Below are 288,358 nucleotides of genomic sequence, written 5' to 3'. Positions count from 1 at the left end.
TTTTGTATACATTGTGTATTTAGATCATTTTCTCGAATCTTCCCCCACAACATACCAAATTCTTCTTCTTCTTACTTAACCCACAAGTCTTTTCCCACACTTCTTTTGAAATCGCACGCTGCGGCCACCGGCCCTTATGTGCCACTGGGCGCACGTGCAATTTTTCTCCTTAATCATTGGGTACCGCTACCCATTTCAGTCAAATGTCTTGCACGTTACATCGAATTGAAAGCTGGCTTCATGGGGGAGAACGACGTGAGTGATTCGATAGTGTTGATCACGAGCACGGGACAAGTGTTGCAACTGCTATGAATCTTTGCTAACTTTTTCCGACACAACTCTGCTTCTTTTGAGGTAACGGAAGTAAGTTTCTTTGCATCAGTCCGAGTTGTGAGTGGTTCTATCTATCTATTCCCGTGGTCCCGAATCTTCACTAAGAAGGTGAAATACGCAATACTCGTCAATGAAGTCAGAACGGGACAATTTTTGGTGCGGCGCAGCCAGAGCGACCAAAAACACCACTACTGGAGCATTACGATGAATAGTTTTTAACGTCATCTAGTTGCAAAATTTGAAACGAACAAGTTTCCAGATTTAAAAAAAACAAAGAAAAAACGATGTCTTCGGGGGGTATGATAACGAAATGTGTAACCACAGGATCGTTGGCTGTTCGTCCTGGAAGAGGAACAAAACCCATTTTATAGACGCAGTACAGTCGCTTCGGGTGGAAGAGGACAGAGCTTCAAATGCTCGTCGTAGCACTTATGTCAGGCGTATAGCACAGGCGTTGAAATAGGTCACGTTCAACTGTCCATAAGATGATGTGGAATTTCCTCCGATATTATCCGTACCAACTTTCGCTTGTGAAGCCGTTACTTCAACATGTGTATGACGCTCGACTGCGGTTCTCACTGCAGTTCCTAGCTCGCGTTGAGGTCGATTCAGAATTGCCTTGGAATATCCTCTGGACAGACGAAACGCATTTTCACAATCTTTATGGAAGACGGAGATCCTCCACACATTGCAGCGTGTGTTAGGAACGTTCTTAAAATACATTTTACAGAAGAACGCGTCATCAGCCGGCATTTCCCTAATCTATGGGATTAATTTTAAATTAATGCAAGTTTTAGCTTTCGCATAAAAATCGATGAAATATCCACAAAATTGTTCCCGTTTTCATGATATTGGAAGTATATATAGAGTGGATCCCACTTATAAGGATTTTCAGGAAAGCCTGTCCAATGCTATTTGAAGTCTCAGAACTCAAAATTTACGTTTAAGAAAGCACTTGCTACCTACCCTCTAAGCCTCTATTAAGCCTCCAAGTCTCTATATGCTAAATCCATGCTCACGGGCCAAATGTGGCCCTCGGGGGTTTTCTGATGGGTGGACCGCCATCTCATACCTACTAGTTTGTAAAAATGAACTAAGCGACACCATTATAGATCGTTTTAGTGACCCGTGGCACATTTTCAGATCACTCAAGTGAGCCCGTGGCACATTCACAGATCACTTAAGTGACACGCGACACATTTACAGAACACTTAATCCCCGATCCTCGGACTGCCAGAAGCTTAAATCCATGCCAGAAGCTAAAATGTGCGACAACAAGAACAGAATGTTTAGAGCTTTCGAGATAGAGCTCTTTCCTAATAATCGCTTAGATTTCAATGAAATTAGAATCTATAGATTTGACAGAAAAGAAACATTTTTGTGACTGTCTGGATAGAAATTCGAATGTTTAATCAGTCATTAGATTTTCAATTTTTTGCATAAATTGGCAAATTTTGATCATGACTATCTGGAAGCGCTCTTATTTTTTGTGTCTCCAGCTAAATATTAGACAAGTAAAAATTTTCTTTCAATTTATTTATTCGTCCATTTTCCAGTTAAGAAAGGAATGAATTTCAGAAAACATAAAGAACAAGATATCAGCTTTTCATATATTTGATCAGAAAACATACGATCCTTCAGAATTGTTTCCTGTATTTTGTTTAAAGCTTCTTTCTCATATTCTTTGTTGAAGGAAAAATGGATTCTTTACATTCCGTTTCATTTAGAAAATAGAATAAAAATAAATAGTTTTTTTCTAAAGGACTATTTTTTTCGAAGCGTACATTAGAGTCTCCGGTTGGCAACACCCAAGGTCGAATATGAAAACTCCAAATAAACGCTAAGAGCATTTCCTTATTGTATGCTTTTCAAGACGTCATCACTCATATTTTAGAGCTGTGTGTTTTCTTTTTTTGTGGGAATGGCTATTTTATGCTTTCAATGGCTTATTTCGAATCTGTAAAAGGAGGCCTGGCTATTCGTCACTCAATCAGTCTTTGCTTAGCTGAAGCTGATGCATTTTCGGTGTGGCTCTCTCTCTCTCTCTTGTGAATGGAATTTCCGTTTACGCCTCTTACGAGTATTTATCATATCTCGAAATGATTTATATGGTATTTATTTTCCACAAGAAGGATTCTATACGTATGTTTACAATCGGTAATATTTTAGTATAGATGTTTCTAGTCAAAAATTACTTAAAACTACTCGAAACTTGTAAGTTTAGATCATGGAATTTTTGAGTTATAAATCCCAGTATTACAAAACGTTGAAAACTTTTGCAATGGTCTTCTCAAGCATCTTCGTAGGGGGAAAAAATTACATTAAATAGATTCGATATGTAACCCAAAATATCACATCGATTATGTTCTTTTGATAGAGATAGGCTAGACGGCTTTTCTCAGCCCAATATATGGATTTTATGCCGGGTTGAACTCGCGGAAAGAAAAGTTATCTGGTCTCCGTCGGGACTCAAACTCAGGCTTAAGTGTTCTGTAAATGTGCCACAGGTCACTAAAACGATCTATAATTGTGTCGCTTAGTTCATTTTTACAAACTAGTAGGTATGAGATGACGGGCCACCCATCAGATAACCCCCGAGGGCCAAATTTGGCCCGTGAGCATGGATTTAGCATATAGAGGCTTAATAGAGGCTTAGAGGGTAGGTCGCAAGTACTTTCTTAAAGGTAAATTTCTATATACTTCCAATATCATAAAAATGGTAACAATTGTGTGGATATTTCGTCGATTTTTATGCGAAAGATAGAAATTTCATTTTTAAAATTGCAAATAAAATTTCGAAAATATGTTAGGGTATACAGTCAAACCTCGTTAGTGCGTCACCCGGTTAACACGTTACTCCGCTTACCGGGTCACTTTCTGGAAGTCCCAATTGTCCTCAGGCAGGAATTGGCACAGTTATGGCTTACTCCGTTTAACGAGTCACTCCGCTTACTAAGTCACATTTTTGCTCTCCCGAGAGTAACTCATTAATGAGGTTTGACTGTACATTACATTTATGACTCTCCCTTTAAGCGGCACAGCAGAAATCGCTGAACTCCCTGTAAAATGTCATACATTATTTAATCAAGTAAGCTTTCTTCAGATTTTCGGCTGGTGCAAAGTAAGGGGGTATTGGGAAAAGGTTTCCCATTGAGAAATCAACTATATACAAAACATCTAGGCATGTCAATGCTAAAATAAGAGGGTTTTAAAGAGGCGAGATACCTCGTCAATGACACTTTATGAATAGCTGTTTTAGCGTCATCTAGTTACAAAAGTTGAAACGAACAAATGGAGAGGTTGAAAAAAAAAGACGTTGTTTTAATAAAATTAACAGTAAAATTAGAAATATTACTTCGGGAAAAAATTAAAAATCATCGGCATATATACGCTCTAGCGAAGGAAAATCTCTATCTCCTCTGTAGCTTAGTGGTCAGAGCACTCGTCCGGCAATTGAGGGACCCGGGTACTCCCGGTAGAGGCAGAGATGAGTTTTTTCCTTCCTTAAAAAATTAACATCTCAAATAATAAATATCTTCACAACATCCAGTCTTCCGTATATCTTGTATTAACAAGTGGAGAGCGACATTCATGTCACATGTCATAAAAATCATCTGTTAAATAATTAGAAGTAGATAACAGTATTCAATTACTTTTTCATAGTTGCATGATTTCTAAATTTAAAAATTGAGCATGCTTTTCTTTAATAGTCTGTTATTCCTACACATGAACATGCGAATAGAAGGAAAAAAAAAATTCTCACGTATTCCCTAGAGATTCACGTATTCCACAAGATCTGTCCATGGAATTTGTTAATCCTAGTAGACATTTGTACCCGAACCGGGATCCGAAAATAGACTTGCACTATTTTGACCACTGAATATCCTGTCGGAGTTCTACGCATCGGAAGAAATACGCGACTGAATTGTCTTGAGCATTTCTCGGAGGGTGTCAGATGCAGGAAAAACTGAATAATACGAGCTTGTGAGCTTTCAATTGAATAATGAATGTCAGGTCTATTGATACTCCTCCTCCTAATGAGAACATGGATCTGGAAATGTCTTATGGATGCTGAGTGTTGAATTAGGAACTTTACACATCTAAATCGAATTACCAACTCTATCGATCTCACACTTTACCTAAAATTTTTACTTTCCTGTGTGCTCTCTTTGCAACTCAATTTTCTATTTGTTTGAATGATTTTTTTAAAACAGAAACTACGCATATATATGGTTCCCAACTTTTTAAAACTCTGTTAGCGTCGACGAATATGGAGAGAGTAATTAACCACATGCTTGACTTTGCCCATGTCAGACGCGGGCGTCCGCTTCTTCCCGAAATAGATTTCCCCGTGCCTAGCACAAGCATCGTAATCTTTGCCCCTAGAGAGCGGTAATGAAAAGTAAATATTTAACCAAATCTGCACAAACGATATGGTTTCATAAAATAGCAATACAGCGGAATCCCAGAATCGAACTTCAAGAGACCAGTACAATCACTTCGCAGTAATGAAATTTCGTTATAAAGGTATTCCAGATTTTTACATGGGGGTTCCTATAAGTTTGTGCACGCAAATTTTCCAAAAACCATATTTTCCAATTTTTCAGTTTTTAAATACTGTGAAATTTCTTGCGTCTAACTATGTTAAAGTTTTTGTTCTAGCTATATTAAAAGTGTTTTTAAAGTATTTTTATATAAACTGCTGGCAGGCATTACACATGCTAATGTTTTTCACTAAAATGCGTTTTTCTCAAAACCATGTTTTTTGTTAGATAAAGAACATTTTTTTCTAATACCGCTCATTCAAATAACATGAAACTAGATGTGTCTCTCAACACTATGGTGTTACACACGTTAGCACGAGGATTTTTTATTAAAATTAATTTAGAAATTTTGATGGCACAAAATATGGGGAAATTTTGATGGTTTTTGAAAAGTTGCATGTTGTTCGAGTTAAATTTCGATAAAAACATAACCAACAATTAAAAATCCTGAAAGCTCGTGTTAAAGTATGTAACGGAATAGTGTTGAGAGAGACACCAAGTTTCATGCCATTTGAATGAGCGGTGTTTGAAAAAATGTTCCTTATCTAACAAAAAAAATAGTTTTGAGCAATGTGTATATTTTAATCACAATATACAATGACAATATGCAAATCAGAGTTCTATACAATGCAGGATGTACGATTAACAACTAATTTCTGAATTTTCCTAATAACTAATTGTAGTTTTTGCGTGTTGCTATGACTTGCGTAGGCCCAGACCGGGTCTGCATGTCATAATTTGTCGTAGTTAATGGTTTAATCAATTTATATAGTACGACTTTATTTTTTAAGGAGAGACGAGCTTGAGGAAATGCCATTTTGGAGAGCATGCCTAGGGCTTGGGTGGCCTTGTCCGTGACAGCCAATCTGTGAACCAAAAGTCATTGGCCCATCCAGAATACAGCCTAGGTACTTTATTTTTCTTACTGGTTCCACCGATATAGATGACAGCTTTTCCTGGTTCCGTTTTTCTTGTGAACCAAATAAATTGGCTCTTTCTGTGTTTCAGCTCAATGGTCTCGAAGATTCCTACCAGAGGTGCAGGAATGACATTAACACAAAGTTGGAACAGCTGCTATTATTACTAAAAGTTAAATTTAAAAATTGTACAAAAATTTACTGGCTTAAAAATACATGTATAGATAGGATTCATAGTTTCAAAATATACAAGATGCCCCATACATTCAAAAAGAGTTTAAAAATTAATTGAAATTGAAGGAATTGCTATATTTGAATGCAGTTTGAGAAATTTATTCTACGAAAGTGGGGACTTTTTGATATAGAAGTTTAAATTTTTGTCGATAAAGGACGCTGCGCGCGCAAGAAAGCAAATCACTGGAAATATGCTAATTAGAGACCTCTAAACTCAAACTGCATGATTAACAGATCATTCATGAATTTCACTCTTACTGGCTAAAAGGATAAATCACTTTTAGTGATGATGTTGGTATCACTATAATGATGATGTTGGTATCACTATAATGATGATGTTGGTATCACTATAATGATGATGTTGGTATCACTATAATGATGATGTTGGTATCACTATAATGATGATGTTGGTATCACTATAATGATGATGTTGGTATCACTATAATGATGATGTTGGTATCACTATAATGATGATGTTGGTATCACTATAATGATGATGACCTCAGCCACAAATCGTCGGCTGAAGATTTTCGAACGTTTCGGACACAAATGCAATTGAAAAGAAGTTTAGGTCCAATAACTGCTGCTGGACTGGTTTCCCTGGCCCTCAATCGACAAAAATTAGAGCTATTTTTTTTATTTACCTAAAATAGCATACTCCTTCGTGGAAATAACTTTTCCACAAACCGCATTCAAATAGATAGGTAGATAAGATAGATAGATAGATTCAAATAGACTTATTCTGTTCGTTTTTTTTACCTTTCAAGCTATTTACAAATTTGTAAGGCACCCTGTATGTTATGAATCCATTTCATTTCATTCCGTGCACCGCCCAGGCTCTATCGACCATTGTATATTATGAATCCATAACAAGTCCTTAACGTCAGTGATTCATTGAGGTTTCCCAATTGTAGGCACAAATGCGAGCCGATCTCCTCGTTCAAACAGTTTGGCCACAGAGAGCAACAAGCTTACATCGACAAAACTGATGGCAGATGGCACCACTACACATACCAAGCATTATACCAGGAAAATAAAAATTCACACTAGGTAATATGCACATTCCTATATGCACCGATTCGTTAGAAGTTCAGCAAAGGAATATGGACGACGTGCACGTATGGTTTAGCAAGAGTGATTCATTAAATACATTGATAATTAATTAAGATAATCAACTCAAGCACTGATAAATTCACGATCTGAAGTTGATTTCATTTGCACATTAATAAATTCATTCGAGAATAAAATCACATCAGCTCATAGTGAATGAACGAGCACAAATATTTGCATTTCATATCATTTCATAAAAACTTGTTCGCAAAACAAATAGTAAATCTAAAAAAGAAATAGGCCTATTCGCATAAAAAATACATATTTTTTTAAATCTGATTTCAAATGCAAGCCCTGATGAATCCGAATTTGATATTTCAACATGAAACGGATCATGGAAAATCCTTCGTCTTATGTTTGTGAACCCTGTAGAATAAAGTAAACTTAGTTTTCTATAACTATATATAAGTTTTTTCCTTGTTTTTTGTATTGAAAACAAAAACCAACGTTTTCTATCCTTATTTTATTTTTCTCCTCCTTTGGAGAATGAAATTTCAAGCACAAATAACAAGCGTTGCTAAATTCAAGTGTTTCTTTTCATTTTTTTTTTATTGTCTGAACAAACTGAAGATTCTTCTGTTTTAAATTGTTTCAACCTCCCAGCATTAAGAGCATTCGCTTCTTAAAATTTTCCAGATATCCAGCTAATAACGAGGGGATCAGGGGAATCTCTATGAAACATCGCTCGGGGGCTGGAGACATAGAAAAATAAATAAATAAAATAGAATAATCTAAAGACTTGAAACGAAGCCTGGATCATTTTTTTATTGAATATGTAAACACGGAGAAATTAAATTATATAAAAAAAGAAAACATTAGCAAACACTGCGCAACAAATTTAAATATTTTCATTTTTTCTCGGATGGTATAGTATATACAAACACATACACAATGGGATATTTTTAAAAGTTGAATATAAAAGCAATAAACGGGCACTTCTTCTTTTCAAATGTAGGGACCCCCCCGGTTCGAGATTAGAATATTTCAGATCTTTCTCTTTCCGCAAACTACATCGAATAATAGATAAATTGTTAACGGGCGCACTTTCACTTTGAAATTATGTATTTCAAAGCCCATCCTGTCATACCATTATCCCTCGAACGATACTATTATTTTACCTTGCTAATTCCTTTACAGTATAAAAAAATAGATGTGAAATTATCTACACTGCTCAAAACAATTGGGGGAGCAAGCAAAAATGTGAAGAAAACCGTGCGAAACAGCCACGTATTGGCATACAATGGATAGTACACGCGTATCAATGCGCAATACAGAAAAAAGACGTAAAAAAATTTGGAATTAAGCTTTAATTCTTTGAAAATATGGAAAAAACATGAAAAGATGATTTAGGGCAACAATTTGGTTACATGTAAACGATAAAAAAAAGTACTGTTTAGACATGATGCATGAGTTTTAATAGGGCGTGTGGTCTCCTCGAACAGCTAAGACTGCTGCACACCTGTTTGCCATGGATGCGATGAGGTTATCGATCAGACTTAGTATAGTTATCAAAATATATAAAAAAATAACTTCACCCTGTTCTCAAAAACCCATTTAGACAGCCGTTCCTCTGTCATTCCTGAGAGCAGCAGGAAATATTCTTTCTTTCCAAACGCAATATCCACTGATATATTGGAATTCAAAAACCGCAAAAAAAGTTGGGGAATAGCAGCAAAAATTAGGTGAGGAAGCGCTGTACGTTAATTTATGCCATTTTTTTAAAAATGTTTCTCCGATATAAAATATCTTCGCGAATATTGCACTTCGATACGTGGATTTTGTTCTTCTTTTACCTAAAGGTAAATATATGTGATATTTGTAATTGGATTTTACAGCACAGAGTGTCCGTATAATAAGTTCACATTTTAATTTTAATAATGCATTTTTTAGAAAATTTACAAAAATTAAGTGCGTAAAACTATTTACCATCGTACCATAGCACATGCAATCAAAAACGTGTGAAAAATTGAAATAAATCAATGGTTAAATACTAGTTTTATTGATATTTCTATTAGAGCATAACGTTTCACCTTGTTAAAGGTATCGAGAGCCCCCTTTAGTGAATTACCAATTCAACAGGACCAAACGGCAAGAATACGGTACTTCACTTTATTGCAACATGAAGAAAGTTATGCATAGAATCCATGTACTTTAAGGGAAGCGAGTTCTTAAATTCCTAGCTCGCGGCAAAGAGTGTCATTCGGTTTTTATATTTCGATTTTTCCATCGATACAGATATATCTATCTATCTATTTCTATTCTTCCACCGTCGAACTTTGGCCGCCAGCACCACGACCGCCTGGGTGAACAGTTGAGAGAGCGTTGGGCAAACAATTCAAGTTGACCAACACGTGCACACTTCTTCCATTTCTCTCTTTTTCTTTTTCCATCGAGTGAAGAAAAAAACTCAACGGAACGAAAAGTTTTCTCGACTTTTTCCTTCCGAATTTTCGGTTCGTGACGCGAAAAAGTTTTCAATTTTTTTTTTCTTTTCTTTATTTGCACACGGCCCAAAGAATTTTATTTTTTACGAAATCCACAATAAACAGGAACTATAAGCAGGGGGTGCATAACTTTTCCAGTCTCCGGACTATACACTTGTATATGTTACGGTAAATATGATGAACCCCGTTATTACGTGTAATCTCCGACCATTTTGCGGTGTTTGACAAATTTCCCCACTTTTTATCACTTTTACCAGTGATTACGCATCATACCGAAGCGCCGTTGGCAAATATGACGAATGACTGACTGACGTAGATGCATTTTATCAGGCCGTACAGAGTCTATAGACTCCCATAAATTTCCCTGTTTGATGCTGCTCCGTACGAGCTGGATGAAGAAGATAAGAAATTGTTTGTATGTGATATAGTTGGGTGTGAGTGTACGACACATCTCTTACGTTTATAAGAGATGTGTCAAAAAAAGATAATAAAATTTACAGCCTAGGCTGCACTCAGAGATTCAGTATATATCAAATCAATTGAAATCATTTAAAAAATACGAATTTGATAAGTTGTGACTTATTTATCATATAAATTTGGAATTCGAACAGCTAATCTCATTGCGAAGGAACTGAAGTATCAAAATTCAAGAAGGCAGAGTAAACTCACCGCATTTTGTTAGTTAGGCCCTCGATTTTCATATGTAATTACAGAATCTCACCATGAATTATTTGACACATATGTTAGAATTCTCCTCCTACACTAGAGTATATATACATGTTCTTTCCAATGAATTGCATGATTCAATACGATGTATATTAATTACGGATGGTAATGACGTTTTGAATGCATAAACAGCATGAAATAATCGTAAAACTGTAATTAACAAAACAAAATTAATCGTATTCGTCAATTATTATGTCAATAATATATCAACCACTATACACATGATGTTTTCATTCAATGAAACATTTTGAATTAATGGAAAATATGATATACTAAACTTTGATTGAAAATGCATTTGAGAGTAGATACTGGCATCCAAGTTGTGTTTTCAATACGTACATTTAATTATTCTATTTTTGTTCTTTGTTGAGTCAATAGGGGACGCAAAGTTTGCTGTTGAAAAGTAAAAATATTAGGTATTGTGATCATCGTGATTAAATATAACTTTAATTTCATTTTTTATGTCTGACTTCCCCGAGAAGCTTTATTAATATTGATCCTTCATTAGATCTCAACATACAAAGTACACTAACGTTGTAAAATAACAATTGGATTGTGCCCAGCATAACCGAATAAGCCGCTAAATCGGATATTATGTGCTGGAATAGTTCACATCCCATTGAGCGGGGCCAACTGCATATCTAGGAATTTTTTCAGATTCAAAACTACCTTGGAAAATGCATATCAACTAAATCTCTCCAATTAGGTTGAAACTAAATCGCACGATTATATCATCCCATGGTCTTCTAAGGTATTTAACGTGTTGCGTATATGATACTATTCTATTAGCACAATTTTCACGGCCGGATGAACCCGGTTAGTTTGACTCGCCGGCTGGAGGTAGTGCAGCCTTGTTATAAGAATAAGTAATAAAATTCATGTATTGACAGAATAAAAATTGCCCACAGCGGCAAGCAAATGCCACCTCGTTGGTCATTTCGCCTGTTCTGACCTTGTATTTGCATTTCTATTCAATACCTCGATTATGACTAAAGATTCATATCTATTTGAGCTCATTATATTCGAAATGGATGTCCATACACGTAAATTATTCAGCGATACGATATAAGATTAAATAATTAGACAAAATTAGAGACGATATTTTATTGCATATATTCTTAGCGATTCAATGTAATCAAATATTAAATACCTGTTTCATGTCGGATATTTTTATCCCACCTTAATGCTATAACGTGATTTTGATAGTCCTTATCGATCTCAGAATTTTTGATTTCGGGTCATTATTGTGTGCCTGATTATTTCCCGCTAATTATTTTGCAGGTAAACAATCCGCTAACGATTCAGAGAAGCGATTTTATCAGAGACGGAAATCTAATAAAATCTCTTCTCCGATCTTCTTTTAGAGGGAAAAAGAGCGTTTGATTTTTGATGTAATAAAAGATCACAAGAGGGAGATAAAAGTTATCTAATTAAAGAGAAATTACTCGCCAAAAACCTAATTATGGAAAAGAAAAAGGATTAGATTTGTTCAATTTCCAATCATACATTTCTAAGAAGTACAATTTTGTCGGAAATGATCTTAGGGTAATGTAAAAATGAATAAATAATTTGTTTAATGTTTGAATATGTATTAATAGGTATGGAATTATTATACACGAAAATATTTGTCACCCAAAGTATCATTTATCAGATAATGGGATATTTTTATGGCTGATTTCGATGTCTGATATTAATAGGAGCTGTTCTTCATGGTTGCTATTATCTGTACATCTGAACACACAGGGAAAAATGGGCAAATATTATAAATTTACGCGTATTACTGTGTTGTACTTATTTAAATCTTACCGCACACCAACTTCAGCCATAGTGCAATTTCCAACCAATAGAATCAGGTGAGAATTGAAGATGCCATCTACCGGCGATCGCTCAAGGATCTGTAGGTAAATAACTTGTTAGGGGTCATTAAAGTATTACGTCAGCATCGAGGGCGGGGAAGGGGTTTCGGATGTGCTGACTTTTGATGATAAGGGGGAGAAGGAGGTTTGAAGGTTGCTTACGTCATCAACCACCCTTTTTGAAGATATGAAATATTCTAAGCTGCTGACGAAGTTTTGCTGACAAAGGGGGGGGTCAAAAGTGGCTAAAAATCTGCTTACGTAATACTTGAATGGCCCCTTACTAATGCTCTTGCCCGGGTTCGAACCAGTGAACCTCAACATCAACCTTCGTAGTGGAAGACGATGATCTCACCACAGTGCCACTCGGATGCGGGGCAATTTTTTTTCGAATTTTATTGCTAAAATTTTATGTAATATAAATCACACTCCCTGGAATCAATTTCTCTTGAAAGCTATCTTAAAAACTCCATGAATGTTCAACTTCAAGTGTTGCTCCTTGAAGGAAGCCCTTCCAAAGTTCATTTTCACCATATTTCTATATCTCTAAACTTACACAATCTTTCAAGTCCAGCCTTAACTCACTGGGGTTAAAAACAAACTATGTATACAGTGAGAAAAAACTGCCACTACATCTGTACGCATGCAGAGCCTGAAAGGGGTAAAGAAATTTGGATTTCGTATGCAAACTTCTAGGACAACTGTCGCAATCACACTCAGTCATTTTCGTTCGTATGGTTAGCACTCACTTGAATCTGACTTTGTTTCCATTACTGAGGCCATTGCGGAATTCAATAAACAATCGTTCCGTGTAATCAATATTGACATGGGACTCACCATTCATTTTCGTTTGCATGACCAGCAAGGACTTGAATTATCGGCCTTTTCCATTAATATTCGTTAGAAATATTGACGTTGATATCTTTCTGGTTGTTCAAGCTCACAGGCCTTTTCTATTGGAATGACCAGAACGAATTTCAGTCCTCAGTCATTTTAATCGTATGATTTGCGCGACTTTATTCATCAGCCGGTCTATTCATGACCAGCACGGACTTGAATAACAGCCGTTTTCTTTCGAGTGAGAAACACACGTCACAGACTTGAATCCTCAGTCAATTTCTTCGGTGAGACCGACACTGACTTGAATCAATATTCATTTGCGTCGCGTAATCAACACGCACTTAAATAATTACTCGTTACTGTCCGATCGGAAACAGTACCCTACCGTTATCAGTTCTCTGAAAGAATATATTTTTTAGAATATAACATATCAACTTCTTTAATGTTTTTGTTCCCGCTCCTTCTTTGAATAAAATGAATTTTTTCTCCTCCTTAATGCAAAACAACCAAAAGTGGAAACCTGGAATTTTAGTGAAATTAGAGAAAAAGAGTTAGATTACTTTTTTGAATGCTTGCACAAACAGGTTTTGGCGACTCCATAAAAAATACGATGTGGTATATGGAGATATTGAATGTGTCTCTCTCTTCTCTCTGTGACTGATTATTACTCATTACAGTAGGTATCGATTTTTTGAGAAACGATTATTTGATATCTCCTTTGCCTCTCGCAGTAAAACTAGACTCGTGTGTGTTTTTAACGACATTAGGAGCTGTTTATATAACATCATTGGTAAAACTGTTCAGGTCGGAGCCATGGGTGAGCAAGCACCCCCGGTATTTTTGGCATGCAGTCGAGCACACCAGAATTTATTCAAAAATCATATATATATATATGACGTTTTCCATGAAGCCCCAATCAAGTACCAAGGATCTGATCTTTCCCGGCATTCCTGTGAATTTGATCCTCCCTACTTAAAGTGAGCTTTAAAATCCTAGCATCATGCAAGAAGATGCGACGTTGAATGAAGCATATATCAAACAAAAAATACTAAAGGAGAAATTGATCCTCAAGTGTACTCATCTTGTCGGAAAATAACTATTGGTTATAATGTAATGGAGAGATAACTATATATTGACCAAATAAACTGCCAGCAACGTATATAATGCCGGATTATCATAGGCGTAAACTTGTATCCTGTACATGAGCCCAAGCCACTCAATATTTGCCACCATCTCTATAAGAGATATAAAAATATTGGATTTGAACCCCTCTTCCACAATATTTTTGAGCCCTCCCAATATTTTCAATAACTTCCCTCCTTTGCATATCGCACTTGTTATCATTCGGATTTGATTACACACTATTCAGTTTTAAATCCTGTCTGTACGAAATTGTTCTAATGTACGACCCCTCAAGGAAAGGCGTGCATAGAAAACAAAGGTGGAAAGAGGATTTCTCTCTCGAGTGAAAAACGTGACTTTAAATATCTACTCATACAAAAAATTCTCTAGGTTACATTCTTATCTCAAATCCACGCAAATACTTGGCAAAATGATAGTATTTGTATTTCTTTCGTAGAGCCTCCGACGTAATATTACGTCAGAAACACACTGGGCGGGTTGATTCCAGGGTTAGGCCGTATAACGATCACATTCTTTTGCGAAATCGGTTTTTGACTGAATAACGTTCTGTGAAACTTCTGTTATACATTTCTTAACCATTTAAGTGATTTTTAAAATTTTTTTAAACCGCATTTTATGACTGCTACAATAGAAATCACTAAACCTTCTAGAAATCGAAGCCTATTTTTAAGAAGGTTATTTTTTCCGATTGCGGGAGATGATAGATCCCCCGTCCCCCAACACCGAAAATAATAACAGCGAAAAAAAAAAAAGCAAGAAAAACTCTATCGTTTTTCACAGTTATTTTGTTGTACCCATTATCCTATACTACCTAGAACGGGAGAGGAGAAATACCGTCTCTCTCCTTCTGTTTTCAGAAATTTAACAAAAGCTGATTCCGCCCACTAGCAGGTGACGACACAGGTTGGAAGGGGGATGGAAGACATGTTTGACTGTGTAAGCAATGCAGTAGCTCTACTCATCGTTTCGGAAATGAGAAAGTTTTGAAGAGTCGAGATATTTCCGGATAAAATCGAATAAAAGTCATCAAGTTGGGCGAGATATCTCGTCGCTGTTAGGGTTAAGTAAGTTCCTGCATAAACCAACAGATGTAGTTGCTATGCCCCTTTACACACTGCTGCAAGAAAAATTATTTCCGTAATTCGACGAGGACGTTTATTGCGTTTCCTCTAAAGTTAAAAAAAAAAAAGAAAGAAACCACGTAGACTGTTATTGATTAAAGCTACATAGACCACATTTAAACACATATTCGTATCAGTAAGATAAAATTTTCTATGAAAAGCAAGTTCCCACAAAAAAACCTACATTCCTGGAATATTTATTACGATGCGCATCCTCCCCAGCGCCCTTCATAATACTCTCGCATTATTCAAACTAGATCCCGTACCAATAAATATGACGTCATATTCAAGTCCTAATATTTAAAAAAAAGAAACATACATAGTTACAAGTCAATGGAAAATGAGATAGGATAACCGCGTTCTCTCTCTCTCTCTCTCTCCACGCACGCGCGCCATGCAGATCAAATGAATAAAATTTTACTCCGCAAAAGTGAAATTGAACCTCCAAAGACATGAAGCTGGTGGTGACTTTATAGGTTAGAGCATACTCCCGAACTTGGATCACGATTATGCAATTGAGATACACTACAAGCGTAATAATATATACTCTTGAAGCACCCCAACTGCTAAATTTAGATTCGTTCGTTTGAACATCACGACTTTAATCGTCAGATGTTTTCGTTTACTTGACCAGCACGAACGTGAATCACTAGCCATCATTACTGTTCGATTAGAAACAGTCATCTTATATATAAATGTGAAAGTATGTATGTATGTATGTATGTATGTATGTATGCTCTTTATACAAATCTACAGTTTTAGACCGATCGTCGCCAGATTTTGCATATATACCAAACAGGACCGGGATTGAGCCGTAGGCTACTTTAAAAGTTCGTCAGAGCTGGGCAAATGCCCGAAATGGGCGAAAAACTGTCGGGCAACAATGGTTTTGGGGGCCTCAACAATCACTTTCGGAACGTTTACTTTGGTTACCGTGGTTCCCAACAATGCATTTCAGACGTGTATATATGTCTTTACAATAGTTTGTCACATCTTTAACGCTGCCATCATTACAGTTTATTCTTTTATAATGGTTTGTAACTTTTCCAATCCTCCCAGTAATTGAAGAAAACCCGGGAAGAGCGCCGGGTATTTCTGCAGGGTATCCTGTAAGTGCTAATGCGGCCTGTATCTCATCAACCACCCATCGTAGAGGTATAGTTTCAATTTAAAAAATGCGTGAAAGGCGTTTGAATAATATTCGCTGCACAAGTTGGACGTATGACGTCGCTAACAACAGAGAACAACAACTACGCTGACAAAACTGGGAATAAAAATGTTCAACGCCAACTGATGAACTCAATGCTTGCCTCAAATCATCAGCACTCTACTTCACCCAACACCAACTCTGGCCATATCGCTACATTGCAATTTACTGACATTAGTGAGATGGGTTGGAAGTGAAGGTGCTGTCTATCGGTGGTCGCCTCGAGTTTGTTAGGACATCAACACTCTGGCACGAAGCTAAAAAATTATCATTATCCACCAACATGCGAGTTCAACTGCAAAATGACTCAGCACTGCTATCATTTTCACATCAATTGATCAAACTTGGCAATGGAAGAATTCCCGTAGACCCAAGCACTGGACTGATAACGTTCCCAAATGGATTTTGCCAGTTATTATATATATAAACTCAGTTCAAGAACTTGCAGACAAAGTCTTCCCAAACATTCAACAAAATCACCGAAACCATGAGTGGCTTTGTGAGAGTGCGATTCTGGCACCGAAAAATGAGTGTGAACAAGATCAACGGAAAAATCCTAAAAATTATTCCGGGAGACTCCACATCTTACAAATCGGTTGACACTGTCACAGACACAGCGCAGACAATTCTGTATCCTGCAGAATTTCTGAACTCTTTGGATATTCCGGGTGTGCCACCACACAATTTGACCCTCAAAGTCGGAGCACCTGTTCACTTTCTTTTAAGAAATTTGGAGACACCGATACTCTGCTATGGCAACAGACTCTGCGTGAAGAAATTGCACAATTGCATCATTGAAGCAACGATTGTAACTGGATGTTACAAAGAAAAAGAAGTCTTCATTCCACGTATCCCAATCATCACCGAAGAAATTCCATTCACTTTCAAGCGATTACAGTTCCCGATTCGTTTAGCTTTTGCCATGACAATCAACAAAGCGCAAGGCCAGTTGTTAGCAGTGGCAGGTATCAACTTACTTGAGCCCTGTTTTTCACACCTTTTCGTCACCTGTTCGCATGTTGGTAATAGCAAAAATTTGTACATCTACACACCAGATGGAAAAAGAAGAAATATTGTGTATCCACAATTGATTGCCTGAAGATTTTATTTAAAATATTTAAATATAAAAGTAATTTTCTCTTACTTGATGCAGAAATTTTTTTGATTAAGAAGTAATTAGTAAGCTATATATATTAGTAAGCATATACATATATAAATTTTTTACGGGCGGGCAACGTCGCCGGGTATCAGCTAGTTTTAAATAAAGATCATAGTAATACTAATCCATGTCATTTATAGACGCATACTCCTATCAACAAGGAGCAGTTTTTATCTAGAAAAAAACTTTCATAAATACCCATATTTATGGAAAATGTGTAACACACACACCTACGGTACCGTTTCTAATGCTCTGATATTATGATTATACATACTGAAGATCTCACGTGCCAATAAACATGTGTCGCATCCACCTCAGAATACCGAAACAAAAAAAAATCAGAAAATTCATTCGAAGATATACATATTAAACATAAAAAAAACCAGATAACAGCTCCAGGCCATGCACATGGATATGAATAAAAGTTTACTCCACAAAGAGACATGAAGCACAACTTCAAGTGTGGTTGAATTTCTAAACAAAAAAAAAAATTGGAGAGAGAGAGATATTTCAAAAAATCCAGAATATTCACAGGAGAAGAGGGTGGGGGAGGGATACCACTCTTTTGTCTTTTGTATGAGTGCGTGAGCGTTTCTCTGTCTCTGACTCCAGGTCATACAAATCTCAAGTGGCCTTTTCGAAAAAGTCGTTACGCTCTCTTGATCTGATTGAAACAGCAGCGACGTCAATCGGCTGTTAATTCCCAAATTCCCCTCCTTTCTATACCGTCTGTGTGTTTCCCCCTGAAATTCTTCTCCTTCAGTTCCCACCAGAGCACAATCCTCCACACACTCACATTGCTTTTTACCACCACCACCGATCCTTTCAGCCACTTGATATGGCGTTTTACTAATTAAGCGATTCACTGATTGAACTAACGAGATATTTCATTAGGTTAGAGCCGGGGAGTGGATGGATGTGATGGAATAGAAACTCGGCAGCCGGAGTGGAAGGCTACTTACCGAAGACTTCTTTAGTTATCTTCTCAGGGAACGGGAATGGGAATATAATTGACAACTCAATTCTCTCTCTCTCTTCATGTCATTTCTAATATATTGTGCTCTTACCACACACACACACACTCTTCATACTTATCCATGTTCACATTTATAAGATGATAATTCTTGGATGTATGTATATGTATATTTCTTTTGAAATCTCTAATTCATCCACTTACCATGTTCGAGTCGTGTGTGTCTTCCTGGATTTTTATGTGGATGAGTGATCATTGATCAATCGTGTAGTTAGAATATTGGTTTTTTTAAATGCAAAATATAATAGCGTGTGCATTGAATCGTTTTGTGATGCTTTGAATGTTTTACAATTGTCAGCGGAGTGTTCAACACCATCAAAAATCGTTGGTTCTGTTGATTAGCAAGAAGAAATGATTCGTTTTGTGCTTGATTTTCTTTTTCTCCCAAGTTTGAATTATAGCCTTTGGATTCCAAAAACAATGGCGTATGTCTTCGCTACATACATTTTGGCAGAATGAACAGCAAATAACGCGTGGTTGACGGAAGTGATTATTGGTAGACTGAATTTATGACAGTCTTAAGATTATTTTGGAAGAAAGTTCAATGTAACGTTTAAAGTTCAATCTCACACCATTGCATTCGACCGGGTCCATATTTAAAAGGGTGTCCAAGAGTTACGGGCTTATAGAGATCTGTAAATGTTCCTTTCTTCTGTCTTTTACAGAGCTGTTATAGCAACAAAGCTATTTCGTGAGTTCTTTCTAAGCACTGAAACTATTTCTCGGTGTAGATGCCGTATCTGATGGTCGATCACTGTTCCGTGTAATTGAATACCAACCGTAGACCAGGGGATCACAAGTTTCCAACCAATATATTTTCTCAATATATTTGGCAGAGCCCCCCCCCCCCCTCCCTCCCTCTTTCGGACGTAAAGAACCGATCTAAAAATCACAGTGTGAGAGGTTTGAAAGGCTGTTCGAGGCTGAGGCAGTTATTAGACACTTTTGAAGAATTTGGAACAGGACTAAAATGTACCCCACTATTACCGGAAATTCCATATTTAGCAGCCTTCTGCAAACATTGACTTTAGAAGTATATTTTCAGCTAAAAAATTTTTTTCAAATGTCACTCATTTTCCCGAAGTGTTATCGTTTTTTTAAGGGATTGTTTACATGAAGAACAAATTAAGATTTCTTCCTAAAACAAAACGAGTGACCATTATAACACATCAACACATTAAATCCATGCTGCAGTAGTATTCAAGATCGTCTGGAGCTTCTCCCTATCTCTTGGATTCCTGACTAACCCTATTAGGCTCACGTCATTTGCCAGTTTGCTAACTATGCCATCGATACCCCCAATCAAGTTTATCGACGAAAAAGTGAAACCAGGATGAAATTAAGGATACTAAGTTTGGGGAACTCTACTTGTGACGACTAACCAATCAGAATATTTTTTATTTCACCATAGCCCACTGTGACCTATCTCGCAACCACTAATCTATCCAATTTAACAAGTTGTCACAATGTCATTCTCGTGTAAACGCTTCAAGAGTTTACCATATTAGACCCCCATCGTATGCCTTTTGAATATCGAGATAGACAATCGATATTTTCGCCTTTGCCCAAAGCCTTAGTCACATGAAGAACAGAGCAGGAAAAGAGCTTGGTTTATGAAAATAAATTACTCTTTTCCAAGCTCTTCGAGAAGGAGCTTGTCATACCCACTGGACAAATCCCACTAACCTTTATTGAACATCGACTCTAATTTCCTTGGATAATACCCTCAGCAATGCCACTCCTTTGAATCTGTGCAAATGGCTCCCAACGTATTTCATTAGCACATTTCTTAAGGACCCTTGAATAAATATCACTTGGTTCTGGTTGTTTGTGAGCATATATAATTTTAATAAGTTTTATTACATCCCCATCTGCCATTAGAACATTTTTCGGGACTTTACGAACCTATGATTCATCTGCGCTTTTTGAATATGGTTTCCTTTCTCTTTCTGTTGAAAACTCATTAAATGCCCTGCGAATACTTCTATTACTCTATACCATAGATCCTTCAATGATGAGCGGCCGAAATGCTCCCTTAAATCCATTACAGGCGCACTTGAAAAATGATTTTGTTTCAGTGCCGATGTTTTCTCCCAACCTAGAACCAACTTCGTTTTTATCATCCCTTATCACTCGCTCTCTTTCCTCAACATTCTTCTTTATCTTCTTTTCTCATTAAAAGTTGGCAGGACACCTGTTCCACTTTTATACTCTCTGAATGTCCCTTTCTTCTCAAAGTAACCATCTCTAATGTTGTTTGTGAACTAGAGAGGGCACGAGGAGCATAAAAAAGATCGTTCGTGCTTGAGATTGAAAAGTTTGCTTCGAGGTACGAATAAGTTCTGAAAACGAACATCTTATATATAAATATGAAAGTATGTATGTATGTATGTCTGCTCTTTATGCAAATCTACAGTTTTAAGCCGATCGTCGGCAGATTTTGCTTATATACGAAACAGGACCGGGAATGAACCGTATGCTACTTTAAAAGTTGATCAGAGCTGCGCAAATACCCAAAACGGGCAAAAACCCGTAGGGTGACAATGGTTTTTTGGGCCTCAACAATCACTTTCGGAACGTTTACTTTTGTTACCGTAGTTTCCAAGCAATGCGTTTCAGACGTGTATATGCCTTTACAATGGTTTTCCACTTCTTTAAGGCTGCCAGTGTATGTATAATAGTTTATGCCTTTATAATGGTTTGCCACTTTTTCAATCTTTCCAGTAATGAGAGCGTTTTGAATAGACGTCAGAATCATCATCGGCATCACTCTGAGGGACAGGCAAAGGATGATCCCAATAGAAATCAGTGTTAAAATTGTCTTTTCTAACTGTAGAAATGCGGAAATTTGTTGTGGGGTTTTCCATCACACCAATAATTTAAAAAATTGTATTCAATTCTCGATTTTTGAAATATTGAGTTCGCTTAGAGATATACTAAGCCCAGGAAATTAAATATGAAGTAATTAGCCGGACCTACTTTCGAGCTGGATATTTATGCAATAACATCGATTTCAACTTTTTATTTATCCCTGAGCATAAAAATTAAACTAATGTCTTTTAATATTCAACTGCATAAATACATATAGTTTAGATTGTTTTAAAATTAATTATGGGCCCATAAAGTACATCGAAAAAATTCCACGACTTTAACTAAGCATTTTTGGAAGCAGCAACAGACAGAAATAGGTAACTTGAAGTTCAGGGGGTGGGGGGAGAAATCGAAGTACCAGCGCCCCTTAAAAAAAAAAGGGAAAACTATTTATTTCTATATTTCTTTCTTTCATGAGTCCCGCAGGAAGTCGTCATTTTGGTTAACTTGGACACGGTTTGTATGTCCCTCAAAGAAAGAGAGAGGGAGATATCAAGTGATCCACAAAAGCCTCAGTAAAGAAAACCCGGGCAGTGCCGGGTATTATAGCTAGTAACTAATAAATCACGGCACCACTATATAACCCAATTTCACTTCAATTCCCACTAGTACTTTCGCTCTTGTATTTACAGTAAGACTGGAGCAAAGCGTTAATAAATTCAAAGATCTATTTCCTCATATTAACAAGCAAAACTCTATACATGAATTCTTATCGACTTCCTAATTTTCGGCAGAGCGTTTCCCCCATCATTTAATATTTTCCGATGAAAGACGGCAATTCCTTTTTAAGCCGAATTCATTTGAAAAGTTCTTTGTCTTTTCTCCGTAGAAGTACTTCCCCCCCCCCTCTCTTTGTGTTCTTCGTCGATAATCCTTTTAATCCTACCGTTACTTCCGACCTCATCTTCGATCACTCATCTATCGCGACTCATTCTGGATGAAACTCTTGATTTTTACGAAGGAGATCGTTCTCTCCGCCTCCATTCTGCAGAATAACCATAATCAAGTAGGCCTACTCGTGGGTTTACCAGCCATCTTTTGACTTTGCTCTCCAGAAAATCTCTGATAGAAAGATTCTTTTGTGAATAGATTGGAATAAAAATTGCATTCGCCTCTTCAGAGATGATGGCACTTGTGCCTTTTGGATTTTGCAGTAAGGGGATACATCGTTGAAGCACGTATATGGCATATTCAGAATTTTTTCTTTCATTTTTTCATAAATTAGGCCAAGTTTCAGTAACTTCAAAGACAGTTTTTATGGGAAACATCATTGTTTTAAACAATTTTGGGAGTGGAAAATTGTCCAGAAGAATAGGTTCATTTAATTTATTTCATTTTTTTTTTTTTTTTTTTTGTAGTTGAAATGGCTGATCTAATAAAATACCATGTTGACAAAATGTATAAAGGATTTCGAAGAAAAATCTTCTCCTGCGACAGAAATTGAAGGGTTTGCTGGGAGGAAAAGAGTTGCTTGCTGAAATCTCATAAAAATATTGCTTGCATTATTCTCAAGTTGTTCAACAATACATTTTTTCCGAGCATGACAGCGATAAGTTATATGTTACCATGGCCGGTATCTAATGAACATTCAAATATTTCTGAGTTTTGACTTTCAAAAATTTCGGTTTAACCTTTCTCCAACTTTAATAGCATGGAGACCTTAGCGTTAACGTAGCCATCATGTTGTGCTGAGGAAAATCAGCAACAGACTGCTTCGATTGATGTGTGTGAGAATCATTCCTTCTGTATACCTTCTCAAACACTCGAGTGGACTACTTCACCACACGCCAACTCCGGCCTATTTACTGCCATTGACGAGTTGGGTTGGAAATGAAGACGCCATCTGTCAGTGATCGTCATGAGATCGTTAGGTGAAATTTGGTTCAATATTCTTCGACAGGTTCGAACCTGGGACCTGACGGCAACCTTTACGTTGATAGACGAGCATCTTACCATCACGCCGCTTGGGTGCACTCGAGTGAACTGAACAGTGGAGAGTGAATGTCTACACGGCAATATAGGAGCCATGCCACTTCTCAAGATGTATGTCACGACACTGGGTGAAACATGCTGTTAAAGGCCATGAAAACCCTCGTCTAACAACTTTGAAAGTTTCAAATTTTCACAAAACTAAAAAAAAAAAAAATATTTCTCAAGGATTGTAAATTTTACGGTCATCAGAACGGGGGGGGGGGGAGGAGGTTATATTTACAAAATGTAGGCAGACCTCACTTCGACACATAAGTAACACGAAAACTCATTCATCTGCAAGTTTCACTTCACAATATGGAAGCAAGATGGCAGTGCCAGTATAATACAAAAGAAAAGCATAACTCGGACGATAATAGTTACTGTACGTTCGAAACACGCACATCTGTTTCAGACCCTGATGCCGCAGGGTCACTTTTTCTCACTGTAGACTTGTTTTTCTTTACCTCAGGGAGTTGAGCCCTAACTTAAAAGATTGTGTACGTTTCGAGTTAGAAATATGATGAATATGAAATTTGGGGGCTTCCATCATTTGGGGGGGGGGCAGCACTTGAAGTTCACCTTTCAAGAGGTTATTCAGATGGCTTCCAGGAGAAAGTGCCTACGGAAAAATTGTGATTAATAACAAAAATTTTGGGCGATAAATTTCTGGAGAAAATTTATGTGCGAAGATGGATGTACCCTGCATCATCTCGGTTAAAAAAAATTCAAGAAGTAAATTATTTCTTCACAAAAAAAACAACAACAAAAAATTGAAAATATAAAGATTTGCTGGCACTTACATGCATTTTTTGACCATCAAAAATGCAAAATATTTTGAAATTTCTAAAAAAGTGAATGCTTGGGTATTAAAAGAACACACACAATCACGTTCCGTTCCTGCATGTAGCAATTCATTTGAAATCCCTCGTAGAAATGTTTACGAGGTGCATCTGTGGTTGATTAGCAATCCCACGATAGAATTTTATCAGTAAATCTGAACCAATCTGCGCTTGATAGACTAGATTAGAAAGTTGAATGAATACAAAAAACAAATCCACACTTGCAAACATCCTTCAATGCCAAATTTCTTCATTATGATGGGAATCATTGCAACATAATTAATTACTTTCCCGCGTAATTAAAAAATAGAAAATAGAGAAATATCATAAATTATAGTATTCCCCTAAAAATCCATTGCTGGAGGAGTATAATTATCTATAAACTCCCATTTTTCCACGGTCCTCGTAATTATACCCATAGAATTCCTCCTTCCTTTGGCTCGATTTTCTGTGTAATTAATAACTTCAAAGGCTATAAGGAATACAAATTATTCTCCGATTCATGAATTTCTAGGGCTTATTAAAAAAGAAAAAGAAACGATACCCGAAACGTATTACGGTATCTGACACGGAAGTATCTAAACACGAAATTGAGTATTACAAGGATGATATATGACTCCGTATTTATGTTTTGAAAATTATTATTTACCCTGTGTTTTAAAGAAAAATCCATCACGTTGTATCTATAAAATTCAAAATGTTTTCAAATATTCGTGGTTTGAAACTTCCACATTTTCGCGATTCCCAGCTTTATATTTAGTCACGTAATGTGCGGTATTTTCCCAGAGAATAGTATTGGAAGTTGAATTCTTTGAGTTGAAAAAGGAAAAGTTTTCGCCGCTGAAGTTAATTCTCATCAAATCATCGATACGTTTCCGAAGATCGGCTTAAGAAATGCCGTGGCGTCTGCAAACGTCATTCGCTAATAGTTATTAAAGATTTCGCGGAAATCTTTAAAGTCCATTAGAGAGTAATTTCAGAGAGACTTTCGGGATTCCCAAGTTAATGCGTGGATTATTAATCTAAAGTGTTCTTTCTGGTAAACAACATCGAAAGGAAGAGATGAAATTATTTTCATCACTTCATAACATTATATACGCTGTCGGTAACGATGCTACGGTCAATATTAGGAGAAATATTTATGTAGCTCTATAAGTTTGACATGTTAGTGTGTTTATTTATTTTTTTGTTCCTCAAAATAAATTCATGATGTCCTTTTTTTTGTTGAAATCACTGTTATATATGAACAAAAAATATTTTGTTTTCTCGTAATGATGTTTATCAAAACGAAACATTCAAATGAAAATTTCTGCATGTACTCGAAGAAATTATATTATAATGCACAGGGTCGTTCATTTTGAAGTTCCACTTTGAAATGATCATAACAGGAAAACTATTGGAAAAAATGTTATCAACTTCGTAATAGTTTACAGGAGGTCATGGGATTCAAGTTTCTTATAAAAAAGTTCAAAAACTCACCACCAGCGGGGAATGGCGCTGTGTAAAATATTGTTAAACGAAATAAGACATGAAGACACATCGGTTTAAAATTACCATGGATTTACGTCAAATCCACTGTTTATCGTGATAACATAAGCAATTTGGCGGAATTGAAAAATGCGATACACCGGCATGTCTGTAACATTCCTCCTGATATGCTAAGAGTCTGTTGAGATCGCAGTAATGCGATTTCACTTGCTTTCAGAAAATGGTGGACGTCACATTGAACATACTTTCTAACACGTTTTAGAAACGATTAAAAACATTTTAAACCGATTTGTCTTCATGTCTTACTCCTTACAACTCCCGCTGTAAGGAATATTTTCACCATCTTCCAATTCTTTTCTTTACAGTTCCAAAACGCCTCTAGCCGTGGTTCCCTTTTTCCAATTTTGGGTTTACACACGTTGTTTTTTCCTTGGAATATCATCACTATATATCTAAAAACTCAAAATCTCAAAATTAACAAAAACCTTTAAGTAAGTTTGTGTCAATCACACACAAAAAAAATGTGGTCAATCTGGTGAGAATATGCCGATCCCCAGTGAGAAAACTAATCATTATTTCCATGTCTCACTGTCTGACACTTCAGCTTGAGCACTTCCTTCATCCGTATCATCTTCGAGCAGCTTACGGCAGAGCAGTTGGTTAGACTCAAGACTGTGTTGCAAAATCTACCAAACTGATACGATCACGATCCAGGAATACCGTGATTCTCTAAACGATGCTCCAAATTGAAAACCATCACAATGAAAGGAACTGAGTTTTAAATAAAAGGTAACCGAATTTCATATTTCTCTTTTCATACCGAACCAAATATTATATTTAGGAGACTAATATACAATATGAGACTTTTTCCTGCCCGAAAAAGGAGCGAAAACGTCAAAAATAGTAACACTATTATCATCTTCGAAAATACGATCTAATAATTTCCATCTGGTCAAGCGTAATCCTTCTATCCTTTACTGTTTGGAAATGATGGACGTTCTTTCTCTCTTTTTGGATACTGACCGAGGGACGTGCTTTGGTTCTAAAGTCCACCAACCGGACCCACAAGAAGATTTAGCCTGGGGAGGTGGCAAAAGAAATCTTCTTTTAGTAAAGTACTTGGATTTTTCGTTTCTGTCCTTCATCCCACTTCTTTAACACCAGCCTCCAGTGCTGGCGTGTATGTGTTTCTTTGCTCGGTTTGTAACAAGAACTGTAAGGCATCCTTACATTTCTCTTCTTAGCCAAGATCAATTTAGTCCTCGCCGAGTAATCCCCGACGTTTTTAGTATAGAAGGTGGTCGGAGAAGCGACGAAAGCTGGCTGCGCCAATTCGTATTCAGCTCTGGTACCACCGCCAGAAATTTTTCGGGATTTGTTTTTGAAATATGTTATTTCTTCAAACGAAAAAAAGAAGAAATTTTTCGATTTTATTACGCAATTTTTTTATCTAACTTTATTGGCATGAACAAATTGTGGAAATTTCTTGAATATATCTGTGCTTTACTAGAGAGAATATAAAATATTCCACACCAAAACTATGATATAATTTTTAAGTCGACCATGGCTGCCAGTATCCTTTTAAAATATTATTTTGTTGCCTTCAAATGACTTTAACTCAATTTTTCAAATCCATATTAGTTGTAGGATATTATGTTCATCTGGGACTCCTAAACTTTTCTGTTACAGAAACCCTTTGTGACTCTAAAATGAAGGGTATGGACCCTGACTGACGCAAAGATGGAAGTTACGGACCTCACCTGACAAGGACCACTGAAAAATATTTAATAACATACAGTTGAATTCCGTTATAACGAACTCCAAGAGAACGGAGAAATCACTTCGTTGTAGCTAAATTCTGTTATAAGGGAATTGCAGGTTTTTGCATTGTTCCTATGTAAACGTATCTGGGGTGATTAGACGAGTGTTTGTTAAAACGAAATTTTTAATATAACGATATGGGGCCATTCAAGTATTACGTAAGCAGATTTTCGGCCATTTTTAACCCCTCTCTCGGCCTTGTCAGCAAAAGTCAGCAAAACAGTGACCCCCTTCCCTCCTGTCAGCAAAATTTCGTCAGCAGCTGAAAATATTGTATATCTTCAAAACCAAACGATTTTATTTGAAGAATTATAACTGATAGTTTTACTTTTATTCAATAGGTGGCGGCAGGAACCCTAATTTAATCTTGTTTCTCGCATTTATAACACAGTATATTTATAATTTTTATTTAAAAAAAATAATAGATATTTATGCTTTAAGAAATAAGTTAAGAAATATTATCACCCAATATTTTTTTTGGCAGTTCGCAAATTATTCCTCCCATTTATGCCGATTCGAGAAAATGTTCACTAAATTTCAGCGGTTTGCAATAAGAAAAGTTGAAGAACACAACTAAAACGTACAAGATCAAGGCTTTCGGTGGCAATTTTATCCATTGCCTTCCAGTTCAACACTATTTGCCCTCTCTTTCTTCTCAAAATGTTCGGTTTTTACCAGTGATTCTGCGGTATGTACCGGTTTTTACGAGGATTTATCCCGGTTTCTGAGTCACATGATTTCTGAGGAATATGGACAACCTGCACGTACTGTGACTAGATCATTCACATGATCACATGATCATTCACATGATCTAGTCACCGTATCGTAGGCCTGCGCCAGCCCAAATCTGGTCCCGTAATGTAAATCGGTTATGAATCTGTAAGAGAGCTAAATTTTAACTTGGCGACCATTCCTTACGTCCACAGCGTGGAAAATTATAATTAGCAGTTTGACTAACGATGGATTTTTAATTGGCGACCACATTACTTTCGAACTTTCGCATTTCTTTAAAAATTTCCTTTTTAACCGCTGATTTTGGTTTTTTTACGCAAATAAACACATTTCTTTTTCAAGTATAAGTAAATACAGAGATAATATATTTCAGGCGTGTATTATTTCAAGTTACATGTCCGAGACTACAGACATGTAAATGTTTTGAGATTTATCCAGTCCTGCGCGGCTTAATATCTAGAAAAATCTGTTTTTTCTTTAAAGTAAGCTTCTTTTCAGATAAGATGGAAAAAGCATGGTTGAAGGCTATTTCAAATTCAACCCATATGGGTCAACCTGAACTACCAATCACAGTCGTTACAGCCGGAGTCGTTATAGCCGAGTTTGAAAGCAAATGAGAACGACTACAAAAAATTGAAGTAAGATTGATTTGTAAAGCAGTTAAACCCAATAATAAATGAACTGGTAAGAAATTCGAAACAGAAATAAAATCTCGCAACAGAAACAGCAATTTCTGAAAGAAACGGGGGGAAAAAACCTACGGAGTCATTCTTCATAATCTGAAATACAAAATTTACTTGGAAAACAAATCGAAACTATACATAAAAACATATAAAATGTCAAATTCAGAATTGACATCAACGATATCTGTCTTCACATTCAACTACGTATTTCTGAGAGATGCGTGTTGAAAGTAGGCAACCTAATCCATCTGAAAGAGTAGAAAATATTCTGGAAATTCTACAAAATAAAGGTTTTTACCAGTTTCTCACAAATTATTAAAAAAAAAACTCTTACTAAAGTAAACAAGAAGCATATTTTTCACGGGTTCTATTCAGCTTTTTTCTATTCCTTTATTCAAATATGATTTTCCTCGCCTAAAAAAAAATTGTCCCGAGGAATAAAATGACTGCTCGTCAAAGTTCGAAAGAATTTGAAGGGTTTTTAATTTTTTTTTTCACCGGCTTTTATATGCTTTTACCCTGAAATGAAAGTCAACAGAATCATTTCCGACTGTAATATATTGGAATTCCGTGAATGATGGCTGGTTTTTGATGTCAGGGAATCGTAAATATATGCACTTTCTAAAATGAAACGTGAATTTATCAAAGTTCATATCAGAAATAAGAGAAAATATTCTCTGCTTCAGATGTTTCGTTTACCACTTTTGTTCGGAAATGGAATGAAAATTAATGAATATTGCATTTATTCACGTGGTTATTTCAGTTTTGCGAATATTTTTAGATCGAAGAAAGATGGAAATAAATTTCAATAATATTCTATAATATTTATTTTCAAAACATATTTATTCCACATTAAAATGAATTATTGGAATTAGCAATGGATTATAAAATTCTTCTTTAGTAAATTATGAATATTTGATAACAATTTATTCGTAATATTATTTACATTTTTGTAATAACGGTTAAATATTTTTGTATATATACAGGACATTTGAAATTTTTCATAGAAAATTATTTAATTACATACGAATACTGGCGGGTCTTCAATGTACAAAATTCAAATACAATTCCCGTTTTCCTGATCCAGAAGATTAATTAACTAAAACAAATATAATCAGTTATCTTCATATCACAATGATGGCATGAACCAGAACAATCACGATTATGTATTACAATATTCCGATGAAAAATTTTCATAATCTACAAATAAGCATAATAATATTTCCTTTGATAATATTTCCAATGATATTTCCTTAATTCAAGATCACCGAATTTTGAAACATTTGTGACTTTTGATAATTCTTTTACGTAATTCGAATCATCATACAAATAAACTGATCTATAATGCATAGGTTTTTAAGAATTAAAACACGAGCACGAAATTCGAAAATTATATCATTACTTTGATAATTTTAAAATAGGAATATTTTCTCTTTTTTCTCCACAATTAACACACAATATTTATATTTAAACAGAATATGCGAAAATTTTCAAAAAAATTTCTACTTCATTTTTTCTACTTTCAATTGCACTTATTTACCGTTAGATCAGCATAATGAACGGGTAAATAAATTCCGGATATCAGGAAATTGTTTCATTACATACCAGTACAACAGATTGTGTATTTCACATATACAATACTCGAATGTAATCCCGTTTGTTCCTGATCAGAGGACTAAATACCTTAATTACATATTATCTATCACCTTTTCATATCACATTGCTGTCACAATAAGAACCATCATGATTATTTCTTACAATATTCCAATGCTGAATAGCTATAATAATATACTGATACAATAATATTACCAAATAAAAAGGCTATCAATGCATATTATTTTCTTAATTTGAAATTATCGAGCTTCAAAACATTTGTGGCTCTTGATAATCCTTTTACGTAATTCGAAAAATTATACAAATGAACTGATCATTAATGTATAAATTAAAAAAAAATCCAAACACGAGTACGTAATTTGAAAATTGTATCATTACTTTGATAATTCTTAAATAGGAAAATTTCATCTTTTTCCCCCAGAATCAACACGTATAAAGAAATATCTAAATAACACATCATGCTAAAATTGCCATGCAAAATACAAATTTATTTCTCTACTTTTTATTGCATTTATTTACACTTAGCATAATAAACGTGTAAATAAATAACAGATTCCATTCCTATAAATTCTTCAATGATCCAATCCATTTTTTTCTTTTATTTCATTTTTTTTTCTCCCCAAAATCCAATTAACTCCAAAAATATGAGCCCCCACAGATGAGATCCTAAAATGAGAAGATAAAAATAATGAAAAAAAAAAAAATACGTATAAAGAAACCGAAAACAAGGCTTAACTTAATTAAAGGAAATTTTTAAGAAAATTTAAGAAAATTACATTTTAATTTTTTTTTTTATTATTCCTTATTCAAAGAGGAAAAATACACGAAAGGCTTTTGAAAATTGGATCGAAAAAATATATAAAATATTTTATTTTATTTCCATTTCTTCAGCCGCGCTTTGGAAAAGAAATTCCAATTTCTTATTCTTCTTTATTAAAAGAGAATTAAAGAGAAGAACTTTTAAGAAACGTGAACTAAATTTAGTTTTAGCTTTTTTTTTGTAATTTTTTTTTTTTCATTAATGTATAAGTGCATGCATAATTTTTCTTTGATTAAGTTGTGGCTAAGAAGAGGTGAAGATGTAATTAGCAGTCACGTGGCGTGACCAAACTTGTCTTAGTGTATTTCTGATTTTACTTTAGTTTATTTTATTTAATTCGTTCTTCTTGTATCTATGTATAAGTATTCAGTTGTGTTCAAGAAATACATAAAATATTTTAATTTTAATTTTTTCGATTTTACTTAATCCTTCAGTTTTTTTTCTTCCGCGATTATCGCCTCGAAAATATCATAAAAACTAAATAATGCAATAAAAACCTCAAATACAAAACGTTCAGATGGAAATAAAAATAGAAATGTTTTATGTTAATTACGGAGATTATTTTTTTTCTTTTTCGAGTATTAATGATCATTATGGATAGTGGCTTCCTTCAGAGGAGTTCCCGTCGTTTATTGGGGAAAATATAGGAAAACCCGTTAGTTAATGGAAACTTTGTGAAATGTGTAGATTTAACTACGAAGGGTTTTTTTTTGAGGTTGCGTGAGTTTGACCTTGGCTCAATCTGCAGGAATATAATCTCCTGACATACTTACAGCTTCCATTTTTGGAGAAGTGCTGCATAGACAATCACGTATATGGCTACCACTTTACTCTTTCTAGTCATGATCACTCTGTCCTGTGAAAAGGACATGAATTAATAAATTTCCGGATACACCCATCCTCCGGGAAAGCTTTAATATCTCTCTGAGATGGAAAGCGGGGCGTGTCCGGTGCTTCAATGTTCAATGTTCTGTCGAGCAGAGCTGAATTTCAGTGCCAAAAATGTTCCCACGACGGGACACATTCAAAAGAGAAAATTTTCGGATTGTAGTTAGCAAGCAATCCGCCATCACGATTTTTTCGCAAAATTTTCCTTTTTACTTGACAGAAACATAGTAATCTCTACTGAAATGGTGCATGTAGATAATTTCATTGCTTCTAAATTACATTACGGAAATCATGGTTATAAATACACATATTCACATCACACACATATTTGTTATTTTCAACATTTTTTTCCCTTTTGTGTTCGGAATGTATTTTAGTTCGCAATAGAAATTTCCAATAGCCCTTCATTCTCTGCCAGAATTCAATTTTTTAGGAATTTAGCCATAGTTTGTAGATCCCATTTCCCAGTTTGAGACATTTTTGGCAAAAATTAAGAATGCCACTTATTTTTCCTCGATGAAACAGTCAGTTAAATAAGAAAATTCTAATGATTCAGTTTCGGTTAAAATAAATACAGGTAAGTTATGGTCGTTATATAAAATAGTTTATGGCCATTCGACTTTGATGAAACTTAGTTACATCATTATATTACCAATAAATCAGTGAAGAAATTTACGCTGTCTTTGAACAAATAACTGACGCAATTTGATATACAGTGGGCACAAATCAGTCATCCATCAAGTTTTTCAAAAATTTTTCTTAAGTATTCGAGTAAACAAATAAACAACGAAATTTTGAAATTTTTCACTATTTCAGAAATTCGTTTCATTCCTTAGACAACATTCATGAGCTGAAATAAGTATGGTTGTGCTGTTGGAAGTTTAATCAAATTTCATTGTGTGAACATCTGAATTTTCAAAAACCTCCATTAATGTTTTGCTTCCGAAGCAAAATGGTTGTTTTGACAAAAAAATGGTTTATCTCGTTGTTGCGAGGGAAATTTCTCCTCGTGAAATCGCAACTTAACATGCAAATGATCTTACACATCTTACCTATATAAGTATATATATATATAAAGCAATAGCTTACACACGTGTTTTTGGTTAAATTCTTGAACCTATGCACATGAGATGGCTCCAAAACTGGAGAATTCAACAAAAGAACGAATAGTTGCATTATACCAAGCTGGATATTCAATGGCTGACTTCCAGTATGCTGAATATCAGTAAATCGACGGTGCATTTATGATTTGTCGGTGAGCATATATATACTCTTTCAAAAAAAAAAATGGCTTCTTTTAAAAACCAAAATTCAACAGTTGTATGTGTGTTTTTTTTTAATCTTTCAGACATCGAGATACAGGTTCTGAAGAAAAACAGGGTGGTGTCATTGATTCATCAAGAGGCTCATGCTGTGGTCGCTACAATTGCTGTTCAACCAAGACTAAATGCACGTCAAATACAGAGAGCTGAATCTGCCGGTTGGTTTTTTACCAGTGTTAAAAAAACTATTTACCAGATACTCCGTGGTTATGCCAGAATATTTCGCACCCAAACATAATTCTAGATTTTAAAAAGGTGAAACTGCTACTATAATATATACAATATAGGAGTGGTAGACTATACTTAATTGTGCGTGTCATAAATGCTTTCTAATTTTAAATATTTGCCATAATCCAGCGGTAGTTAGAAAAATGGCGATTAGATAGCCAATCACTAAAATGTTTAAAAAAATAAAACAAGTAATCCAGTACTTTAAACGATAAAAAAAAGTACTAATGTTAAGACATGATGCATGAGTTTTAATAGGGCGTGTGGTCTCCTCGAACAGCTAAGACTGCTGCCCACCTGTTTGCCATGGATGCGATGAGGTTATCGATCAGACTTTGGGGAATACTGTTCCACTCCTAAAGAAGTGCAATCTGCAAGTCTCGGACAGTAACAGGCGGCCTTGGTCGCGCAGCAATGCGTCGTCCAAGGATTCAGGTCAGGAGAGCACGCTGGCCATTCCATACGCTATATTGTTTCAGCTTCAAGCATGTTCTCCACCAGACGAGCTCTATGCGGTCGGGCATTACCATCCTGGAAAACAAAGGAATCTCCAATGGCTCCAGCGTAAGGGATGACATGAGGCCGCTGTATCTCGTCTGCATACCTTCGGGCCGTCAAAGTGCCATTCCGAATGATATGCAGGTCCGTACGTCCGCTTTTGCTGATTCCACCCCATACCATCCAACCAGCTCGTCTGTATTGTGACCTTTCACGAACGAATGCGGGGTTATTTCGAGTGCCCCTGTCCCTCCATACCAGAACACGTCGGGTGTCACACTCCAGACTGAATCGGGACTCGTCTGTAAACAGCACTTGGCTCCAATCATGTTGCTCCCAATCTCGATGTTCAGCAGCCCATCTTCTTCGGGCCGCACGGTGGCGTGGGGTCAACGGAATGCAGACCATTGGCCTACGTGCATAGAGCCCTCCCTCATGAAGCCGATTACGTACTGTTTGGCTGGACACCCTTCGTCCTGTTGCCAAGAGCAACCGTCTTTGCAGCTGCGTAGCATTCTCTGTTCTGTTTCGACGGGCTGTTAACCGAACATACCGGTCATCAGTTGCTGTAGTGGCGCGTGGCCGATCTTACCCTGGTCGACGTCTAACATTTCCTGTTTCTTGGAATCGATTCCACAGCCTTGCAACAACACTTCTGGCGACTCCAACAGCGTCCGCGACACTACGTTGTGTTTGCCCGGATTCCAGTCTGCCTATAACACGCCATGCCATGGATTCCGGTAAATCACGTTGTTGAGACATCCTCAAGTCACCTTGGCTCAAAAAAAAATACTGCGCAATCGAATTTCGCAGTTACGGCAGTAAAACAGACGTTTCTGCAACATCCCGATTTCTGTCCTGATCTCCTTTTTCTGGTTTTTGACGTCAAGAACTTTGATTTGCATATGAAGTTTTCTTCTTTCGTTTCCTGCTAGGCTTTAAATTATGGATGATTCATTTTATGTTACTTATCGGTATACATCTTTGCGTAATTTTGTTAAAACCATGTGCTCCCCTAATTGTTTTGAGCAGTGTAGTTCTTTTTATTGACGAAAGCTGCATCCAGTCTTTCTGTAGTGAGAGGCAGAGAGTATATATACCAAGAAATTCACGTTCTCTGCCTCAATACGTCGAAAGTTTGTGACGTAGTGGTAGAAAATATTTTTTCTGTATGGTCTTGTGTTTCTGCCCACAACATCGGCCCTGTGCGTCTTATTTCAGAACGACTGAATTAATATTGTGACATTCTAGCTCACAGTATGATTCGCGAAGTGTCGGATAACCATTTTCCAGATGACTTTTTCCACTTCCAGCAGGTAACATATTCATAGAAATGTTTTGGGATTCTGACAGTGTTGATTTGATAACGCATATCTGACGCCACTCTGATCTGATTATAAGATTACTTGTCAACAATCACCACATTAATTTATTCACAAAAATTCACAAACACGAAAAAACATGAACATGTTATTTACACTGACACGCAACAACTGTATATTTTTTCTTCTTCCGGTCGCTTAGCGCGCGTAATCTGCGCAGTCACTTTTAACGCCAAGCGTTAGCGAAACTCTGTCACATGTCGCCAAGATAAAATTATCAAATTATCTTATAGTCCATAGAAACTTTAAAAATTCATAAAAATCGGGAAAATAACCGAAGTAAAAAACGGTTTGCTGGGCTAGCATCAAGGTCACGGGAATTTTTTTTTTTTTTTTTTTTTGGGATACGAAACAAAACAGCCAATAGGTGGCGTTGACACAAGTCAAAGAAGAGATACGCAAATAACGAACGAATGCCTACAATCGTTTATTACAGCAATATGTGTTCCACATGACCACCACCACAGGGGGTAACACATTGCAGGAGAGTCGCAAATCCAGCAACGGCAGAATGCAGCAGGTCCACATACAAGGCTTACAACGGTAAACTGATTGTGGATTAGGAACGCTAGTTCTTATAATCGTCACATTTGCATATTTCCAATGAAGTCGCTCATACTAGCGCCATCTATCACCTGTTTTTTAGTTTTTCAGTTGTTTTTTTTCTCCTAAAAAAATCTAAAAAATTCCCGTGAACTAGCAGTGCTAACTTCGTTTGTTATTAATCTGTCTTTTATGAGTTTTTAAAATTTTTACGGAGTTTTTGCTGACCCTGTATAAAATAGTGCAATGTTCGACAGAAAATTCATATATTTTTTTTCTAAATTGATAAAATTTGTTGTCAGAAAGTAAATTAGTGATACATAGTTTGACTTAATTATTGTGTTCGTTCAATCACGGATATAAAGTCACTAAAATGAATACTAATAAAAAAAAGTTAGTTTTTAACAGAGCTAAATCCAAACACTCATCAGTCAAGTTAAATTTATTGTTATCATATAACAGTACAAAAAAAAAAAAGAGAAAAAAATTGCCAAGGAGTAAATAAAAAAAAAGACCCATTCTGGTAAATGCTAGTAAAACATTAGTATGGAAAACATAATGGTGTCAAAAAAATCAAAATTATTCAAATTAAAATAAAAATTCATGGCAACAGAGGAGTGCAATTTAAAAACAGTTCTACAATGCTGCATCTAAAAATATAAATTTCTTTTGGATGTTGGAATAAAAGCAGAAACGACTGGATGCAACATGTAAGTAAATTAAACTGTTGCGTTATTAAAGAATTACATGAGCAACAGAAAAACATTAAAACAAATTTTCTATACCATCGAGGGAGAACATGTATTGCTTAACAGACTTTTTAAAGGATGATAAACGAGTATTGTGAGTGATTTCTGGTGGTAATGTATGTAGAATTTAGGGATAAGATAAGTAAAATGTTTTATGAGGTAACGGAAGTGAATACATATTATTTAGTCTATTTGAAGATCGAGATGTATTTAAAGGCAAAGAGAATTGACCTTTGAATAAGAGGATCATAGATTTATAGAAATATAATTGACAACGTAGCATACGGAGTATTTATCGCTCGAAACTTCTTTGGTGTGTGTGTTCCCCCTCCTGCAATCAACTTTCAAATTAAGTTTCTCACTGTTTAGAGTATCCCCAAACACATGTTCACTCATCTCTCTCTCTCTCTCTCTCTCATTTTTATATCTACAGCAATGAAATTTCATTTTTAGGGTAAATGCAATGCGATAAATCATATAAGAAGGAAAAGGAAATAAGGATTTACATGGACGATTTTGAAGCTTGAACAATAATAAATATGTAGATGACCCCTCATTAAAACGAATTGCAGATGGCGTGGTAGAAAAGTTCCAGGTCCAAAATCCTGTGATTTGTTTCCGTGCAGCGTTCGCCATCGACAAAAGTTGGAACTAATTTTTTCCTGAATCAAAAACAAAACTTCTTTCGTGGGAATAACTTTTTTTGCAAACCCTTCCAAGTATTAATTCCATGTTTTGAATTTTCATATTATTTACGAATTTATGGGACATCCTGTACATTAGGAGATTTATCTCAAAAAATGTTGAACCAATTTATAATTACATACATACGTGCTATACGTGTAATACGTACGTGACTTGAAAAAGTGATTAATGTATATAATCATTCTTATATAAGTCACGTCAGTGTGAATTTACCATCAAATTGTCCGTTCATATTTAGGAAATAGATGTTTATTTGCTAATTTAGTAACTCAGTTTTGATTTAGTGCAATTTTTTAAATCTTTTGTTTTGGATATTAAGTACCTGAGCATTTTGAATCCACGAAATCCTATTTTAGCAAAGTTTATTTTATGTCTTTTCCTTAGTTCTATGGAATTAATTCCCATGTACATTGTAAACGACCATGCTCGGTTGTTTGGCGTTCGACAAAACTACGAGTATTAAGGGGAAAAAATTGGGTCTGTATATCCCACAGGTGATTATGAACTTTTTTACGCATAATAACTGGGCACGTACGCACAACGTTTTTTTTTATGTTCGATAATTGCAAGAAATGACTTCCCGGGAGATACTAAAACAAATAACAGCGGAAATCATAAAACCGGTGATTGAGATGTTCAGTTCATGTTGGTGCACGCGTGCCAAGTAGGCTGGACGCGTGAGCATGTCCCACCATTTTTTCATGTTAATCACCAGAACACGTACGCTATCATGGGGTAAAATGGGAGTTAATACTTTCTGATCATGCGGGAGCAAATGGGTTTCCTAAAAAAATCATGAAACTCACCTGCGTCGAGTATTATGTCGGTAACTGAATGAAAATTGTATTACAAAAATTCCCGATCATATTTAAAACTAGAATCTTCCATAAAGCAATATATATATATATATATATATATAGTAAATTACGGTATGGTGGTTATTATGACTTTATCATATAATTACTTATAGCCTATGCAAAAAATATTTATCTCACATATTTGTCAAACATCTATGCTTTTTGGTAAATTACATTTGTACCCATTGCGACTTGCAGTAACCCTATATTTTCCATCATTGGCAACTTTTGAGTAATTTTAGAGGCAGTTGACAACTTTATTTACTTTTGACAGTTGTTTTTTTTTTCGGTTTAAACTGGCAATTTTACATGCCTTTGACACCTTCACTTTCTTTTACAACTTTTTGCCTACAATTGACCTCACTTGCTTTCGTCAATTTTGTCTGTGATTGTCAAACCTTGTCTTTGACAGTTTATTGGATGTAATTGGCAACTTCATCAGTATTTTACAGTTTTTGGTGGTAATTGACGATGTGTCCCATATGGATTTCAATTTACCTTATTTTTATGAAGGAAATATTGTCGTACAAGACATTTATCGTGTTTAATGTGTTGATACTTTTCCACCGAAATGTTCTCGGACTGGAAATTGTGCACCGCTGCTGTAGAGTATCTTTGGAGAACCTCGTCCGACAAACAACAACATGAACAACTATTTGTGTGCGTCAAGCGGGCATTACACTATACACGTTTTAACACTTTCGGGTCTAAGCCCGAGCCTGACTCGGGATGCCGTTTTTGTTCAAGAGAACTTAACTTGCCTCAGAGAGCAACAGGCCTACAACGATAAATTATTCAATCATTACACTTCACGCATAGTTAGAAAAACTGATGGTAGATGGCGGCACTACGCATAACAAGCATCACACAGAAACAAACTTTACGTCAGGTTTCACTACACGTATATACCCGCATGTACCAATTCGTTAGAGATTCCGCAGAGGAATATGGAAGAGGTTCATGTGAGGTTTAGTAGTAGCAGCCATGTTTGTTGATGACAAGATGATATTTTTTTTTTTAATGAAAATAAATTTTAGATATTTATACAACATTTGGGTAAGTTTTTATTCAGAATTGTTTGAAATTTTATGTTAAAAAATGTTTTCTCTTAAGCGGAACTTTTTTCAAACGCTAAAACATACTTCTTTTAACTATTCCTCATTGGATATAAATTATCAGTACTTTTAAATAACTGCTATATTATGAAAGAAAAGAGTTTGAAATTTCTCTAGCTTAAAAAACTGTTGAGATGTATATATTTCAAGTATTTAAAAAAAAAATCATGAAAAGTCCCAAAACCCCTCAGTCCATAGGGACAAACATAGTCGAAATAGCTCAGACCCGAAAGTGTTAAAAGTTCTTTTGTAAAACTTGAAAAATGCAATCAATGGACGTATTTGTTACATTCCAGTAAATGCAACTGATAGGCTTATTGGTTGCTTTTTTCGAGTTTCTGAAAAGATCTTTTATCAAACTTTTAGAGTGTAATCCCGGCCCTACTCGTTTTTATGGCTCAATGTAAACTTTTCTCCATAAATCCTGTCCCACAAAAGATCTTAGAGAAGAAAATATAGCATTGGTTCCCATCTCTCCGTAACACAACCAGTCCTTTCACCAATTACAATGATACCCCTCTTAACGGTCATCCCTCTTTTACGGACGAAGTTTTTTTTTTTGTCCCACCGTTTTCCGCAAAAGACAGGTTTTACTGTACTATATTTTCATCTTTTTCCAACATTTCTAACCATGGAAAAGTTTCAATGCATAAATTTTCCGTCAATCGCATTAAAATTTGAAAAATAAACGGCGAATGCATTATTTAGCTACTGAATATAATACGAATGTTTTTGAGCATAAATCTTTTTATGACATTTTTTGGCATTTTTTAACGTCAAATTCTTTTGAGTAGCGACGACGGGAAGACGCTGGCGTCAATCAAAATTTGGAAAATGTGTCTCTTTCCCTCTTCAGTACGACATTATTTGCTATGGCGCCATTACACATGACGTTTCGGGAAAAGAAGAATACATGATTTAAGATTCTCTGATTCAGACAGAAATTCTGAAGACAGCAAAGAATCTCTTTCCCTGGAAGCAAATTACGGAAATGAGTATTCCGTTTGCAAAAAACAATGAATTCTTGTAATACTTATGTCTTTTTGATATATTCGATATTGAAATTTGCTGAAACATTCGCTATATGCTGAAATTGAATTTCGTAAATTAGGCTGATATTGAATACTATACTATGTGTATTGATCTTCAGCGGCGAACGGATATTTATTAAAAAACGAAAACAAAAGGAAGAGATTTTCTGCAAAAATTCGCATTCAAATATTAGTTTTTAAATGTAATATTATGCAAAAATGCTCACGTAGACGTCCGATATCACTTATTTGTTTTAAATCGACTCACTTATTTTAAAGTGATAATACTCGAAAAACAGCAAAATTGTTCACACATAACCTGTCATTAACGTTATCATTAATGTTAATAATGACAGTATCACTAGGATAATCATCGAAATTCGTTTACACATATTAATGTTAATACTGACAGTATCAGCCAGTGACATTATTACTAGTATAGCCATTTCTAGTTCGTTTATACATACTAACGTCAATAATGACAGTATCACTAAGATAACCATCAAAATTCGGTTATACATGCTAATGTTAATAATGACAGTATCACTAGAATGCCCATCAAAACTCTTCCAGCCCTGGTGCTGACTAATACAGTCGAATCCCGTTTTAACGAATACAGTTATAACGACAATCTCGTTTTAACGAACGCTTTTCTAATCCCTCAAATAAGTTTACATAGGAACAATGTAAACAAACTAAAATTCCTTTATAACGAAATTTCGTTATAACGAAGTGATTTCTCCGGTCTCTTGGATTTGGTTATAACGGGATTCGACTGTACTGCTAAATCATACATACACCTCGTACACATTCCTCTGCGGAATTTCTAACAAGTCTGTACACGCCGAAATGTATATTCTGAATTGTATGTGTAGCACCCCTAATGTATATTTACATTTTCAGAGTTTGGCTTGTTTCGCGTTCTTTTGTGTACTGCCATCTGTATTCCATATTTTGAAAGGAGAACGTCGAATGCTTGGATTTTCATGTTATGCATGTTGTATAGGTCTGCCTGCTCTCTGCAGAGATACTTTTTCAAAGGGAGACCGACTCTGGTGCTGTCTGGAAGTTAACTAACTAAAATGCTAATTTATGTTAGGCCGGGAAAACACTATGAAAGTTTGACAAAAGATCTTTTACAAAATTTAAAAATTAACCCAACTAATATGCCTATGGTTACATTTGCTCGAATGTAACCGATGCGCTTATTGGTTGCATTTTTCAAGTTTTTTAAAATAACTTTTATAAAACTTTCATGGTGTAATCTCTGCCTCAGACAAATAACAGCAAGTAAACACAAAATAATGTCATTATAAAACATCGCATTAATAGTATCTTACAGGACATTTCAGAACAAGAGATTGGTATAAAATAAAACTCTTTTGACCTAATGCGTCAAATACGTAGCGTTGCAGCTTGGAATAACAATAGAAAAATGTGTGCGTACGTGTGTGACGATTAAATATCATTGTGATTAAATTATCAATTAATTAAACAGAATTATTTCAATTGCGCAGAATTGGTTCTGAACATTATCAAACATTTCTCTAAGAACTAGTATTTGTAGAAACGAAAAAAAAGTGATCACGTGAAGGTTTAACTTCATCTTGAGCCGGATCCACGCCCGCAGCGCTACGCCGCTCAAAGACCAGTTTTTGAGTCTCTCGTTGCGACGGGAAACGGACTCCAGAACGATGAGGCGGTTACGCATATGGGACGCTTACCTTGAACATTTTTTTTCGTAGGTTTCTCCACCTCCGATTATGATGTAAACCGGATACAAAGATGGGTAGGTAGGCCAAGAATAAAGGTAATACCGTGTACGCTGCTTAATGTGATCACATCGTGAATCGGGGTTTTTGAAAGCAATAACCATTTGATAATTTTATCAGAAACAATTTCCGATTTCAAGTACGAATGACATACATTTCATTTGGCAGAACAGGGCATATGAAAACGGGACAACTCCGTTTTCCATTTTTAACTACTAATTTCAAAATCTCTTTTATATTCTTTCCGTATTGGTCTGAAGCCGGACTTTTTTCCAACTTTAAGCTAATTTTTTAAATTCAAAAATTATGAGAAAATGCAATGGAACTTTAGTGGGTATCACGAATTACGATACTCTTAATAATATACGACAGACAAGCTCCATAGATCACTTTTAAATATCTCCCGCCCATAGATCTGTGAATTCGGTCAGTTGAACGAAACTGACCAAGAAAGGAAGAAATAGATTTTTTTATTTACGTTACATATGCTTTCACTATGGGGAAGGAATGGCAAAATAAGCTCTCCGTGCACCATAGCGGCTACTACGGCTTGATTCAGTACATCTCCAGCTTAATACGGAAATTTTTCTCAACCAGAGAGCCTTCTGACTTGCTGCATAGTCGTGCAGGTTGAAAAAGATGAATTATAGAGTGGAAATGAAAGTCTGGTTCAACCCTACCTTCAGTATATGAAAAAAAAAAATCAACGCCCGAAAAAAAACTTATAGCATAAACGAAAGTCTCGATCACAGCGAATTCTTTTCCATGTGTTGATATTGGTTCGTCCCGTACTTTTTTGCGGAAGTGATAACAATAACCGAATGATAAAAATATCCGTCGACTGTACATACAAATTTGAGCTTTGGCCTGAGTTAGGTCCGATCATCCATGTAAGGTCCCGTTCAGAGCACACGAGCTCCAAGGAAAGATTGAGGTATCAGTTGCCTTTGTAGGTTAGTGGTCTAGGGCGTTCACCGTGGGTTCGATTCTCCGCAAAGGTAGTTGAATTTTCCTCTTCCCTAAATATATCTTCGCATCAGCCAGCTGTTAAAAACCTTTGTGTAGATAGCGAAGAGTGACATCCCATTCTCGGATATACAAATTTATCACTGTGTTCTAGGTTTTATCGCTAGTTTGAGGTGAAACTTTGTGAAACAAAGCATAATGACATTTTGGGTTACATTCAATCAATTTAACGCAATTTTTTTCCAATCAATTTTAACGCACGAATATGCTCGAGAAAATTTCGGAGAAGACCAACACGCCAATTTCAAACGTTTCGTAATTTTCGGATTTCTAACTCGAAAATTCCATGATCTACACCTACAAGTTTCTAGTAGTGTCCTAATTTTTTCTTATAAGCATCTATAGTAAAATCTTTTATGAATTCTAAACATACGTAGAAACGTTCTTGTGGAAAATAAACACCATATATATAAACCATTTCGAGATATAAGAAATACTCGTATGAGAGAGGCGAGAACAGAAATTTCATCCACGAGAGAGAGAGAGAGATATCCAAAAAAATCCATCAGCCTCACCAAAGCAAAGACTGATTGAGTGACGAATAGCCAGGCCTCCTTTTACAGATTCGAAATAAGCCATTGAAAGCATAAAATAGCCATTCCCACAAAAAAAGAAAACACGCAGCTCTAAAATATGAGTGATGACGTCTTGAAAAGCATACAATAAGGAAATGCTCTTAGCGTTTATTTGGAGTTTTCATATTCGACCTTGGGTGTTGCCGACCGGAGACTCTAATGTACGCTTCGAAAAAAATAGTCCTTTAGCAAAAAACTATTTATTTTTATTCTATTTTCTAAATGAAACGGAATGTAAAGAATCCATTTTTCCTTCAACAAAGAATATGAGAAAGAAACTTTAAACAAAATACAGGAAACAATTCTGAAGGATCGTATGTTTTCTGATCAAATATATGAAAAGCTGATATCTTGTTCTTTATGTAACGTTCAGAAGTTCATTCTTTTCTTGATTATGTATCTTAAGTGAAAAATGGACGAATGGATAAATTGAAAGGGAATTTTTACTTGTCTGGTATTTAACTGGAGATTGACAAATAACTATTCAAAATAAGAGCTTCCAGATAGCTAAAATCTAAGTTTGTCAATTAATGCAAAAAATTCAAAATCAAGTGACTGATTAAACATAAGAATTTATATCTAGGCAGTCACAAAAATGTTTCTTTTCTGTGAAATTCATTAGATTGTAATTTTATTGAAATCTGAGGAATTATTAGGGAAGAGCTTTATTTCGAAAGCTCTAAACGTTCTTGTCGTCGCACATTTAAGCTTCAGGTATGAATTTTTTTCGAGTTTTCTGATATTACCCAGTTCAGTAAACATTTGCACCAGGAGTGACCAACAGCTGCCCCCCTCCCCCGAGGTGGATTTTGTACCGCCTGCGACTAGGTAAAATTACTTAGTATTAAATTGATTTTTTTTTATCATTATCTAAGCCTTCATTTTCTCAACAGAAAACCTGATTAACATACTATTTACATTCACCATTACTAGTGACGATAGTGAGTAGCCGCGTTCTCATCACCGCGGATTATACGCAGAAAAATTCAGCATTCGAAATAATTACTACATCATATCGGATTCTAACAATTACGTCGGCTAGCATCCCGGAAGGAATAACTAGGAACTTAAATTTACAGAACACTCTTTATTGCCGTTTCATTAGTGAAGTTTTTGCATTATAAGATAAAAAATTTCACTCAACGATCAAGCAACGATGAAGTACTTTTAAACTTTGATTAGTTAAAAAAAATTGTATTCAAATCCAATTTTTTATCGAGAATTTTTGTGTTTTGTCTTTAAGATAACGTGTTTTTTTTTAGTCTCGCCAATTGTTCGTTTCAACTTTTGTAAGGAGATAGCGCTGTAACAACTCTTCGAATGAAGTTTATTTGTATTAATTAATACTATCAATATAAACTGAAGAGCCAAAAAAACTGGAACACCTTCCTAATATCGTGTAGGGCCCCCGCGAGCCCGCAGAAGTGCCACAACACGACGTGGCATGGACTCGACTAATGTCTGAAGTAGTGCTGGAGGAAATTGACACCATGAATCCTGCAGGGCTGTCCATAAATCCGTAGGAGTAAGAGGGAGTGGAGATCTCTTCTGAACAGCACGTTGCAAGGCATCCCAGATATGTTCAATAATGTTCATGTCTGGGGATTTTGGTGGCCAGCGGAAGTGTCTAAAGTCAGAAGAGTGTTCCTGGAGCCACTTTGTAGCAATTCTGGACGTGTGGGGTGTCGCATTGTCCTGCTGAAATTGTCCAAGTCCGTCGGAATGCACAATGGACATGAATGGGTGCAGGTGATCAGACAGGATGCTTACGTACCTGTCACCTGTCAGAGTCGTATCTAGACGTATCAGGGGTCCCATATCACGCCAACTGCACACGCCCCATACCATCACAGAGCCTCCAACAGCTTGAACAGTCCCCTGTTGACATGTAGGGTCCATGGATTCATGAGGTTGTCTCCATACCCGTACACGTCCATCAGCTCGAAGCAATTGGAACTGAGAGTCGTCAGACCAGACAACGTGTTTCCAGTCCTCAACAGTCCAATGTAGGTGTTGTCGGGCCCAGGCGAGGCGTAAAGCTTTGTGTCGCGCAGTCATCAAGGGTACACGAGTGGGCCTTCGGCTCCGAAAGCCCATATCGATGATGTTTCGTTGAATGATTCGCACGCTGGCACTTGTTGATGGCCCAGTATTGAAATCTGCAGTAATTTGTGGAAGGGTTGCACGTCTGTCACGTTTAATGATTCGTCGTTGGTCCCGTTCTTGCATGATCTTTTTCCGGCCGCAGCGATGTCGTAGATTTAATTTTTTACCGGATTCCCGATATTCACGGTACACTCGTGAAATGGTCGTACGTGAAAATCCAAATTGCTATGTCCCATCTCTCGTGCGCCGACTATAACACCACGTTCAAACTCACTTAAATCTCGATAACCTGCCATTGTAGCAGCAGTAACCGATTTAACAACTATGCCAGACACTTGTTGTGTTATATAGGCGTTGCCGACCGCAGCGCCGTACTCTGATTGGTTCCATATCTCTTTATTTGCATACGCATGCCTGTACCAGTGTTTTTGGCTCTTCAGTTTGTATGTAATATCTGATTGTTTTGACAATGATTAATTGGATTGATGACGGAATTGACATTTTTGTTATGCCTAATTTACTTTTATTTTCGCATTTTTTTTCCTGGTAATAATTATTTTCTTCACATCAGCGAACCCTAACACAGTTTTAAAAAGCCAGGATTCATACGCTTATTTTCTGTTTACAAGTCACATAGAAATAGAAAATAAATTTCGCATACAGTTTTGGGAAGCAAAAATTTTAGGAAAAAGTGCGAAATCGATAAAGCTGATAATTCCTAATTCTATTTAACTGTATAAAGTCCCTAATTTATCACTCGGTATGAATAGAGCTGACATTCGTTATTCAATATCGAAAGCTCAGAAGTTCGCATATTTTCGTTTTTCCTGCATGTTGCTTGCGCTAGATAAGGCGTTCTTAACGTATGGGTCACGATCAAAATTTGGGTCGCGGTGGCTTCCAAGATGGGTCGTACAAATATACTTGCACACAGAGATTCTTGAGCTATCACCACGATCCAAACTTGTTTTGCATGGTCGTATTTGGTGGGTCGTATAAATTCACTTACAGACAGGAATTTGTTCGGTCCTGACCCAAACTTGTTACGCATAGGCTTCAGAGATGGATCGTGCAAATTCGTTATAACGAGCTTCGACTGTAGTACAAATTTGATAATTCGACTTGCTTATTGGTATGCCTGGAATCGGGACATTCGTAATTTTGCCTGATTTTCATAAAACTGTCTCATTATATTCGACAAAGCTTCTTTCATTGATAACGGCGACTTATTCATAATCATCACTAAAATCAGGATTAGAGATAATTCGCAAAATTTATAAATGAAATTTTTTTGTTAAAAATGACCGTAAATATTCATTTCTCATATATGTAGTGTGCAAATTCTTTCTTCGTGAAATACTTTTCATTGCATTGCATACTCGCTGTGCATTTCATTTCCCGCCAAGGGTTATTGATTGGGGATTTTGATAAAAATTGGTGAATGTTTTTGAAGCGAAAATCAGCAATATCCCGTATTTATATATGATCCAATTTCTATTATTTACCTTCCCAAAATATGGTCATCCTAATCATAATAAAATAAGAACTTCGTTCGCAGTCTTTTCTTGCATTTCATGGAACTTTCCAACCCAAATCAGTATTGGAAACGTCATCCTCGGTTGTGATGACACCTCTGTTATTACGTCAAAATTTCGTGTGATCGATGTCGTTATAACCGAGTTTATATGTATAATACCATATCATTATATTCGACGATTTTGTAGCGTCCCGACCTGCAAATGCCGATGCTAGTTGGGGCGAAGTACTGAGCATTGAGCTCTCGTTTTGGTTTCTCTACTTTGGTAAAGATATTGATCAGTCAATGGTAAAATGATTGCTTAAAAGCAACCATCGGTGTTTTTTTTTTCAAAATATCATATGAAACCCTCTTCAGGTATGAATAACGTTGAACATTTGGTAATTATATTACACGAAATTAAACTGTGGTGTGTGTGTGTGTATCATGCATTATAAATGAGCAACTGACAGAAACCAGGTTTATTTGAAACACTTCAACAGTCAGAGTATAGCGCCAAAAAGGCAGCTTTATACACATAACTCGAAATTGTGAAATTAGAAATGAAATGAGAAGACGTAAAATAAAAAATAAATTAGAAGAAATTGAAAAAAGGAAAATAATATGGATCAATGAGGATGTCGTTCTCAATGGGGAACCCCCCCCCCCCACATTGTTCCAAAACTGCAAAAATATTCCTAATGATGGTATCCAACCTAATATAGGCATAAATTTAAAATCAGTTCCCCCGACATTTTTGCGGTAAACAAGCTTTGGCAGTCAAAAAGCAAATATGAGAAAATACAAAATTATAACCAGAAAACATGGAAATCACTTGAGTAGCAAAATATTAAATAGATATTTACACAAAAGTGTGTTTAAAAGTTGAAAATATAAAAATTGAAGAATAAAATAAATTAAAATGAAACCTACCAAAAATTCGGCATTTCAAATGCCGTCTTTAAACCTCGTGGCATGAGCTAACAAGTTCAAAAACGTGGTTTTAACAAGTTGAAAAAAATGGTTTATATAATGCATATATATAGGCTATATATAATCATTTTAAGAAAAAGGAAAAAAAAATTGAATTTTATGAGAGTGAAGTAAAACCTGTGTAGTGGGTCTTCATCGCGGGAACCCCATACATGGTTCGAAAAGTATAGGCGTTACTGAAGGGTGGCTATGCCTAGATGCATTAAAAATTTCAAACCTTGTTCCCCGACACCTGCCTTCTCAAAAACATGTTGGACGAAGAAAGAATGAAAAAAATGTAAAAATTGCAATATATTTGAAAAATATTTGCAGAGTTTCACATTATAAGCTCAAAGAAGCATGAGAAAAAAATATATATACAAAGTTACAGGAAAAATAATTACACTGAATATTTTACAAGGATTATGAAAAATGTCAAAAAAAAATTCAAAAAAGAATTGAAAAGTCAAAAAAAAAAAAAATAGTCAATAAATCACAGGACGTACCTGAAGAATGGAGAGACCATTGTTTTGACGATTTATTTGGAAATGTCGTTGAAGAAAGCGGTTGGAATACTGTTGCCAGATGCAGTTTTGAAAATATTGAGGAGTGTTGTATTGAATTCCTGTTTATTATTACAAATGTGTCCGAATCTAAAAATTTGCGAAATGAGTGTGTTTCTGAATATTTTGGTGTTGATGTTTGAATGCCAGTGGCTTAAACTGTTGTCAGAAAAAAATCGAAGTCTTTTCTTTTGTCATAAACACCTGTTTCCCATTTATTGTTGTTTTTGTATATTTTTATATCCAGGAACATTATTATGTCTTCTTTTGTGGTTTCCTTCAGAGAAAGCTCTTCAGGATAGATGTTGGGGAAAATGCTGTCAAAATTGCATTTGATGAAAATGATTAGATCATCAATGTAACGAAAGCCAAGGAAGTTGTATTGCAGTCTGGATTTTTGTTCATAGAAGTGGAGAAAAAGGTTGGTAAGGACACTCGAGTAGCAGGTCCCCATTGATATTCCTTTAATCTGCTTGTGTGGATATGTATTCCATTGAAAAGAAAGTTTTCTAGAATGCAGAAGTTGACAAGGTGTTTCCAGTGTGCAAAATTAAATTCAAGGGAACCTTCGTATTTTCGAAAGAGGGGAAAACATATGTCAATGAGTTTATTGTGTGGTATGCTGGTGAACAGGTTCTCGAAATTATATGTCCAAATGTGAGAAATTTTATTGTTGTAGCTAAAGTCAAGAACCTTGTAGTTGTTGTTAATTGTCTTCTTCGATGAGTGAGAGTATATTGTTCAGCGCTTTAAAAAAACATTTTTCCTGCAGCATTGCTGTAGCTTCCTATCCCACATGTTACAAATCTGAATTTTATTATTTGCATATGGAATTTACCTGTGGCAAAAAGATATGGAAATGGAGAGAGTCAGGTTTATAGTTCCGAGTTTTTTGTCAAATGCAAGAATTCTTTTTTTGATTATATTAGAGATCTTGTAATGTAAAGTCATATGCATATATATAGGCAAATATGTAAAGGCATATATATATATATGCCTTTTTTAATACTTTACAATAATCAATTTAGTCAGTATAGTGATTTATATTGTCACAATTTACAGTTAAAAGATGTTTTATCACATCAGTTTACGCATATTTTCAAAATGTATACCTCGGAAATTACAAATGTTCTCGCTATTTACAATACAAACTAATCCAATTTTACCAAAGTTGTCACAATTTGCACAAATTAACATTATTTTACAAGTTTACAGCATATTTCAATTCAGAAGATGTTGAAATGTCATCAGAAATATCTGATGTCACGACCTATAACTAATTCCGTGAAGTTTGATGAGCTTTTACTATACCTGTACCCGATTTAATGCTTTCTTGTTTCCTGAAAAGGAATACCATATCAAACGGCAATAAATTACTTTTACAGTTATTTTTTATTGATATTTTTCTATTTTTTAATACAATACTCACAGTTCTATCGACATTCTTACTAATATGACGTCGTTTTTATCTTTCTTTTTTAAATCTGGCAACTTGTTCGTTTCAATTTTTCAACTAGATGACGCCAAAACTGCTCTTCGTAAAACTCTTCACTGACCTTATTAAGTATTTCGCCTCCTTAAAAGCCCCCTATTTTAGCATTGACAAGCGCTGACATTTTGTGAATGTGATTCCTCAAACAGGAACAATTTCATTTATACCCCTTTGCTTGCACCAACTGAAAATCTGAAGAAAGCCTATTTTGTCAAAAAAAATGTGGAATTTGAAACGGATTTAGTGATTTCTGCTGTGCCTTATGGAGGGTTAATAATAGTCAGAGAAATGTGAGCAGTTTCTGATTGCTCTGACAATCAATAATCGAATTTACAATGGAATTGTCTTTTTCGTTAAGTGAAATTGAATTTTCTTTCCATACTTTTTTTCCTGTAATTACCTTCACATACGATTTGCCCCTAACGGAATTTTCAAAAATTTAGATTAACGCGATTTCAATCCTCGTTATAAAAATCGATGAAATATCTACGCAATTGTTACGATTTTTACTGCGTTGAATATACTCAGTGGATCAGAGTTACAACGCTTTTCAAAAAACCGCCCTTTAAAAAAAAATAAAGTTGTAAGCGGGAAACAATTGAAACGGAAAATTTCGATGAGTATTAATAGTGTTAAGTGATGATTATTACTCTTATAAGTAGATAGATCGAACCGCTCACAACCCCGGACTCATGCAAAGCAACTTACTTCCGTCACCTCAAAAGTGGCAGAATTGTGTCGGAAAACGTTAACAAAGATTCATAGCATTTCTCCCCATTGCCCCGTGCTCGCAAGTATCGAATCACTCGCGTCGTTCTCCCCCATGAAGCCAGCTATCAACTCGATGCAACGTGCAAGCCATTTGACTACAGTGGATAGCTGAACCCAATGAGTGAAGACAAAAAATTGCATTTGCTCCCAGTGGCGCATAAGTGCTGGGATTTCAAAAGAATTGGGGAAAAGAGTTTTGTGAGGCAAGTGTGAGAAGAAGAGAAAAATTTGGCACGTTGAAGGAGAGATTCGAGAATGATCTAAATACACAATGTACACAAAATATATACAGGGTGTATGATATAAAGCACAGCGAGTCGAACTGAATTAAAACAATAATAAAAAAACGTTAATAAAACAAAACATAAAAAACGACGGACTCACGCTCTTCGAGGCACACCTCACTCGCCGCGCTCTCACACACTCACACAGACGAAAAAACATGCGACAATCATGTACAGAACAGAAAGCAGACGACAACGTCACTACAATATCGTCTGCAATAACACACTCTTTCAACCGACTAGATGGATAGTTTTGTCTGCTAAAACTTCTTTTTCCTCTGATAACTTCTCACGTAGCCTCTAACACAGGGACTCCAGTGTTAAGGGAAACGAAGAAACAGAGTCATTTGAAAATTACTCACATATATTATTTACATTATATATATTTCCCCTTTTTTATATAATTGGAAATAGAAGTAAACATTAGTATGAAGGGAATACATATTTGGAACAAATATCATTATGTGCTCACAGAGATATTCAAGATTGCAAAATTATTACAGTACTATGTATATACTAAAACATTTGTATTATTCTTCCGGTTGATTAAGCGACACACTCAGCGACAGAGTCACTGAGTGTGTCGCTTTTATACTTTATAATAGGGTATATGAGAATACTAATTGTTTATTTTAAAAAATAGCTCTCACACACACACACACAAAAATGCCCTTAATTTCGCATCATAAATTATACAGTGTGTATTACTTATACGGGCTGTTCTGTTAATGGACCGACAAACTCAGAGGGTTGTTAGTAGACATCAAGAGGAAAATAAATTGCAATGGAACAAGGTGTTGCAAACCACGTTGAGAGGGTGAAAATCGCGACAAACGCATGTAGGTTTCGACCTTACGCTGGAACGACGAAAAGTACAATAATAACCACAAAAAGATTTTTATTTGACTAATTAATACACTGCTGGCCACCCAAATTGCAACACCAAGAAAGACAAGAGATATCACAACAATATTTATTTTGTAGATAACATGTTGACCAAGCATCAAATGATTAAATTTATAGACTTCTGTGAAGTGTGGTTCCTGCCAAAATCAGTAGCCAGAGTAGCCGCCATTGTTGGAGATCACCACTGCCACACGCCTCGGCATTGATTCAAAGAGACTTTGTATGTGTTCTTGGGGTACAGCAGACCAAGCAGCTTCCACGCGTTGCCAAAGTTGATTTGGTGTGGCAGTTGGGGATGTAATCTGGTCAATCGTTGAGCAACCATGGACCACATGTTTTCTATCGGCGAAAGATCCGGAGAGCGAGCTGGCCAGGGAAGCAATTCAATCTGGCGATTGACGAAGAACCTTTGGACAATGCGTGCCACGTGTGGTCGCGCATTATCCTGTTGAAATATGGCTGTGGGCAAGCCCTGAAGGTAAGGAAGGACAACTGGCTCCAACACCTCGGAGATGTAGCGCTGGCTTTTTAAAGTACCGGCAATGCGTACTAGAGGAGTGCGAGAGTGATATCCAATACCGCCCCATACCATAATACCCGGTGCAGGACCAGTGTGGCGGTGCATAACGCAGCTGTTCAGCATCCTCTCTCCACGGTGTCTCCAGACTCGAATCCGACCATCGTGGTGTTGCAGACAGAAGCGTGACTCGTCAGTAAAGACAATTTCATTCCATTGTGCCGTCCACATCCTTCTTTCATCGCACCATTGGCGGCGGAGACGTCTGTGGTGCTGCGTCAAGGGTAGACGAAGCAATGGACGTCTTGCGGACAGACCACTCTGCTGTAAACGGCGTCGAATGGTACGCGCAGACACTGGATGATGCGGTACAGACTGAATGTGCTGTGCTATGGTTCGTGATGTGGCTGAGCGATCCGTCACTGCCATACGCACAATACGCCTGTCATCACGTGAAGTGGTGCACTGAGGTGGATGCGATCGAACACGTCGGTCCGTCGTACCCTCCTGCATCCAACGATCACATATCCGCATTACAGTTGTTTGGTTTCGTCCAACACGACTACCGATTTCCCTGAAAGATAATCCACAATCTCGGTAGGCCACTATCCTTCCTCTGTCGAACTCGGATACTTGATCAAAAGATGATCGCTGTTTTCTACGAGGCATAATTGATCGTTTTTTTGAAAAAACCACAAGAAAAACACAATTGCCGTACTTCAAATCGTCCAAATCTCCAAGCCTTAAATAGCGCTTTGAAGTGGCGCCACAGGCGCGCGTGATGTGCGTCTGCGCTGAAATTCTAATCATTTGCATATCTCACCTCTGCTAATGCATGTTGTAAATTTCATATTATTTGCATGCTTCCTTCAGGGTGTTGCATTTACGGTGGCCAGCAGTGTATATAGAAGAGTTTTTGGAAGTGGAGGCCGCTGACATCATTGCACAGTCTATAGCGACGCAAGAACGATTCCCGGACATGTTCGAAGATACCAGATATGCTTGTGATGTCTGCCGCAGTGACGAACATCCGCGGTATTAGATCCTCCAGTGTGACCACAGGCGTCGCATAAACGAGTGATTTAAAGTGACCCAGATATGGTGAGTACGTCAGGTATGGTGAGCAAACCCACGAACGCATTCAGCGATCAACTGACATCCACCTTTCGTCTCTTCTGGACTCAGAGCCTGTATGCGTTTTAAGCGATTTTCACCCCCTCAACGTAGTTTGCGACACCATGTTCCATTGCAATTTTTGTTCCTCTTGATGCCTACTAACAACCCTCTGCGTTTGTAGGCAATTAAGAGAACACCGTGTATATTATGACAAAGGAGCCTAAGCTGGTCCTTTTATATTAAATCTTCTGTCAGATTCTACTTCCAAATCACTAGTACGATATGTTAAGTATTTTCTATGTTATTCACCAGATAGTTCAAGACTTGTTATATTTTTCGATTTATCCTGTACATCACAGGTATCAGAACTGGCTATTATTAGTTTCTCCCGGGAGGAAATACCATAATACTGACCGAGTTCAATGCATTTTCTCAGAGCGTTCCGGGTCTATTGATTCCCCATAAGCTTCTCTGTTCGATACTGCTCCGCATATATATACAGGGCGTCCATAATTAAAAGAACCTATTTTAAAGTAGCCTACAGGCGAAACCAGCCATCAGAAAAATGCGAAATTTTGTAGAGGACTTCATGAAGTGGAGGATGGGAATTTGTTTCAGAGTGAAAAAAAAATTAATGGCGCATGTTGCTACCAGAGGGCATTTTATTAAGTAAGGACACATTCAAGCAAACATTTACAATTTTAACAATTGTTACGGCAACAAAACATGTTCCACATGTTGGCCGTCATTTTCAGATAACATGTGAAATCGCAAGATGGCATGTTCCACATCTGACCAAAGTGTGTGAGGGTAAATGTTCAGTAAGTGGCGTGAAATGCTGCTTTTAAGTTTGTACGGATAACATCGGAGGATATTGCGCATGATTTTATGGACAGTTGAACATGGAATATCTAACGCCTGTGCTACACGCCTGACACTAATTCTACCACGAGAATTTGAAGCTCTGTCCTCGTCCACCTGAAGCGAAACCCCCTGTACTGCGTCTATAGAAACGGGTTTTCTTCCTCTTGCAGGACGAACAGCCAACGATCCTGTGGCTCATTATCATACTCCGAAGATTTTTAACATTCATTGGACACCTTTTCGAATCGTCTTCCAAGGCCGATATTTCTGTAGATCAGTTACTGAGGAACTGTTGTTTTGGTAAAATAGTTTGACTAAGGAAGCGCGATCTCGTGAACTTATCGTCTTTGTGAGCAGCAAACACATTGAGAAACAAGATCTCCGCGAATGTTTCTAGATTTTATAACAGCTGCTGCGTGACGTCACATAATTTCACATGTTTACTACGGGTATTCAAAGTGAAACGCCCTCCGCTGGAAACATGTGCAACTAATTATTTTCCCCTTACACAAATTCCCCAGTATGTTACTCCTAAATATATGTTATGCAGTGTGTGATATCAACAAATGATTGGGAATAAACCTAAAAGCAAAAGTATGCATTAACGGCGTCTCCAAGGAGAAAACACACAATTTGCATACAGCAGTCAAAATGACTGCCCTTGGCCATTCTAGGTATAAACGTCGATATCTCCCGAACAAAGCCTTCAATCTTTTAAAATGTCTGTGCACAGCGACAGTACAGAAATAATGTGTGAAAAGTCACCGAAAATTGAGTTTGTACGTCAAATACCGCCAAGATTATAGCGATTTCCACATCAAAAACCGTCAGAATGACTGCTCCGGCCGTCCTGTGTCAATGTAATTATAACCCTGAATATTATAATATCATTTCTCCGACTTTATACAGGGATTTTCATTTGAATGTTTCGTTTTTGTAAACATGATATCGAGAATAAAACATTTCTTTGTTCATATATATATATATATAACAATAATTTCAACGAAAAAGGACATCATGACTTTATTTTGAGGAACAAAAAAATAAATAAACAGATTAACATGTCAAACTTATAGAGCTAAATAAATATTTCTCCTAATATTGACGGTAACATCGTTACCGACAGCGCATATAATGTTATGAAGTGATGAAAATAATTTCATCTCTTCCTTTCGATGTTGTTTACCAGAAAGAACACTTTAGATGAATAATCCACGCATTAACTTGGGAATCCCGAAAGTCTTTCTGAAATTACTCTCTAATGGACTTTAAAGATTTCCGCGAAATCTTTAATAACTATTAGCGAATGACGTTTGCAGACGCCACGGAATTTCTTAAGCCGATCTTCGGAAACGTATCGATGATTTGATGAGAATTAACTTCAGCGGCGAAAACTTTTCCTTTTTCAACTCAAAGAATTCAACTTCCAATACTATTCTCTGGGAAAATACCGCACATTACGTGACTAAATATAAAGCTGGGAATCGCGAAAATGTGGAAGTTTCAAACCACGAATATTTGAAAATATTTTGAATTTATAGATACAACGTGATGGATTTGCCTTTAAAACACAGGGTAAATAATAATTTTCAAAACATAAATACGGAGTCATATATCATCCTTGTAATACTCAATTTCGTGTTTAGATACTTCCGTGTTAGATACCGTAATACGTTTCGGGTATCGTTTCTTTTTCTTTTTTAATAAGCCCTAGAAATTCATGAATCGGAGAATAATTTGTATTCCTTATAGCCTTTGAAGTTATTAATTACACAGAAAATCGAGCCAAAGAAAGGAGGAATTCTATGGGTATAATTACGAGGACCGTGGAAAAATGGGAGTTTATAGATAATTATACTCCGCCAGCAATGAATTTTTAGGGGAATACTATAATTTATGATATTTCTCTATTTTCTATTTTTTAATTACGCGGGAAAATAATTAATTATGTTGCAATGATTCCCATCATAATGCAGAAATTTGGCATTGAAGGATGTTTTCAAGTGTGGACTTGCTTTTTGTATTCATTCAACTTTCTAATCTAGTCTATCAAAGCGCAGATTGGTTCAGATTTACTGATAAAATTCTATCGTGGGATTGCTAATCAACCACAGATGCACCTCGTAAACATTTCTACGAGGGATTTCAAATGAATTGCTACATGCAGGAACGGAACGTGATTGTGTGTGTTCTTTTAATACCCAAGCATTAATGTTTTTAGAAATTTCAAAATATTTTGCATTTTTGATGGTCAAAAAATGCATGTAAGTGCCAGCAAATCTTTATATTTTAAATTTTTTGTTGTTGTTTTTTTTTGTGAAGAAATAATTTACTTCTTGAATTTTTTTAACCAAGATGATGCAGGGTACATCCATCTTCGCACATAAATTTTCTCCAAAAATTTATCGCCCAAAATTTTTGTTATTAATCACAATTTTTCCGTAGGCACTTTCTCCTGGAAGCCATCTGAATAACCTCTTGAAAGTTGAACTTCAAGTGCTGCCCCCCCCCCCCAAATGATGGAAGCCCCCAAAGTTCATATTCACCATATTTCTAACACAAAACGTACACAATCTTTTAAGTTAGGGCTCAACTCCCTGAGGTAAAAAAAAACAAGTGTACAGTGAGAAAAAGTGACCCTGCGGCATCAGGGTCTGAAACAGATGTGCGTGTTCCTAACGTACAATAACTATTATCGTTCGAGTTATGCTTTTCTTTTGTATTATATTGGCACTGCCATCTTGCTTCCATATTGTGAAGTGAAACTTGCAGATGAATGAGTTTTCGTGTTACTTATGTGTCGAAGTGAGGTCTGCCTACATTTTGTAAATATAACCTCCCCCCCCCCCCCCCCGTTCTGATGACCGTAAAATTTACAATCTTTGAGAACTATTTTTTTTTTTAGTTTTGTGAAAATTTAAAACTTTCAAAGTTGTTAGACGAGGATTTTCATGCCCTTCAACAGCATGTTTCACACAGTGTCGTGACACACATCTTGAGAAGTGGCATGGCTCCTATATTGCCGTGTAGACATGCACTCCTAACTGTTCAGTTCACTCGAGTGCACCCAAGCGGCGTGGTGGTAAGATGCTCGTCTATCAACGTAAAGGTTGCCGTCAGGTCCCAGGTTCGAACCTGTCGAAGAATATTGAACAAAATTTCCCCTAACGATCTCATGACGACCACTGACAGATGGCGTCTTCATTTCCAACCCAACTCGTCAATGGCAGTAAATAGGCCGGAGTTGGCGTGTGGGGAAGTAGTCCACTCGAGTGTTTGAGAAGGTATTCAGAAGGAATGATTCTCACACACATCGATCGAAGCAGTCTGTTGCTGATTTTCCTCAGCACAACATGATGGCTACGTTAACGCTAAGGATTCCAGCCATGGCAACATATAACTTAACACTGACATGCTCGTAAAAAATGGATTGTTGAACAACTTGAAAATAATGCAAGCAATATTTTTATGAGATTTCAGCAAGCAACTCTTTTCCTCCCAGCAAACCCTTCAATTTCTGTCGCAGGAGAAGATTTTTCTTCGAAATCCTTTATACATTTTGTCAACATGGTATTTTATTAGCTCAGCATTTCAACTATCGAAACATTCGACATCAAATGCAATAAAATAAATAAATAAAATAAATGAAATGAACCTATTCTTCTGGATAATTTTCCACTTCCAAAATTATTTAAAACAATGATGTTCGACATAAAAACTGCCTTTGAAGTTGCTGAAACTTGGCCTAATTAAAAAAAATGAAAGAAAAAATTCTGAATATGCCATATACGTGCTTCAACGATGTATCCCCTTACTGCAAAATCCAAAAGGCACAAGTGTCATCATCTCTGAAGAGGCGAATGCAATTTTTATTCCAATCTATTCATAAAAGAATCTTTCTATCAGAGATTTTCTGGAGAGCAAAGTCAAAAGATGGCTGGTAAACCCACGAGTAGGTCTACTTGATTATGGCTATTCTGCAGAATGGAGGCGGAGAGAACGATCTCCTTCGTAAAAATCAAGAGTTTCATCCAGAATGAGTCGCGATAGATGAGTGATCGAAGATGAGGTCGGAAGTAACGGTAGGATTAAAAGGATTATCGACAAAGAACACAAAGAGAGGGGGGAAGTACTTCTACGGAGAGAAGACAAAGAACTTTTCAAATGAATTCGGCTTAAAAAGGATTTGCCGTCTTTCATCGGAAAATATTAAATGACGGGGGAAACGCTCTGCCGAAAATTAGGAAGTCGATAAGAATTCGTGTATAGAGTTTTGCTTGTTAATATGAGGAAATAGATCTTGGAATTTATTAATGCTCTGCTCCAGTCTTACTGTAAATACATGAGCGAAAATACTAGTGGGAATTGAAGTGAAATTGCGTTAGAGTGGTGCGGGATTTATTAGTTATGTTTGTTTTCACAGAACTTATTCGTATCTGGAAGCAAACTTTTTAATCCCAAGTACTAACGATCTTTTTTATGCTCCTCGTGCCCTCTCTAGTTCACAACCAACATTAAAGATGGTTACTTTGAGAAGAAAGGGACATTCAGAGAGTATAAAAGTGGAACAGGTGTCCTCCCAACTTTTAATGAGAAAATATGATAAAGAAGAATGTTGAGAAAGGAGTGTGATAAGGGATGATAAAAACGAAGTTGGGTCTGGGTTGGGAGAAAACATCGGCACACTGGAGCAAAATCATGTTTCAAGTACGCCTATAATGGATATAAGGGGAAGTTCGACCCCTCATCGTTGAAGGATCTATTGTAGAGAGTAATAAAAGCATTTGCAGGGCATTCAATGAGTTTTTCAAATCAGTTTTCAACAGAAAGAGAAAGGAAACCATATTCAAAAAGCGCAGATGAATCATAGATTGGTAAAGTCCTGAAAAATGTTCTAATGGCAGATGGGGATGTAATAAAACTTATCAAAATTATATATGCTCACAAACAACCAGAACCAAATGATATTTATTCAAGGGACCTTAAGAAATGTGCTAATGAAATATGTTGGAACCATATGCACAGATTCAAAGGAGTGGTATTGCTGAGGGTATTATCCAAGGGAATTACAGCCGATGTTCAAAACAGGGTAGTGGGATTTGTCCAGTGGGTTTGACATGCTCCTTCTCGAAAAGCTTGGAAAAGAGTAATTTATTTTCATAAACCAAACTCTTTTCCTTCTCTGTTCTTCATGTGACTAAGGCTTTGGGCAAAGGCGAAAATGTCGACATTGTCTACCTCGATGTGCAAAAAGCATACGATGGGGGTCTAATTTGGTGAACTGTTGAAGCGTTTATCTGAGAATGGCATTGGGCCAACTTGTTAAATTGGATAGATTCGTGGTTGCGAGATAGGCCACAGCGGGCTGTATTGAAAGGAAGAATATTCTGATTGGTTAGTCGTCACACGTGGAGTATTCTCAGTTCCTTACCGGTTTAACTTTTTATCGATAAACCCTGTCAGGGTATTGCTGGGACCGTTAGCAAACTCACAGATGACGTGAGCCTAATAGGGTAGTAAAGAAACTAAGCGATAGGTAGAAGCTGCAGACGAACTTGAATATTATTGCTATTGTATACTTCTAAATTCAATGTTTGCAGATGGCTGCTGAATATGAGACAGCCTGTGATAGTGGGGTATATTTTAGTCCTGTTCCAAATTGTTCAAAAGTGTCCAATAACTCCCTCAGCCTCGAATAGCCTTTCAAACCTCTCACACTGTGATTTTTTTATATATTCTTTATGTCTGAGCGACGGTGGGGGTGGGATGGCAACTTATGATCCTGGTCTACGGTCGGTATTCAATTACATGGAACAGTGATCGACCATCCGATACGACATCTACACAGAGAAATAGTTTCAGTGTTTAGAGAGAACTCACGAAATAGCTTTGTTGCTACAACAGCTCTGTAAAAGACAGAAGAAAGGAACACTTACAGATCTCTATAAGCCCGTAACACTTGGACACCCTTTTAAATATGGACCCGGTCGAATGCAACGATGTGACACTAAACGTTACATTGAAATTTCTTCCAAAATAATCTTAAGACTATCATAAATCCAGTCTACCAATAATCACTTCCGTCATTTACGCGTTAATTGCTGTTCATTCCGCCACAATGTGTATGTGGGATTTAGCAAAAACATACGCCATTGTTTTCAGAATCCTAACGCTATAATTCAAACTTGGGAGAAAAAGAAAACCAAGCACAAAACGAATCATTTCTTCTTGCTAATCAACAGAACCAACGATTTTTGATGGTGTTGAACACTCCGCTGACAATTGTAAAACATTCAAAGCATCACAAAACGATTCAATGCACACGCTACTATATTTTGCATTTAAAAAACCCAATATTCTAACTACACGATTGATCAATGATCACTCATCCACATAAAAATCCAGGAAGACACACACGACTCGAACATGGTAAGTGGATGAATTAGAGATTTCAAAAGAAATATACATATACATACATCCAAGAATTATCATCTTATAAATGTGAACATGGATAAGTATGAAGAGTGTGTGTGTGTGGTAAGAGCACAATATATTAGAAATGACATGAAGAGAGAGAGAGAGAATTGAGTTGTCAATTATATTCCCATTCCCGTTCCCTGAGAAGATAACTAAAGAAGTCTTCGGTAAGTAGCCTTCCACTCCGGCTGCCGAGTTTCTATTCCATCACATCCATCCACTCCCCGGCTCTAACCTAATGAAATATCTCGTTAGTTCAATCAGTGAATCGCTTAATTAGTAAAACGCCATATCAAGTGGCTGAAAGGATCGGTGGTGGTGGTGGTAAAAAGCAATGTGTGTGTGGAGGATTGTGCTCTGGTGGGAACTGAAGGAGAAGAATTTCAGGGGGAAGCACACGCTACAGAAAGGAGGGGAATTTGGGAATTAACAGCCGATTGACGTCGCTGCTGTTTCAATCAGATCAAGAGAGCGTAACGACTTTTTCGAAAAGGCCACTTGAGATTTGTATGACCTGGAGTCAGAGACAGAGAAACGCTCACGCACTCATACAAAAGACAAAAGAGTGGTATCCCTCCCCCACCCTCTTCTCCTGTGAATATTCTGGATTTTTTGAAATATCTCTCTCTCTCCAATTTTTTTTTTGTTTAGAAATTCAACCACACTTGAAGTTGTGCTTCATGTCTCTTTGTGGAGTAAACTTTTATTCATATCGATGTGCATGGCCTGGAGCTGTTATCTGGTTTTTTGTATGTTTAATGTGTATATCTTCGAATGAATTTTCTGATTTTTTTTGTTTTGGTATTCTGAGGTGGATGCGACACATGTTTATTGGTACGTGAGATCTTCAGTATGCATAATCATAATATCAGAGCATTAGGAACGGTACCGTAGGTGTGTGTGTACACATTTTCCATAAATGTGGGTTTTTATGAAAGTTTATTTCTGGATAAAAACTGCTCCTTGTTGATAGGAGTATGCGTCTATAAATGACATGGATTAGTATTACTATGATTTTTATTTAAAATGACTGTTTCTAATCGAACAGTAATGATGGCTAGTGATTCACGTTCGTGGTGGTCAAATAAACAAAAACAGCTGACGACTAAAGTCGTGATGTTCAGTCGAACGAATCTAAATTTTAGCTTCGAGAGTGGAATTTCACGCTTGTAGTGTACATCAATTGCATCATCGTGATCCATGTTCGAGAGTATGCTCTAACCTATAAAATCGTCACCAGCTCTATGTCTTTGGAGGTTCAACTTCACACTTTTGCGGAGTAAAATTTTATTCATTTGATCTGCATGTGGCGCGGTACAGTTTTCTCATTTTCCATTGACTTGTAACTATGTATGTTTCTTTTTTTTAATATTAGGAGTTGTATACGACGTCATATTTATTGGTACGGAACCTACAGTTTGAATAATGATAATATGAGAATATTATGAAGGACGCTGGAGAGGGGATGCGCATCGTAATAAATTTTCCAGGAATGTAGGCTCTTTTGTGGGAACTTGCTTTTTGGAGGAAATTTTCTCTCATTGATACGAATACGTGTTTAAATGTGGTCTATGTAGCTTTAATCAATAACAGTCTACGTGGTGTCTTTCTTTTTTTTTAAACTGTAGAGGAAACGCAATAAAAGTTCTCGCTGAATTAGGGAAATAATGTTTTTTGCAGCAGAGTGTTGTAAAGGGGCATAACAAATACATCTGTTGGTTTATGCAGGAATTTACTTAACAGCGGCGAGATATCTCGCCTAACTTGATGTCTTTTTTACTGGAAAATCTGAAATATCTCGTCTGTTCAAAACCTTCTCATATCGGAAACGATGAGCACAGCTACTGCATTGCTTACACAGTAAACCTTGTCTTCCATCTTCCTCCAGCCTATGTCGATCAACTGCCAATGAGTGGAACACAGGGCCGTCATTTCAACTTTTTCCAGAGGGGAGGGGGCAAAGCACATGTACTCAATGTACGTATATATATATATTTGTATATATATATCTACCATTTTTAATGTATTTTCGGAAGCCAAGAGTCCCCAGCCCCCCCCCCCTCCGGAAATGACGGGCCTGGAGCGGAATCAGCTTTTGTTAAATGTGTGAAAACAGAAGGAGAGAGACGATATTTCTCCATCCCGTTCTAAGTGCAGTTAAATAAAAGAGAAAACTTTTTTCTTTCTTGTTTTTTTCACTATTATTATTTTCGGTGTTTGGGAGAGGGAGGGGGGGGGGGTTTATTATCATCTCCCGCAATCGGAAAAAATAACCTTCTTGAAAATAGGCTTCAATTTCTAGAAGGTTCAGTGATTTCTATTGTGACAGTCATAATGCGGTTCACGAGAATTTTAAAAATCGCTTAAATGCTTAAGGAACGTATAACAGAAGCTTCACAGAACGTTATTCAGTCACAAACCCGATTTCGCAAAAGAATGTGATATAGATCGTTATACGGCCGAATCCTAGAATTAACCCGTCCAGTGTGTTTCTGACGTAATATTACGTCGGAAGTTCTACGAAACAAATACAAATACCATTCTTTTGTTTGCCAAGTATTTGCGCCGATTTGAGATAAGAATGTAACCTAGAGAATTTTTTGTATGAGTAGATATTTAAAAAGTCACGTTTTTCACTCGAAATCCTCTTTCCACCTTTGTTTTCTATGCGCGCCTTTCCTTGAGGGATCGTACATTAGAACAATTTCGTACAGACAGGATTTAAAACTGAATAGTGTGTAATCAAATCCGAATGATAACAAGTGCGATATGCAAAGGAGGGAAGTTATTGAAAATATTGGGCGGGCTCAAAAATATTGTGGAAGAGGGGATCAAATCCAATATTTTTATATCTCTTATAGAGATAGTGGCAAATATTGAGTGGCTTGGGCTCATGTACAGGATACAAGTTTACGCCTATGATAATCCGGCATTATATACGTTGCTAGCAGTTTATTTAGTCAATATATAGTTATCTCTCCATTACATTGTATCCACAATAGTTCTTTTCCGACAAGATGAATACACTTGAGGATCAATTTCTCCTTTAGTATTTTTTGTTTGATATATGCTTCATTCAACGTCGCATTTTCTTGTTTGATGCTCGGATTTATTTTACAGCTCAGTTTAAGTAGGGAGGATCAAATTCAGGAATGCCGGGAAAGATCAGATCGAGGTACGTGGCTTGAGCTTCGTGGGAAACGACATATATATATATATATATATATGACATTTCTGATCTAGTCAGAAAATTGACTTTTAATTGAAATTCTTTCCGTTTGTCGAAAATACCGATGAAAGCTATGTAATTAGATAAGCAAATTTTAAGACCCAGGAAGTCCGTTGATAGGGGGTTGTGATTGGTTTTGTTGAGTGTCAAGTCCGTAAGGTAAATTTTACCGGTAAGATCAAGAAAATTCTTAAAATTAAAAATAATGAGATCATCGATGTATCTAAAGCCCATGATTTTATGTTTAGTGAAAATTTTAGTTTCGTGGAAATGTAGAAAAATGTTTGCAAAAGCACTAGAGAAGCAAGTGCCCATGGGTATACCTTTGATCTGATTAAATATATCGATGCCACTATGTAAGTAATTTTCGAAAATGCAAAATTTTACTAGATTATTCCAAGAGTTTTTCTCCAAGTTAGTAATGTTTTTATATTTCACAAATAAACTATCCCAGATATTTATGATGTTTTTATGAGGAATATTAGTAAATAAGTATTCAAATATATATATTATTATTATCCTGGAGCGACCACCGGTAGATGGCGACTTCAATTCTCGCTCGATTTAATTGGTTGGAAATTGCTGAATTGCGATATATGGCTGGATTTAATGTGCGGTAAGATTTACGTAAGTACTAAGTAATACGCGTAAATTTGGAATATTTGCTCATTCTTCCCTGTGTAATCAGATATATAGATAATAGCATCCATGAAGAATAATAGTTCCTATCGAAATCAGCCATAGAAATATCCCATTATCTGATAAATGATACTTTAGGAGACAAATATTTTCGTGTGTATAATAATGCCATACCCATTAATACATATTCAAACATTAAGCATAAATAATATATTCATTTTTCAGATTCATTTCCGACAAAATTGTACTTCTTAGAACTTTATGATTGGAAATTGAACAAATCTAATCCTTTTTTCCCCCGTAATTAGGTTTTTGGCAAGTAATTTCTCCTTAATTAGATAACTTTTATCTCCCTCTTGTGATCTTTTATTACATCAAAAATCAAACGCTCTTTTTCCCTTTAAAAGAAGATCGGAGAAGAGATTTTATTAGATTTCCTTCTCTGATAAAATCGCTTCTCTGAATCGTTAGCGGATTGTTTACCTGCAAAATAATTAGCGGGAAATAATCAGGCGCACAATAATGACCTGAAATCAAAAATTCTGAGATCGATAAGGACTATCAAAATCACGTTATAGCGTTAAGGTGGGATAAAAACTTTCGACATGAATCAGGTAGTTAATATTTGATTACATTGAATCGCTAAGAATATATGCAATAAAATATCGTCTCTAATTTTGTCTAATTATTTTATCTTATATCGTATCGCTGAATAATTTACGTGTATGGACATCCATTTCGAAGATAATGAGCGCAAATAGATATGAATCGTTAGCCATAATTGAAATATTAAATAGAAATGCAAGTACAAGGTCACAACAGGCGAGATGCCCAACGAGGTGGCATTAGCCTGTCGCTATGGGCAATTTTTATATTGTCGATACATGAATTTTATACTTATCCTAACAGCAAAGCTGCACTACCTCTCCCCACGAGCCAAATGTGGCCCACAAAGCGACTCCATCCGGCCGCGAAAATTGCTCTAATAGAATAGTATCATACAAGCAACATGATAAATACTTAGGACGACCATGGGATGACCTAATGTTGTAATGTTGCGATTAAATAGGTGATATGATTTTTTTCCAAGGTAGTTTTATTGAATCGGAAAAAATTCCTAGATATGCAGTTGGCCCCGCTCAAAGGGATGTGAACCATTCCAGCACATAATTTTTTAGCGGGGTATTCAGTTATGCTGAGCACAATCCAAAGCAATTTAGTGTCCTTGTGGCCTAATGGATAAGACGATGGACTCGAGAGAATATATTCGGGCACAATCCAATTCTCATTTTACAACATTGGTGTACTTTGTATGTTGAGAACTAATGAAGGATCAATATCAATAAAGCTTCTCGAAGAAATCAGACATAAAAAATGGAATTAAAATTATATTTAATTACGATGATCACAATTCCTAATATTTTTACTTTTCAAGAGGAAAATTAGTGCTCCCTATTGGCTCAACAGAGAACAAAAATAAAATAATTAAGTGTACGTATTAAAGACAACTTGGATGCCAGTATCTACTCTCAAATGTATTTTTAATCTAAGTTTAGTGTATAGCATATTTTCCATTAATTCAAAATGTTCCATTAAATGAAATAACATAAAATCTGATAAATATAATGCATTTTATTTCGTTAATTAGAGTTGTACCATTATTTGATGCTGTTGATGTATTCTAAACGTCATTGCCATTGTAATTCATTGGAATGAACATGTTTATATACGTACTCTAGTGTAGGTGGGGAGTTGCAACATGTGTCAAATATTGGCCCAGATAATTTATGGTTGGATTATCAAATTCGTATTTTTTAAAGCGTTGATATATACTGAATCTCTGAGTACAGCCTAGGCTTTTATTGACACATCTCTTATACACGTAAGAGATGTGTCGTACACTCACAACCCAACTGTATCACATACAATTTCTTATCTTCTCCATCCAGGTCGTGCGGAGCAGCATCGAACAGAAAAATTTATAGGAGTCTATAGACTCGTTACGGCATGATAAAATGCCTCTACCTCAGTCAATCATTCGTCGTATTTGCCAACGGCGCTTGGGTATGGTGCGTAATCACTGGTAAAAGTGATAAAAAGTGGGGAAATTTGTCAAACACCGCAAAATGGTCGGAGATTACACGTAATAACGGGGTTCATCATATTTACCGTAACATATACAAGTGTATAGTCCGGAGACTGGAAAAGTTATGCACCCCCTGCTTATAGTTCCTGTTTATTGTGGATTCCGTAAAAAATAAAATTCTTTGGGCCGTGTGCAAATAAAGAAAAGAAAAAAAAATTGAAAACTTTTTCGCGTCACGAACCGAAAATTCGGAAGGAAAAAGTCGAGAAAAGTTTTCGTTCCGTTGAGTTTTTTTCTTCACTCGATGGAAAAAGAAAAAGAGAGAAATGGAAGAAGTGTGCACGTGTTGGTCAACTTGAATTGTTTGCCCAACGCTCTCTCAACTGTTCACACAGGCGGACATGGTGCTGGCGGCCACAGTTCGATGGTGGAAGAATAGAGATAGATAGATATATCTGTATCGATGGAAAAATCGAAATATAAAAACCGAATGACACTCTTTGCCGCGAGCTGGAACCTGAACTAGGAATTTCACAACTCGCTTCCCTTAAAGTACATGGATTCTATGTATAACTTTCTTCATGTTGCAATAAAGTGAAGTACCGTATTCTTGGCGTTTGGTCCTGTTGAAATGGTAATTCGCTAAAGGGGGCTCTCGAAACCTTTAACAAGGTGAAACGTTATGCTCTAATAGGAATATCAATAAAACTAGTATTTAACCATTGATTTATTTCAATTTTTTACACGTTTTTGATTGCATGTGCTATGGTACGATGCTAAATAGTTTTACACACTGAATTTTTGTAAATTTTCTAAAAAATGCATTATCAAAATTAAAATGCCAACTTATTATACGGACACTCTGTGCTGTAAAATCCAGTTACAAATATCACATATATTTACCTTTAGGTAAGAGAAGAAATAAATCCACGTCTCTCCAAGTGTAATATTCACGAAGATATTTTTGATATCGGAGAAATGTTTTTAAAGAATGGCATAAATTAACGGACAACGCCTCTTTACCTCATTTTCGCTGCTCTCAACTGTTTTTTTGCTTTTTGAATTCCAATATCTCAGTGGATATTGCGTTTGGAAAGGTAGACTATTTCCTGCTGCGCTCCTGAATGACAGAGGAACGTCTTTCTAAATGGGTTTTTGAGAACAGGATGTCCATTCAAGAAGGTATTTTTTTTATATATTTCGATAAGTATACAAACCCTTCCAACCTAAATAACTTGCTTGAGATCTACACTCTGGTTGGATTTTTTTTCTAATTGTAAGTATGCCTCTCTTCTCAATGGTCTGCCGGTAAAATGCGGCAAGGGGAAGTTATGAAATCACCCGCCATAAAATAAACTCTCCAGAAAATCGCTCGGATTTCTGCGCAATATCAGACCAATACAAAGTGAAAATCAATTCACCAAAATAGCCCCATAGAAATATAGATAACTTCACATATGTTTAGCTATTATTCGATGTAGTTTGCGGAAAGAGAAAGATCTAAAACATTCTAATCTCGAACCGGGGGTTCCCTACATTTGAAAAGAAGAAGCGCCCGTTTATTGCTTTTATATTCTGCTTTTAAAAATATCAAATTGTGTAAGTGTTTGTATATACTATACCATCCGAGAAAAAATGAATATATTTAAATTTGTTGTTGTGTGTGTGTGTGTGTGTATACACCCGCGCAGTGTTTGCTAATGTTTTCTTTTTTGTTTGTAATTTAATTTCTCCGTGTTTACATATTCAATAAAAAATGATCCAGGCTTCGTTTCAAGTCTTTAGATTATTCTATTTTATTTATTTATTTTTCTGTGTCTCCAGCCCCCGAGCGATGTTTCATAGAGATTCCTGATCCTCTCGTTATTAGCTGGATATCTGGAAAATTTTAAGAAGCGAATGCTCTTAATGCTGGGAGGTTGAAACAATTTAAAACAGAAGAATCTTCAGTTTGTTCAGACAATAAAAAAAAAGTGAAAAGAAGCACTTGAATTTAGCAACGCTTGTTATTTGTGCTTGAAATTTCATTCTCCAAAGGAGGAGAAAAATAAAATAAGGATACAAAACGTTGGTTTTTGTTTTCAATAAAAAAAACAAGGAAAAAAATTATATATAGTTATAGGAAACTAAGTTTACTTTATTCTACGGGGTTCGCAAACATAAGACGAAGGATTTTCCATGATCAGTTTCATATTGAAATATCAAATTCGGATTCAATTCATCAGGACTCGCATTTGAAATCAGATTGAAAAAAATATATATTTATTATGTGAATAGGCCTATTTCTTTTTTAGATTTAGTATTCGTTTTGCGAACAAGTTTTTATTGAATGCAAATATTTGTGCTCGTTCATTCACTATGAGCTGATGTGACTTTTTTCTCGAATGAATTTATTAATATGTAAATGAAGTCAATTTCAGATCGTGAATTTATCAGTGCTTGAATTAGTTATCTTAAGTAATTATCAATGTATTTGATGAATCACTACTGCTAAAATACATGCACCATACATGCACCTCGCCGATATTCCTTTGCGGAACTTCTAACGAATCGGTACATGTTGCAATGTGCGTTCACGCTTTATGAACCTAGTGCGAAGTTTTTTTTCCGTATAATGCTTGGTATGTGTAGTGGTGCCATCTGCCATCACTTTTGTCGATCTGAGCTTGTTGCTCTCTGTGGCAAAACTGTTTTAACGGGGAGATCGGCTCGTATTTGTGCGTCAAATTGGGGATCACTGACATTGAGGATTTGTAAATAGTTTAAAAATTCATGGAAATTAAAGGAATTCTGCTATTTGAATCAATTTATCTATCTTATCTATCTATATACTTGAATGCGGTTTGCGGGAAAGGAAGGAGGATGTTATTTTTTGTAAATAAAAAAATAGTTCTAATTTTTGTCGATTCAGAACCAGGGAAATTAGTTCAGCGGAAATTAGATCAGCGAGTTATTGGACCTAAACCTTTTTTCAATCACTTCTGTGTCCGAAACGTTCAAAAATCTTCAGCTGATGATTTTTGGTTGAGATAAAACATAATCACTAATAATGTTTTATCCTACTTGCCAGTAAGAAGGAAATGCAGAAATTATCTGTTATCATGCAGTCTGATTTTACAGGACTCTGATGAGCATGTTTCCAGTTATTTGCTTTCGTGCAGCGTCCTCTATCGACAAAAATTTAAACTTTTCGGCACCAAAAAGTCCTTCTTTTGTTGAATAAATTTTTCGCAAACTGAATTCAAATATAGCAATTTCTTCAGCTTTTATTAATTTTCACACTTTTTTTTTAATTTTAAAGACATCCTGTATATGTTTAAACTATGAATCTTGTCTATGCATATATTTTTAAGCCAGTAGATTTATAGAATTTTTAAATTTAACTTCTGTTATATTAAACAAGTCTTGTGACCTTGTGCTGATGATATTCCCGTACCTCTGGTAGGAAATCGTCGCATTCAGAGATGAACTAGAGCAAGTGTCAATTCAATTGGTTCACAAGGACACGCTCCTTTCTGTATCGGTGGAGTGGCCGTGGAACCAGTAAGAAAAGTGAAGTACCTAGGTTGTATACTGGACCGGCCCGTCACTTTTGGTTCGCAGATTCACTATATCAGGAACAAGGCCACCCAAGCCCTAGACATTCTTTCCAAAATGACATTTCCTCAAGTTCGTCTACCCTTAAAGAATAAAGTCATACTACACTGCTGGCCACCGTAAATGCAACACCCTGAAGGAAGCATGCAAATAATATGAAATTTACAACATGCATTAGCGGAGGTGAGATATGCAAATGATTAGAATTTCAGCGCAGACGCACATCACGCGCGCCTGTGGCGCCACTTCAAAGCGCTATTTAAGGCTTGGAGATTTCGACGATTTGAAGTACGGCAATTGTGTTTTTCTTGTGGTTTTTTCAAAAAAACGATCAATTATGCCTCGTAGAAAACAGCGATCATCTTTTGATCAAGTATCCGAGTTCGACAGAGGAAGGAAAATGGCCTACCGAGATTGTGGATTATCTTTCAGGGAAATCGGTAGTCGTGTTGGACGAAACCAAACAACTGTAATGCGGATATGTGATCGTTGGATGCAGGAGGGTACGACGGACCGACGTGTTCGATCGCATCCACCTCAGTGCACCACTTCACGTGATGACAGGCGTATGGCAGTGACGGATCGCTCAGCCACATCACGAACCATAGCACAGCACATTCAGTCTGTACCGCATCATCCAGTGTCTGCGCGTACCATTCGACGCCGTTTACAGCAGAGTGGTCTGTCCGCAAGACGTCCATTGCTTCGTCTACCCTTGAAGCAGAACCACAGACGTCTCCGCCGCCAATGGTGCGATGAAAGAAGGATGTGGTTCCCCAAGAACACATCCAAAGTCTCTTTGAATCAATGCCGAGGCGTGTGGCAGCGGTGATCTCCAACAATGGCGGCTACTCTGGCTATTGATTTTGGCAGGAACCACACTTCACAGAAGTCTATAAATTTAATCATTTGATGCTTGGTCAACATGTTATCTACAAAATAAATATTGTTGCGATATCTCTTGTATTTCTTGGTGTTGCAATTTGGGTGGCCAGCAGTGTATATAAATCTATAATTCGACCAATTATGACATATGCAGCCTCGGTCTGGGCCTACGCAAGCCATAGCAACATACAAAAACTACAATCTCAGCAAAACAAGATCCTAAGGACTCTTATACAAATACAACGCCACAACAGGCAAAATGCCCAACGAGGTGGCCTCTTGTGACGGCACCTAAATTTATACGTGGAGCCGAGATCAGGAAAGGCCTGGGTATACCCCTTATACTAGACTTCATTAAGGAGTTGTCTACAACCCACTATGACAAACTACAGAACTCTGAATATGGCCATCTCAATGAGATAGTGGATTACGAAATTAATTGTTAATCGTACATTCTCCATTGTATCAGAACTCTGATTTGTATCTCGTCGGTGCGAGCATATTGTGATTAAAATACAGACATTGCTCAAAAAGTACTCAAGATAATTTTTGTGCCACATAAAGTTTGTTATTAAAGTGTCATTATATTTATCGCCATCATTATCTCATTCACCCTCAAAGACAATGTATAAAACATTAAATATTGATGACTCACCAGACACCATCTCGAGCGATGGCGTTTTATTCACAGTTAAGTTTTGGTTTTTCTTTGTTCGGATGAACAACTAATGTGATTGGATGAATAAGACGCTTTTGCACCCAACACAAATAAGGAAACCGAAGAAAATATAAAATGGAGAAGGCGTTTTGGATTTCTCTGTCTCAACTGGTGAAATCCGTATTGCGGCAGTGGTTCATAAGATGAAACTTCGTCTTTTTCTGATGCCAGACATATTTTGAAAAACAAAAAGACATGTTATGGTGTGACGACTTTATGTCATGACTAGCTATAATAATCGGCGTTGCCCGGACTTTGTTCAATGAGGCTTTTTGGATCACGTGATATCTCCCTCTTTCTTTGAGGGACATACAAACCGTGTTCAAGTTGAACCAATATGGCGACTTAATGCGCGACTCATGAAATAAACAAATCTAGATTTAAAGAAATGTAGAAATGAATATATATATATTTTTTTCTTTTCCAAGGGGTGCCAAGTATTTCGATTTCCCCCCTTCCCTGAAGTTCTAGTTATTCATTTGCCTGTTTCTGCTTCAAAAAATGCTGAAGCTGTGGAATTACTTTATGGGCCCATAATTAATTTTAAAACAATCTAAACTATATGAATTTATGCAGTTAGACAATAAGGAGACATTAATTTCATACTTGAGAAGGTATAAATAAAAAGTTGAAATCAATGTTATTGCATGGATCTCAACTCAAAAGTAGGTCTAGCTAATCACTTCATATTTAATCATCCTGGGCTTCGTATATCTCTAAGCGAACTGGATGTTTCAAAAATCTAGAATTCAATAAAATTTTTTAAAATTATTGATGTGTGGTGGAAAAAACCGCCAAATTTCCGCATTTCTGCAGTAAAATCTGCAATTTTAACACTGATTTCTAGTATGAGGATTACCCTTTTCCTGACCCTCAGAGCGATGCTGATGATGATTATGACGTGTATTCAAAAAACCTCATTACTGGGAGTATTAAAAATGTGGCCAACCATTATAAAGGCATAAACTATTATACATATATGACATGAATGTCGCTCTCCACTTGTTAATACAAGATATACAGAAGACTGGATGTTGTGAAGATATTTATAATTACATTATAAATATCTTCACAACATCCAGTCTTCTGTATATCTTGTATTATACATATGCTGACGGGATTAGAGAAGTGACAACCCATTATAAAGGCATAAAACACGTCTGAAACGCATTGCTAGGGAACCACGGTAACCAAAGTAAACGTTCGGAAAGTGATTGTTCAGGCCCAAAAACCTTTGTTGCTCGACAGTTTTTTGCCCTGCTCTGACGAAATTTTAAAGTAGCCTATCGTTCAATCTGAGCCCTGTTTGGTATATAGGCAAAATTTGGTGACGATCGATCTAAAATTGTAGATTTGTATAGAGAACATACACACACACACACACACACACACAGAAAATCAATTTTATATATATAGATTATGCTTTCGCATATTGGCTCCAATGTTGTTGAGGGGTCTGATCAAGTTAAATCTAATATAAATGAAATGAGTACGCGAGATTCGCAGCGTGGGAATGAATGTAGGAAGATATTATAACGAACACTAGGGGGACTCTGTCCCTCTGCCGCTTTGGCGGCCAACCCCCTTCCCCCTATTTCCCTTCACAACATGCATATCTTGTTTATTTCGTCCCACTTCATCAGCGTGCTATGGAAAGGGACGTGTGAAAGCACCAGCTTATTGAAGAAGCGAATTTTAATGAAAATAATAATAAAACAACAAAAAACAAATAAGATTCATCAAGTACCCCCAGAAAACTTCCTCATGGGGGTCCCCAGATTCAATTCGCTGAATTTTAGTATGGATATATCTTGGGCTACCGATGTGTTGCAAATTTTACAATGTTAAACAACAAAAATCAATGAGATACATCCAGGGGCACCGAATTAGAACCTGTCAACATTTCCATGGAGCCCTGATCTGGAAGCTTGTCGGACAACCCCCTGTAAGGGGCCAAAAAATGTTTCATTTTTATCAATTTTACAACGAATAAAATCCAGGGCCCCGGCCTGGCTTTATCTCGGTCTTCCGCTGTTGCAAATTCTACAACAGAAAATAATAAGATTCATCCAGGGCCCCCAAAATGAAACCTGTAAACATGGGGCCCCGACTTGGAAGCTTGTCGGTCATCCCCCGCTGCGAGTGCCATGAAAAATTTTCACTTGCATTCGTTTTACCAACGAATAAAATCCAGGGCCCCCAACCAATTACCCGGGGCACCAATTCACATACTTTTGGTGAGGCCCCAGACTGGCTTTATCTCGGGCTTCCGCTATCGCAAATTTTTTAACGTTAAAGCAGCAAGAAAACAATGAGATCCATCAAGAGCCCCATCCAATCCCCCCCCCCGGGTACCCCGACCCTGTGTGTTGGGAGCACTGCTGTTGTATGCATATTATACATATACATACCTCTTGGCATGACCCCCTCCCCTCCTCAAGGGCAGGGCTGACAGGGGCCGGAACGATTCTTATCACTTTTTGATTTTTCACACTATAAATTAACCACAGAGGGGGCCCCCCCCTGTAAAGCTGGTTTGGGGGCTCGTCATCTAAATTCCAGCCAAGGGCCCTGCTGTAGGATGTGGGGGGTCTCTCAGTACATGCAAATAACATGGTCCATGATGGGTCAAATGGGTCCCGATATGTGCTATAGTTAAATGAATATTTGACCCAAAATCGTAACCGACTTCCGTAACACAAAAACGTAACAGATTTCCGTCACTCAAAAACGTCACTAATTTCGGTTGCTTAGAAACAGGCCCTTTTCGAGTATGTGATTTTATATTATAGTGTAGATATTAACTTCAAATTAATACCTTAAACAGAGAAATTGCGATCACGGCAATTTGCTTGCTTGCAACAGGCTCTATCCGACTAAAACCTAAACTATTTTTCTTTTCTGTTCCAAAAACAAATATATTGTGTAAAAAGGGTATCTCACTCCCATTCCGTTTATTCAAAACAGAAGCAATAATAAACATCAGAAAACTGAGAAAAACCACAGCCACTATTGAGAAGAAACTTTACACTTTTATAAATATGTCCTCTCTCTCTCTCTCTCTCTCTCCTGGATACCTATTTCTTAATTTTTTTTAAGACATCAATATTCTGACTTCATTTTTCTTAAGCCTGCATGGGAACGCCCTGTGAATTCCAATTCTAAGACTATTTCTGTACTGGTGTTTCGAATATCAACATCTTTTCTTATCATCTTTTCCCGACGGTGAAAAATGCAGATCAATTTCAGATAAGGTTTCTTGAGAAGTGGAGTAGTTTTGCCGTACTTTATTTCGAAAAAAAAAAGCGATATATATACTATCACGTGGGGGGGGGGGGATGTACACAGTCGCATCATAAAATCAAAGTACTTGGCTGATACAAACCAATTCTTTCGTAACTGATCCAAGCAATAAAAATTTGTTTTCTTAAAATGAACGTGATTACCTTCGTTATGGACATCATTCAAAAACAGGAACATATTCTAGAGAATTTTGTTTTTCTAGTGTGTATAATAGAGGTATGTGAGAATCGTAGTAAAATACTGCAGTTGTGAAAAGTATTGTTTTCGGAAGCTGTTCAATTTCTCGAAACGTTCTTGGCAAATAACCAGCTTTCTCACTCCTATATTGCTACTCATCTAATTTTGTATTGGTCGTAATAAAATATATAAAAAAAAACGACTCGGCACATATTTCTCAGAAATAAACGATCATATCTCGAGAAAAATTCCTTCATATACTCATAGCGAAGGTGGAGTAATTTGATGTAAGATCAAATAATATTTGTATTTTGAGAAAACATCCTCACACCACTTCTTAAGGGAAACATATTGGGATAAATCGAGAAGATATCCATACTTAGATGAGACAACCGTAATTTTTTATGGGCATCTTTGTTTAGCCACATCGTTGGGCATTTTGTCTGTTGTGGCCTTGTACGGGGTGGGCAAAAAGTCCGTAGAAACTTTAAAATCCGGAAAAATAACCAAAAAAAAAACAACGGTTTGCAGGGTTAGCGTCGCTAGGCCACGGAAATTTTTTTAAGACGGGAAAGAATGACTCAAAAAAAACAGCCGATAGGTGGCGCTGACGTATACAAGTCAAAGAAAAGATACGCAAATAACGAACAAAATGCCTCCAAATCGTTTATTGCAACAGGATGACCACCAGCACAGGGATGGAGGTCAACACATTGCAGGCGAGTCACAAATCCAGCAACGGCAGAGTGCCGCATGTCCACATACACGGTTTACAACGGTGAAATGGTTGTGGATTAAGAGCGCGCGCGCAAGTTCTTATAACCGTCTCTTGCGCATATTTCCACCGAAGTTGCTCGTACCAGCACCATCCATCGGCTGTTTTTCGAGACAGTAGTTCTTTTCCTATCTTAAAAACATTCCAGTGACCGCTGTTGCAAATTGTATAATGTTAAAAAACAAAAAGAATCAGATTCATCCAGAGCCGCAAAATGAAACCTGTAAACATGGGGGGCCCCCGACTTGGAAGCTTGTCGGTCATCCTTCACTGCGAGTGCCATGAAAAATTTTCATTTGTATTCGTTTTACCAATGAATAAAAGCTAGGGCCCCAATCAGTTGCCCGTTGTATTCGAATACTTTTAGTTGGGCCCCAGACTGTCTTTATCTCGGGCATCCGCTGTTGCAAATTCTGCAACAGAAAATAATGAGATTCATCCAGGGCCTCCCAAAATGAAACCTGTAAACATGGGGCCCCCGACTTCGAAGCTTGTCGGTCATATCCCGCTGCGATGGCCATGAAACATTTTCATTTGTATTCGTTTTACCAACGAATAAAATCCAGGACCACCCAAGCAACTACCCGTGACTGCATTCGCAAATTTTTTGGAGCTCCCAGACTGGATATATCTTGTGCTTCCGCTATCGAAAATTTTTCAACGTTAAAGCAGCAAGAAAACAATGAGATCCATCAAGGGCCCCTGGAAATGAAAACTTTTAACTTTCCCATGAAGGTATACGTACAATTCCCCCCCCCGGGTACCCCGACCCTGTGTGTTGGGAGCACTGTTGTTATATGTATATTATACATATACATACCTCTCGGCATGACCCCCCTCCCCCCACAAGGGCAGGGCTGACAGGACCAGAACGATTCTCATCACTTTTTGATTTTTCACACTATAAATAAACCAGAGAGGGGCCCTGAAGAGCTGGTTTGAGGGCTCGCCATCTAAATTCCAGCTTAAGGGCCCTGCTGTAGGATATGGGAGCCTCTCGGTACATGCACATAACATGGTCGCGATGGGTCAAATGGGTCCCAATATGTGCTAGAGTTAAATGAATACTTGACCCAAAATCGTAACCGACTTCCGTAACACAAAAACGTAACAGATTTCCGTCACTCAAAAACAACTTCACCCACTTCCGTCACTCGGTTGCTTAGCAACAGGCCGTTTTCGAGTTTGTGATTTTATATTATAGAGTATATATATATATATATATATATATATCATCTTCACGTATTCCCAAGGGATCAGCATGATCCGTAGTTAGTGTTAGTAGGCATCCATGCCCGAACCGGGATTCGCAACCCAGGCCTGCGCGGTGAGAAGCTAGTTTGCCTGCTAGAGAATACTCGTAGTTTTCTTACTAGAACATAGTTCAGCTTTCCTGAATTTATAAGAGATTTCTCTAGAACTCATACGAAGAGATTTCTCTAGAACTCATACGAAGAGATTCCTCTAGAACTCATACGAAGCGATTTCTCTAGAACTCATACGAAGAGAACATCCAAGAACTCATAAGAAAAGAACTTTTCGGAACAAGGTTTAGATATCTTGACTCTAGTTTAACTAGTACACAATTTATGAGAGTTTCATTTTATTTTCTCGATTCATATTGGTACATCAACTCCATACGTAAAATAATGAAATGAAAGATAATAAAGACAGTGCACACGTGGAACTTGTATAAGATTTATATAATGTTGTTTTTTGTAGCGTTATTTACTCTTTTACAAAGGTAATTTTTTTACAGGTTTCATTTCCAATTCATTTTCGAATTCGAAAATGATAACAAATACTTAATGCCGTATTTACGTAAACATCGGGATAACATTATTCCACTTTCAAATTACGAGAGAGGGGTTTTTTCATTCCAAATTCTCAGGAAGGTCAAAGGGGATCGGTGCAGAAAGGTAGAATTCATAATAGCTCAAAGCAATATTGAGCATGTTTTCTCTTGTTAACGCCACTTAGACTATCATCAGAAATAGGTGAACACCATTATGATGGAATATTAGACACGTGTGAGTGTCATTAGATAAATGAGGGCGTGATTCTAGTGTTATGAGGTGATAATATTCATTTTTCTGGCGCGTCTAGTCTGTATCTATAATACATTAATTACGCCTTACGGAGGGCGCACGAATCCATACAGGTCGTGGGAAACTTCACCCAACATACGTAATTGTCAGATTCTGAGGTCATCGATTTCCAAAAGTCTGTCGAACCAAAGATCTGCTGTTCCTGTTTGCTGTGAGAATGTTTCTGTAACATGCCTCGTACAGGGTAAAATCTCGTACCGGATTCTGAAAATGTTTTCTGGTTGACAGGGTCCACTAATTTCAAATACATATTTCCATCATGTGGATTGGCAGAATCGTCACTTATCGGTTTTCTTAGGAGCATGCGCATATAACTTTATGTTCTTCAGTTCTGCATTTGTAAGCATTCTCCGCTGTGTGTTCCGTATCAAGAAGACCAAAGTTATCTCGAAGTTGCATCTCATCAACGATCTTTGCTTTGTTTCGTACGATAACAAAGACATTTTGAAAATTTGCGTCATGTCCATCGTCCAGGGAATTCTTCAACAGACAGAAAATTTGCTCTTAATTTACCGTGTATTTCAGTCAACGCTAAGTATATTTTTTGGGGATTTTTTATACATTTTTTTTCATATTTTTTGATACTTTGTTTCATAAACTTCACCGCACTGCACAGCAGTGATGCAAAACAGCTCCTTCAGTAAGAAGAAAAAGAAGTCGTACTTTTTTATACACTATCAGATGATGAATATATTTAACGTCACGTAATAGGCTATACAGAATGTTATACATCGGAGAAACTCTGAGTCTTTGGTGTTCCCTGAAACGATTGAAAATTATCAGTTCATTCATTTGTAAAAATACAGACTCGATTCAGAAAGAGATTCGATTCATTTGTAAAAATACAGACTCGATTCAGAAAGAGATTCGATTCATTTGTAAGAATACATACATAAAGAAATACTAACTTAGAAGTGCAGTAGAGTCTCTCTAATCCGAGTTAAATAGTACCGATAGAAAGATATGGGACCGAGGCTTATATATTCGGATTACCCAAAAAAACGACTAACTTCCCACAGAGGGGGCTTCCTATATTTATTTAATTAGTGCAATGTGTATAATGTTGAATAAAATACAAAGCCTCTCCCTGGGCTACTTATGCAACTCCCCGCTTGTGTGTCCTTTAGTGTCCTTTACTTACATGGAGAGATGGACATTCGATTGAAGTTAACGTTGGAAATATGATTATCATTCGAAGAAATATAATTGTTTTAAATTGTTTTCTTGGGACCTACATATTCGTACTTGCTCTTTTTCCCCCCCCCCTTTTTCTTCTAGCAACACGTGCTCATTACAGATAACGGCTACCAAGATCGATGATATCTTCATCAAAAAAGCAGGCCGATGTTCTCGCTTTTAGGATCCGATATTAGAATACGATTTGATTTCCATACTTTGAATTTGCTATAGAAATGGCACGTGAAAGAAAAATTCTGGCCTAGATACTCCACCGAAGACGCCAGCTTAGGGAATCAAGACTCTGTTGAGTTCCTGGCAAGTCCTCTTCAAACTAAATTGCTCACATTTGTAGGGATAATGGAATCAATGTTTTCTTTGTGAGAAACTATGAGGAAAAGGGATTTGGAGAAGTAATTCTAGATCTCCTTGGATTATCCGAACCCTCAAAATTTCGAGACTCGAATTACCGAGATTCTACTACAGATGAATCACTTTGAAAGCAATATATCTTTGAGTCACCCATAATATGCATGTTAGTTCATAACTTCATGTAAAACTCCAAGAGAAAATCAAAAAAGGAGACATATTGAGATATTTTAAAGCATAATCACCAACGACTCCCGAAGATTGTCAAAACGTGCTGTTCACCATAACCCCATATGGGTAAAATTGAAACTATTGAAGCCAAGATAATTGAACGTTCTTCGCCTCCGAAAACGGATGCTATCAGTAGTCACTCACTGTTATTGGTAGTAAAATATTCACGACACTAAACATTTTATGGTTGCCAAGAGAAAGGACTAATTGCCGTAAATTTTAAAAATGGACGTTTTTGAATATCAGCGAGGGTAATGACACCAGGATGATGATTTTGAGCCAACGAGAGCAGGCGTGGAACCGGGGCTACACAGTCAGACCCGCTTATAACAAGTCCGCTTTTGGCAAGAGTCTGGATTCAACTAGAGAGAGTGCATTTTGTTCAGTAGCTAGCAAGTTAATGCATTTTGTTTGCGTATTGCTAATTATATGGAAACTCTGTCAATTTTAGACAGCAGTTTCTTCAAGGTGGCTCGGATTCAACGAGAAATGCAAGAGAATTTGGGGGAAAATCAACAAAAAATGGTAGTAAATGGAAAAACAACCACGAAATTGTTTTCGCTGTCCTGGGTGTCTTTTTTGTGTTTGTGACAGCAGATCTTAATGTTAAAGGATTTCATTGTTTACAGTCATTTATTTATTGTACTTCAACTGAAATAAACGTCTAGGTTTCGCTACAGGAGCGTGTAATAAAGAAACATATTGATTTAAAAAGACTGCGATTTGTTTGATTTACGATAAAACGAGAGTCTTATTTTCCGATAATGCAAATTACTACTGTGTAAAAAAAAAGGAACATTATCGTTCATCTTTCACCTCTTTTGGCGCTGCTGATGTAGACGTGCAGGCCCGACGAGCTCTGCCTATTCCTGCTGGAGAACTTCATTTCGACTTTGCGGACGTCCGTGACTTCGAACAGCGTCGACGTGCATTCGAGCTTCATCTCGTTCCTCTGGAAATGGTGTGACTTGACGGTGAACCTGAGCCCGAGAACAGATGCCCTCTTGCCGTCGGGAAAACGAATAGGGTCGTAGTTCCTCAAATAATCGGGGTTCGCCTAATATAATACAAACCGAACAAGAGAGTGTAAACGTAAAATTCGAACAGAAAATACAATCTAACTTTCAACTGCTAGTTACTTCTCATCAAAATTACGAAAATATCTAACTAATATCTTGTTATATGAGGAGCTTATTTTCAAAAGGGAAAATTTCCACGTTTGCTAAATTTTCATTGAAAGTAAAACACGTATTCCGGAATACGTTTGCTTTACAAAAGCACAAAATAGCAGCATACAGGAATGTTAACAAGTATATTTAAATACCATGTTTCTCTTGATCAACATTCAAGAGTGTTAATCACATTAGAATTTTGGAAATGTTCAGTTTTGAAAGAAACTTACTGGAAGTATACCTTTTGAATAAAATTTAAGCTGGTAAAGTCTGAAAAATTGGAAATTTCTACGTCACCGTTTGATTCCGGAAGGCTTTAACTAGCCCAAGAAAGTGACCTTACTGCCCTCTCGTCATTAACATAAAAAACGTGGTCATTCTACAGTGAACACAATTTTCATTTTCATCGACGTGACTGCATCCATTAACGGATACTCCTCGTTAGCGGACAAAATCTCCGGTCCCATGGGTGTCTGTTATCGAGAAATAAAAACTATGGAAGTGTACGAAAAAGGTGAATATGTTCCTCTTTCATAAAAACGCGAAGTTTACCTTGTAATTTATCTTCGATAAAATATTCCCGTTTGAGTAATCCCGACTGCATAATCCTACAGAGCTTTATCCCAAATATTCATAAACCGTCAACAGTCTTTAAAATGTTCCCGATTCGCATTACAATTGCAACACTGGAAATAAAAACGCATTTTCACTGCGGAATGTAAAATCAAGTTTCTATCCCTATATCGCACGGTTGCATTTTATATTATCATAATAAAACGCATTGACCCTGACGCCATGTTGGTGTCAATAAGACAAGGGTGCCGACGACACCATGGCGTCACCAGCAGCGAAAGTTAAGAACCCGAGATATTTCGGGATGACCGGAATACAGCAGAATAAGTTTGACGCGATATTTCGGGATCGCCGCTGTAATGATTAAGAAGTGCATTTCGGAAAAAAGTTGAAATGTTCGTTTTGAAAAAATAAGCTCCTCATATATATGAAGAAGTTGAAGGCATAAAAAGCAAAATAATATTAAGTCTACTGAAATATATAATTTAGATATTATTTATCGTTTACTAATTTATTCTCGAAGGATCGAACAGGTAAGAGCATCATGGGCACCCGGGCCAAGTCATTTTTCTGAGACACTACCTGGCCAATTTTCGAAAAAATCAACTACTTCTCGTTTTTCTGGGCCCCCCCCCCTCTTTCCTTGAGTCCACCGGGCTGCGCCCGGGTGGGCCCATGCGTTAAGACGGCGCTCGGCTCGAATGTATGTGCCCCTCTCGTAGAAATCTAAATCAACTGTGGACTTTGTGAAAAACTCTCGTTTCCTGAAATTTAAGTTCATGGCCCACTTGCCAACATTTTGAGATTTCTCACATTGCTGATTCTGTACACGATGATTACGAGCAAGTACTGTGACACGATTACTTGTCGTGTATTAGGCTTATTCGTTTTTGACTTCATAATACGTAATAGCTCCTTAGAAATCGAAAAATAAAAATCGAATTCGCTGTTATATTACGGAGTCAGTGGCATTTTTGCCGTTCGAATCGAATGCGTGAGAGGTGTTTGAAGAAACGATTCGCCTAAACAACATTTTAATACTCCTACCTTATTATCGTTGATGTACCACCTTAATTCAGCGGGTGGATGAGCTCTGGCCGCTGTACAATTGACGTTGACAACGTTACTTTCTTGATACCGTAATCTGCCTCCGGTAATCTTGATTCCGTTGTCATTATTGTCTGAAAAAAAAAAACCAATATTTGCTGATTGTTCCTATGTATTATATCGCGTATACAGTAGGTTCTGTTAATGGACCGTCAAGAGGAGCACTTAGAAGATTGTTAGTAGGCATCAAGACTCCACAACATGATACGGCGCAACTCGACAACATGAATACGTTAGGGCCAAGCAAGCACACGCTCAGAACACACATTCCGGGATGTGCCGATTCGTTAGAAATTCCGTAGAGGAATGTGTACGAGGTTCAAGTTCGGTCAAGTAGTAGTAGTAGGCATCAAGAGGAACAAAAATTGCAATGGAACATGGTATCGCAAACCACGGGGAGAAGGTGAAAATCGCGAAAAACGCATGCACGTCACGACGTCACGCAGGAACAACAAAAGGTACAATAATAACTACAAAAAGATTTGCTTGATTAATTATTACAAGAGTTGTTAGAAGTGACGGCCGCTGACGCAATTGCACAGTCTACAACGACGTAAAAACGATTCCCGGATGCGCTCGAAGACTTTTGATTTCTGCCACAGCGACGACAATCCGCGCTATGAGATGCGCCTGCATGTGTTTGCCGCGATTTTCACCCTCTCAACGTGGTTTGCGACACCATGTTCCACTGCAATTTTTGTTCCTCTTGATGCCTACTTACAACCCTCTGAGTTTATCGGTCCATGAACAGAACACCCTGTATATTTAACAAATTTTTTGAACAAACAGAGCCAGATGATGTGATGAGAAAACCTTGATCCTTACGGTTGTTTCAAAACACTATGGGCTGGGTTTTCAGAAGATAAAGCATAACTGATATGGTCTCCTCCGATGCAGAGGACCGGAATTCCCGCTTTCAATGACGAACTCCAACTCAAGTTTGAAAAGGCACAACGAGCGCTTAAAGGGTGAAGCACACTAAACTGACGTGGCGTGATTTCACGTCATGTCAGAGACGTTGTGAATTCTGATTCGTGAAAATTCTGTGACGTGGGAATTCCACGTCACATAATTTGTACGCCACAGAATTTCCACGAATAAGATTTCGCAAATTCAACATCGTGGTGTGCTTCGGTCTTAATGCATCACACCAGTGTGCACACCGTATAATGTCTGATATGATCCCGCGCCATCTGACGTCACGTCACGTCATATCAGTGTGCATCCGCCTTAAGGCCGAAACACACTACATTGACGTGACGCGATTTCACTCCGTATCAGAGACGTTGTGCATTCCGGTTTGTGGAAATTCTGTGACGTGGGAATTCCGTGCCCCATAACCTTCATGTCTGATAATTTCCACGAAATCATAATTCACAACGTCTCTGACATGACCTGATTATCACGTGTAATGCGTTTCGGTCTTCAGTTGATGATGTTACTGTTTCTTTCATTTTGAAGCTGGGTGCGTCCGGTCTTTCAATGTCCAATGTTTCTTTCATATATGGAAATTCTCTGATTGGAACTAACTGACATATTGTAATGTATATCGGTGCTGGAAGTAAGCTTCCATTTTTCGGCAAATTTCATCATCGGGAGAGATAAAATGCATTCGATTGAAAGAAGCAACACGATTTGAAACATTCGAGGGGTTAAAGACTATATGGAACTACATCAAAAAGAAAGCTTGATACCGGAGAAATGGATTGCAAGGAGCACCCCGAAGATATAGAATAATCATCTGATGAGTTGCGATTGATGTTATGGATGTTTTAAGGAGAGATTTTCTAATGCATATTCACATATTCACCTACAAAAAGTTTTTGTTATCGATACGTTTCTTCAAATATTAGTTCTCGAGTCTATTTTGATGAAATGCGTCATGTTTAAATTGAAAATGTATATTTTTCCGCAATTTATTATGCTTTGCTGCGCGCAAACACAGTCTTTTTGAACAGGCTTATCTCTTCTTGGCTTTTCTTCTTCGAACAGTACTTTTATCATCATAATCATCGTCTCATTTCGCGAGTGAGTTTGGCGCTAGTTGCGTGTGATTACTATTTTGCATGAAAATGGGGAACGGAAGCATTCCTTTTCCGATTCCTCTCAAAAATTCTAAAGTTCCCTCGAATCCTGCTTCAACCCTTGTACCCTTGGGAGTTGGACTTTGAACGAAAAGAAATCGCGCTGAAAGGATGGGTTTTTAATTTATTCATGCGATTCCATGATCCGCGTGTGTGTGTGTGTGTTTGTGTGTGCTTGCTGATATGCCTACAACAAACAGCTTTGGCGAAGACCGTTTTTCCAGGGATTTTGAGGGTTGTATGTAAGGGTTAGCAAACACCATTGTGGCAGCTTTTGTGTGAATGCACGTATGTGAAATGCAGTGTCCTTTCAGTGAGGATGTTTGCACAAAATCTTTTATTTGCACCCAAAACGTTCATGACTTCCGTCAGCTGCTAACAGAAAACACATACAGTTTTTAGTTGGTTTTTCCATTCATGCACAAGGTGTTCCCCATAATTCCTCGTTTTCCGTGATGTATGTAGCTTCTTGTAAATGGAGTGATGAATATTTCTGAATTTCTCATTAATATGACTTGGTAAACGAGTGCAGAAAATTCATCGCCAACAAATTCATCACTGGAAAATTCTTAACCACGCAATTCACTGAGGTAAAAGTGATAATGAGTGAGCAAATGAGTGATTGAATTAGAAAAAAAAGGTGTGAAAACACACACACACACAAGTGAGTGAGCAGTTCAGCGAGAAAATGAGTCACTCACATTGTCGCTCCCTCATTCGGTAACTCATCAGTTCATTAGGTCACCCATACGATTGCTCACCCACTAGCTTATTCATTAGCTCATTTACTAACCAATTCGGTCACTCACTAACACATTTAATCACTTGCTGAATCACTCGGTACTCACTCATTGGTGATGAACTGTTGTAATGAATTTCCCCAGCAGTGATTTTTCCTTCGATGATTTGTTTGTCTGTGAATTTTCCCATCGGCTAATTGCGAGGTGGCGAATCGTTTGTGGGTGAATTTTCCGTGAATCATTACTAAAGTAGAATTTGATCGTATAAGCAAAACATTTGAGAATCTTTCTGACATGACACTTACCAATGTGGTGCCCAGACATCTTGATGCGATTCGTGGCCACTACAGAGCTACGTGTAGTGCTTCGGGCTTTCGCCACGAAAGCACTACACCTTAGCCTCATGATACCTTCATCGAAGTGAGCGGGTTCAACGAGGAATCTCAGAGCTAACCTTGAGCTGAGCAGACCATCTGTATGCCTTAGAGGTTGCAAGCTCGATATGAACTGCACAGGAACCTTTGTAATGACAAAAATCAAAAATGCATTTTACTTTGCATGTAAAATTTATTATTCAGAAAAGAAAAATGCTTCCAGGACCTAAGAACTTATAACAGTTTCTTTTTTTATATGTTGGATTAGCATTTGTTCTTAATTGTAGAACAGTTTCTAGCAAAACTAATTGATTTTCAAGACACAAGTTCAACCGGTAACTTCACGATTCACGAGTCGAGACACTTATGATTAGAAAGTAAAACTTTTAATCGTCGAAATTTGACCATTGAAATCATTTTGGGGAAGATTTTTATACAAGATGGTTCGGGTCTTCGTCAGTTCTCTCAACTCTTTTCGAGATTTGTCATCATCCATTGCCCGACATTGCTGATACAGATTATGATTTAGATCAGTGTTTCTTAACCTTTTTTTTTGCCCTTTGAACCATATTTCTTTTCTCGTGTCTCCCCGTCTTACCCAGAGTCTTCGACCCTCATCTAGAAGCAAGATCCTTTATACGTATTGAATTGATTTTTTTCAGTGAATTTATACTGAACCAACATTTTGCAAAGAAGATTGGCATCTAGACCACTGACCAAGAATTTATTGAGCTCCCCAATAGTCCGAGTTCTATTCAAGACCGTCCCAACTTTATGGGTCCCCTAGGCAAAGAGCTTAATTGGAAATAAACAGTCTGCATATTTCCTACTTATTTACAAAATTTATTGTACTCTACCAAATATCATAAGGTGGGTGTCACTTATGGACATGAGACCCTCGGGCATGAACCCTCACAAGAGTGGGACTGACAGAGCTGCAGCCCAGGGTCTGATATGGTTTTCATCATTTTTTGTTTTTCCGCACTATAAATTTTATATAGAGGAGGAGTCTGTGAGAAATCTAGCCGGAGGCCAGCGAAAAACCCCATCCTAGGGAACCTGCCCTAGGATAGGGAAGCCCGGGTGGATCCTTGACCTAAGGCAGCCCTGGTTTTATGGGTGGGTTTTGTTGGATTCTGTAATTATATAGCCACTAATATAAAAGCTTTATTTCTTCGTACCTTAATTTTTCTTCTCAGCTCTCTGCAGCCCTCCTAACCACCTGTCATGTCCCCTTTCTCCATTTTCTTCCGTGGCCCCCTTGAAATATCCGAGTATCACTAGGGCGGCCATATGGACCCCGGTTGAAAATCATTGATTTAGATTATAAAATCTACTTTTCGTCAGCTAAAATCATTCAAAAATACCTTCCACTTTTGGAAATTGGATATTTAGGAATCGCTCAGCTTCTTGAGAAATTCCAACCAACTTGCCAACGACCTAACAAACACACCGCCTTTCTCAAAAATCTGGCAAAATTTTTTTGCAATAATTTCATCATCACTATCACGTTCTCTTGCGTGATTGGCACCGGGATTTTATCTTCCTCCTCCTTCCCATATGGCCGGTCATTTCGACATTGCGTCTTGAAAATCGAGCACCCTCCTCTGTATGAGGTAACATATGTTGTCCGCTTTTTTGTTTTTTCCATGATACTGAAGAAGAAACTTCACACATTTCCCAAACGCGTATATATCTGTCGTTTTCATCACATTTTGGGTTTACTTACCTTGTTGTTGTTAACCCTGAACTGGCGTTGTGAAAATTCTGTGCGTAACTGGCGTCGTGGTGCCATTTTGACCCCAGCAAGTATTAATGCAACACATGAAGTATTAAAAATCAACAAAAGAAATCTTCACAAAAGCAATGGTTTTTTTTACGTGACTTCATTCATCAATTAATTCACTAAATAATTTCCCGAATTTCTGTAGTTATTTTCCCAAAAATTGTCTTTTATTAAGACACACATTCGAAGAAAATTGAGGAATTCATGACTTTTGAAAATTTCTTTAAAAATTATATATTAAATTTATTGAACGCAATTTCCACGATTTAAAAAACTAACACATATGATTAAATTATACTTAGAAAATAAAATTTACAAATTAAAATGATATTTAGTATATTTTCACCAGCACCAAAATTGGTCTTATTCTAAGTCGGAAACACAGTTCTTGCAAACAACACCATAACATGTCGACCACACAGATCATATACGTACAATTCACTAACAGTACTATTCTTAACCACCTTGGCTGTCCGATGTTTCACCATTGATTTGAAACCGTTATCGAGAAAACTGGCGCTCTTCCGATACGTTATTTCGATCTGCCGTCAGACAAAAAAAAAAGACTCACGCAAGTGGTGAGGTGTGGTCATTTTGACCCCCATGGAAACTTTGATCAATGATATAGATGGAAGGAAACAGTGGAATAACATCATAAATTTGACAAACGCGTGTGGACAACTAGCTTGAAATGTGCTGAAAATAAGGTAGTCCAGATGCATTTCTTTCTCAAGGGGTGGGAAGATTAAGAATGCATGGAGGGAGGGGGGTCAAAATGGCCCCATCACGCCAGTTAAGGGCCAAGTCTATTTATTTCATTCATAGTTCCAAAAATAAATGGCTTGCTGTAACAAACATTACACAGAAACAAACTTCACGATTTCACAGCACGAACACGTGCATTCCACCATGTGCCAATATTCGTTAGAGGTTCCACAAGGTAATGTGAATGTGTGGTTTAGTAGTAGTCCCTTATCTTCAGTTCAATATTTGAATTTGAACCATTCAGTGAAATTATTCCAATGCAGTCGAATCCCGTTTTAACGAATAACGTTATAACGAAAATTTCATTTCAACAAACACTTTTCTAATCCCCCAGATAAGTTTACGTAGGAACCATGCGAAGACCTGGAATTCCTTTATAACGAAATTTCTTTAAAACGAAGTGATAATTATTTATGTGGTGTTTATTTCCCTGGTCTCTTGGAGTTCGTTATAACGGTATTCGACTGTATTCAGCTCCCTACAACCGATCTGTTCGTTTTTTTAACATTATATCTTTTACCATACAGTAATTACAGCGAAAAATATCACTAATAAAAATCATATTGTTTCGCTCAAGGAACGCGAAGTTGTCGTCGACGAACCAAAAATTCGTCATTTTCGACGGAAAAGAGATTCTCCATCTCCGGCATTCAGTTCCCATTCCACGTAAAATAACTCCATCGATCTGGAATCGATTAATCGGGTCGTTTCCGAGGTAAAAATAAACACCGGGGCCTGAATGGTTATTGAGACTGAATTAATTCGAAGTTAAAATCTGCGCATCAAGCAGCAGCTGTCGTGCAGTTTTCAGAACAGAATACTTGTTAGTTTCTTTCTTTTTTAAAGAAAAATGTTATATTACCCTATTTATATATATATACCTATTTTTCTTTGTTCGGCGAAAAGAGCACCATCTAATAGTGACTAAGTATTCAGCACTCTGATACTGAAAATGACCCGTTTTACGCAAAGATGAACACTGTCGAGTGCTTTTTAAAAGCCCAAAACACATTCGAAAACATAGTACTTGGGTGTTTATTCGCGCGTACCGCTATCGAAATTCAATTTTTCCCCGTCGAATAACACAGAATTTATTTCGTTTACTCGACAGTTTATTTTCCTCTCTCGACTTCTTTTTTTTCTCGACAACACTCCCTTTTGCTTAGACACATAGCCATTTATAGTGTATATATATATACACACACACATTCTAGTGAAAACCTAGCTAGACTTTTGGGAAGATCGGAAGGGGAATTCAGTTCAACGAGGCATGAAAGGCACCTGCTCAACCGAATGTCCCTGTTTTTTTTTTGCCCCGTATTTTTTCTTCACTCCAGTCTGTTGCCATTCCGAAACAACAAAATAAAATTGGTAACAGGAGTGAAGTAAAAAACTGGAACTCATCGATATATGCGTCGAAATTTGCCTCTAAGACCATTTTTCAGATTTTTTTTTTGTTCTCCTTATTTCAAATCGTTAGGTGCTTCTTGCTGCAGATCCCATTCGTCTTTGTTTCTTAACATTGCTGGTTTTTTTATTTTGTACCGAAAGTGTTCGCAAAGTGTCGAAGAAAGTTTCTCAAGCCGAACTGTTTTCTTGAAACTTCTTGACCAAATAACATCTGTTGCGTCAATAGTGTGGTGGACATTTTTTTTTGCGTGTTCTTTTTTCGGCTGGACGAAAAAAATCCTCTAAGGAAACGGACGAATAAAGAAAAATAAGACATGCTATATATTACAAAAGTACGGATTTTACTTCGTACGTTCCGAAGGGACTTATTTATTGCAACCAAATGGCACTAGGAAAGAAAAAAAAAAGCACCTTGGGGTTTTTTGAGCTGTATGCTAGGGTGCGACAATAGCGTGCTGGTTTCCGATTCCGCATTTCGGTGCCGTTTCCGATTAGGGAATAAAAACCTAAATTTCAAGTTTTTCTAACCAGTCAGGAACCGACTTACAAAATCGAAAATCAGCTTGCCCTATGTTCGTATCCTTACGGATCGATTAAAAACCTGAATTTCGGGTTTTTTAACCAATCCGCAACGGCGCCGACTTGGAAAATCGGAAACCAGCGTGTAGTGTGTTCGTATCTCTGCAAGTCGGCACCATTAGATCCGTGATACACGTTACTGAGCAGGACGAACGCACGCTACTTTTGAGCATGCTACCAATTAGCATATTATTATTATTATAATATTGTTTCGGCCCCAGTACACAGTGTTGGCCGCTATGGTGGTCGAGTGGTCATAGTGACGGACTCGCATCGCGAGGACCCGGGTTCGAACCCCACCGTCGCCATAGTGTGTGGTGGTCGGCTGAAGTTAGTTTTCTGTGGTTCCTAACTTCAAGGCACAAATGTGAGCCGATCTCCCCGTTAGAAAGTCCCGCCACAGAGAGCAGCAGACCTACAAACCGCACAAATGTAATTGAATCATAACACATCACTCACTTCCCTTCGGAAACATAGATGGCAGCACTGAAAAATCAAACACAACACTACATATGCACTCAGACTGTTAGGTACACACACAGTTACACCTCCGGCACAACTCATTAGGCAGTAAATTGCGCATAGATGGCGATAGACATGAGTTGTGCTCGGTTTGAAAGGAAAAAAAAAGTATACAGTGTTGCCATACCAAAGCCTCTATGTTATTTCTGTTTGTTTGTATATTTTGTTTAGTATTATTTTTTACATGTATATGGAAACAGCAAACTTATTGAAAAACATGCGACTGAGATGTCACAGTGCTCTATATTTCCGTGATTGTTATCATACGTATAGAAGGGTAAGGCCTGGAATACACATGCTACTAAGTAGTTTAAAATCACGCCACTTCCGAGCATATGCAACCTATGAGCTTACAGGTGCAAATAAGCTGTTGCCAATGAACTCATCGGCTGAATATGCACAAAAGTGTCATGCTTTCGTGTTACTTTGAAGCATGTGTATTTCAGGTCAAGTGATGATATACAAAAAAGTCTGAACACGCGTGTGCTGGTTCACTACGAACTAGTTTTATAATTGCTTTACAAGAGATACTAACCCCCGGCCCGGCAAACATAGTTCGCCATACGGGGTTCCCCGAAGGGAGCATTTCTTTTCTCCCCCAAAAAAATCAACTTCACACCTTACCCAAGAGAGCAACCATTAACAACTCGCGAGCAGCAATTTAGTGTCCCTGGCGTTTATAATAATTACTTCACTTAAGTATTACAGTTTACATTGTAATTATCACACAGTAGTTTGCTGCATTTGTCCCGAAACTGTTCTCTGTCATTCTTTAAGCATATTCGCAGGTGTACAAACAACTGACACATCTAAAGTGTCACCTGTCGAGCGTAAAAGTAACATTTCTGGCAATAATTTTTTTTTGTTTAGTAATGTATCCTTTTTTAGTCTCTGTGTGTTCTTTAGCTTAAAAAGACATTAGTGATTTTCATCACTAATGTTGAAAAACAGATGCCACCACTTTTCGAATATAAACGCTCATAATTCTGTCATCATAAACAGGGTCACGGCCCTATTTTTGGCATGCCCTAGTTTGGTGTGCGCTGGTATGTTAGAAATTCGCCAGAAAAAAAAAAAAAAACCATTCACAAATACACGTATAGTTTACTGATATGGGCGTATATTGGTAATTTTTACTTCAAAATATCGATTTCAGATGGTGATAGCGCCAGCATAACGCAAAACAATCATAACTCTACCAACACTTACACTCAGAACCCTCGGAATTACGGAGAGAAATAAGTGCGAGATGCATGTCCGGTTAAGTAGCACTATCACATATTTACCTCTTTGCCATTTATGTCCCATTGCAAGAAAGACGCGGGTTTCGAAGGTCCCGACATGCACGTCATATTGACATCTTCACCGATTCGGTATTTGTTTTTATAACCAGATATAACTGGATCACGTTCTGGCATCACTGAAAGAAAAATGTAATATCATAAGAAACACAAACACAAAATCATTTAAATAACGCGTGAAATAATACTCGATGGTCTTTCACTGGCGTACCAAACTGACATTTAACATTCAGAAGCGCATTAATCAAATGATCCATCAATTCTTCCCAAGTAACAAGCAACTATAAATTAAATTTTCCATTCTCTCTCGACGGCGGAGCAAAACAACACGTTCCTTTTCATGATCTAACGGGAATGGTAAATAATTGGACACAAAACACTTTACTTTCCCTTCACCAACGGCGAAATTATAAGCTCGAAATAATAATTGCAACGCCGAAACGAATCATTGATCGATCTCCATTCGGAAGTACTCTCTCTCTCTAGGCTCTCCCCTCACGTGTTATTCCTTGAAGTTTCGATTGTTTTAAGCGTTTTAAATCACTGCCTCGTAGTCGAAACTGTTCAAATAAGGTTCATTTGCAACCTCGATACAATTAGTCAACGCATGTCCGTTCCTTTCTAGATATGCTGGAAAACCCATGGTAATAATTCCTCTCTTTCTCCCGAGTTTCCCTTCCGCAACTGGTTGAAAGAATTCTTGTCTCTGAAATACCTTCAACACTGTACGTACACACAAAGGAATGAACCAAGTTTATACACATGGGGGGTGAAGGAGGAGTAAAGGGATGAAATGATGTAGTGCATCGCATATTGTAGGAACAACACTCGGAGTCGTTCATATGGACTCCCTCCCCCTTTAACAATCTAACCCGGGATCCTTCTCCACCGATCTGGTTCCAATCGGAAAACCTTGAGCATTAATTTTAATTTCATTCCCGCCAATCAATACTAATTGCCGCCGTTGGAACATTATGTAGACGCCCTCTAGTCCCGGAGTTGGGACTAGGACGGAGTGGGTATGATTGGGATGCAGGTGGTGATTCCTGGACTAGGTTTAAAACCCGTTTTCTGGTGGTTGTGGTGGAGAAGTGTCTGAGACATGGAGTGGAATGGCAATTAGCGTCCTATGGTTTTGTTTAGGGAAATAGAAAAGCCGGGAGGGCACGAGCTTGTGTGTTTGCGCTGCATTACGTTTCCTGTTTGATTAGAGTTACTATGTTGTGCAAATATGCTGTTTGAGAATAGTGACCATTGTGAAAGTCCTGATGGCTCGTGGAAGGCAAATGTCGCCAAAAGGAACTAAAGATTGACAATATTAAACATTGATCACACAAAACTGTGCACAGTGAGTAAACCTTCTACGGTTTAACCCCATAAAAGAGCATTTATTTTTTTACAAAAAATGAATGTACAGTGGAGAACCTCCCAAAACCGGACACCCATAATCCGGACATTTCGGCCGATTTTTGTTTTTCAACTGGGGATTTTTGATGTTTGTTTCTTTACACAAATTGTGTATTGACCATTTCTAACACATCGGCTATTCTATCTCTTTTTTGTACCACTTATTGTAAGTATACACCGCGTTTCAGATTTTCTGGGAAAAAATGATGGCAATTGCGTGTCTTAATGAATGTTATTAGTCGGAAATTCAATTTTGATCAAAAGAAAACTTTTCTTTCGTCATTTCAATTTTCCGCGCTGTACAGTTAAACTTGGTGTTTTTCAGAACTTTGTCCGGAGCTTTTACTTTTTCTGATTATGTTAAATGGATTTTCGAATGTGCCGAAAGCGTCAAGTGATGTCGCAGGTACAAGCTGCAAACGGAAACACGGTGCTTTAAGGCGGTGGTTCTTAACCTTCTTTCCTTCCAGGACCCCTTTGGATAATACGTATTTTACGTTAGAAAATTCAGTTTCTGTAAATAGTTACATTAATTATCCATTAATTAATTTCTATGAATACTTTTACTTATTATTTAATATCATTTTCGGCTATGGCTAATTCAGTTTTGGCTTTTTTTTGTCGAAAATAAATTCAAAAATTGAATTAAACAAAAATTGCTATTTTTAAACATTTTTTTTTTGTTAGATTTGGAAAAAAAGATTCATTTTGAAATAGTTCTTCACTCTTATATTGATTCCATCCGCAAACACTATTAATTAATGTTTCCTTCTCAGTTGACTAAATTTTTTGACGTTTTTCCTGAGTCATGTTCACGACAATATCAAATCTAAGCGACACGTGTAATCAACACGAGGTACCAATGTAAACAAGCTATGAAATAGTTTACGTAAATAATGATACTTTTTCCTCAACCGAAAAAATGAAAAACAAGTTCGATCGACTAATCGAAAAATAAAGTTTTACAACGCGAAATTCGTACGGCCGGGATTACACTAGAAAATTTGCTAAAATATCTTTTACAAATCTTGGATAAAACAACCAAGAAGCTTATTGCTTACATTCAACCGAATGCTACCGATACACTAACCGGTTAAATTTTTTCAAGTTTTATAAAACAACATTCTAAAACTTTTATAACGTAATTCCGGGCTTTGATACATTCCTACGAGCTGGAGCCAGAAGATGAGGCGTCAAAATGAATATTCATAGGAATCATATTTTAAAAAAAAAATGAAAAATTCAATTTTTATCATTGCATGTTGTAATTTTTTTTTTCATTTCGCACGTGTGGGGCTGCACGCACCCCTCGATTAAGAGACACTGCTTTAAGAAAACGTGGGAAAGTTGAACTTTTGAAAAAGCTAGAACGTGGGACACCAGTACAAATATTGTATGGAAAATGGGATCAGAAAATCTACTGTTCACGATCAACGGAACCGATTTTTTTTTTCAGTTTCTTTGTTTTTCGGATCCGTGTAATGACTGTAAAAAAATGTTTGAAGAATAAGGAATTTTTCCTCTATGGATAACTAGCAACAGTATGCAAATGGCAAACTATTATGCATACGATATTGCTTTATTAATTTTTTTTTCAAAGAAATAAATGAATCTAAACGCTCAAAGAGGTATATTACTGCTTTAAATGTGGAAATTTGGGAGAGATAAATAAAAGTGAATTCACAATACACCGAAGATACTCAAATCCGGAATCACTCAGGTCCAGAGGAGTCCGGATTTGAGAGGTCCTACAGTGAATTTGACTGAACGTATCAGACCTACATCCAAAAGAACTCAGAAAAACGCAAAATGGCATACATGACGATGACAGACGCTCCTTGTCCCCAAGGAATTAAAAGTCCCCTTCCAGTTGGTGAATATGAATTAATTCAATAGTTACTTTGACTAATCAACGGCCTTGCTAACGCACTGATTGGTTAATATTTTACGCTGTTGACATTCAGGAAAAATTCACGTGCAATTATATTTTCACAAGTAATTTTCATTTCATTAATGGGAATGAATTTTTGAAAATTTTGGAATGAATTATTGCATCTGTGTTGTTTCGTGATCTAATCATTACTGTAACATGGATTTTTGAATGGTGGTTTATGAGAATATAAACTTGTTGCGATTGGATCTTATGTTATTATTCGTATGATTATTCATGTAGATTAATTATTTTTGATCAATGTTATCTGTATACAGATAAAATTAGCTAAGCAAAGTTGAACGATAGTTTCCTCAAATTTTAGCACCGATTGCATCAACTCGATGAGATTTTATAAATCTGATGATGAAATGATTTTATAAACACGTAAAAATTTAGCATCTCCCAAAAACTCTTTTTAATAAAAAAAAAGTACTGTTCTCATATAAAAGCCGTATTTTGTTTTTTAATTGCCAACATGGCAATGAACTTTTCATTTTCTAGTCAGTTCGAGCATCCACAATTACTGTTTTATCCCCTCTACAGTTCGAATATGGCTTTATGGGACTTTTTAATCAATGTAGAGATTGTCATTGTAGGTGATTTGCATATGCTAAAGAGCCCCAGAGCAGAGCCACATTTGGTCCGTGGGTCAAGGGTTTACCATATATAGAGGCTTAGAGGGTGAGTAGCAATGAATTTCTTTAAAAAAGATTGAGTTCTTAGCCTCCAAATGGTATTGAAATTAACACAAATTGATTATAATAACATATAAAGGTATTTTCTTTCGAAATCTTAATTTTTTAAAAAAAATATTTTTCACATTATAAATAATAAATTTTCGTCAAGGAGGGCGCACGAGCCCTCCCTGAGGCATCTTCCTTTTCCAGTTTTCGGATCTAGTAACCCTACCTAGAGGCATTTGATAGAAGTAAATCGAAGGGATGTAGGGGAAACAATCAAAAAGATCCCGGGGCAACATACGCACGTACAAGAGCAGAATAGAAACCCCTTCGTAACCACAGGCACTGCTCGGTAAACAGCGCACATGAAAGTGACAGTAGCAAATACCATTGTGTCCCATTATGCATTTTCTCTTTGCCGGTCCGCAAATTATTATTTTTTTTAGGTCCGATTTTTTTTGTCCTATATTTATTTCTTCTTTTTTAATATTTTTTTTACTGGTATTCCGTAAATCATTTCTTATGTTCACTTATTTTTCGCGGGTCCACAAACTATTTCTCTCATTTATGTATTTTTCGCCGGTCCCCCACGGCAAGTTTCTAAATACCCACTTTCACCGATCCGTAGTTGTAGAGAGCATGGAGAACGTTGGTTTAAATTACCAAAAAAGTGTAGTAAAGAGCCCTTGCTATCCAAATAGCAGGTATTTACTATCCAAATAACAGGCATTTACTATCCAAATAACAGGCATTTACTATCCAAATAACAGACATTTACTATCCAAATAACAGGCATTTACTATCCAAATAACAGGTATTTACTATCCAATAAAGACTCTGCTATCCAATAGAGGCCCTGCTATCCAATAGAGGACCTACTGTTCAATAGAGACCCTGCTATTCAAATGCAAGTAGTTTGTTATCCAATAATGGCCTTGCTATCCAAATGCAGGGTGTTTGTAATCCGATAAAGGCCTTGCTACCCATTGCTAAAAAAAGTCCCCGAGTATCCTGCATATTTCTAAAATGGATCATGAGCTAGTAAGAAGTCTCCGTATTTAAGTAGAAGTCTAGACTTGGATTTGAAATTCCATACTGCTCCCGAACACAACACGAACACGCTCCTTTACTTCCATGCTTCACAAATATTACCTAGTACCATATTGCCGGAGCGAGGGAGTCGTCTACCTAGAGGTATTTGATAGAAGCGAATCGAAGGGACGTAGGAAAATAGCGAGACGCCCAGGACAACATACGTACGTACAAAAAAAAAAACAAAAAAAAACAAACCCTCGTAACCGCAGACACTGCACGGGAAACAACGCACGTGGGAGTGACAGGAGCAAGTACCAACATATACTCCAACATGCCTTGCCTCCCCCCCAATACGTGCCACGAACAAAAAAAATAAACGATGGTAAAGACGATCTGGTAGCGTGACCACAATCCCTTACCGATCACGAACCTCAGCAAATATGAAAGGCTGAGGGAAAACGTTCTATAAAAAAAAAATAATATGGAGGAGGACGTGGAGAGAAAAAACATTTTAAGATCGCATATTGCGAAAAACGCTCACACTGGAAATAATAACTAGAGCGGCTGTTGGAGGCAAAAATGCAAGTCCCCGAACCAAACTAGAGCGAGATGAATGTCTAGGCTTTTGGGAAAAAAATACCGGAGCTTATATATATATATATATATATATATATCCTTTTTTTTGCCGGCCTGTAGAAAAGAAAACGTTAAAAATAGCTCTGGCTATAGTCGAGCGAAGTTGTTGACTTCTGACTTGATGGTTAGCCCGAATATTTTTCTTTTTGCCCTGTCTTCGGATGGTTTTTTTTCTGTATAAAAAGTTTGGGTTGAAGAGTAGGGCAAAAATAAACAAGGTTTGTTTTGGTTTTCGTTCATATTTGAGGATCGAATTTTGGTGAAAGAAAGTCTTTGTTGAAATTGTATTACACAGGTGAGCGGTGATAAAATTGTCTCGAAAATATATAATATCTTTTTATAGTTGTTTAGATGCTAATTACTGGGAAAATAATTATAAAATTCCATCGCGTACGGTTTTACCACAAATTGCGGGTCCAATGTGTACGAATTTGGCAATATTACCCGGCGTTGCTCGGGTTTCCTTCAACGAGGTTTTTTTGGATCACGTGATATCTCCCTCTTTCTTTGAGGGACATGCAAACCGTGTCTAAGTTAACCAATATGGCGACTTCCTGCGTAACTCATCAAATAAAAAAATCTAGATTTTAAAGAAACGTAGAAATAAATATTTTGCCCCCTTTTTAGGGGCGCTAGGTATTTCGATTCCTCCCCCTCCATACACTGGACTTCGAATTATCCACATCTGCCTGTTTTTGCTTCCAAAAATGCTTAGTTAAAGCTGTGGAATTTCTTCGATGTACTTTATGGACTCATAATTAATTTTGAAACACTGTATTTTTATACAAATACAACGCCACAACAGGCAAATTGCCCAACGAGGTGGCTGACTTAAGAACATCATGGATCCCCGAGCCATTTTTTGGAGGCCCTACCGACCACTACTACACCACACATGCACCCCGCCCACACACAACCCCCCAACTCCGCGGAACACCCCAACGAATCGGTACATGCGGGAATGTGCGTGTACGTGTAGGGAAACCTGACGTTAAGTTTTGTTGTTTCTCTGTAATGCTTGTTATGTGTAGTGCTGCCATCTGCTACCGTTTTTCCAACTATGAGTGAAGTGATATGATTGAATGATTTATTGTTGTAGGACTGTTGCTCTCTGTGGCGAGACTTTTTAACGGAGAGATCGGCTCGCATTTGCGCCTTGAAGTTGGGAACCACAGAAAACCAACTTCAGCCGACCACCACTGTGGGGTTCGAACCCGGATCCTCGCATCGCGAGTCCGTCACTATAACCACTCGACCACCACAGCGGCCTAACTATGAAACATCCTAAACTATATGAATTTATGCAGTTAAATATCAAAAGACAATACGAAGAACTTAATTTTCATGCTTGAGAAGATATAAATAAAAAGTTGAAATTAATGTTCTTGCCTGGATATCCAACTGAAAAATAGGTCCGGCTAATTGCTTCATATTTAATCTCCTGGGCTTCGTATATCTCTAAGCGAATTCAATATTTCAAAAATCGAGAATTCGGTACAATTTTTAAAATTATTGATGTGGTGGAAAATTCACTAAATTTACAATAATAATAATAATAACCCCAGAAGGCATGAAATGCACTTATACTGGAATACTGGAAGAAAAAAAAAATAAAAAAATAAAAAAAATTCTACAGTAAAATTGGCAATTTTAACACTGATTTCTATGGTGATCATCCTTTGCGTGATCCTGAAAGTGATGCTGATGATGATTATGGCGTCTACTCAAAAAGCCTCATTACTGAGAGGACTGAAAAAGTGACAAACCATTACAAAGGCCCACACATAAATTATTCTACATATACTAACAGGATTAGAGAAGTGACAAAGCATTGTAAAGGCAATATACACGTCTGAAACGCATTGCTAAGAAACCACGGTAACCAAAGTGAACGTTCGGAAAGTGATTGTTGAGGCTCAAAAACCATTGTTGCGCGACAGTTTTTTGCCCATTTGGGACATTTGCCCTGCTCTGACGAAATTTTAAAGCAGCCTATCGTTCAAGTTGGGTCCCATTTGGTATATATGCAAAATTTGGCGAAGATCGATCTGAAATTGTAGATTTGTATGGAGAACATACACACACAGACACAGAAAAACAGATATAGACATACTTTCAGTTCTATAATTTTATATATATAGAACTGAAAGTATGTCTATATCTGTTTTTTATACAAATCTACAAGTTTTAGACCGATCGTCGCGAGAATTTTCATATATACCAATCAGGACCGGGATTGAACCGTAGGCTACTTTAGAAGTTTGTGAGAGTTAGGCAAATGCCCGGAAAAGGGCGAAAAACTGTCGGGCAACAATGGTTTTGGGGCCTCAACAATCACTTTTGGAACGTTTATTTGGTTACCGTGGTTCCCAACAATGCGTTTCAGGCGTGTATATGCCTTTACAATGGTTTGTCACATCTTTAATGCTGCCATCATAATGGTTTGTCACTTTCCTAGTCCTCCCAGTAATTGAAGAAAACCCGAGGAACGCGGGGAAATACGCTAGTTTTCTATATTCAAGAGCAACGTAATATGATTTGAATGAACTTATCAAATATATTTTGCCTGAAAGCAGTACTATTACATAACGGATATAAGTATGATTTTGTACCTGCTAGGCATTCAGCTCATTCAAAAGAGTGCTATGAAAATCTTGAATTTATTTTATTGCTGAGGATATTTCAATGATTTTAAGGTGACTTAAGCGCGCTGATTCCAAATCCGGCATTGGTTTTATCATGTTGGCTCCAGTTTTTGAGATGAGGACAAAATTAAATTTCAACAGCAATGCTCAAGTGAGTGGCATACAAATCACATTGAAACTTTGTTATAAATAAATAGAATGAATTATTGCCAAAGTTATTTTTTTAAATGATTTTAGAGCGTATCATAAATATGTCAGAACTAGGATAGAAATGCAAAACATGCATTCAAATGATAAAATAAAATAAAAGTAAAGATGTGGCGAAATATTTCGATTTATTTCCCTGAAATTATAAAATGAATTTGTGGAAAAATTTTACGTGATACAAAAAAAATGGATTTAATTTTTGCAATGAGCGCTGAAAGCAATATAAAAATAAGTTATCAGAACTAAAACAATTATCAATTTATTTCTTTTTGTAGACCTGTGCTATTAATGAAGAAAATGAATATTTATGCTTGAATATTTATGCTGCAAATGTTTATTTTGATTTTGAAGCATTTTTTTTTCTTATGAACTAGAATTTATGAAGTGGCAATTTATTTCTTATAAACTAGAATCTATTTCCAATCAGAGAATAGCTTAACTACATTAGCAAGCAAAAGGGCAATCCTTGATCAGTAAGGGTAGGATATCTATGACTTATATAATAGAAAACGATCTATATGAAAAATGTATATTCATTTTTTACAAAAACCTACAAATATGCCCTAAAAAACTGTTTCCGCCGCCTGGAGGTCCAGCGGTTAGGGAGCTAGTCTTTAACTGTGTAGGTCTGGGTCCGAATCCCAGTTCGGCAATAGATGCCTACAAATACGAACAAATTCTCTGGACAGATCTTACGGATCTGTTGGGGGATACGTGAGGATCATGATTATGTATTTTATTGTTATTAAAATGAAAAGATATATACAGTCGGCTTTGCTTAATCGGTTGCCGGATAAACGGATGCCCCGCTTAAACAGATAAAAAATCCTCTGGAACCAAAATTTCTGCCATTAAGAAAATGTTAAAGTTTAAAATCAAATACGTTCACGCAGCAACTTCTCCCGCTTATTCCAATGTTATGATTCACATGTTAACTGTTCAATGTAAACATCAACCACTATATGTATGTTTGCATTCTATTTTTTCTTTGCATTAATAGCATTTACTACTCACGGGCCGTTCAAGCATTACGTAAGCAAATTTTTAGCCATTTTTGATCGCCCCCTCCCCCCTTTTCAGCAAAATTTCGTCATCAGCTCTGCCCCCTCTTAATCCTAACGCATATTGGTGGGATCAGAGACGTACACAGGGGGGCATAGGAGGCTCGTGCCCCCTTTCCCCGATGATCGAAAATTTATTTTTTTCAATGCAAAAAATATTTTTTTAATTTCAATTTTGGAAGAAAATACCTTTATACAGTATGTTATTATAATCAATTCCTGTTAATTTCAATGCTATTTGAAGGCTATGAACTCAAAACTTGCCTTTAATAAATTCATTGCGACCCACCATATAATGATAAATCGCATAAAGGCCCTTGGCCCTCAGACCAAATATGGCCCTGGGGGTTATCTGATGCGGCCTGCCCTCCTCAAACTTAATTTTGTTAAAATGAACTAAGCGGCACATTTACATGTTGCTTAAGTGTCCCGTGGTACATTTTCAAATCACTTAAATGACCCGGGACACAGTTCCAGAACACTTGAGCGATCCGTGACACTATTAGAGATCCCTTAAGTGACATATGATGTAGTTTTAGAGCACTTAAGTGGCCCCCAGTGTGGTTCTACATCACTCAAGTTATCCGTGGCGCATTCTCAGATTATTTAAGCGTGATCCACGGCATATAATTACGGATCACTTGAGTGATGCGTGGCACAGTTCCAGACCACTTAAGCGGCCCGGACACATTTGGAGATTACTTGGATCCGCGAAACATTTAGAGATCACTAAAGTGGCTCTGTAGGACACTTATCAAGGGAGGAGGAATGTGTTACTTCAAGTGCCCACAAACATCGAAATGTTTTTCTCGTTTTTGGCGCGGGTGGTTGATGACGTAAGCATCATCCAAACCCCCTTCCCCACTTGTCATCAAAAGTCAGCAAATCGCAAACCCCCTGCACCCCCATCGATGCTGAGGTAATACTTGAATGGTCCCTCATTCCTGTATCCATATGTGCTTTTTCTATATGTCATATGTATTGTATGTGTTATATGGTTTTTGTCTACCAACGATTTTTTTTGTTTTAGATATTGAATATTTTAATTTTCCCCCCTAATTGTGACCTTTTGGAGCGCATACTACATTTGTACTTCGGACATGACGTTGGACTGGACTTTTGTTTAATCTACACAAACACACACTCATGCTTTACACATACATGTACAAACTTGTCTTTCTCCTTCACAACGCCTCAGAAAGGTTATTTGTAAGTCGTCAGACAGCCTCATTGGGCTGGGAAACGACGAAATAAATTAAATTCTGTTCTGTTAATAGCATGTACGGTACCAAGTTAATATTTGAATGAAGGAAAAAAAATCGAAATATTAAATTTTTCTTCAGTAAGTGTCAGTGTTCGCCAACACGTACCTAGACGCGTGATTCACGCACCAAAATTCAATTTTAATCCATCAAATATTTCATAGACGAGTGAAAATACTCCTTCAAATTTCAAGAATGTGCATTTGTTTTGTATATAGGGCGCGCATTACTATATATTTCATAAAAGAAATACTCTTCATTTTACAAAATTACCCCTTGAAATTTTGGAGAGGATTGAGAAATTACCCTTCAAAAATTTTCTTTCGGATAACACTGGTAGGTATATTCAATTATTTTATTTTTTGTCCGCTTAATAGGATATTATGTGCTTTAACCATTGGTATCCGTTCAAGCGAACCCGGCTGTACTTTAAGGAAGTGGAGCACAACTATAACACTTTTGTGTTATCCGAGGATGATGTGTCACTCTCCGCTTTTCATACGAAGGTTTTCAACAGTTGGCTGATGCGAAGATATATTTAGGAAAAAGAGAAAATTCAACTGTAACTCAAGATAGCTGAGAGTGACGTCATCCTCGGATAAGTCGCCATCTTGTGATAGTGTCAGCAATTGTGAGCTTTGGCCTGAGTCTGGTCCGACCGTCCATGTACGGTCCCGTTCAGGGCGCACGAGCTCCAAGGAAAGATTGCGATGTTCGTTGCCTTTGAAGTCCAGCGGTTTAGGGCGTTAATCTGAAAACTGAAAGGACGTGGGTTCGATTGCCCGCAAGGGCTATTGAATTTTCTCTCTTTCCTAAATATATCTTCGCATCAGCCAGCTGTTAAAAACCTTCGTACTTTTGTTCTGCCATCTTTTTCCCCCCATGTTTTGAAGTGTAAGTGACAAATGATTGAATGTAGGAATCGTGTTGAAGGTCATCTTATGCGAAAATCGTTTTGAAGGAGATTGTTGCTCTCGTCGGAGAGGGCTGATCAGTAGCGCAACTGTTGCGGAAAGTGTATCAGAGCAGCTGTCGGCAGTGCCCGAACTTTGTATAAAACTTGCATAAAAAAACTTCAGTATAGTCTTACAGTATAGAATACTAAAGTGACGACTATGCAATAATTTTTGAATACTTTTTGCTTCAATGATAGTTTCAAAACTCATGTAAAGAGGTATACCTTACCTAGAGTTACAATTTCTGACAACATAGATGTGTTAGTTGACTATATTTTTATCACACTAAACCCGCTCGTGCATCTACCGATTCGTTAAAATGTCCCAGAGGAATGCTTGCGAGATGCACGGTGAGGAAGTCCAACTGGAAAGGTTAAAAAAATAATTCCGGGCTGTGTTCGATTTATGAAAGAAATATAATTGCAACATTCATTCACATCTAATGAAAGTAAGCAAGTGAAACATTAGCTTTCATTCTTCACGTAAGTTCAGAAACTGTCATTGAAGCAAGAAGTGTTCAAAAATTCTTGGCGTGGTAGTATTGTGTGTTTTTTTTCATACAGGGGTGTTTTAAAGGTATTCAAATGTAATGGCTCAAATTAAGAGCTTAGTTCTTTTATAACTAAGCATCACATATGCTTAGTTATAAAAGAACTGCAATTTCAACGCATGATGCTCAAAGATACTCACATAAAGTTTTATAACAAGGTCGAGCATGAGCACTGTCGACAACTGCTTTTGTTGCGCTGAGTAGCCCTCTCCACAGAAAGCAGGCAGACAGACCTTCAACATTATACTTACATAACGTGGAAATTCACCCATTTTCACTTCAGAATATAGAAAACAGATGGCCCCACCAGTATAACATAAAACAAGTATAACTCCAACAACTTAAATACGTGAGGGCCACGCGTACACTCTAAACACACATTTCGGTATGTACCGATTCGTTAGAAATTCCTTCGAGGAATGTTTACTTGATGCATATGTGGGTTTAGTAGTAGCAATAGGAACGCGTGGGCGCGACCACTGAAGGCTCGGTGCGTTCTTAGGTGAGCTGAATTCAAATCAGTGACTTGTGTTAAACGCTGTATACGAAATGAATGGAATGGGAATGTGAAGCCTCCCTACATGATTTGAAACAGAGTACAATCCCTGCCACAATTGATTTGATTTAGTAGTAACACCTCAAGAGCTACTAAATACTTGACAAAAGATCGAGTACCATTTGGACATCTACAGAACCACTAAAGGTGTTCACATCAACACTGATTGTGCTCATATCACATTACAATTGAGCCATTACAATTAAGGGGTTCCATATCTATTTACATGGTGAAAAACTATATTCTGTAATATAAATATTTTCAGAAAAAGCACCAACGAAAAAGGCAAATACAAGTCTTGAATTTACAATACCTTGCACTTGCCTTTTTCGTTGGTGATTTTTTTGAGTATTATTAGGCAAAGTTTATCTACTCTTCTATGATAGAAATATCATTACTAATATTAATCATTGATTCATTTCAAATATTTCATACATAGTTTTGATTGTATGTGCTATCCTATGCTAGTAAATAATTTTATATAACTCTGATACTTAATTTTTTGTAAATTTAAAAAAAAAAAATCATTAAAAACAGCTTACACGCATGCAAAATTACCGTGACATCAATGTAATTGATTAAGAAACTATTCTCAAAATACATAAAGGAAACTGTTCATTCATTCCATGAAATGAAACAAAAGTTTGAGAATTTATTGACTCAAACTCATTTGAAATTAAATTTTAAACTATGAAAAATTTGAAATTTATTATAATTTCATTTCGAATAAAATCCAGTTAATAGAATATCAGACATTTGATTCATTTCATAAAATGAACAATTTCTTTTATGTATTTTGAATTGATTCTTATTCAATTACATTGACGCCATGGTATTTTAACATGCGCGCAAGCTGTGTGTTTAATAAATTTTATTTTGAAAATTTACAAAAAATTAGGTATCAGATACATGTGAAACTTCATATTGCTATAGAATAGCGCATGCAATCAAGAATATGTGTAGAAAATTTTGAAATAAACCAATGGTTAAATAGTACTTTTAATATTTTTATTAGAGCAAAGTTTTCCACTATGTTAAAAGATATGAGATCCTTCAACCTGGGAACATATTTGAAGAACTCCATCTTTAATGCAATTTAAATTTACGAATAATCATGTTTGGCTCTCCTATTATAAGTTTTTACTTTCGAAAGACGTTTAGTTCGTGTACCGTGTAACATATTTTAACCTGTGAATTATTGCGTACAAGTCAGAACAGGGGTCTAGGTCAATTCGTCGCGCTCAACTTGTCGCGGGACAATTCGTCGCAGTCAATTTGTCGCAGCGTCAATTCGTCGTGCTACAAACTGGTCACGGTACAAATTTGTCGCAGGCTCATTTCGTCGCGGTACAAATTTGTCGCAGGATTATTTCGTCGCGGTACAAATTTGTCGCAGGCTCATTTCGTCGCGGTACAAATTTGTCGCAGGCTCATTTCGTCGCGGTACAAATTTGTCGCAGGCTCATTTCGTCGCGGTACAAACTTGTCGCCGGCTCATTTCGTCGCGGTACAAATTTGTCGCAAGCTCATTTCATCGCGACAAATTTGAATTGCTTTAAAATTCATATGTTTGTTGTGATCTTATAAATAGGGTAGGTGCTTTAGGCGTAAAAATTGGAACTAATTTTTTTTCTCATTTATTGGAAATGTTCCCCCTGCCCATCGGTTTTAATTTTTAACAAATGAAGGAAAGTATTCATTGAAGTCATTAAATTTTTAAAATTGAATTTTTACCATATAAGTCGCATCTCTGTCGGGATTTCCATTTCTCGCAGTGAGGGATGTTGAAGAGCTCACCCAAATAAAAAATTGAGATCAAATAAATTTTTAAATTTTAATTTCTACCGTATAGGCCGCATTTCCCACTTTTTATCGGGATTTGAGTCCCTTATAAACAGAATGAATGGCGATTTTCAGCCCCCCCCCCACCTCCTCAATGCTTCCTTCATGTCGACACCTTTGACTGGCCAAGCATGCCGGAAGTGTTTGGAACTTGTAGGTTCTTGTCTTGATCTTGAAGTAGGAAATTTTGATTTCTGAATCATTTCTCTGGGTGCTCATACCCATTCCATAAAGTACCCTGGGCACCAACAGCATGTCTGTCTCTGACACCACTGCAAATGTCAATCGATTTTTGATTTTTTTTCAACTCTAAAGTAACAACTCTCAAGTAAAAAGAATGAAATCAGACTTTTAATTAGATCATTATTCTTCATGTACATGACACTCGAAATTAAAATTACAATATCAATTACATTTAAAAATTTAACTGCATATAAAAGTTTAATTATATTTGAAAATTCGGTTATAAAAGTTTGAAATGTTAAATAATTGATTTTTGCTGTGATAAAATTTCAATATCATGTGGAAAAATTTCGGTTTGTATGATATTGCCCAAATTACAGTGAGCCTATCTTTAACGGTAAATTTCTATCTGCCCCATTACAGTATCTCCATAAGAATCTGAAATATTTAATCAATTAATAATTCAATTAAATTAATATTTAATTTTCACCGTATAAGCCGCACTTCCCGCTTTTGTTGGGATTTCTCACAGCGAAGGGAGTTGGGCGCAGATCAAGGATGGAAATGTACAGTGCTTATGAATGACAATTCGATGAAGTTTTCATAATGCCCACAGGATGAGCACCGACAAAGGCAATGTAATCACCAATAAGAAAGATGACTATGGGTCAGTCGCATAGATACAATATAACCATTAATCTTATGTTTATAATCAGTCGCATATCTTTGGCTGGCTTGTTTGAATATTTTCACATAGTTTTCATTAGCGTCTAAGCTTTTGATACAAGGCTGGTGTGCTTGGTCTACGGCTCCAGTCAACGATTAGTAAAAATTTCTTCTTATAATACAAGTGAATTAACATTAACAGACAATGTAAGATTATTATATTCAGAGGTATATTTCCTAGGTGGGGAGGGGGTATGCGGGCTTTATCCCAAGATGACAAGTTCAAGTGAAAGGGCGTGACCAAAATTAAGTAATTGGTGATCAAGAACATGAATTAGAAAGGAAGAAGGAAGGCAGGGTTTGAATAGCCCACAGGTGGGAAAACTATAAATCCGCCTCTGATTATAACCTATATTTATTAGGATAATTTTAATTTTAAAAACAATTCGTATCGTACATATAAACACTCCACAATATCTAAACCTTTATTTATTTTCAGTGCTTTGAGAGTATCATTTTATTTACACTTATATACGTGAATATCGCAGTAAAAACTCGATGATGATTTATAGAATAATACGTGATGGTATTTTGAACTACCATAATTTTTTTCTTTTGTTTTAAAGATACGTAGAAGATTTCAATTTATTGCAATTTAAATTGAATTCAAACAATTTAATTTTAAAAAGTACTACATTATTTTTTGTCATCCGTATAACCTGTATCTCTCTTTAAGATACAACAAAAAACTCAAATAAAGAAAATTAATAATAGTCTAATTCATTTTGAATTGCATTAAAAGTTTTTATAATTTCGGAACATGAATTATGGGGGAAAAAACTTTTAAACACACACGACGAATTTGTATCGCGACGAATTGGAGCTGCGACGAATTTGTATCGCGACGAATTGACACTGCGACAAATTTGTATTGCGACGAATTGACACTGCGACAAATTTGTATTGCGACGAATTGACACTGCGACAAATTTGTATTGCGACGAATTGACACTGCGACAAATTTGTATCGCGACGAATTGGAGCTGCGACAAACTTGTACCGCGACGAATTGGCACTGCGACAAACTTGTACCGCGACGAATTGGCACTGCGACAAACTTGTACCGCGACGAATTGGCACTGCGACGAATTTGTACCGCGACAAATTGAGGCGCGACGAGTTGAGCGCGACAAGTTGAGTGCGACAAATTGACCGGCTACGGTCAGAACAGATATCCGTATTGTGTAGGTACTGGGTACAGCGGCGGATCTGGAGCTCGCTGTTGGGAAGGCTTTCTTCAAAAATTGTCACGAATAATATGACCATACGTCCCGTATTTTGTCCCGTATTTTCCTGGACATTCTCAATTTTTTCAGTTTTTTTTTTCTCCGTTCCGATTTGTTGAATTTGTTATCTAATCAAAAAACGTTGATACAGGCAATTTTTAACGGATTGATTGAAATAAATATTACCATATAGAAGGTACGAAAATTTCGTGAATTATCGCATTGGGAGCAATATTTGATGTTTCGCTTGGGAAGTGGGAGTGATTTCCCCCATAGACCCGCACCTGACTAGGTGCATATTGAAACGAAACCTACACTGCATAAATACATCATACATGCTCAGATTTAATTGCAACTATACAACATCAGGATGATGTGAGTACTGCGATATATTAAATAAGTCAGCATATGAATAAAACAAATGCAAGCATGAAGTAAGCTATTAGTAAACTGCATAATATTAGTAAATTAAAGGTATTTTAATATCCAAAAAATAAATCACATTTTAAAATTTTATGTCTTTATTGTAAATATATAATATCGATACACATTGTCATGCTTTCATTAAAATACATATTCACGCTTGAATTAAAATCATCACGAGTATAAATAAAGTGCATTTCTTTTCATGCTTTTGAGCGCACGCGTACTTAATCCCGCTAAAACTCAATTAATGAATATCGTCAATTATTAAAAAAAAAAACGCCGCGGAATAAATTTCGAATATCTACTTAATACGGAGGGAAATAAAATTTTCATATGTATAATTAAGTGCGGTTTTATTTTATAATTTTAATTTTCCAACAAAACTAAATTACGTTTTCCTGAAAGGATTCTAAGCTCCTTATGGACCATGATACGAAATTGTACACATAAAGAACGCGGGTACAAATTCCAGATTAAAAACAGTAAGGAATTACATAAACAGAAATTTTTTTTTTTAAAAATCAGAAAAAAATGAAGAATTTTCAAAGGTATCGAGAAAGAAAAGCTTATTTTCAAGTTTTTTTTTTTACTGTATGTAATACTTCAAATGTTCTGGTTTTCTTTTTTTTTATGGAATTATGAAAAAAATGGAATTTTTGTAAAAAAAAAGAAATTGGAGACATACAGAAAAAAATTTTTTGTTCCAATTTTTTTCCAGAAACGTGTGTTTTTTTCCCTTCCTTTCGTGGATTCCATTATTTCGATACAATCGTAAAAAATGTGACTTTTTTTTTCTTCTTCTTTCCAAAGTTTTAAGTAATTTTTTTTTTTTTACAAGAAATACTTACAAAAAAATTATTGCGAATATTTAACTAGTTTTCTGGGAAAGTCTTAAGTTATATATTTTTGTATTTTGCCTTTAATGTTCCGAGAAAAGATGTGATTTAATGGTTATCGGCACGCGCGGGTACTTTTTCGAGTGAAAAGGGAGAATTATTAATAGTTATTGGTTTTACCTGAGGTTATAATTTCGTTTTATTCAGGAACACTATTCAAAGTCACTATTTGCTCTTTTCAATAATGCTACAGAATACAATGCCTAGAATGTATATTTGGATCACGATTTTGTGTATACAAGAGAATCTCGACTATCCGGCCTCCGTACTATCCATCGTGGTCCCTTGGCGCCGTGGCGTCGCAAATTATCGGAGCTGCGGCCAATCTTCGCTAAGTTTGTTGCCAATTTGGCGATTTTTACAGAAGAATGCTCTTTAATTTTCATTTTTGCATAAGGTAATGGCTATCTACAGGCGAAAAATGATAAATAAGAACTATTAACATAATTTTCATAACAATATTTATATTCCTGGACTTTTTCTGTAATAAATTTTTGAAACGTACAGTACTTTTATGTACACGCACATTTATTTTTAAAGTACTGACCTGTATCAAGAGGTCACAAAATATGAATAGGAGTGGTTTTTGGTACTGAAATGGCGTTTTTGAGGTATGGTGGGAGTAGGAGGTGAGCATTTATAAAACTCCGGCCTATCTGGCTTTTCTGTTATTTGGATCGCCCTTCCACAACGCTAGGCCGGATAGATCGGATGTTGTCAGACATATACTGTACTTGTACTCACAAACGTGTGGAGAAGGGGGCGTTTTCTCGCTGTTGATATTCTTTTTTTTAGTCTTAAGCCGGGTTTTCCTAGGAATAGGTTTTTTGCGCAGCGTGAACCGAATTAGACCATTTCGCGCCGGTAGAAACGCGTTGCATAATTACGCTACGCGTTTGTGGTTTCCTAGCGTGGCGCATCAGGTCAGGGCGGCTATAGTATAGTACATGGCCTTGGCATCAGCTACTCTGTCGTCTGCATACTCCGGTTTGAAGGGGAGGGAAAGAAAACACTGTGAAAATAGAATCGGCAAAACGCGCGGCGCACGACGCATTTGACTCCTCCAGAAGCAGTCGGCCAATCACGCCCGACGTAAAGCGCTGTCGTGAGGCGTATTGCGCCGCTCTATAGGAAAACAGTTGTATTGCTTTTCTTATTGGTGAGTGGACGGCGTGTCGCGCTGGGCGATTCACGTTGCGCGCGGCACAAGAAACGTGCTCCTAGGAAAACCTGGCTTTAAGACGTTCAGCCTTGACTTCAACGATAAAACGCCCACAATCCTACAAATCTTCCTCTCGTTGTACGTATGTTTCTTCAACGTTGTTCATTCAGGGCGATGATCCGACAATAAGTTTGTACAGCGACAGGATGTTTTTCCGTTATGCCCGTGTGAAGACAAAATGCTTTTCCCGTTATGCAGTGCGACGAGAGAATGCATTTTTCCCCCTTATGACAGTGTGAGAATGTTTTTTTCTTTATGTAGGGTGGTGAGATAATGTTTTTTCCCGATATGTCAGAGCGACGAGAGAATGTTTAAACAAAATATGCCTATCTGACAAAATATGACTATGACTTCAACGAGAGAATGATTGACAGTATGTGTCTTCAGCGCGAAGAGATGGTTTTACAACAAGTGAATTCAGCGAGGTTTAACGACAGGTTGTTTTGACAACATGCCAGCTCAACAATAGAATGTTTTGACAACATGCCAGCTCAACAATAGAATGTTTTGACAACATGCCAGTTCAACGATAATGTATTTAAAGTTAATGATTGTAACGAGAGAATTGCTTTTTCCATTATGTGAGTATGAAGATAATTTTTGTTTTATTCTTTTTCCGTTGCATAAGTATGGTGTTTTTCCTCTATGTAAGTAAAGGTAGAAAATGTTTTTCTTTATGCACGTACGGAGAAAAGGTTTTGATTTTGGTTTTTGTGGCAAAAGGACCAATTTGGTCAATCTGCGCCAAATATTTTAGTAACATCGCACTTCAACGAGAGAATGTTTCATTCCTACCATGATGACAGGATATTTTGCGAAGTATTTGCGGTAAATTTTAAGTTGAAAATGTCAAATATACATATCATGTTATGTAATTTATTTTTAATAGGGCTTTCGTACACAGACATCAGATATACTAAAAATGTGTTGAAAAAATAATAATTTCTCTCGTACCGTATATTCTCAACTCTTTCTCATCCATGACTGTCTGAAACGAAGGAGATTCTGCCGAAACCTCACAACGGTAACTTCCCTCGGAGTCCAGGTCTGTTCTATCCATACGAACGCTTCGTCCATGTACAAAATGATCCTTCGAAATGTAAATAAATAAATACATCGATGATATTAAACTAAAATAGAGCACTTTCACTAAGCGCCAACTGACTTTCACTGTGGCATTTTCGTAGCACTATATGGAAAATTTGATAAGTTTTAGGAAATGCGAGTTTGCTATCTTGAATATGTGGTTATTGTACGCTGAATCACTTACATCAAGATAAATTCCTTTCAGGTCGTACCGCTGCCCGGGAGGTTTCTCACTGGGTATGTACCTGTAAAATTCAACTTTGTTCTTGTACCATTTGATAGAATAAAGTATGTCGCCTTCCAGATCGAAAGTGCAGTTGAGATTGACCTCATCACCTAGAGCTATTGATGCAGGAACCTGGATTTCTAACATCCGCAAGCATGTGGAACCTAAACGAGTAAACAAGTAGAGATACAGTTCATTAAGAAAGATGCATTTCAACATGAAGGAAAAAAGGCTAATATTGAAGCAAGGATTTTACAAACCGTAAATTAACGAAACTGTTAATAGAGTTGCGAACTTCGATGATTTATGGTACGTTCTCAATGTATTACCATGAATTGTTTCTTCATGATATAGAAATATCACCAAATATACCAATAAACGAGAAAAAAATGTTAAAATACTTGAGCTGATTAGTGAATATCGTGGAGGTAAGAAGAGACTCCCGAGGAACTTTGTAAAACTGTCTGGATACCAAGCGAAGATGAATTTTGGAAAGGAAACTTAAATTTTTCTGTGAGAAACTGGTGCTTCGATTGCGCTACCATTGAGTTATAAGGGACAGATATTTTCTTTTCTTACCCCGAACGGAACTGCGCCGATAGACAGCCTCATAAGTCAGCAACAGCTATTGACGATATTAGCTTCCATATGGGGAATTTACAACTTGACAGTGACACCTAAGACCAGTTCGGGCAACCGGGAAATTTTATGTTTGACAAAAAAACAGTGCTTTCTTTTCCACGAAGCTCAAATTGAGTTCGTTCATCTTTTTTTTTTAATTGATATATTGTACAAACACAAACGATAAAAAAAAACCATCCGTTTTTCGGTCCTTTTTTTCAGAAATAAATTACACTGCCAAGGTGGCTAAGAGGCCATTCAAGTATTACGTAAGCAGATTTTCAGTCATTTTTTACCCCTCCCCCCTTCCCCCCTGTCAGCAAAATTTCGTCAGCAGCTTAGAATATTTCATATCTTCAAAAAGGGGTGGTTGATGACGTAAGCAACCTTCAAACCCCCCTCCCCCACTTGCTATCAAAAGTCAGCAAATCCGAAACCCCCCTCAATGCTGACGTAATACTTGAATGACCCCTAATGCAAATCTTTTTTTCTCCGGAATTCATTTCCGCTTGGTATCCAGGTTAATTGTATTTTGTATAATTTTCGAAGAGTTTCATGTTTACGTTCTGGAGGAACTTTTCCCACAATATAATTTGAAGTTGCTTATTTCATTTTGAGTTTTTACTATTTTCCTTTTTCTTTCGATTCATATCAATTAAATAAAAAGAAAAGAAACCTCTCGGACTTGTACTTGTCACCCTATCGATAAGTAGATCGTGATACATACTGTTAAAGACATTTTTAAGGTCTATGAATGTGTTACACAAGTGTTCTTTAAATCTTCATTTCAATTTTTGCGAATATTTTCGAGGGATTTTAAAACGATCGTCCCCATTTTACGTTCTTCAAAAGAACCAATCGTATTGGTTGTCCGAAGAGCAGAAATTATCATTTAGATAATCTACAATATAATTTTCAATTACATTTGATACGTTACTAACATCCATCACAGAAATTTAAATACTCTTTGGGAGGGATATCATTTTTCTCAGAACTAAGTGTTACAGAGCACATCGAACAAAGAGTCTCTCTGGATACTAGTGCTGACATAAACTTTGAAAATCGCAAGATCAATTTCCTGTTATTTCAGCATGGTTTATGTTTCTATTTTAACAATATCAGTAAAATCATATTCCAATTAGATGTAATTACTTTCTGCGTAATAAAGTGTTCATGCCGGATAAAAATGTTCATAATTTCGTTAAGCATATGATCATAACAAAAATCTCCAAATTATTTTTCATAAATAATTTCCCGCATATAAGCTCGAATATAGTTTATTAAGATGTTTATTTAAAGTAATGCATAACGAAGAGCTCTCTCTCTCTCTCTCTGTCTCTCTGTATCAGGGAGAATATCATCGATATTTTAAATCATTTTTCATGCCATTTCAAAACAAAACTCAAATCTGTTTACGGTTACATACACATTTTAGTCTTCAAAAGCTTTATAATCACACCAGCTCAACGCTGATACTCTTCCTGAGATATTTTTTTTCAATTTTTTTCCATCCCACCACCTAATCACACTCGAATACTTTTCACTCCTCGTGTCTGATTCAATTAATAACACCAAATAAAAATATTTTAAGGATTTTTGCATCTGTTAATGTTAAGTTCACATTCCGGCCTTCAGAAAAAGAGGGATTTTCATATCGTCCGGGAATTTCTCACATGAGTAAGTACAAAGAAAAGATGTAACACTTCAAATTTCTTAAAGGATTAGAACTCCGATATACCTCGAAGTCCTTGGTATAAGATTCGCAAACATACTAAAAATAATGTATATATTTTATGGGGGGGGAAAGTAAAGAAGGATGAAGCAGATTTTTCTCCCGCAACTTTTTCCCTTTTACTGTCAAAAAATGTGACGTCAGTAGCGAACGCCAGATGGAATGAGAAAAGAAAAATCCCTATTGTGTTCTTAATGGGTATTTAACGAGGGACGTAATTTTTCTGAAGTAAAAGGCAAAGAAAAAAAAAAGACTATATCTGACTTTCTCTGACTATTCCTTACTTTTCTATCTCTTACTAATACCGATCTGACTTATCGAAATCCGATGAAGTCTAGGAATTCTCTCCTGACAAGATATTCTGTCAGAGAAAACTTTAGCGGCGGTTCAAGTCCCTCTTTTCACTCTCGGTTCTTTTTTTTCCCTCTGGAAGAGGTTTTTTCCCCCTCATAACCGACAAATTGTACAGTTTTTAGACGTCCTTTTGATTGCAACATTAGCAGCTGTACGAAGTATTTTGATGGGGAGGGAGGGGGGGGGGAGAGAAACTCAATTTTTATGAAAGGGATTTCTTCTTTCCAACGATGTAAACGTGTTCTGAATCAATCACAGTTAACAAGTGTTCTAAGGAAAAAAAGTGATTGAGATCGGAAAAGGGAGGGAAAACCACAGAAATTTATCGTAAAATCGAAAACACATATCGATGTACATCTAATGTCATTTTTCCTCTCCCGAATGAATTCCGTTTTCTTTCGTATATATACTGGATATATAAATAGAGTAAAAAAGAAAAATCAAATGGAAGTTTATATGATTTCATATTTCTCTGTAGATATCAACAGGTTGTCACCGAGTTTCAACGTACAACGTACGGTATATTTTCCATTTAAGAGTATGCAGTTTATGTTATTAACTCTTTAAACGGTTTTAAGAATTGCACTGAGACGCATTACAAATACAAATACAACACCACAACAGCAAATTGCCCAACGAGGTGGCTGACTTAAGAACATCATGGATCCCCGAGCCCTTTTTTACCCTACCTACGAGCCCTACCTACTACTGCTACACCACACATGCATCCCGCCCACAACCCCCCGCGGAACCCCCAACGAATCCGTACATGCGGGAATGTGCGTGTACGTGTAGTGAAACCTGACGTGAAGTTTTTTTGTTTCTCTGTAATGCTTGTTGTGTGTAGTGCTGCCATCTGCCACCAGTTTTTCAAACTATGAGTGAAGTGTTATGATTGAATGATTTATTGTTGTAGGACTGTTGCTCTCTGTGACGAGACTTTTTAACGGGGAGATCGGCTCGCATTTGCGCCTTGAAGTTGGGAACCACAGAAAACCAACTCCAGCCGACCACCACTGTGGGGTTCGAACCCGGATCCTCGCATCGCGAGTCCGTCACTATAACCACTCGACCACCACAGCGGCGTCTCCTCCGGGAATCGAACCCGGGTCCCCTTGCATACCGGGTAAGTGTGCTAACCAATACACCAGACACACACAATGGTAATAGAACATTGAAGGACCGGATATACTCCGATTCTGATCTCGGAGAGAGAGAGATTTCACAGTGTTCTCCAGAAGGATGGGTGTATCCGAAGAATCTTTACTAAACCTCCATCGCGCGCAATGCAGATCCTAACACGTTCCAGGCTCAAAACTGCGGGATTGAAAATTAAATTTTTGCTTTGAGTTAAGGGAAAAAGCGTATCGAACTGAACTCTTCGCTCAAAGTTATATCTGCGTTTTTACGAAACAGTGCTATCTCGTGATGCATGTTGTTGTCGAAATTTTCATTTATTCAATACAATAAAATCAACCATGCACAAAATTTTAAATTGAAATATCGATTTTATTTACTTGGGGGGAACACAAAAAAGAATGGAATGATCGAAATTTTAGTCCAATCAAATCAAGAAAACTAACAGAGAAATACAACATCACAAAAAAATATTGTAATATTAATCGAGTTATAGAAAAAAAATGTAGATAAAACTATTGACTCATTTATAATTCATTAAATCATATTGAAAAAGTATACAGTTTTATTTCGCATAAGCCATCTCTTATTCATAGCTAAATTTTGCGGAAAAGTTTGTTTTGTTGATTGATTTCCTCGTAATTGAATTGTGTTTATCTTAATGAAACTGTTTTTTTTTCTACTATTTATATTTCTTTCAAGTTCTTTTATTTGATATAATTTCCGTTTGCAAGAAATTATGATTTCAGAAGAACCTATTCTGAAACATATCTTTAGACACATTTCATAATGTTCGTGTGAATTTTGTCGAAATCGATTTTTCAAGACAGTGTTTAAATCGCAAAAAGTCCTTATAAAATGTTTATTGCCTGGTTTTTTTTTTTGTCATTCGATTCACTTCTGTCTGTTATTTGGACATGCATAGTGTTTTCAAGTACATATGTGTAAATAATAAATGTATTATAAAGCCTTGTGTGTGTGTGTACAAAAATGCTTACTAAAGCAGGTAAAAGGCAAACAAAAATGCGAGCATTTTCCCCTCTTCTTGAGTCTTTCCATCCCGCCACAAACAAATTCTCCTTTCGCAATCCTTCTTCACTCTCATATACTTATTCTTTCGTTCAGGTACACGTATTGGCCCCAGGATAAGACCTTCAGCGCTGAAAAAAGATGAAAATTTTTCTGCCAACTCATGCAGAATATGCGAAAAGCTTTTGATTTTTATACACGTGTGCAACGCTATTGGTGTTCCGGCGAGCGGTCTGAATTCCCACTTTTATAAACATTTCTTAATATTTTAGTTTTCCTTTGTACTCTGTTCTTTTAGTGTTTGGAAGTACAAGTTGAAGGGAAAGAAAGTTTTATTGATCTCATACCGATGATTGTTTCCTGTTATTTGGATTTTGATTAATTGGGCCATTCGAAAAATATCTAACGTCTGTAGAATGCATCGAAGATATATATGAAGTTAAAAAGACATATAGAGATAAACGATGTCACACTCTCCGCTTGGTTATCCAGGCTTTCGTACTTCGTAAAAAGACATAGTATCGGTGCTTTTTTTACATAAATATCTCATTCCCAACATCTGAATACGAAATGACTTAATTCGGGAAAAAAAAGTTTATTTTAACTTCGGGTAAAAATGGAAATGATGAGAATGTTCATGGATAGGGCTGAGATTAGTATAACTTTGTGTGAATATCTTTTTATGATTTTGCATATTTCGCTATTTTTATGCAACCGTGAATTTTTCATGATTTTCAACAATTTTGAGATATTCTTCATGATTTTCAGAATTTAATGCATGTGATCACATTGTAGAGCAATAGCGCGCGAACTTTTCAGTCCGTGGGCCAGATATGCTACATTTACGTGGATCGCGGGCAGAAGCGTTTATGTGGAAAGTGTGATCACATGACCTGTGTCTTAGAGCAGTGGTTCTCAGCCGGGGGCCATATGGCCTCGGGGGGCGGGGGGGGGGTCCTAGAATATTCCAGAGCCACGGATGAAAATCTGGCAAAAAGGGAGTCACGGCTACTGATACGGGGGCCACGAAGATGTTTGTGGAATTAAATGTTTTTAGTCACTCTGACTGAAAAAAAATTTAATTTCAAGCAAAAAATGCATAGTATATATTTTTAAAAATTTTTCCGCTATTCAAGTAACATTAACATGAGGAAGGAAATGAAAAAAGCGTTGCATGTAATCTCGGTGGGTTTACGACTTGGGGGTGACAGTAGGCCTAACACAAACTATAGAAGAGGTTTAAAGCAAAACGGAGTAACTGTAAAAGACAGAAAGTATATTTAGTGTGTTCGAAGACTTTTCATTCAAAGAGGGCTGCCATAAAGAAAACAGACAAAGATTTGTTGACCATTCATTGACATTCTTTTGAGTGATGGTAGTAAATGCAATCCAAGAAGCAGATGGGTGAAAAATGAAAGCTTGTAAAAGAAAAACCCTATCCTTTTCATGCAATTACAGACGGATAGCCATCTACATAGTTTAGCACAAAGCTGTCTTCAACCGGCACTGAGTGGTCTGATGGGGGAATATATTTATAAAAATCGAATAAAGAACGATTTCCCTGGGGTATTTTTTATGAATTTTCGGGGAGGGTTGTGCCAACACCCATTGCCTCTATTGAAAAGAAATAAAGTCGAATCCAGTTATAACGAACTCCAAGAGACCAAATCATGCATGAGGAAAAATACCCGCGAAATTAAATTTTTTTAAAACTACATTGCGGTATAACTTAAGAAACTGTAATTGCATAAATTTACTGTTGTTTCAATCGCACGTTCATGTGCCATTCCTTTCAATTTAACAGGGAAAACGTAATTTTAAGCATATTTAAGACGGTCTTAACGTCATTTGGTTTGCTGATTGGTTTCTATATGCAATCCAAGCAGATAATGTACTGGGACTTCCTCTAAGATTGACACCACATCTTTATAGTTCTTTTAATCTATACTGTAATGCTTCCTATTAACTGCCCTACTATGTAAGCCTACTACTGGCCTGCGACATTCCAAATAATTTCAATGCAATTTTCCTATCCTGCAAGAACAATGTTGTGGACATTAGAAAAAAAAATTCTAAAATGGTGTATGACCACATTTAAAGCAATTTAAATCCGTTTATTTGAGACTCACTGCGTCTGCTGATTTCTCAGAAAAGTGCAATCAATTCTCACGTAAGTCTTCACTTTGAAATGTCCACAACCCGCGTCAATTCGTCTCTTTGTATCTGTCAACCTAAAATTTATGGCTTTTAGTGTTGATAATACGCATGCAAAACCAATTCAGATTTCTCACAATTTGCAAAAACCTCGTGGATTTGATAGTTGGAAATGATGTCTAAATGCCAAAAATTTGGAGTTCGAGTCAAAATGAAAATGTCAAATAATTGAAATTGTGCTTCGTATAAATGAAATATTTTAATATTGAAAGCTATGTATATAGAGATTAATCTCGTGCCCGTAGTCATACGTCTCATAAATGTGAAATTTTGTCATAAAACTGATAGTGAAGGCGCGAATCCGCTTGCGCACAGGTGGATTTTCAAGGGTTTTACGCACAATTGAGCCCCTCTTGGGCATTTTTCCTTTTTTCTCCCCACCCTTTCTTCCTTTTGTTTCCTTCATAAATTTATAAAAGTAAAATGACACTATCATTATAAAAGGGACTGTTTCCAGATGAAATTACAAAAGCTCAATTACTTTAGTGGAAAAATATCGGATTTTTTGGGGGGAATACAGCCAAACCCCGTTATAATGAACTCCAAGAGACCGGAGTAATGAAGAAATTTTGTTACAAGGAATTTCAGATTTTTATATTGTTCCTATGTAAACTTATCTGTCGGATTAGAAAAGTTTTCGTTAAAACGATATTTTTTTCCGTTATAACGGTATTCGTTAAAACGAGAAACGACTGTATTTCATCTCAAACTATTTCTTTACGTGTATATGCAGGCTGCATGGGTAACAGGGAGTATAGCACTTTACTGGCGAGCCGTTAGTCTTAAAGACGTACCCAACTAGGAAAAGTATCCAAATCACGTGTGCAACTCAGATATGTCACTCATGTTGTAAGGGGTTGTATAGTTATAAAATAAAAAAGACAACTTTTTATACCATCCCCGTGTGCCAAAGAACCCAATTAAGAAGTTGTTGCTCTGTCTTTTCCGATGAAAACTAAAATAATTTCACGTTTCTATGAGAGGGATATTCACCGAGAAATGCAAATTCGAAAAAATGAGGAAATTTGGGAAAAACAGCATTAAATGCGGGTAAAATGGTTTCCTCGCATTTAATGATGTTTTTTTTTCCCAACTTTCTTCGAATATCTCAGTGAATATTGCACTTAGAAACGATGATTTTTTTTTTGTTGGAGACCGGGAAACAACTTTTCAGTTGGGTTTTAGGGCACAGGGTGTCCGCATAAAAAGTTAAAATTTTTATTTTAATAACTATGTAACCCCTGGCAACACGAATCAAATATCTGAGTACTACACATTATTCGGCTACTTTTTCCAACTGGAAGTATGCCTCTAGGACCAATGGTTCGCCAGTAAAATACCATATGCCCCGTTGCCTATGCAACCTGTATAGTAAATATAGTACGGACTGTTATGTGAAAAATTGTGATGTGTTTAAGCCAACTCGCACGTTGCTTCGTTCGCCTGTGAGAGAGCAGCCACAATATGAACCAAAAAGCCACTTGAAGGTAACTTGTCATCCAACGAAATGTCAGATTTTCACCGTATCGAAAAATTGAAGTCAACAAACTGATAGTTTTCGTATTTGAAAATCTGATTATTTATATTATCCGATGGACTTGAAATCCTGATAATGAATCATTATTATGATCACATGAACAGTTTTGTCACTTCGTTACGCAATGACAAAACCCATATATACCGGGTGACTCGAAATAGAGTAAAACCTCGATAAGCCGTCACCTCAAGTTATCGAAACATTATGACGGCTTATGCGGAGTGACGACTTAAGCGGAGTGACGACTTAAGCGGAGTTCCGTCAGTTTTAATGTGCAATGTTATGAAAATCGTATAAATTTAAAGTAATATGACATTTATTAAAGTATGAATCAAAATAACAATATAAATAAAAATCAGATTGCGAAGGAAAAAATAATCGAAATTTTTTATATTTTTCATCTCTTATTACTTAAATTATTGTGGTGAAATGAACTGTACACTTTGATTTATACTAGCGATTTTTAATTTAGACTAACAGAGCAACTGTTTGAATAAGTAGCTTTTCTTCATAATAGAAACTCTCTATTGCACATTAATTTTGCATATAAATCAAACTTAATTTTAGTGTTTGAATTCTTCACCAGTAGTTCATGATGCAAATACAAAATAATCTCGAACACATTTGACGTGGTGGAGGGGCCCTGGCAGGGAAACAGAAGACCTAAACTTGGGAAGGAATGTCTAATTTTTTCACCAAAGATATTTTGTTTAAATTTCAAGCCCTAAATTAGTAGAGCTCATGCTTTATATGATTATTTATTATCCTTGCACTTTGACTATAACTTGATTAATTTGATTCTTCGATTTACATAACTTTTGATTTCCTTGCACTATATGTAATCTTTGACGTATCAATAAATTTTGGTTTTGCCGGAGATGCGCTGCTCCCCGGGGGGGGGGGGCGAAGTGCTTACGTTGCTTCTTGCGACGGAGCGTGGATGTCTCGCGGTTTGTCCAGTTTCTCCCATGTAGCCGAGGCAGAAATGAGATCTTGCATGAACAGTCCCCAAAGTTCCAAAAACCTTATTCGGCAAATGAACTTCCCTTTGGGTATATGAGATTTTATGGTGATTTTTATGCATATGGCAATGCTGTTAACAAGCTTTTTTTTTTTTAATGAGAGCCATAAAAATAGTCTGTTCCTCTTTCTCAAACGTTTTCATAGTGACGAGTTAATCGAAATTAGCGACGTGTAAACGAGGGTTTAATAACATTGTTGTCTATGAAAGCTGGAAGGACCTGAAGAAAAACGACGACTTAACCGAAGTGACGACTTATCAGGGTGACAACTTAACGAGGTTTTACTGTATTACGCCGTCCGCTAAAGCAGTTTTTTTTTTTTTTGGCTTGTAGCATTTGCAGCGAATTCACAATGGCACTAACAATTTTAAGGGAATTGAAATTACTTTAATACTCCAGAATACTTTAAGACATTCATTTTTAAAAATATTGTTGGGACTGCTATCTACTTTCAAAATCAGAAGTACCTTATGTGGTGATGACGAAGCTCAGGTATAAAATACTAAATTCTTCATTCAGCTTTGCTCCTTATAAACAAAGTTTATAAAACTTCCAGTTCAGTAATGTTTTCAAGACCCCAAGGAGATATCCAAAACAAAGCACCTCCACACAAGTAGACGGCAGGTAAGATCGTAAAAGGTGAATTTGTCCGCACTCCACTTTATAGTAATGTGCTGCCATCTAATGTCAAATTTGAAAGTGACTCATGTGGTGATGATGAAGTTCAATGGAAAAAAAACTATATTCTTTATTCCGCTCAGTTCCTTATAAACAAAGCTCGCAGACTGAATTGGAAATTTAAACTGTAAGTTCGGTTATTTTATTTGAGCATAAGGAGACGTTCAAAACGAATAACCTTCTCAATGAGCAGACGACAGACAACAGGACTACAACATGAACCTATATCCTTAGTACATGTATTATTGTTGAAAACGATGCGAAAGGTTGAACTTTTCAACTGTGATTAATTTGTGTTGCTACTCTTAACTACTTTTATCCGCATGAAGAGAATAAAATTAATAAAACTGCTTGCTACCACTTTTTGCGATTTTTATCGTTATAAGAATGCGTATTTTAGAAGCTACAACTGACATTTCTCAATGAAACCATAATCTTTTACAAAAAAAAATAAACTAACTTGAAATAATACAAATTTTTCATCCAGTACAGTAACTTGATGACATTGTGTCGTCTCCAAGCGCAGAACTTACATTGATTGAAAATAATTTATTCTATCTTTTTAACTGTATTCTATTACGTTTATTTTGCTCTTTCGTTATTTTCATAAATTAAAACCTAATCAAATTAAATTCAAACACATTTATATACTTCAGACAATTTTTTAATAACTTCTAATGGGAAAACGGGGGGGGGGGGTAGAAAATTATTCATGTTCGCAAGAGGGGGCCACAGGAATGAGAAATGGTTGAAAGGGGGCCATGGACAAAAAAAGGTTGAGAACCACTGTCTTAAAGTACATTTCAGTAACTTTAGACGTCCCAACTTTTTCATAAAATTTCCCGTTTTCTCTCATATTTTCAATGAGGCTTGAACTTTTTTGAAACTAAGAACTGAGATTTTTTTTTCTAGGACAGTCATAAGTATCGTAATTTGTGTTAATATCGTAATTATTATTTTAATCACATAAACATATTTATTTCGCATAATTTATCTAAAATATACGTTTTGTTTGGTGAATTATCAATTCCCACCTATTTTTGGCGATTTTTCAGCAATTTTTGTTTGCACCGGTGCACCTTTGGCGGACCGTAGTTTGCGCATCACTTTTAGAGCACTATTTTTCATATTTCAGCAGAACAATGAAGACGGATGTTTTCCCCAAAGCATATGCTTCACTAAAGTTCTTTATTTTAGCTCCATTTCGAACAATTGGCAATTTTTCTTACCTTTGGCACCATTTGTGTCAAAGACTGACGATTTTTCGGTGATGTTGGCAAGAATTGCCAATTCTATTTATGTGCCTTTAGCATCATTTTATATAACGACTGGGGATTTCTCGTGTAGTTTCCCGTATTTTTCTCCAGAAATTATAATCAGCCTATTTTTATAAAGGCATGTTTTTAGGTTTTTAAGGCCTATTTTGTTTTTTAAGGCATAAATGCAATTTTTATGGAGCGAATTCATAAAAAATCCTAGCCCTAATCATGAATATGCTACTTTATGAATAGCAGGTAGTTGCAGTCCGAATGAGAAACCGCTCTTGTGGTCGAGTGGTCATAGTGCCGGACTCGCATCGCGAGGACCCGGGTTCGAATCCCACCGTCGCCATAGTCGTGATCAGCTGAAGTTGGTTTTCTGCGGTTCCCAACTTTAAGACGCGAATGCGACCCGTTCTCGCCACAGAGAACAACAGACCTACAAAACAGTACAAATGTAGTTCAACCATAACACATCACTCACTTCTCTTCTGAAATATAGATGACAGCACTGAAAAATATTTTGACACCAATGTTTCAAGTGATTTTCGCCAAATATTCAGAGAAGAGAGTATTCATTCGTTGGAGAGACGTTCCGGAAGGCAGAATATCATCAGCTGTTAATTTGGAAACGCATATAAGACGAATCTCTAAAGAAAATATAACCTTATCTATCTCCTCACAAAACAGGTCACTTTTAATGAAAGAAATAACCTGTGATTTCAAATTACCGGATATTCAGACATTATTGACCATTGAACTATTAGACAGTAATTCACGATTTTGGTTTGTGTGATGTCAAAAATCACTCCAGACCAAATCTGCTGTGTGACATCTTGGCTAAGAAAGATTGTCTTCAACGCAGTCTAAGAAGATCACCCTTATAATTCTTAATGATGGAACGTAGCACTTTGTTCCCTCGGCTTCATTGAGAGTTTTATCGTGGCATTCAATATCTAGAGCAGTGGTTCCCAAAAAGGGAAATAACGTCTCCAAAGGGGTGATGGAATGGTCGGGGGCGGTAGAATCTATGGCTTTAGTATAGGATATTATGAGCTGGATTGAGTTGGGGGGGGGGCAATGAGAACAAAAAATAAGTTTAAAGAAGTGAATGATGAAACAAAACGTTCGGGAAACTCTATGATCTATTTTTACCAGAGGGTTGAAAGCGCCCTGCTATAAGCTAGCCATTTTTAGAGAGATATAGATGGCTTTTTTCTCAGCCAGAGATATCAAGGAATTAGTTATTTTCCGGATATTATGCTGAGGTGAGCTCGGAAAGAAAAGTCATCACGTCTCCGCCGGGACTCGAACCCAGGCCCTCTTGCATACCGGGCAAGCATGCTACTATCTACATCACTGGAGACACATGAATCTGCCTTCCAAATTTCACGCACTGTGTCGTGAGGCGCTGAAGTAGAGGCATTAGTAGCCTCTCTTAACTTCAGAGAGAAAAAAGCCATCTATATCTCTCTAAACCGTCCCACTCGGGGGCCATTTCCTGAAGTTAAGAGAGGCTACTAATGCCTCTACTTCAGCGCCTCACGACACAGTGCGTGAAATTTGGAAGGCAGATTCATGTGTCTCCAGTGGTGTAGATGGTAGCATGCTTGCCCGGTATGCAAGAGGGCCTGGGTTCGAGTCCCGGCGGAGACGTGATGACTTTTCTTTCCGAGCTCACCTCAGCATAATATCCGGAAAATAACTGCTAGCCATTTTTGTTTGTTCAAGACATTACGTGATGAAATTTTACGAAAAGATTGTGTAATGTCAAAAATTTCACAAAATGCATTTGGCCTATATATATATAGGCCAAAGACGAATATGTCGTCAAACACCGTTTAATTTACATTGGACGATGTGATCATCTGATATCATAATTGTCATCTAAATCAAAGATTGCTCGACAAAAATCATGTGATGTCAGGCAACGTTGAAGAAGCTTCGCAGGATATCGAACTCAGTTCAAAATATTTACTGATGTCAAATATTATACAGAAAGCATTATATAATGGCAAACACTACACAAAATGTATTGCATGATGTAAAAAAAAAAATCACAAAAAGAACTATGGTGTAATGACAAAATTTGCACAAAATGCGATGTACAACGTCAAACATCGCGTTGAATATAATCGTTATCTGTTGTTAAAGATTGCTCGAAAGAATCGTGCGATGCTACACATTATTATACAAATCTCGCAGGGTATCGAATTTTGTTTAAAAAATGTGCTTTATGCAAGAAATTTTTGTTTGAGGAAAATTGTGTAACTCCCCAGACATCGTTCAAAGATATTTGTCGAACATTTCTTACAAAGAATTGATTTATCAAACATTTTACATGAATATTCTATAACGTCAAGCAGTGCTAAAGTTTCGGCAGATACAAAAAAGTCATTTTTGTGCTCGTGAAGAACTACCGATAAATATTCTTGCAATTGAAATTAAATAACTGAAATGCATTTTTTTTGCATTTATCCCGCTCTTACGGTAGCAAGATTTATGTCAGAACTAACAGTGATAGACCTAGGGAATATCTCCTGTAGACGATTTTTTTTTCTTTTATGTATCATGACTACGCTATGCTTTGAAATTACCCAGAAGGTTTATGACAGCAACATCAATCTTTCTGCTCGAATAAAAAAACGGAAAAGAATCGGTTCTGAAACAGGGAGAAAAACTACCTGAAAAAAAGACCTGTGTTGTTCAAATTCCTACCATATTCAATATTTTATTATATAGATATATTTTTACTTCTTCTTTTACAAAGCATATGACTGAGAGTATCGTATCGATTGCACTGAATGGCTCGAGTTATTTCAACCTTGTCCAAAAAAAAAAAAAAAAAAAATCGAATGATGATGATGTTTCCGAGGAATCATGACCGTGAGGGAGATGGTACGATCCAATCCATCGTTTCCGAGGTTGGACTATGTTGACCTTTTTGACCTGATCAGTTTCCTAAACACGAAATTCAAGCAAATATTCTATCTTTGATAGTTCCGTCTACAGATTATTGGATATGTCAAAAAGTATTCCCATACACACACAACGACTCGTCATATTTTAAAACGAACTGTTGCACGTGTTACAAGTGTTTACGTCTCATACATTAAGACAGCTAATGCCACTCTCCGCTATGCATGCAATATGTGATAAATCCGGTTATTGTTCATAACAAAAAAACCGTTTTGGATGGTTGTTATACATAATAGCCGATTTGTCACACACACGCGATTTATTATTTTTCTCTTATTCATTTGAGCATGGTTTTTGAACCAACACATTATATACATATATATGCTGTAAAATAATGGTATTTATATATGTATATATATTTATTTATATTTATGGTTTCCAAATGGTCATTTCTGAAATTCGAACCGAAGCTCTCACCGATGTGAAAATTGGAAATAAAAAAAATCTTTTGAAAGAATCACGTAACAAATAATATGTGTTCCGAACTTGAAATTCATACGAGCAGTGAATCGAAAATAATACTTCTAATATTGATTCGTACAATATGGAAAAAGAATTCAGTTTTCAAGTTAGAACTTTCAATACTTGCTACAGTATATCTACTTCGTGGAGAAGCAAATGATAAAACCATGGTGTAAAAGTTGCAGGTTCAAAAAGATATGTCTTGAGATCTCCTTCTTGTGAGAAGGAGAAACCATTCTCCACTTGTGAGATCTCACAAGTAATGGTTTGATAAAAACGTCATGAAATAAGGTACAACACACACACACACATACTGTATTTGATCAGCTGCAACTATAAATATTTAGTGGAAAAATCGAGCGGAGAGAGAACTTTCCTTAGCCTATAATATCCTTTGTGAAAATTGTAGAGCTGATGACCGATTAGTTACATGTAGGTGTTGGTGCCTTCGAAATTGCTAAATAGCCCGGAATATTCAAATACGAACAATTTACATAGTTCAACTACCCTTGAGCATGTATAGTAATCCTGCATAGCAAATATATGGGGTAAAATCTTTAAAAAAAAATTTATCCTCGGACTCTCATGCGAGCCCATTTCCCGCCTTCTTTCAAACTTGGGGAGAGGGGTGCATTCATGATACGTTCTGACACCGGTATACAGAGGACGTGGTCTACATACCGTATACAGTCATACCATATCATATACAGTCATGAATAAAATGAGTTCATATGCGGGGTGACTTGATATCAAGTACGACCGACACGATATTTAAACAGGAAGAACTGGCCTTTTGAAACTGACCTTATACATAAGCGGGGTAACGTTATACCGAATTCCAACTCTATAATGTTCGTGTGTTGAAGAACAAGTAATTTTTTGTAGTAAAAATAGTGTAGTAAGGACAATTATTTCTATTTATCTCACAAAAAGAACCATCTCTCTCCAAGTCCAATAAATTAACCAACTCAAAACTTCAATGCCCAAACTAAAAAAATGGTGAATTTATGTATAACTAGCTGTTACCGGCGACTTCACTGCGTGGATTTGGTAATCTGAAAATTTCTGGGCGATGATTCTCTCCTCCCCCCCATATAACATTTGAACCCCACATAACGCCCCTTGCGATATGATTTTTCAGAAATCCTGTCTCAGTGTGTGGGTATTTACATTATAGAATACAATACTGACTAAATTTCATGTTTATGGCTTCAGCGATTTCGGTTCAGTGACTCCATATAACCTTTGAAACTGCCCCGCATCCTCAGGGGGATTGAATTTTGGAAAATCTCTTCTCAGTGAGTCTTTACATGATTAACTACATACAAAATACTTACCAAATTTCATATTTATTCATTCAGTGGTGTTTCGACTCTGCATGATTTCTCCATATTACCCCGTTCCCTCCCTTATTGAAACCCCTTATGGCACCCTTGGGGTCGAATTTCGAAAAAAACCTCCTTCTTAGTTAGTCTTTACGTCACGAAATGAAACTACTGACAACACTTAATGAATGCTACCTTTGCACTCCCTTCTGACCTCCTTAGAGGTCCAATTAAAAAAAAAACCTCTTCTTAGTTGCTGTTTGCATTCGGACGGGGGGGGGGGGTCCATTTTGGAAAACACATTCTTAGTAAGTCTTTACGTAATGAAACAAAACTATTGACGAAATTTTATATTGTAGATTCAGCGGTTTCGGCTCGGTGATGACGAATCCGTCAGGACATGTTATTTTATGTATACAGATTGTTTCAAAAAAGGCTAGTATAGCTCCTAGGTTTTTGTTTTTAAATAATAGGCAAGCATTAAAGTGGAAGCAAACGAGTCGACCCATACTGAACCGAACGTTACAACTGTAAGGTTAATGCGAATAGTACAGAGCAGGGTAAATACAGTTAACTTCCGTTATAACGATCATTCCCTTGCACACACACACACACAACGACCTGTAGGATAAAAATAAACCCTAAATGTTTTCATTCAGTAAATATGCGACTGTACCAGTAATTGCATACTATATCACACCATTTGGTGCCATATAGTTTCATATGAATGCATATATAAATGGAGAATGAAACAATATTATAATTTGTATGATATATAAAATAAATAAGTTTATTTAAATTAAATTTTCAATGATATTTTTTTTGTAAAATATTCATCCGATTTTCAAGTTTTATTATTTGCTTGTGCGGATGTAACAACTCTGCTGGAAACGTATTCCTCCAAATAACTTTCACAGCATTGTTGATGTACAGTTATATGTGCCATCTGCATACAGATGGCAGCAGATCTGCACACGTAACAATATTCAGTAGTCACTCATTGCCATCAGAGATAATGTTATCATTCACGCCTCGTTATCACCAGGGTCGAAATGTGGCCGTCATTTGAATTTTTTTACGTGTTTCTGCAAAACCTTTTCCCTTTTTACTCTCAAAATTTTGTCCAAATTTTCGAGCTTTTTTTTTTCTCTAAAAATATCTTTTCTATTTTTATTTTTTAGAACACAAATAGATAAAAAATGGTAGGAATATATGCACCAATTGCATTAGGCACTCAAAAAAATTATGCATACGCTTGCATTTTTTGGAAAAAAATTCGTATAAAGATTCAATGTTCTTCTTTTGCACCTTCCTTCACAGATAATGGGCGAAATTTCGAACCACTTTAAAGTAAATTTAGTGTTGAATAAAAATTCCAGGAGTTGGTTACCTAGGGTTACCAGACACCCTCATTTTTGGTTGTAATTTTCAGTGTCTTCATACGTTGCTGAGATTTCTCGCTTGCATCCTCATTTTCGAGATTACCGGAATTATTTTTCTTTTATTCTTTTTAAGATAGATTTCTTTCTTTTAGTCTAATTTGCTATTGCGATTTTTTTTGTTTTCTGTACTATTTCTTTAGTTGCTGTTGCATAAATTTTTGCTATATGTAATTTTTTTTTGTGTGTTTTATTATTGTACTTGTAATACATTTGCAATTTGTATATGCATGATAAAACACTTGACACCGCCCAGCCCTTCATCCCGGGCAATGGTTGAAAATTTACAATTGTCGATAGAGCCTGGTCAGTGCACGGTATGGAAATGAAATGAGGTTGGACGACATGTGCTGGACACATTTTAAAATTTATTAACTGGTCAACCAATTAACATTAAAAAGTGACGTTTGCGGACTGGGTTGAGATCGGGAATCTCGATTGTGAAAGATAATCGTCAGTTGCATAGTACTACCACGGTGTGATAATGACATTTTGTCCTTACTGTTAGTTTACTTTTTCCAAGAGCTCTTTGAAACCATACCATTCGCCAACTTTGAGTAAAATTATAATGATCGCTACATTGCGTATCAGACCATTCTCAAATCTCTATGACTTCAAATACAAATTATACAAATACAACGCTACAACAGGCAAATTGCCCAACGAGGTGGCTGACTTAAGAACATCATGGATCCCCGAGCCATTTTTTGGAGGCCCTACCTACTACTGCTACACCACACATGCACCCCCCCACCCCGCGGAACCCCCCAACGAATCGGTACATGCGGGCATGTGTGTGTACGTGTAGTGCAACCTGACGTAAAGTTTGTTTCTGTGTAATGCTTGTTATGTGTAGTGCTATCATCTGCCCCCAGTTTTACTAACTATGAGTGAAGTGTTATGGTTGAATGATTTACCGTTGTAGGACTGTTGCTCTCTGTGGCGAGACTTTTTAATGGGGAGATCGGCTCGCATTTGCGCCTTGAAGTTGGGAACCACAGAAAACCAACTTCAGCCGACCACCACTGTGGGGTTCGAACCCGGATCCTCGCATCACGAGTCCGGCACTATAACCACTCGACCACCACAGCGGCAAACATTCCGACCTTTACTTCTTTTAGCCCACAAGTCTCTTTTCCACATTTCTTTCAAAATTCAGGTTGCGGTCTCCGGCCTTTATGTGCCACTGGGCGCACGAGCAATTTTTCTCCCTAGTCAATGGGTTCAGCTCTGCATTTCAGTCATCGAGTTGACGGCTGTCTTCATGGGGGAGAACGACGCGAGTGATTCGATACTTGCTAGCACGGGGCAAGGAGAGCCAAATATAAATCTTTGCTGACTTTTCCGACACAACTCTGCCTCTTTTGAGGTAACGGAAATAAGATGCTTCGCATCAGTACGGGTTGTCAGCGGTTCTATCTATCTATCGATCTATCTATTCGTTACAGCCTATCATCATTTTTTTCCTCGTTCATCTTCCTTTTCTTTCAATGATTTCCGAGACATTATCCATCGGTCGTGACCCAAACTTTAGTCGCAGGGACTTCCGAAATGGGTCGATCAAATCTACTTGCAGTTATGGATTCTTGAGCTATGAGTCACGACCCTAACTTGAGATTCGCAATGGGCTACCTAGACGAGCCGTGCAAATTATACCTGTTATAGATGCACTCATTGCGTCACTAGTTTTACCAATTTCGAAAAGCAAATAGTCACATGGGTCGCACAGCTGATCTTGTTGTTTATTATAGGTCACGGCTTAGAAAGGTTAAGAACCCCCGACTCAGACCTTGACAGAAATATTTTTTTTTGCTGCATAAATGATTGCCTTACGTTTTCCTTGTCATCTCAGTAAGAACAACAACTATAGTTGTCTGAAATCATACCACCTAAAGCGTCCCTTCAACAAACCACATATCGCTGATAACAATAGGCAGAGCATGAACTAGGGGGGGGGGCATGGCGGGGCAACAGCATCGGGTAAAAACTTTATGAGACGGCAAATTTTGGTGGAAAAAAGAACATTAGATATGGCAGCAAAATCACGCCCCCTTCCCGATGCGCACAAACTTCCTAGATACGGTAGAGGCAGTAAGTGCCCAAAAAATTTTCTGAAAGTAGAATGAATAGAGCAGAGGTTCTTGACCTATAGATGGTGACCCAAACTTGGGTAGAGGTGCTTCCGAGAAGGGTCGTTCAAATTTACCAAAAGTCAGGAGTTCTTCAGCTATGTGAGACACGACCCACCCTTGTTTCGCAGAGACATTCGAGATGAGTCTTTCAAATACATTTACAGCTATGGTCGCAAACCGATATTAATTCGAAGGGCCTTTGAGGTGGGACGTAAAAATCAGCTTATAACCAGGGATTTTTTGAGTGGGTGTCAGAACCGAAACCTGATTCGCAGGGCTTCCGAATTATATCGTGAAAATCCATTCATAGCCAGGGATTCTTGAGCGCCCCAATCTTGCTTCACAAGAGCTTCCGAGGTTGGTCATAAAAATAAAAGTTAAATAGCCAGAGTTTCTTTAGCTATGGGTAACGACCAAATTCTTGAGCCACGGGTCGCGACCTCAACTTGATTCAAGGGGGCTCCCCAGATGTATCGTGCAAATCCACCCTCAGCCAAGGATTCTTGAGCCATGGATCACGACAAAAACCTAATTCGAAGAGGCTTCCAAGATAAGTCGTATAACTTCAGTAACAGCCAGGGATTTTTGAGCTATGGGTCGCGACCAAACTTAATTTTCAGCGACTTCCTACGTGAGTCATAAATCCACTTACGTACACAGTCCTGTAATGAATGCGTCATTAGTTTTATCACTAATTTCGAGAAAACCAAGTCTCGTGGGTCGCGAAGCTGATCTTGTTGTTAGGTTTGGGTTCGCGTCTGTAAAAGGTTAAGGACCTCTGGTATACGGCGACTCCTAATTCACTGTCGAATATTATATCCATCCGATGAAACATTCTTCAAGGATTTTCTCCCGTTTGTCAGAGAAATTAATAGAAAAAACAATTTTCTTCTGCATATTAAAATAATAGTGTCAATAATTACAGATAATGGATATAAGGCTTCACTAAGAACACAGAGATTATATTACCGGGATTTTTTGTCTTAAAAACATCACAAGAGAAACCTTTCGAAAAAAACTTCATTTCTTGGGTTATCCAATAGAACAAACACACGAAAAATTAATATAATTTTTTTCTTCGCTCGAACTGATATAGTATGTGTTTGTACAGTACTATATAAATATTTAAATATTCACGAATGCAAATAGTCTATTAATTTTTCCGTTTATATGGTAGGGATTTAGTTGTATTAAAAGTTGTTTGCAGAAATGAGTTTTTCAAGTGTTAGTAGTGTTACTGTTAAGATGATAAGAAACTCTATTCTGTGATAAAAATTTCATATTATGCAAATAGATGTATCATAAGAGAAATTTCTTCTGATATTTAGTATACAGGGTGAACGCAGAAGGCCCTCTGCCGCAAATTAAAGGCGAACGGTTGATCCTAGAGGCATACTTCCAGTTAGAAAACGTATTAAATTAAAGTGTAGTATTCATACTCTGGATCAGAGAGATTTTTATAAACAAAAGTAGAATAAATAAAGTCGAGAAAATAATTAGATGGATAGAAGACAATGAAGACAAAGTGATCCCACGGACGCCTTATCAGCATATAGCACAAGTACAAACTGCGTCACCTCGCCGCTCACAAAGAAAAAAGAAACTGATCAACTACAAAGAAGACTGACTGACAGTATAATGTCATGGAAATCGAACGATTTAAATTGAGGATGAAATCGATTATGCATTTTATCTGATTTATTATAGATTTCAATATGTGATTTAGGACTTTATACTCGAAATAAGATTTAATATGGAATATATAGGATTATATGCTTGATTTCTGATTGTATACGTAGATTTGTGATCTCGCAATTGATTTTATACTTAGATTATGATTTTATAGTTGTTATGATTGTAATGTATATTTTGTAATGTATGCTCTTTTATGAATAAATTGCCAGAGGTATGTATCCAGTCCGTGTGGACAATGAGCCGATATAGCCATATGGCGATGTGGCCTGGGTAACTTTCGGTTTGACGGTTAAAAAGCTCGAGTTTCGAGTTTTTAACCAATCCATAACGGCGACGATTCGTCGAATCGGAAATCAGCGTGCACTATGTTCGTACCATAATATGGACCAGGCCCATAGGCGGAAATAGACTTGGAAGTCTGTGGGGGGGGCAAGTTCATTATTGCTGGGGAAGCACAATGATGATGTCAATTCATATATACATTAGATCAGTCGACTCCACTATTGACAATGGTGGGGTTACAATGTCCTCCCCCCCAACCCTGTATCTCCACCTATGACCAGGCCTACCTAGGATAAGTCGGTCCTTATAGAATTCCGGCATTAAGTGAAATAAACACAGCAATAAATGGTGGAAATTACGTTTACGCAAAAGTTATTCGTATAATACATTATGTACTAATATATAATTACTGCAAGAGCACAATAAAATGATCAAATGGAAATACAGTAAAGGAAATATTGCATATAGTGATCAAAATTTCGAGGATTGCACTGCGCCTTAATTTCCAACTCAACTCGAAAATGGCAGTGAATTATGATGTATAGCGATATGGCTGAGTTGCTATTTGGTGGAGTAGTTTCAGAGAGAGAGATTCATCACTAGTATTTGTTTTCAACTTTATATTGCTCAATTCTGTTGCCAAAAGCTTGCACGTTAAGAGGTCAAATGTGACGTTTCATTATTCTCCAATAGAAAATGTGCAAGGTCTCCAACTTAGAGGCTAAGTTTTCTTACTGTTCAACAACAATTCATTGTTTCTTTTTCGTTCGCTCCTTTTTTCGAAATACCCCACAGGTAGGAATGGTCACGAGAATTTGGTGTCTAAAAATATTTCCAAAAGTAGGTATCGATACTTTCATTCTTTGTTTCAAACCGAGCACAACTCGGGTCTATCACCACCTATGGTGGTATGGGCGATTTACATACTACCTTTAGTGAGTGTAACTGTGTGTGTGTGCTCCCAACAGTTTGAGTTCGTATGTAGTGTTGTATTTGATTTTTCAGAGGATTTTTAGAGGTTCCGCAAAGGAATATGACTGAGGTGCATGTGTGGTTTAGTAGTACAGCAAATCCTGCATACGCCTATGATCCCCACAGACGAGGTGTCAGCGAGAGCTTCCAGTGTTGTACGCCCCGAAACTATAACTCTTGTTGCAATGTTATGTCACTAACGCGACACAGTTCTGCTTGCATTTATGCGCGTAGTATAAAAATGGGTTCCGTAGTAATTAGCTTCAAATGAGAACAATAATACGTGCACAGTAATCGAAATGAAGTTTTTAACTGGTTCAGTTCAAAATCGTTCGGTATTTTATAATTCTCTGGTCCTTGTCATAGAACACAGTTACGCCTACCTAATTTCACAGGGGTTTTGTATCTCTTCGCCCAAGAGAGAGTGCACAGATATGTATCACACATATTTCTGACTATGTTACTAACAAAATTGCATTCACTTCAGTAATAAGTATCCAGTATTTTATGAATATAGATAAGTAACGAATGTGCACCTCTAGTATCTGAAACAGCTGTAGAAAATGTTACAATGCATACTGTAGTACAGTGGTTCTCAACCTGGGACCGTACGACCCCTTGGGGTCCTGAGATATTCTGGGGGGGGGGGCGAAGGGTGAAAATCCGGTGAAAGGGGCAGCCATGACTAGTGTGAAGGGGGCCACAGAGGAAACTGTGAGGAATTAGAGCTTCCAAGTAAAATATGGTTGGAGAAAATGTTACTACTTTCGAAATCCAAAAAGAGCCGTCCATAGAACCAGGGGCCATCCACCGGCCCATGTGGGTATAGCCCGGGGACTCATATCCTTGAGGGGGGGGGGCATGAGATTTGGTACTATACTTTTCGAATACAAGTATGTAAATGTGTAGGCTGTTAATTCCAGCTAAGTATGAGACCCCAGAACATCACATTGCCTAAGGACCCATGATGCTGCTCGGGGTCATGCATTCGCAAACTCTTCCAAACCCTTCACAAGAAGGAAAAGCTCGTTGAACTCTAGCCCAGGGTACGCATGGACCCTAGGTGATATGTTAGGAGAGTGGTTGTGTGGATTATTCCTTATCTTATACATTTAATTCGGCTTTTGGAAGAGATGATCACTTACTTTCTGGATCTGTGCTTGGCCCGCGATTCCAGAATTCGATTTTTATTCATAAAATATTTATTCATTATAAATTTAATTTTTGTTAAGTTAAATTCGGTATTTAGAAAGGGCCTCGATCAGGGACGAGCGTGGGAGGCCACAGTAGTAAAATATCGTCCAAAGGCAGCCATGGACTAAAAAAGGTTTAGAAACACTGCTGTAGTACATACACAGGGACCTGAATGTACGCAAACAAGTATTCGGAAAGAGCGGGTTGAACTTTGAGGAACTAGGAATACTGTGGGGGTAAATGAGATGACGAAGAAGCAAGAAGATGGAAGGTGGACTGGAGAAATGATGGATTGGTTCTGAAGTTGGAAAAAAAAACACCAGTTCTTTTTTTCGCCTTTTTGATGGAGAAATCTTCAGAGCACAAGATGGCGATGACTCGAGGTGAAAAGAAAATCCATTGCCAAGACCAGCTGTTGTACGCATAGAGTTATTTGAAGAAAATGGAGGCAAAATGTATGTCTCCCTCCATCTCTCAACCCAATGGGCGATTGAACTCTTCTCCTTCCTTTCTTTTATACACGATCCAGTATATGAATAAAAGCTTCATACAGCGAATTTCGAATACAACTTCTTATCTATTTCTCTCTAGGGAAACATGTTTGGAGAATACAATTTTAGCACTAGTGCAACAAAAAAATTAGTTCATATTACAGTAGACTCTCGACTACCGGTCTCCGTACTATTGGACGTAAGTCTATATACATGAAATTGATTGTCTGTGTGTGTGTTCTCTATACAAATCTACAATTTTAGATCGATCGTCGCCACATTTTGCATATATACCCAATGGAACTCGACTTAAACGATAGGCTACTTTAAAAGTTTGTCCGACCTGGGTAAATGCCCAAAATTTGTGAAAAACTGCCGGGCAACAATGGTTTTTAGGCCTCAACAATCACTTTCGGAACGTTTACTTTGGTTACCGTGGTTCTTTAGCAATGCGTTTCAGACGTGTATATGCCTTTACAATGGTTTGTCACTTTTCTAATGCTACCAGTAATGAGGTTGTTTGAATAGACGTCAGAATGATCATCAGCATCACTTTGAGGGTCAGACAAAGGATGATCCCCACAGAAATCAGTGTTAAAATTGTCGATTTCAACTGTAGCAATGCGGAAACTTAGTGGGGTTTTCCACCACATCAATATTTTTAAAAAATGGTATAGAATTCTCGATTTTTGAAATATTGAGTTCGCTTAGAGATATACGAAGCCCAGAAAATTATATTTGAAGTAATTAGCCGGGCCTACTTTTGAGTTGGATATACGATATCCATACAATAACATTGGTTTCAACTTTTTATTTATATCATCTCAAGCATGAAAATTAATGTCTTCGTGTTGTCTTCGAACTGCATAAATACATATAGTTTAGGATGTTTTAAAATTAATTACGGGCCCGTAAAGTGCATCGAAGAAATTGCGCAGATTTAATTAAGCACTTTTGGAAGCTGAAAAACACAGGCAGATGGATACCTTGAAGTTCAAAGGGGGGGGGGGGAAGAAATGAAAGTACCTAGCGCCCCTTAAAATGGAAAAAAAAATATTCATTTCTACGTTTCTTTAAATCTAGATTTGTTTCTTTCGTGAGTTCCGCAGGGAGTCGCCACATTGGTTAACTTGGACACAGTTTGCATGTCCCTCAAAGAAAGAGGGAGTTATCACGTGATCCAAAAAACCTCATTGAAGAAAACCCTGGCAGCGCCGGGTATTATATCTAGTAGTATATAAATACAGATAGTTACATATGTTAAATATAAACATTGTCATTATACTGGAAATGAATATCCTCCCTGCTTTTAAATGAACAACTTCTGTAGCCCATGAATCATTTGTTGTTGATTCAGATTTAAAATCAATACGAGTCTTCATTCCAGGTCAGTATAGCAGTTGCCCCATTTGCCAATTTCAGAGTCGTTAAAAGCAGCTGCTGATATTCCGCTGAGATGGGAGGAGTAAGTTTACATCATATGCGTTCGTCCAACATTCGCCACGTATCCGATAGATGCATATAAAAGGCCTCCACTTCTAATGATAAATATTGAACTGAAACTAAACCCGTAAATGACTGAAATTTGGACCGATGAAATCGAACAAAATTTGCAGTATGAATGTCTGCTATGGTTTCACTATTTCGCCTGCAATTTTCTCTCATGAAAGTATATGGCTTTCAACACACGTAAACACTTTACCATCGATACAAATCCAGAAATATGCGATCGGCATTTCTTTCCGAGAGCAAATGAAACGAATCCATCGAAAAATTTCACTGGCAACGAAGGAGAGTTCCACGAAATCCAACGAATTTGTGAACTTGTAAGGGCGTGATAACAAAACATTACGAAATTAACAAGAAAAACGAGTGGCAAATAAATTGTTAAAAATTAAAACAAAAAATGAAAAGCGTGTGGGAATTGAATTAGGAACACACACACAGAGACAATAAGATAAGAAATACGTGAATATACAAAACCCGAATTTCTCAAGTGAAAAAGTTTATGTCAAAGGAAGATACGTAAGTGTGTGTGTGTGTGTGTGCAAACGTGCAATACATAGTAAATAAATATGGATAATTAAGACGAGTAAAATGTTTGTTCACTAAGCTTATAGATCCGTCCCCACCCCCAACAAATCTCTTCATCTCTCCAAGGAGATTTGGTTGAGAACTCCTCTTCTAGATCAAGAGTTCTTCAGCTTTTGCAATGCACGGACCCACCGTATCAATGCAATGGAGAATACGGAACCTGCACGGAATAAGATTTTAGTATGAAGCAATGTGGAAAATGTTTTTTTCTTTGTCATCCCAGTTCACGGACCCCACTGAAGCTCTTCTAGGACGTTCGAGGGGTAGGTTGTGGTGTAGCAGTAGTAGGTAGAGCCTCCAAAAAATGGCTCGGGGAACCATGATGTTCTTAAGTCAGCCACCTCGTTGGGCAATTTGCCTGTTGTGGCGTTGTATTTGTATTTGAATCTTCTGTGGCGATAGACCAGGTTTGTTAGCAACGAGAAAAAAAATGCATGAATTGAAAATGAAGCACGAGATATTAGAACAGAAAAGTGTGACGATATAAGATTGGATCGTAGAAAAAACTGTCATGATCCCTCTAAATAACTAATTTTTGCAAATTTAAGGGTATTAATACGCTAATAAATTTGTTTTTATTCAGATTCACTATATACCAGACATATATATATATATATATATATATATATATACAGTATAAGATATTAATGCAAAAATTACATACCCGGATATGCATTAATGTTTTATTCCATTAGTCGCTGATACCACACAACCTCATCGATTTATCAGTAATATCAAATTTAAATTCTGAACGTATGATTAAATATGTATAGTGCTACGGGTATGTTCCTTAATTTCCCAATGTTGTGTTTTCTATTGCGTATTGATTGTACGTAATTATTATCAGAGCGGTATTCAGGCATTAATAACCGGCCATTTCGCTATCCGATCCAGAGTAACGAGAGAACAATCATCATCATCAGAACCCACCCATATCTCAGGCAAACCCCCCAAACAACAAACGCTACCGAGAGGACATTAATTAATCAGAGATCGCCACTTCCAGACAAACATTGTCTGGAGCGTTATCCAGCCATCGCGATCAATGTACAGCCAGGTTCACCAGCTTCCTCTGAGAATCGTGGTCAGTGCTGCGTGGACTCTAAACCACATCGATTTCTGACATCAAACTCTCTAGACAACAAGTTTTGAAAATTTTTCTGCGCCTTGGATAAAAAACAATCAATTCCTATGCAATTCGGTGTGATATGAACACGAATCTAACCATAAAAGATTAAGTCTCCGATTTTCTTTGTAATTGCACGCGCGTTCAATACATATATAGAAGTACAATACAGATACATTAGAATGCAACAGAAAAATAATAAGTATGTAAAACAAAAAGCAACTAAAATATTTAGAAACCTAACAAATATCGAGACACATTATTATTATACAGAAAAAGACAACACAAATACATAAAAACGCAAGGGGAAAACAAATAGACTCGACTCCGGTTAATCGGATATCAATGATTCCACAATACGAGGAGCAATCAAATTGTCATTTTACAACGTTAGCATGGTTTGCGTATTGAAAAATGAATAAGAATTTAATTAATAAAGCTTCTCAGATAAATAAGACATAAACAATTAAATAAAAAATTATACTTAATTACAATGATCATATTTTCCATTAATTTCAAATGCTTCATTCAATAGATAGAACCGCTCACAACCCCGAAGCAACTAAAACATCGGCTTGTACCCTCGGCGGGACTCGAACCCGCAATCCCCGGTTTAGGAGACCGATGCCTTATCCAATAGGCCACGAGGGCGCTACGTTCAACAGAAACATTATGTGTATAGTGGTTAATGTGTATTAACAGTTGACGTGAAGGGTAATATTCAATAAAACGGGGAGAAGTCAATTAAATCATCATATTACGCGGAGAACTTTATCATTGTCCCTATGAAAGAAATTTTGGTGATGGAGGATTTTATCCGCAAACCAAAGCGACTCAAGATTTTTAATACAGCTTTGGTTTAAACGGCGTATTCGTTGTCCGATTAAGAGGGGTCCGAGTGAAATTGATTTCCTGTATGTCTCTGCGTGTGCATATGTTCGCTATACAAATCTACAATTGCAGACCGATCTTCACCAAATCTTGCATACTTTATATACGAATCAGAACACGGATCAAACGAGAGGCTACTTTGAAAACTTCGTCAAAGCTAGGCAAATGCTCAAAATTGGCAAAAACACACACACACACACTATAGGACAACAATGGTTTCTTGGATTCGCTAATGCATTTTTGTACAATAAATGGGGGAAGTATGGTTGCGGAAGGGTGGATATCGTGGGAAGAGTCTTGCTGCTAGTTGACCTGTGACTGTCTGGCTTGGTGCGGGCGATTTACAGGTCCTGGATATCGTTGGAGTTTTCCGCGATGTCCATCGTCTCCTGAGAAGAACCAGCTTATCTTCCTTTGGAGGGCAGAGCGGTGGTCACGGTTTGTCTGATGGTGGTGTGGCCTCACCAAGGAGTATTTGGAATGCTCACTTTAGTGACCGTGGTTCCCAAATAATGCGTTCCAGACATGTTTGCTCCTTTACAATGGTTTGCCAATTCTTCAATACTCCTAGTATATGAGAAAAAAACGGGGCAGTGGCGGGTATCATTAGTGCTATATAATAAGGGTTGTTTTATGATGCTCCGGAATCGGTACAATCTGACGTCATTGCTAAAACAGAACTGAGTGTGCCCGCTCTGCTACCCCGATAGTTAGCAATCACTGTACTGCCCATTTTACTGAACTCTTTCCAAAAGTATCTTTTCGAATTTCGCGATCAGTATCTGTGAATTTACTAGTTTGCTTTGTTTAATCATTATTTAAATGATTAAATGTTAAAGCTCGCCTCCATTTCAGTTGAGCCACGTAATTGACCCACTACTTTGTAGATTATAAAATAGCAATAATAATAATAATATCACACGCTCATACCTGTGACACTGAAACAACACTATAACAAATGTGAAAAGCTCTCACTTAAAACAGTAAAATAGACATTTTCTTTTTTTTAATAAGACATGTCGATACAGCACGTTTTGTGTGCTGATGTCGTCTGCTAAAAAAAAAACGTGAGCAGTGGCGTCACGTAGTTGCTCCGAGATCTGTGGTTCCCAACTTCGAGGCTCGAATGCGAGCCGATCTCCCCGTTAAATGGTCTCACCACAGAGAGCAACAGTCCTACAACTATACAATTATTGAATCATTACACTTTACTCATAGTCAGAAAACTTGATGGCAGATGCTATACACTACACACAATAATCATTACACAGAAACAAACTTCACGCCCGCTTCACTACACATACACACACATTGCAACATGTACCAATTCGTTAGAAATTCCGCGAGGTACATGTACATAGAGGAATATGGACGGGGTACATGTGTGGTTCAGTAGTAGTAGTTATTGTTCCGAGACCACGCCCACTGTGCCAAGGCGGTAAGCGGACTTAAAAGGGATGAAACAGCCCTAACTATACAGCCCTGGGTATTATAGCTAGTAGTGAAATAAAAGTTAAACAGGCAGCAGCTTTCAAATGGCGTTTCTCAAGTCCCAATATCACCATACGCCATGACAAGAGAAAATGCAAACATATTTCCAACAGACGTAAAAAAAAAAACAACCATATTCTTTTCTATCTCGATGCCCCCAGACGTTCATTACAAAAGACTTTTCTTATGTTCAAAACTAAGTAAATAACGAAAAAAAAAGATGAAAACGAAACTAACCTCATCCACCCTCCAAATAACACTCCAGTGGCGTAACAGCAGGTGAAGGACGACGGGAAGAACGGTGGAAGCAACCCCCCCCCCCGAATGTGAAACTTGTTACGATACGATACTGTGCTCCTCATATATCGATTATATTTACAAAAGCCCTGCTCATCGATACAATAGAAAAGGAAAAGTGGGGGGGGGGGGAGCCTCCTTTTCTCCCCCTCCATTCTCCACATCCGTGAATTTATGAGTTTACCCGTCGAAACAAATAGCGGGAATTAATTTTGTAAACTCTGGGAGTTCCCTTCTAACACTTCGTTACTGGCAATGGAGTAAAAGAGGTTGGTGTATGTGTGTGTGTGAGAGAGAGAGAGAGAGAGAGAGAAGTGAATGTGAAGGAGAATTTGATGTTAAGGAAAGCTCCAGGAAGTGTACAGAGGTATCCTAGGGAGTGCAGGCGGGGGGAAATATCGAGTGGAGGGATAGGGTCCGAGGAAAAATGCTCGAAAATTTTCAAGAAACCGTGGGAAAACTAACATGTGATAGTTTCTACATCCCCTGTGCACCTCTCTCTCTCACACACACACACCAATTCCGCCGTCTCTTGCACACATTCTAGAATGTTCCATATCTAGTAGAACTCGATTACGAGGTGGCTAGTATATGTAGTACCTCCAGTATTTTCCCTCGTCCATTTTTTTTTTTTTTTTGGTGTTGCCTCTCCTTATTCATAAATTTATCCCGTTTTTTTCCCCCCTCTGCTTATGCATGTCTCTCCACTTTTCACTTTTTAATCTGGATCAATTTTTTTTCTCCTCCTTTTAATTTTTCCTTGAAAGAAAAGGGGGAAAAAAATGAAGAATAAGGAAATGAGATATTGAAAGTGAAAAAAAAAACAACCGGAAAATGATTAAAAGATTTTTCATTATAAATATATGCATAATTTTTTTTACATATATTTTTTTTTTGCATTTTATTTACATACACTGAGTCTATTCGGGAAGGTAGATTAACTCTCGCTACGATACATTGTAGGATTATGGAAACAAGAAACAATTTGTTTATCTTCCTTCTTTTTTCCAATTTTATTTATTTAAGGGAAAACAATGGATAAATTTCATGTTGTTGTCGGAACTGATATCATCAGTATTTATTTTTGTCTTCTTTTTCATTTTGTAAATACTTGTACAGAACAGAACGGAAAGAGCACGATCAGGATCTGTCACTTACGTGCGCGAGTGAAAATTCTGAAATACAAGGAGAAAAACGAAATTGGGGTCCCCATATATGGACGTCTAAATGATACTTACTTGTACAATGATGTTTTGGCTAACGAAGAGGTAGTTCATTGAGAGCCGAAATCTTCATTGACCGAAACGCGATTCCCCATAGGTATTTATGGAAAATCGTTCAACTCCTTCCAGGCACTACTGCTGAAACACACTCATGTACCTCGTCTATATTCCTGTGCGGGACTTCTAAGTTTGTTAAAACGTTTTTTATCAGGTGACACTTTCATTTTACATGAAATGGTTGAAATTTTTTCAGGAAGCTTGCAGAATCCTCTCATTTGTTAGCCTAGGCAGTGCGTAAAATGGTTTTCCTGCATTTAATGTTGTTTTTTCCTTCGTCGAATTCAGATACCTCAGCGAATATTGCATTTGCAAACGTGGATTTTTTTTTTTTTTGGCATCATAAGAGACAGGTTAACAACTTTGCAATTTTGTTCTTGAGCACAGGATGTGCGTATAAGACGTTAGCGTGTTATCATTTTAATAATTATACAACACCCCATGCAACATGAATGACATATCTGAGTAGGCCTACTACACGCGATTTGGCACTTTTTCTAATTGGAAGTATGCCTCTAAGATCAATGATTCACCAGTAGAATGCCATACGCCCTGTTACCTATGCATGTTGTATAATATGTTACTGCCAAAGCCCAAAGTTGGCCACTTGTAGAACTGGCTGGCTCGAAATTCGGGCTTTCACTGGGCTTTGGCCAGTCCCTATATGTTGATCCCTGCGTATTCCTATATATACAGTCGAATCCCGTTATTACGAACGCCAAGAGGCAGAATGAATCACTTCGTTAAAACGAAATTTCGTTATAAAGGAATTTCAGATTACATAGCATTGTTCCCATGTCAACTTATTTGGGGGATTGGAAAAGTGTTCGTTAAAACGAGATTTTCGCTATAACGGTGATCGTTAAAACGAGATTTTCGCTATAACGGTGTTTGTTAAAACGAGATTTTCGCTATAACGGTGTTCGTTAAAACGGGATTCCGAGATTCGGGAAACGGGATTCACAAAATGTGATAAGGGTTACGCCAACGTGACGATGACGCCGAATCATAAGGATCATAATACGTGCATTGAATTAATTCATTTTTGTCCTTTGTTGATGCAATATAGGGGGCGCTAACTTTCTTAAATTAAAAGTAAAAATATTTTGTTTAGTGATCATGATCATTGTAATAAGATATAATATTCATTTCATTTTTAATGTCTGATTTACTCGAGAATCTTTATTAATATTGATCCTTCATAGTTTTCAATACACAAACTATACTAACGTTGTAAAATGACAGTCGAATTGTTCCCCGCATAATCAGATACCCCGTTTAATGGGATAATGCGTGTTGCAATCGTTGTAATCCGACTAAGTGGGGCTGACTGTAGTTCCTTCTCCGGATAGAGAATGCAGGCCATCATCCTACATAGTGAAGTGGAATTGCGTCTTCTTTACCGCACGCAATACAGATAGACGAATCTGCATATAGCCACAACACACACAAACAACCGCTCTCTGTCACCAAAGTGATTTTTGGCTCAGTGTCCCTAAGGACGTGGTTCTGTCGTCAAAAATTCCAGCGGCCCCATCCGGACTAGTCCCACCCTCTCTTGCCACACAAGCACTCCCTCAACATGATACGAGTTTTAAAATACAGCTATTTAACAGTGTCACACAATGCCTGGAGACCAGGAGAACAGCTGTACAAAATATTAATGGAGGGAATGTGATGCAAAATAAAACGAGACATATACCTATGTGCGATGTAAAACAGAAAATATAGCAAAATACTCAGGGGGCAACGATAGTACAAAATATGGATAGAGCAACTTGGTACACAGGGAACGTGATACGGAATAAAACGGAATATACATGTGAAAAGTATGATCAGACAGATTCTTTAGAAATGAAAAACGGCTCTCTTGCATTGCGGTACTTTCTACCATAGCACCAGCTACATCAGCGCTACTCAGTAACGAGCACCATAAAAGCCGTGTCTTTCGAAGACAATGTCAGCAAAGAGCACTTCATAAACAAGACAGGACCAAAACAAACCCCCCCCCTAACCCCCACCATAACCATAAAACCACTTATGATCATGGCAGGACAATCAAGATGGCTATTCTGCTCGGAAATCTTCAGCTAATGACCACCCTCTTTCAACGTTAATAGTTGCTTCGCATGCGTCCATAAAGCACACCCGATCATGCTAATTCCACGGTGACGCGTTATGATTTAAGCGCCAATTCTCCCCCTCCCCCCATTGTTTGAAATTAAATGCACAATAATTTATTTTTTTAAATGTGCAACAATCCTATTAAATCAAAGTTTAGCAGATTTCCAGAAAAATTAAAACACGTATTTCGCGTGTAATTAATTTCCCCCGAAAACACGTGCGAATGAAGCGTTGCAATAATTTCCGCGTGGATTAAAAGACTTATAATTGAGACATGAAGTGTTCGTGTCGTCCATTGAAGTAATAATTAATAACAATTCCGGATAATCCCTCCCCCCACCGTTTACGCTACCTGCGTCGTGATAACAGGAGAATATGTTGGAACAGAAGCGTTGTCGAAAGCACTCCGGGAACAGCCAACAGCGACTTCTAATCGTTATTGATTGGTTGTTTTAACCCTCAACCTCTTTGTCTAGGAAATCTCTGGGATTTCTGTAAGCAGTAGAATTTCTGGGATTTATGGAGATTATTAACGAAATTTCTATCTATTCCGGGAAATTTCTCTTACGTCGGAAATTATTTTGGATTTAATTCGCTATGGTGATATTCAAATATCGGAAATTGGATCATATTATAAAGGGGGTTGTACCAGGAAGGGTTTCTGAAGAGAAGGGTATGGAAGATTCGGGAAAATTGAAGTAATCAAAAATAAATTAAGTGGTGATAATTTTACTCCCGCGTGGAATCATAATTTGAGGGGGAGGGCGTGAAATCGAATTTTGAGTTCATATACGAACATCAATAAAAACAAAAAGGTAATGCCAAATAGTGCAATTTACGCATCTTCTTACAGGGTAGGGTGTCCCATAAATACGTAAACAGTTTGAAAACTCATAAAAATTGAAAGAATTCGTATATTTGAATGTGGTGTGCGGAAATGACTTATTTTCACGAATTCTCTCTTATTTATGCACACGAAAGGAAATTTTTTTTTCTCACAGAAAAATAGTTCAAGTTTTCCCCGTTGTAGGGCGCGGAACGTTAGCGTATCACTCGTTAGCGAGTCCTATGAAACACAGGATGCACGATTAACAGCTCATTCCTGAATTTCTCTGTTGCTGGCACTTCTGTCAGGATTTTGTGGCGGTGTTCACCTTGGTAGATTGAAGCGCTATTGTACAAGTTTACAATATTGTACAAGCTTATATATATTGAAGTCGTTTCACCCCAGCTATATACGAATCGCCGGTTGAAGTTTCAAGAACGTTTTGCACGGGGAAAACTTTTAAGAAACGTACAAGGTGCCACGCTATCTATTGACGAAAATTTGAACTATTTTTTTTTTCCTGTTGCAGAAAGAAAAAACGAATTTTTTTCGGAAAATAACGTTTTCGCAATATAAGTCAAGTCTTAAAAACTGCATGCAAATATACCAATTCCTTCAATATTTGTGAATTGTTTAAACTATTTACGAATATATATATATGGAAAGCGGATACATCTACATGTATTAAACCGCAAAAAAATCTATCCCTCACGATATATTTTGAAGAAAATATTCACCGAGATATTGATTATTGAATTTCTTGATTTTTTCCACTTTTTAGCACTATTGCGGCATCCATTTTCAGATTTGGCACTTTTTACTCTCGAAAAATCAAAAATCCTGGGCGTCTATGTCTCGACGGTTTCTTTTTGCGTTTTAGTATTCAGTATAGAGAGGTACGAGATTATTAAGCGAGAGATTTTGATTGAGAGGCTGAATAAAAATTTACAATTTAAATATTTGTCACCACATAAATATTCCACCGAGATATCACACGATTGCATTCTTTTTTCCTAAGACTATTGGGGATACTCTTTCATTCAATGTAGGGTTACCAGATACCGAAAATCATAATCCAAGATGCATGCACAGCATCCTCGGCAATGTCCCCTACACGTGTTTGCAACAGATATAGCGCTACTATAGACTACCATCAAAGGACGACAACTTCTTTCCAACCGAATAGAGAACCTCTTTTGATATGCATACGACTTTTTTTAAGGTATGCATTTTGTCAAGGAATCAGGCATCAAAGTTGTTTCACTCATTTTGTTCATTTCTGAATCGAAGCAGCATGTGGACACGTGAGCCTGACTTTCCTGAGCATTGCCCAAGGAACTCCTCAGCCCACGGACCTCTGTAACAACGGGGTAGGTCTCGTGCTATGATTTTGAAACGTATGGAAATTGATATATACAGTATATGTTGGGATTTCCAGTCTAGTATAAGGGACTAGGGAATATCACTTTGCCCAGGGAGGTGTAGGGCATGATGCAGTAGAGATTCCTTCTCATGATACATTCCCTGAGATGCACTAGATGCATTTCTGGGAAATCTCTTCCCAGTGCACAGCATTAACGGTTATAAAAAAAGAATAATTCGATTGTTGTTTCGAAATTGAATTCTTCTTCCTAAAAAAAATTAATTCCGAAACCTCAAATTGAGATCGAAAGGGAGAAATTTCGAGCGATAATAAGTAAAGCCCGCAAGTTCAGGCACTAAAAATGGTCAAAATAAGCAGGCAAAAAGGCATTTATAATAAACGGAAGAAAGGAAAAATAACTTAAGCCTGGATATTAAGTGTCCGAAAACTGGCTAAATATTGGGTGCACTTACCCCGTTTACTGTTTCGATTATAGCTCTCTCTTCTAATAATTGCATTATTTCCAAAATTCATTCCATACCAAAAATAGTGTTTGCGGTCTTTCGAGATTAGGTCGATTCCCGAGCCGGCATTACCAGATGCTGAGCCCGTAGAGAAAATGACTGTAGGCTCCTTCGAGTTACGAATAATTCTCATTCGTTTGTTGTATTATTTGAAAAAAATCATTATCATTTTCATAGTCGAAACTCAGTTACCACGTTTCCCATATGTTGTAAAAAAACCATCCGATCATCCGGCGCAATTCTAGATCACTTAAACTATCTTCGGCACAGTTTCAAAACATTTAAGTGACCCTCAGCATATTTACAGATCAACGTGACGCAGTTCCAGACAGAGCCCTTATGTCACCCTTGATACGGTTCCACGGCTCTTGAGCAAATCCCGGCAAACTCCGCGGTATATTCACAGATCTCAAGTGACCAGCGAAACATTTACAGATAACATAATTAAGCAGCTCATGACACATTTTCAAATCAACGAAATAGCCCGTACTCTCTTAGAGGTTGAGTACCCTTGCCTTAGTAGCTGCTGGGACGGTATTTATAGTCGAAACTCAGTTACCATGTTTCCCATCTGTTGTAAAAAATATCCGATCATATGGCTGCCATCCGACACAGTTCTAGATCACTTGAACTATCTGCGACACTGTTTCAAAACATTTAAGTGACCCTCAGCATATACTGGTGCTATCGCCAATGTAAGTTCGAAATTCAGACATTGGCCCGGTCCAATGTTTTTTTTTTAAAACGTGATAAGCACGTATTCCCAAGAGATCGTTAGGATCTGTCCAGGGAATGTGTTAATGTTAGTAGACATCCATGCCCAACCCGGGATTCGAACCCAGACCTGCACAGTCAGAAGCTAGCTCCCTAACCACTGGACTGCCAGGACAAAATTGACCAATTTACAAACTGGCTGATTTCGGGCATTGACAGTAACATACATAATTGCAAGATTTACTGAAATACTGAAAAACACCTTAATGAATAAATAATATTAGTATTATTGAAAAAAAAAGTTTCATGATTGATGAAAATTTAGGAATTATAAAAAATAGTTACAAAATTACGGGTATAAATAATTGCAGTATTACTTATAGAAATAACTGCAGAACTACCGACAGAAATAATTGCAGAATCATGGAGAGTAATTTAAGAATTGTTAAAAGCAACAATTCATGAAAAAAATTGAGAATTTTTTCGAAATAATTCCATAGCTGATGAAAATTCAAAATGAATGAAAACATAATTTCAGAATTATCGGAACGAATTTAAGAATTGATGGAGAAAAATAGGAATCGGTGAAAGAAATTAATTAAAGATAAATAAAAATTCAAATTCAACGGAAAAGGAATATTTTCAGTATAAGTTAAAGTGTCTCAAGGTGGCGTCTTCAAATTTGTTTAAAAAATTACCACTGATTCTACTCATTTAAATATTCACAAAAATTTTAAAAAAACCCGGTGGAATTTTTATGGTTCACACGAAAAATTGTAAATAGTAATATTTTGAACGCCAATTGAGGCCAATAATTATTTTATAAAACTCAAGAGTGTTAGATTGACGTCATTCGACCAACATATCATCAAGTAAGTTACAGCACAAGCCAGGGCGACACTCGTGTCACAAGCATAGCCCAACAGTCAATATTTGTTTCCAATATTTGCCTTTTCCTGATACAAGGAAGCAGCAACGGCATAGTCTGGCTACACACTGGCTTAGCTTGACCCAATATTCTCTGGAAAATATTTGCTTCCAGAACACTCACCGTGTTGCGACCGTTAGCGTTCTCCGACCAATGTGTGGCCAGACGGATCGAAAGATCAAGAAGGAAGGCAACGCGCCTTTTTGACCTGGGTCGGAAGCTGGAAGGTACTGGTCGTTCTGCTCGATCAGACTTCTAATATCTTCCAGCCTCCAATATTTGACGATCATTACCAATAGTGGAGCAGTCAGACTACTTGCCCATGACGCTGCCATTAGTTGAGAATGTATTGGGCCAGCATTGACGCGAGTGTGGTTTTTTTCTATAGAACGGACCAAGCATGGCCAGTCTCTGTCGCCTACACGATACAGGTTCATTGCCCCGGAGGGCGTGGTAGTGCCAGAGAAAATTCTGAATTACAAGGAGAAAAAAAATTGGGGTCCCTACCATGGGATCTAAAGGACCCATATTCATGTATGTGCATTCATATACCATAACAAAGACATGTGTGAAGTCAGAAATATAATGAAGAGAATCAGATTATACAAGAGTTCGGAGAACCCCGAGTCATGTATATTCAGATACAATTTCAAAAAGCACATGTGAGGGCAGGCAAATACAAAAATTATCAGGTTATAGACGGAGTTCGGGGGGGGGGAGGGGCTATCTTAGAGGTGCCTAGAGGACCTATTGATAATATGCATCCAAATCCTAGATTTAAAGAAGAGTATACAAGTATACACATATTAGTCTCGCCACAGAGAGCAACAGTCCTACAACGGTAAATCATTCAACCATAACACTTCACTCATAGTTAGTAAAACTGGGGGCAGATGACAGCACTACACATAACAAGCATTACACAGAAACAAACTATACGTCAGGTTGCACTACACGTACACGCACATTCCTGCATTTACCGATTCGTTGGGGGGTTCCGCGGGGGGGGGGGGGTGCATGTGTGGTGTAGCAGTAGTAGGTAGGGGCTCGGGGATCCATGATGTTCTTAAGTCAGCCACCTCGTTGGGCAATTTGCCTGTTGTGGCGTTGTATTTGTATTTGTATTTGTATTAACAAAAGTGCAAGACAGTACCATAAAATTAGGGGAGGGGGGGGGGCTCTTGTGTGGGACCTAAACGACCCAAAATTATGTTCATTCAGATACTATTTCAAAAATCATTTGCGAGACCAGGAATAAATGATCATGTTATACAAGGAGTTCGGGGACCCCTTTGGCAAAATACATTCAAATACGAGAATCAAAATAACATGTAAAGTATAAATATAGACTGCACAAATGAATAAATAAAATAAATCGAAGGTCTTTGCGTGTGACCTAAAGGATCCTGAATCATGTGCATTCGGGGACAATTTCAAAGAGCATGTGCAAACTCGGGCATATGCGAAAACAATCAAGCCCAGCTAGAGTCGAAAAAAGAAAGAAGAAAAAAATAACTAGTTTCTTTTTCCCTTGAACAGAGAAGGTGGGGAATAGAAGGAAAAGGAAGTGACAAAAGAAGTTTCTTATGTATAGATATCGCCAAAAAGCGCGAGAGACGATGAGTAACCGACTGTTATTAGTTTTAGCTGCTTTAGTAATTGCATTATGCCGCTATTTCTTTATGAAAATTGTTTATATATTTATTTATACATGACATTTATTTATATGAGAATTGTTTATGTGTTTCTGGGTAAGATGAATGTACTTGTGTGAAATGTTTTGATAATTTTTTTAAGGACGACAACTTGGGAACCCCGGAACCCCCTTTTCCTTGTAAGTTTCCCGCGGGCTTCGTGAAAAGTTTTAATTTGGCCCGCAATGTCTGAAAGGTTGAAGACCCCCTATGTCCTAAAAGATGAAAGCGACAGGAAATGTCATAAGGCGATAAGTCGCAGCGATGATCCAACCACTGTTTTCGATTTTTGAAATAGTTCAAAAAATGGGCGAAAACAATTGTCCTGGAGAAAGTTGGATATAAAAAATCTTTGAGTCTCACGAAGAAGGAACGAAAAATTTTTCTGCGATAGGAAAAGAATGTCTTTTTCTCCGGTTACAAGTGGAAACAGGAGGTCACACTTGGCATCTTGACACTTAAGCTTACACATCGTTCAATTCCTTCCGGGACTTCTCCCCCTTCCATTTCTAACATAAAGAAGAAGAAGAAAGAAAGAGCAGGAAGAAATCTCGGTTTATTTGCTTCACAATTCCAGATTTCTGGTAAGATCATCTATCCTTAGAAAAGAAAAAGTAAGGGGGGGGAAAAAAAACAATGGCTGATCCCGTTTCCCGAATGCCTGGCACGATCCCCGGAACACTTGTCTTCTCCCACTCGCTCTTTCTAAACAGAAGTGGTCCGGGATTGTTTTCCCTGTGGGGGAAGAGTTTTTACTTTATTTATTTCGTTTGTTTCGTTACGCGATGAAGGTTTGAGGACGAGAGTAGAACAGGAAAAAAAAAGTACACATCTACGTGACAGTGACGGAATGTGTGTACTCACAGACTGAAAACTAGGAAAAACTTCCACATCGTTTTGCAACTGTAGTATTTCTAGTATGGGGTGTTTTCTACTTAGAAACAAATTTTTAACATTTTTAATGAAAATAAACTTAAAATAATAAAAATAAAATAAATTATGTTTGTTAAAAAATTATCATGGCCTTCATAAAGTGAGAGGAAAGAGTTACTTAGAGCGAAAGGCCACCGTTGGTTGGACCTTTGAGAATAAATGAAGTTCATTGGCAGTCTACTAGAAGACTCGGTATCCTGGTGACTCAATATGCGTAGTTTTATAGCACTACTCAGATGAGGTTATTGGAGTATTGATGAATATAGTACCCAAGCGACCGGTTTATATGCGATCCCACGTGCTTGCGTTTCTTCGCTACTCCAGTATCACGAGTCTCAAATATTTATATTACAGTATAGTCTCGCTTATCCGACATAAACGGGCCGGCAGAACGTCGGAAGCGAAATTTAATTATAACGAAGTGATTTCTCTGGTCACTTGGTGTTCGTTGTAAGGGCCGTTCAAGTATTTCGTAAGCAAATTTTTAGCCATTTTTAACCCCTCCCCTTCCCTGTCAGCAAAAAATTTCGTCATCAGCTCTGAATCCCAGCGCATATTGGTGGGAACAGAGACGTACACGGGGGTGGGGGGGGGCGCATAGAGGTGCTCATGCCCCCCCCCTCCCCCCTCCCACGATCAAAAACTTCTTAATGCAAAAAAAAATATTTGTTTAATTGAAATTTCGGAAGAAAATACCTTTATACATTATTATAATCAATTTCTGTTAATTTCAATGCTTTATGAACTTAACACATTTATCTTTAATAAATTCATAGCGGCCCACCCTCTAAGCCATATAATGATGAATCGCATAAAGGCCCTTGGCCCCCGGACCAAATATGGCCCTGGAGGTTATCCGATGTGCGGCCTGCCCTCCACATTTCCAGATCACTTGGATCCGCAAAACATTTAGAGATCACTTAAGTGGCTCTGTAGGGCACTTATCAATGGGGGGGGGGGGGAAATGTTATTTCCTAATTACCTAATTTTGTCAAAAATGTATTCTTTATGGCATACTATATTTTCTTACGATGGAAATTATTCTGTGAAGAAGAGTTAGCACCCAAACTGAGGGCACAAAGGGTCTGCCACCTTTATTGTAGAGGCTTGAGAAGGGGTTGAGAAGTGAAAGGTTAAGAACTCTTGTCATGGTCAAAAATGCCAGTTAATAAATAGGAAGGTGTTAGGAAAAACCCTGTTAAATGTCAAACTATGTTATGGTTTTACACATTACGGACCTAATAATCATGTTTTACAACGAAACAACAGAAAACTTCAGTCCTGTGCCGGTTCAAATAAATTTTGATCGTAGTTTGCTTCCTTGACGAGTGTCGGTTCTTCCCTGCCGCGTCTCGCCATCTTTGCAGAATCATTATGTCCTGTAGCTTCTTTTTTTTGTGGCTCATTGTACTTAATTGCAATTTCTAGAGCCTTAAAACTCTGTCCTTACGTGAAATTCTGAGAGACTCAACAGTTGATGCTTGGTCTTAGTCTTCAATTCCGTTGTCATCACAATTGACAAGAGCGACAATTTCTTCATAAGTCATTAAATACTGATTAATTGTTTCCGTCACGCGATGAGAGTTTGAGGATGAGAGTAAAAGACAAAAGAAGGGCACATCTACGTCATCTATGTGACGCTATAACCTAAAATAATTAGATACACATAAAAAACAATTTTGAACATTTTTAATGGCAAGATACTTCAAAAATTAAACAAAATTAATACGTATACCGTATTCCAGTACCGTAACTAGGTAGGCGCACCCGCACATGGCCTACTTGGAAGGGGGTGCCCAAAATGCTGTTCACAAGAAGTTATATTTCTTAAAATTTAAGGGGCCTAAATGAAAATTCTTGCACAGGGGGCAGTTAGTCACGGCTCTGCCGTATTCCCCCGCATTAGCTTGCATGCCGAGAAAAATAGAGGGAGATCATCATCATGTCGGGAAATTTGAGTTATAGATTCAGGATAATACTTAGATATCTAGACTCTAAGAATGGATTGAATTGGCTGATTTAAACTTTGTCTATTATCTACATATTTTAGGATCCTTTCGTTTTTTACGAACTATCCATATAGGTCTGGCTATGTATGCTACGACAAATATTAAAGCAACTGACTCCATTCAGGCACTTTAAAGAAAAAAACAGTGTGGTTTGTACAAAATATGTGTGGTTGTAATCATAATACCGTACAAAACAAGGACATCCAGCCCGATTTCTGATTATTTCTACATGGTTTTGAGCTATTTTATACATGTATAACGCTCTTAAAACAAGCTCATTTTCAGAACTTTGCGCCAGACATTGTTCACCAAAAACTACAGCATATATTCGAATATTTTGGTGCTCTCTCTGTAACTGTTATCTGTACAATGAGAGCTAAAAGTTTTAAGGTAAACACAAAATATTCTCTGAGATATGATAGTTCCTGTGAAATAATACGTGAGTTTTCAACAACAAAAAAAAATTCAACATGTATATATACATACATATATTTTTTTCAAACAGCTGTAAAATATTAAATTCTTAACATATAGCCAAGATCCTGGCTCATTGCATGGTTAATGTTATCTGGAACGCTGTGTTGCGAAATTTTCCATCAAAATATCTTGCATAGCTTTTGAGAAATTTAGTTTCGCGAGGAATAACGTAACGGATAACATGAATTTTCAAAAATCGCGTTTTAAAATTGTTTCCGTTGCCTTTGCCAAAACAAACCATTGTTCCGGGTGATTTTAATCAGCCATAACCTTGTTCTTAGTTATGAGCATGTATTCGAATGAAATAATTCTGGATTCTGTGTAAAACCTTCTTCGAAATAAATTTATGAAACCATTTTTGACAATTTTTCGTCAGTTGATGTCAGTTTCCTAAATTTATTAAAAATGTTGGATGTTAAGCACATATTCGCGTTGGCGCGTAGATTAGATCAGTTAAATGTACAGAGAAAAACGTATGTATTCGATCTTAGGATGCACTGCGGAAAGTTTTCGTGCTTCGATCATGTGTGCCATGTTGGAATAAGCAGAATAAAAAAAAAACAACGAATAATTTTTGCAGCAAAACATGATGATGTAATACAGAAGCAACAACATATTTTCTCCAATCTGTAAACATGCAGAAAAATGTGAAAAAATATAGTATTTCGTATTATTAGAGTGATAATTATTATACTAGATATTAATTATTAATTATGAATAAATGTTCGCCTTTTATTGTAATTATCAAATTCCCATGTAAAAAACAAATGTTTGCTGCAGTAGCAAACCAGTTATCCAAAATTTTAATATAAATATTGGTATCTTTGGTCTTTGCCACTGTGGTGGTCGAGTGGTCATACTGACGGAGTCGTATCGCGAATATCCGGGTTCAAACCCCACCTCTGCCACAGTGGTGGTCGGATGAAGTTGGTTTTCTGTGGTTCCCAACTTCCGGGTGCGAATGCGAACCGATATCCCCGTTGAAAAATCTCGTCACAGAGAGCAACAAGCCTACAAAGATACAATTACTCAATCGTTACACTTCACTCATAGTGAGAAAAATTGACGACAGATGGTAGTCCACACAGCACTAGATATAACAAGCATTACATTACATATAAAGAGAGTTCATGTTAGGCTCATGACACATACATGCGCAGCTTCCAGCATGGCCCAGGTGTTCTTCGACCACCTGCTTAAATTTCTTCATTGAGACACAGTGGCGGCCCATGATTTGGTTAGGAGAAGGAGGACGTACCGGGTTTTCGAATCTAAATCACGCGACCTTTGGCATACCTCGCTTTTCCTGGCATGCCGGGAACGGAGAGGGCACCAAAATTGAAAAGCTGGTGTCCTCCGATTTTCCCGGCGTGCCAGCTAATGGGAGGGTGAACACAGTGTATTGTCGGTCCCGCTCAAACGTATGCCCATGGTTACAGCACACAAATGTGCGATAAAACCGGGTAATCGATTATACGGGGAAAAAATTACTGTTCACCACCGTTTGTATATCGAGGATATACAGTCAAATCTCGTTAGTGCGTCACCCGGTTTACACGCCACTCCGCTTACCGGGCCACTTTTTGGAAGCCCTAATTGTCCTCTGGTAGGAATTGGCACAGCTATGGCTTACTCCGTTTAACGAGTCACTCCGCTTACTAAGTCATAATTTTGTTCTCCCAAGAGTGACTCATTAACGAGGTTTGGAGAGAAAGTGATTATGATAACTGAGCACTGCCCAGTACCGACGTATATATAACGTTGAAAGAATGCCCATAAAGAAGCTCACAAGGTACAGAAACGCGTCCATTGGAATAGTACCATTTGGTCTAGAAAGAAAGTGATTATGATAACTGAGCACGGCCCATTGCCAACGTATCAAGAACGTTTCAAGTCGGACAACGGCAAGTGTGCTTGTGGTGTGATTGGATCTCTATAGCATTACCTGACATCTTGTCCATATACGACACTTCATTTTGGTGCTATCCCCGAGAACGGTCGACTGTGTTTCAAAAAGAGGAGTTTCGAAGATCCCTATGAACCTTGCTCGGCAGCGACGGATTATATTGTTCCTAGATAAGAACCTACGCCGCACACACACACACTAACAAGATTGGCAGTGCGCTAAGTTTCTTGATTTTAATGAAACTTTCCGGATACACCACTCCTTCGGGAACTCTTCGATATCTCTCATAGATATTGATTTTTTCGGTCTTCAAAAATCAAAGCCCTCCGCCGGGGCTCGAACAGATGTCATTTCAGGCAAGCATGCTACCATCTACACCACTGGAGACAAGACCTCGCCTTCCTTATTTCAAGCACTGTGGCCGCTCGGAAGCAGAGCCATTAATAGTCTCTCTTGAATGATCAGATGACTTTTCTTTCCGAGTTCAGAAAATCCAGAAAAAATATCCGTTTCCTTGTTTGGGCTGAGAAAAAGCCGTCCTTCACTATATCTACCGTTATTATAGTTTGTATATTAAGAAATCCTCTACTGAAAGAATTGTAATATTTGTGACATGAATGTCGCTCTCCACTTGTTAATACAAGATATGCAGAAGAAGTTATCTTGTATTAACAAGTGGAGAGCGACATTCATGTCATATATATAGCCATCTGGTGGCTCGTCGTCCATGAGCTATTAGCTGATCGGTTCACCGTCCATTGCACGGTTCCGTTCGGCATGTATACGCTCTAGCGAAGGAAAATCTCAATCTCCTCTGTAGCTTAGTGATCAGAGCACTCGTCCGGCCCGGACGAGAGACCCGGGTTCGACTCCCGGTAGAGGCAGCGATGAGTTTTTTCCTTCCTTAAAAAAAATTAACATCTCAAATAATAAATATCTTCACAACATCCAGTCTTCCGCATATCTTGAATTGTAATATTAATAAAGCTTCCGCAGTGTTTTTTCACTAAATATCACAATCGTTTTAAAGACAGCAATTGGACGGCATCACATTGTTCTTGTTGTTCCAACCGCTTCGTTGGCCATGCGTCTTAACGCATGGGCCAACGGCCCGGGGGATTCAAGAGAAAAGGGGCCTTCGAGAATTCACCACGTAGAGCCTCAGAAAAATAATTTGGGGATGGGGGTGGACCATTGTGATCTTAAGACGGTCTTGATTCGCCTAGCCGATGCTCTACTGTACATTCATTGCTCATGCTTTTTAAAATTATGAGTGAAATTAAAAAGGCGTCCAAGAAACAGTTTTTGATATTTCAATATTTTTGCGAATTCCAGTGAGAAATTAGAGGCGTAGTGGGGGTAAGATGCTCGTCATTCACTATGAAGAATTACCGTCGCGGTCCACGGGTTTGAATCCGAGCAAGAAACGAGTTCTTCACCTACCGAGCCTGGTGCGACCACCATAGATAGCGCCTTCATTTCTCATCGAACTTCAGTAGTTTTAAATTGCCTTACGATATATGAACGGAGTAAGTGTGAGGTAAAGTAGTATGACATTAGTACAGAAATCTAAAACATTTTCATTTTTCCCCAATTATAAAGAATTACCAATGCGTTACTTTATGCAAATCATTTTGTTTTACGTCACTGAATTTAGCAAACCAATAAAGATATATACCCCCTCTTTACAACTACCTCTCATCAGTAGAGAAAACTCCACTGGGTACTGAGCTGCAAGAAATGGGCCGTTCAAGTATTACGTCATCATCGATGGGGGAAGGGGGTTTACGATTTTGCTGACTTCTGATGACAAGGGGGAGGGGGGGTTTGGGTAATGCTTACGTCATCAACTACCCTTTATGAAAATATGAAATATTTTTAATAGCATATTGCTCGGTGCACCAAAAATGAGAAAAACATTTCGATAGTTTGTGGGCACTCGAAGTAACAAGCCCTATTGATAAGTGCCCTACAGAGCCACTTTGGTGACCTCTAAATGTTTCGCGAATCCAAGTGATCTGGAAATGTGTCCGGGCCGCTTAAGTGCTCTGGAACTGTGCCACGCATCACTTAAATAATCTGAGAATGTGCCGTGGGTAACTTGAGTGATGTAGAACCACACTGGGGGCCACTTAAGTGCTCTAAAACTACGCCACATGCGACTCAAGGGATCTCTAAATGTGTCCCGGGCCATTTAATTGATCTGAAAATGTGCCCCGGGCCACTTAAATGTTCTGGAATTGTACCACGGGACGCTTAAGCGATCTGTGAATGTGCGGCTTAGTTCATTTTTGACAAAATTAGGTAATTAGGAAGTAACATTCCCCCCTATTGATAAGTGCCCTACAGAGCCCCTTCAGTGATCTCTAAATGTTTTGCGGATCCAAGTGATCTGGAAATGTGGAGGGCAGGCAGCACATCAGATAACCTCCAGGGCCATATTTGGTCCGGGGGCCAAGGGCCTTTATACGATTCATCATTATATGGCTTAGAGGGTGGGCCGCTATGAATTTATAAAAGATAAATGTGTTAAGTTCATAGCCTTCAAATAGCATTGAAATTAACAGAAATTGATTATAATAATATATAAAGGTGTTTTCTTCTTTAAAACGGGATTCGACTGTAATATAAAAATATTGAAGAAGTTATCTCCTTATGCAAACGCACGGGCCCCTACCGCCTTGACACCAAGAGGTCCGTGTACTACTGTTTCAGAAACTACGCTTAATATTCGGCTTCCCCCCCCCCCCCGGATACAGTAATGTTTCGTACTTGGATAGAAATGCCTGTCTAGTATACTATTCACGTATTGAAGCTCTCGAAAATTTGGAACCAAATATCGTTATCATGAGCACCTCTCTCGAACTTGAGAGCCCCGAGCCGTTTGAGGGTGGGCCCACGTAATAAGACGACACTGACAAAGTGTTCTGTGGTCACCGTACTTGGCTGGAGAGAAGTAATAGCTACATATTCATTACATCCAGAAATTGTAGTACCAGATCTCATCATGTCCCCCCCCCCCCATGGACATGAGGGTCTGGGCACTGCCCATATGGGCCCATGGATTTAGATGGCCCTGGTTCCATGCTGTGCTGGATGCAAAAAGTATTAACATTTTCTCCCACCATAATTCTCTTGAAATCTATCACCTCTCTCTGAAGGGCTTGCCGTGGTGCCCCTTCATCTGATTTTCACCTGCGCTCCCCTCCCCCAGAATATCCCATAGACGCTAGAAGGCCGTATTGCACAATGTTACGAATCACCGCAATCTGAACATGTTAATAACAGAAATCATTTATCGGAAATACCTGCTGCCACCTACCGAATAAAACTGATATGATTTTTAATTGACATTGATAAAAAGTTTTCTGATTGATAGAATATATTGCAAAAATATTATAATATGATAAAATAAAATATTTTTTTAATTAATAATTCTTATTGAATTATTAAATTTGCTGCAAAATTATAACGGTTAATATTTTTTTGAAGTAAAGAAATATCAATAAATTTCCAAAGTAAAGCCGTTCTTGGTTCTTTGAATTATTAATTTTATTCTGTTTGACGTCTTGTTTTATTCTAATCACATATTAAAGAAGACGACCACGCTTGACAAAATTTTCTAATACTAATTACTTTACACAAATATCAACTGATAAAAATTTCGAGTAAATTTATTAATTTTACATATATTATTGTTTTTTAGAGTATTTTCAATATCATACAATATTTTTTATTACTTTATCACGATAAAAACCGGTCCACAACTTCAATCGGAATATTATAACAATTTTATTCGATAGGTGACAGCAAAACTTCCTGGTAAATGATTTTCTTTGCATGTTATATAACTGCAGTATTATATATCATATAATACTGCAGTAGTTCGACCGTTTCACGGATTCTCCCACATTTTACACATCTCTCTAATCACATTTGGAAAGTGAGTGACTTCTCTCTTCCTCAGAAAAACATACCCTCAATATAAGCTCTTGCTGTTGCATGCAGTCGAGGTCCATCAGTCCATCTATGGTCAACTCCTGGCCAAGCAGAATTTGTATAAAAAACAATCGCACATACGCGCGATTACAATGCGACATCTAGTTTCGTATAATAGTCACACTCAATTTTTTAGTGAGGCACGTTGACTAGGTAGGGAAGAATATTACCTACAATTCCATTACGTGTGTGCACGAAAGCGAGAAGTCATGAGCTTAGTTGTGAAAACGTGACAATAAATAAACAAAGCGCAAAATTTTTGCTCGTAATGCGAATCATCGCTCGTTAATCGAATCATTTTTTTTCAAAGTTTTGGCTCGTTATGCGATTTGCTCGCAAACCGAGCCGCTCGTTAACCGAAGTTCCACTGTATGTTGAAAATGCAAAATTTGATGAATTGAATTTTTCAGTTTTGTGTGTGAATTTTTATTAACTCATTTATTAACTCTTTCGAATCCCTTTCACTCAAGGCAATAATTGTAATTACAGTCAAACCTCGTTAATGAGTCAAAAATATGACTCAGAAAGCAGAGTGACTCGTTAAACGGAGTAAGCCATAACTATGTCAATTCCTGCCTGTGGACAATTGGGACTTCCCAAAAGTGACCCGGTTAAGCGCGTGACGTTCTAATGAGGTTTGACTATACTGCCACGGCACGCACGTTAAAAAATGATAATTCTGAAATGTAGTGGCACTTACAAAGTCGCGATGTTTTTGGTAATTTCTGTTACGAAAACAAGTGTCCAAAAATTGACGATCAAAATTGTATTGCTACTGTTCACGCAATTTCAATTAAATAAAGTTTCAACTGTTTAAAATTAGTTGTGAAGATTGGCAAGTATTACAAAAAAAAAATAATTATTCTTTGTATAATACGAGAAACGTTAATTACATGAAAGTTACATTTCAGCCTAGGAAGGTCCGATGGATACGCCATGTTCCGCTGGTTTAATATTTTCTTGTTTCCGACAAAATTTTAATTATATAATGCTTGAAATTACTTAAAAATATTAATATCAATCCATTCTTTAAAACAAAATTGTTTCCTTCGTTAAAGTTGAACAAAATACGAAGTTATAATAATCAAGAAGTGTTAAAATATTAACAGATTTTTCGACTGATGTTGCATTTGCTCAACGCTTTGTTTCAATTTGGTTTATCAATTAATTTTCATAAAAAATTTTGTATGAAATTAACATTTTTTGAAACGTAAAGGGCTAATGAGGGAGAGAGAGCGCGCCATAGTAATTTTTAAAATTTGTTAAGAAAGAAATTTTGTTTTCTATTAAGGTTAACCTTATTACATAACGTTCCCAAAATCATAATGACTAATTTTTTTAATTTTAATTCACATTAATTCATTAAAAAATTATATAAATTACAAAGAAAACTAACTAAATTCATGTTCAATTTTTTTAAACTTCTCAAATATGTTATTACATGTAAAAAAATTGTAAGATTTGGCCAAGAATTAGAATACCTACCAAAAATGTGTTAATCAAAGATAAAATGTGTAAATATTTAAAAAAAAAATTAGCTATTAATAAATCAGTTTAAATGTAAGGTTCTATGGTTTATCATTACGTGGGCTGGAAAATAGAATTTTTTTAGTTGCTAATTCTGAATTTACTAAAAGCATGTTTCGAAAAGAATGAATTCATGATTCATAGACAGGAAATTTCATCGTGAAAAACAATACAATCCGTGATGAAATTTTGAAACAATTAAGTCCATAAGAAACCTTCTGTCAACTTACGCTGACATCTTGTACTGACATCGAGGTACAAACGGAGAAAATAAAATAAAATTGCCAACACACATGGGAAAAGGAAAAAGAACAACAAATCCATGAAATTCTAGAAGATTTCGTGCCAAGCCATTATATTTGCATTAAGTTAATGCGTTTTGGGTGGGAATTGTTGTGACATTAAGGATACAGATAATGATTCTTGTATCTCTGATGTTTCTCGAAGCGAATATGATGCTATCATTTCCTCTCTTCTTAACTGCATTTTTTTTTGTGCAGTAAAAAAAAGAATCAACTGCGGAAAAAAATGGTGGAAAAATTCGGGAAAAAACTACAATTTTTTTTTTGAATTTTGTTTTCGAACGAATCCGGGAATTGATACGGAGAGTATCGAAGAAATTATTTATAGCGTGTGAAGCGTTGAAAATTTTTCTTTCAATTTATGCTGAAATTGATAGCACGTGGTAGATCAGCAATGAACGGTTTGATCATTTGATCAGTTTCTACATGTGGAATCGCATTCAGTATCAACTGGAATGAATTCCGGATATTTTGCACGCGTTTACGCATTAGATCCAGTTTTTAGGATCGCATCTAGATGAGACGATATTTCGCTACGAATCAGAGATATCGTGTTCATAAAAACAAATATTTTCAATAATTTAACAAAGCTGGAAAAAAAAATTAAATTCACGAATATTTATAGAGACTTGATAAGAAATGTTAGTTGTGTTTTAGGACGGAATTACGCTATAATAGTTTTCTAAAAGTTCTTTGATAAAATTTGAAAAAATTAAACTAATAAGATTATCGATTGCATTTACTCGAATGTAACATATGAGCTTTATATTGGTTCGAATTTTTCAAGTTTTACAAAAGGGATTTTATCAAACTTCTATAGTGTAATCCCGGACTTACGGCCAGGGCCGTCTCAAGAGCATCATGGGCCCACGGGCCAAGTGATTTTTCTGAGGCCCTACGAGGCAGATTCTTGAAAACTTCAACCGGATCTCATTTTTGTCATGCCCCTTCTTCGCTTGAGGACCCCGGGCCGTGCTCCGGGTAGGCGCATGCCTTAAGAGAGCACTGCCTAGGACTATTCACAACGCCAAAACGTGAATTTCGAGTTACAAAAGTCACGGTTTAAAATAAACCAGGGGGTGCACAACCTCCGGCCCGCGGGCCAAATGTCGCTCGTCAATGGTTTTCACTCATCACACTAAAGTTGTTCCGGTGGAAAAGTATCAATGCACACAATACGATAAATACCTAGGCTGACCATATTTCTTTTATAAAAAAACGGTATAATGCCAAAAAAAAAAAAAAAAGATTACTAATGCCAAACACATCCGAAAAAAAAAAATTTGTCAAAGTTGTGAGTTACAACCGAAAAAAATTGTCAAAGGCAAAGTAAAGTGCGTTATTGCAACCAAAAAGAAAGTTTTTCAAAAGACAAATATAAGGTTTACAATTTCAGCCAATTAATTGTCAAAAGGCAAGTGGAATTGCAGTAGAATAGAATTCTATGTGATTTTCTATCTTCCGATTCAGCTTTTGGGAATAGATCTAAACGAGTTACGTACGGGTAATCTTCCGCGCTCTTCGGTCAAGGCCGTAGTCTTTGAGAAGGGATTACTTTAGTTACAGTGTCGAAACTTATTCACGTGACACTTATTTGCTTCCACTCAGTATTTTCTGTTCCTACAAGTTATACGTTATATATTGCACACATTTCTATGTTTTTTGTATTATATTTGTGCATATACCTCTCTTTATTTAAATCTATTATTCCGACAATGTATATTGTCGATTAAATGTATATTGTCGATTGAATGTATGTTCAATGTATATTTAACGTATATTGTCGATTGAATGCGTTTCGTGAATGTATATTGTCGATTGAATGCGTTTCGTGAATGTATATTGAATGCGTTTCGTGAATGTATATTAAATGCGTTTTGTGAATGTATATTAAATGCGTTTTGTGAATGCATATTAAATGCGTTTTGTGAATGTATATTAAATGCGTTTTGTGAATGTATATTGGATGTATATTGCCTATATATATGAATGATAAGGAACCCCAATTATATATAGAATTTTTTTCCTTCTTGTGTTTCAGAATTTTCTCCGGCATGACCACGCCCTCCGGTGGCAACGAGATAAAATCGCATAAACGACAGAGCCTGGTCGTACTCGGTACGTCCTGTGCTGTTCTTACAAGAGATTGAGGTAGTTGAAAGTGCTTGAAACTTTTGTTTTATCTTCATTTCAATTTGTTACTCACTCTCTCTTTACAGTTTTTTTTTTTTACCTTAACTCAGTGCTTGTTTTTTTAGACTTTTGATTTCTTATGATCTTTCCAGTTAGAACTTATAATTTGAAAATCATTAAATCATTTTATTTATTTTTAATCTTTTCTTTACCATTTTTAAAGTCCTGTAAGTATTTATATAACATGGTATCAAATCATTTTTCATGTACCATACACATCATTATCCTATCGCATCAATATCTATAACTCACTATTTTCACTTATAGTGAGAAAATTTTTATTGTTTATTGATAGAGTATCTGGGATAAACGATGTCTTCTCCAAGTGACCGAAATGTAGCTATAATATAGATTGACGACGCGCCACTCGTCGTATTTACTTGAAACATATTCTAGAAAAATTTCCAAAAAAACAACTAATAATTTTTTTTTTTTCCCCGCCAGATTGCGGAACATGAAAGTAATTTTCCCGACATAGAAGAATTCCCCTCCCCCCCCCCCTCACTCTTTATTGTTATTATTTTCAAGTTAACAAAATATCGCCGGATAAACTCACTTGAAACTATATCCCGTGGATTTAAAACACATTTTTCAAGAGACACCTTCATTTTTATCAAATCCCATGGATATTTTCTACCTTAAGAATATTATTTTTTTAAATAAAAAAATATTTTCACGATGTTCTTTTTATGATTCTTTTCTTTCTCCTTATTACTATTTTTCAATTTTTTTCTTTTCTTGTAAGATACTTTAGATAGTATGAAACATGAAGTAATATAATTCAAGTCCGTAAAGGAAAACAATTTTTCATTCCGGCGACATCTAGGAAGGATTTCGGACGTCCATCTGGAAGTCGCAATATTTCATATATATATATATATATATACTCTAGAAGTGCGTGTGGTTAGTCTAACCATCAATGTTTGTTTTCTACCTGCTGCTGATGCTACATGAAGCATTCATTCAGTTGTGTGACGTTAAACCTATCACGGACAACGTAATATAAACTGTCAAATAGGAGAAAATTATATGTCGGGCAGTATAGAGTATGTATCGGATACTTTATTTTCAAGTACTTTATGATACTTTATGTTACATTCCGTCGGATACTTTACATTTACTTATATGTTCAAGGAGACTTTGAAGTTACGTGGTCAAATTTAAAGTTAACACTTGGACTTTAAGTTAATAGCTTTGATAACTTATGGTTAACTTAACTTAAAGTTATCATGATCATTTTTGGTAGTATTGACGATCAGGTTCATGCCGCAAAATGCAGGGCGGTCATGGAATAAAATTTCCCGATATACAAGCTGCTACTGGCTGCAAAAATCAACGAATGCAAATGGAATTCGAGATAAAACTATTTCAGAGTATGCGCTCGAGAATGAGGAAGGAAACGAAAACCTAGCGCTCGTAGTTACAGTTACAGCAATAAAATTCCAAAAATAACTGATATGTACAGAGAAATATCCTCTCCACTTGTGAATACAAGATTCATCGAAACACTGGTTATTTGTGGAAATGATGATTACGAGGAAGAAAATACATCACTGCCCCCACGAGGACTCGGACCACGGTCTCTCGTTAGCCGGACGAGTGATCTACCAACTAAGCTATGGAAACAGACAGAATATTGCAACCTTGGAGAGTGTATATATGTTGAAAGGCTCCGTACATCGACGGAAATAGAAATATTTTTTCTATATACGTGTGGCCATCTGGTTGTCTATGTCATTTACGAGCTATGAGTTGATTGTTGGCGCCGTCCATGTAGGGAGCTTTTCAACATATATATACACTCCAAGGTTGAAGCATTCTACCTGTTTCCATGGCTTAGTTGATAGAGCACTCCTCCGGCAAACGAGAAACCGGGGTTCGAGTCCTAGTGGGGGCATAGATGAATTTTCCTCCGTGTAATCATTTCCACAAACAACCAGTCTTTCGATAAATCCTGTAAAAAACAAATAGCAGTATTTGCTTTTATTCATTTCAAAGTGATCGGCGTAGTAAAAACAAAGATGAATTGCGTTGAAAAAAACGGTACCTTTAAGCCTTGTTTTCCTAGTAGGAATTTTGTGCAGCGTGGAAACGCTGATTGGCTAAAAAACGTGAATTTCAGGTTTTTAACCAATCAGCGATTTTACGCTGCATACACCGTGGAAAACCCGGTTTCAGCAAGATAAACGCATACGCAAGACGCAGGCAAAGAAACATGTAGAAACGACCGGAGGACATCGCATCATTGACGCAACAACCCCTTGGTGAGATCTTTCTTCGTCCTGCGCCAGCGTTTATGGTGCCACAGGTACCGTTCCATCACCATTTAATGGGATTTGCACTGCGCAGATCACACTTATTACTGCTTAAAAGGGAGATTGCTCTGGTAGTAAAATACTTCGAGTCAAAGTCATTAAATACCCGATTCTATATTAATGAGACTTTTTAATGGAAAACACATATACGAAGGCCATAACAGGCTAATTGCCCTACGAGGTTGGTATATAAATCAATATGTGGTGTAAATAACGGCATATCATCGAGACGACCAACAGAAACATTTATTGTACCAGTGTCGGAATGAAAATTTCCGTAAACGCTTTTATATAAGTACTACAGTCGAATCCCGTTTAAACGAATACCGTTATAGCGAAAATCTCGTTTTAACGAACACTTTTCTATTCCCCCAGATACGTTTACATAGGAACAATCCATAAATTCTGGAATTCCTTCATAACGAAATTTCGTTATAACGAAGTGATTTATTCGGTCTCTTGGAGTCCGTTATAACGGGATTCGATTGTACTAGCTATTTGAAAATATCCTGTATCAATGGACGATATTCACTTGTATTTTCATATCCAATAGCGAAATTTTTATTAATTTTATGTCTGCATTTTCCATTAATTTATCTAATTCAGCATGAGGTATGAAATTTATTTAAATTTAATAAATATACATATTTGTGTCTGTATGTGTAATTATTGTTTATGTCCAGATATGTATACATAATTATTATTTTTACTGTTTGATTTATGAATGCATACTCTATATTACTTACAGTCGAATCCCGTTATAACAAACTGGAAGAGACCGGAGAAATCTCTTCGTTATAACGAAATTTCGTAACAAAGGAATTCCAACAACGAAAAACAACTTTGTATCAAAAGAAAAGCAAAAACATTTAGCGCTTGGCGCATAACAAAAACCTTAAAAACTACGTGAGGTCGATCTCTAGCCTATTGGTTCTCAACCATGGCCCTCGGTTGAGAACCACTGAATTAGGATATTTCAAGGGGGCCACGGAAGAAAATGGAGACAGGGGCCATGACAGGTGGTTTGGAGGGCTACGGAGAGCTGAGAAGAAAAAATAAGGTGTGAAGAAATAAAAGATTTTATATTAGTGACTATACATCACAGAATCCAACAAAACCACCCATGAAACCAGGGTCGTCTTAGGGCATGCACCCAGCCGGGCCTCACGCCTACATTTTGTAGCAGGCTCCGTAGGAGGGGTGTTTTTCGCAGGCCCCCGGCTAGATTTTTCACAGAACCCCTCCTATATACAAAATTTATAGTGTGAAAAACAAAAAAAAATGATGGAAACCATATCAGGCCTCGGGCTGAAGCTCTGTCAGTCCCACTCTTGTGAGGGGTCATTCCCGGTGGTCTCATGTTCATAAGTGACCCCACCTTATGATGTTTTGTATAGCACAATAAATTTTGAAAATAAGTTGGAAATATGCAGACTGTTTATTTCCAGCTACGTATGGGACTACCATAGCATAACTTTGCCTGGGGGGGGGGGGGGGGGCTCATGATGTTGCGAAGGTCCAGAGTAGAACTCAATAAATTCTAGGCCAGTGGTCTGGAAGCCAATCTTATTTGCAAAATTTTCATTCAGTATAAATTCAATGAAAAAATCAATTCAATACGTATAAAGGATCTTGCTTCCAGATGAGGGTCACGAAGAAAAAAAAATATGGTTCAAAGGGGGGCCACGAGCAAGAAAAAAATGTTAAGAAACACTGCTCTAGACCAGTGATTCCCAACGTGGGCGTTAACGCCCCCTTGGGGGAGATGGAATGTTTCAGGGGGGGCGGTATAGCTTTCTACGGGTATAGGTAGCATAGGATTCTATGGGTTAGATTGCGCTAAGTGGCGATAGGAGAAAAAAATTTCTGAAGAAGGGGGCGAGATGGGACAATAAAGGTTGGGAAACTATGCTCTAGACCATACTTTCCCACCCTTTTTTGTCCCATCGCCCCCTTCTCCAGAATTTTTTTTTCTCCCATCGCCCCCCCCCAACGCAATCTAACCCATGGGATCCTATGTTATACCCGTAGCTTCTACCGCCCCCCAGGGGGCGTTAACGCCCACGTTGGGAATCACTGCTCCACACTAATCTGATATCGATCCCGATATAATCACATAACATGCATGAACAGGAAACAACTCATTAAAAACACAGCAACATCAAGTGTGTTCATGTGCGCTACACAAATTCCAAACAAGAACCATAACACTTGATACTAATGGAATAAGAACCCATACTTGAAGGTATCTTCCGCCGAAACAACACGTATTCAATATCTAAAAGGAATCCATGAAGTTCCATAAAATAGATGAAAAAATAGATAAAACCGGGAAAAAAAAGCATGTTCTTAATTTTTCCTCGTTATTTTTTCGTGGTTATGACAGGGTTTTTTTTTTCCCTTTCCCATTTTATATGAAACTCAAAAAATACTTTCCCTTAAAAAAACGGGATATTGAATATATTTTTTTGGAGGTGTTTTTTTAGTGCGTTTTTTTCCCGTTTTCTCTCCTTTCTTGTCTCTACTTTTCACTTTTATACGCAGTGTTAAGATCTCAGGCTTCTTGGAGTAAACTTTATTTGTGTTCATGGTTTTTTTCTCCCTATATATTTTTTCATCGCTGCATTTTTATCTAGCGTGTTACTATCGGGCAAGAAGTCACGCATGCCATTGAACACGGAACACCGTATGTGTGTTAGGAGCGGAAAAATAACCACTTCTTCTTTTTAAAAAGCTGCAAAAATAGGAATATTGCCACTTTTGCTGGGCTTTTCTTAGATTTTTCTTGTTCGAGCGACTTTCCTCGTGTCAGTTGAAGCCTCATGACGGCACCCACTAATGGAAACTTCTTTTTTTTATTATTATCATTCTCACAAAATGAATGTTGTCTATCAGTATCATTACGATGAATGGAATATAAGATTTGTGCCGGAAAATAAAAATCCAATATAAATCACTATATTGTTAAGTGACACGCGAAGAAGATGTACTATTTGTGTGTGTATTTTTTGATTGATTTGTGGTTTTTGTGTCATTTTTGTGGGGTGTATCCATCAACGCGTCTGGCTGTGGGATACATCTGCCACAGTCGATTATGTAGTGCGTAAGCTATTTTTCTTTTGTTAACCCTTCGTTAGGAAATGTGAAGCTTGGAAGACGAAATAGAGAAGATATAAATTTTTGAAAAGAATAAAAGTATATCACCATTCAGGCACTAATAAAAAATCAAAAAGACTGGATCTCTTCTAGAGAAAATAATGGAAAAAAAGTGTAGAACACTATATATATATATATATGCAAGTACAACGCCACAACAGGCAAAATGCCCAATAAGGTGGCTGAGAAAAACATGCCCATAACAAATATGGATGTCATATATTTCAAAAATACAGCAACCCAATTAAAAACTAAAATTATAAACAATATATACACATGATAAAATACTATACAATGCCCATAATGTATTTATGGTTGTGTTATTATAAGTATGGATAGCTTCTCGATTTACCCCAACATGTTTATCGTATTTCTTTTTAAACGTGTCAGTTGTGTTAAAATTTACTACCTCCGGGGGTAAGCTATTCCATTTATTAACAACCCTATTAGAGAAAAATTCCCCGCGACACCATAACCTCGCATTGTCCCTTACCAATCGATACTGGTGCCCACTTGTAAATGCAGTCGATTGGCGGTGTGCTAAAAGTTCATGATCCATCCTATCCACCCCATTGAAAATGTTGAACACTTCGATCATACATATATCATTTGGTGATTTTTGTCGCACCGCGGCCATTTCCGCTCACGAGGGTAAATTAGACTGTGACCTACAATTTATCGCCGATTCTGAACACGACAGCCTTTCTTTCACACACCGAGAGGTTGGTGCGCTAACCCGGTGCAGGTAGCAGTGTTGGTGCGGTAGTAATCTCATTCTGTGGTCATGTCGCCGTTTCTGTTGCTCCCCTGTGTCAGGAAAATATCTAACAAAGGACTAACCGGGTATCGAACTCGCAACACCTTTAAACATCCTTTGATACTTTAGGCGAGTATCTTATCGACCTGGGCTACCGCACCCTAGAACATCACAACTCTACATACATAATTCATTTGTGATAATATGCTGACAATACGGTAATGTAATACATATATATTTTTTTTTCTCCCCCCCCCCCTCTCTCTCTAATGTAAAATACTTATTGTAATTCCAGGGCACCAAATTGCTGCTCCCGAGATGTTAATTTACTCCCTGGGGTAGAATTTTTTTCTCTGTTGAAGAAATAAATGCTCCCTCCGAGTAACCCCCATATAGCCAATCATATTCGCCAGGCCGGAGCAAGTTACGCAATATTAACTCTTCGTGGTCCTCCGTAGAGGGGGAATTGACATTAGGAAAATACCGTAATTCATTGTTATAACTGTTCCTTACAGCAAGGCTCTCTCAGATGGTAGTTCATATTCCATCCCCTCCCCGTCCATATTATTGTATGGAATTTCTAACGCATGGGTACATGACGAAAGACGTCACTGTCTCTTTACAATACGACAGAAACGGAAAGCTGGCTGAATGAGGAGATACCGATGTTTCTCCATGGGGACACGAACTCTGGTCTCTCGTTTGCCGGACGAGTGCTCTACCAACTAAGCTATGAAGACAGGTAGAGTAGAGATAATATTCCTCTCCCGAAATATCGATATCTCCTCATTAAGCCAGTTTTACGTTTTTGTCGTATTAACAAAGGAGAGTGGCGTCTTTCGTCCAATACTTCGCCAACTAGTGGCCCGGTGTCATTCCCGAGCTATTAGTAGAACGTTGCGTCCGTCCATAGCACGGAGCCATTCAGCATATACATACGCTCAGCATATACATATACAGGAGAGGGCTATTTGTCTTCATAGCTTAGTTGGTAGAGCTTTCGTTCGGCAAACGAATGACCGGAGTTTGGATCCCCGTGAGGGCAGAGATGAATTTTCCTTTCTTAAAACATCGATATCTCCTCATTCAGACATTTTTCAGCTTCTGTCGAATGGGTACATGTTGATATGTGCAGTGAACTTAACGTGGAATTTGTTTCTGTGTAATGCTTGTTACAGTGCTGATATCTACCACCTGATTTTCGGACTATAAGTGAAGTGCAATGATTGGATATTGGTACCGTTGAAGGCCTGTTGCTCTCTGTGGCGGGACTATTTAACGGTGATATCGACTCGCGACACGAATTTGGGAAACCAGCTTCAGCCGAACACCGCTGTGGCGACGGTATGATTCCAAACCGGATCTCCGAGATGCGATTCCGTCACTATGGCCACTCGACCATCTCATCTACTGTAGTACTGTGTTTTCTCACGAAGGGTTGTTTTTATAAACAATATTTGGCGGTTTCAACCGCAATTTGACAACATATTTGGCGAGAATCCGAGATGGCCAGTATTAGTTATCCCGATTTGAGGTAATATTCCCCGATCAAATATGGTCGCTGCACTCATAAAGAAATTGAGACAGTACTTTATACAAATACAATGGCCACAACAGGCAAACTGCCCAACGAGATGGCTGAAAAAAATGCTACTCAAAACGCCACTAAAAATGTTTATTGCCTGTGATGATATTTTTCGTCACATAAAATGGTGTTAAAAACGTTACCCTTTCTTATAACGCCATCTCTTCTATGATACATCATGTTGCTGTAACCGAGTGTAACTGTAAATCAGTGATAAGCGTGGAATCACCCGTGGACAAAAATTTCCCACACTCAGTACAAAACATATCAGCCTTGCCTTTTAAATTCATTCATCCGGATAAGAATCTATTCTATAATTTAAAATCATAAACTAAATCATAAGTAATTTCTCTTGTTTGGATAATAAGACACCTTAATTATTTCACCGTTAATCATGCCTATCTACTAAAGCGTATTCATTCCATGTCCCATGATATTCAAATAACGAAAGCGCATTTACATATACATAGTTAATCTCTATTGAATAATGAAAAACACAGACATGTTCGAAAATCTAACAAAATTCCTATCGATTCCGGAAATTGATTTTTTTTAAATAAATATCGAGAGGAATATCGGAAACAAACAAAAAAAAAGTAACGTGTATTTCCCGTTTTTTCCCTCTCAATTCACAAACACGTCGGTAATAATAGGATTTTTTTTCCTGAAGTTTATTAAATTTTATACTCGGGTTTTTTTAGGAAAATAAAATAAATTTCACAAAATATTCACAATGTTTTTCCAAGTATTTGTAAATCAATTTTTATATTCGTTGCTCGAGAGAGAAGAAAAAAATTAAATTTCCAGGTCCCGTATTTTTTTCTCTACATTCCTTTTTTCACCAATAATGGAAAAAGGAATTTGTAAAATTAATTTTTTCTAAGATTTCTTTTGTTTTAACGACTCAAAAAAATTAAGATTTCTTTCAATTTTTTTGAAAAAAAAATATGTTCTTGTCTCTTTTCATTAAAATTTAATTTTACAAAAATGTTTATTTATTTTTTTCCAATTAAAATTTATGCGAGCAACTGATATAATACGTCAGTTTTTATCAGTCCTCGTCTAAGAGAGAAGAAAGCCTCTATCGCGTTTTTCTAAAGGCGTGTTATTGTTCTTGTCTATGTTTGCGTAGGGATAATATACGTACAAAACACGACACGAGAGTTCATTTCAATTATTTTCACGTGTGCGGAGGAAAAAACGCCCTTAGCAATAATTTGCACACACACACACGGCCTCTGGAAACAGAAAAATACGCGGATAACAAGCAGGAAACTGTCTGGGAATGATTATAACGGGAGAACAGCTCCTCTTTAATATTCAGACGAAATTGGTGTTTGTTAAGATTTAATGATTACGAGAAGTGTTTTTTTTTTTTTTGCACAAAACGATCGAGAAATAAAAGCCCGAAATAATAGGGATGATCAAAGATTTTACGAAACATTCTCTTCGGTGTTTTATGTTTGATATTGAGGAATGTAACATTTACCTTGTTTCAATTCGGTAGATGACAGCACTTCCAGGACGCGTGACGTTTCACTATATAAGCATAGACGCGCTTGCTCGCACCAAATTTTGGCATGGACCACCTTGTACTGATTAAATATGTCTGATTAGTGTATCTCGATTGTCAAACATTTTAAGGTAGGGTAGCATAACATCAGCTACCTTTTTCCCCTTTTATAACTAATGATTCGTTCGACTGTGTTATACCTCCATGTGTGAGCACTCATTTTGCAACCGTCTTCATTCATTTCTCTACTCATGCGTACACTACACAACTTACACACATGCGCAAACATGTCTTTACCTCCTTCATATACCACCACTGGTGTATAGACAGCTTGCAAAGGCTAGGCAAGAAGGCAGACCGGAATTGAACGGAACGGTCTGGTCTGGATTGTAAAAAATAACAGCTAATAATTCTTTATACAAATACAAATAAATACAAATACTAACGCCACAACAGGCAAAATGCCCAACGAGGTGGCTGGGAAAAAAGATGCCCATAACAGATATGGATGTCATATATTTCAAAAATACAGCAACCCAATTAAAAATGCAATTAAAAAAAATATAAACAATATATACAGGTGATAAAATATTATACAATGCCCATAATGTATTTATGGTTGTCTTATTCTAAGTATGGATAGTTTCTCGATTTACCCCAACATGTTTATCGTATTTCTTTTTAAACGTGCCAATTGTGTTACAATTTACTAACTCCGGGGGTAAGCTATTCCATTTATTGACAACCCTATTAGAGAAATATTCCCTGCGACACCATAACCTTGCATTGTCCCTCACCAATCGATACCTGCGTTCATCCAATGTAAACATATTCAAAAAATGAAGTCTCTCTTCATAACTCAAGCCTCGTGTTCCAATAAGGACACGCGTAGCTCTTCTCTGCACCCCTTCAACCAAGCCTATGTCCCTCTGTAGGTATGGTCTCCAAAACCTTACAGCATACTCCAGTCCAGGACGAACTAAGCCTCGAAAAAGCGGAAGAATAACTTTAGGAGAACGCGAAGAGACCTTTTTGAAAATGAGACCAAGCATTCTATTCGCTTTTTTGACCATCGCTGAACAATGTTCAGAAAACCGTCAATGAGAATTTCCAAATCGGTGACCCTAGTTGCATCCGGGATGGTGACACCATTCAACTCGTAAGATAACCGTGGGTTGTTCGACCCAAAATGAGCTACCATGCACTTATCAACGCTAAACGTCATGCTCCATTCATTTGCCCATGCTGCAATCCTGTTTAAGTTGGTCTGTAGCAACTCCCTATCGTTTTGATTCCCAATTACCCCCATTAGCTCCACATCATCTGCGAATTTGCTAGTAATTCCATCGATACCCTGATCGAGTTTATCGATAAAAAGTGAAAAAAGTATGGGGGCCAAGGACACTTCCTTGAGGAACTCCACTTGTGACGCCTGTCCAACCAGAGAATTCCCCAGCGAGAATAAATTATGTTACTTATGAAGCGCCTTAACTTTATTCCGAATTTGCAATAAACTCATAAATTCGATAGGACAAGAAAAATATGTAGATTTTCCCATAAATTCGTTAATAGTTTAAAGTTTATAAAAATAGAATTGAAGATGCTACATTTGAATGCAGTTGGCGAAAAAAGATGTTCTTAGGGGCCGTTCCAGTATTACGTAAGCAAATTTTTAGCCATTTTTGAACCCCCCCCCCCTTGTCAGCAAAATTTTGTCAGCACTGCCCCCTACCTCCTAACACATATTGGTGGGATCAGAAACGTACGAGGGAGGATGCATGGGGGGGGGGGTTAAATTAAAATTTTGAAAGAAAATGCCTTTATATGATATTATAATCGATTTCTGTTAATTTCAATGCTATTTGGAGGCTAATGATTTCAAAAATTATCTTTCAGAAATTCATTGCGACCTACCCTTTAAGCTATATATGGTAAACCCTTGACCGGCGGACCAAATGTAGCCCTGAAGGTTATGTGATGTGACTTGCCCCTTCAAATGCTATTTCTTAAAAATAAACTAAGCGGCACATTTACAGATCCCTTAAATGACCTGTGGCACAATTCCAGAGCATTTAAGTGGCCCGTAGCACATTCAAAGATCACTTAAGTAACCTGCGACACAATTCCAGAACACTGAAACGATCCGTGGCACATTTAGACATCCCTTGAGTGACATGTGGCACAATTTTAGAGCACTTAAGTGGCCCCCCGGTGCGGTTCTGCATCACTCAAGTTAACCACGGAACATTCGCAGATTACTTAAGTGATTGATCCGTGGCATATAATTACGATCACTTGAGTGATGCGTTGCACATTTCCAGAGAACTTAAACGGCCCGGAAACATTTCCATAGCACTTAAGCAGCCCGAACAAATTTCCTGAGCATTTGAAGGATCCGTGAAACATTTAGAGAATGCTGAAGTGGCTCTGTAAGGGATTTATCATTAAGGGGAATGTTAGTTCAGGTGCCCACAAACTAGCTAAAGATTTTTTCTCACCGAGTGATGATACATTGAGAATATTGGATATTTTCATAAAGGGTGATTGATGACGTAAGCATCATCCAAACAACCCTCCCCCGTTGTTATCAAAAGTCGGCAAATCGGAAACCCCCATCGATGATGACGTAATACTCGAATGACCCCTTATGAAGAGGGATTTTTTTAGGAACTGAAAGGAATTTAGTTGATATTTTTGCCGGTAGAGGACGCTGCACAGAAGAAAGTCAGACGAGACTTCACCTTAAACTTTTCTTCAATGTCTTCTGTATCCAAAACGTAGGTAAACTTCATCCGGCTATTCGTGGCTTTGGTGAAACACAACTTCACTAACAATACTTTATCCACCAATGTCAACATCACAATAAAAACATTACACAGTTGAATGTCGTTATAACGAACTCCAAGAGACCGAAAAAATCACTTGGTTATAACGAAATTTCGTTATAAAGGAATTTCTGATTTTTAACACGCGCAAAAACAAAAAAGAAATCGTTGTAGCAGAATTTGATTCTAAGGAAAAGAGAATACTTATTCACGTTCTAAATAACAGAAACAATACGTTGAATCTTAAAAATAACAGAAACAACTCAAATCAATGAAGCATTGAAGTTTTTTACATAAGTTTTACTTAATTAACATTTTAAAGGCAAATAATCCGTAATTTTTTTTTTTTTTTTGCACTAGTTCATTGCGGAAACCGAGGGAACAACAGATTCCTCTGAAGCATACGCGTGCTCAAACAAATGGTCCGGAAGGTACCTTCCACCAACGCACTTGTCTTTTTTAAATGTCAAAATTTTGTTAGGTAAAACAGTTAGAAAAAGATTCCGGCTTTGTCTGCGTTGAATACATCGGAAAGATCATATGACTTTATTAGTTTCGCTATTTCACCAGCTTTCCATTCATTCACATTTTCCATATCAACTGAATTTGCTTCCCCGCACGCAAATCTGTTTTGCTACCACACCATATACCGTTCTTTGAAACGATTCAGTCAGCCGACACTTGCTTGAAAGTTTTCGCATCCAAAATATCACGCGCGAATTCCAAAACCTTTCTCCCATGAGAGGACCGGTAACTGGCACACATTTCGGGAACGAATACCCTGAAACCAGGTAAAGACAGCGGCATCCACATCATCTTGTAAATTCGAAAGTTAGATCTTTTTCCTAGATCCTATAACCACTGTTTGAATTTCAATTTCGTCCGATTTTTTCAAAAAACGTTGAAAAAGTAAATGGAGATCGACACTTTTGTTTTTCGGACACTTGTTTTCGAGTTCGTTATATCGAATTTTTCATTTAGTTACACCGGAATTGCGCAATACATTGTATCTATGTAAATTGATTTGAACGACTGGAAAAGTATTCGTTACAAGGTGATCTTCGCTATAAAGGTATTCGTTATAACGGGATCCGACTGCATAAGCGCCAGTAACAGGAAAATTCGAGAAATGAGTTGCTAATCGGTAACGCCCTGCATTTTATTAGACTCTGATCCGCATATTTCCGGAGATCTGCTTCCGTGCATTGCCCTCAATCGACAAAAATTTGACCTTTTTTTTTTTCCCATAATCCTCTCTCGTTAGAAAACGTTTTATGCAAACCGCATTCAAATAATTCCTTCAATTTCTATGAATTTTTAAACTATTTGCGAATTTATGGGACAACCTGTACAACTGAAACAAAATTGGAAAAAAAAAAGAACATGATATAATACATTCTTTCTTACGGTAGAAATGAAAGACGAATCTCATGTATTTTAGTGAAAATTCGTTATTTTTAAACCGAAAATTCCCGACTAGACGCCACCGTGTGAAAAACGAAAAAAAACCAAAAAATTTCTCTCTCTCTCTCCCCATTCGAGAAAGTTCCGATCAAAAATTAGCTTTTTTCCCCCCTTTAATTTTTTTTCTATATTTTTTCCCCGTTTTTTTTAAGGGGAAAAAATTAAAGATTGGCCGGGAAAGAACATTAGGAAAATTGCGATCTCAACTGACTTCCCGCTTCTCTCCCTTCTATTACAAAACACACGCTCTTTCTTCACATTTATTCATTATTCTATTCCCGTTTATAGTTTATTCCAACTTTATTTATTTTTCTTCGGATCGATATTATTATTATTTTTTTTTCCATTCCTTTTTCTTCCAGCAATTCTACCTTTATTGCCTTTTATGGTCCTTTTAAGAACGTTTTTCTTCCATGCGTATTTTTCAAGGTTCTTCCGCATTTCTGAGCTATTAGTGCTCCTAATACTCCTTTTTTTTCTTCTTCTTCTGGAATTCATTGATTCATTGTTATGTTTGCATATGATTTCTAATGTATTTATTTTACCTAAGAATTTCATTTTTTGTCTTCGTCCCGTCTTCTAACATTGTTTTTCTTATTTGTTTTAGTATTGAAGCTAAAAACGCTCTTCTCCGGGAAATCGTTTTATTTAGTCTTGGTGCGTACGTGTAATGAGCTGAGAAATAGTTCTGGAAGTAATTGCACGTGACCGAAGAATTAAAAGGGGTCATTTCTTTTGTTTTTCTTATCATCGTATACGAGGAGCTTGAATATGATGTATGTTTTACAATTGGCTTATAAAGTAGAGATAACTGCATTTAAATATGTTAAATGCGAAATACAGTGCATGCCGCTTAATACGATCACTCACATTGGAACTCGGGGTACCTGATAATAAATAACCTATTGATAACTATATCCGAAAGAAATCCCAGAAATTGAGAGGAGTTAGAATAAAACAGTCTATCAAATGTGTAGGAAGTTATCCTTACTACTATCTCGTCAGTAATACTGTATAAGAAACACGATCACTCTGCAGTGGAGCCTCCTATAACGGACACTGCACTGCGGTTAGCAGAAAGCTCCACTAATGGGCACTTTTTTGAATTACAGCGTCGGGATTCATTGCATTTTCCTACTAAGGGATGGTGTTTTTCGGCCCAAAATATACTGAGAAATTAAGTTTTCTGAATGTTATGAAATAATGAAATGAATACTTTAATGAAAAGTTAGTTGTCTCTTCTGGGAATCGAAGCCGGATCCCTTTGCATGCTGGGAAAAAACTCGCTAACCAGTACACCAGAGACACCCTTTTCAATACTTCAAAACACGCATTATTAACGTGAAGAGCTGAGTGAAGACATTGCAGGCTCCCTTAACTAAAGCAATTTTTGCCCCTAGGTGGTGGTTTTTGTATTAAGAAATGTTTTTTCTTTCCGAAACAACATCATGTAGTAAAGAGAGGCTACAATGTCTCCACTCAGCGCTTCACGCTACCAAGACGTGTTATAAGGAATTGAAAAGTATGTCTCTGGCGCACATTTGTTATCGCACTAACTGATATGCATGGGCACCCGGGTTGGATTCCGGAGAAGACAAATCCTTTTCTTTTCCAAATATCCGTTTCGGCATAGCATCCAGAGAATTCAATTTCTCAGTATTTTACAATTCATTAATATACGATCCTTGTTTTCGGACAAAATTTTAGGTGCAATGGGTTTTCGTTATAGAGGGATTGCACTGTAGAATGCGAGTTTGAAAGCACTCCTGAAAAATGTGGTGTTTTGAAAAAGCATTCCTTAACCACTTAACCTTACAAGGATTTTTGGCGAGAAATTTAAATTTCATCTATTTAAAGAATCAGCGATAAATATGGTAACATTGTCCTAACCTAACTGAACGTTAGAGAAAGGAAGAAAGGGAATAGAAAAAAAAATACAAAAGGAAAAAGTATAATAGATAAGGTAGATGAAAGAGTTTTTTTAGAGTCAACTTTTTTGACCCTCACCCTACGTGTTCTCTTTCGTTCTCACATGTATACAGTAGAACGATACATGATAAAGAAAGGATGGAAAGAAAGCATTTTCGTAGATAATAGGGTTGCTATAAAGCCACGGTGAAAAGAGAGGAAAGAAAACACTGAGAACTTGTTTAAATTTATTCCACTGGCGTTTGGACATAATATTGCGCCCGTGATCGTAAAGAGGTTAACGCAAATAAGAAAACTGCATTGTTATGTTCCCTTTTGAATTAAAAATACCTAACTAAATTAACAAGGTGCATATGTTCCCTTCTGGGGCAGAAACGACTAATTTTGTACTGTAATTTCAACCGAAACATATTCCAGTTTGAAAAAGTCCTGCTGTCCTATAATTCGCCACAGCTCATCCCGAAGGTACAAAAACCAATTGAAAAGTGAATTTCGGAAGAAAAAAAAAGTGGAAACGTTCTCCTTTGAAAGTAAGCTCCTGACTTATTTAGACTTAAATGTGGCAGCAGAACATTCAATAAATGAAACAATTCCCACAAGAGAAGAAAACTTTCGCATCCAGTTAATGTGAATGAGTTCAGTTGATGCAAAAAGAATGATTCATGATGAGCATCTGATCTGAAAAGAAGAAAATAACGTGAATACAGATTGATTCGGGGTTGGTTATGCGATTTTTTCCGCCCCTGATAGTAATTTTTTTTTTATTCAATTTACTTCTGGATAATAAATGTTTCAGTGAAAAAAATAAGTAAAATGCATGTCATTTTGTGACATCCAAGCAGATATTCTAAGCGAAAGATTCAAGAAATTTGTCTTCTTGATTTATTGCCGTGCATATAAATCGTTAGGTTTATTAACATATTGCTCCCGTTTTGTTTGTTTCGCATATGGCATTTATTTATTCATTTACCCGTTTTCATCCAGTGCAGGGGAAAAAAAATTGATTAATTGAATTTATTCCGAATAAAAAAACATTTTATTCAACTGCGCTCAAAAAAAGATCAATCGTCCAAGCTGTTCCTTGTACTTATATAATGATAGTATCTAACTTGTGTATTGAATTACATTGCTTTCTTGTTGTTCATGCTGAATAAGTTCCTTTTATGTACTTAAACGACACCCTTAATCACTTTGAATAATGAGCGTTGAAGTCCTTTTACCGAAGATAAAAGTGTTTTAATGTAATTTTGATTCTACAGATTTCAGAAATAATTTTTTTGTTTAGAGTAGTTCTCAATAAGATTCAGAAATTTATAGGTGATGCATTCATTAAAACAATTCAAATACAAATTTTGTAGCTACCAAAACACGCTTTGAGCGCAACTGTACGTTGCTACAGTTTATAACGAGAATCTCACTGTAATGAGTGATTTGGAAGGGATTGTCATGTAGATAATGTTAAAGATACAAAGAACACTCGGTTATAGCGTGTTGAAAATAGGGGAGAATTCGCCATAACTTCAAATGATGCTAGTTTTTCTTTCTCTCTCTTCAGGACTAAAACATGATGATGTTTATAGGGGCTCGGGCTCTTCGTAATGATTTACTCTGAGGTAATTTTAATATAGGATGGACACGTAAGAGACAAATATATCAACATAGCTGTTCTTTACTGCAGTGTCCCATATATGTGACTCAGAGACTATTACATTCGATACTCGACTTTTGCCTCTCCCAGTGACTAAGGACCTGCTCAGACGGGGGTACTCAAATTGAAACAATGAAGTTGATGATATTTTATTATTATTATAAGTAACTATCATCCTACATAGTAAGTACTTACGCAAAATAAGGATAAATGGACGAAAATTATTGTACATCCAATGCCCTAAATCTTTGAGACATCCATGCCAGACATCTCAAGAACCCTTCCAAGTGCCCCAAGAGAGCCCCAAAGTGAATTTTTAGCATGAAAAAACAAAAAAATTATAGTAATTGCCCCGGCCCCCAGGACTGGAGCCCTGTTAGCCCCCACAAGGGTGGGGGCCATGAGTAGATCTATACATTGAAAGTAGCAGTCATCGTACACTATTCGTTACAGCCAAAGAGAATCGGATTCCTTTTGCATTCTACGGAATTAGAAAAGAGGGGGGAGGGGAATGGAGATTTTGCATATCCTCTCTCACACACACATTCCAGTCGAGGTGAGATTATGAGGCCTGCACATTACACAGGGAGAATTTCTTTTAAAAATACCTTAAATCCAACGTGTTGTCGTACATGGAACAACCTAGTCCGCGAAAATATGAAGGAATGAATACGGTTGTGCGCAACAGATATTGGCGTTCAACCAGAATTCCAGTCGCCAAGAGACTCCATTCGTCGAGTTGGACATTTTGTCGGCCAATACACTCGTGTGAGAGGGGCTCTACAGAAATGTATGCGTCAATCCGCTGGATACGGAGTATTCTATCAGTCTCTAGTCTTTAGTATTCTCGTGTGAGGAGGCTCTCAGGGACAACGGCACCAGAACTGACAATTTAACACTAGAACAGTGATTCCCAACGCGAGCTTTAATGCCCCCTGGGGGGCGGTGGAATGTTCCGAAGGGGCAGTAGAAGCTACGAGTATAGCATAGGATTCTATGGGTTAGATTACGTTGGGGAAGGGGGGCGATGGGACAATGAAGGTTAGGAAACTATGCACCAGAACGACGGGGATTTCGACTATCTAGAACCTCGGATAGCGGTCATTTTGACCGCAAATATGAAAAAATAAATAAACATAAATTACGTTTTCTTTACCAAAACTTCTGAGAAAAGCATTTATTCAGTCTCTGACTTATTTTTGTAAAAACCAACGTCCATGTACAATTGTTTTGGAATTTTGGACACGAGGGCTGGTGTGTATGGACGCTCATCTCCCGGGAGGGACAGAGCCTGGGTCGTGTCTGGTCTGACGGTACGTATGGACGAACACCAACTCCGTGTTTTATTACACTTTAAAATAACGGTTGACTATGAATTACTGAGTTCTTGTGATTCGTCAATCCATTTTCATTTGGCAGTCCACAGACAATGGGTTGAAGTATAATGCGCTTTAGGAAATTTTGCGATGATAATGCACGTGCGGAATAAAAAAAAATACCGTGAATAGCCACCAAATCTTTATTAATGCAAAATACATACGTGAGACAGCTTTTCGATGCCGATGTCATTGCGCACTGAATGAATTCATTTTGCCGAAAACGTCAATCACACTCATTAGTAGTGCGATAAAATTTCATAATTTATTTTCATTGTCTGAGATTTCAATTATTGTGTGTGCCTGGTACTCAAAACCTAGATTCCTTTCTGCTCACCGTGGAATCGTTTTTTTTTTGCTCAGTCGAAAGCATATGTTGTACAATAATGGCTTCCCACATCATCAAGCAGGATCCCTAGGCTGGAAGAAAGTAAAAAAGAGTCTCAATCCTTGATGGGAGGGAGGGAGGGGGTGTTGCAAAAAAACGACAAGCGCCTCATGAGGGAGAGGGAGAGACATATGGCTCAAAGGGAGGCCTAGGCGAAAAGGATTAAGAAACACTGCACTGAACTAATCATATCATCAAAGAGCGTCGTAGGTCATATTTTCCCTGCTAACTGGGACTGGAAGACTGGTAAAAGAAAGAGCCATTGCATAATAGGAAAATAATCATCAATCTAATTACATTCATTTGATCAGTAAATCAATAATAATATAATTAGGGAATCAATTTTTGATTGCAATTTTGAATGAAAAATTTGAAAAAAAAGGTTAATTTTATGCTGGAAATTCCAGTTACAGAATCCGGATTCGAATGTATTATTAGAATTCAGAATTTGCCTAATACAGTATATTAAGTACATGGTGTCCCATAAATTCGCAAACAGGTTGAAAATACATAAAAAATTGATGGAACCGCAACATCTGAATGCGCTTTGCAAAAAACTTACTTCTACCGGGTTAGGATCTGTTTTTGATGCAAAAAAAGTTAATTTTTATGGATGGAGGGCGCTGCACGGAAGCTAATCACTGGAAATTTACAGAGTCCCATAAAATGCAGGGTGTACGATCAACAGCTCATTTCTGAAAATTTCAGTACCGCACATCCATATGGTTTGCATTGTGATGTTGACATCAGTGAATAGAGCGTTACTGGTGAAGTTGTTTTCTTCAGCCAAATGGACCACCGGCTACAGCTGTGTGAACATTTTAGACACAGTAGGGTTTGAAGAAAGTTTCACGTTCAACCACTCCCCATTAGATTCCGTCAGTGCCCTCTATGGACAAACATTTGAACAATTTTTCTACTATAAAAAATTCCTATCCGTGAGAATAACTTTTTTGCGGAAACCGCATTTTGAAATATACCAATTCCTCCAATTTTTATAAATTTTCAAACTATTTATGAATTTTATTACTTGTTCCAAATTAATATCAATGATTTTATTAATTACAAAACAACGAATACCTAACCAAACACAGTAAAACCCATTTTAACAGACACCCCCTTCCCCTCTCTTTACGGACGTATTGTTTTACCCCATCGGTGTCCGCAAAAGATAAGTTTTTACTGAATTTCACAACCCCCGAGGTTTTGAAATACATGAAACTAAAATCTTAATCGAGTGAAATTCCAATCGAAACTCCGTTCACAAAAGAAATTCAATTTAAATTAGTTTTCTTTTTATAAATTTTCTACAATTTTCTCTCGTTTTTTTTTTTTTCTTCCTATTTTCAAATTTCTTCTCGAAAATTCATCTTCATGCGTAGGAAAAAAGTTTTGGGAATTTCGTCCCGCGGTCTTGGAAAAACAAGAATCATGATCACATCTTGCAACACACACACACTCTCACTCCCTCTCAAATACATTTCCCAGAGGTTCATGTTCGACATTCGATTCCTCTCGCTTCCGTAAACTTAAAACTAAGTATCTGATTGTGGAATCGCTTCAGAGAACTCCCTGAATTAATCAAACCAAATCCCAATATTAATTAATCAATCCTTTTCTGTGAGTTTTGTTTTGTTCGTAAAAATCCCCGTAAGTCCGGATATTTTTTCATGCTTTTGCCGCTGTTCGTTCAAGTTGCTTTCATTTCCCTGCGGGCGTTTTAGTTTGATTTCTTTTTTCCCTTTCCATCAATCGAAGTCGAATCAAACAAATAGTTTTTAAATGAGGTCCATTCATTCATTTTATTTTTGTTTATTTATTTACTCACAGTCGAGTCACATTGTGTGTTGTGACGCCTCCCATTTACTTTTTTCCCATCGACTTCGTGCAATAAACGAAGTAAGGGTGCCGTCATATTGCACGCCTGTTCCCGATTCTGCTGCAGATCCTCGCCGTTGTGGATTGATTAGAAACTTGAATTTCAGATTAGGGGTCATTCAAGTATTACGTATTACGTCAGCATCGATTGGGGGGGGGGGGGGTGGAGGTGTTTCCGATTTGCTGACTTTTGATGACGAGGGTGGGGGGTGTTTGGGTGATGCTTACGTCATCAACCACCATTTATGAAGATATGAAATATCTGGGAATGTGTTCCGCGGGTGATTTGAGTGATGTAGAACCGCACTATGGGGCCCGCTTAAGTGCTCTGAAATTGCACCACATATCACTCACAGGATCTCTAAATGTGTCCCGGATCGTTTAAGTGTTCTGGACTTGTGTCGCGGGTTACTTAAGTGATCGTTGAATGTGCTGCGGGCCACTTAAATGTTCTGGAATTGTGCCACGGGTCATTTAAGCTATCTGTAAATGTGGCGCTTAGTTCATTTTTAAGAAATTGGATTTGAGGGGGCAAGTCACATCACATAACCTGCAAGGCCACATTTGGTCTGCGGGTCAAGGGTTTACCATGTATGGCTTAAAGAATGGGTCGCAATGACTTTCTCTAAGAGAAATTTTGATATCTTACCCTTCAAATACCATTGAAATTAACAGAAATTGATTATAATAACATTTAAAGGTATTTTCTTCCGAAATTTCAATTAAAAAATATTTTTTTTTCATTAAATTTTTTTTTCATCGGGGGGCGGCACACGAGCCCCCCTTCCACGTACGTTTTTGATCCCACCAATATGCGTTAAGAGGTGGGGGGGGGGCAGTGCTGACGAAATTTTGCTGACGGGGGGGGGGGGTTCAGAATGGCTAAAAATTTGCTGACGTAATACTTGAACGGCCCCTTTTTCGAAACCTATTTGAATTTCAGAGCCGATCCGTAATGGCGCGGACTTGCAAAATCGGAACTACATCGAGTGCATCCGTATTTCCGATTCTGGAAACCCATGTCGTCTCCGATTGGTTAAAAACCCGAATTTCAACTTTTTTTTTAAGCTTGAAATTCGGGTTTTAATCGGAGACGACGCGGGTTTCCAGAATCGGAAATACGGACGGACTATGTTCACACCCGAAGGCAGGATTCACGAGCTGGCTTTCCTGCGAGTAAAAAGCGAGGTGCGAGTATCCTGAAAATTAATCGCGTTCAACCTCAAGGATGCTCAAGCGTTAGAAGAGTGACGGCCACTTCATTCATGTGGAAACGCACCGCAGGCCAATTAAGTGAACTGCAAATGTGCCGGGGGGGGGTCACTTAAGTGTTCTTGTAACGGTGCAGTGAATCACTTGAGTGATTTGGAAATGTATCACAGGTCACCGAAGTTATCTTGAAATGTGTCGCGAGCCAATAAAGTGATCTGAAAATATAATGCGGTCACTAGAGTTATCTGCAATGGTGCAGGGATTCACTCAACTGATCTGCACATATGCCACGGGCCCCTTAATTTATCTGGAACTGTGCCGCGGGTCACTTGAGTGATCTGCAAATGAGCTTCGGGTCACTCGAGTCATTTGGAAATGCAGCGCGGATCACCTACGTGATCAAGAAATGTGCCGCGGGTGTCAATTCCCACCTGATTTGTAAATATGACTGCTTAAAAATCGCGAGCCGCTGAAATGCTCCTGGAACTGTTCCGCAGGACACTCAAGTTATCTGTAAATAAAGTATGCAATATACTTGTATCAACATGTAGACCATAGTTTTCCAACCTTTTTTGTACCATCGCCCCCTTCTTCAGAAATTTTTTTCTTCCATCGCCCCCCAACGCAATCTAACCCATAGGATCCTATGTTATTCCTGTTGCTTCTACCGCCCCCCTGGAACATTTCATCGCCCCCAAGGGAGCGTTAACGCCCACGTTGGGAATCACTGATGTAGACTCTGCATATGCAAATTGATATCGCAAGGGTTGTATAGTCGTTAAACTAAAAGAAAAAAAGAAACTGCTGCTTCGTAACCGTTGTGCAAATAATTGTCGCCATTCCGTCAAATCACAAAAAAATATTTTTGGGGAGAAAACCCAAAATTTACCAATCAGCAAGCGTCAATCCAGCCCTTCGAAATTCAAAATTGACACGATCGGGTGTATCTGCTTTATCCATACGTCCCGTTTTGGGCCCGACGGAGATTTTTTTTTGGTTTGCGGGATTTCATTTTGGGGGGGGGGGGTTAATTCAACCCAAGGACTTTAACCTATTCGTTGGCCATTATTGGCAATAACTTGCACGGTGTCACGGTTTTTTGCAACGGGAGAAAACATCTCTAAAATTTCCCTTTTGTTAATGAAAAATCCCTAAAATGTTTTAAAAAGATCCCTTTTACAGTTATTTTTGTACGGAATTTGGATCCACGTGAAAACCTCCCAAATTCTCATTCTCCAAAGCTGGCAGCTACGCTGTATATTAAAGATAAGATGGAAAGCAAAAAGTCTCATCTCATCACCATCATCATATACTGACTGCTTACGATCACCTTACTGTGATGAGCGCGATAAAACTACCATCACGGTAATGGAATAAGGAAGAGATATAATAACAGTTAATATATATATATATATATATCGAAATATTATGGTACGTTATGACAAATCAATGCTAATACGCAAATAGAAAATGAGCCCATATACACCAAGTGTGTCAAACTCGCTGCCCGCATGCGCCCCCGGAAGAACTAGTGGTGGCGGCCCACGACGTCCCAACAAGATGGAGAAACTACCGTGTTTTTTTTTTTTAATTTAAAAAAAAAACTTAAATTCTTCACACTTTTCAATAACGAGATTATTATCTCATGAAACCACACTTACCACACGTTAGAGCCACACTTACAATAAGCCGCAGTCGAATCCCGTCATACCGAACTCGCACACACACAAGTCACCGGAGAAATGAATCACTTCGATTTTAACGAGATTTCGTTGTAAAGGAATTCCAGGTTTTTGACATTGTTCCTATGTTAACTTATCTTTCCGATAACAAAAGTTCGTTAAAACGAAATTTTTGCTACAATGGCATTCGTGAAAACGGGTCTCGATTGTATAAATTCAAGGATCATTCCAAGTCATATAGCGACGGATCCTTGGTTTAGCGATGGATGATATAGAAGCCGCAGAAAATGTCTGTTTTAAACATGTTCAAGCGTTTGATGATGTTTTTGTGTATCGAGATTTATTTCCGTCAATAACAACAATAAGTAATAATTTGCGTGACCAGTTGAAAGGAATGTCCTCAAATGTACAGTGTTTTTCAATAGCGCTCAACAAAGTTTCAGGTGTTCAAGCAGCACCTTCTAGAGATAGAAGGCCTCCGCACGGGATGCCAAGTTCATCTGTAACATCATTCAGACTACCCAGCAAGTTTGCCACATTTTGAACCACACCATCCTATTTCGTTTCTTGTTCTTATTTTGGCGTAGAATCTTCCTGGTTGGCTCACAAATACCGCATGGTGATCGGATGTGGGGGGGCATAGAAATCGCCAGTTATAAGCCCGATCATTTCTTTTCCTCACAACGATGATACTAGCAAGAGCAGGGGAATTTTTTCGCCCTGAATATCCTGAGGGAAAATGAACTACTTTGTTGACGTCACGAACAGCGTGCGGAGGTCTTCTATTTCTAGGAGGTGCTGGTTCAAGACGAGGCGTGCAATAAGAACACATGGCTGGCAAATATATAAATTAATAATTTGCTTCGAGACTTCCAGAAAAATTTCGGGAAATGCAGACATTCTTAAACGGCAATCTTTCCACGGCGTCATTTGTTAACAGCCCTTCCGCTACAAAGAGATGGAAATAAGCAGCAGCGTTCTCTCAAGCCTGCGACGAACACTTTGAACTTCGTTCGACCCAGAATCCTTCAATCTCCAGCTTGTTCCAACAATTTATTAGAGATTTGGAGAACGAATTCGAGAGGCAATCTCACTACACAGAAATATATTGGTGATCTTGTCACGAAAGTGAAAAAAAAAATTGGTCGTGTTTTTCAACGATGCAAAACTGCTCCTAAAAGTAAAATATCAAGATGTTTCATTTCTTAATTATTAGACACGAGTGCGACTTTCTTAATTGGTATTACGGGGCATTTGTGTGTGTGTGTGTGTGAGAGAGAGAGAGAATGACTTTTAATATCCAACTTTTCAAGGGAGAGATCATCTAACAACGCAAATTGATCATGCGCGGGAAAGTATTGAATGTAAATTAGATTTCCTCGGAAGCCATTTAGAAGAGAATATTGCCAATTATTTGCCTACGTATCAACGGCTGATCACTAAAAATCTTGATAGGTGAGAAAAAATTATATTTATGTGATTCATTTATATGGCAAATGCATGGTTCGAACAACCCACGCTTCTCTTACGAGTTGAATTGTGTCACTATTCCGGATGCCACTAGGGTCACCGATCTGGGTATTCTTATTGATGAGCGTCTTATGTTTTCTGAAGATGTTCACCAGTGGTCAAAAAAAAGAATAGAATGCTCGGTTTAATTCTCGAAAAGGTCTCTTCGGGTTTTCCTAAACTGATCCTTCCACTCTTTTCCGGGGCTGAGTTCGTCCTGGATTGGAGTACGCTGTTACATTTTGGGCACCATACTCACAGAGGGACATTGACTTGGTCCAAGGGGCGCAGCAGTGAAGAGCCACGCGTTCTCTTGACGGCATACGGGGCTTAAGCTATGAAGAGAGACTTGATATTTTTGAAATGTTTACATTGGAGGAGCGGAGATGTTGGGGGATATGACTGAAGTGTTTAAAATTTTCAACAGGATGGAGGATAGGGTCAGTGCCATAACTGGGGATTTTGCCGCCCCATAAATTTAAAATTCAATAATTTTGTAATGGTGTTCATTGTTCCCACTTGAAACTGCCACCCCTTAAATTTGGCCTATGTTGCAGGGGTCGCAGTGAGTTTTTCTCTAATATGTTGGGAACAAATTGGATAGCTTATCTCCGGGGTCGTGAATTCTATCACGATTGATGCGTTTAATAAGGAATACGATAAACATATTGGGATAAACAAGGAAGCTATTGATACTTAGCGAGACGGCCATAATTTTTATGTGCATTATATTTATGTATTATCATAATTATAGATATTCCATTGCTCTTATTGGGTTGCTGTATTTTTGATATAGCTTAGATATATATTAAACATCCATATTTTTTATAACCATCTTTTTTCAGCTACCTTGTTGGACACGTTGCCTGTTGTGGCCTTTGTATTCGTATTCTAAAACTAACATATTAGTTAAGTTATTTTTAAATTATTAAATTTTTATAATTGGCAGCACCCTTGGAAACTAATTTTTAAGCAAATGGCTTACGATCAATTGCGTTTGGCACCCCGTATATACACGTTCATTTTCTCGAAGACGGGGCAACTAAACGAAGCTCTCCACATCAGCACGTATAATTTTTGGGGAGATGGAATCATATTGTCCTTTCCATAAAAGAGAGGATTAGATATATCACATTCATAAGTTTCTTCAAGATTATCCGCTGAACACGTGTGCGTCTGTGCCACACATGTCATCATAAGACCAGCTTTCACAGAAGGAGAAGCACGAAGTTAAATTGGAATCGACGCCGCTACCAAGGATTCCTCGTCGTTCGGTTCCATTTAAACGCCTCATTGCCCGGCGAAACACCTTCACCTGAGAGAGTGTGCCATCTGTGTCAGTACAGGGTACGGATGTATGAGTAAGTGCGTGCTCTCTTCTCCTTGCATGAAGGGCAAAAGGGAGCGTCCAGCAATTACTGGGATTTTCGTCCGAGGTTGAATCTACTTTGAAATGTTCGAATGCCTCTATACGCCAGCGTTTCTCAACCCATGGTCCGCGGACCAGAGGTAGTCCGCGACGGTGGTCTGCAGGCAGAATTGAAAGAATCATTCACCAGTTGTAATTGATATTCGTAATATCCATATGGATTCAAATAAAATTGCATCTTCTTACTTAGGTTCGCGATACATCATCGAGGAGAATGAAGGAAGTTGAGATTTTAAACACGGATATATCACTAAATTTTTGCAAAAAATGCAGTTTATCGCTTTAAATGCAATTTGCTGATTACTGATAATTGAGGTAGGGTGTTTAAATAAAGGACTGCTACAAATCGCAGCTGACAAAAATGCCCAGTATTTCACGGAAAATTATTCAAAGGATTCGTTTTCACCATATTTCATTGAGAAAAATACTGAACTGGGACCTTAAAGAATAATCCGTGAAATACGGGACATCGCTAATTGTCATGGAAAAAGCATTGCCAAAAGTAGGTCAATCTTTCTTACTTTTTTTCAAACACATCAGTTCTATCGCTATGGGCAATTTACTACCTAGTGAGTTGTGCCGGAAGTGTAAGTGTATGTGTGTGCCTAACAAGAATGAGTGCGTATCTAGTGTTGTGTCTGATTTTTCAGTGCGACCATCAATATATTTCAGAAGTAAAGTGAGTGAAGTGTACCAATTGGATATTTGTACTCTTCGTAGGCCCCATTGCTCTCCGTGGCGAGACTTTTTAATGAATATATCGGCTCGCATTCACGTTTCGAAGTTAAGAACAACAACACAAAAACCAACTTCAGCCGTCCACCGCTGTGGTGCCAGTGTGGTTCGAACCCGGGACCTCGCTATGCGAGTTCGTCGCTATGAACACTCGACCACCTCAGTGGCTGCAGGGTCATTCACCGATCAAAATTGCTGAAAAAATTGCGGAAAAAAATCTGACATGTGAGATGATTATTAATTATTTTTGCCATAATTTATCGTAATATATTTTATGTTATGAAAACGCTGTGTATTACGACTTGTTATGACAGTAATTATTGCATATTCCAAATAAGTATCCTTGCAAAAAACCGGACAAATGTGTAAAAACTATCGAGACAACGGAAATTTCGGGTGTGTCCCATATTAAGGGACATCAGACATTTTACCGGTACTTGTTTTCAGAAAGGAGGAGAAACACTGCTCTACACAACTGGAGGGAAAATATATTGCGGGAATCCATATTTATAGGAGTGTCAAGAGCTCTGACGTAGATGCTTTAAAAACATTTCATTCAATTGAAAATCATATGCTAAAATTTTCGTGTCAATCGGTTAATTTCTTCTTTTAAAAATGAAAGAAATACAGCAGAACCTCTCGATAACGGATATCCATGGGGCAAAAAATTTCGTCCGCTAATGGAAGATTCTCAGTGCAACTTCGTTTATACGACTTTCACATTTATACGGCGTTTGGCTTCGGTCGTAATTGGTAAATTTTAATGTTAAAATGCATTTACTGCGCGTGTTTTACAGTGATCCATTGCGGGTTATGAATAATCACCAATCGTATCGGTGGAAAAAAAGTTTGATTAAATTTCACTATATTTACCACTTTTACCGGCGATTATGTACGTATAATTCCCAAGTAAAGTTGGAAAATCTGATAAATATGAAAACATTCATAACAACATTATCAGGTTTGTAATGTTGATTTTCTTCACACGTATCAGCAAACAAAACCAACATTAACATTGGAATTCACCATCCTGGACCATAGCTATGTTCAGTTAAGTAATTATCTAACGTTTTATATTAACCAATACGAGCTTGGAATTAAACATAATCTTAGGTATATGATAAATTCCCAGTTTTATGACCAAAAAATTAATAAATTCGAATTTGGAAGAAAAATTAAGTTTGCCTGATTTTACTGTACACTATCGAGAGTATCCGCTGACGGGGAGTGAAATACATTAAAGCCCTATTCCACAGGACCTGTGATTCGTTCTGTTAATGGGGGTGTGTTTGTTAGGGGAGGTCTACTGTGAAATGATTTAGGAAATAAACGTGAACAAGGGTAGCGCTCTAAGTGTTCGCACGTGCGATTTTCTCAAAATGCAGTTTTTGAACTCATCCGTAAGATTAAATAAAACACATACTACTCTAAAGATTCTAAAATTTTGTAGGAATATTTAAACAACATATGTCTTAGCAAAATTAAAATTTCAAACTTTAATATCTGCCCATTTGATTATATTTTGTGAATTTTTAAAGTTTGTAAAAATGCCTACATTTCAAAAAATTTCAGATAATTCACCATTTTTTTAAATTACTTCCCATGCATTAATTTCTAAATCTGAAGTTCATTCAACTCAGGTCACTGAGCTCATTCATCTGAGGTCACTGCGGCATGGACAAGTGAATATTTCTGAAAAATTACAGAACACCGACAAGGAATCGACACTTTCTAGATGAAAAAGGCTTAGAAAAATTCTGTTAATATTCCAAACAAAAAACGTAGTTGCATATTTTATACTGAAATGAGATGTAATTACTATAAAATACCAAAAAAGAGAGAATAAATCGGTGTATGTGGTTCTCTTTTTGACCATGCATATTAAAATATACAGGATGTCCTGTAAGTTACCAATGTGGTTTTTATCTCATCAACCGTCCATCGTAGAGATATGATCTGAGTTTAAAAAATGTCCAATAGGGGTTTAAAAATTACCCTGTACCAGTTATGAAATGCAGTGTGTAACCATATAAAAAATCTAAATTTTTATACGGTCCCCTGTCTTCTAACTTCCAATTAGAAAGTTGTTGCCCTGTATCTCCTGAAGTCAACAAAATAATCGCAAGTTTCTAAGTGCAATATTTAATGAGATATTTAAATTCAAAAATTGGAGAAATGATGGGGAAAAGCATGAATGAGAAAAAGCAACGTTCTCCGTTGGTTATTGCTGTTCTTTCATAGATTTTTCCAATTTTCAAATACCTTAGCGTTTAGAAACATGTATTTTTTTGTTGGTATCACAGGAGATACAGGCCAACAACTTTTAAATTGGAAATTAGAGAAAAAGGGGGCAGTATAAAAATTTAGATTTTTCATTTTGTCACACACTGTATTGTCACTCCCAAAACTAGTAGAGCGTAATTTTTGAACGCGTTTGGAGCATTTTTTAAACTCGAATCATACCTCTACGACAGACAGACGGTTGATGAGATAGAAGCGGCATTAGCACTTGCACAGGACTCCTTTGTATATATATAAAAAATACTCTACACCCTATATAATTTACTTCCCCAACTCTAGCCACATCGCAATTTACTGCCATTAATGAGATGGGTTGGAAATGAAGGCGTTGCGTCTATTGGCGGTCGCCTCACGTTCGTTAGGGAAAATATCTTATCTACATCCTCCCTCGCGTTTGAACCCAGGACCGTGACAGCAACCTCCGCGGTGGTAAACGAGCATCTTACCACCACGACACTCGGCCCTGCGTACTGGACCGTAGAGAGTAAAAACGGTTTTGTTTTTCTGGTTGAGCATTTTTGAACGAATCAACAGAAATTATTATCGAAATATTTACACAATCGTCTTGCCGTAGTTGGATAATTATTAAAATACGATAAAGAACAAAAGAAAATGCAAACACATGACTTTTCTCGCACCATTCATCTCTGTAAAATATTTTCTGAAAATGCCCGTTACTATTCAAAAAGGAATATCTAATATTTTCAAAATGAGCTCTTTAAAATCAAAAATTTCGTTTAAGTGCAGAAAAAGTATCGTCTTATCCTCAGGAATTATAATTCCCTCATGTCGATGTATTTCCCATCAAACAACGTTCCGAAATCTATATCCAGACATTAGGTGATATAAGGCAACAGTAAGAAACGGACAAATTTATTTTTTAATTATGATAATAATTATAAAAAATTACTTTAAAATAATATTAAATGATGTATTTATTCGGTTCAGTTAGAAAAATTTCATATATTTAAAAAATATATATATTCATAACGTTTCGTAGTAAACAGTAATTATTTATTAAATGAAGATTCAAATACTATGGTTAGATATCGAACAATTTATACCAGATGGCATCACCCGAATGACCATACATAACACTAGGCATAGAAGTATACTTCTATGCTTCAACTTACAAACACTATCGGGCCAGTACTCACTTTACGCGGCAGTAATTATTACATATTCCAAATAAGTATTCTTGAAAAAAAACGGGACAAATGTGTAAAAGAAATCGACACGACCAAAATTGCGGGTGTGTCCCATATTAAGGGATATCAGACATTTTACCGGATTTCAGAAAGAAGGAGAAACACTGCTATACCTCTGAAGTAGACGCTTTAAAAACATTTCATTCAATTGAAAATCATATGCTGAAATTTTCGTGTCAATCGGTTAGTTTCTTCTTTTCAAAAATGAAAGAAATACAGCAGAATCTCTCGATAACGGATATCCCGTTTTCCTGTTTTCGTATTTATCAGATTTTCCAACTTTACTTGGGAATTATACATAATCGCCGGTAAAAGTGGTAAATGTAGTGAAATTTAATCAAACTTTTTTTTCACCGATACGATTGGTGATTATTCATAACCCGCAATGTATCACCGTAAAACACGCGCAGTAAATGCATTTTATCATTAGAATTTACAAATGTATGCGAGCCAATTACGACCGAGACCAAACGTCGTATAAACGAGGTTCCACTGAGAATCTTCCATTAGCGGACAAAATTTTTGGTCCCATGGATATCCGTTATAGAGTGTCTCTCTCCCGTGGCCAACGAAGAAACGTTCCACGTTTCTGAACGCAATATTCGCTGAGATATTTCTGTTAAAAATGTGGGGGAAAGTTGGGAAAGAACAGCATAAAAATGAGGGAAAGGAGCGTTGTGTTAGTGATTTGTATATGCTTCGTAGGCAGTTTCCGGGATACGCAAGTTCCGCACCCATTTCAGATGATATGCACGTGTTCTACAGCTTTCCAGTGGTGGAAACACTGGTCAGCTCACTACAGCTTTCCGAACGCCATAATGGTGGTCAGCTGAAGTTGGCTTCCTGGGGTTCCTAACTTCAAGGCGTGAATGTGAGCTGATCTCTCTCCGTTGTAAAGTCTCGCCACAGAGAGCAAGAGCCCTACACAACCCTACAGATGTTCGATCATTATACTTCACTCGCAATTTGAAATATAGATGGCGGCACCAATTCACACACAACACCATACACGTACTCAGACTGTTAGGCAGACGCACTCACACTTCCGGCATAACTCAATCGGTAGTAGATTGCCCATAGCAATAGATCGGAGTTGTGCTCGGTTTGAAAAAAAAGCTGTCCAGTGGTGAGCACGCTTTCTGCACATTGTTCGTGGTATGCATTCGCTTTACTTGAATTTCTAGAAGTAAGCAAATGTGTTATGCATTTCGAAAGGTATGCAAACATTGCATTTATTCCTAGATGCAACAGTAAGCAAGCATCATACTCATTCCCAGAGTTAGGCACTTCTCTTATACGATTTTATGAATAAGGAACAGGGCAGACCAATCACGACCAGGCTCTGTCACTTATGAGATTTTAGCTCATTGCCCCGTAGAGCACGGTCGTGCAGGAGAAATTCTTTTAGATAAGGAGGAAGCTTTCGTAGGGTACAATATACATTCGTTAATCGTTATGCATCGTGTAATTCGTTATACATGCAATCATTGTGGCAATATACATACAATCGTTTTGATACCATACACGTGCATTCATTCGAGATTCAAAAATATAACTCACAATGTGTAAATGCAAAATTGCAAAAAGAAATATCGGGAGCCCTATCGTGGGATCCGAAGGAGGGGACCTAACTCATGACGTTAGTGTAGCTCTGCGTAAGTTCTACAGTTCCTACACTTCTGCGTGGACCTGACTGGATCCCTGTGTAAACACGTCTTGTTGTCAGTCTAGCTGATCTCCGGAGGGGGGGGGGGCTCACCGGGGTGTCCTAGTCCACCCTTTTTCATCATCAATCGGGCTCCCCATCAACTTGGTCTGCTCTGGGTTGTCGCTGAAGACGGTGATGACTGATGAGGTTCACTAGCCGTTTGATTAGTTCTGGTCCTTTGAGTATCAATTTTATCCAGGCCGCGGTCAAGCGTTCAGCAGGGGTCCTGAAGTGTCGATGAGCTGCGTGTGGGGAGGTCGCCGCATAGTGCATTTCGGTCCCAACATGACCGCATCCACACTTGTCATTTGGTACCACTTTGAAACAGCGAAGGGTCCGTGTCCCGTGAAAAACATGATGCTCTCTCTTTTCCACTTGTTATTCTTGACTTCCACCTTAGGGATCACGTCCTGAATCATTCGCCTGGACGCCTTTGGGTTCTCCCAAGCTGGCTGCCATTCTTGCATCTTGTTCCTCCAGATTAGCGCCTTGGCTGCACATGGTACAGACGCACGCTGATGATTATCTCTCCATCACGAGTTGCCTCTTTGGCGCATTTATCTGCCTCCTCAATGCCTCACAGGCCAACGTGCTCTTTAAATCGTGACACTTGAATGTTCGGGTGACTGTGGAGCAGCAATCGGATTTGTCTCGCTGTCTTGTGGACCATCTTCTGGTTCCCTATTGCCCTGATGCTCGACAGACTGTCAGATCTAACCTGAGCTGGCTCTTTCTGCTGTGCCGCATCTTTGACCGCTTGGTGAATGGCTAGAAGCTCAGCCTGAAATACTGAGTTGTTCGGTTTAAGTTACCTTCATGGATACAAGAGCTCCCTACACAGTTCAGTTTCAGTGATACGCTCGCCTTCTACACATTTCTAGTTATAAACGAGCCTCCGATGCATTTCGAGGGTTACGCACTCCTTCTACGCAATATACATATATTATGGGTAAGCGAGCCTCCTACTTATTTCCATAGGTAAGCAATCATCATACAAATTTCTTTGGATACTCGAGACGTCTACACGCACGCCTTCTCCGCATCTGTATAGGGATGCGACTTTCTACGTATTCTTGGGTAGTGAGCTGGAACTTCTCCGTATTTCTAGGGATATGAAATCTCCCTACGCCTTTCAAGGGGCGTTTTGTTTTCATGACTCATGCGCATTTGAAGTGGGTACGCATGCCGTATACACATATCAAGAAGTAAGCATGTCCTATACGTGTATCTCTACGGTGAAACGCACGCATATACGCATTTGTATAGATTTCTTACGCATTCCCTGAGAGTGAACAGGCCTCCTACGTATTTCTAAAAATATGAAAGCTTCCTAGGCATTTCAAGGTTCACGCATACCTCACATGCATTTCAAGCTGTATTCACGTCTTATGTATATTTATAGCACAGCACTTGCGGCTTTGAAGATTGGAAACCACTGATAAAGCAGCGCTCAACCAGATAACCACCAAATGTGTAGATACCCCGCTTAAACGGATAAAAATCTTCCGGCACCAAAATTTCTCCCATACAGACATTGTAAAGGTTCAATGTTGAGTCCTCGGCTTAATATGATAATTTCAACGACTTTCTCCTCCCCCCCCCCCGCTTAATCGAATATCGCGCTTCACTCGTCAACTATTAATACACATCAACCAATATACACACATAATGTTTTTTATTGAATGAAGCATTTAGAATTGATGCAAAATATGCTATTATGTCAAGATAAATACATTTCAGAGTAGGCACCAGCCTCCAAATATCCAGTTTGTCTTAAATACGTATATTTAATTATTTTACTTTAGTTCTCTGTTGAGCCAATAGAGGGCGATAATTATCCTAATAAAAAAGTATTAGGTATTCTGAAAATTAATTAAAATATAATTTTCATTCCATATTTGATGTCCACTCTATTCAAGAAGCTTTATTAATGTTGATACTCATCAGTTTCTGATATGCAAACTACACCAGCGTTCTAGCCCAGGTCGATAAGATGCTCGCCTAAAGTACCAAAGGATGTTTAGAGGCGTTGCGAGTTCGATATCCGATTCGTCCTTGTCAGAAAACTTTCCTGACACAGGGGTACAACAAAAAACGGCGACTTGACCGCAGGAAAAAATTGCTGCCGCAAGGGGTCCCCCATCGATGGGTTAGCGCACCAACCCCTCGACGAGTATAAAAAACAAGCCCGCCGTTCGGAATCGGCAGTAAATTGTAGGTCCTCGTGTGCAGAAAATGACCGTGGTGCGGCAAAAATGATCAATGACTAGCGTTGTGTAAAATGGCCTTTGAATTATTCAATAATCAGATATCCCGCTTAATCGGAAAATTGTGTGCTGCAATCGGATATCCGATTGAGCGGAGTCGACTGTACCTCAGGTAACATCACACAATATTAACGGGGTTGGTGCACGGAAATTTTTCGAAAAACACAGTTTAATTTTTTTCAATTTTCGAACACTGATATTTCCTATGTCTAACAATGTAAAAGTCTTTGTTCTACGTGTACTAGAAATATTTTCAAAATATTTTAATATACAGTAAACTGCCGCAGACATTATATATGCTTATTTTTTCCACTAAAATTTCTTCAGAACTAAGTTTTTTGTTGGATAAGGAACATTTTCTCGAATGACACTCATTCAAATGTCTTGAAAATTCAGTGCCTCTCAACACTATCATGTTACATACTTTAACAGGCGGATTATTAAAATTATAAAAAAAAAATTAATACACAAAATATGAGTAAATTTTGATCGTGCACCAATTCCCTTAACTTATCTGTACCCCGATTCACCAAAACAGGAATAAATAGTTATTTGAAATATATTTATTATATATTTATTATTTATAGTTTTTCTCATAAAACATTATTTCGTCCTCAATAACATTCTCAACCATAGACTTCACATTAAGATCATGCCTCATCATTTCCATTCGATGCACGAAAAGGCATATACTCGCGTTTATTAGCTACGCACACACACTCGAGTACTTGTGTGTGTGTGTATTTCTCCCTAAGGTCTTTCATTACTTTTGTCCAGTTCAGCGATCAAGATTTATGGCTCGCGTGGCTGCTGTACCACGCGACGGTCAACACTTCATCTTGATGCATCGCCGTGAGAATCTTGAATAATTTAGTGATGGAAAGGAAATCCTATATATACACCTCAGATTCTCCGGGTGGAAAACTTCTCCCCCTTTTTTTGACGTGGACAAGAAATTGCTTTCACACGCCATATCCGATAACTTATAAAAATGAATGAGTCGATGCGGCAAAAAATAAGGTACACACACACTCACCATTGGTTTTTAAGAATCATCCCATAAATATAAGAATGGTTAGTTATGCACTATCAGAAGAATGGATGAAAGTGGCTGTTCAAATGATATTATTCTAGAACAGTGTTTCTCAACCTGGGGGGGGGGACCCATATAGCTCCCTTGCGGTCTTGGGCCGCGGGTGGAAATCAGGTGAAAGAGGGAGCCACGAAAAGTAGTGAGAGGGGCGCTTTATTTCTTCACAGAGAACTGTGAAGAAATAAAGCGTTCATGTGTGGAAAAAAAATGTGACTACTTTTTCAATCCAGCGAAGCAGTCCAAGGAGTCCATAACCTGGGGAGCGGGATTTTCGAATATAATTATGTTGATATCTAAGCTGTTACTACCACATAAGTATGAGGCCCCAGAACTTCACTGTGCCTGCGGTACCCATGATGTTTACACGGATAGTCATGCATAGAACCTCACAAGAAAGAAGCTCTCAGAGCTCTAGCTTAAGGTACGGCACCATTAAAAAGTCTCGCCTCAGAGAGAAACAGGCCTACAACGGTAAAATCTTCAAACATTACACGTCACTAATAGTTTGAAAAATACGTGGCAGATGGCAGCACTATACAAGCATTGCACAAAAACAAGCCTCACAACACAAACACGCATATCCGAACATGACCTATTCGTTAGAAGTTTCGCAGATGAATATGGACGAAGTATATGTATGGTCTAGTAGTAGCCTAGAGTAGTTACGGATTTTGAGCGATTTATTATGTAAGTGCGCTGAGTCGTCCTGTATTTTACACAAACCTTTTTTCCGAGTTTTTCCTTAAAATATGGTCTTTGGTGGGATGACCAAGGACCCCCCCCCCTTTTCTGGATCCGTTCCTGGCCCAGGATTTCAAAGAAATCGATCGTTATTTTTAAAAATTTGTTCATTATAAATTTAGTTTTGATCGACTTCAATCCGATAAGTACAAAAGGTCTCGTTCCTGATGAAGGAAAGAAGGCCCTGGAGTGGATAAGACCGGAGGTCAACGAGAAGAAATTATGGTTAAAACGGGCCACGGGCTGGAAAGGTTGAGAAATACTGTTCTAGAGAGAGAACAAGCATGCTCAATCTTCAAGAGAGTGCATGCCATTTCTCTTATTGGTTTCAAAATGTGCCTCGTGCCACTTAAGTGATCTGAAATGCGCTACGGGCCGCTGAAGTGCTCTGTAACTGTGTTGCGGGTCGCTTGAGTGAATTGTAAATGTGCCATTGATCACACTTAGGTCATCTAGAAATAAGCCGTCGGTCTAGTGATCTGGGGAAAAGCTGCGGATTACTCGAGTGATGTAAAACTGCACCACACGTCGCTTATGTGCTCAGAAACAGTCGCGGTTCACTTTAGTGATGTGGAAGTACACCATGGACCACTTCATTACTCTCGAACCGTGGCACGAGTCACTTGAGTAATCAGTAAACGTTCCGCGTATCACTTATATCAGTGGTTCCCAAATTTTTCGTAGCGCGACCGCCAATCGAGCGAAAAAATTATCGGCGACTTTCCTAAATAGGCTGACCATACGTCGCGGAAAACCGGGACATTCCCATTATGTCTGAGTCACCCTATATAAGTATGATGCATTGATTGCTGCGCAAGTAGAATTTAATAAAATTACATTGTTTGTGATACATTGTAATTAGCTCAGCCGAGTAACGGTATTCTTTAGTTTTGGGATATTTTCAAAACAGGAACACAAATTTCTTATTTGGACTTTTTTCATTGGAGAATCTCTCGTGACACATACTTTGGGAACCACTGACTTAAGTTATCTAAGAATGTGTTCCGTGGAACACCAAAGCGCTCTGGAAGGTCATTCAAGGGCTCTGGAACTGTGTCGCGAGTGGCTTGAATGTTCTGTAAATGTTCCATCGGTCACTGAAATAATGTGAAAATGTACCGCGGATCAATTAAGTGATTAAAAAATGTGTCGCACTTAAGTGCCCTGTAAACGTGCTGCAGGTCATCCAAGTGCTCGGAACTGTGTCGCGTTTGACTTAAATGTTTTGAATCTGAGCCGCGTGTTACTAAATAATCGGTAAACATACCGCGGGTCACTCGAGTGATTTAGAAGTGGCATGCGGGTCACTTAAGTGATCTGTAATTTTGTCACGTATCACTTCAGTGATCTGAAAATGGGCTGTGAGACGCTTCAGGTGGAACTGTTCCGGAACTTTGCCGTGGGTCACTTAAATAATGTGTAACGGCAGCGCAGGTTACTTGAGTGATCTCCAAAAATATGCGACTCGGTTCATTTTTACAAAATTCCGTTTGAGGTCTAGGCCCACATCAGGTGACTCCCACGAAGAAATTTGGACATGGTTAGACCACGCATATCCTCGAATCACCAACGCTAATACCTACAACTATAACTCCGGATACATTATAATGCAAATTCCTAACGCCGGACTGTTTTCCCGATCCAATATTCGAACGGGAAGACTATTTTTATAAGAATTTCTCTTCTTGATAATCCCAAAACAACGTTAAGCTCTCAAAGAAAAATAATGTAAGAGCATTAAAATTGACTTTTCCTTCGGAAAATTATGGGAAAAAAATGAAATCTTTTGTTTATGTGGGAGGGGAGACCTTCTTTGAAAGAAATTCAAAATTCCTGGAAATAATCCCGGGAGAAATTCCGAATATAATGACGAACACGAGAGAAAATATCCATAGTATAGAGGTAGAAATTTGGGATTTTGGTGGTGAGAGATTTTGTGATCAGCCGATGACGTGATATTATTGCGAAATTCTTGTGATGGAATTTATATATTGCAATGATGTGTGTCTGTATATGGAAATTGATATTGAAATCGTGAGATTGGATTTTTATTGAAAATTTACGGTTATAAGCCTGTGTGTGGGACCAACGCGGTCACCCGCCGCGAGTGGCGGGTCACGACCGCCCCGAGTGGCGCGGTGGTAAAATGCTCGTCTCACCACCGTGAAGGTTGCCGTCACGGTCCCAGGTTCAATCCCAGGGAATGGTATAAATAAGATGCTTTCCTAACGAGTTGACGAAGGAGATGGTGCCTTCATTTCCAACCCAACTCATTAATGGCAGTAAACTGCAATTTAGCGATATGGCCAGAGTTGGTGTTTGGTGAAGTAGTAGGTGCGGTCGCACCGGGACTCACGTTTTTTGGGAAGCCACACTTACGGTAATCGAAGTGAAAAAAATAGAAATTTGTATCAAGAAAATATGTACTGTGTGTATATATTTGCAGTGAGCAAGCTGTCTGAGCTCCAACTCATTTTATTGTAGAATTTACATTGATTCAGCAGTTATTACTCTGAATAATTCAAAATTTTCATGTATCTCTCACAATTCTGGGATTTTTGTCTCTCATTAATTCAGAATTCAACTCGATTCTGCAGTTTTTCTCCTCTCATTAGTTCTGAATATTGTTCATGTCTCTCAATATTCTAAGGTCTCTCTCTCTCTCTCTCTCTCTCTGTCTCTTAATTCTGATTTTTTGATATCTGTCACTCAATTCTGTGGGATCTCTCCCTCTGGGGCCATTCAAGTATTACGTAATCAGATTTTTAGCCATTTTTGACCTCCCTCCTCCCCCCCCCCCCCCTGTCAGCAAAATTTCGTCGGAAGCTTAGAATGTTTCATATCTTCAAAAAGGGTGGTTGATGACGTAAGCAACCTTCAAACCCCTCCCCCCGTCATCAAAAGTCAGCAATTCCGAACACCCCCCCCCCCATCGATGCTGACGTAATACTTGAATGACCCCTGTCTCATTAATTCTAAATTTGCATTGATTCTGCAACTTTTTCTCTGATTAATTCTAAATTTCTAAATTTAGATTAATTCTACAACCTTTTCTCTCATTAATTCTGAATTTGCATTAATCCTGCAACTTTTTCTCTCATTAATTCTGAATTTAGATTAATTCTGCAACTTTTTCTCATTAATTCTAAATTTACATTAATTCTGCAGCTTTTTCTCTCATCAGTTTGAATTTTAATCTATCTTTCAATTCTGGGATTTTTTTAAATTAATTCTCGGTTTAAATGATTTTGGGATTTTTTGCTTGCATTAATTTGAATTTCATTAAATGATAATTCTGAAATTCTCTATATATCCTAGATTTTTTTCATTTCATTAATATTCTAAATCTATATAAATATTGTTGAACTATTTCTCTCATTAATTCTGAATTTGTATTAATTCGGAATTTCAGTCAATCATAATTTTGAATTGCCATCCATCACAATTCTGGATTTACATCAATTCTTGAGTTATTTCTCTGTTTCTGAATTTTCATCTGATCTGGAGTTATTTCTCTCATTGATTCTGAATTTTAATCAATCATTATATGTATATATTCTGAATTTCAATCAATCATTATTCTGAATTTCAATCAAACATTATTCTGAATTTCAATCAAACATTATTCTGAATTTCAATCAAACATTATTCTGAATTTCAATCAATCATTATTCTGAATTTCAATCAATTATTATTCTGAATTTCAATCAAACATTATTCTGAATTTAAAGGGATTCTGGGATTTTTTCATTAATTCTGAATTCCAGTCAATGATAATTCTGAATTTCTATACATCCTAGGATGATTTCTTTCATTAATTCTGAATCTATATAAATTCCAGAACTATTTCTCTCATTAATTCTGAATTTTAATCAATTCTGAGATTTTTTTTTTCTTTCATTAACTGCGAATTTTCATTTTTTTCTCAGTTCTGGGATTTTTTCTCTCATTAATTCTCAGTTTCTATCTCCCTCTCAATTACGGGATTCTCGTTGTTTATTGATTCTGAATTTTAATGTGAATTCTGGGATTTTTTTCTTTCAATAACTTTAAATTTCAATCAATCATAGTTCAGAATTTCCATCCATCATAACTCTGGATATCCATCAGTTCTGGAGTTATTTTTCTTATTAGTTTTGAATTTTCATCTGTGCTGATGTTATTTCTCTCATTGATTCTGAGTTTCAATGAATCATAATTCTGAAAATTTCCATGAATTCTTGATTTTTTTTATTTCATTAATGTCGAGTTACAATCAATGGTAATTCCGAATTTACATGAATCATGAGATTTTTTCTTTCATTAATTCTGAATTTCAATCAATGATAATTCTCAATTTCCATGAATCCTGTGATTTTTCCTTTCATTAATTCTGAAGTTTCTTAAATTCTGATATTTTTCCTTTAATTATTTCTAGAATTGTTTCTCTCATTAATTCTGAATTTTCATGAATTCTGGGAGTTTTTCTTTGGTTAATTCTAAATTTTGATTGGTTAATAGATATCCTTTAGCATTTTTGTGCATTCTGTGATAAGGCATGAATCTCTGGGGGTGTCGATTCCCCTGCCGCCCCCCCCCACATAAAATATATGAAATCGGTGTTATGGAGCCCTGGAAAATATGTTCGCACTGGGGCCCTGCGTTTGATAAGTGCGGCCCTGATTATAAGGTGACATTCACTGTCACACATTGTTTCCGTACTTCATGTGTGTATATATCTCCCCCGTTAAGATAGAGTGTTACATTTTTTTTTATGTTTTGTTATCTTAGTGACCACGGTCCGCTTGACTTGACTGACCCTTGTCCGATGTTTCCGGGGGGCAAACATGTTATTTGGTTCCGAAAAGAGCTACCTGTCAGAGACATCTGCCGCGAGAGATTCTTGTCCAACGCCTCGTTGACCGGAACTGTCATTGTGGTCGATCGAATTTTTTTCCCGGTAATGCCTTGTTGCCACCGCGAGACAGCAAAAAAGAAAAAGAAATTAACTGCAAAAAATAAGAGATAAACTCCTGATGGAGCCATGGGCACACACACATAGGAACAGGTATTAAACTCTCCGATGAACGTCAAGTTCATCATGTTTGAGAAACTTCATGTTCGATATTTGAGCGCATGCGCATCTTAGGCTGTTGTTATTCAATTTCTAGTGCAAGGAATTTTTTATTTGTTTACTAAATTGATTCTGTGGTTTCACTTCCAAACAGAGGACTATGGTTGAAATAATTATAGATACGTAAGATACGTAAAGGCGTAAGAGATATGCAGTCAACGCTCGATATAAAGACCTCGGTCGTCCCGTCGAAACCGGACGTTATATTGGGAGTGTCGTTATATCGAGAGTTAAACAAATATGACAGTAGTTCTATGTAAACATTTGGGACTCGTCTTACCGGTCGTTGTAATGGAATGGTCGCTATAACGTTGAGTCGTTATAATGAGCGTCGATTGCATACAGGAGTGTTACTAATTATACAGGATGTCCTGTAAACGAATTTTTTTTAATTAATAAATTTCTACACAGCCATAACGATAGCCCCGGACTATATGCGCTAAAAAAGTGGCAAATTATGCTCTAAAGAAACTGAAACATGAACTAAAAAAAATGAAATATGAACTAAAAAAAAATGAAGCCGCTGTGGTGGTCGAGTGGTTATAGTGCCGGACTCGTGATGCGAGAATCCGGGTTCGAACCCCACAGTGGTGGTCGGCTGAAGTTGGTTTTCTGTGGTTCCCAACTTCAAGGCGCAAATGCGAGCCGATCTCCCCGTTAAAAAGTCTCGCCACAGAGAGCATCAGTCCTACAACGGTAAATCATTCAATCATAACACTTCACTCATAGTTAGTAAAACTGGGGGCAGATGACAGCACTACACATAACAAGCATTACACAGAAACAAAAAAAAAACTTTACGTCAGGTTTCACTACACGTACACGCACATTCCCGCATGTACAGATTCGTTGGGGGTTCCGCGGGGGGGGGGGTGCATGTGTGGTGTAGCAGTAGTAGGTAGGGGCTCGGGGATCCATGATGTTCTTAAGTCAGCCACCTCGTTGGGCAATTTGCCTGTTGTGGCGTTGTATTTGTATTTGTATTAAAAAAACTTAAATATGCACTTGAAATAAGATAAATCTGCATTTAAAAATGCCGAGATATGGCATGAAATCAAAAATATGTGCGAGAAATGAAACAAATAAATCTAATAATGGGATTAAAAATAAAAATGTATTTAAAAGTGTGCAAAAGTTAAAATAAATCATGAAAAAATCGCCAAAATATGTCTTTAAAACTACAACCTACATATGCATAAAATAAAGAGAAATATGTATATAAAAATACTGAAATTTATGAGAAGACGTAAAATATGCACTAAAAATAAAATAAGAAAAGTGCATTTAAAAATTCAGAAATATGATCTGAAAATGAAAAATATTTTCAAAAAAGAATAATATGCATAAAAAAAGTAAATGTAAATAAAAATGTAAAAATAGGCATAAAAATGTAAAAAAGATGCACATTAAAAGCCCTGAAGCATGCGCTAAGTGTGAAAAGAACAATAACAGTAATATTGAAAAAACAAAAAAACAGCAAAAATATGCATTTCAAAATGCCTATTTATCTTAAATAAGCAACACTCAATGGCGAAATATTTTCTTAACGAAAATTAAAGAAATTTGATTAAATTTGAGGAATACAACGATAAAAATAATGGTTAAAACATTAGTACAACGCTATTAATAGAAAGAAAAAATGCTTATAATATGCAGATATTGTAAAATTTCGGTGAGTTTATAAATGTTTATGCAGTGACTATAAAAAATTCTAAACTATGCAATTGCATATGCGCTTATGTATTTGTATTTCATCCAGGCTATAGTCATCACGCTACTTGTAGTTCTTCACTCACAACATTAAGTTGCAATTATTCAATACAGAAACAATTTACTATGATATCTAAACAAGAGTTAAATGTGTAACGTTTACGTGAAGCTCTCTCTCTCGTAAAAATCTCCATTAATCATAAGGAGTTACATCACGTGGTAGCGTGACGTTACGTGTAACGCTTTCTATTGTAAATTTTCTCTGTTCCTTTTTCTTTCACGAATCTTTCCGTGTCTTCTGGGACGTCATATCAAAAACGTCCCGGAAGGTAAACGGAGACTATAAATGAATAACTATCTCATGTCAAAAATCGGGATGCAACATAAAAATTTTCTGATTTAACACTTCAACCGTTACCGCGATTAGGAAAACGCCCATCACACTCTTAACAGTTCTTGAAGATCTCTCGGGAAAACGTGTTCATAAGAAAATGTTTGATGCATTAAAAAAAAAAAAAATTCCATAATTTATTTTAAAAGTGAAATTTCATTTTTTTCTTTTAAAAAGAAAAGCAAATATAAATTTAAGCAAAAAAAATAAATTCCGTACATATATATAACATGTGGTAAATCTTAATCATTGCGCACTTAAGTTTGTGTTTTATAACTTTCTTTTTAGCATTTATATGCAAATTTTTTTTTGTTTTCTTCACATGACTTGGGAAGATGTTGAAGAAAAAGATTATGTTAAACCGTAATAAACACCACGCAAAGCAAAGTGTCGTGATGTAAGAAAAGCTTTTTAGTGTTTGATCTCTTTTTTTTTTTTTGCGCTTCTTTTGTGTGATGTTTCCTTTTATGATATCATGGAAAAAAAAAATTTTCCACGTTTTAAAATAATAATAATAAAATATTGTTATTTTATTATGCTTGAAAAGAAGGTAAGGATATTCAAATATTTCCTCGGCTGGATATTATTTGGAAATAAATTTCAGTTTGTTGGTTGGTTTGCACTTTTCGCAAATATGCTTTTTCCGAGGGATATGCTTTTTTCTCCCCTCCGAAGAATATTTCTGTATTTCTTTTCTCAGGATAGATACTTCGTCCGCTTATTTGTGCAGTGAATTTTTCCCACGTATTTTGTGGTTTTATTTACAGCAACATGTATTAGATACCTATTAACTGATTTGAAATCTGTTCTGTATAAGCACCTCGTGATATTTGCTATTGTGATATTTATATATCCGTAGAATAGCAACGATTTGCAATAGAAATATTAGCTTTGCGATGTTTTCATTTTCGTAGAACAGCAACAACAACAAATACCACATCAATATTTGCATTGTGACGTTTACATTTCCTCATAACAGCACGGAAACAGCAATATTTGCATTGTGATGCTTATATTTTCGTAGAAGAGAACGGGAACAGCAGCAGCAACCATTGCGATAAAAATTTAGCTTTATGATTTTTACATTTACGTAAAATATCACGAAAACAGCAACGGTTGCTACAGAAATTTTTGCATTGTGATGTTTATATTTCCGTAGAAGGGCACGAAAGCAGCAATAATGCCAGCAGCAATATTTGCATTGCGATGTATACATTTCCATAAAACCGCACGGACACACAGCAATAATTGCAAAAGCAATGCTAAAATTGCACTGTTTAAATTTTCGTATAATAGAACGGAAAAAATAATAATTCAATTTTGAAATTATGATATAGAACAGCACGAAAACAGCAACAATTTAAACCTCAATATTTGCATTATGATGTTTACTTTTCCTCAGAACACAGCGTATGGGAACTTTTTTCCACTAATTTTCATTCATCGGACTAATTTTCCGTGATTATTTCTGTTTTGCACTGTATCAATATGCAATATAATCTAATATAAAACATGAAGCTCAAAATATTTAAATCGACAGAGGATAAAGATAGATTTATGTGCTAGATCAGTGATTCCCAACGTGGGCGTTAACGCCCCCTGGGGAGCGATGGGAGAAAATAATTAATGTAGAAGGGGGAGATGGGACAGAAAAGGTTGGGAAACTATGTTTCTAGATGCTAGTTTTTTCGCCAAAAATTATATTGTGGTTCAGCAATTTTACTGTTATCTAACTATATATATATATATATATATATATATATATTCTGTGAGTGTGTTCTCTATATAATTCTACAATTTTAGACATATCGTCGCTACATTTTGCATATGTACCACACGGGACCCAACTTGAACAATAGGCTACTTTAACTGTTTGTCAGAGTTGGACAAATGCCCGACATCGGTGAAAAACTGTCGGGCAACAATGGTTACCAGGCCTCAACAATCACTTTCGGAGTGTTTACTTTGGTTACCGTGGTTCCCTAGCAATTCGCATAAGACACACGTATGCCTATACAATGGTTTGCCTCTTCTTTAATGTGCTGCCACAATTATGTATAATAGTTCATTCTCTCTCTCCTTTATAATGATTTGTCCCATTTCCAATACTCCCAGAAAACTGAAGATACCCTGGCGGAGCCGGGCATTATGGCTAGTACATAGATAAAACCTTACTTATAGTTGTTTAATAGTTGTCCCCTTGAAATTTTATTTTCAATTTTCAAAATTTTGTGCGATTTTACAACGCTCTAAACGCGGAAAATTTCAGCTACTCGCAAAGAATGACACCGACAATGAATCAACAACTTCTAGGTTAAAAAAAAAAAAAATTGTACTTATATAGATGTGTTTTGTATTGAAATAACACTAAACGACACACAGTCTCGGCTCTGTTTAAACGGATAAAATTCTCCGGCACCAAAATTGCTCCCATAGTGACAAAATTGTTCCCATGTTCAAGTTCCCCGTTAAAAATGTAATTTTAATTTCATTTTTCTTTATGTCTGATTTATTCGAGAAGATTAATTAATATTCATCATTTATCAGTTCTCAGTATTACATAGACTACCTTAACGTTGTAAAATGGCAATTGAATTGTTCCCCGCTTAATCGGATATTGTGAGCTCTGCAATCGTTGATATCCGATTAAGCGGAGTCGAACTGTACCACCTGAAATAACAAAAAAATTGGGAAAAGAAACCGGTACAATGCGTTTTTTTGACATGAACATTCACCAAAATTGTATATTCAAACATATACTAGATTATGGAGGGTTAATTTGAATAAACTAATGTTTTTTCACCGCGGAAAACCAATATGTTTTGTTTTCGCTTCTTGTGAAATAAATCGATTTGTTACACTGGAATAATTTTCACGCTGGTTTCTCTCTTTCAGGTGAAACTAAACAAAAAACAAAGTTTTTCTAAAATTTTTAACAAAAATTCAAGTGAACCTACAGTCAACTCTTGGTTTACGAACGTCTCGGTTTGTAACCGATTCGGTTTACGAACGACAATAACCGATTCGGTTTACGAACTAGTCCTGGTTTGCAAACACACAAAGCGGTCTAAATCCCGACTTATTTCAGAAGTCTGAGATTTCGGTTTTCTTTTCCCTCGAGATTATTTGGTTGAAGAATAATATATCAGGAAATTAAAGTCCCTCCAACCAAATACATCTCCTCTTATTCAGCCCATATATCTCTAGGTCAAACTATATGGAGCTCTGTTAAAAAAAATAACTTTTGCGAAGATGCTTTGCAATAATATCTGACATAGAACTAGCAGTCAGTAACTTCTGGAAACATTATTTTATCATTCTGCATGACTTAGTTCCTACTTAGAAAACCTTGCATCAGGAGACTTCCAGAACCATCAATTTGTGACCAGATAGTGTTGCAAGCGGTGATTTCGAGGACTTTGACATCGAAATCGTAGATGATAAAGTAGACATTCACGAGACCAGACTTGCCCTGGCATCGTTTTCATTCCGTTTGCATTCCACGTCTTTCGAACTATGATAGTATTGGTTTAATGATTGCTATTGGTTACGCACGAGAGTTGGCGTGAAAGATCGTACTAGAAATATTCGAAGTCCCGGGAACGGAGATTAATTCATTTTATTTTGATTCCTACGGGAAACCTATTTCGGTTTGCGAGCAATTGGGTTTACGTTCGGACGACAGGAACGAATTAAGTTCGTTCGTAAGCCAATGGTTGACTATTTTCTCACGTGGAACACTGGTTAAATCAGGATATGCCCTCTTCTCAATAACTTTCATTTAGGCACTTGAACCGGCCTATATTCCTACGTTACAAATTTATCATATGATCTTATCCTGAATAAATAAGAATTTTCACAGATTTGTTGATCGATTTTTATCGAAACAATTTGGTGATACCGTTTTGATAGCAACTGAATGAGTAGTTGGGAATCGGAGCAAGTTACATATAGAACCACGAATTTATACTTGGTCTTTCAAAACACGCATAAATTCATGGAATATATTTGCTTATCCATCAATAACGATCTATGTTTATATGGAGAGAAGAGCGGTCAATAATCAGTTCATAGCTTCCCCCAATCTCAAGGGGAAAAGCTTCTATCTAATGGCCGTTTATCATTGGCTGAGAAAAATTTTTAACACTTCGCGGGCTTGAAAGTCAACCGGAAGAATTATCCCGTCAAAGCTTGGCCCATCTCTTCGCTCACCCCGCTTTTCTCAATAAGATAGAGGCTTTTCGGTCAATCCTCCTTGTATTAATCTCGAATGGATTGGTGTGGTAAGGAGAGCAACACCGGAGGTAGAGAGAGAGAGCTCAGCCCGAAAATCGTTTCGCATGTTCAGGACCCTCATTTGACTTAATTATTATTCACCGGAAAATGGTGTTGGGAAAACCGTGGGAGGAGGGGAGTGACGGACGAAATTTTCAGGGAATTAATTTTCATTCGGCGCCGTCGCGTACCATCACAGAGGAGAGATTCAAACTTCATTATAAAATCAGTCCCGGAATTTTCCCGGTATCTTTTCCCCAAGACTCTGTTGTTATGGCGGAAGAATTGAGATTTTTGAGTAGAGAATCGCACGATTTAGATGTTGACACCTGCAGCAAAATGTTTTGTCTCTGCTTTTGATGTCTAATCCATTTGACGTGCATTAGTGCGTTATCAGGTTCTGCCATTGTTTCATTTGTCTGTAACTCACAAACATCCAGTTCATTCCATAATACGATCAGAAAGAGCAGTAGTCTACAGGGTGTCCTGTAAGTGCAACTATAACATTTATCTCATCAACCGTCCGTCGTAGAAGTATGATTTCTAGTTAAAAAATGATCAGAAGGAGTTCAAAAATCACCCTGCACCAGTTTTTATAGTGGAAGTACAGTGTGCCACAAAATTACAAATCTAAATTTGTAAACGGTCTCCCCTGTCCTCTAACTTTCAAATAGGAAGTTGATGCAGTGTATTTCTCTCCTAAGGCCAACAGAAAAAAACTCCATGTTTCTAGTTTCTAAGTGCAATATTCAAATTCAAAAATCGCAGAAAAGTTGGGAAAGGACAGCACAAATTAGGGAAAGGAACAGCATCCGTTCGTTTTTGCCGTTTTTCCCAACTTTACTCCGATTTTTGAATTCAAATATCTTAGCAAATATTACACTTATTAGAAATTTTTCCTGTTGGCTCAAAGAAATACAAGACAACAGCATTTTAATTGAAATTCAGAGGAGGGGGGGGGGCGTATAAAAACTTAGATTTTTTTTTTATTACACACTGTATTTTCACTCTCAAAACTGTTGCAGAATAATTTTTCAATGCCTTAATGAGCATTCTTTTAAATTTGAATCATACCGTTGCGACGGACCGTTGATGAAACAATGACCGCATTAGCACTCACAGGTCACAATGTATAGTAAATGCTTGTGATATTCAAACATAAACACGTCGAATCAATCGAAAGGATTCAGTTTTTCGAAACCTTGTGTTGAAACTTTTTTCAGGGAAGCGAAAAACGATCATCTTGAACCTTTTCTGTACATCGAGGTGCCGAGGATGAGACCATGACAACTCATACCCCCTCCATCATCGCTCTGCCGATCAAATGCTGAAGTGCATTGAAGCTATGGTTGGTATAAGAATAGGAAAATAACCACTGAACATCGATTTCTCCTGTGTCCGAAACTTTCGTAAAGCTTCGGCTGGCGATTCGGTGGCCGAGTCAAAACAACTTATCCTAATTGCTTTTTATACTAATGTCCACGTCACAACGAAAAACTGGTTAAGCACCAGTAACAGGAAAATTCAGATATAAACTACTAACCGTACACCCTGCATTTTATAAGACTAATTTGCATATTTCCAGTGGTCGGATTTCGTGCTCCCTCTATCGACAAAATTTGATCCAACTTTTCTTTCCCTTTTACAAACCCCCACCCCCTTCGTGAGAATAATTTTTACTCAAACACCACATTCAATTCCTTTAATATTTTATGAAATTTTAAAGTATTTACAGTTTGTGATCCCACCAGACTAGAAAACAAATATTTTATGTAAATTTTGGTCGAAACCCCCCCCCCTCCCCACACAGACTCGGCTCACAAATTCAGGTATCGTGATTATTTTCGATTTTTACATGAAACGCTTCCGACGAATCAAAATGTTGTAACGTGGCAAGCAATTTCATGTGTGGAATTGACTTGACTTTCGGAGCTTTCATCTCCGAAGGCATTCGCAGCGGTGGCTAAAAATTAGTTAAAAGTGAAAAAAAAAAGGCGTAAGATCTAATGCATAGTTTCCCAAACTTTTTGTCCCATCGCCCCCTTCATCAGAAAGTATTTTCTCACAGCGCCCCCCAACGCAATCTAACCCATAGCATCCTATGCTATACCCGTAGCCAGTGCCGTCTTAAGGCATGGGCCCACCCGGGCACGGCCCAGGGGCCTCAAGAGAAAAGGGGCCTCACAAAAATGGGATCTAGTTGAGATTTTCGAAAATTTGCCCGGCAGGGCCTCAGAAAAATCATTTGGCCCGGGGATGCTCTTAAGACGGCCCTACCCGTAGCTTCTACCGCCCCCCTGGAACATTTCATCGCTCCCCAGGGGGCGTTAACGCCCACGTTGGGAATCACTGATCTAATGCGTGGAATTATTGGTCCCTACTTTCTGGATTACGATGGTTTCTGCCTGTCTGACATGATCCACGAGAAAATGAAAGATCAATAACCTCACTCATGTGCCTTCCCCTTAGGATTTTCATAAACATCTGAATATTTACTAGACAACGGCATTTGAAACTATTCGTTTCGTCGGTACCTAAAATTGGAACACGGCAACTATAGTAGTTGCCTAACTTCCAACTGATATCTACCAGTGAATGAATGCATAGCTACGAGTGAATCTACCAATACCGATTGACATTGATAGATACAATACGCGTCATTCCCTATATTGGCGAATGGTGGAGAAATAGTCTGTGTTTAGGTCTCATAACAGAGTTTCTAAAACTTTGCGCCATAATACGAAGTCCACGGACCCCTTCATTTTCAGTATAAAGAGCAATGCAAAAAAATGTAATTGTTACGGTAGGCTTCCTAATCGGGTAATGCGTTTATTCGAATAAATTTTTCCGGAACCGAAATTTCGCCCATAAAAACAACGTTAACATGATTATATAATGATTAACTTTCCAGTTTATAATATAGTGGTTTTTTTTTTATTCTTCTTTCAAGTACGTTCATTTAATTATTTTGTCTTTGTTGCCTATCAAGCTCATAGATGGCGCTAACGTTGGCAGTGAAAAATAGAAAGGAATCTTTGGAATTGTAGTCGTAATTATATATATATATATAGCAAAAAGTTGAGGTTACATTGTCAATGAATGAATGAACGCCAGGGTCTCTGCCACCGAACTTATCCCGTTGCCGAGATCTCTTCCAGCCCAGCTTTGTGGCAGAGTCTGGAACAAAGTGAGTGCACCTAACAGTCTGAGTGTGTAGCTAGTGTTCTGTATGATATTTCAGTGCTGCCATCTATACTTTAAATTGTGAGTGAAGTGTAATGATTGAATATTTGTAACGTTGTAGGCCTGTTGCTCTCTGTGGCGAGACTTTTTAACGGGGAGATCGGCTCGCATTCGCGCCTTGAAGTTGGGAACCACAGAAAACCAACTTCAGCCGACCACCACTGTGGGGTTCGAACCCGGATCCTCGCATCACGAGAGGTTGCATTGTCAGGTACACCCAGCAGGCCTCGAAGGGGGGCCCACGATTTATATACCATTGACAGCAACGGGATTCAAGGAACTTCATTGTCTGTCAGAAGCTGCGCACAAAGATATTGCGAGATAACTTTAAAATATCTCATCTCATGCCAGAGGTTCATAATATGCGTCTGAATTCGATGAAGGATTGTTCCTTGATAACAACCCCAACAGACCTGTGGCCCCTGAATAAGAGACACTGTCTCAGACTATAACGAGCTCCTGAAACCGCTCGACATTATTTACGCGGATGTTCTAACCGCGTTCGCGTATATGATGGTGAAAATATATCCGACTTGAGTATATAAGGACACATAGGTCCTCTTCCTGCCTTTATTTCATCGAACGTACGTTCTAGAGGTATGGTTCTAATTTCAGAAATGCTCATAATAGGTTCAGGAATCAGACTGTACCAGTTTCGAGAATGAAAATACATCGTGCCATAAAATAAAAAAAATCTAAATTTTTGTATGGTCCCTCTGCCCTCTAACGTCCAGTTAGAAAGCCCGTGTCTCTCTTCTCAGCAGTCCAATAAAAAATTCCCACGTTTCTAATTGCGACATTCGCTGAGGTCTACGCATTCAAAATTCGAGAAAAGTTGGGAAAGAATAGCATATTATCGAGGGAAAAGGAAGCGTTTCCCGTTAGTTTATGCTGCTCCTTCCTAATTCTTTTCCCCGATGTTTGAATCTAAATAATTTTGCAAATATTGCACTTAGGAACGTGGAAAAATTTTTGTGTTGGCCTCGGGAGAGACAGGAGAATTAGGGCTTTTATAATACTACTTAGCCCCCAAATCAGTACATGGCTTCCACTCTGTCTCCAAAAGCAGTAATTGAAGCAAGCAGTAATGAAAGAGTAAAAGTAAATTACAAGCAGTAAATAAAGAGACTTTAATGGGGTGATCGGAACGCCCCCGCGCCTTGAAGTTGTGAAACAGAAAACTTTTTGCTGAGAGAGCCGCCATCTAGAAACATGGACGCATTCCTAAGAAGTAAATTATCATTACTCCATTATGCCGAGTAGCATGATTCTTTTTCAAAGAAGAGATCGAATCGCACCTGGAAGGTTGGAAACCAACTTCACCACTGTGCGGGCGATGGGGTTCGAATTTCGACACGGTGGCCTTAATAGAGAGCTACTGCAAGTCCCATTCAACTAAAACTTAATTCACAAAAAATTACCCCACATATTTTTGGCCAATAGGAATGTGAGATGGATACACCTATTCCTCCTAACCAGATCATGGCCAGCCGCTCTGCCTCAATGAAGAAAGAGATATAAGCAGATGGTTAAAGAAGTGCTGGGCCATACTGGAAGCTGTGACACATTTTCGTTCGTTTTTTATGTGTTGTGAATCTAACGTGATGTTGGTTTCTTTGTAATGTATGCAATAGTGCTGCCATCTATATTACGAACTATGAGTGAAGTTTAATGACTGAAAATTGTACCGTTGTATGCCTGTTGGTCTCTTTGGCGAGACTTTCTAACTGGGAGATCGGCTTTTATTCGCGCCTTGAAGTTGGGAACCACTGTGGCAACGGAGATTTTCGAACCCGGGTCTTCGCAATGCAAGGGTCCATCAAATGAGATCGCCATACCAATTGCATGCGGTGTTCCCTGGTGATCACCTTCCCAAACACTAACCGTACCGGACGCTGCTTAACTTCGGTGATCGAACGAGAACGGGTGTTTTCAGCATCGTATGGCCGTTGGCGGGGGGGGGGGCGGTGCTCTCTAACTGAAAGTTAGAGGACAGGAGACCGTATAAAAACTTAATTTTTGATTTTACGACTCACTATATCAGCGGTTCTCAACCGGTGCTTCGCGGAGCACTTGGGGCTCCGTGTGAACTCTCCAGGTGCTCCGTGGCCGCTCCAGGAAAATATAATAAATTGTAAATTTGAAAAAAAAAAATTATGAATGTTTTTGAATAATGAAAGTAAATCAGTAACTTTGATGGAGAAATAAAAAACATGCCCACGGGGCTCCGCAATAGACATTATGCACTAGAAAGGGCTCCGCGAGATAAAAAAGGTTAAGAACCGCTGCACTATAATTATCACTCTCGAAACTGGTGAAGTGTGATTCCTCAACACATTTTTAGCATTTTTCTTTCAAATTAGAACTATATCTCTCTACGACGAACGGTTAATGAGACGAAGTCCGAATTACGACTTACAGGACACCCTGCGTACAGCCAAGTACGACGTCGGAATGACGAACATTCAGAAAGTATGAACAATGCGAAAATTTTATACAATGCGCATTACTGATAGTCCAGCGCCACCTCATTGGCCAAGTTTCATCTCGAAGACTTATGCTTTTGTAAACTTCACGCATATCTCGCATTTTCAAATCCACTATTATAACCGGACCTCTAACGTTAATTTTTCATGTTCTCATGTAAAAGCGCTCACTCCAATCGAAATCACTTTCACAAAAACAACAAATCCCACGCGGGAACCTAAAGCAACAAGAACCTCGGGGATTCCCAACATGTTCTAATACCACCAGCCAGCGGTTGAAATATTGAACAAGTCCTTTTAAAATTTTATTTTTCAAACTTTCGGTTTTTTTTCTTCAACTCTTCGGTCTCACGCACACATCCCGAGGAATAATACAGTGATCAAAATTCGAACAATGTTCCGCTGCGCAAAGAATGTGATGTTTGCAAGTGACGTGAGGAGTGCGCGCGAGAGAGAAGAAGAATCTTAAGACAATTAAGTCTTTTCGTCTTTATATTCCTGCTTTTTTCTCCTCGGATTCTTTTTCGTCTTATATTATTATTTTTACCCGGAGGGGATTTCGGTTTAAATAAAAGAGAGTTAGCGGTTTACCCCGAAGCTAAAAAAAAAATGTGTAGTAAGTAAAGTGAGTTCAACTCGGGAGAGAATGTGCGAAACATTTCAAAATGAGAGAGAGAGGAAAAACCAAATAAAATTCTATTCTCTTCTTAGGATATTTTCCTTTGGAAGATGGAGTCATTGGGATATTTAACCGCTCTGAGTATCATCTCCGTTGATTGCGAAAACATTTCTCCCTATTTTTTTTTGTAAGGTCGATTATTCGTCCACAAGTGAGTGTCGACGATGATATCATGTTTGGTTTTCATTTGGAATTATTTTACTTCAACGGGAAAAAGTATCATCTTTTATGTATTTGCGCGAGCGTTTCTGGAATTATTACTCACCTGGAATAATTTTTTTCTTTTTTCGGGAGTGGAATCGAAGAGTTTTCTTGTGAGTTCCATTCAAGGTGATTCTTTTTTTCTATACGGAGTGTCCCGTTTATTGATAAATACTTTAAAAATACATAAAGAAATGGATTTATTAGTGTACAGTTGAACTCCGATTTAACGAATCCGAAGAAATGGGCAATTTTTTATTCGTTGATTCGGGGTCAAATTGATCAGGACCATAAAACGCGCTCGAAACGGCAAAAATTTTAAAGCTATTTACTTTAAAGGTTGTTGTTACAACATATTTCTGACGACAACTGAGATACATGTAACTGCTAAAGCCCGAAGTTGGCTACTTTACGAAGTGGCCAGTCCAGTTGACCCGGCAAATATCCGAAATTTGGGCTTCTGCGGGTTTTGGCTGGCCCCTATGTGTCGATCCCTATACATCCCTGTATATGTATCACTAAGATATCGTTATTCAGATTCCTTTAACCGTTAGGGTTGCCACAGCTAACCATAATACACATGTTAATTATTATATAATTATTAGGAATTCAGTTATTTCAAAATTAGCAGTCACCGATTCACCAGGCACAGTAACCACGTCGCTCAGGTGATAAGGGGCGGGAACACCATCCGAAGCTGTAACGCAAAAAAAAAAACCTTTTTGCTGCGTCGTTGCTGAGGTACGCCACTGACCACCAATTTGACCGGTGATTCTTCAGTTTATTTCTGCTGAAATAAAACTTGATGCAATGGATAGAAGAAATTTTTTGGAAAAATAAATTTTAGAAAAACTGGACAGTGTGGGAAAGAAGACTTTAAAAGAATTTGCCAGGAAGGAAAATTAGGAGTTTGAAGAGAACTCCTGAAGTTTAGTGCTTTGTCATTATTTAACGGAAATGCCACCAGCTTCGAGTAGAAACGTATCGATGACCGCTCGTCGTTCCTTTTTTGGAGCTCAACTTCATTATGTCCTCGAAACACGACTCAGCGAACTCGAACATTTTAAATACGTTTACTTATGGCTGGAAACCAAGTCAGACATGTCTCAAACCAAAACATGGCTCCCACTCTGTCCCAAAGAGAACGCTTATATCAGAATCAGAGAACAGTACCATCTTCGTGCTAGGATACATTTGGACCCATACAGTGGTAAGCGCAGTCGAATGTGTCAATACTGATCACCCGGGTGCTTATCGTTAAATGAGCCTATGTGTTGCCACGAGTTTTTCTTTTTCCCAGAGGATTGGTGGAAAGGATCCGAATCTTCGGACTGAAGATGTCACTTTGAAGCTTGCACTCGAGAGTTCTCGAAGTTTCCCTCTTTTTCTGAAGTGTGGAGATTCAAGCTCGTAGGCTTATCTTTGCGCAACTTCTCCGAATGTCGAGATCGGGGGGGGGGGAAGGGGTTGCCCCTTTTAAAGAAAGCTCCCCGAGCTGACCACACCTGTAATTGTAGAATTAGGAATTTTCTCTCACTATTACCGGGAATCTTTGGATCATTTTTGGGTAATTTTTACCAGATTTGATATATATATATACCTGTTGAGGTATCCGTGTTCTATTCCGCCGTATTTCTTCCCCTTAACAGGATTTGAGATTTCAGTCTATTTAGCTCGTCCTTATTGGAATTACATTTTTCGTAATTTTCTTGGTGAAATTTCCTACAACTCATGCATAAAAGGGGGGTCAGGATGGGATTTTACACATTTAATACATCTTTCTGGAAAGGTGTAATCAGAAATTTTATGTGTCCAACGATGATATCGAAGACACCTCAAAGGCGGCACTTGGTTGGGTTTTTTGCTATAAAAGTTCGATTTTGAGATGATTACATGGCAGCTGTCGGAAAGTTTGAGAATTTGTTTCAAGAAATCATTTTTTCCTTGGGAGGGTGATTTTCCATAAAGTTTTTCCCATCCCTGTTGTTTCTTTTTTGGATGTCGAGGCGCGAATGCGGGCCGATCTCCCCGTTAAAAAGTTCCGCCACAGACAGCAACAGGCCTACAACGCTACAATTTTCAGCCATTACACTTCACTCATATCACAAATATAGATGGCAGTACTATAACAGACATTACACAGAAACGAACTTCTGATGTTAGGTTCACAACACATCAGCTTCCAGTACGGGGACCAGGTCTTCTTCGACTACCATCTTATATCTGTTCATTGAGACAGTGCGGTTTGCCAAAATCTGGATAAGAACACAGGAGGTTATCCCCACCTTACATTTTTACTTGTAAAAAAAAACTACCTATATTTCTGCAAATTTCAATCTAATGGGACTGAGTAACCCACTATTGCGGGCACGGTGTTGAAATTCGAACCCCCGATGGGTGAACGGCTGAAACTGATTTACAACCTTCAGGGTGCGCCTGCGTGCCGTTTTCATCATTTGAACAAGTCTCTCCATAGGCACCACCCGACAGAAACGAGTGGCTACAAATCACACCGATCGGAAAATTATAATTTGAACAATTAATTAATAAAAATTATTTATATAAAACAATATACCTTAAGAAGCATTAAACTGTTTAAAACAATAATTGAAACCTCAAAATTAAATCAATATATATTTTCTCCCTTTTACGTATGTGTGTTTAGTTCCCTCCGAGATCTCATGTCACAGAATCATGCTACTGTCACTCTGTTTCTCATGAATGTCCCTAGATGACGTCTCTTCGATAACAAGTGCAGTCGTCCCTCGGAATTTTTGGGGTTACTTATCAGGGGTAACCACGAATACAGAAAATCCGCGAATAACATAAACCGTAAGCTTTTCCTTTTTTAGGCATGTCGTCCATATCCATCTGATTTGTGCGCATAGAAGTCGAAGTGGTTCGTTGGGGTATTTCAACTTTGGCCACGGTTTCGTTGGTCGACAAGAACAATGCCTTGGCTAAAATTGGCAAAAGTCGATATAGCCAGGGCCATTATAACAAGGGCTGTCTCGTGAGGACTTGGAGTAACCCCTTTTACAGAAGAAAGGCTCCGCGCGAAGCTGGTGACGTCAATGAAGGCGTCCGTTTCACCTGTAGCCATTAAATATACCGCAAAAAAAGGGTAAAGATTTTGCATACGTCGGACTGCCATATCTAGTGGCTGCAGGTGAAATGGGCGACTTTAGTGACGTCCGCGGAGGCTTTCTGCTATAGAAGGTATTTGCTGGAACCGGTACCAGCTGACGTCACGCGGGAAACCCTGCAGAACCGAGTGTGACCGCTGTGCTATATGTAAATTACGGTTGGAGAACAGTCACTGTACTGCCCATTTCACTGAATTCTTTCTGAAATATCTCTTCGAAATTATTGCCATTAATAATTGTATATTTATTGGTTCGCTTCTTTGAACAATTCATATATTTAAAATGAGAAATTTCACATTTGCGCTTATGCGGTAACTTCCGCAAGGAGTACTTTCCTTGAATCTATCGCAGTTGAATCAAGTAGGTTAGTTAACTGTTATTGTTTTGATTGAAAGCCAACTCGAGACAGGTATTTTCAATTGTCTTTTGAACTTTCTAGAATTTTAATTACCTTTTTGTTTTCATTTAAATTTTACGTGTAGCTTTAAGAAATGTTTACTTCGTTATTAACAATACAACTGAAATGGTTCCAGCAAGGGTGAGGCTGACAGGGCTCCAGCCTTTGGGGCCGCGGCGATTATCATCGTTTTTGGTTTTCGCACGCTATAAATTAATCATAAACGGGCCCGTGGAAGTCTGCTCTGGGGGTCCGCAAATGATCCCAGCCTTGAGCCCTGCTGAAGGATGTAGGTGGGGAAGGGGAGGCATGACAGCTACAACATGAAACACGAGAAACCAGTGGTGTCGAAGCCGGGTGTGCTTTTGGGTTCTTTTTATCCACGGTAACTTATAATATGGGTCTGAGCACCCAACACACACTAAACTAATTCGGAAATCTAATTTCCCTTTGTAAAGATCAAGACTAGAGCACACTTACACGTTCCAAACACTTCGAATGCCCTCTGGGAAGAAAATGTAAAAAAAAATTTGAATATATATATATATACAATGTTTGAAGTCATTATGATAATTTTGAATGCTAATATCAAAAAACATTATCACTTCACAACTATTACTTAGGTTTAATCCATTTCTTAACTTATAGATTATAAAAATATTATAAAAATACTGAATGCGCATATCTGGGACACTAAAACAACACCATAAATGAGAAATATCTCTGAATCGTATGCTGATGTAGCTTGGCCGTGACGTCGCACATCACCTACAAAACCACGCCCGCTGAGCTGAAGCGGCAAGCGCAACATCAAAAAGATGAAACAGCCCTTAATATGTAGTCCTGGACACAGCCCGAGCCATGTTCGGTTCGACAGAAACAAATAATATAGCAACGCAAAGCTTCTTCTTTTCCAATGTTTCTGCATGTGAAAAACGTGCAATAGATGGGTGAAATAATGAATAATGAATTTGTCTTCCACTTCTCCTAATCATCATGCAATATTCTCCGGTTTCAGGAGCATTCAGCTCGATTAATCCCTTCCCTGTCGATTTCTGAATATCTGTTAATTAATTCTTCAATTTCTTCTATATTCACATCATTGAAACTTCCATCAACTTGCTTCGCTGACATGACAATATCTTTCACTACCCAGTGACGTATTTACTGGCGATCTTGACCGGCCGCAGCCCACAAGGCGGCAAGTTCAGAGGAGCGGCAAATTTGCGGAATGAATATCCAAGAAAATTAGTAGAATTGGAGAAGTCTGGCAAAATTGTATCCACCTCTGCACAGACAACTAAGGACAAGGTCAGTGTGCAAGCAAGTGAGTGAGCAAAAAAGTGACTTACAGCGTGACGATCACATGAATGACCAAAAGCGTGATCTACAGAGCAGGGGACAAGGTCAGTGAGTGACCAGAAAAGCGACTTAGAGAGTTTGCAAGCACATAAGTGAGCAAAAGAGTGACTTACAGCGTGAACAATCACGTGAATGACCACAAGAGTGACCTACAAAGCAAAGGACAAAGTCAGCGAGTGACCTAGACTGCGCACCAGCATGTGAACGACCAAAAGATTGACCAAGAGCATAGGTTAACGTGTAAATGATAAAAAAATACTGAACTATAAAGCAAGGAATCATGTCAGTGAGCAACCAAAAGAGTGACCAATGAAGTCTGGAGCCATGTGAGTGACCAATGAAGTCCGGAGCCATGTGAGTGACCAAAGTAGCGTGTGAGTATGGAGTGACCAAAATATTGTGTGAGCATGTAAGTGACCAATGAATTATCAATAGCATGTGAACAATCGAGAGCGGGACTTGGAATGCGTGTTAGCATGGTAGTGACCGAAAGATTGGCTTAGAGACACAGGTGTGTTTTTAGAAATGGGGACGTCCAAGCGGTGGGGGGGGGGTGTTATAGCGCAGGCTGGCGAATTCGAAGAAAGTCAAGAAAACTAGACTAGAATGAGAGAAATGCGGCAAAATTCGCGTAGCCTACAGGCGGCGACACCAAAAATGCGCCCCTGTCATAAACTCTTCGGCTGGCTTCGTACAAATAAATTGAGAATCTCCTCTGGCACACATTGTGGCCAGAAGTGACTGTTCTCATCTTATAGTTACATAGTTTTAGCAATGACACTAATAGTATCGGTGAAAATCATCCATGACTAGAACGTTTTCTTCATTCGTATCTTGCCTGCGCAATCATCATCGAATAATGTGTATAGCGACCCATAAATGTTTGCATAACATCCAATCAAGGAGCTGAATGCTAGATGTTAGGAGTCATATAGAGCAGCGGTTCTCAACCTTTGGTAGCCCGCGGCCTGGTTGATTTCTTTTATAAGAGTGGAAGGCTCGGTCATACGCACGCCTAATGAGTAAAAATGGATCGGTGAGCTATTCACGACAAAGTTTGACTGAGGTTGAGAAACACTGATGTAGGGGTAGGGTGACCATAAGTCCTGTATTTCCCGGGACAGTCCCGGTATGTTTTGTTTTTTTGTTTTTTTTTTGCTGTCCCGACTTTTCCGCAGAAATGTCCCGGTTTTTCACGTATTTTCGACAAAGCCAACTTGGCTTTTTCTTCTTCATTTTATTCATCAACTCAACGAATAAAATTATCTTCCCAACTCAGAAAATATATTATGACAATTACGATAACAAATTACAATGTTCATCTCGCATATTTATCATGTTTTTTTATTTTAATTCACTGCAATTTCAAGTGGAGATTCATTTCCCACGATTGGCGACTTTTCTGTGATTTTCGAATGATTTGGCAACTTTACTCACTTTTGGCATTATTTTTGGCAATAACTGGTAATGTCTCATATTTCAAAGACAAATTTTCCGTATTTTTCTCGAACAAATATGGTCAGCCTATGTAGAGGGCTTGAATACCAGTTTATTCAACACGTACGATTTATGTTTTGCTTTGATACGAAATTCTGCAAAGCAGTTTTGCATCAAGGAAAGTTCTAAGCAACAATGGCCTGTTCTACAAATGTTTCTATGAAACAAAGGTACAAGAAAAAAAACCCATTCTAACCAATAACTAGTTAGAATTACAGCTAATGAATTAGAGATACAAAACAAAAACCTCAAACCAATGACTTTCGACGGAAATCCTGAACAATAACACCTTTTGAGAAGGCTCCAAGATATAATCCTTTTTCACAATGTTGAACTCGTAATACGTTTTAATAAAGTTTCAAGAATAAATAGATTTTTAAAGATATTTTTCTGCAAAATAAGATGGCTTTTAACACAGTTCTTTTGGAATTTATGGCCGTTTTTCAGTAAGTTTCTTTGAAACAATGGTGGATGTGCTTCTTACATTTTTATTGTAAAAATCATATTAATTATGCGAATTCATAATTTCAAATGTGGGAAATTTCTCTTGCGATTTTGTTGAAATTTTCATCACAGAAATATCTTTTTTCCTCATATTTTCAGTCAAAAATCTCTGCGCTCCTCTTTTTAATTCTGGAATGAAAACAGAGAAGATTTGTTGTGTTCTTTGTATTTCACGCATTTCGGATCAAACTTCATCAGCGTTTCGAAGCACGTACATTATTCCTGGCCTCGGGTTACCCTATACATGAATCGTGTTCTTGTTAAATCCCTTCAAAAAAGAATCAGAAAATAGTGTAAGAAATTCTCCCTTTCTTTTTTACCGTTAAGAGAATTTTCAGCCCGAAGTAAATGTGATTTCTGTTGGTTTCCGATTTCTGACACTTTAACAGCCGGAAAGAATTCTACCACGGAATATATATGTGTGTGTGTGTGTGTGTGTATGTATGTGTGTATGTATGTATGTGTATATATATATATATATTTCAGAAAAGGAAACGGGTAGCAGAGAAAAACGTCTTGAACACTTTTCAAATATAACCCTACGGAACTGTGATTTCCAAGAAAAATATTTTCAGTTGCCTTGACTTTCGTATGTTCATTCCACGTTAGTTATAAATTTATGACACGGTGCGAGAGAGAGAGAGTAGGTTTCGCAGGTGCTTTTGAAAGCGATTTGCTACCTATAAAATATACTATCGTGGTGTTCGGAAATGACAAATAAACGTATATTTTTAGTGCGAGGAATACCTGCCCTGTGTACACTGATAGGAAAGTGTTTTTCTTAAGTCTTATTGCGAAGTGAATAAACTGTGGCAGATATTGTGGCGTCAAATGTTTCTCCCATATTGAAAATTTGAACTTTATGTTGAATGAATAATTGTCTCGCCACAGACAGCAACAGTTCGAGGCGCAAATGCTAGTCGATATGCCCGTTAAAAAGACTCGCCATTAAATCAACATGACCTACAAACAGTACAAACATTCAATGATTACAGTTCACTCACTTCACTTCTGAAATATAGACGATAGCTGTGAGAAAAACCAGACACAACACTAGATACGCACTCAGACTGTTAGGTAGACACACTTACACTTCCGGCATAACTCACTAGGTATTAAATTGCCCACGGCGATTGTTGTGCTCGGTTTGAAAGAAAAAAGAAAGTCTTAGAACGGTGCAAGTATCCAATCATTCCGCTTCACTCATAATTAGAAAAATTGATGACAGATGGCAGCACTACACATAACAATCATTACACACTAACAAATTGCAAGTTACGTTCACAACAAGTAACATTCCCCCATGTACCAATTCGTTAGAAATCTACTGTGCATTCCTACTGTTAGAAATTAGTACTGTACATACTGCAAAGTATGCTTCTCCTACGAAATAAAAGAGAGAAGCTATGTACAAGATAGCCAAAACGTTATTAAATGAATTAAGGCTTCGTTAAACCAGTGTTTCCCAACCTTTTTTCTCTTATCACCCTTTCTTCAGAATTGTTTTGCTCCCATTACCCCCCCCCCCCCCCCAACGCAATCTAACCCATAGGATCCTATGTTATACCCGTAACTTCTACCTTTGACTTTTGACCTTTTCGTAGCATCTACCGCCCCTCTGGAACATCTCATTCCCCCCAGAGAAGCGTTAACGCCTACGTTGGGAATCACTGGTTTAAACCAATGGATTTCGCACGCATTGCAGAAAGAGACCCATAGACTTGAACGGAATTACGATTTATGAATTCATGATCATTTTCGAGAAACTCAGCATAGTCTTGTATCCTCTTCCATTAATCTCGAATACGATTATGGAATTACACGAAAGGAAGAAAATCAGGAATTAATTAAAATGTAAATACATCACATCAGAAAAATCAGCGTAATAATATCACGAAATAACCATAGGATATCGAATCGGGAATAAATCACATTCAACCCGTTGTTGATGAATTCATTTTAATTAAGGAATCGAATTAAACTCTTGACGAAATTATTAAATTCCTTAATTCAAGGATATTTTATTTTTTAAATTTCTCGGGAGTTTTTAAAAGATGGAATCTTCACGTTTGTGAGAGAAGCGTCTTGGAATCGCTGTTCCTTCGAAGCGCACGCGAATTCTTTGGCGGAGCGCTTACTTGAACTCTTGAGCTAAACTTAATATGGGTTAAACATAACGTGCGTGTTGAATGCACGATCTGCTCAAATTCGCCTTAATTGCCCGAAATTCTTCATCAAATTCTGAGGAGACGTTTTCTCTCTCCCTTCATTGTACTTGGTAAGTGCCAGACAACATCTCCGATATTTTGCTATTTTGTTCACATTACGAAGAGGGGAGTTTCCAACGCGTTATTGAATTCCTTTGCGTAACTTTCCGCAGTAACGTGAAATTAATCAAGAGCTTGTAATTGGCGATATTGGTCTTCTACAATAAGGGACTATAATTTGTGTGGTTACGTTGAAGCACTCTCATATGTTGCCTAATTTTATAGAAGGATCGCTTGTAAAGAGCACTTCACAGTATAGCAATAAGTGGCCGTATAACCAGCACCTCCTAGAAATAGAAGGCCTCCGCAGTCTTCTTGTGACGTCAGTAAGTAGTCCATTTTCCCGTCACAATATTCAGGGGACAAAAATTTCCTGATCGTGCCAGTGCCATCGTCGTGCAGACAAGAAAAGGTCGGGTTCAGAATTGGCGATTTCTATGTCCCACATCCAATCACTATGCGGTATTTGTGAGCCAATGAGGAAAATTATACGCCAAAATAAGAAGAAACGGAGAGGTGCTGGGTTAACTCTTTGGTTGCGGGAATACTCGAAAAAATGAATTTCTCACTGTGAGAACATGAAGACAGTAATTTTTTTTTCATTTTTCTTTCGTGTAAGATTTATGTTAATCATCTTACAACTAAAACGTTTTAAATTTAATACAATCGGAAAAACAAGGGGAAGGGGATTATACAAACGCAAAATCAGGGTTCCAACCAAAAGTTGCATTTACGCTAATGATAGGAGCCAGATACTCTGTTCCTATTCAGTCACATGTATACCCTCCAATACAGTGATAGAAAATCTGTATAAACAGGTTGATTTTAATTAAAGTTTCCGTACTCTGAGCAGTTTTTCTTGAAAACTGCTTATCCGAACACAACCAAATTTTAAGGATATCTTAATAGGAGAGAGATTTATGAGAAAAATAAGATCAATTTTCGACCACCAGGTGAAAAAGTTGAACGTTTTATCGCATTTTACGTTTTTCCATAGTCCGTCCATATAGCATATATACTAAGTTTCAATAGTTTCAATGTGATACGTCATCCAGAATTGGCGCTACATAGGTCGGAGTAGTTTGAGTATAATGACGGGTGCTTCATTGGTCTCAGCAGTGTCAGTATACTGGAAACTACTCAGACCTATGTAGCGCCCATTCTGGTAGACATATTCCATTGGAACTAAGTATATGTAAAAATTTTGCTGTACTCGAATGAGCAGTTTTTGAGAAAAACTACATATGATGGGGCCGCTCTGTGAGTTAAAAAGCCTTTTTTGTGTGTTTCTGGACATTTTTCGCCCATGGCTCCCTTTGGATCATCTTTTGAGCTATGCATTCATGTCCCGCCTGGTCCAATAATCATTTGCAAACATTTGCTTTGAACTCGCCTCCCCTTACAGCAATGAAGCACCAGCAGCATAGGCTGGCTACACACTGGCTCAATGTTCTTTGGTGAATAATTTGTTTTCCCGAAAACTATGTTATGTGTATTGGCGTTCTTTGGCCAATGCGATGGATTGCCAGAGACGAATTGAAAGCCAGGGAAGGAAGACGGATCCTTCGACTTAGAGAGAGGTGCTGCATTCTTTCATTCTTTCTCTACGAAATCATTGTTTTAGATCTCATCATGCAGGTCCACCCTATAAACATGAGGCCCTCAGGCAATTTCCGCGCGTTATGATTATCCTGGGCCCTATGGGCATTTCTGCTAAATGGAAAACATTCAAACATTTTTCACTATAATTCCACTTGAAATACATATATATTTCTTTGCACATATTTTTAGAGCTCTCTCTGTTACTCCCCAAACCTCAGCCACTGCTCTTTTTCCATCTTATTTGCAGCCGTGATTCCTTCAGAACATCCCAGGATCATATGAAGCCGATGAAAGATACTTCCTCTGAATATTAAGACGAGATTGACTCGGAATGAGAAGTCTGTTGGTGTTCGTCAGAAACCGAAACCCGTGATTCCGAACGGCAGGCTTGTTTTTTGTACTAATCGAGAGGTTGGCGCGCTAACCCCTCGATGGGGACTCCCGGAGGTAGCAATTTTTTCTGTGGTCATGTCGCCATTTTTGTTGTACCCCTGTGTCAGGAAAGTTTTCTGACAAGGACGAACCGGGTATCCAACTCGCGACACCTCCAAACATCCTTTGGTACTTTAGGCGAATATCTTATCGACCGGGCAACCGCGCCCTATCCATATACACCGGGACAGACAGTGCTTTGCTTTCCCTTTGACACAATTGCGCAAATTCCCTTTGCGCAATATGGCGTAGCGCACTGAAGTAGAGATTTGACAGTCTACATTGACTTCAACAAATGACCTCCAAGCGGCGATACTATGAACTTGTGAGCCATGTTGCCTCAAGATGAGATGCACTGTTTAAAAAAGCTGAGATGGTCTTCAAGGTGTAAATTGATGAGTCTCGTGCACAAAATGTCTAAGAAAAATCGATATGCACAAATTTAGCAGATGAATACGAGTTGACCAAATTGAGATCAATAACAGAATTATCTTGTTTCGGAGTCAGTTTTGATCATGAATTAATTATAAAATGATAAATAATGGAAAATTTTGCGCATTTTCGCAGGGTATCAACGCGACAGTCCGCGAGTTCTCATTGTCATATTCGCCGATAGTTTAACAGCCGCTAGAAATTTTTAAAAAACAATGCCAGGCTGAAAATGTTCATCACATAAGCGAGCCATGTCATCTCCCTGTTGAGCTATATCGAAGATGGACAGTAGAAATTGGATAGGTGTCAGCTGTGGCTTAGCGAATCAAGCTGGAAAAGACAATCTATCGTAAAATAAAACGTCCGTAAGTAATTTTGACATTTTGCTGTAAACGGAGGAAAATGAAGAGCTTCTAAAGAGAGACGGGGGGATGGTAGTAATTGAAAACAACAAAGCCTGAGGCTTATCTCGTTTGCTCTTGTGCCAAAAGAAAAAAAATTACCATCATTTTTTTTTAAATAATGTTACAATACGTATCGGAGAATGGAAGGAAATTAGAAGTGAGTAATATCAAAAACGAACTTTCTTCAGAAAAAATATGACGTATGTTGTATTGTTATTACCACTTCCTTCATAAAACCAAGGCATCGATCATGGAAGATATATGCTTCATTAAACCAAACGCGCCCCCACGTCAATATTACTGAAGAACTTCCAACATGGAAGATATATGATGCTACTACTGCTAAACCAGACATGCACCTCGTCCATATTCCTCTGCGGAACTTCTAAAGAATTGGTACATGTTGGAATGTGCGTGTATATATAGTGAAATTTCCGTCAAGTTTGTTTCTGTGTAATGCTTGTTACGTGCAGTGCTGCCATCTGCAATCAATATATTTTTAAACTATGAATTTTTTTCTCGACTTCTCTCTCTCTCTCTCTCTCATAGTGAGTGAAGTGTAATGAATAAATTATTGTAACGTTGTAGGCCTGTTGCTCTCTGCGGCGAGACTTTTTAACGGGGAGATCGGCTCGCATTCGCGCCTCGAAGTTGGGAACCGCAGGAAACCAACTTCCGATCACCATTGTGGCGACGGACGGTGGGGATATATGCTGTCTGTGATTCACAAAAATTAAGCGAATTGTTGAAAGCAAAATTGTTGAATTGAAAAATTATGCGAGCTCTACAGCAGATGTCTGTCAGTAGCTTCTAAGCAGGCCATCAAGATGCACACATCCACCAGCTCCTTTCCCAACCATGCACCCGAGAAATACGATACCATAGAAATTCCGTTCATTTCTGCTTTCTCCCACTCAAGGAGGATGGAATATACACGAAGTTACATGGTGTGGTTTCTTTTGCGCTTAAGGCCTTATTAAAAAGCTAAATACTATACATGGATCAGTCTGTCCTTATTATAAGTCTATATATGACTATAATAATGTTATATTCGCTCGATACTAAAAATATCAAAAGACTTAAACAAAGGATTCGAGTCGATTAGAGTTTTTAAAGTCTTACATTTACTTCATGAATAGGACATTTGCGTTGTGAAAAAAAAAAAGAATTACTTGACTCCTTGGTTACATAATCACAAATATATATATATATATATATACTAGGGGGGCTCTGTCCCCCTGCCGTCTTTGGCGGCCAACCCCCCCCCCCCCCACTTCTCTCCCGGACATATCTTGTTTATTTCGTCCCACTTCATCAGCGTGCTATGGAAAAGGGGAAAGGGACGTGTGAAAGCACCAGCCTACTGAAGAAGCGAATTTTAATGAAAATAATAATAAAGTAACAAAAAACAAATGAGATTCATCAAGTATCCCCAGAAAACTTCCCCATGGGGGTCCCCAGATTCAATTCGCTGAATTTCAGTGGGGCCCCACACTGGATATATCTTGGGCTACCGATGTGTTGCAAATTTTACAATGTTAAACCACAAAAATCAATGAGATACATTCAGGGGCACCGAATTACAACCTGCCAACATTTCCATGAAGCCCTGACCTGCAAGCTTGTCGGACACCCCCATGTGAGAATTTTTCATTTTTATCAATTTTACAACGAATAAAATCCAGGGCCCCACATCCAGTAGCGGGGACACAATACGCAGATTTTTAGTGGGGCCCCAGACTGGCTATATCTCGGGTTTCGGCTGTGGCAAATTCTACAACAGAAAAGAATGAGATTCATCCAGGGCCCCCAAAATCAAACCTGTAAACATGGGGCCCCCCGACTTGGAAGCTTGTCGGTCATCCCCCGGTGCGAGTGCCATGAACAATTTTCATTTGTATTCGTTTTACCAACGAATAAAATCCAGGGCCCCAAAATGAAACCTGTAAACATGAGGCCCCCGACTTGGAAGCTTGTCGGTCATCCCCCGGTGCGAGTGCCATGAAAAATTTTCATTTGTATTCGTTTTACGAACGAATAAAATCCAGGGCCCCCAAACAATTACCCGGGACACCAATTCGCATACTTTTGGTGGGGCCCCAGACTGGCTTTATCTCGGGGTTCCGCTGTTGCGAATTCTACAACAGAAAAGAATGAGATTCGTCCAGGGCCCCCAAAATGAAACCTGTAAACATGGGGCCCCCGACTTGGAAGCTTGTCGGTCATCCCCCGGAGCGAGTGCCATGAAAAATTTCCATTTGTATTCGTTTTACCAACGAATAAAATCCAGGGCCCCCAACCAATTACCCGGGACACCAATTCGCATACTTTTGGTGGGGCCCCAGACTGGCTTTATCTCGGGGTTCCGCTGTTGCGAATTCTACAACAGAAAAGAATGAGATTCGTCCAGGGCCCCAAAATGAAACCTGTAAACATGGGGCCCCCGACTTGGAAGCTTGTCGGTCATCCCCCGGTGCGAGTGCTATGAAAAATTTTCATTTGTATTCGTTTTACCAACAAATAAAATCCAGGGCACCCAAAATGAAACCTGTAAACATGGGCCCCGACTTGGAAGCTTGTCGGCCATCCCACGGAGCGAGTACCATGAAAAATTTTAATTTGTATTCGTTTTACCAACGAATAAAATCCAGGGCCCCCAACCAATTACCCGGGACACCAATTCGCATACTTTTGGTGGGGCCCCAGACTGGATATATCTTTTGCTTCCGCTACCGAAATTTTTCAACGTTAAAGCAGCAAGAAAACAATGAGATCCATCAAGGGCCCCTGGAAATGAAAACTTTTTACTTATACGTGAAATCTTCCCCGGGTACCCCGACCCTGTGTTGGGAGCACTGCTGTTGTGTGTGTATATTATACATATATATACCTCTCGGCATGGACCTCCCCCCCCCCCCACAAAGGAAGGGCTGACAGGGGCCAAAACGATTCTTATCACTTTTTGATTTTTCACACTATAAATTAATCACAGAGGGGCCCCTGAAAAGCTGGTTTGGGGGCTCGAAATCTAAATTCCAGCCTAAGGGCTCTGCTGTAGGATGTAGGAGCCTCTTGGTACATGCACATAACATGGTCCCGATGGGTCAAATGGGTCCCGATATGTGAATATCGACCCAATATCGATATATGATATATGATATCATATCGATATATGAATATGAATGTACGATATATGAATGTGAATATCGATATATGAATCGAACCCACTTCCGTAACAGATTTCCGTCACTCAAAAATTTCACCCACTTCCGTCACTCGGTTGCTTAGCAACAGGCCCTTTTCGAGTTTGTTTGTGATTTTATATTATAGAATAGATAGATATATGATATAAATAAAATTAGATTACAACGATACCCAGTTTTTTCGGCGTGCCTTTCAATACTTCATTACTATTCACACAGACCACAAGCACGAAAATCGAAGTCGTGCTCAAGTATTAATTTACTACATCTTAACACCTCGACATACTTATCAAGAATTGCCCCGAGAGAAGCGAAACTTACAAGATAGTACTCCTGGAGCGGGACTTTGAGCCAATCAGCGTGCTGGATGAGATCTACTTCACGGAAAGTTTCCAGGAACTCAGACCACCCGACCCCTTCCAAGTGAAAGTGGACCTCGTCTATCTAAGGAATGTCCGAGGGGGTCCATGTGGTCAAACTTCCGTTCTCACGATCCGTGAGAAAATTCCCCTTCACCAGCCGAGAAAAAAAAAGAAAAACAACACCTACACTTTATGTACAATATATAGCCATCTAAAACAATAATATAATTTACATAAAGTATGTGTTATGACTTCGATCATAACAATAAAGACAGACTAAGTCTATGTGACTTTTTGCTGAAATCTTCGTTTTACCCTATTTTTGAATGATATTGCGTCAATCGATCGAAATGTTTTGGCGGGCCACGGGTTGAAGACCCTCTAAGTTAATGGACTTTGGAAGATTTTAATCAGATCTTATTATCATGAGGCTTCTCTGCAGTTGAGGGCCCGTCGGCCGTGCAGGGTGGGCCCTATGCATTATGACGGAACTGCAATAACATAGTGATTGAACGGTGTGATTTAGTGGTCGAAAACTTGCTATATTATATTTATTTACCGGTAACTTCATGATTGAAAAAATCTAGAGTTATTCACCGCTGACCTGATGATTGAAGACATCTTTCTCGATTCAGCAGTAACTGGAATGACTGAAGCCATCTTCCTTCATTCACCTGTGACTTGATTTAGGAAGAGCTCTTGCTCCATTCACCGGTTACTTTACAACTGAAGACGTCTTGTTCCATGCACTGGTAACGTGATGACTGAAGACATCTTGCTCCATTCACTGGTAACGTGATGACTGAAGACATCTTGCTCGATTCACCGGTAACTTGATGATTGACAACATGCTATTCCACGAACCGGTAACCTTATGCTTGAAGATATAAGAGTTCATTCAACGGTAACTTAATTATTAAAGACATGCTATTCCATTCGCGGGTAAGTTAATGTTTGTGGACATATGACTGCTCTGTTCAGCGGTAAGTTAATGATAACTTGATAATTTGAGCAATTCTATTCCCCGTAGCTTCATGATTGAGGAGATGTTTATCCATGCTAACCTAATGATTCGGAAGATGTTTCTCCATGCTAACCTAATGATTCAGATGTTTCTCCATGCTAACCTAATGATTGAGGAGATGTTTCTCCATGCTCTCCATCTAACTTAATGATTGAGGAGATGTTTCTCCATGCTTCCCATACTAACCTAACGATTGAGGAGATGTTTCTCCATGCTAACCTCCCACAAGCCTTTTCCACGTTTCTTTCGAAATCCCAGGCTGCAGTCTCCGGCCCTTATGTGCCACTGGGCGCACGTGCAATTTTTCTCCCTAGACATTTGATTCAGTCACCCATTTTTGTCAAATGGCTTATAAACTGAAGAGCCAAAAAAACTGGTACAGGCATGCGTATGCAAATAAAGAGATATGGAACTAATCAGAGTACGGCGCTGCGGTCGGCATATAATAACACAACAAGTATCTGGCTTAGTTGTTAGATCGGTTACTGCTGCTACAATGGCAGGTTATCGAGATTTAAGTGAGTTTGAACGTGGTGTTATAGTCGGCGCACGAGAGATGAGACATAGCATCTCCGAGGTAGCGATGAAATTTGGATTTTCACGTACGACCATTTCACGAGTGTACCGTGAATATTGGGAATCCGGTAAAAAATTAAATCTACGACATCGCTGCGGCCGGAAAAAGATCATGCAAGAACGGGACCAACGACGACTGACGAGAACCATTAAACGTGACAGACGTGCAACCCTTCCGCAAATTGCTGCAGATTTCAATGCTGGGCCATCAACAAGTGTCAGCGTGCGAACCGTTCAATGAAACATCATCGATATGGGCTTTCGGAGCCGAAGGCTCACTCGTGTACCCTTGATGACTGCACGACACAAAGCTTTACGCCTCGCCTGGGCCCGACAACATCGACATTGGACTGTTGAGGACTGGAAACACGTTGCCTGGTCTGACGAGTCTCGGTTCCAATTGCTTCGAGCTGATGGACGTGTACGGGTATGGAGACAACCTCATGAATCCATGGACCCTACATGTCAACAGGGGACTGTTCAAGCTAGTGGAGGCTCTGTGATGGTATGGGGGCGTGTGCAGTTGGCTGATATGGGACCTCTGATACGTCTAGATACGACTCTGACTGGTGACAGGTTCATAAGCATCCCGTCTGATCACCTGCACCCATCCATGTCCATTGTGCATTCCGATGGACTTGGACAATTTTAGCAGGACAATGCGACACCCCACATGTCCAGAATTGCTACAAAGTGGCTCCAGGAACACTCTTCTGACTTTAGACACTTCCGCTGGCCACTTAAATCCCCAGACATGAACGTTATTGAACATATCTGGGATGCCTTGCAACGTGCTCTTCAGAAGAGATCTCCACCCCCTCTTACTCCTACGGATTTATGGACAGCTCTGCAGGATTCATGTTGTCAATTACCTCCAGCACTACTTCTGACATTAGTCGAGTCCATGCCACGTCGTGTTGCGGCACTTCTGCGTGCTCGCGGGAGCCCTACACGATATTAGGCAGGTGAACCAGTTTTTTTGGCTTTTCAGTGTATGCTGCATTGAGTTGATGGCTGTCTTCATGGGGAGAACGACGCGAGTAATTCGAAACTTACGAGCACGGGTCAAGGGCAGCCACCACTATAAATCTTTGCTAACTTTTCCGACGCAAGTCTGCCTTTTTTGAGGTAACGGAAGTAAAGTGCTTTGCATCAGTCCGGGGCTGTGAGCGGTTCTATCTATCTATCTATCTATCCATGATTGAGGAGATGTTTCTCCATGCTAACCAAATTATTGAAGACATATTGTTCCATTCACCAGTAACCTGACATTCGAGGACATATTGTTCCATTCACCAGTAACCTGACATTCGAGGACATATTATTTCATTCAACGGTAAATCAGCGACAAAAGATATGCAATCCATTCACCGGTAACTTAATGATCGAAGATTTCCTACTCGAATCACCGGTAACTAAATTATTGAAGACTTCCTACTCCAATCACTGGTAACTCAATGATTTTGAAAATTCGTATTCCATACACCGTTAACATGATGATTGAAGACACGTTACTCTAATCACCGTTAACTGACTCAATGGTTGAAGTTTTGCTACTCCATTCACCTTCTCCTGACCAGATCATGGACCGCCGATCTGTCTCAACGAACAGATATACGCAGGTAGTGAAAGACCTATTCCATGCTTCATTCACCGGTAATTTTATGTGATTAAAGTTTTGCTACTTCATTCACCAGTTACTCAATGATTGAAGACTTGCTATACCAATCACTGGTAACTTAATGACTGAAAACATTTCACGCCATTTACTGGTAACTTAGCTTGACTGAAGATACGCTAATCAGCTCACCTATAACCTATTGATTGGAGAGATATTTCTTTCATTCATCGGGATATTTTGATTTCCAACAATCCGAAAAAAAAAATCACTCTGAAAACCATCATCGGAGACTCGATTATACATTTCTGAACCTTATTATTTTTCTGGTGTCAAGTACGCTCCATATTCGTCACGGTATTTAAAAAAAAAATAGTTGATTCATTAATTAACAGAAAAGCCTAATTAGTAAATACTTTGTAAAAAAAAGTAATAATAATAATATAATCACATCAATAGATAGAGTGCGTATCAGCCCGTTATAAACACAGGCAAATGCTCTTCTATTATCCCTTATGGACTTTCATAGGATTTCAAAAAAAAATTCAAAACAAGAGACGTGTCAAGAGAATCAAATCCAGGTTCGAGTTCGTACATTTCGGGCACGTATTCGGTGATTCGTAACGCAAATAATGAGCAACATCGATTTAAATATATATATAAAAAAAACATTAAATTCTCGAAAAATCAGAACTCGTGAAGCGGGAAATAGGCTCGAATTTGCAATTAAGAGTCTCTCTCTCTCTCTCTCTCTCAATGCAAAAAGAAAAGTAAAAATTGCATTTTTAAAGAAAAATTCTGTTCGTTGCGCAATCGTCTAATTAACAATCCGACAGGGAATATAACCGATTGATATCAGTTTTAGGCTCGTCGTATAATTAGTTTGACGTCAGGAATTGAACAAAAAAAAGAAAGAAATCTATGTTGTTACTTTCTTTTTGAAACGAAATTAAATAAAATTCTCTGAAACTGAATCACTATTTTGTTATTTCCCAATTAATTTCCTATAAAATTTTAACGTCGTTTGTTTGCTTCGTTTGAAATGTTTTGTTCCTCCCAAAACCACCGGATATTGATGATTGTTTTGATCATTTTTGTCACACCACGGTCATTTTCTGCACACGAGGGCAAATTAGACCGGGACCTACAATTTATTGCCGATTCCGCATGGCAAGCTTGCTCTTTATACTCATCGAGAGGTTGGCGCGCTAACCCCTCGATGGGGGACTCCCTGCGGTAGCAATTTTTTGCTGCGGTCAAGTCGCTGTTTTTTTTGTTGCACCCCTGTGTCAGGAAAGTTTTCTGACAAGGACGAACCGGGTATCGAACTCGTGATACCTCTAAACATCCTCTGGTACCTTAGGCGAGTACCTTATCGACCGGGCTACCGCGCCCCACCACCGGATATGTGCAGTGATGATTTGAATAAACACGAAGAAAAAAAAAATTACTGAATTTACTGATTATATAGAGTTCCTATAATTAAACGTTGACTGTGTATAGTTTATGTCTCCGCGCGGAGCGTAAGAAATTCGACTAACGTACATCACGTGATATTCAAGTTGCGTTTATTTCGATGGAGATTTTGATGATGATCAGCGGGTGGTTTCTGGCTCAGGTTAGGTAACTTCGTTAACTCCTTTACGATCTGAGACGTGATATTGCGTCCAAATGCCAGTGGAGTAAATTCAATCCAGCCGGCTGTTTCTTCAACCTCTTTTCTTTCTTATCGCGAAAATTTGTCGTAACAGAGTTATGAAACACAGTTATGTGCATGTGTTTTTCTCTTTTTCTCCTGAGCTTTCCCCACTCATAGATCTCCACAGCATTCCCTCCCTCACATGCAAAATATATCTTTCTCAGAATTAATCCCTCTATTATATACCGTACATGAAAGTGGGAAAGAGCATGTATGTGAGGGCGAAAAAGCAAGGTACTGTACATCTATTATGTCTCCGTGTGACTCTCTTACTTGATAATCTACAGTCTGTACTGTTCCTCCCAACCCTTATATTGTGTTTTCTATTCCTTTCTTCAAATTTATCACCAACAGCTTATCCACGAATGACAACATCGCAATGGAACTTTGTGGAAACGCCAGTAATAGGAAGATGCAGAAATGAGCTGTTAATCGTCCACCCTGCATTTAATAGGGCCTCTAATTTGCATATTCCTAGCGATAAGCTTTCATGTAATGACCTCTATCAACGAACGTTTGAACTAATTTTGTTTTCCTGTGAAGAAAATCCCTTTTCGTGGAAAAAACTTTTTCTCAAACCTCACACACACACATTCAAATATAACAAACAATAAAATTTTTGTGAATTTTTAAACTATTTACGGGTTTACGGGACACCATGTATTATAATTGCACTGTATTGCATGAAAATTGAAAATTTCCCAATTCAACAGAAATTATCATTTCGAGAGAATCACAAAATCACAATAATGTCTTCACCTCGATCAATGCAGTCGATGCTCGTTATGACGACCCAATGTTACAGCGACCGGAAGGATAAGTTACAATTGTTTTTGAAAAACGACCATCATAATATGCTTTACTTTCGATACAACGGCCCTCCCAATATTACGTACGTTTTTGACGGGACCGGGGGGGAGAGGTCGTTATATCGAACGTATACTGTATTCGTATTCCCTGTTAGGCTTAAGAATTTTATTGTACGTTGATTTCCTTCTTTTTCTTACCCTACGTAATGTGGCTATTTTCAGTTCAAATGCCGTCGCATAATCTGTATATGCAAATTCCAATTACATACCTTCGTTGTAACGACTTAAATGCAGTAAGACTCTTGCATTTAAGCTGCAACTTCTTTTTCTTTCTTTTGCATTTTTCTACCGTTTTAAGCTGAAGTTTTAGTTATCATGATGTAAATGTTACTGGAATGCTCGAAGAAGGAAACACTCGATTGTTGGATATTCAAAAGAGAGTTACAGTTAACGTTTTCATAAATTAGATTGTATCCTTTATTTTTCCTGTCACACAAAATTATATGTTCGTGCACCAGTAGATTATGTTGTGGCTGTTGCTTATTTTTTCCATCCAAGGGGAAAATAGATTTTCCGTTAAAGAACATAGGAGTTTTACGTAGTGATTTCTCAATCATAAATTTTACAACGTTATGTAAAGTCGTTAAAATTTCACCTTTGTGTGGTTTGTAATTTATGTTTACGGAAGTGAAATGAGATGCCAATTACCATGCGAATAGGTCCCCGGGGGAGAATACCAAGTAGCTGAATGTCAGAATTAATTTAATTCTGTAATAACGCTTCAAATGATGCTTCAAAACGCTATATGGGGGAAAAAATTAATTGCTAATTGCCAAGTATACTGTGTCGCGAAATGTTGTCCCAGGCCTGGTTCACATTGTACCGATAAGGGTGGAATAACATCTATAGACATTCCCCCGGTGTCGTGTCAGACTAACACCTTCTATAGCGGAAAGCCTCCGTGCGAAGCTCGTGACGTCACTGAAGTCTTCCATTTCCCCTATAGTCATTGGATATACTGCAAAAAAGGTAAAGATATCCAATAGCTACAGGTTGTTGCATATTCCGCCAAGCCACCAATGTTTGGCGAGATTTGATCTCGCTCGGCGAAAAACACACTTCCGTTGGCAGTCACCGCGGAATGAACACGCATAACAATTGTCCTGAAATCGTTTTAAGTTTTAGTTATATAGTAATAAATATTTTATTGTTTTTTACTCGCATGATCAATATTTTTCTCAACTCCTCCATCAGTCACCAACAGGATAAGGTGAAATGGACGATTTCAGTGACGTCAAAGCTCCGCGAGGAGGCTGTCTGCTATAGGAGGGGCTGCTCAGACACTCAAACATTCTTTAACATAAAACCAATGAACGTATTCATATCCAAGGGCGTAGCGAGGTGAGGACTTGGGGGTCTGGTCCCCCACGAAATGTGAGAAAATAAATGAACCGAAAAAAGGGAAAAATTACAAAATCTTATTCTATAACTTTGATTCCCCCCCCCCGAAATGAATGTGGTTCCCCCCCCCCCCGAACGAAATTTCCGGCTACGCCCCTGTTCATATCTATCGTATCGTGGCTGCGGAGACAGACAATTTTATGATGAAGAATGTTTGTCATGTCTGACACGACACGCTGAATGCCTGTAGATGTGACACAACCCTTGTACAACACAACAATCCGCGATGTCGACCTGGATTGGCTAAAAAAACCTGAAATTAATATTTTAATTCATTCGCGTGTCGAGTTGCAGTTAACATCGCTTATGATATCGTGCAGTATGCACCCTGCCAAAAGCGCATTCCACACCGGTGTGCTAGTACAAACGATGCAACCTGCATGAAACATGCAGCTTCAGGGATGTTGGATGATTTAATAACGCTCGTATCTCGGCGAAAAGCGATGTTGATTTCAACACTTCCACTGGCAGCGACTTCAAGCAATAAACAAGTCACGCGCAGTTCTCTGTATTCGCAAGACCTACCAACTTCGAGGTGCGAATGCGAGCCGATCTCCCCGTTAAAAAGTCTCGCTACAGAGATCAACAGCCCTACAACAGCAAAATCTTCAATCATTACACTTCACTCATAGTTCGAAAAATAGGAGGCAGATGGCAGCACTATAACAAGCACTACACACAAACAACCATCACATTATTTTTATTTTATTTATTTATTATATACAAACCTGTGCAAGGCCAGTAGGCTCTAACTCCACAGGTGCACTATTCAAACAATCAATAAAATTGGAAAGAGACGGCAGGGAACATCAGTACACATTCATACACACGAATATATGCAAAGAGAAAAATGCATAAAAGATGACGCTAATAAAAAAAATAAAAAAAAATCCCCGAACACAAAGCAACAATAAAATAAACATGTTTACACAATAAAATTCAATATATAAATCAGAATAAAATACACGTATATATATATATTTATTTAAAAAAACACAAAAAAAATAAAATAAAATAAACAAATAAAAAATCATCACATGTAATTCCAAAGTGAAATAATCAATAGAACTGATGGAAAAAAAAAGTTATATAAATAAAACAAGCATATATGCACCAATAAAACCCGACATGAACTAAAATGCATAGCACATTAAAAATGTTGAAAGATCAGAAGCGTTGAGAGAGTGACAGAATCTGTGATATGTAGATGAACATACGAGATCTGGTGGTAATTTGTTCCATACTCTTCCAACTCGGCATCGGAAGTTATAAAATTTAGCATTGTTCCTGGCAGTTGGAATTTTTATTTGTAATGAATGTCTTCTCAGTGATGGTCTGGGATTGATTTCAAAAAATGGAGTTGACTGACCCGTATATACTAAGTTGTGTACAAGTTTGAAGCACAGCTTTAAGTCGGCTTCAAGGCGACGCCATTCTAAAGAGTGGACGCCGAGACATCTCAGCCTTTCCTCGTATGGGCGATGACGCAGACTGCAAAACTGTTTGGTAAATGACTTCTGGACCTTTTCGATGAATTTTATATCTTTCACTTTGTACGGAGACCATATTTGCGAACAATACTCCAGAATTGGGCGTATAAAAACGGTAAATGCGTGCATGAGTGTAGCGGTATCGCATTTTCCATACGCCTTCCGTAGGACATAAGAAGCGCGTCTCGCTTTACACACTATATTCGAATAATGTAAGTCGAAATTTCTTGTATTGCAAATGGTGATCCCCAAGTCAGTGTAGGAAGTGAACCTCTGGAGCTCTTCGCCACCCATCGAGTAGCTTGGACTCATTCTGTATCCCCCTATGTGCATGACACCACTTTTGTTAACGGAAATTGGAAGACGATTGACCACAGTCCAGTTGTGGAGACGTTGGCAGGCAGAATTAAGCTCTGTGTGTTCAGACGTGGGAAAAAACAGTTTAACATCATCAGCAAATTGTACTAGTGGAATTGGATGAGTGTAAAAAGCAATGTCATACGTGAATAGTACAAACAACACTGGACCCAACACAGAGCCCTGAACTACACCGCTAGATACGCATTTTTTCCCAGAGAGGCAATCTTCAACACGAACCTGAAAAGTTCTAGAGCCCAGATATGACTGCAGTATTCGGCACATTAGGTTCACAACACTGACACACACATTCCATCATGTACCAATTCGTTAGCAGTTCCTCAGAGGAATATGGATCTCCATCTTAGACCATGTGTTCTTCAAACTTTTTATAGCTGCGGACCAGTGAAAGAGATTGAGCAAAATTCGCATACCGGCGGAAATATGAGAAGTAATTTGCCTGCAGCGAAAAATAAAAAGAAGTAATTGGCGGTCCGGCAAAAAGTAAATAAATGGGAGAAATAAGTTACGGAACCGGCAAAAAACGTGACAGAAATAATTCATTGACCGGAAAAAAATAAATAGAAAAAAAATAAAAGCAGTGGAAGAGTTTATTTGCAGACAGGCAAAAAGATATTACGAGAAATAATTTCTGGACCGGTAGAAAAAAATAATTAAGAGAAATACATTGCTGATCGTTGAAAAAAATGACTAATAGAGGGAAATACACTGCTGGCCACCCAAATTGCAACACCAAGAAAGACAAGAGATATCGCAACAATATTTATTTTGTAGATAACATGTTGACCAAGCATCAAATGATTAAATTTATAGACTTCTGTGAAGTGTGGTTCCTGCCAAAATCAGTAGCCAGAGTTGCCGCCATTGTTGGAGATCACCGCTGCCACACGCCTCGGCATTGATTCAAAGAGACTTTGGATGTGTTCTTGGGGTACAGCAGACCAAGCAGCTTCCACGCGTTGCCAAAGTTGATCTGGTGAGGCAGCTGGGGATTTAATCTGGGTCAATCGTTGAGCAACCATGGACCACATGTTTTCTATCGGCGAAAGATCCGGAGAGCGAGCTGGCTAGGGAAGCAATTCAATCTGGCGATTGACGAAGAACCTTTGGACAATGCGTGCCACGTGTGGTCGCGCATTATCCTGTTGAAATATGGCTGTGGGCAAGCCCTGAAGGTAAGGAAGGACAACTGGCTCCAACACCTCGGATATGTAGCGCTGGCTTTTTAAAGTACCGGCAATGCGTACTAGAGGAGTGCGAGAGTGATATCCAATACCGCCCCATACCATAATACCCGGTGCCGGACCAGTGTGGCGGTGCATAACGCAGCTGTTCAGCATCCTCTCTCCACGGTGTCTCCAGACTCGAATCCGACCATCGTGGTGTTGCAGACAGAAGCGTGACTCGTAAGTAAAGACAATTTCATTCCATTGTGCCGTCTACATCCTTCTTTCATCGCACCATTGGCAGCGGAGACGTCTGTGGTTCTGCGTCAAGGGTAGACGAAGCAATGGACGTCTTGCGGACAGACCACTCTGCTGTAACCGGCGTCGAATGGTACGCGCAGACACTTGACGATGCGGTACAGACTGAATGTGCTGTGCTATGGCTCGTGATGTGGCTGAGCGATCCGTCACTGCCATACGCACAATACGCCTGTCATCACGTGAAGTGGTGCACTGAGGTGGATGCGATCGAACACGTCGGTCCGTCGTACCCTCCTGCATCCAACGATCACATATCCGCATTACAGTTGTTTGGTTTCGTCCAACACGACTACCGATTTCCCTGAAAGATAATCCACAATCTCGGTAGGCCACTATCCTTCCTCTGTCGAACTCGGATACTTGATCAAAAGATGATCGCTGTTTTCTACGAGGCATAATTGATCGTTTTTTTGAAAAAACCACAAGAAAAACACAATTGCCGTACTTCAAATCGTCGAAATCTCCAAGCCTTAAATAGCGCTTTGAAGTGGCACCACAGGCGCGCATGATGTGCGTCTGCGCTGAAATTCTAATCATTTGCATATCTCACCTCCGCTAATGCATGTTGTAAATTTCATATTATTTGCATGCTTCCTTCAGGGTGTTGCATTTACGGTGGCCAGCAGTGCAATTTGCTGACCGCAAAAAAGATAAGCAAGTAGGATAAATAATTTGCAGACAGGAAAATAATGAATTGTAGGAGAGGTAAATTGTGGACCGACAAAAAATGAAGTACCGATAAAATATCCGATTCCAATCTAATGCGAATATAATACTGCACAATGTGATAAATTTAATTTGCAACACGCTTATACAGATGAGACAGAACAGTAGAGTATTTAAATTAATGATTTTTTTAATCAAATGAATCTATATAATTATAATATATATCGGCCGTATTAAATAGGCCAATAAAATTCACGGACCGCCCGGTCCACGTTGCAGTGGTGGAACAACACTGTCGCAGACGACTCAACTGTTGTAGCGGCGTAACTGCAGTCGGCCCCTGCTTCATTGGATATCAGTGAGTGCAGCACACAATATGTGAAATTCACGAACCGTCATAGGAAGTGTTAGACTTGGAAGTCTGGGGGTGCCACGTTCATTATTGCTGGGGGGGGCGCTCACGATGATGATGATGATGATGATGTTAATTCATACATATATAAATTGGATCAATCGACTCCACCTTTGACGCTGGGCCCCCCCCCCCGTATCTTCGCCCATGCGAATCGTCCCATCCACCTTCCAGTGGTTGAACAACACTGTCTTGTACGACTAAACTGTCGTAGCAGCATAACTGCAGTCGGATATCTGCGATTAATCGGATATCAACGCTTGCAGCACACAGTATACGATTTTCCTGGGAACAATTCAGTAAACATTTTACAACGATAGTATAATTTGTGTATTGAAAACTGATGAAGGGTCAACATTAATAAAGCGTCGCAAATAAATCAGACATCAAAAAAATGAAATTAAAATTATGTTTAATTAAAATGATCACATAACCTAAGATTTTTCGCTTTCCATTAAGAAAGTTGGCACCCTCTTTTGGCTCAACCGAGAACAAAAACAAAATAACTAAATATGCATATTGAAGACAACTTGTATACTTCGGTGCCAGTGCGTACCCTCGGGAGCCCGAATGGCGGGGTGGCAAAATGCTCGCCTACCACCGTGAAAGTTGCCGTCGCGAGTTCCAACCCCTGGTAGGATACAAGTAAGGCATTTTCCCTTATGAGCTTGAGTCCACCGCCAATGGATGGTCATTGATCATTTTCGTCGCACCGTCTACCACCGTGAAGGTTGCAGTCGCGAACCCGAGGGAGGATATAGGTAAAATATTTTCCTTAACGAACTTGAAGCGACCACCGATACACATCGCCTTCATTTCCAACCCATCTCATTAATGGCAGTAAATTGCGATATGGCCAGAGTTGGTGTTTGGTGAAGTGGAGAGTTAGGGACCGTTCAAGTATTGCGTTAGCAAGTTTTTAGCCATTTTTGACCCACTCCCCCCCCCCGTCAGCAATAGTCAGCGAAACTCTGACACCCCCCCCCACCTGTCAGCAAAATTTCGTCATCAGCTCTGCCACTCTGAATCCTAACGCATATTGGTGGAAACAGAGATGAACCCCCCCACGATCAAAATTTCACTTTTTGATCGTCGGGGAATTATTATCGGGAAATTTATTTTTTGATCGTGAAAAAAATATTTTTTATTTGAAATTTCGGAAGAAAATACCTTTATATGTTAATATAATTAATATAATAAATTTCTGTTAATTTCAATGCTCTATTTGAGGGCTATGAACTCAAAATTTATCTTTAATAAGTTCATTGCGATCCACCCTCTAAGCCATGTATGGTAAACCCTTGGTCCGCGGACCAAATATGGTCCCGGGGTTATCTGATGCGGCCTGCCCTCCTCAAACGTAATTTTGTAAAAATGAACTAAACGGCACATTTACAGATCGCTTAAGTGACCCGTGGTACAATTCCAGAGCATTTGAGCGGCCCGTGGCACATTTTTCAGATCACTTAAATGACCCGGGACACAGTTCCAGAACACTTAAACGATCACTTGGCACATTTAGATCCCTTGAGTGACAAGTGACACAGTTTTAGAGCATTTAGAAGCCCCTAGTGCGGTTATACATCACTAAAGATACCCGCGACATATTCTCAGATTATTTAAGTGATCCGCGGCATAATTACGGATCACTTGAGTGATGCGTGGCACATTTCCAGAGCACTTGGATGCGCGAAACATTTAGAGATCACTAAAGTGGCTCTGTAGGGCACTTATCAATAGGGGTGAGTTACGCTACCTCAAAGTGCCCACAAACTATCGAAAATTGTTTCTCCTTTTTGGCGCACCGAGTAAGAATATTTAATATTTTCATAAAGGGTGGTTGATGACGTAAGCATTATCCACCCCCCCCCCCTTCCCCCTTATCATCAAAAGTCTGCAAATCGGAAACCCCATCGATGCTGAAGTAATACTTGAATGACCCCTTACCTGCAATATAGCCAGGGTTGGTGTTTGGTGGAATAGTACCCCCCTCGAACGTTTTTTTAAATCTTAACTTGGTAGAGATTATGGTGCCGGAGGATTTTTATCCGTTATCCTATTAAGTGGGACCGACTTGCAGTAACATACGTTCAAATATCGAAAAACTATATAGGTTTCGAAGTTTAATACAAAGAAACAAACCGACCAAAAAAGCATGTGTTTCTGATAATTTTGTTAAAAGATTCTAATGAAAAGAATCCTTTATTAACAATATATAAGAATTATTTTTAAATTACAAATACATTCCGATATTTTTTTGCATTTTTTTGAGGAACTGGCATCAAACATTTGACCATTTAATTTATTTCAATTGCAGTATCAAACAATGTTATTACATACAGAAATTCTTAAGTTTTCGGTATTTATGGTCCTTTGCACGCACGAGAACTTCAATTAACATTTAATTAAGATGCAACTTCGCGTCAGTTAATTTATATTCCTCTTTAAAAATTGTATCTTCAGAAAGTTATACATTCATCCTAATTTTTTTGTTGAAGGAATTTTCCCTGATTCTCTACTTTTTTTCCCCTATAAAAGATAAATTTCCGGAAATCGATAAAACGGCAAAGATTGATTCGATTTAAATACCATCGCAATGTCTCTTAAATGCATAGCCCTGTCCCAAATAACTCAACCTTCATCGAACGGGTGTATTTGACACAAATGCAATTTCTTTAAAAGCATATATTAGCCATTACTTTCACTAATCGCATTCGTTTCTTTCTCTTTGAAGATATAAATCAACGTATTTTTTTTTTTTGTTTAATTTCGTTCTTATTTTCATTTAGAAAATTTCAAACGTTAATTTGCGCACGTGTTATAGAAGTCTGTGCTATTGAATTTATCGCATCATGGCCGATTCATGCACTTTGGTGGAGCAAGGGATCGGTGCTTACCGATAACGGCAGTATTCACCGACACAGTTTCGCAAGGTATAGGATTAGGGGATCGACACGGATTGGTTAAAATAATGAATTTAACCAATCCGTTTCGATCCCACCACCTTTCACTTGCGATTGTGGTTTAAACTGTGTCGGTGAATACGGCCGTTAGATCCTTAAATTCTGGAAAAGTTGTTCCCTTCTGTGGAAATGTGACTCCTTTGCGGCTCTAGGATATTTTAAGGGGGGCCCACAGATCATAATCGATTTAAATGGGAGCCATGGCAGGTCACTAAGGATGCCGTGATAAAATAGATGTGAAGCGTTTAGGGGAAATATGGTGTGGAAAAATAATAACTCTTAGAATCTGGTAGAAACCCCCTAGGAGTTATATCAGTATAACCCGGTGCCGTTTTAATGCGTTGGCCCAACCGGTCACGACGGGCGTGGGGCTCTGATGCTTAGAAAGGCCTCTATATTATGTGATATGAAGCTATATTACGATTTCCATATTTGTATTTCGGACTGTGACGTGCATTGTGCTTACCACAAATGTGCTTAATTTTTCCATCTTATTTTTGCCCTCATATACTTTGAAAAAGTGTTTTTATGTTTGGTTAGGTAGAGTGGATAGATTGGTGAGCTATGGGAGGGTGTTGCTACTATTCTAACAGATACCATTTACGTTAGAGGGTCAGTAAGTAATATTAACGTGGGTATCTGTTTGGTATTTCAAGTTCAAGCTACGATTTCCGGGAAAAAATATGTAAACTAGCAGTCTGGTAATTCCAGCCAGATAGGGCCCTATGAGCATCGCTGACTGGAGCCTCGTGATGGTCTCTCTCTCGTGAGACGGCCCTGATATAACCTCTCAAAAAGATGGAAGATGATGGAACTCTAGACTCTGGCTAAAGGACTGGCCTAGGCAAACTAGGTAACTTCCTGGGATCTTAGAACTCGTAAGGACCCCTGCTTTCGGGCCCAATGCGGTCTCTGAAACTATAGAAATTGTCGTGTAGGAAGGAAAATAAATAAACGTTTACTTTTGATTTTCTGTTTCTCTAATTTTTTTTTTCTTGCCTAAATTACCAAGACGGAGGCCCCGACTCTTAACTGTTTACAGGCCGTTAAACCTCCTTGTTCAACCATGCCCTAGGTCTATACGTTGACCTTATTTATGCAATTTTTGTACAACCTGAATTGGTTTATAAATTAGTTTCAGACGTAGAAAGGGTTTCGCTCACGAGTCTTGGTACCCCATTTAAAACTGGGGAGCCACACAAGAAGGATGTCCAAGGGGGGGGGGGGAGCCAAAAACGCGGTTAAGTAACATTTACGAAATGCAGATATGTAACGTAACACTGATCTAGAACATTACAACTCTACGGTTAGAGAATATCATTATGTATGTTCATTATCTGCGAACTCAAAAACACTAAAAGTACTAAAAGCTTTAAAATTCCAAGCTGTCTTTCCGTTAAAATATCCTTAAACATCGTATTTTATATTTCGTACTAGATTTATTCAGGAACTTGTATTTCATTGAAATAGGATGTTTTTGGTGGAATCTATTCCATCGGGAGAATAACACGGACACTGGAAGACTTTTTTTTTGGAAAATATATAGAATCCTAAGAAATATTTCTCTTCTATTTTTCTGCTCCTGTCTGCGTAACTGTCTGGCGACAGCATAACCACCTGGTACCAAGTTGGAAAATCGAATTATATCGATGAATTTTGCATTGTTGTCAGGTCTGCAGATGTGACCACGCACCAGCGAAAGGAACAAGCGATGGACCTTGTGGAATTCGCAACCGATTACCATTTATTTGAACGTTTTGAAAACACGAATGAATAAAATTCCGGGAAACTCTCGAGAAACATTTCATTTTCGGTAATTAATTTCGTTCGATGTGTCTTTGAATTTAAATTTTATAATTTAATAACACTCTCAATTAAACGGATTAATTTTGTGTGTGACGACATCAAAGAAAATGATAGCATCGAGTCCATTTTCAGATTTTTCCAGTTATATTAGTTAAATTACAGAAAACTTGTAATAAATTTAATGAAATACGTATGTAATTGTGTGTGTGGAAGTGGGGGGGGGGTAGTGAATTTTCCTTTTTTTGTGATGATGAGATAACTATTTCAGTAGTTAAGTGTACGGAAGAAATAATTATTTTATTTTATTTTTTAAATTTATTCTGGTAACGAGAAAATATTCGGAAATATCCTTTAAAAAACCATATAATTTTCGAAATCTGCTCATTAAATTTTGTTCTGTAATTTTGTTCAATAATTTCTACTGTGTATTTCTTAACTGAAATCATTATTTCATTCGGTAATGCATGTATTTATGCTATTGTTGTGAAATTTGATGGAATGTGTACGTAATTAAATGCTGTAAATATTTGTTTTGAGCCTCTTACTTTCCGTTTTAATTATTGTTTTTTCCTCATTATTCCCGTCGTCGCGTTCGTAATCGTGTTTGTTCATTTCTAATATAAGTTATTCTCTGTAATTATTCTCTGAAATTTTGTATCCATTGTTTCATATTCGAATACAAGTCTTCAGTAAGTTAGTACGTATTTTAGTGGCATTTTCAATTCAATACATATTGCCAAAAAAAATCAAGTGTTCTCATTATTTAGAAATTTTATCATTATTGATTCACTTTCTCATATTCGAAACTTTAATATTGTGATGCTTTGATGGTCGTCAAAGCATCACCACTTTGTTATTGTTAAGTTCTTATTTTTAGTTTTGTTACGTTTTGGTTTTTCGCATTCTGTGCATTCTTACGCATCATTGTTTGCAACTTTTCCCATCATCATTGTTTGCAACTTTTCGCATCATCATTGTTTGCAACTTTTCGCATCATCATTGTTTGCAACTTTTCGCATCATCATCATTATTATTATTATTATTATTGCATCCCGGTATTTCTAATATTTTGCATTGTTGCTATTTACGTCCCCATTATTTGCACCTTTTTTGCATCATTTTAATAATTATTTCAATATGTTCTCATTTCTAACTTTTTGCATAACTTTTATTCATATCAATACGTTCTCTTTATTTCCAACTTTCTCCGATTTTTGTTATTTTTGTCCTCATTATTTGGAACTTTTTGTATCATTTTATTATCATTAATACGTCGTTGTTATTTCTAACATTTTGAATTATTATTATTTACGTCCTCATTATTTTTAAATTTTCTGAAATATTTTTATCAATAAAAATCCTTTTTATAGATTACTAGCTACAATACCCGGCGCTGCCCGGGTTTTCTTCAAGGAGGCTTTTTGGATCATGCGATATCTCCCTCTTTCTTTGAGGGACATGCAAACCGTGTCTAAAGTTAACCAATATGGCGACGTCCTGCGCGACTCATGAAAGAAACAAATCTACATTTAAAGAAACGTAGAAATGAATAGTCCCCCCCCCCCTTTTTTTTTATGGGTGTAAGGTATTTCGATTCCCTCCCCCTGAACTTCAAGTTAGCTATTTCTGCCTGTTTGAGCTTCCAAAAATGCTTACTTAAAGCTGTGGAATTTTTTCGATGCACTTTACGGGGCCCATAACTAATTTTAAAAACATCCTAAACTATATGAATTTATGCAAATAAATATCAAAAGACAATACGGAGACATTAATTTTCATGCTTGAGAAGATATAAATAAAAAGTTGGAATCAATGTTATTACATGGATATCAAACTCAAAAGTAGATCCGGCACATTATTCATATTTTTAATTTTCTGGGCTTCGTATCTCCAAGTGAATTGCATATTTCAAAAATCGAGAATTCAATTTAATTTTTAAAATTATTGATGTGGCAGGAACCCCCCCCCCCACCCACTAAATTTCCGTATTTATGCAGTTAAATCGGGCAATTTTAATAGTGATTTCTATGAGGATCACCCTTTTCCTGACCCTCAAAGCGATGCTGATGATGATTATGACGTCTATTCAAAAAGCCTCATTACTGAGAGTATATTGAAAATGTGGCAAACCATTATAAAGGCATAAACTATTATATATATATACTGGCAGCATTAAAGAAGCGACAAACCGTTGTAAAGGCATAAACACGTCTGAAACTCATCGCTAGGGAACCACGGTAACCAAAGTAAACGTTCGGAAAGTGATTGTTGAGGCCCAAAAACCATTGTTGCCGGACAGTTTTTTGCCCATTTGGGGCATTTGCCCTGGTCTGACGAAATTTTAAAGTAGCCTATCGTTCAAGTCGGGTCGCATTTGGTATATATGCAAAATTTGGCGACGATCGATCTAAAATTGTAGATTTGTATAGAGAACATACACACACACAGACACACAGACACACAGAAAATCAATTTTATATATATAGATTTCTATTTTCGTCATTATTTGAAACTTTCTGCATTTTCATTATTCTTATCACATCCTCATTGTTTTAAACTTTTTGTACTGTTATTACTGCGGCCTCATTGCTCGTAACTTTTTTCAATATATTACCATTTACGTCTTCATAAATATCTGAAACTTTTTACGATATTATCATTTGCGTTCTTATTATTTGTGAGTTATCGCGTCATTATTATTTACTTCCTCCTTTATTTATAACTCTCTGCATTATTATAATTTACGTCCTGATTGTTTGTAACTTCTTAGCATTATCATTATTTTCGTTTTAATCATTTTTAACATTTTTTTGAACTATCGCTATATCCGAAAGGGAGAAACCTAAAGTATCGAGATCCCATCAGACGTGACGCACTGATGGACTGTGTTGTCCATAATTACTTGAGGACCCAGAGTCAGAGCGTACACGTTGGGAGCATATAGATGGTGAACTATGCCCGGGCAGATCTCAGCTAGAGGTAACTCTAGCGGAGGACCGCAGCGGTTCTGAATCGCAAATCCCCGAAACTTTCATCTTTTCCATTTATACGCTCTCAAACTCTGAACTTTTTCCATTGTTATGTGGATATGCTTGCAACTTTTTTTCCTTTGTAAAAATTTCACATTAAATATCTTTCCCCCCGTCGTTACGTTCTCGTTCATTACCACCATTCTAATTGTGGCGCACTCATTCTTAACATTACTCTTAATCTTGTATTCTTTACATTTCTTTAAATGTGTTGCGTATGTCCTAACACACACACACAAATAAGACAACTCGAAATTTCATTTCCTCCAACCAAAGAAAATAACCCCTCCTTCGAAATAATCCATTAAATACATCAATCGTTGGTTCGCTAAAAGCTGGGAAATATTTAATTTCTCTGAACATTTTCGCATGTTCACACAGAAGTATTTCATGATAAAACAAAAGGAAGATTTGCTAATATTTTTAAATAGCATTAGATCTAACGTTCGATTAGATCTTTTAAATTGCAATGTTGATTCCATTGTTGATCTTAACAAGAACCGTCTTCTCAATGTGCAAACAATTCATGTATTTAGAGAGATATAGATGGCTTTTCCTCAGCCAGAGAAATAACTGTTTCCTTGATATCTCTGGCTGAGGAAAAGCCATCTATATCTCTCTAAACCGTCCTACCCGGGGGCCATTTCCTGAAGTTAAGAGAGGCTACTAATGCCTCTACTTCAGCGCCTCACGACACAGTGCGTGAAATTAGGAAGGCAGATTCATGTGTCTCCAGTGGTGTAGATGGTAGCATGCTTGCCCGGTATGCAAGAGGACCTGGGTTCGAGTCCCGGCGGAGTCGTGATGACTTTTCTTTCCGAGCTCACCTCAGCATAATATCCGGAAAATAACTGTTTCCTTGAATTCATGTATTGTTTTAAGAAAAATCTCTAAATTAAAATTTCAATAAAATACAGAATTTTCGGAAACAAAAATTGAAAATTTCAAACTTTAAAATTGTTTTGCCGTGATTCCAATCAACAATCGACTGATACCTGTATATATTTAACACCTGGAAATTCAGACCCCTGAAGAAATCTCATATACCTGCTATCTTTTCAAAAACGAATTTTACATTAAGGGCTTGTTATCAGTTTTGAAAAACGTATTTGAAAAAATCTTACTGACACAAAATACAATAAAATATTTTTTTTTTTTCCGTCCGGTGAAAAGGGGTGTACGTTCAAGCTTTTAAATTATATCTCAAATTATTATTTGGCGGTTAAAAATGGGGTGACTGTCAAGAGGGGTGTCACACAGACACCCTGAAGGGTATGCTACGCGTGCGGTCGCACGGGGACTAGCGTTCTAAAGAGAGTCCCTCATTCATGGTAATAAAAGCGAAAAAATATACTATATCTAATACATTTTTTGTAAAAAACAAGACGACTGAGCTTAAATTATGCATTACGAATTTTTTTTCATAAATTCTGAATTATTTTTTCATAAATTCTGAATTATTTTTTCATAAATTCTGAATTATCTTTTCATAAATTCTGAATTATTTTTTCATAAATTCTGAATTATTTTTTGATAAACTCTTAATTATTTTTTCATTAATTCTGAAATTTTAGTGAAGTTTGTGCATAAATTCCCTTGTAAAATTACGAATTTTCATCAATTCAGCAATTATTCATTTCATAAATTCCGAACTTTCATTATTTCAGCAATTATTTATTTCATAAATTCCAAATTTTTATAAAAATACTGAAATTATTTCTTTCATGCATTTCTAATTTTGATCAATTCCGGAATTATTTTTTTTCAATGATATATTTTTTATTTTTAGTTCATGAATCCTTATTCTCTTCCTTAGTTCAATCTCCATTTCAATTCATTAATGTATTAGGTAAATGATAATATTAATAAAATTTTCTTTTTTAAGGTCTAATTTTTCTCTTAGTTTCGAAATTTGATTCCTTTTATCAATTTTTTAAAAGAAATTAGTTCCGAATTTTCATTTGTGTCAATATTTTCGTATGGATATTTTTTCATCATTTCTATAAAAATGTGTGATTTTTTCGATACCGATTCATCTCCTCTACGGAAGTATAAAATCGCGGTTAAGGGGACACTGAAATTGTGAACACGTCTTTGGTTGTGCTATCAGGCTTCGCAGGGCCCTGCCAGACGCGGGGCCAGAGCACTCTTAATGATTTCGGGACCCAATTCTATATATCTTGTCCTGTGGAAGAGGAAAATCCATTCCAAAAATTCTTTCATTATTACAAAAATGTACAGGAATGCTTAAAAATATAGACCCAATTAAGCGTAAATTAACAACATAATCAAAATCAATGAAAATTTTGTAATAAAGAAAATTTTAAATTAACAAAAGAAATTAATTCGAAAACAAATTAAATTCAGGGCCCAATGAATGAAATTCTCTGAAATCTAATGAAATTTCAGAATCCTTGCATTCACACAAAATAAGAAAAAATATTGACAGCGATAATTCCAGTATCAATAAAAATTCAGAATACTGAAAGTTCAGAATGAACGAAAGAAATACTGCCACAATTGATGAAGCTTCAGAATTCAAGGAAGTTCTGGGATCCAGAATTGAAGAAATTTCACAATTGAAGAAATTTCACAATTGAAGAAATTTCACAATTGAAGAAATTTCACAATTGAAGAAATTTCACAATTGAAGAAATTTCACAATTGAAGAAATCTCAGAAGTCTCAGAAGTTTCAGAAAAGTGTTGAAACTTCAGAATTCCAGAATTGAAGAAACTTCAGAATTCCAGAATTGAAGAAACTTCACAATTCCAGAATTGAAGAAACTTCACAATTCCAGAATTGAAGAAACTTCACAATTCCAGAATTGAAGAAACTTCACAATTCCAGAATTGAAAAAAAATCTCAGAATTCTAGAATTGAAGAAACACTTCAGAATTCCAGAATTGGTGGAAATTTGGAATTCATGAAAGAAATAATTCAGAAGTATTTTTTTCCAGATGGAAATTTTTAGTTAATGAAAATGTAGAATTCCAGAATTAGTTCTCTCTAGATGGAAATATTGATTTCTAAAATTGATAAAAATTTTCAGAATTTGTGAAAGCAATTATTAGTACCGTTGCGATGTCCGTTGGGACCGCACCTGTCACACAGCCCTAAGAGTGACTCTGAAACCACCCGTCTGATAAGAGGTGCCCTGGGAAAGCAGGCTTTTTCGTAGCTACACCGAGAAAATTTTTTAACGAAAATTGAGATTAAATTAGATTTTTTTTCTTTTTATATATTTCTCTTTCTGACCATTTGGTTTAGAGACATTCCGAAAATTTCATGAAAACAAGTTTTCTGGACATGCCCGGTGTTCATAGAAAAACATTGAAAACAAAAACAAAATTATTCTTTCTTAAAAATAAGAAATCAAAATGAATAAATTGATATCATATGTGTTGAAATGATTCAAATTTTTTTGTGTAAATTAAGTTTGAAAGCTCTTAAATCTCAAAGCTTCAAAAAAAAAATCATATGTTTTAATTAATTTACGAAAAATATTTTTTTCTGACCGATATTTCCAATTGGAAACATTGGCCGTTAAAAGGTTGATATTGTCTTTTTTTTTTCAAATTTAGCAATACGGTCAATTCGCGATAGCTCGAATATCTGTTTAAGTCGAAGTTTTCACTCGGCCCAAGAACTTTTTCCATATTTCAGTGTTTAAATTTTTCCCTTAACGCGAAGTTGTATTCCTTTAAGTCGAAGTTTGTGGGAATGAAATTTAAAAGTAGAATTTAGTTAGTAGAATTTAGCTTTTAGTTAGTGTAATTTAGCATTTAGTTAGTAGAATTTAGCATTTAGTTAGTAGAATTTAGCATTTAGTTAGTAGAATTTAGCATTTAGCAATAGAATTTAGCATTTAACAACAGAATTTAGCATTTAACAACAGAATTTAGCATTTAGCGATACAATCTAGCAGATTCATTTAGCGGATTCACGGCTCATTCATTTGCTCGGCTGCTGCACATTCAACTTATCGAGATTTGACTGTAAATTGTTTTGCCTGAGTTTGTAATTGAATCATTAAAATTCTAATTTTTCAGAAACTCAATTCACGTGTGCAACGAAAGTTCAACGGTATCTTCAAATGTGCCGTGAGATAAGAAAGGTAAAAAACCTCTGTAATAAATAGTAATAATGAAATAAAACCTCTGAATTCGTAGCAAAGATTTTAGAGTAAAATAAGTAAATTGAAAAAAAAAAGTCCTAGATAAATTTAGAATATTGATGATGTCCGACATCAGAGAAAAATCAAAACAAACGACCTTACCTTTCACAGCCAAAATCCCGAGAAAGACAAAGTTTTGAATGATCAGTCCCGGAACAATCGTCATGATCACGATCATCATCATTGTCGGAGGAGGTGTCACCGCCGTCATCATCACGAGTAGGTATCCTCGAGAAACCACGGATTTTCGTTGGTCGCCGCCGAAAGATTTGCACGCGCCTCGGACGAATCTCGGGCCGAATCTCTCACCACCATCTAATCCCAAACCTCTCGCACAAAATACTATATCAGATCGCGCGCTTCGTGCTCTGGCGGGAAAAATGATCTTCCATTTGTGCAGGCACCTCGTTGTGTTCCTCTTTTCTCATCTTTTTCTTTTTTCGGTAGCGACGCTTAGCGGCCGCACCACGAAACCTAAACGCATCAGTCCAAATGGATTCCAGATAGGTAGATAGATAGATAGATAGATAGATATCCCCCCCCTCTTCTATAACTCTTTCTTCATTTTATTTTATTTTATCTATTTTCATCTTCCTTCATCCTTATCGTACCATCATTTTTAGCATTAAAAAGAAATATTTGGTTCCGGAATGATTTACTTCTTAATGTTGCATGTCATCGTGTTTACATGCTCGAGCAGTGTTTTGTTTTATTCGCTTGGATTAACCCTCTGCGGTCCTGCATTTGAATATAAATGGCAAATACATGGTCAAAAACACATTAAAACGATCTATTTTCTAATATTTCTGGTATTTTAGCGACTTTTAATGTCATTCTAGTATGAAATACGGCTAGAAAAGTAAAATGTTTTTTTCATCTAAAAAAAAAAGAGTTGCTTTTCTTATCTAATAAGAGTTCCTGCTGAAATTTTAATTGTTCCGAGATTTATAAAATCGCACAAAATTGAAGGGATTAGGAATAAAACTCAAAGTAAAACTGATGAACTTCGTAGAGCAAGATTTTATCTCTTTACAAATAACATTAAAATAAAGGCAAACTGTATATTTTACCTTCAATAAATCCATTTAGCTAATTGAAAAATTATTTTAGCTAAAAATTAAAGGGTTTACCCTCTATAGTTTACCCCCCCCCCTCCCCTCCCCGCCCCATAAAAACGTATTGAATTTTTTGAAGCGGATATAGATTGTTGCTGTTGTCGTGTTGATGTTCGATGACATTTGCATGCCCAATCCAAGCAGGGTTTTGTTTCATTAAAATGACTGGTGTTGGCCTTTCTAGGTATAAACGGGGAAGTGAAAAACATTTTTCAAGAACCTTTTTAAATCATCAACTTCATTTCTCGGGAAGGAAATGTCGGCATGCAAAAATTATGCATAACAGAACAATTTACAGAAATACTTGTAAACCCCTTAAAAAAAGAAACAAATTCCGCAATCGGTGACAGAAAATATTTCAGAATAATTAAAAAATATATATTTCCGAAAAAAATATTGAAAGAAATAATATTTCATAGTTATATTGCCAAAACTAAATCCAGAATTAGCAACAAAAATAATCTCAGGATTATTATCAGAAAATATTTCCAGAATTAGCGACAGCAATAATCTTTGAATTATTGTCAAAATTATTTTCAGAATTAGTGACAACAATAATCTCATTACAGTCAAAAATATTTCCAGAATTAGCGGCAGCAATAATCTCAGAATTATTGTCGAAAATATTTCCAGAATTAGCGACATCAACAATCTCAGAATTAATGTCAAAAATAATTCTAGAATCAGCGACAGCAATAATCTCATTATAGTCAAAAATATTTCCAGAATTAGCGGCAGCAATAATCTCAGAATTATTGTCAAAAATATTTCCAGAATTAGCGACATCAACAATCTCAGAATTAATGTCAAAAATAATTCTAGAATCAGCGACAGCAATAATCTCAGTATTGTCAAAAATAATTCCAGGATTAGCGACAGTAATAATCTCAGAATTATTGTCAAAATTATTTTCAGAATTAGTGACAACAATAATCTCATTATAGTCAAAAATATTTCCAGAATTAGCGACATCAACAATCTCAGAATTACTGTCAAAAATAATTCTAGAATCAGTGACAGAAATATTCTCAGTATTGCCAAAAATATTTCCAGGATTAGCGACAGTAATAATCTCAGAATTATTGTCAAAATTATTTTCAGAATTAGCGACAACAATAATCTCAGAATTATTGTCAAAAATAATTCTAATTCTAGAATTAGCGACAGCAATAACCTCAGTATTGTGAAAAATATTTATAGAATTAGCAACAGTAATAATCTCAAAATTCTTGTCAAAATATTTCCAGAATTAGCGACAGGAATAACCTCAAAATTATTGTAAAAAATATTTATAGAATTAGCGACAGTAATAATCTCAGAATTATTGTCAAAAATAATTTCACAATTAGTGAGAGAAATAATTTTCGAATAAGTGGCAGATATATAGTTTCGGAATTCGTGACAGATACAAGTTGAAAATTCGAAACAGAAATAATTCTAGAATTACTGGAAGAAATAAATACATAATTAATATGTGAAATTATTTTTTCAGAAGAACGAACCCTCTATGGTTTACCCTCTATAAAAACATATTGAATTTTTGCGAAGCGGATACAAGTTGTTGCTCATAGAATATTTTTGAAGAATAATAATATATATCAACACAGCGTTTTATTTCTATTGTGGGTCTCTTTATCTTGTTTCGTATTTCTATCGATAGCGACGCTTTAGCGGCAGCATCACGAATGGATTCCAGATAGGTATAGTGCTTGACAATTGCTAAGAAACATAGTTATTTTTCGTCGTGCCCATTGACAGACATCCCGTAATGAAATTAAACTTTCCACGTGTTTAATAGACATCCTGAAGTACCTTTACTAATGCAAAGTGGAACGGATATTGCTACATGGCAAAAAATAATAATTAGCGAAATAAAATAATAATTTTACAGCAATCGTAAACAGTTACGAAAAATGCTCGTTCTTCTGAAAATAAAGGCAGATATGAGTTCTTCAATATGAGGTGTGACATCCTCGGACACTGATGCCCATTTGACATCTTTGGTGCATTTTCCACCAAATTGTTCAGGAGAGTTTGAGGGATGTTGTCTCATTCGTCTAAGGCCGGTATTACACTATAACAGATGGATAAAATCCCTTTTATAAAACTTGAAAAATCTAATCAATAACGTTATTGGTTACATTCTAGAAAATGCAACCGTTGACCTTATTGGCTGCATTTTTCAAGTTTTATAATAACACTTTCATCAAACTTTTATAGTGTAATACCGGCCTAACAAGGCGATTTTGAGTTCCTGTATGGTTTGAAAAGGGTTATGTTTTTGAGCAATACGTCTGCCGAATGCATCCCAGGTGTGCTGCTCTATGGAATTTTGGTCCGGGGAATATGCAAGCCATAGCATGTGTTCAATATTTTCACTTTCTAGTGTGTCGTCCGCTTCATGTGTCCTATGCGGACGAATATTGTCATCCATGAAATGAAATCCTGTGGTGTTTGGTCAGAGCATGGAAACTCCAAAATTATATTTTTGAAATATAAGCATTGTCATTTAAAAATAAAAAATAAAGCATACGCACAAATACAAATGAAACTATCATACATCAGCATGTTGTTTAGCCGTACACACGTATTTGCGCATTTATCTCCCATTTAATTAGTTATAATTAGCGTGACTTACTTTTAGATCAAAAATCCATTTTTTAGAGATATCATATTCTGACCAAACACAAAATTATGGACCGACTGCACGGCGGAAAAAAATGGGCATATACCCAGGAGAATGTCGGTGCAATACCGCTTTGATTTTACGATACCTTCATCAAAGATATGAAGTGGAGTTCGGCAGTTGTGCATGATACCCGAACACACCATCACTCCTTGGCCTTCCTGGACATTCTGCTGATGGTAACGAGTTCCCTGCCCTCCCCAACTGCTCACCTGGTGTCCAGAATCACTGTAGATGCTAAAACGTGATTCCGGACCGTCAGAGACCATGACTCCGGACCACTGTTTCTGATCCCAACCAATATGCTCATTACATTAACGTGATCTTTTTCGACTATGATGGGCCCATAGTGGAATGCATTTTAGTCTTAATATGCATGAGACATAACTCTCCCCAAGGAACGCAAAATCGCATTGAAGGACGAATGGGACCAAATCCTCTCAAGCTCTCGTCAACAATTTAGTAGGCAACTGTACAGTGGACAGCATGCACAACTGGTGACAAATGTGCATCAGTGTTCGAGGAGGTCACACTTCATACTGACGAACTAAATAATCTGTCTTTATTTCCAGAAGAACGAGCACTTTTCGTAACTTGTTGTAAGTAGTTCAGAGGGTCTGAGATAGCAATCCACACACTGTTTTTACATCGCTATATGCAGGATGTTATTTTTTTTTGAAAGAGTCTGCGGCTCACATTTTTCTTCATTTCATTGTCAGATGGGTTCGTGGGAACTTCGTTCTACTGGTGCAAATTGGCAGTGGAACACAGAAATTTATGAACCCATGGTCGGACCTCCTTCCAAACAGAACGAAAAAAATGAACGAATTCATCAAGGAATTCAATGATAAGAGATAATTTCTGGATTTTATGCTGAGGTGAACTCGGAACGAAAAGTCATCTGGTCTCTGCCAGGACTCGAACCCAGGCTCACACGGGGCCGTGAGTAATTCGCAGAGAGTTTCGTTTTTCCCCATTAATTTCTCGTTAGTTGAGTGTATGAATCGGTGAAAGAAATTATTTTAGAATAATTCAACAAAATATACTTCCGAAAAATATTGAAGGAAATAATTTCATAGTTATTTTCAAAAGTAATTCCAGGATTATTGTCAACAATGTTTCCAGAATTAGCGGCAGCAATAATCTCACAATTATTGTCAAAAATAAATCTAGAACTAGCAAAAGCAATAATCTCAGAATTATTGTCAAAATATTTCCAGAATTAGCGACAGCAATAACCTCAAAATTACTGTCAAAAATAATTCCAGGACTAGCGAAAGCAATAATCTCAGAATTATTGTCAAAAATATTTCCACAATTAGCTACAGTAATAATCTCAGAATTATTGTCAAAAATACTTCCAGAATTAGCGAAAGCAATAATCTCAGAAATATTGTCAAAAATAATTTCACAATTACTGATAGAAATAATTTTTGAATAAGTGACAGATATATAGTTTCTGAATATAGTTCAGAATTGTTTCAGTCCGCAAATTATTTTCTTAACCGTATTATTTATTAACTTTTCCCTGTTTCATAAACTATTCCCCATAAATATTCAATTTATTCCAGTCTTTCATTCGTATTTATACACATTTTTCCGGTATACAAACAACTTTCTACATTTTCTTATTTTTTTTTGCCGGTCCGCAAATTATTTCTCTCTCTTCCACCGGTCAGCTAAAATTGCTTGTTGAACTATTTTCACCGCTTCTGAGGTGTAAAAACAAATTTGAAGAACACTGTTTCGAACACTGATTTGCTGGTCTACAAAACTATTTCTCTTATCGCTATTAATTTAGATTTTTCCGGTCCGCAAATTATTTTCCATATTTTTTGAATGTTCGCCTGTCCGTAATTTATTTCCGTAGTTATTGTTTGTCGGTCCACAAGTGATTTTCGAAATTCATTCATTTTTGGTGGGTCCACAAATTATTTCTCTCACTCCCACCGGTCCGCTAAAATTGCTCGTTGAATATTTTCACCGCTTCTCGGGTGTAAAAACAAATTTGAAGAACACTGTTTTGAACACTGATTTTCGGGTCTACAAAATATACGTCTCATACCTATTGATTTATCTTTTGCCACTCCGCAGATTATTTCCCATATTTGCTGATTGTTTGCCTGTCCGTAAATTATTTCCATAATTATTGTTTGCCAGTTCAAAACATATGTTCCATATTCATTCATTTTTGCTGGTCTTCAAATTATTTCTCTTATTTAGCTTTTTCTGGTCTCCCCAAATTATTTTTCCTATTCATTTATATTATACCAGTCAGGGAAGTTATTCATCTTGTTAATTCGCTTTTTTGCGACCCATAAACAACTATTTTGCAGTTATTTCCTTTTTCTGGTCCGCAAATCATTTGTGTTTTAATTTTTTTTGCCAGTCTGCAAATTATTTTTCATACTTGTTCGTTTTTCTGGTGTAAAAATTGTTTTTCCTAAGTATTTCTTTCCTATTTTTTTTTTCCGGTCCGTAAATTATTTTCCAAATTGGTTCATTAATTGCTGGTCCGCAAATTATTTCTCTCATTCTCACAGGGCTTTAAAACTGTTCGACTATTTTCATTGGTTCGTAGGTGTGAAAAATGTTGAATATTTTCTAATCTAGGTCTTACATATTGAAATGCACTTCACAACATGAGTCCGGATCACGGAAAATCGACTCATTAAAAACAATTACACACCAGCAGCATGGAGCAATGTCCAGAAGAGAAAACCATCGCCCCTTCTCAAGAAGACGGCAGACCCTTTCTCAGCACAAAACGTCTATGGAAAGTTATCCATGAGAGAAAGAGATTCCAAACATGGAAAAAAAATATATATCAAATGCCATGACTACAAATGCTTCTCGTTTCTTTTCCCAATGACTTATTTGCGATGCGGCGCGTAAGATATGCAAAGTAGGTACGGTGACATCGTCTATGATTCCAATTACAAAGAAAGGCTGTCTGGCAAGTCTCCAACAGATGGCGACGTATGAGAAATATATTCATACGTTGAGGAAAGAGGCGGAAAAACAAATTTTTACAAGGCGGGGTGTATGGTGGTTTCAATTTTAAGATTTGAAATCTTCTACTTGTCTTTCTTTTTACTGTTGTTCAGTGGTTGTTTTTTTTTTTTTTCTGCTCCACAACGTTCATTTCGTAGAAAGCTTCTCCTGTAGATGTCTTGTTCTGTCCTTATCTTACACTTTCTCCTTCCCGGGGAAGATACTTTAGGCACACTCTTATATATTCAACGTCTCCTTCACCATCGCCAACGAGATTTTCACGCAATTTCTTATTCAGAAGCGATTGCGCGAACGAACGTATATACCCCCATCGCGTACTAGCAGGGATTGAGGGTTGAGTGAAGTTGTTTGCTGTTACGTGGGAATGTTATTTGCTACGTTGCACCACGCGCAAATAAATCCAATGCATTTGTTTTTTTTAATTTATGAATTTCCAGAATCAATCGAGAAATAAAAGAAGTCATATTGAATATTGGGAATCGACTGGATTGAGTCGAACTTTGGAATTTGCTTCTACCGCCAAATCTACCGAAAAAAATATGAAATGAAAACTTGAGTCTTGAATTGAATTTTAAATATTATTTGTGTTATTTCCTTGGTTTAGAGCGGTGATTCCCAATGTGAGGCCGACGCTCCACAAGGGGGCATTTGATTTAGAATTGGGGGGATTTGAGAATGAGTTAATTTATTAAGGCACGGAACTCAGAATTCCTACTATTTTATTTATACCAGTCCAAATTTTTACTTTTAAAACAATTTGTTGATGAACTACTAATAAAAGTCCTATAATAATGTCCTAGTGAAGACCAGAAGACTTTTTCTTTTCGAGTTCACCACGGCATAAAATCCAGACAATTTCTATTTCCTTGATTAATTTAGTTGAGAAAAATCCGTGTATCTCTACTTTACCGTTCCACCTGGGGGCCATTTTCTGAAGTCAAGAGAGGCTACTAATTCCTCTACTTCAACGCCTCACGTGAAATAAGTGCGTGAAATAAGGAAGGCAGGATTGAGTCTCCAGTAGATCAGTAGTTTGGAAGCCTTTGGGAAGCCCGCAGCCCGGTAAGTGTCTATTGCGTAAGTGAAAGGCCCGGTCATACACTCAACTAACGAGAAATTAATGGGGAAAAACGAAACTCTCTGCGAATTATTCACAGCCCGGTGTGAGCCCGGGTTCGAGTCCTGGCAGAGACCAGATGACTCTTCGTTCCGAGTTCACCTCAGCAAGAAATCCAGAAATTATCTCTTTCATTGAATTCCTTGATGAATTCGTTCATTTTTTTCGTTTTGTTTGGAAGGGGGTCCGACCATGGGTTCATAAATTTCTGTGTTCCACTTAAAATTTGCACCAGTAGAACGAAGTGGCCACGAACCCATCTGGCAATGATATGAAGAAAAATGTGAGCCGCAGACTCTTTCAAAAAAAATGGCATCCTGCATATAGCAATGGGAAAACCGTGCGTTGATTGCTATCTCAGACCCTCTGAAATTTCTTCAAAGAAGACCGCTTTTGTTATGGAGTTATGTAGTTTCAAGATAGGGGGAGGGGGGTAGGTACATCAGTATTTCAGAGAAGCTCTGGTTGGGCATAGCCTAGAAAATGTTGGGAACCACTGGTTTAGAGTCAATAGTTCTTCCATAAAAAATAGGTAGAAGGCTTGTGTTGCCGCCAGAAAGAGAAGAAATAGGTTAGATTATTAGAAGAATAGATTAGTAGAAATGTGTATAATGTTTTCCCGTCCTTTAGAGACGGATGTTGCTTGGTTATCTTCAGACGAAAGCAGGATGTTTACCTGTTCTGAGACACGCGTAGGATGTTTGCCTATTCTGAGGCAACACGTGTAGCATACTTACCTACCCGTCGACATGTGTAGGATGCTTGCCTATTCTCAGTCACACGACAGATATTCCTTGAAGAAACTGCGCAAGTCAGGCAAGGGGCTAAACCAGTAGGTTATGTCGCAAAAGCCAAACTTAAATGAGGGCAAGAGTCAAACAGTTGAGTGTGGCTTTATTCAATTGGCAATAATCAATCAGAATACAAAATTGAACCGCAATTACGGTGGTCAGATGAGGCAACTGAAAAGCCGGGACATAACGCAAATTCCTTGATGAAAACTTGGACATGACAAATTGCAAGGCAATATCCAAAATAACCTACTGGTGATGATGTTTATTTTCGTTCATATTTCCAGTTGGGGCGCTATCTAACCACAAATATATGAACTACACTCATATCCATAAATTAAGGATAATTCAGAATCACACGGAAATCGAAATCTAAAGTAAAAATTTCACCTGTAGAATTATCACACACATCTGCAAGAATGATATGCAAATTTCAGGAAGCCACCAGATGATGCCGATAGTACGTCACAATGACGAGAGTGTAAGAGGGGGGGGGGGTATATTGGTCTATATGCTCGCAGGCCTGTCAGATGTGTTCTGCTCACGGCAACTCACTGTCGGCAGCGATTAGCCTGGAGTACAGAACATGCAATGTGGACATCGTCACAGTGGGCTTGTGTGATGTTTTCCGACGAGTCCAGGTTTAGCTTGCAGTATGATTCACGTCGGACTTTCATACGGAGAACGTCAGGTACCCGTTACCACCAAGACAACATCATTTATTGAACGATACCGTTACGGTGGTGCAGCATTGCTCGTTTGGAGTGGAATTTTACTGGGTTCCAGAACAGATCTGCATGTTCAAACCGGAACCACGAAAGCCCAAATTTATCGGGACATCATTCTGGAACAACATGTACGTTTGTTTAGGGGTGCCATGGGCACAGAATTTGTGTTTATGGATGACAACGCCCGTCCTCACCGAGCAAACATCGTAAACGAATGCCTTGAATCTGAGGATATAACCCGTATGGAATGGCCAGCATTCTCACCTGACTTGAATCTTTATAGAGCATGTGTGGGACATGCTTGGCCGACGAGTTGCAACCCGTCAACCACCTCCTACACGTGTACCGGAACTTCGGAGAGCATTGCTTGCTGAGTGGAGCGATCTTCCCCAAGATCAGGTCGATAATTTGATACTCAGCATGCCTAAGCGTTGTACGGACTGTATTTCATCGCATGGGAGACATACAACGTATTAACCATCATACCAACCATGTAACAGTAAGTTTTTGTAAAGGAGATATTTTTTACAATTGCTCCAGGAAGCAAAAATCGTAGTTTTTATGAATGGTATCATACATACACCATCGTTTTTGTTCTTTATCTTTTGTTTAATAAATGGGCTTCATGAATAAGTAAGGTTTTCTTGTTTCGTTTCTGAACCTTTATTTGTCGGAGCTGGCATTATTCTTAATTTATGGACATGAGTGTATGTTGCTGTGCAAATTATATGTACATGTCGATGACTTTTTTGTTATTTAGGTGAAAAGTAGGTGTAAAAATAAATATATATATATATTAAATCTTTCTAAGTAAAATTGCTCAATCCATACATTTTAAAATAATTTTGAATTAGATACAAATACAAATACAACGCCACAACAGGCAAATTGCCCAACGAGGTGGTTGACTTAAGAACATCATGGATCCCCGAGCCATTTTTTGGAGGCCCTACCTACTACGCTCACACCCCCCCCCAACGAATCGGTACATGCGTGGATGTGCGTGTACGTGTAGTGCAACCTGACGTAAAGTTTGTTTCTGTGTAATGCTTGTTATGTGTAGTGCTGCCATCTGCCACAAATTTTTTTTTCTAACTATGATTGAAGTGTTACGATTGAATGATTTATCGTTGTAGGACTCTTGCTCTCTGTGGCGAGACTTTTTAACGGGGAGATCGGCTCGCATTTGCGCCTTGAAGTTGGGAACCACAGAAAACCAACTTCAGCCGACCACCACTGAGGGGTTCGAACCCGGATCCTCACATCGCGAGTCCGTCACTACAACCACTCGACCACCACAGCGGTCCACCACAGATATATGAAGGTTTTCACATATATTAATTTGAGTGGATTATACAATTAAGCTAAGAGGCAAATCTGAATGTGGAGTTTCCTCAACATTTTATCTAGTCTTGTTAAACAATTAACTACTTAGGATACAAAGTTGAACTACAATTAGGATTCTGTGATGCAACTGTGAAATGCGGACAAATCTTGATGTATACGTTATTAACCAGACATATTCAAATTCCTTGACAATAACCGAAACATCAGCATTACAGCGACGGCGGATATAGCTAAAATTACCTTCTGGTGATAGAGCCTGGACATCATCAACGCCCACTATAAATAATACCTAGTATACAGAAAGTGTGGGTCCTGTACGTTTTGTTAAGTACAGTGTGGAATTGCCGACTTACGATGCAATTCAAATATTATGTAATGATTTCGAATGAGTAAAGTTTAGGAATTTTTGGGGAGGACAATGTTGAGACGAAGCAAAAGACACCATATTGTGAATACGTGCTCGAGTTAATGCATAGCAGTCCGTTGGGGTAATATTCGCTATAATAAAAAAAAAATATTGATTGAAAAAACAATTTTGTACAACAAATCAAATTGACTGCTCCAAAACCGTGGGAATGTTCGGAATCTTCTGGATAATAAATCATACGTTCTACGAAGAAACCCTCGATAATTTTTCGCTCTGGGCCTCAGGTTTGATAAGGAGGTGGCCCTGATTATTCTTCAAATAATTTTGAAATTATTTACTCAGATAATTCTGAAATTATTTTCGTTCCAATCAGTGGCGGATGAAAATCGTTCGAGGCCCGGGACGCAAAAGAAAATATCGAGCCCCTTAAATACGAAAAATGTGTGAAGTTTGGGATTTTTGGGGACCCCGGCCGCATGCCTGCCGTTAAATCCGCCTCTGGTCTGAATATTGCGAAATTATTTTCATCTCAATATTTTCAGAACAAGTGCGAAATTAATAATTCCGTTGATTCGCTAGTTATGTTTTTCACTAAAAAATTCTGAAATTATATGTTTTAAAAATTATTAATTTCTGTAACTCTGAAGTTATTCTTCTATTGATTAGAAATAATTCTAGAATCATGTCTTTCATTAGTTCACAGATGAACTATCTCTTCGTTCAATTCCAAACTATTTTCCTAATTACTTCCTGTAATTGCTTCGAAATTATTTTTTCATTAATTCCGGAAAAATATGTATTTTATAATTTGCAAACATATATTTATAGCAAGATTACATAGACTATCTAGTTTATAGCAAGGTTTACAACATTTCTTGCATCAAGTAGCCCCCTTGGATACGTGTAGAAGTCTTTCATAACCCTTGAAATGCGTAGGATGCTCACATACCCTCAGACATGTGAAGGATACTCGCGTACCCCCCTTAAGCATGCATAGGATGCTTTTTTTACCTCTTAAACATGCGTAGGATACAAGCATGCACTTCAAAATTGGTAGGAAGCCTCCCACACATTTCATGAGATTGGAACGACTAAGCAGTATCTATAGAAGTAAGAAAGACTCCTTCGCATATGAAGAGCTTAGAACATTTTGTTAAGCCTACTGCGCAACTCGAAGTGTACGCAAGCCGTGGAAGCGTTTCCACGGGTACGTAACTATTATCGTAAGTTTATCATCGTATTTGTAAATACGATGATAAACTCCGCATTTATTGAATCATGTTTTTGTACAACAACCAATAAAAGTGGCTAGATGATGCAACCGAGACAAAACTCGACACAATGCAAACTCCCAGATCAAAACCGGGGCATCAGCAGGACAGGACCAATTTGTACGGAAATGGCTTGTATCACTTTTGTGATAAAGCTTTTGCCTTATCAACACCGACTATAAATAATAGCCAAAGTCGACTCCACACTAATGTTCAAGCTGGCCCAATACGTCCTATCTGTCTAAGGCTGGTCACGGGCGAGTAATGTGACCACTCCACCATTGGCAATGATCGTCAAATACATTCGTAGGCCGGTCGAAGATAGATAGATAGAACCGCTCACAAGCCCGGACTGATGCAAAGCACCTTACTTCCGTTACCTCAAAAGAGGCAGAGTTGTGTCGGAAAAGTTAGCAAACATTTACAGTGGTGGCTCCCCTTTCCCCGTGTTCGCAAGTATCGAATCACTCGCGTCGTTCTCCCCATGAAGACAACCATCAACTCAACGCAACGTACAAGACTTTTGACTGAAATAGACAGCTGAACCAATTGACTAGGGAGAAAAATTGCACGTGCGCCCAGTGGCACATAAGGGCCGGAGACCTCAGCCTGTGATTTCCAAAAAAGTATGGAAAAGACTTGTGGGCAAGAAAGGAAATGAAGCTGGCATGTTGAAGTAAGAGAGATTTGAAAATGGTCTAAATACACAATGTATACAAATTTCATATATACAGTGCCTCGACTGGGACGGGAAACGAAGAAACAAAGCCTCCGTCCACAGTGCTGAGCAGTTTTGTTTGCCTTTCCTTTTAAAGAATATGCAATATACACACACACACACACAGAGGCTGCACTGCGACGGGAATAATCAAACAAAGCCTCCATTGGCAGTGCTGGACATTCACATTTGAATTACACACGCATACATTATTTACATTACAAAAATTTCCCTTTTTTTTATAGTATTGGGAATGAACATAACATTACTATGAAGGAGTACAAATATCACCATGAGCTCATCACCATCTCATACAAATATTCCAGACCGGTCGAAGAGAACGACCACGGCCCTTCACCATAAGTCGGTTAGAAAGTCGTTACCATATCTCTCCTGAGATGAACAAAAAAATCCATTTACCAAGTGCTAAGATATTTGAATTTAAAAAAAACCTGGAGAAAAGTTGGGAAAGAACAGCATAAACGAGGAAAAGAAGCTTTTTCTGTTAGTTTAAACTGTTCTTCTCCCTGCCTTTTCCTCAAATTTTTGAATCCAAATACTTCAGCGAATATTTCACTTAGAAACTTGGATTTTTTTTTCCGTTAGCTTCAGAAGATACAGGGCAACAACTTTCTAACTGGAAGTTAGAGGACACGGAGGGAGGACCGTATAAAAATTCAGATTTCTAATTTTGTGACGCACAGTATTTTCACTCTAAAAAGTGATACAGAGTGATTTTATTAACAACTTTTGAACATATTTTTGTTAAATTGGAACCATTCCTCTACGACAGACGTCTCCACCCCTTTTTCTAGTCGCGATCACTGCCTGCACACCCATCGTCAAAAGAAGAGCACCCCTTACGGTAAAGTTTGACATGCTAATGCATGAAATCAGGATGATTTCAATCCTTCAAAGCTATTTGTACAAGTTGGTTTGATTGGGACGTTGATCAAGTGCTCGCGAGCACGAAATCGGACACGAGCATCGAGCACTCTGCGCGCTCCAGAGATCACCGTGGTGCTCGCGAGCAACGGGTTGAAGATACCTGCTCCGCGACGAACGTTTGATGAGACCGAATTAGGACTTACAGCACACTCCGTGTAATGTTAATAACGAATATACCTCGGAGTGCTCCCTGCATTTTTAACTATAAATTAATTGAGTTTGTTGTGATATATATATATATTTTTATAGCTAGATTGGATGCAGAAACATTCACGAACTAATATATTTTACACAGCAGCAAATGCACCGTTGGAGGAACTCGGAAATTCAGGGGGGATTCCATAACTCAAAATAAATACGATTGAATTAACCGTGTGGGCGGTGGAGAGATTTTAATAACTTTAAAGCGTATTGATCCAAATTATTTAAATTTCTTTTGCCCATAAAGCTAATCAGTCTGTCTCAGACAGAATATTCAGAATATTTGCAGTTTTTCCCCCATTCAAATAACGGCCCGTGATCTTATTTAGTTAAACATTCCGAAGCACTCAAAAGAATACGCATCAATCATTTGGATTATTATCATTTGAATTAACGCATTCTTTTTGTGGTATATGCATAATATTTATTATTTACTTTCATTAAGTTTTATGTTCATTCTTTATTATTATGTCTAGCCGAGTGAAAATTGAAAGCATAGCACATTTTAATAATCGCAAATTATTTTGTATTTACGTATATTATTGAAAATAATAATGATTTCCCAACCAATAAGGGTACGTCTTTTCTGACATTAGAGTCCATGGAATTTCGTGTACGAATAGGTTTAGGAACTGTTTCCCTGATCCTAAAATTATAAAACTTGAATTTAAGTCATTGAAGCCTGCAAGCAACGGTTTCAAATTCCGTTGGAAGCTATCGACGTGGACAACCAACGGGATCTACGTTTTTCATCCGTTAACGGGTAGTGTCCGTGTGGTTAGAGAAGCCTACGGTCCGGTTTAATTCATTTTTGTAAGTGGAAGGCCGAAATACACGATTGAAGCCACTGCCACACTCGTGTCAAGGCTAGCCAAATATGTTCCACTCCACAAATTGGCAACGATCGCCAAATGTTGGAGGCTGGAAGGTATTGGTAAGCTGGTCGAGTACCTTCCAACATCTAACCTAAGTCAAAGGTGCCGCCTTGCTTCCCGATCTTCTAATCTGGCCGGCCGCAAATTGGTCGAAGAACTCCAACTGCCGCAACACGAAGAGTGTTCTAGAAAGACCGGTTCTGTTCTTGGCAAATATTTGATAAGGAATATTGGGCCAAGCTGGACCAGTGTAACCAGCCTATGGCGCTTCTTTGCGTCGGGGGAAAGGCAAATACAGTATCAGAAACATATATTTGAGAATGACTATTGGGCCAGCCTTGACACGAGTCTGGTCATGGCTTAACGGAAAATAAGTGGGGAAAGTGAAACGACAAATGTCTCTCATAACGGTTTCACTGATGCCGGGAACCAGTATTACAGCCACTGCCCTGTGATTGAAAAAAAAAACCGCCTTTTTTAATACACAGGGTGCATGGCTAATAACACTTTGTACAGAAAGCTACTGGCGAACCGTTGATACTAGAGAGGCATACTTCCAATTAGAAAAATTATACAAATAACGTTTGGACCTGAGACACGCCATTTATATTGCAAGGAGTTGTATGGTTAATAAAATAAAAAATGAAAATAACTTTTTATACAGTCTCTGTGTGCCCTAAAACCCAGTTAGAAATTCGGAAAGTGAAAGGACGTGGGTTCGATTCCCCGAAGGGGCAGTTGAATTTTCTCTCTTTCCAAAATGTATCTTCGCATCAGCCAGCAGTTAAAGAAACATTTGTGTTGATAGCGGAGAGTGGTATCATCCTCGGATAGAAAGTCGTTGCTCTGTCTTTCTTTATTTCTTTCAAACCGAGCACAACTCGGGTCTATCGCCATCTATGGGCGATTTACTACCTAGTGTGTCGTGCCGGAAGTTTAACTGTGAGTGTACCTAACAGTCTGAGTGCGTATGCGTAGTGTTGTGTTTGACTTTTCAGTGTTGCCATCTATATTTCAGAAGTGAAGTGAATGATGCGTTATGATTTAATTACATTTGTATGTAAAAACTTACAAAAAAAATTCCATGTCTCTAAGTACAATATTCATTGAGGTATTCGAATTCAAAAAAACTGCGTGTAAAACGGTTTTACTGCATTTACAAACATACACAATGCTGCTTTTTCTAAACTTTCCTCCGTTTTTCGAATAATCTCAGTGATTATTGCATTTGGAAACATGGAATTTATTTTGTTGGCATTAGGAGAGACACAGGGCAACAACTTCGTAATTGGGTTATTCAGCACAGGTTAGTCGTATAAAAAATAGATTCTGTATTTTAATAACTATACAGCCCCTTGTAATAAAAATGACGCATCTGTGGCCCATGTTTTATTTTGGATAGTTTTTCCATAATTGGAAGTATGCCCCTAGGATCAACGGTTCGCCATTAATTTGCGGTGAGTGTTGTTAGCTATGCACCCTGCATTATAGTGAAGTACATTAGAGCTCTGTTGCACGGTCTCCAAAAGTGTCGGCTATAGAAGGTGCCAGTGTAGCTTGAAATTGCAGATCACCATAAGGCCGTCTTAACCCTTCGTGGTCCTATTTCGAGGTGAAATCAACATTAGGGACAAACGGTACCTCATTATTATAATGGCTCCTTATATACGATTACAGGATAGCCCTTAAATGTTAGCTTTCGTGATTTTTGGATAGCTTGTAAGTACAATAGCATAATCTTATACAGTGGAACTTCGGTTAACGAGATTAATTGTGCTCGTTGTACGAATCGCTCGTTTTTCGAATCAGACTTCCCCCATAGGAAATAATTGAAACACGGATATAATTCGTTCCAGAATTATTCATTCACACAAAAATGACTAATAAGAACGGTATTTAATCAATAATACAATGCAATAATAATAATATATAAGTATAATGCAATAAAATACGTATATTGGAAGAGCCAATGAATTTTCAGAGATTGGCCCGCGTCAATCCTGGGCACTTCCCTCTCGCGTGGAGGACATCTCAACATCATGGGTCCTCAGGAAAAGTGCAGGATCGTCTTAAGAGCCCCAACGGCTCTCCCCCATCCTGGATACAGTAATTTTTCTAAGGCCCTGTACTTGGATAGAAATGCCTGTCTAGTATGCTATTCACACGAAAATTTTGACCAAATACCGTTATCATGACCACCCCTTTCAAACTTGAGGCCCCCGGGCCGTTCCAGGATGAGCCCACGTAATAAGACGGCACTGACAAAGTGTTCTTGGGTCACCCGTACTTGGCTGGAGAAACGTAATAGCTTGCATATTGAAATCCAGAAATTGTAGTACCAGATCTCATCTTTTCCATACTATGGATATGATGGCCTGGGCAATGCCCATATGGGCCCGCGGATTTAGATGGTCCTGGTTCCATGCTGTGATGGATTCAGAAAGTATTAACATTTTCTCCCACCATAAACCAAAACTGACTTGAACTCTATCATCTCTCTATTCACCCTGTTCAGCACACTGTCTCTCTTGTCGTGATTCCCCTTCATCTGATTTTCACCTGTGCTCCCCCCCAGAATATCCCAGAGACGCTAGAAGTAGATGGCACCATGTTATCAACCACTACAATCTAACATGTTAAATAACATAAAAGTGATTGATCTGAAATATCTGCTGCCACCTGAAGAACAAAAATAATATGACTTTTCAATTGACATTGGTAAAAGTTTGCAGATTGGTGAAATATATTTAAAAAATAAAACAATATGGTATAATAAAATATTTTTTTAAGCAATAACATTTATTAAATCATCAAATTTGCTTCAACATTTTAACGGTTGATATTTTTGTAAAGTATTGTGACATTAGTAAACTTGCAAAGTAGTCCGTCCTTGGTTTAATGAGGGCATATCTTGATTCTAGCTTATGCCCTCTTTGGCCTCTATCGCTAAAAATGATAGACAGACCAGAATTGAACGTTTCCGTCGCTGCCCAGCCTTTGCAGACTGTCTGGCGACTTACAGATCACCAGGGGTGGTATGAGAAGGAAAAAGACAAGTTTGTGCATGTGTGTGTGTAGAGAATGAATGAGCCAGGAGAGTATTGTTTACAAATCTTCGCGAAATGAATGCTCATCGAGATAAAACACAACACAATCGAAGAACAAGGGGGAAATGTCTTAAGGGAAGTAGCTGATGATATGCTACCCAAAAACCCCAACATTATAAATATTTACATAATCGAGAGACACTGACCAGAGATGTTTGAGGTACTGTTGAACCGTCATCAGTCATATAACCATAATCAAGAACGTCAAAGAAAAAGTTATAATGAAGACATGACACATACCATCTCTGTATTGTAATAACATCAGTTTCAACACGACACGAACCCAATGCACCATTTTATGCAAGCTCAATTTATGAATAAATGAGAAAAATTAATTGCGAAAAAAAAAAAAACACACACACATATAAATGCCTCTGAATTGCAATCACAGCATCCGCAATATCAAACAAAACTGATATTAGATTGATAAATTGTTTTGAAAAAAAAAAAAATCAAAATCATGAAAATGTTCTGCAAATTACATCAATTCGTCACCCAATCCACGCTCAGCAAGTCCATTGGCCTAGAGTGTACTGTGGGTATTCTAGGGTCATAATAGACAATTTCTCTAAGATGCGGGTGTTCAGAAGATCGTAGCCTGTCAAAATGAGCATTGGCAAGCTCCTTGATATAGTCCAAGATTAGTGGTAAGTCAAGATCTTTACGGATGTTTTTTCCTCTCACATACCAGGGGGCTCTGGTAAACTGACGAAGAATGATGTTCTGCTGTGTCTGTAAACGTTTCATATTTGCAAGACTGGCATGAGCCCACACTGGGGCAGCATATGTCAGAATAGGACGAATAATAGTTTTAAAAAGAATTACTTTATTCCTCAACGTTAGCCTGGCCTGTGGGAATGTGATTCTGGATAGCATCCCAACTGCTTGTGAGGCCTTATTTCTTACGTACATCACCTGAGGAGAAAATGAGAGCGACTTATCTAGTATACAACCTAGATACTTGACTTGGAGTTTTCTTGTCAACACCGTATTGCCGATGTATATGGGAGTTCTTGGAAACTTGTACCGTCTTGTGAAGAGAATATATTGACATTTTTGATGATTCAACTTTATATCGTTGTCTTGGCACCAGTCCTCAACGTCTTCAGTTGATTCTTGTAAATTTTCAATACATTTTTTCCCTTTTTTGTGATTGGTCAACAGGATGGCATCGTCAGCAAATAGACCAAGCATTCCGCGCTGAGGAGCTGGGAAGTCATTGATGTATAGCGCAAAGAGCAGTGGTCCCAAATAAGAACCCTGCGGGACAGACGCTCTTATTGGTCTAACAGTTGAGAGACAGTTGCCATTTTTGACTTGGAATCTTCGATTGGAAAGGTAACTGTTTAAAAAGATGATGAAATAGTCAGGCAAACCCAGGTCAATTAGTTTGGATAATAAGGTCGTGTGATTCGTTTTGTCGAAGGCCTTACATATATCCAGACAGAGAGCACAGACATGTTCCTTGTAGTTGAACGCAGTCATCACGAACTCGGTAACTCTGTGCAGCTGAGTAACGCAAGAATGCCCCCGCCTGAATCCGTGCTGCTCACTTCGAAGAATGCTGTTGAAGGACAGGAAAGCGTCAAGACGTGAAATATAGATACGTTCAAAGACTTTAGAAATGTTACTAAGTAAGCTGATAGGTCTGAAGTTTTCGGAGAAAAGTGGGTCAGTTCCAGATTAATGAAGAGGTTTGACAATAGAAAGTTTCCAGACATTAGGAAAATAGCTTGTCTGAAGGATGCTATTAAATATATTAGTGAATGATTTGAGGATAGAAAGAGGAAGATTTTTAAGAGCGAGATTTGAAATTTCATCATGACCAGAAGCTTTTTTAGTTTTGAGTTTGTTAATCATGCCCCTGATTTCGCAAACATTGGTCAAACCTATGGTAACCGCTCTTGACAAAATTTACTAATATTATATTACTCTACATAAAAATCAACTGATAACATTTTTTAGTGAATTTAATATTTTCATATATATTATTGCTTTATAAAGTATTATCAATATGACACAATATTATTTTTATTACTTGATTATTTTATTCAGAAGCCAATTAGCAACTTCAATCGGAAAATTATATCAGTTTTATTCGATAGGTGACAGCAAAAGTTCCAGTGAAATTATTTTTCTTTGTATATAATACTGCAGTAGTTCGCAACCTGATGCCATAGCTCGCTAACCGAACCGCTCGTTAACCGAAATTCCACTGTCTGTAAATGTGAAATTATGTATGTATGTATGTTTGTCCTTTATACAAATCTACGATTTTAGACCGATCGTCGCTAAATTTTGCACATATACCAAACAGGACCGAGATTGAACCGTAGGCTACTTTAAAAGTTCGTCAGAGATAGCCAAATGCCCGACATCTGTGAAAAACTGTCGGGCAACAATGGTTACTAGGCCTTAACAATCACTTTTGGAATATTTACCGTGGCTCCCAAGCAATGCGTTTCAGACATGCATATATGCCTTTACAATGGTTTGCCTCTTCTTTTATGTATGGTAGTTCATTCTTTCGTCCCAACTTCGAGGAGCGAATGCGAGCCGATCTCCTCGTTAGAAAGTCTCGCCGAGAGCAACAGGCCTACAACGTTAGAATTATTCATTCATTACACTTCACTCACTACGAGTTGAGAAATAAAACTCATAGTTTAAAAAATTGATTGCAGATCACTACACATAACAAGCATTGCACAGAAACAAACTTCACGGAAGGTTCACTATACATACACACATTTCCAACGCGTACCAATTCGTTAGAAGTTCCGCAGAGGAATGTGGACAAGGTACATGTCTGGTTTAGTAGTAGTAGTAGTAGTAGTTCATTCCTTCACAATGGTTTGTCACTTTTTCAATCCCCTCAGTAACTGAAGAAAACCAGGACAGCGCCGGGTATTGTGGCTAGTAGGTTGTAAAACACAAAAAAACTAATATTTAGAGTAGCCTTCCTGAAAATTGCGATTGCAAGGGGCTTCTAGAGGAAGTACGAACTTCAAATTACTAATGAGGTACCGGAAAAACCATTGGATTGCAAGGGTCAATGCATTGTCTCTATCCGGCATAACTCGGGAAGGAAAGCCCTCTTGGTGAATATGAGGACTTTATTAAATTTGCACACCACTGCTATGAATTGCGTCAGACTTTTAGGGAGTCACAGTGAATTGTTCGGCCCGCGTGCCAATGGTGATGATAAGGCGATCCCGATCTAATTAGCTTTTGGATACGCCAAATAACCACATTTCATTCTAGGGCCGCATTTCATTCATTGCACTAAAAAATAGTCACTCTTTCAGTAACGAATAAGAAAGAAACGACTTTAATATTGATCATTTTTGCAATAGCCGATAGGCTCAACGTTGGTAATCAGAGCCATTCAAATCACCGTTCCTAAATCTACAGTTGTAAAATTAAGGATAACGTAAGTCGTTTCTGATTTGCGTGCATTTTAATGGAAACTGTATGTAAACTATGGTTCAAGTGATCCTATTTTGGGTTGTGCAGAAATTTTATCATGGAAATTTGGTACCGTGTGTTCAAGAGTGGCGGGGGGAGGGGGGTATAAACAGATCCACACGGTGCACCTCCACACATGGGGGAATGCGGGACACATCCGCATTGTGCATTTCCGCGCATTGGGGAATTTGGGAATACTTGCGGCTAACATGGGTCTTCCCTCTTCTTTTGCCTTTCTTTTTTCTATTTTTCTTTCTTTCATAATATATCCTTCGTATGGTAGCAGAGAGTGGCGTCTTCCTTGTAAGAGCGAAATAATCTAATTTTCCTGAAAAGGAAGTCGCGTGCTTTGAAACTTTAACAACAAATTAATATGCAATGCTATCTGAACTTTATTTTTCGACAGGTTTGTAATATTTCACCAGCATCTTCAGTGGGTTCATTCATTTACCGAAAATTCGATCGGTATATATATATCTGTATATACAGTGAAACCTGTCCAAGACGGAACTCTGTATGAGACGGAAGCCTGTGTTAAACGGAGCAAATACATAGTCTACTCGTGAAAATTAATGCTTTTTCAATAATTGGAAACCTCTTTAAGACAGAAACTGTCTAAAGTGGGAGCGGAAGGCGTAATTAGTATATTTTCTGATAAAAAAAAACCTGCTGAAAAACGGAAAGAATTTTTGGCCAAGTGCATGTCTTTGTCCTTTGGATGAGAGGAAAGTTAAGTCGTTCTGATCCCCATCGTGTTAAGCGAACTCTTTCACTTCTTGGTAAAATGATGAATGTTTATTATCTATGCATTATATGGTATTCGTCACAAAGTTTGCGCATTATTTCTAATTGATATTTTTAGAACGTCATCTGATGACAAACATTGGAACTATAGGTTTTGTCTTTTTTTCGTTTTTACATTTTTTTTTTCGTTGATTTATCGATTTTGGCAAATGCATGATGAATTGAAGAACAACAACAACAGCAAAATTTTAAACTATTTAGAATAGATCCATTTGATATGTAATCATTCATATTAATTTGGAACTAATATTTTATTTATTTATAAAAATATAACACAAGAATCATTCAATTGATTTTTTTTGCTTTTGCCTGACAAATTAGGTTCAGTTGGAATGTGTTCTGCTGCGTCATCTTCCAACTTCGATTCCATTCTAGTGCCGCAATCGATTAGTCCCACCATATCGAATCCCAATGCTTTTGTTCCGCAATTTTCAGAAATCAGGTGCACTACAAACACTAAAGCAGACTAAAAAAAGCATCAACATTAACGATAAAGCATGAACTTCCCCAACAAAACTTTCATTTAATGTTGGGCCAAATGAAGATTTCTTCCACGTATTCCCAAGAGATATTTACAATCTGTCCAAGGAATTTGTTAGTGTGTTAGTAGACATCCATGCCCGAAACGGGATTCGAACCCAGACCTGCATTGTCACACAGAAGCTAGCTCCCTCCCTCACCACTGAGCTGGCATGAGGCATACACCTATTCGTTAGTTTTAAACAAATATTGGGATAAATTAAGAAATCGACGCTGTCCGCATGAAGCAATTTAAAATGCTGAACGTTTATTTTGTCAAATCTTGGAATTTCTTGACTTGGATTTTGTCATTAAAATCAGTTATTTCAGGTTACTCATTGATTTAGAAACTACTTTTAATTTTCATGCTGTTGCTTGTTTTCCTAGAAACCTGCCGGCTAGTGCTTGCTGGGAGAGGAGCTGATGCTTCCCAATAACAAATACAAAGGCCACAACAGGCAAACTGCCCAACGAAGTGGCTGGAAAAAAAAGTCTGCTAAAATATATACGGAATACACGAAAACTGATGTTTTCAAGTTGGAGACAATAAATTTTGGTCTTTGCCTCTGAAACGCCATCAAACTCAGTTTCTCAATGTGAAACTGAAATTTCTGTATCACCAATTTTCATTAAATTGACATGTATTCCCCAATGCCGAATAATTTGATTCAAATGGATTCAAATCATTTTAAATATGGTCACTGATTCAAAATGTATTGTCAGACTGATTGAAATAGGACTTTGTGGGAGATAACGGGCGGCTCATAAATGCTCCCTTATTCGCTCCGTAAAGGGTACGGCTCCGTACGAACTGGGAACTCCAATTGAAAATTCAGAATTTTGGCTAAGGGGAAATTTGAGTTTCATGAATTTCGTGAAAAAGTGTGAGAGTGTAAGTGTTATGCGTGGGAAAAAATTTAGGACATCAAAAATTGGTTTCGTCTTATGAATCAAGCCAAATTACAATTTTTTTCTGAAAACTTTAATCGAATTTTAATCGGACTGATAGAGTCGATTAACTCACCTAAAATTTTTAACTACGTTTCAAAATTGATCAATTAATCCACCCCATTAATTTTACCAGCCCTAATTATTACGTACATAAGTTACAGTATTGGATATTTACATAAATTTTATATGCACTGCAGTACACTTGTTACCCCAAGCAGGTAGATTACATATTTCAGTATATGAGACAAATGCAAGAAAAAAACTGTAGTACATCTTATTGGTAAATTGACATTGCAACTCAACAACGCAAAATATTTATTAATTTACAAATATGTGAATTAGACAATACCAATAAAATTACGCATTAGCATATTTTACTGTTTTTCAATCGTGTTTGGAAAATAACATCATAAAGTTACAATATTTTATAGGCTTTTATATAGGAACCTATTGATTGTCTATGCTGAATTGGAGGCTATGAGATAAAAATACTTTTGAACAAGGAGTGAGGGAAAAGGAAAGTTCGGAAAACTACGCTCATATTAAGCAAACGTAAAACAAGCATCTTGTTGTCTAATTTATTGATCAATTCTATTGCGTAGAGTGACATTGTGGTTAAATGTACATGTCTGATCTTGTGAATCGTAAACTAATTAATATAATCTCGGCTAACACACTTGTTTTTCTATTACTTCTTTTGCATGTCAGATTTACTTTTTTTTTCTCTCTCATTATTACATTATGCAACATGTTGGTAAATTGTACGTAAGTGATTTAATTTTTGTATCCATTATAATACTCGTATTTATCGCATGATATTTCTTTTCTTACTATTGATTTTGCTGATCAAATCTATTGCATAGAGTGGCATTTTGGTGAAGTGTACATGGCTGATCTTTGTGTATTGTAGTATTCTGATGATAGCATTCACCGTACCGTATGTTTGCGGGTTTCTGTTTGTTTTTTTTTTTCTATCTAATAACTTACAAGCACTTCACATCTACACAAACAAGCACAAACTTGTCTATAACCCCCTTCATAGCTATCAAGGGCAGTCTGTAAGTCGCCAGGCGGTCTCCCCGAGCTGGGAAGTGGCGAGAAAAATTAAATTCGGTCGGTATTAAAAGTAAGGTCGCTTTCAACTCGTTTCGATTCTGGTGGACGTAGAAGTATCCGCAATCGGTCAGTTCAAACGCAATGAACTCCAGTGCATTGCTTTACAGAAATCGAAGGCGAAACGACCGCCAAACAATAACGTTGAAGCATAAAGGTCCAACAAATTTTATTTAGTTGTAACAAAATTTTATTTAGTATCGGCGGAAATGAAAATTTCTCCCGGTTTTAGATCGGAATTTTGATTCACATACTCATAGCATATGTAGGAGGGTAAATAGGGTCAGTGGAGTTTATGGGTATTGGCAAGGTCTCAGATAGACGTTATCTAGGTAAAGTGGTATCGCAAATATAGTACCCAAGAGTATACATGTTAACCTTGGAACAAAGTCTTTCCGTAATGGCCGTGTGCTTGTATTCACCGCCGGGGGGAGGGGGGGGGGGTGTCCGGAAAAGAAAATGGCGAATCTATTTTTTCTCATGCTTTTTTTTAATAAAAGTGACACCATTATTTGAGAACCAAAATAGACATTCCACCTATCATTGCTTCTGGACAGTTTTTTTACCTTATCGGGTATTTGTCATACTCTGACGAACTTTTATAGTTGCCTGTCGTTTAAATGCGGGACGTGTGTCCGTTTGGTACACTTACAAAATTTGGCAAAGATTGACATGGAATATATTTATCTTTGCATAGAGATCAGACACATAGAAAATGAATTTTATATATACATGTAGGGTTACCAACCGTCCTCTTTTAGGAGGGCATGTCCTCTTTTTAGATGTGATTTCAAGCGTCCTCCTACATTTCGAAAATTCGACATTTTGTCCAGTTGAAGTGTTTCCAGATTTATTTTTCTCTCTTTTTCTGTAGAATTTTTTTTCTACACTTTCAAACATAGGTATTTTTATATTGATATGAGTGTTTTTGCGAGTTCTTTTCCCACACATATCCACCAATAGCCGTCGTTTTTCCGTTTCTGCTTTTTTTTTAGTGGTTCTGTTTTAGAGTTGGGGAAAATTATTGTTGTGGGCCGGTTTTGTTGGTAGGAACAGTGGCGCCATCTATTGGGAAAATCTAGATAAGTGACGTCCTCCTTTCTCGGTTTTCGAACCTGGTAAAACTCTATATACATGTATGTAAATGTCGAGTTTTTCGTTTTATAGCGCCATCTGTGAGAGAAATTTGAAGGTACTTTTATTTATCAAACAGAACTTTTTCTTTTCTTTCATATCGAGCACAACTCCGGTCTATCGCCTTCGGCAATTTTCTACTAAGTGAGTGGTGCCGGAAGCGCGAGTGTGTATATGTCACTGCCAAATCCCGAAGTTGGCCACTTCGCAAAGTTGCCAGCCCAGCTGACCTGCTCACTCTGTTTATACGGGTTTTCTCTTATATGTTTGGCATCAGATTTATAAAAAAAGTGACTAAAAAATATTTTTTGAACTATTTTGAATAGATTCACTTGAAATACAACAGTTCAAAAAATTAAAAACTAATATTTTACTTGTTCAAATTTTTTTGAATTATATATAGAGTATTTTGTGAATTATTTTGTTCAGGCGGATGTAGCAGCGTCCACCTGCTTCATTCTCAAACTTCGATCTCGTCCTAGTGTCAACAATCAATCAATATCACCAAATTGATCCCGAAATGCTTCTCCCTATCGTTATAGGAATCAAGCATACTCTCAGACAATG

General features: G+C 37.6%; 1 protein-coding gene and 1 non-coding gene across 3 annotated transcripts; both read right to left on the bottom strand.

Moving 5' to 3' along the window:
- Positions 1 to 78,776: 78,776 nt before the first annotated feature.
- On the bottom strand, positions 78,777 to 261,891 carry LOC149081360 (uncharacterized). 2 transcript variants are annotated; one of them, XM_089237325.1, is made up of 8 exons: positions 261,622 to 261,891; positions 114,207 to 114,412; positions 113,891 to 114,026; positions 93,473 to 93,606; positions 87,056 to 87,269; positions 83,867 to 84,000; positions 81,891 to 82,131; positions 78,777 to 80,058 (listed from the first exon to the last, which is right to left on the bottom strand). In XM_089237325.1, the coding sequence occupies exons 1-8, from the start codon at positions 261,731 to 261,733 to the stop codon at positions 79,976 to 79,978; spliced, it is 1,260 nt and encodes a 419-aa protein (XP_089093451.1). In that variant the 5' UTR covers positions 261,734 to 261,891; the 3' UTR covers positions 78,777 to 79,975. The 2 variants fall into 2 exon arrangements, with proteins under 2 accessions (XP_089093451.1, XP_089093452.1); XM_089237326.1 differs by lacking the exon at positions 261,622 to 261,891 and adding an exon at positions 237,736 to 237,828.
- TRNAR-CCU (transfer RNA arginine (anticodon CCU)) lies at positions 142,601 to 142,673 on the bottom strand. The gene has a single exon. It is a non-coding gene; the product is annotated as a tRNA-Arg (tRNA).
- Positions 261,892 to 288,358: the final 26,467 nt, after the last annotated feature.

The sequence above is a fragment of the Pholcus phalangioides genome, unplaced genomic scaffold, assembly GCF_987345545.1.
Source record: "Pholcus phalangioides strain wild (caught in Gottingen) unplaced genomic scaffold, Ppha-v1.0 ptg000010l_1, whole genome shotgun sequence".
NCBI lineage: Eukaryota > Metazoa > Arthropoda > Arachnida > Araneae > Pholcidae > Pholcus > Pholcus phalangioides.
The sequence above is the reverse complement of the archived record's forward strand: the minus strand, read 5'-3'. Positions and strand labels throughout refer to the sequence as shown.

What these genes read in the sequence shown, in the direction of transcription:
- LOC149081360 (XM_089237325.1), bottom strand. Translation starts at nt 261,733, where the DNA reads ATGATGACGGCGGTGACACCTCCTCCGACAATGATGATGATCGTGATC. An exon ending in CGGGATTTTGGCTGTGAAAG is followed by an intron (nt 114,413 to 261,621) that starts GTAAGGTCGTTT and finishes TTACTCGTTTAG; the next exon opens with GTTCCACATGCTTGCGGATG. An exon ending in GGGACATAAATGGCAAAGAG is followed by an intron (nt 87,270 to 93,472) that starts GTAAATATGTGA and finishes GTCATTACAAAG; the next exon opens with GTTCCTGTGCAGTTCATATC.